This window comes from Phocoena sinus, chromosome X (genome assembly GCF_008692025.1).
Source record: "Phocoena sinus isolate mPhoSin1 chromosome X, mPhoSin1.pri, whole genome shotgun sequence".
NCBI lineage: Eukaryota > Metazoa > Chordata > Mammalia > Artiodactyla > Phocoenidae > Phocoena > Phocoena sinus.
The window spans coordinates 105,180,756-105,417,694 of record NC_045784.1 but is presented as its reverse complement, the minus strand read 5'-3'; the positions used below and the strand labels follow the sequence as shown (position 1 = coordinate 105,417,694).

At 37.6% G+C, this 236,939-nt stretch overlaps 2 protein-coding genes, 1 non-coding gene and 2 pseudogenes across 13 annotated transcripts; 1 reads left to right on the top strand and 4 right to left on the bottom strand.

Annotated features, from left to right (window-relative positions):
* Positions 1 to 13,680: 13,680 nt before the first annotated feature.
* On the bottom strand, positions 13,681 to 130,849 carry STAG2 (stromal antigen 2). Of its 7 annotated transcripts, XM_032619197.1 has the most exons (35): positions 130,019 to 130,506; positions 129,600 to 129,730; positions 89,704 to 89,847; positions 86,433 to 86,511; positions 83,079 to 83,243; positions 77,278 to 77,374; positions 72,731 to 72,807; positions 69,877 to 70,081; positions 67,767 to 67,918; positions 65,256 to 65,329; positions 64,001 to 64,124; positions 63,099 to 63,197; positions 62,923 to 63,002; positions 57,995 to 58,102; positions 56,893 to 57,004; positions 52,310 to 52,427; positions 51,778 to 51,881; positions 50,638 to 50,730; positions 50,402 to 50,491; positions 49,609 to 49,812; positions 47,990 to 48,060; positions 47,574 to 47,661; positions 47,401 to 47,481; positions 45,216 to 45,308; positions 41,734 to 41,908; positions 37,586 to 37,725; positions 36,021 to 36,122; positions 33,861 to 34,009; positions 32,121 to 32,249; positions 28,025 to 28,248; positions 24,900 to 25,089; positions 24,700 to 24,810; positions 21,122 to 21,248; positions 20,060 to 20,137; positions 14,783 to 15,606 (listed from the first exon to the last, which is right to left on the bottom strand). In XM_032619197.1, exons 3-35 carry the CDS (start codon positions 89,745 to 89,747, stop codon positions 15,583 to 15,585), a joined length of 3,807 nt encoding a protein of 1,268 aa, XP_032475088.1. In that variant the 5' UTR covers positions 89,748 to 89,847; positions 129,600 to 129,730; positions 130,019 to 130,506; the 3' UTR covers positions 14,783 to 15,582. The 7 variants fall into 7 exon arrangements, with proteins under 7 accessions (XP_032475090.1, XP_032475092.1, XP_032475088.1 ...); XM_032619199.1 differs by lacking the exons at positions 129,600 to 129,730; positions 130,019 to 130,506 and adding an exon at positions 130,583 to 130,847 and having other exon boundaries at positions 13,681 to 15,606; XM_032619200.1 differs by lacking the exons at positions 129,600 to 129,730; positions 130,019 to 130,506 and adding an exon at positions 130,583 to 130,849 and having other exon boundaries at positions 41,734 to 41,800.
* On the bottom strand, positions 65,517 to 65,617 carry LOC116748234 (annotated as a pseudogene).
* Positions 130,850 to 163,062: 32,213 nt separating the features above from the next.
* On the bottom strand, positions 163,063 to 208,899 carry XIAP (X-linked inhibitor of apoptosis). 5 transcript variants are annotated; one of them, XM_032619405.1, is made up of 10 exons: positions 208,738 to 208,874; positions 208,347 to 208,473; positions 207,902 to 208,037; positions 183,117 to 184,025; positions 181,787 to 181,886; positions 179,779 to 179,857; positions 177,923 to 177,965; positions 174,092 to 174,292; positions 168,461 to 168,538; positions 163,063 to 167,583 (listed from the first exon to the last, which is right to left on the bottom strand). In XM_032619405.1, the coding sequence occupies exons 4-10, from the start codon at positions 183,991 to 183,993 to the stop codon at positions 167,390 to 167,392; spliced, it is 1,572 nt and encodes a 523-aa protein (XP_032475296.1). In that variant the 5' UTR covers positions 183,994 to 184,025; positions 207,902 to 208,037; positions 208,347 to 208,473; positions 208,738 to 208,874; the 3' UTR covers positions 163,063 to 167,389. The 5 variants fall into 5 exon arrangements, with proteins under 5 accessions (XP_032475296.1, XP_032475295.1, XP_032475299.1 ...); XM_032619404.1 differs by lacking the exon at positions 207,902 to 208,037; XM_032619408.1 differs by lacking the exons at positions 168,461 to 168,538; positions 207,902 to 208,037 and having other exon boundaries at positions 208,738 to 208,899.
* LOC116747178 lies at positions 191,902 to 193,771 on the top strand (annotated as a pseudogene).
* Positions 208,900 to 236,542: 27,643 nt separating the features above from the next.
* Positions 236,543 to 236,615, bottom strand: TRNAG-CCC. Its single transcript has one exon. It is a non-coding gene; the product is annotated as a tRNA-Gly (tRNA).
* Between the last annotated feature and the right edge of the window lie 324 nt (positions 236,616 to 236,939).

Sequence of the window (236,939 nt, the reverse complement as noted above, 5' to 3'; positions counted from 1 at the left end):
GAGCCTAGAGCCCGTGCTCCGCAACGAGAAGCCACCGCAATGAGAAGCCCACGCACCGCAACCAAGAGTAGCCCCCACTCGCCGCAACTAGAGAAAGCCCGCGCGCAGCAAAGAAGACCCAACAGAGCCAAAAATAAATAAATAAATTTATTTTAATAAATAAATAAAATGTACAATTCAATGTTTTTTTTTTAGTATATTCACAGAGTCGTGTAACCATCACCACAGTTATTCTTTGGAACATTTTCATCACTCCCCTCCAAAAAAAATCCCATACCCATTAGCTGTCACACCCTCTTTCCCCTCACCAACCACCACCATCATCCACTGCCAACCACTTCTCTTTTCTCTTATAGATTTGCCTTTTCTAAATGGTTCATGAATGGAATCATCCAATATGTGGTCTTTTCTGACTGGAGTCTTTAACTAAGTATATTTTCAAGGTTCATCCATGTTGTAGCATGTATCATTACTTCATTCCTTTTTTATGGATGAATAATATTCCGTTTGTGGATATGCCAAATTTTACTCATTCATTCATCAGTTGATGGACACTTGGGTTGCTTCCACGTTCTGACTATCGTGAATAATGCTGCTGTGGAACTACTCTTTTTTTTTTTTTGGCCATGCTGCGTGGCTTGTGGGATCTTAGTTCCCCTACTAGGGATCGAACCTGGGCCCCTGCAGTGAAAAGAACCAAGTCCTAACCACTGGACAATCAGGGAATTGCCTGGAATTACTTGTAATGAGTTGCACTTTAGCATTACACTAGTAGCTTACACTGAGGGATATCACAAGAAATATACTAGAAATGTGAGATTTTTGACAGTAAGTAAAATTTATTGCCCAGGATCCTATTTATAAGAATTCATAAGAGTTAAGCTTAATCTGAAAAACTGGTTTTGTTTTAGATGCTTAGAGACACTGAATCCTGTAACTATTTTTTCACTCTTGGTGTTCACTTTAGAAAGCTTGGAAACAAGTTTATGGCCCACTTCTAGCAGGTATACAGGACCTTGATTTTTTACTTGTAATTGTCTTCTAGCCTGATTGCTTGCTTATATTTATATTGTTGTATTATCCTTTTTTGAAAAGCATGGGGTATAAACATTAGTGGCCATTTAGCCCCCTCTACAAGTCATGACTGAACAGAAACAAGGCCTTGAATATTGAGAGAAAGCAAACTAGAAGTCATTTGGGCAAGAGGACCATATGCACATCCTCTTAAATTTCAATAACTGCCTTCAAGGCAGAGGTGGAAAATTGTAAGTTAACAAGACATAAATAAAAAAGTCATTTTACCTTTATCCACATTTTCTAAACTGGGATCCTAGAAATAGTAGAAGTTCTTCAGTTAAATGTTTTCTACCAGAGATTCAAACTACCTATGGAACTCATTTGTTATTTTCATCCATTTCACATATAGGGGTTCCATGTACAATTTCAGTTTACAAAATAGTTCTAACATGTTTGAAAATCCCTGGGAGTGAGAAAAACAAGAGACAGGTAGTTGGAAAACTTGGGTTTGCCCTTAACTTGCTTTGTTATTCCCTGGGCATGCTTTCTTCTGTGTAGAACGAGGTGAGTTGGATTAGAAATTTCTGAGGTTCTTTCCAGCTCTGCCACTCTATCATAAGTCACAAAAATTAAATAGCTTTCTGAATGCAGCCACACTACCAATTATTTAACAAGGCAAAATCTTATTTAAATAGATTGCATTGATTTAAGCTTGAGGAATTCTGCCGTAGGGGAAGTGAATAAGCCATTAGTGGTGTTCTTGTTGCTTTTTTACTTAAACTCTTGAATTAAAACTGTATGTATTTTTTAAAACAATGGTAAATTAAGTGGTCTTCCAAAACCGTATACTGTCTGCATACGATCGGTGAACTACCTAGTCTCTTTATTTGGTACTAGGAACAGATTGTTAACCTTCCTTGTTTCCACGGACCACATAGTCCCAGCTTAAAGCTAGGGATAAGTGATTCTTTCTTCCCTCTCCCTCTCTTCTTCTCCTCCCCTCCTCCACCCTTCCTCTCTGCTCATTCCTTCCTGTTCAACATTTTGCTATGGAGATTTTCAAACACAGAAGTTGAAAGATTTCTACAATGAACACTCATATACCCACCACCTGGAGACTACAGCTAACATTTTAACTACACATATCTATCCATCTAATCCAGCTCATCCATGAATTACTCTTATTTTTGGTATGTTTTGAAATAAGACAGAAGTTCATTTCACACCTAAACACTTCAGTATAAATATTAACTAGAGTTAAATGTTTATGGTTTTTGTTATTAGGTAAAATATAAATAACGTGAAATGCACAAATCTTAAGTCTAAGCATTTGAGTCACACAGGACAAAGTTTATCTATCACCACATATTGTTCGCTTGTCTCACTGTCCAGTCAATCCTGGCCTCTACACAGTGGAGACAACCACTGTTACGACTTTTTCCACCATTTCTTTTTATTGCTGAGTCATATTTACTGTATAAATATACCTCGGTTTACTTATCCATTTTCCTGTTGATGGAACTTGGGCTTTTTCCAGTTTGGGGCTATTATAACTAAAGCTGCTATGAATATTCTTGTTCAAGTCATTTTATAGACATATGCTTTCACTTCTCTTGGGTGAACACCTAAGAGTAGAATTGCTGGATCACAGGGTATGTATGTGTATGTTTAGTTTCCTAAGAAACTGCCAGACCTTTTTCCAAAACAAAATAGCAGTTTCACTTTCTCCACATACTTGCCAATGTTTTATGCCGTCAGTCTTTTTGATTTTGACCATTCTGGTGGGTGTGTAGTGGTATCTCATTCTAATTTGCATTTCCCTCATGACTAATACTATAGAACACGTTTTTCATAGGTATTTTTTTTTTCCCATTCATCTATCTTTCATGGTGAAGTGTGTGTTCAAATTTTTGCCCATTTTTATTGGGTATTTCTTTCATTTGAGTTGTCAGGAGGTTTTTTTTTGTTGTTTTTGTTTTGTTTTGTTTTATTGGAGTATAATTGCTTTACAATGGTGTGTTAGCTTCTGCTTTATAACAAAGTGAATCAGTTATACATATACCTATGTTCCCATATCTCTTCCCTCTTGCGTCTCCCTCCCTCCCACCCTCCCTTTCCCACCCCTCCAGGCGGTCACAAAGCACCGAGCTGATCTCCCTGATCTCCGTGTGCTATGCGGCTGCTTCCCACTAGCTATCTACCTTACGTTTGGTAGCGTGTATATGTCCATGCCTCTCTCTCGCTTTGTCACAGCTTACCCTTCCCCCTCCCCATATCCTCAAGTCCATTCTCTAGTAGGTCTGTGTCTTTATTCCTGTCTTACCCCTAGGTTCCTCATGACATTTTTCCCCTAAAATTCCATATATAAGTGTTAGCACGTGGTATTTGTCTTTCTCTTTCTGACTTACTTCACTCTGTAGGACAGACTCTAGTTCCAACCACCTCACTACAAATAACTCAAATTCATTTCTTTTTATGGCTGAGTAATATTCCAGTGTATTCTGTTGTTTTTGGATGGAGTGTCCTATAAATATCAATTAGGTCCATCTTGTTTAATGTATCATTTAAAGCCTGTGTTTCCTTATTTATTTTCATTTTGGATAATGTGTCCGTTGGTGAAAGTGGGGTGTTAAAGTCCCCTACTATGAATGTGTTACTGTCGAGTTCCCCTTTTATGGCTGTTAGTATTTGCCTTATGTATTGAGGTGCTCCTATGTTAGGTGTATAAATACTTACAAATATTATATCTTCTTCTTGGATCGATCGCTTGATCATTATATAGTGTTCTTCTTTGTCTCTTCTAATAGTCTTTATTTTAAAGTCTATTTTGTCTGATATGAGAATTGCTACTCCAGCTTTCTTTTGGTTTCCATTTGCATGAAATATCTTTTTCCATCCCCTTACTTTCAGTCTGTATGTTTCCCTAGGTTTGAAGTGGGTCTCTTGTAGACAGCATATATATGGGTCTTGTTTTTGTATCCATTCAGCCAATCTGTGTCTTTTGGTGGGAGCATTTAGTCCATGTACATTTAAGGTAATTATCGATATTTATGTTCCTATTCCCATTTTCTTAATTGTCTTGGGTTTGTTATTGTAGGTCTTTTCCTTCTCTTGTGTTTCTTGCCTAGAGAAGTTCCTTTAGCAGTTGTTGTAAAGCTGGTTTGGTGGTGCTGAATTCTCTCAGCTTTTGCTTGTCTGTAAAGGTTTTAATTTCTCCATCAAATCTGAATGAGATCCTTGCCTGGTAGAGTAATCTTGGTTGCAGGTTTTTCTCCTTCATCACTTTAAATATGTCCTGCCACTCCCTTCAGGCTTGCAGAGTTTCTGCTGAAAGATCAGCTGTTAACCTTATGGGGATTCCGTTGTATGTTATTTGTTGTTTTTCCCTTGCTGCTTTTAATATGTTTTCTTTGTATTTAATTTTTGACAGTTTGATTAATATGTGTCTTGGCGTATTTCTCCTTGGATTTATCCTGTATGGGACTCTCTGTGCTTCCAGGACTTGATTAACTATTTCCTTTCCCATATTAGGGAAGTTTTCAACTATAATCTCTTCAAATATTTTCTCAGTCCCTTTCTTTTTCTCTTCTTCTCTGGAAGCCCTATAATTCGAATGTTGGTGCGTTTAATGTTGTCCCAGAGGTCTCTGAGACTGTCCTCAGTTCTTTTCATTCTTTTTTCTTTATTCTGCTCTGCAGTACTTATTTCCACTATTTTATCTTCCAGGTCACTTATCCGTTCTTCTGCCTCAGTTATTCTGCTATTGATCCCATCTAGAGTATTTTCAATTTCATTTATTGTGTTGTTTATCATTGTTTGTTTCATCTTTAGTTCTTCTAGGTCCTTGTTAAATGTTTCTTGCATTTTGTCTATTCTATTTCCAAGATTTCGGATCATCTTTACTATCATTATTCTGAATTCTTTTTCAGGTAGACTATTTCCTCTTCATTTGTTAGGTCTGGTGGGATTTTATCTTGCTCCTTCATCTGCTGTGTGTTTTTCTGTCTTCTCGTTTTGCCTATCTTACTGTTTTGGGGGTCTCCTTTTTGCAGGCTGCAGGTTCGTAGTTCCCGTTGTTTTTGGTGTCTGTCCCCAGTGGCTAAGGTTGGTTCAGTGGGTTGTGTAGGCTTCCTGGTGGAGGGGACTAGTGCCTGTGTTCTGTTGGATGAGGCTGGATCTTGTCTTTCTGGTGGGCAGGTCCACGTCTGGTGGTGTGTTTAGGGGTGTCTGTGGACTTATTATGATTTTAGGCAGCCTCTCTGTTAATGTGTGGGGTTGTGTTCCTGTCTTGCTAGTTGTTTGGCATAGGGTGTCCAGCACTGTAGCTTGCTGGTCGTTGAGTGAAGCTGGGTGCTGGTGTTGAGATGGAGATCTCTGGGAGATTTTCGCCGTTTGATATTATGTGGAGCTGGGAGGTCTCTTGTGGACCAGTGTCCTGAAGTTGGCTCTCCCACCTCAGAGGCACAGCCCTGACGCCTGGCTGCAGCACCAAGAGCCTTTCATCCACACGACTCAGAATAAAAGGGAGAAAAAGTAGAAAGAAAGAATTAGTAGAAGAAGAAAGAAAGAAAGAAAGGAGGGAGGGAGGGAGGAAGGGAGTAAGGAAGGAGGGAAGGAAGGAAAAAAGAAAAGATAAAGTAAAATAAAGTAAGATAAAATATAATATAAAGTTATTAAAATAAAAATATAATTATTACGGAAAAAAATTTTAAAAAAACAACAAAAACGGACGGATAGAACCCTAGGACAAATGGTGGAAGCAAAGCTATACAGAAGCATACACATACACAGTCACAAAAAGAGAAAAAGGGGAAAAATTATAAATCTTGCTCTCAAAGTCCACCTCCTCAATTTGGGATGATTCGTTGTCTATTCAAGTATTCCACAGATGCAGGGTACAGCAAGCTGATTGTGGAGCTTTAATCCGCTGCTTCTGAGGCTGCTGGGAGAGATTTCCCTTTCTCTTCTTTGTTCTCACAGCTCCCAGGGCCTCACCTTTGGATTTGGCCCCACCTCTGTGTGTAGGTCGCCAGAGGGCGTCTGTTCTTCGCTCAGACAGGACGGGGCTAAAGGAGCCGCTGATTCGTGGGCTCTGTCTCACTCAGGCCGGGGGGAGGGGGGGAGGGAGGGGCACGGAGTGCGGGGCGAGCCTGAGGCAGCAGAGGCCGGCACGACGCTGCACCAGCCTGAGGCGCGCCGTGCGCTCCCGCAGGGGAGTTGTCCCTTGACCCCGGGACCCTGGCAGTGGCGGGCTGCACAGGCTCCCCGGAAGGGGGGTGTGGATAGTGACCTGTGCTCGCACACAGGCCTCTCGGTGGCGGCAGCAGCAGCCCTAGCGTCTCATGCCCGTCTCTGGGGTCCGCGCTTTTAGCCGCGGCTCGCGCCCGTCTCTGGAGCTCATTTAAGCAGCGCTCGTAATCCCTTGTCCTCGCACACCAGGAAACAAAGAGGGAAGAAAAAGTCTCTGGCCTGTTCGGCAGCTCCAGACCTTTTCCCGGACTCCCTCCCGTCTAGCCGCGGCGCACTAACTCCCTGCAGGCTGTGTTCATGCCGCCAACCCCAGTCCTCTCCCGGCGCTCCAACCGAAGCCCGAGCCTGAACTCCCAGCCCCGCCCGCCCCGGCGGTGAGCAGACAGGCCTCTCGGGCTGGTGAGTGCCGGTCGGCCCTGATCCTCTGTGCGGGAATCTCACCGCATTGCCCTCCGCACCCCTGTTGCTATGCTCTCCTCCGCTGCTCCGAAGCTTCCCCCCTCCGCCACCCACAGTCTCCGCCCGCGAAGGGGCTTCCTAGTGTGTAGGAACCTTTCCTTCTTCCCAGCTCCCTCCCACTGGAGCAGGTCCCGTCCCTATCCTTTTGTCTCTGTTTATTCTTTTTTCTTTTGCCCTACCCAGGTACGTGGGGGGGTTTCTTGCCTTTTGGGCGGTCTGAGGTCTTCTGCCAGCGTTCAGTAGGTGTTCTGTAGGAGTTGTTCCACGTGTAGATGTATTTCTGGTGTATCTATAGGGAGGAAGGTGATCTCCGCGTCTTACTCTTCCGCCATCTTCCCGGAAGCCGTCAGGAGTTTTTTTTTTTAATATATCCTGGATATCAGTCCTCTTAAAGACATATGTTTTGTATTTTCTCCCACTCTATAACTTGACTATATATTTTCTTAATGGTGTCATTTCAGTAGCACAATTTTTAAATTTTGATGCAGTCTATTTTATCAATTTTTTCTTTGGTAAATATTGTTATCTATGTCCTAAGAAACCTTTGCCTACCACCAAATAACAAAGATATTCCCCTCTGTTTTTTTTATTTTTAAGATACTGATGATGTATTTTCCTTTCTTTAAAATAAATTTTATTTATTTATTTTTGGCTGCGGTGGGTCTTCGTTGCTGCACGCAGGCTTTCTCTAGTTGTGGCAAGCGGCGGTTACTCTTTGTTGCGGTGAGTGGGCTGCTTACTGCGGTGGCTTCTCTTGTTGTGGAGCACGGACTCTAGGCACACAGGCTTCAGTAGCTGTGGCTCGCAGGCTCTAGAGCGCAAGCTCAGCAGTTGTGGTGCATGGGTTTATTTGCTCCACAGCATGTGGGATCTTCCCGGACTAGGGATTGAACCTGTGTCCCCTGCATTAGGAGGCGGATTCTTAACCACTGTGCCACGCGGGAAGTCCCTCCCCGCTGTCTTCTTTTAGAAGCTTTAGATCTATATTCCATATCAGATTGATTTTGTGCATAGTGTGAGATGAGGGTTGAGGTTAACCAGTTATTCCAGCACCATTTTATCCAGTAAGATAGCAGAATATAAAATTAAGATACAGAAATGAATAGCCTTCATATACACAAGCAATAATAGGGGAGATAATGGTAGAGGAAAACCCCATTCAACTTGCAATAATGAAGATAAAATACTTAGAAATAAACTTAACAAGAAATGTGCAAAACCTATGTGAGGAAAACTTTAAAACGGTCCTGAAAGATACAAAGCAGACTTGAACAAATGGAAAGATACCGCTTGTTCTTGAATAGAACAGCTTAACATCATAAAGATATCAGTTTTCCTCGTGTTAATTTTTAAATGTAACGCAGTAAAATACTAAAAAGTAGTTGCAAAAAATGACAGAACTTCTCACTGTCAGCCTGGATAACCACATAGGAGTGACATCCTAACCTAGAACAGCTACCCTGGATTATAGAAGAGCAGAAAAAAACCCTCTTACGTAAGCCACTGTATGTAAGCCATCGTTGGAGCTTAACAGCAGGGTATCCTGCACCTAGTACAGATCAGGTACCTTAAAGCAGCATGCTGCCAAACAAAATAAAGTATTTGGCATTGCCCAGTTCAGAGGTGGCCATGGAGAATAAAGAACAAGGAAAAACTTCCAGAAGGAGGATAAGGAAGACAAAGGATAAGGAAATCCCATCCAGAGAGCAGAACGAGAATCTGACCAAAGGACTTCCTCCACTGCCATCCTTCTTCCTTCTGAATGCGGGTCATTGTGGTTATTCTGTCCATGCTGCACTATTCTATATTGGGTGTTAGAGGATATCCATCTGTATCTGGACCTGATGGAGAAGACTGAGCATAAGGCAGAGAAACTAAATTTTGAGTTGCATGTAGTAACTGGATAGGACTTTGGATTGTTTCCCATGGGGAATGGGGCAAGCACGTCCTAAGAATGGCAGGAGAGATATACACGGATGGCCAGAGGGGAAAGTCTGAGGCAGAGAATGTCAGTGGTCAGCCAAAATCCATTCCTCCCTTCTTCCTGGGCTACATTTTCCAGCCCCCTTGCAAGTTAGGTGTGGCCATATAACAAAGTTCTCTCCAATGAAATGTGAACAGAAGTGATGTGTGCGATTTTCAGGCGCACATCCATGATCTTTCCCCACCTCCTGTGGGCTAGAATGGCGATGACCAAACAACCTGGGAAACCATATATTAAAGATGTCAGAGTTGCCTGCCATGAGCCTGTGTCTTTCAACAACCACATAGAAAAAAGGCACCTGCCAATTTGGAAGAGCTGTCCTGAATTACTACCAGCGGGAGAAAATTTATGTATTAAACCACTGAATCGCTATTGAGTCTCTCCTTGCAACAGCTTAGCCTTCTGAAGTTAATACACAGGCCACTGGGGCTCTCAGAGCAGACAATTCTTAACAAAAGGCTTTTGAAGGTGCTAAAATCCTAAGAAATGCCAGCTAAACCTTTAAATGCTATGGAAGGGCCAGTTAAATGTGTCTACACTTATACTGAAACTTGGTACAAAGGACACTGGTCCCAAGAGATTTAGAATCAGAAAATGAATCTGACCCAAACAGGTTTTGGCAGGCGTGAAATCGAGTGCCACGCTCTGCTCCAAGCTTAATCTTAACACCCCATCCAAACCTCTCTCAACTCACTACCAAAGCCATTTGCAAAGGAGGAGATGATGAAATTGGTTGCTTCACTAACAAGGAAATCACTGGCAAGTTTCCATGTGGCATAAGCCAGACCCTGACAGCTATGGAGGTTGGGGGCTTCATATAACAGTTAGAAGTTCAGGCTATGGGAAAGCCACATGGGAACACCCTTCTGTCGGTTCCCTGAGAGATGGCTGCCAAAGAAAGGCATCCTCAGAACTCCACCAAAAGGGTGCGATTCTCAACCTGCCATCAATGAGTTAGCTTGGGGTACAGAGCGAGAAACTGTGATTTGGAGGAAACAAAGCTCTGTAGATAGGTTAGAGAGAATATTGGTAAGGAAATCCAGCAAAATGAAGGTCACTAGGACTGGCACATGGAAGAGTTTCATTGGAGTGGTAGGAAGGAAGGCCTGATTGGAGAGCTTTCAAGAGAGAATCGGAGAAGAGGAAGTTCAGACAGCAAAAGGAGAAAAACAGGGCAGTGGCTAAAGGGAGATGTTTAATCCAGGGAATGCTTTTTCCCCTAGTTTTGAAGATGGAAGGTTTGCATGTTGTTAGGAATGATCGAGTTGTGGGGAAAACTGATAATGCAGGGAGGGGAGAGAGGGAAATCCAGTGTCTTTGATACAGGGACAGTTTCTCCACTGTAACAAAAGGAAATGCAGTGTATACAAATAGAGGCAAGTAGCTGGGTACATTTAGTATCACAAAGATGAAGAGAGGTGGTTTAAGAGCATGCATGCACCGTGGAGTCAGATGATGGGTTCAATCTAAATTCCATCACTTTTGAGTTACGTGCCCCTAGGCAAGTTGATTTAACCTGTGCATCATTTCCTTATCTGTAAAATGTGGATAATATCAACTAGAAATCTGATGCAAGAATTAACTACCAGTGAAGCGCTTTGACTAGTTTGGCATACAGTAAACATCCAACAAATATTGGCTGTTATTTCCTCAAAATTAGTTATAATTTTGCTATTAAGTACTGTAAAATTATTTAAAAGCTAACTTGCCAAAGATTCACTAAACTCCTCCCGCTTATCCTGAACTTAAGATGGAAGAGGTAAAATAAAAAGCAAGTAAACTTACTGTAGCTGACCCTCCATTTTAAGTTTGCACGATCAGCCCCAAACTGACTTCTACTGAGGAACCTACTTCTCAGGAATTTAATACAACTACACAACTGAAACTGTAGGGAATGTATTATTTTTCTCAATGGTAGAATAAGGCCTAATGTGACTAATCCATCATATTAGTATACAAATCAATTTATTACAGCTCATTTAAAGGCACACTACTACTATTATCTTGGATACTTGCCAATTCTGAGAACACTGCATTTAACAATGAAGTGACCAAAGGTACAGCTGTGAATGCCCTTTTTCTTTTTTAAAGCTGTTGTGAGGTAGTGGGTGGCCAACTATCTTCCAGTTTTGCCCTACCCACCCTTAAGTGGCTACTAAATAGTTCTTACACCCATGATGGCCACTTTTTAAAAAATTGAAGTACAGGTGACTTAGTGTTGTCCATGATGGTCATTTATGCTGTCCCCTTTGCCTGGAATTCTCGGCCTTGGTCACCCTGCCCCCATTTCACCTAGCCCACCTTTCAGCTTTTAAAATTCAAGTCAAGTAGCAGCTATATTCATAATAGTCAGAAAGTGGAAACAACCCAGATGTCCATTAGCTATTGAACAAATAAACTATTGATACACAGTATGGATAAATCTCAAAAACAGGCTGAGTGAAAGAAACCTGGCACAAAAGGATATTGTATGATTCCATTCATATCTAGTTCTAGAACAGCCAAATTTTATCTATGGTGGAAAGATAAACAAGAGTTGTTGCAGAGGGGATGAAAGCAGAGATTGATTGGTAAGGAGTACAAACGAACTTTCTGGATTGATGGTAATGTTCAATATCTTTGATAGGGGTTTGGGTTAAACAGCTGTAAGCATTTGTTACAACTCAGCAAATATATACTTACAGTTTGTGTTTTTCATCATATATGAGTTTTATACCAAAAGGAAAACATGGTAAATATTAAACTCCTAATGATAAATGCTGGAATATTTAGGGGATAGTGTACCCATGTTTGCAATTTACTTTTAAATTACATGAAAAAGACATATTGATAGATGGATATATGGTAAAGCAAGAATGTAAAATGTGTTCACTGTAAAATTCAGCGTTGCTGCGTGAAATTTTTCATAGTAAAACGCTGAGGGAAAAACTCAAGTGTCAGCCTTATAGGAAGCCTCCCAGAGCATACCCACCGTTAGTTGCCCCTCCTCTGGGCTCTCATAACACCCAGTAAAAACACTGAACTTACCCCATTTTATTAGTTCTGCATCTGCACCCCAACGAACTGTAATTAACTTGAAAACAAAGTCTGTCTTCTTGGTCTCAGCAGCTAGCACAAGGCCAGGCACACAGTAGACAGTAAGATTTGTTGACCTGAAGTGATGCTTAGTGAACTCATCTCCTAGTTTCCTTATAATCAAAGACCTTGGCTCATTTTCTTTTGCTGAATCATTACAGCTCCCAGAATAATCTATCTGACCTGGAATTAATCCATGTGAATCCTTACAAGTTCCCTTTTTGGCAAGATTTTGAAGACATCGCTTCTGGTTAATCCTACTCCTCTTCCCCAGTCTCTCAACTTTAAAAACTATTAACTAGTAACTATCAATGTGCTCAGGGCTCAGATTTAATTTATACTCTTTACAGAAGCCAGCTGGGTAGCATATTAAGGACTATGTTGATTCATACTACTCAATTCTATAGCCACCTGGACTCCTTAAAGATGCTCCATTTCCTCACCATGGCACAATGAATATGTGCCATTTTATCTTTATGCAATTATCTATGTAATCCTTATGTATCAAATAGTTTCAATACTGCCAGGACTTAATGCAGCCAGACTGTCTGGGCTTGAGTGCCAACCGCATCACCTACTAGCCATATAACCTTGCCCAAGGTGTTTTAACTTTTTTGTGCTTCATTTTCCTCACGGCCTCCTGATTTAAAAAAAAAAAAGTCGAGGGACAGGGGTGGTGTAGGGGAGGGGGGATGCTAATAACATGTTTCACCTGTTGTCATGAGCCTTATTAGTAAGTTACTGCATGTAAACCAAACAGTGCCCAGCTTTTAGCTGTCATTTATTATGTTCAGTTCCACATCACGAATGGCAGAAGACTGGGCTTATAATATCTACAAAGTAGCCTAAACGACCAGTGTGCCAGTGTTACATTGATATAAATCATTTTTTAAGAGTACAATGAAGGGTGGTGACTATAGTTAATAATACTGTATTGTATATGTGAATGTTGCTAAGAGAGTAGATCTTAAATGTTCTCACCACATACACAAAAAATGGTAATTATATGAGGTGGTAGATGTGTTAACTAATCTTTGTGGTAATAATTTCACAATATGTGCATGTAACAAATATTCATGTTGTACACTTTAAACTTACACAATGTTATATGTTAATTACATTTCAATAAAGCTAGGGGGAAAAAAAGGGTACAATGCAGGGAACTCCTTGGCGGTCCAGTGGTTAGGACTCGGTGCTTTCACTGCCATGGCCTGGGTTCAATCCCTGGCCAGGGAACTAAGACCCCACAAGCTGCGTGGCACAGCCAAAAATTTTTTAAAAAATTAAAGAGTACAATGCAAATCTTAACACGTTGAAGACAAAGAGTTTTCAGTAAGAATTCAGTTAGTAAATTCTTTTTCAATTATGGGCTTTCACTCACCTCCAAGCATCAGTCCCTTATCGAAGGGAGGTTTTACACACACACAAACTCTTTCTCTCACTCTCTAGCTCAGCACACCCTGCTGGTTTCCTTCCTAGCACTTATTACAAGTTTAATTATTTTATTTGATTCTTTCCTTATTTGTTTGCCACACTAGATCTACGAGGGAGGGACCCTGTCTATCTTGTTCACTGCTAGATCTCTAACACATGCCTTAGCACATAGCGGGCACTCAAATGTATCCTGGATGAACAATGCAGATATTTTAAAGAGCGTTTAACTCATACCAGATAAAAATTAAAGTAATAATGGTCACAGGTTTCTATTTTAAAGTAATAACCCAATTAGGGATTTAGTCTCATTTAAAAAAAGTATGATTTATTAAAAATATAAAATGGCAATGTTTTCTATAAATTATTCCCACCCAAACATGTTAAAAGATATAACAGGTACACTTTCTAAACCATTTATAGCCACCCTCCTCCTTCAATTACAAAAGATAAAACATACAACATACTGTAGGTTTATTTTTATTCAAAAAGTTACTGTCTCAAGACATAAATACAAATCAGAAAACAGTACAATTAGGACAATAGAATGTGGAGGACAACAGGTTAGAGTAATATATAAAACATTTTTAGCTGGTTGAAAACAAAGCTGTAAGAACTGCTTTCACAAAGAAGTACTCCTTTCAAGAGTGAGAAAAAAAATCAACTTAGGTTTAAAATCATATATACAGTCCTCTCAGCAGTTCTAGTAAATGCAGTGGTGTGAAAAACAACATAGGCAATACTTTTTTGCACATAACAATATTTGTTGATGGAAAATCTGTTAGACAAGTCTGACTTCATTTGTTATTAACCATGATTTAATAAAATAATTGAATTTTATCATGATCTTTAGCTAACCTATGGTTTTTGGCTACCACAGCCCAATGCTTGTTGATTTCTGACTCTAAGAACTGGAAGCCTTTTGGTATTCACCCATCTGAAGATATTCTAGTATTGCAAGCATATTAAGGCATGGAATGATTAAAATAATATACCTCAAGAACTGAGAGACGACTGACAAAAGATAGATACACATGTAATATAAGTTAATATTTTGTTTTAAACGATGTCTAGCTGCCTAAGCCTCGCAAAATGAGTTGATGTCAAAATGGCAAGTAGCCACTTTCTGTTTTAAACTAATTTGTGAAAGGACATAAAATGAAGTTTAAAGCTTAGCTTTCAAAGAATATTATGGGTTATGAATTCTATTATCCCATCTAATTTACATACAGAGGAAATGTACTGTAACCTGTTAGAAGTATCTTTAACCTGAAGACTGCTTGCAAAGACAGATAGATAAAACAATATAAAATACAAATTTAAAAATCATTTTAAAGCATGAACACTCATGCTTTTCTATTTTTAAACATTGTTAAACTTTCAATATATTTCTGAAACCTCATAATTTTAAGTTGGAATTTAAAAGTAAGAAAAAACTAAACAAACTGCGCAATTATAAAATCAGCACCAATTTATATATATATATAATTTTATTTAAAATTTAGATCCCTATTCCCACACTCTAATAAGCTGTATAATTTTTGTTTAGAATTTTTTCTGCAAACATACTACAATAAGCTTCTTTTATTTGGAGACAAAATACAGTGGCACTACTGGAAGGAATATCACAACATTACATTTTTATCTTAAAGGACAAGCAAACTTTCAGGGTTGATAATGGGATAAGCATGTTTGAGACTGGTTACCTTCTGGCAGTTCACTGCATCTGGGTATTTCTGAAAAGTATAGAGAAGCTCTTGGATTTTAAAAATATCTTAAAATACATTTTAGATGAAAAAATTGTAAAAGTTCTGCTTATAAGTTTACTTTTCTCCACAATTACAATATTTTAAAAGAAAGCTTTGTTGATTGATGTTTCAAGCATTTAAATTTAGAATGCTAAAAACAATTCTATCCTATAATTTCAGGGTAGGGGAATAAATCCATCCTTAACTTTGTCTCTTGGATGTAAACAGAAATCCAGCAGAGGTCATCATTACTTAGTACACCCAGTAAATAAATGTGAGAGGATTCATGTCTGTACCAAATGCCTCTTCAGATTGTTATATTTTCTTTAAAAAAAGCATGAAATAATTGATTCAAAAGCCAACTAACAGCGCATAAATAAAATATTTACTTTCTAAGAAAAACTGTAGCTTATCATCAAATTGTTTACTTGTCCTTTACTTTTTTCAGGCAAACAAAACTGCCCCTCAAATGCACTTGATCTTGGTAAGTATAAGCACGTCATATTCTCCTTAGAGAAAAATCTGTACAGAATTTCACTGTATCTACCACACTTTATTTTAAAATTTCCTCTTCCACTTAGAAAATGACTTCACCACAGATTTAATTGTGTACTGGTATTAAAACATTGACACCCCAAGAACCTAATGAGAGAGAGGAAAAAAAATCTTGTTAAAATTGTCACTCATTTCTTTGTAAAATATATTACATTGATACTTGGTAATATTAAGTTTAATAACATGCTAAAACCCACTTTGAAAAATTCCCTTCTCAGATATATAATTCTAAAATTATAATTACCATTAACATATAATGAAATAACATCAGGCCTAATCACAATGCTACTTACCTCACAAATATAACTAAAAGCAAAGATCATGTCTCATTTATATGTTTATACACACCCCTAATGCCTAGATAATGCCCTGAACATAGGCACCCGACATTTGTTGAATGAACAAATGAATGTGCTTCTTGACATACACTTCTGGCACAAGATGTATGGCAAACTCGGTCATTTGCACTGTGAAGTGGGTATAGTTTTTAAAAAGGCCTTTGAACATGCAGACCAAAAACATCCAAAAACAATATAAATATGTAGAAAATAGGAAGCTTTCTGGGTGAATGAACAGGACTACAAATTTTAAGAAATCAAATAAGTAAGGTAAAATCTGAGCAAACAAAGTTATATTGATGCTTTTCATTACATTTCAGTTGGGAAAAGAATGTTAAGTAAAATCTAATAGTTACTTGTCACTAACTTAAAAAAGTAAAAGCAGGTAATAAATGGAGCAACTCCCTCTCGTTCATTAAATAAGAATAAGATATAACCTTCAGTTGTATATACTAAAAGTTAGGCTCTTCAATTAAAATTCCAGCACTTACTATGACAATTAAGTAATATTTTAAAATACTATAATAAACTAGTAAAAAACTGATATTAGAGTCAGAGGTAATGAGCTAAGACTGAGTTTACAAAGGGCTCTTGTAAATTATTAAACCTCACTTTAACAAAAGTCATAGAACTCACAAATTGTTCTGATCTGAATTGAAGGAATTGTGTATTTTCAGACCAGAAAACAAATATCTATCTCATTGCAGGCTCATTGTAGTAAGTTATCAAGTAAAGTGTTTGGAATCCCCAGTAATGAAAGCAATAGAGAATTAATGTACCCCATTTCTTACCTGTCATCCACCAAAACCACCACCACTACTCACCCCTTGCCCGCCCCCACCCAAGTTTCAGGGTTCTCCTTTTTTGGTTAGAGTCAGAGTTTGGGTGATTAGAATGTTTCCACCAAAGAGGCCTAGGTGATACGTGATGTTTAAAGATCCCTTCTAGCCATAACACTCTGTGACTCTGGGTAAAGGAAGATCTAATGGTGAATGAAAGGATAAAATCTTAATTAGCAATTTTAGTGTAGAGTGTGGCATGAAGATGAACTCAAGTTCTTTCCAAACCAAGTGCCTACCTAGAAATGGCCTGAACAGGTTTTTTTCTTTTCTCCTGTGTTTGTACAGTCTAGGTTATAAGTAGATTCTTCTATTAGAACAGTTAAATTAGCTCAATTATACCAAACCCTTCTTTTACCAATTTTATACTACAGATAATTCTAATAAGAGTCTCAACACAGAAGAATGATATTAGTGATACTTATTCTCTTTCTGTGCTAACATAAGCTACACCTGTTTCTGGTGTTAACGTTAATAACCACTTAAGCACATACTTTAAAAGTACCAATAGCAAGCTTTGGTGTGTTGAGACAATACTGGCCCACTAGTAGCAGAAAGCAACCACTGGCACAATGGGATAAACCAATGTTGACACTGTTTCCAAATATGAAACTAAATAAATCATAAATCTAGAATGTTGTGTATATGCAACCCAAAACTGATCTGCTCAGAGTTTTCCTATTACCACTTCTGAATTACATGGATAACATGTTACGAAAAACACATTTAGGATTTATTTAGTATCTATACTAGGATGCTAGTATCTATAGTAGGATGCTTTGGGTTACTTCACTTAAAATTAGAGAATCTTAGAACTGAGTATAAAAGGATTTAAAGTCCCAATTTTACTATTGTTTTGATGACTCATTTATCACAGGCTTGAATAAAAACAGATGTAAGCTATTGCAGAAAAGCAAATGCAGATTTTTACATTTAAAAATTTCTATTATTCCACTTCTTAAATTATTGTTGAGATAATGAGGTAAAGTTTAATGTATATTTTAAAACAAACTAGTATTAACTTAAATATATATACATGGTTAAAGATGTCTAAAGATACCTGAACTTTTAAAGATACTGAGCACTCAGTTATGTGACTGCTGCCATCATGTGGTAATACTATAAAACTACAGGTACAGACGCATGTGCTCATTTTCCCAATTTTAGAAGCAGCAGAACTATCCCCTTAGTTATAACATATTCAATAAACACAAGAATGCCAAAATTTTTCTATAAATAACAAATAATTATTAGGTTCCTATCTCTGGCCTCACTCAGATTATAGTTTTCCCTAAATGTTAAATGTCAAAAATATACACACATTTACATTGCTGTTCAACTACTGTAGTAACCTGAAGTGAAGGGCACCTTTTTGCAAATCTAGTAAGAGACTAAGGAAACAAATGCCTACAGTTTTCCTGACTTTAGATGAACACATGAAAAAATAAGATCTTTGCCCACATCAATTTTGACTACAGTTAATCATTCCAATTTCTAAAATATTTTTCTTGGTATTTCTTCCACAGTAGAGGCAGCATGAGATTTTTAAATCAAAAGGAACTCAGGTCAAATTACTACTCTGACACTAAAGTTGTATAACTCTGAGCAAGTCACTGAAACACCTCTTCAGTCCAAGTTTGCTTGAGTGTAAAAGTGGGATCCCACCACCTTTCTTACAAGGTTGCTGATTAGATCAAACTAAATCGTGCCTAGCATAGTGTCAGGCACATAAGTTTTCAAATACCAGCTTCCATCCCTTTTCACCTCAAAGTGATAGTACAGTTGGACTAGAATACAAACCCTTTGAGAGCAGGGGGAGCATCTTATTCGTTTTAGTACCAATTTCCAACTTGATAAACTACAGAATTAATGCATTTCATTGTATCTGCTTGAAAAGATTCTCTTTTATTCCTCATCACAATCACTACCTAAATGTTTTATTTAACGAACTGGAAGATACATACTCCTAGATTATCAGGGAAACCACATACTTCAATAGGCACTTAAACTACAGACTTAAGGGTAGGCCTAGGTCACCTATGTTACTCAAATTACGGTCTTGTTAGAGATGCAGAATGTCAGGCCACACTTCGGACCTACTAAAGCAGAACCTACATTTTAATAAGATCTCCAGATGATTCATATGCACCTTAGAGATTGAGAAACACTGGTTTAAAGGATCCCAAGGCTTGTCGAAAGATTTCTATACCCGCTGATCTATGAAATATTTGTCTTTTAGCTCAAATAGCTGGCCTTATTAATATAAACATGTTAGCATGAGTTAGTTTGTCAAAATTCTTCCAAGAGCTATCTGAAAGCAGATTATGAGGCAAGAAGAGGGCAAGGAGAGAATGGCAGAGATAGGGGCACAGAAGGCAGGCCTCAGAGGATGATACAACAGTCACCTGAGGCAGGAGGTGTTAGAAAGAAGGAGCATAAATGGGTAGACACCTAAAAGTGAGATAGAAGGGCACTTAACCGATTTATTAATTTGACAAATAAAACTAAATACCTACTAAGCTAGGCAAAACTCAAAATGAATAAAATCATCACTGCCTGGAGTTCAGTCTATTGAGTGGAATGTAATATCTTATTTCACTACACCAATCTGGTAGTTATCAAAATAGAAGTATATACAAAGTGTTATGGGAACTGAGAATAAAGTATCTATCTAAAAAGGTTAGGAAAAACTCCACAGGTAATGTCCAAACTGACTACTGAAGAAAGAATTCAATACGAGTTAAAGGAAAGGGGCAATTCTGACAGAAAGAAAAGCTTTTACAAGGTCATGGAGTCATGAAAGAGCATGGTGTGTCTGAGAGAAACTATAAGATTTGAACCAAGGCATTCTCAGGGAGAACATGGTAACAGGGACTGATAGAAGAAACACAACTGACAATACCTAACAATAACCAATTATCTCAATCCCCTTATCTTTATTACCAAAGCCTCTGTTCAAGTTCTATTTTTCACCATGCCTTCATATTATGATTATGACTATTATGATTATTTTTCTTCTCTTTCATCCTATCCAAGGAAATCTTTCTGAAACACAATTCTGATCATGCCGCTCCCTCATTCAAAATCCTTCAATATGTAACTCAAGCGTACAGGAAAAGTCCAAATTCCTTAACATATCATGTCCCAGTTGGCAAGGGATTCAAAGGCACTTTGAATCTGTTACCACCACTGCATAACCCCTCCCCAACCCTACCCCAAAATCCCTCCTGCCTGCCTCTTTTCCTCCTGTCCAGTTGTTTTTATCCATTCTCAATGTATTGTCCCAGCTCTTCAACCTCAGGCTTAGGGACTGCCTATTACTTTTGATTTTATAATCTTGAGGCATATTTAAATTAAACCTACTGATTCATCCATAATTGAAGCTGGATCAAAGAAATCAGGCTTCAGTTCTGTTCTCTCTCGTCTGTTCTTTGATGGTGGCTAAGGGAGAAAAAAGGAAGTCAGTTGACAATTGTCATACCTATAATAAGCCAAATAGTAACTGAAAATATTGAAATTATCATTAAGTGTTCACATGGTCCATGTAATTGCAATTGTACCCTACAATATTTCAAATGCTATATATTCAAACTACAGACTGTTTAAACATGCAAAACCAATTCGTTCGTGGAAAATTATTCTTAAAGATGAAAACTGGAAAACCAATTTTTTTGTTTTACTTTAAAAATGTCTCCCTCAACTTTCCTTTCAAGATACCGAATTACACTATTCTGAAGAGAAGCCATATTTAATTATTTCTTCCCTTTAAGGAGAATATACCAAGGTATACTGAGAAACAGAATCAGAAGACCTGGCTTATAATGAATCTCAGCTTTACTGCTTACTAGTTTTGTCTCCTTGGATAGGCTGTCTAAGCTTCAATATCCTCAAGCCTTTCAACCTACCTCACAAAGTTGAATAAGCTGTGTGGCAAAATGAAATACGTACAAGCATTCTGTATGCAATAAAGCCCTAACTGTATATATGATGTAATTATCAAAGAATATACCCTCATATATATTAAATTCCCAAGTTTAAGTATTTTACTTTATTATCTGATACGGCAGTTGATCTCAATAACAGGGTAAATCATGTTAACAATGTATTATTTTGATAATGGTAAAAAGATGGCAAATTATAAGGTGATATTATACTTAGTATACTATTAAGCAAAATAAATCCTTTAAATCTATATATTCCTAAATTAATCTGAAAGTTCATCATCTTAAATTAGGACCTAACACCCCCACCAACTTCACCCTCTTCCTCAATCCCTTCTCATGTATCTAAACTCCTGGCAACTATTTTATTTAAGAATTTTGCAAAACTTACTTTTCATAGCAAGTATTTCTCTCCTCTAGTAAATATCCAACTTAATTTCCAAAAAATCTAAATAGAAAATCCTACAGAATCATTGTATCTTACCAAGTCTATATCCATGGTGTCGAAATCCATCCCCTCATTAAGATCTTCAATCCTCCCTTCTGAGGACATCATAACATCTTCAACGATTGGCTCTTCATCATCTTCCATTAGGCTTGTACCACGCCGACTAGAGAAATACAAAACAAGGTCAAGATCTGAACCAAAGTTGTGACTATTAATATATTGGCAGCAACTATGTGGCTCTGTCTATTCAAGTGTAATGGAAAATGATGGAATTAAAGGCCAGGGAAAATGATTGATTAGGCATTGATCATGTCATCAGTGATGTCAAAACCCCAATGTCTAAAAATGCTAAGGAGTTATGTTTATTCGATATTACTTCAATACATTTAGCTTGATAGTTCTGATATCCCATTTAGAAGTTCAATGAGAATTTCCCACATGGGAACAGACAAGATACCTCAAATCCTTTTTGAAAGTAGGCAGGGTATAAATTAATAAACAAGTATAAAACAGAGACCAAAGAAATGACATTTTCAGAATACACGTATTTTCATGAACATGTTAATTTTACCCATCACTCACTCAGTACCTAAAATGTACCAGGCACTCACTCACTCATTCATTCACACAGTGCCTACTATGTGACAGGCTTCTACTGTGTCCTATGGATACAAAATAAAAGATGAATAAGACATGGTTCCTGCCCTCAAGGAGCTCACAGTCTACTCTGGGAAACAGAGAGAATTAATTATGACAAAGTGTGATAAATATTTCAAGAGAAATATGCCTTTAGTGATATAAAGATATACTGAAAGAAGAGATTAATTCTCCTTCAGGAAGAAATGAGCAACATCTATGCTGAAACTTGCATTCTGTATCCTATAAAACTCAAAACTGAGACATATATAGAAAAGTAAAATAAAAATTAAGAACAAAAATTCTGTTATCACATTATTATAAGGAAAAAACTCAAATTTCAAGTTCACAAATTAGCCCAGATCAGCATAAAAGAGTCAACATAATAGTGAAATTGAGGGTGACTTCTTATTCCCCAGTTTGGATAACATTTCCTTCTTTTCTCACTCATTTAAAGATTCCACCTCAAAAATCAATTATTTATTGAATTCTTGCTTACAATTTACACAATACCATGTTGAGTCTTAAAAGATAAAGATAGCAAGACGTGATGTCTAGTCCAGACTACCTGGACAAATATGCTGACAATAGTCCCTATTTCCCAAGAGTTCTGGATAGTAAATGACAATTTTACTATATTTGGTGGAGGCAACTGTGAAGGGGATATGTGTGCTCTGGGGACCATATATTATAGAAAAACAGAAATTCATTCTGCACTTCATTTGAAGTATAAGAAAGATATATGTGATACAAACCATGAGAGAGAGAGAGAGAGAGGAGAGAGAGAGAGAGAGAGAGAGAGAGAGCGAGAGAGGGAGGGAGAATTTGGAAGTATTTTCAGTTATAGGGCAGATACCATTACAGAACCAGTGTTGTAAAACAAAAATATTTTAAAGTCTCAAGCAATAGAACACTTATGGTACAACACCCAAAAGGATCTTCTAGTAATAATTATTTAACTGGGATAATTTCTTAGTCACCTGAGGAAGTTTATCTCTAAGAAGAATTAAAACTAACTACAAACATTGTATCTATATGAGACGATGGATGTTCACTAAACTTGTAGTAATCATTTCAGGATGTATGTAAGTCACATCATTAAGCTGAACATCTTAAACTTATACAATGCTGTATGTCAATTTTATCTCTATAAAACTTGAAGAAAAAAAGTTAATCAATCAATCTACAAACAAAAGAATAATGATAAATGGTACTGAGTAATGAGATGCTGTGGAAGATCTTGGGCACCGGTGGGAAAGTTTTCAGGGGAGACATTAAGGACCAAATGATTGCATAGCAGAATTCTGAAGTGTTTGGACTGGTGACTGGTCAGAAGCTAAGAAATCACTTGTTGAATTCAGCGTGAAATAAGAACATATATTAAAGGGAATGTGGCTATAGAAACAGAATAGGGGACAGAATCAAGAGATAGTATAGAGAATGAACATATTAGACATACTCGGATCAGAATCTATAGATGTGATAAAGTATACCTTGTCTGTAGAGGTTCTTAACACCACTACAGATAACTAAAGTGAATTTAAGTAGACTACCACTCATGTGGTAAATGATCATTTCTTAAGAAATATAGGTAAAATTCTCATCATTCAAGAACCAATAAAATGAAACAAAATATAAATTTAAAAAAGGTAACAATTATTATCTCCCAGCATTAAAACATATACCACATTATGTTACAAATACAAAGCTTTCAAACTAAAAAACTTAATCAGAATCATCAGATCTTCCCCCTTTGTACCAGTCATCTAAAGACTACTTATATGCCATTTCTTTTGGAGCCAAAGCTAATAAAGATTTATAAAACTCTCATACAGATTCCAGTAAAAACAAAGTATTTGAAAATTAAACTACAATTTTTTTAGCATTGGACATTTATTCATTAATGAACATTTACTTAGTACTTTTTTATTTAACTTAGTACTTTTTAATGTGCTGAGCACTAACAGGAAATGAAAGTAGTCCCTATTAAATGGTACAAACTATTATGTATAAAATAAGCTACAAGGATATATTGTACAACACAGGGAAATGCCAATATTTTATAATAACTATAAATGGAGTATAACCTTAAAACCTGTGAATCACTAAATTGTACACCTGTAACTTATATAATATTGTACATCAAGTATACTTCAATTAAAAAAAGAGAAAGAAAGAGGTCCCTGCCCTTAAGGGGCTCACAGTCTAGAGAAAGGGACAAATTCACAAACAAATTACAATACAATGTGTAAGTGCTATAAGAAATAGGAGTATACACAGTGTTGTGGGAGCGTAGATGACATCACAGCTTCACATAAGGAGACACCTGAGCTTGTTCTTTTATGATGATTTTACCAGTTGCCAGGGAGTAGGATATGATACTAAAATGTAGGCAGGGGCCATATTTAGAAAGATCTTGCATGCCATGAGCTAAGGAGTTTGAACTGTATCTTGCAGGCAATGGGGATCCATGGAAAGGTTTTAAGGAAAAGAATTACATTATCAGATTTTTATTCTAGAACAGCAATTCTTGATGGCAGTGTGAATGATGGAGTGGTGGTGAGGGGAGTGAGGGAAGGGGTTGGTGAGAGGATAAATGGGAGATTTGAGGGAAGAAAACGAGTTAGAAAGCTAATATAATAGTTCAGGTGAGAGATGAGGGCCTGAACTAAGGTAGGGATCAATTAAGATGTAACAAAACTGAATTTTTAGCTATAGTTTTGTGTACCAAAATAAACAAGGATTCATATTTAAACTTTTCCAACAGATCAACCTATGATCAGTCCTTTAGCTAACTAGTTAATATTTAACTTTAAGTTTTTATTTTCTGTTGGAAAGACCAATTTTTAGTTCCTTGATTATTTCAGCTTAGTTACTCTAGAGAGTTTGCTGAAATCTTTAGATAAGGCACACATTAAAATATGTTAAAATGAATTAGTGAACTTCCTGTACTCAGACAATAAGGCACTCTCACTTACATGGCATGCTGAAGATTAGTTCGCAGTTTAACATAGCTCATTGCTGCTCTCTCCTGCTGTTGCCTTGCTTCCTCTTGTTGTCTTTGAGCTAACATCCATGTTACCTGCGTGCTTCAAGGAGAATTTTATTCTTCTTTAACTTAACTATTTTCTATGTAATTAATAAAGTTATAGTACAGAAAATGATCAAATGTACTTACTTATAATCAAGAGGAGTTTGATGATGTTCAGTCTGCATTGGATAGACACTCATGAAACTGTCCTCAGGTCGTAATCTTTTAGGCTCTCTCATAATTGTTGAGGTGAGTTGTGGTGTCTGCATCATAACTGGGGTGTGCAGTGTTTGTTCTCTGCTTAGCCACATACTGTCACTACTACTGCTTTCTTCAGCTGAGAAAGAAAATTAACAGCAATGAAGTTCAGTCACTAATTTTGATTAACCAAGTGTCTGATACAATGTGTTCAGGTCAAAAATCATCTGTTTGCTCTCCACATGCTAGAGCTTGGAACAGAAGGATACAAAGGTATGTAAGGTGCAGTCCCTGCCATGCCCTTACAGCCTAGTTGTGGAAAAAGAAAACACAGGCAATTATAACACAGTGTGGTAAGTGCTAAAAGAGACGGAAGCACAGATAGAATGAGAACAATGAGAGGGATCAGAGCCGGCTACTCAGAAGTTACTTCTGACTAGAGTAGATACTGTGTGGACTGTGAAGTCTCCCAGGCAGGGGGGAGGACATAAGCAAAAGCACCGAGGCATGAAACAATGACTGAACCATACTAATTTACTGATATTCAGCAATTTTTGACCTGCAAAAATAGTAATTTCATATGGTTCAAACTAAGAGTTTAGTACTCCTGGAGTAGACGGCAAAAGGCTGAATAAAGAGGCAGGTATCAATTTATGCAAAGTCTTATAAGCTGTGCTAAGGTGACAGGGAAGCAATGTGGTAGTTACATGTTTTAGACAAAGTATGTAGTGGTAGTGTAGAGGGTGGACTTAAGAATATGAAGACTAGTCAGAATGGCCATCATCAAAAAATCTAGAAACAATAAATGCTGGAGAGGGTGTGGAGAAAAGGGAACACTCTTGCACTGCTGGTGGGAAAGTGAATTGCTTCAGCCACTATGGAGAACAGTATGGAGGTTCCTTAAAAAACTACAAATAGAACTACCATATGACCCAGCAATCCCACTACTGGGCATATACCCTGAGAAAACCAAAATTCAAAGAGTCATGTACCAAAATCTTCATTGCAGCTCTATTTACAACAGCCCGGAGATGGAAACAACCGAAGTGCCCATCATCGGATGAATGGATAAAGAAGATGTGGCACATATATACAATGGAATATTACTCAGCCATAAAAAGAAATGAAATTGAGCTATTTGTAATGAGGTGGATAGACCTAGAGTCTGTCATACAGAGTGAAGTAAGTCAGAAAGAGAAAGACAAATACCGTATGCTAACACATATATATGGAATTTAAGAAGAAAAAAAAATGTCATGAAGAACCTAGGGGTAAGACAGGAATAAAGACACAGACCTACTGGAGAACGGACTTGAGGATATGGGGAGGGGGAAGGATGAGCTGTGACAGGGCGAGAGAGAGTCATGGACATATACACACTAACAAACGTAAGGTAGATAGCTAGTGGGAAGCAGCCGCATGGCACAGGGATATCGGCTCGGTGCTTTGTGACTACCTGGAGGGGTGGGAGGGAGGGAGACGCAAGAGGGAAAATATGGGAACATATGTATATGTATAACTGATTCACTTTGTTATAAAGCAGAAACTAACACACCATTGTAAAGCAATTATACCCCAATAAAGATGTTAAAAAAAAAAAAGAATATGAAGACTAGTAAGCCAACAGGCCACTTAGGAGGTTAACTGTGTAGACCAGGTGAGTTAGAGGTTCAGAACGCTTTAAAATTTATAGTGGCATGCAGGGAATACATCTTTTAATTTGATAACTTTTCTATTTAAAAAAAGGAAATTTTATTTTAACTTGCTATCAAGCCCTAACTCTTTTAACTGGTCAGGGACACTTTGTAAGAGAGATTTCTCCACAGACTGGGATGTTGGGACTATATGACCAATCAAGTCCAAATCTAAGTTACAAGTTTAAGTTATAAGTTATGAGTTTATGCATTTATGTTATTGGACAAAAAGTACTAAAACCATTAATCCATGTGGCAATTTAACAATATGGCCTCTAAAAAAATAAATAAAATTAAAATATGGCCCCCAAATCTTTGACACTCCTCACGTTAACAGGTGGGGGATGATGTCCCATTCCTTTGAACCTGTGCCCTGTGATTGCTTGGTCCATAGAATATGATGGAAATTATGCTATGCCAATTCCTGGCCTTAAGAAAATGGCAGCTTCCAGAGTTCTTGTCTCTTGAGACACTTGCTCTTGGAGCCCAGTCACATGCTGTGAGAAAGCCAAATAGCCACATGGAAAGGACATGTGTAAGGTGGTCCTGGCAGACAATCCCACTGAGGTCCCAGCTGACAGCCAGTATCAGATACATCTGTAAGTGAAGATGCCTCCGTATGATTCCAGTCACTAGCCTTTGAGTATTCCTAGCGGAAGCACCAGACATCATGTCCCTGCTATGTCGTAAGTTTTGGGGGTAGTTTATTACTCAGGAATAATAGCTGCAGCAAATTTTGGCAACTATGCTAATTTGTTTAAAGTTTCCTAAGGAGAGGAAAAAAGTCCCCAGACCCATTTTGAACCAACCCTGGAGTACTAAGAGTCCAAGAGATTCAAGTGTCATAATGTATTCTTAACCCTAAGATTATAGACAGCAACTTGTATTTCTATCAAGTTCTTTATGATTAATACTCTTCTTCATAGAAATTCAAAAGTTGGGACCTTTCTGAATCTGTTGTACCACTTAAACTAGATGATTTGATCTCTTAGGTAATGATTAGCTCTAAAATATTGAGTCCATATCCCTATACATAGAGTATAGTGCAGTGATTTAAAAGCAGGTCCTCTAGAATGAGACTGCCTGGCTCTGCTACTTAATATTGGTGTGACCTTAGGTAAAAGTTACTTAACTTCTCTGTACCAGCTTTCACATTTGAAAAATGAGTATGTACCTAAAGAGTTGTAAGAACTGAATTTATGTATCTAAAATGCTTAGAACAGTACATTTATACATAATTGGAGGACACATTGTTCAAGATATTATTTAACAACACATACCTCAAATTTAAAAATAAGGTGACCCTTAATGACAATTCAGTCATTAAGGTTTACGGTAAACATAAAGGACAAATATAAAGAGAATAAACTATATTCTTACTGAGTGCGAGCTGCATGCCTTCAACCACTTTCCGTTTTCCCGTAGATGGCTTTGATTTTTTACTCCGCACGGTTGACCCCCGACTGCTGATTCCACTAATGACTGACATGGTGTCATCATCACCACCAGCTAGCAAAGAATTTCGGTATGACATCAGTGGAAGCCACACATCTTCTCTTCGGAGTGACATCTGAAAGGTCATGAACTTTTCCAAGTAAACATACCTTGAAAAGGAGTAGAAACCATTAGCTTTGATACATTAAATTGACATAGCTTTTTTTTTTTGCTTTTTGCTTATTCCTATAGGCTCACACACTATAACGGAACATACAATGATTTAATGAGTTAAATAAAAAGTAAATTAGAATGAAAATAGTGGTTGATGGGTCTACATTTCCTCAACGCATACAGTAACAACCGAAGGATTACTAGCGTTCTTTCTCGAGAAGTCTCTGTTTTATCCTAACATTTACAAGTCCTCTGTTAGAAGAACAAACCTGAGTCATATTCCCGGAAAGAGGATCGGATTTAAAAATTACACAACTTGGGTTCTAGTCCCAGTTCTACCAACCTGTAGCTGTGTGAGCATAGGCATATTACTTCACTACTCAATCTAAGCCTCATCAGTACACTAATGAACAATTTTGTCTCTATCAAGATTCTCACATTAAATGAAATAATTCATAGCATTTCAGCTTATTATTTGTTGAGCATCTATGTCCCAGGCAATGGGGATAGATACAAAGGTCAATCAGATATGGTCTCTACCTGCACAATATTTTCAGCCTGATGGAAGTCATACATCTACCCTTGGATTCAAGTATCACAAGGATTTTATGACATATATAATATAGCAATCAAAAATCAACTAACATTTGTGTGACTACTGTGTGCTACGCATTTTCCTCTTGGGGTCTTTAACTTTACTCTTACAGTCTTGTGAGGGAGACATTCTCCCCATTTGACAGATAAGGAGAGAAAGGATAAGAAAAGTTAAGTAATATAACCATGGTCATAAAAATGAGAAAGCAGTATAACCATGATTCAAATCCCAGGCTTCTGACACTAAGAGTTCAGTGCTTTATTGTGTAAATTATGCTTCACACAAGTTTCATCAACTAACTGTAAAGTGCAAACCAAATTTTGCTGTCATAATAATGGTTAATTTGAATCAGTTCAGAACTACCAGTTTTGAACATCATAAGAGAAAGGACAGGAGAGATGAGTTACAAACATACTGCTTAGTGTTAGTTGTATATATTGTAAATATATTTCAGCTACACACAGTAGTACAGTACTCATCAAAGTGTGGTCTGGAAGTTGGCTATTAGTCTGAGAACTTACCAGCCTGACACAAGATGTGCAGTCTGAGACACAATACACTCACTAGTTGAGAGATTTACAACTATGTATCTACCACAAAGCTTAACAGAACATTCCAGATAAGTAGCCCTCCCTGATGCTAGTTCCCTTTGTCCTCTTTCCAGCCACAGAGGTTGCCATTAACCTGAACTTGCTATTTTTTGTCCCCATTTGTAATGTTTTAATACCTATTTGTCTGTAAATATCATAGCACAATTTTGTACTTAGCTTTTTGCACTCAACATTATAATTTTAAAATCTAACCATTTTGGAAGAGTGACGTCAGCTAACACTATGGTGGTAATCATTTTCCAATAATTTAAGTGTATCAAATCAACATGTTGTACACCTCAAACTTACACAGTATTATATGTCAACTATATCTCAATGAAGTCAGAAAAAAAATTTTTTTAAGATGAACGAGATCTGAGGGTCTAATGTATAACATGGTGGCTACAGTTGATGACACTGTGTACTTAAATAATACCATATAATTGAAATTTGCTAAAAGAGTAGAGCTTAAGTGTTCTGATCAAAAAAATGGTAAATATGTGAGGTGATAAATACGTTAATTAACTTGATTATGGGAATCCTTCCACAATGTATATGAAATCATCATGTTGTACACTTTAAATATATTACAATTTTATGTGTCAATTATAGCTCAATAAACTTGAAAAAATTTAAGATTTTAAAAGCAGATCAATTGGATTGTGTGAATCTTATTTCAATCCCAATTCAATCAAATAAAAGTCATTGATGACATCTGATACTAGAAATTTGAACAATTAAATGGGTTTTTAATAAAATTAAGGAATTGTGTTTACTTTTTAAAAATCTAACCATTTTGACCACTGTATAGTATTCCATTGTATATTAATCAATTGATACCATTTTCTAGCTGATAGATGTTTAGTCAGTTTTGAGTTTTTCCCTATTCAAACAATGCAACAACAGTCAAGTACTTTAATAGTTATCCTTCTACACATGTGTAAGAGTTCCCCTAGGGTATCTACCAATGAATAGAATTACTGGATCATGAGGTAGGGAGAATCTTAAACTTTACTAGACATTGCCAAATGTCTCCAAAGTGGTCTTGTACCAATTTACTCTGCCACCAGCAATGTATAAAAGCCTCTATTGGGGGCTTCCCTGGTGGCACAGTGGTTGAGAGTCCGCCTGCCGATGCAGGGGACACGGGTTCGTGCCCCGGTCTGGGAGGATCCCACATGCCGCGGAGCGGCTGGGCCCGTGAGCCATGGCCGCTGAGCCTGCGCGTCCGGAGCCTGTCCTCCGCAACGGGAGAGGCCACAACAGTGAGAGGCCCGCGTAACGCATAAAAAAAAAAAAAAAAAAAAAAAAAAAAAAAAAAAAAGCCTCTATTGCTCCACATCCTTGGCAATACTTGGCGTTATCCAATGTCTTAAGTTTTGCTAATATGCTAAGTGAGAAATGTTTTTTTATTGTTTTAATTTTTATTTCTCTAATTAATAGTGTCAATGCAATTTGGGGGGGGCGGGGGGGGCACCACACATCTTGTGGAACCTTAGTCCCCAGACCAGGGATTGAACCCAGACCCTTGGCACTGAAAGCACGGCATCCTAACCACTGGACCACCAGGTAATTCCTCAATGCAATTTTGAACTGGGATAAATTTATATATAATAAAATGCACAGAAATTAACAGTAAAGTTGGATCAGTTTTGCAAACGAATGCAGCCATGTAACCCATACACCTATCAAGATATGGGACATTCCTATGACCCTACAGAGTACCCTGTATCCCTTTTCCCATTCAGTCTCCCCAACCACAAGAAGTAACCACTATTGTGATTTCTATCACCGTTTTGTCTGCTTTAGAATTTCATATAATATCTATACAATGATGTTTTTTAAAGACTTTTTTGATGTGGACCATTTTTAAAGTCTTTATGGAACTTGTTACAATACTGCTTCTTTTTTATGTTTTGGTTTTTTGGCCGCGAGGCATGTGGGATCTTAGCTCCCCGACCAGGGACTGAACCCACACCCCCAGCAGTGGAAGGTGAAGTCTTAACCACTGGACCACCAGGGAAGTCCCCAAGATCTATACAATCTTTAAAAGCAAAATACTGGTGGGCTTTCAGAAGACATTACCTATGAGTTATTCATATTCTTCTGTCTTTTTATACCTCAAAGCCCAGGGTTGCGGGGTGGGGGTGGAAGAGATGAAAGAAGATTTTGAGACTTTAATTCCATTTGTTAGGCTCTCCTAGAACGTAAGTCACGATTTTAGAAGACCAAACCATAAAAGTATCCTGTTTAAATGGCCTGTTGAGAACAGGACTTGTAGTTAAAGTACAAAGATAAAAGAGGGGGACTTCTACTTTCCAGTGTAGTCACGGCTCAGGACACAGACTAAGGTGCTCCTGATGGATCAGTGATATCATTATCTGTTAAATGCTCCTTCATTAGTTAGGCTGAGCCAAGAACTCAAATAGGAATACACAAAGCATTCCAGTTACACCTCTAAAGCCACAACTACACTGTAAGGGGAACTCACAGAATTAAAATGGAGTATTATGCATAAAACAGTTATAATCCTTAAATTATAAAATTTCTGAAGTATAAAGTTTTTTGTGCATTAATGCAATCCTACAAATCTAATCTAATCTGAGAGGGAAACCAAGTGTAACAATTAATCTTTAAGAATTCCAAAACAAAATTAAATAGAGTATTTCTAACAAATACATACACTGTTCTTTTGTCTTGTCGAAGTAGTTTAGAAGAAAATTCACTGAGAATATCAAGAAATGCCAAATTTAAAGGTGGATGGCTCTCTCCTTGTGGATTAGGCTCCTTAAAAGCAAATTCTATGCCATCTCTGCAACAAAAACAACAACAAAAAAAGACAAATATTTAAAGGACTACAATACAAAATTGAATAACTTAGGGAATTTCTCTATACTTCATCCCACTACTAAGATGTTTCCTTTGTCATGCATTTAAGCTGAGGAATAGAGAGAATAAGGAGGCTACAGTGCGAGAATGAGCAAATATATTTACATTTTATGCCACTTTTACTTTGTTTGTTTTGGTTTTTATTTTTATTTTTTGGCGGGGGCGGGGGGGATGCTGCACCACGTAGCTTGCAGGATCTTAGTTCCCTGACCAGGGACTGAACCCTTGCGCCAGCAGTGAAAGCGCCAAGTCCTAACCACTGGACCGCCAGGGAACTCCCAACTGTTACTTTCTTTAAAACAAAACAGACACACACATACACACACCAGCTGGTTTTTATTTAAAATGTGGTTTGGTATATCTACATTCTCTCCTCAGTTCTCTTTTCCATAGAAAATAACCCAAATCCTTTCACATAATGATCAGTACATTTTCTGTATTTTTCAAGACACAAAGGAGATCAACTATAACACATAGGATCAACTTAAAAATAAATGATTCAAGACTATCTGTAATGACCCACTTAAGAGTAAAGTTTAAAAATTAAACTCCACTCAAGGCCCAGTTTATATTTATTTAACAATAAATACCTCTATTAATCAAGACAACTACCCAACATTATATATATATATATGAAGTAAATAATATATTACTTCTCAAAATAATTACTACATGTGTGGTCCTTAAATATTACCTAAAATTCTCATCCATAGTATTAAAAGGCATAAAAAGAAATTTGAGACTTTTAGAGCAAAGTGAAAAGGAGAGAGTAAATTAAATTTGAGGAAGGTATAGGACTAACAAAGAGCAGAACAATTTCTGAAGGGAGACATTTAACACTTCATAATTAAGTAAGCAACAGGAATTTTAAAAAGACACAAAACAGAGAGCTTTCAATGAAACAGAGCCCAAGCCTCTTGATTTTTCCAAAGGCAAGGCTCTTTATCCACAATAAAGACATAAAGGATATTAATAACCACATGTTGGTTATGTTAGAGCTCTAAAATATACTTAAAAGTATACTTGATCACTAAATTACATGCCTAAAATAAAATCAGATGATTTCCAATTTTGATAAGGCAAAGAAAACATGCAGACAAAATAAAGACTGTGGCTCAAAACAAGAGAAAAGGTCACTGCAAAATAGAGAACAGAACCAGAAACAAAAAAACTTGAAACAAAGAAATCAAATCTCAAAACATTATCTACCCAGCAAGAGAGATTATGACAAAAACTGTTAAAAGAGATTCTATAATACCTGATGAATATATGTTGCTTTTCTTCACGTAATTTATAAAGATTTTGTATGGTTTTAATTAAAGCAAAGACTTTTCTATAAAAGGTGTTTTAGTCCCAATTCATGTGTTAACAGAGATAGCACTATAACTGGTTCTTAAGAAAGGAGACATGCCACAGATTTGTAAACAAGTAATAAAGCATCAATTGAACTTGGTTATTCTAAACAAAAGAGCAAGGTACAAAAAAACTTCATGATTAACAAACAGAAGAGCTGAATAAAATATTTGGAAATTACTTGTGTAGCATAGCAATGGCCTCTCTCGTTTTCAACTGATCGAGTCCAAAAGTTAAAGCAAAACGTCGAGCAAGTTCTTTTATGCCGCTGAATGTTGAGGATGACCTATCAAAATTATAGCCATTTTCCTGTATCATTTCATTAAAAAGCTGTTTGGAAAGAAAGAAAGCATGTTAAAGTTTTTTAATAACTATGGATGATTAACATCTAATTTTAAAACACTACATTTTATATTTAAAATATACTTGATGTTCTATAAATAAGGCATTGTACTTCATTCTATAACATGGATTTTTAAAAACATGATACAAATGACCAAAATTGTAGCACTTCATATATTCAGACTAGAGGTAGTTATTGACATTAGAAACTCCTTAGATTACTTACGACAGAATTCTTTTCTGCCGGTATTAATTGGATATTAAAATAGCATATAAAAATATAAAGAAAAAGGAAACCAACTAACAACTATGTTCTTATTGACATTTAAATGATGGATCTTCACATCAAGAACTTTCATAATAAAGTTAGCAAAACAAAATACAATCTTTCAATTATCAAGCTGCCAAGATTTTAAACAGATAATGGCTACTACTTAAGAATACAGTGCAATGGGCACTGATCTGCTGGGAACATAAACTGAGAAAACCTTTCTACAGAGCAATCTGGCAATGTGTAGTGAAAGCTTAAGAATTTTCATGCCCTTTGAGTAAGCAACTGTTATTATCAGACTTTATCCAAAAGGAATGATAATAGTAATATCTGTATACAATACATTAAGTACAAAAATGTTTGTCTTAGTGCTATTTATAATGGCAAGAATTGTAAAAAACCTCAACATCAAACGAGAAGAGATCTTGGTTAAATTATAGTCCCTCTATAAAATGGAATACTACACAGTCATTAAAAATGCAGAGGAAAGTATTTAACGGCACGAAAGTGTTCAGGATTTATTAATATGAAAAATTCAGCATTTCAAGACAATGTGCAATATGATTTTTTATTTTTGTAAAATAACATTTCACATAGGCATAAAAAAGATTAGGAAGTTAAAAATTAAAACACTGTTAAGTGAAAAAAATTAAAGATAAGTTGTATTTTTTCTAGTTTTCCTATAATATTTTCTAAACTTTCTACAGCAAAGAGCTATTATTTTACACCAAAAGTTATTGAAATGCTGCCTTTAAAACCTTTTAAATTCTATTAATTTAAATAAAGAATATCAAAATATGCAAATGAAATTAAGAACTTTCATACCTAGATCTCTAAAAAGCAAGAAAGTTTATCAAAGTGAAATGGGTTGGGTTATGTTCTGCATGCATTTGGTCTCTACAGACAAAAGTATACTAAGTAAATGATTTTTGCCTAATTAAACCTGCCTTGACACTGCCAAAATGAAAATGACTGGTACATTTTGATTATACGGTTGATAAATGCTCATTACAATACATGTACAAATGTACAAAGAATAAAGTAAAATTCACCTGGAACCTACCAAAGCAAGTTAACCACAGCTAACATTTTGGTGATTATTTTTTCCAAATAGGTACACAGAGATGTGCACAGTTTTATAGAGATGCTATACTGCAATCTTTTTTTATTCTCAAACTATATATTATAGAGATCTTTACAAATTAATGAATACAGACCTACACCAATTCTAAGTGCTACACAGCCACTGCAGAAATATACTACACAATATATTCATCTAATATCCTATTGACAGGCATTTATATTTTCTAATTTCTTGCTATTATAAATAACTTTGCAATGTATAATCTTCTACACTCATTTTTGCAAAATTATCCTATTACCACTGTGGACGAACTTCCAGAAGTAGAACTGCTGCCTCAAATGGCATACACATTATAAATTTTGACATATATTGCCAAACTACCTGCCAGGAAGGTTGAACCAATATACCTTGCTGTCAGAACCTGTTTCTCCCATACCTTAGGTGGCTATAGGTTTTGCCACTCTTGCCAGTCTCAAAGCAAAAAATGATCTCACTTGTACAATGTCTACTAGTGAGATTGAGTATTTTTCATTTCCACTTTTATGAACTATCTATTGCATCCTTTTCCCAGTTTTCAACTGTTAACTTGAAAACTATTAAGTGCTTATTTTGCTAGCCTAAACCTGGTACTCTTCATGTCTTACCTGTTGCAAACTGAGAATAAGGGTCTTTGCACACTGAATTTTGTCTATCTGCCTTGTTTTACTCATTGTTTCTTTGATGATATCGCCATAGTCATTATAATACTAGAAAAGAAATTTGTACAAATTAGGCCTTTGTCTCTTAAAACTATTGGACAATAAGACTAATTTTAGGTTAGTCACATAAGCACATCACAAGAATGTTATTTGGCTAGAATTATGCCTTCAAAGACATGAAAGAATGTTACTAAAACGTCATTATAATCTTTAAACACATAATCCCTAACATCAGTAAATTCAGAAATATCAGACAGTTAAGATCTAATCACATTAAGCTCCACAGTTGGTTTTAAGGAGGTATATTGTTTAACAATAATTAAGTTATACAGATTTTCAGAAATAAAACAAAGGACAGAAACAAAGTTCTGTGCTCTTTGTGAACTATTAAGACAATCAATGTAATCAGTTACTTTCATAACTTATTCATTGCTAATGGCATGTAGTTCATGAGCAGTTTCCAAATTTATTGATTTGGCTTATAGAAACTAACAGCCTGTTAACAACATTTAAAAGAAAACTTACTGTATGTGGCATTTACATTACACACTGCGCAGGAATTTTTTTTCTAATTTAAGATCTTGTTTCAAAATGCATACATTAACAACTACCAGAGATAACAGGATAACCATGCTCCTATATGTCTAACAAAATTGACTTTAATTTAGAATACCTAAGTCTAAAAGTTTAAAATTTGCAAAATGACTTCAAAAACAACATTAGTTAAAAAAAAAAATCTAACAAGTATCAGGCCAAATAACTTAAGTTCCAAAGTACTTTATTAATGGTTCTATCATATAGGAAAGTATTCTGAAGAGAATTAATTAGGTTTTGATAAATGTATTACCTGTTTTATCCTGTAAAAGAAAAAGCTTAAACAAAGTTTACATTTATAATTAGATTTTACTTGAAAAAGGATTACAGAAAAATCATCACACCGTATTTAGTCACATTCTGTTAGTACAATCAACAATATCCTTTCTACTACTACTTACAAGTTAAAGACTCTCACACATATTTATGACAATTTGTGAATAACCCACTGTGACTCAAATCAGATTTTCAGAGCTTAAGGAACCTTAGCTATCACAGTGGAACAGATGAAGAAACGCAGGACACAAAAGGTACTGAATTACTCAAGGTCACAAGCTGCGTAGTAACCAAGCCAAAACTGTATTATCTAGTTCTCTGACTCCTAAACACTTTTTTATGTTACATCAAGCAGGGGAGGGACACCATCCTGTTGTTTTAAACTAAATCACAAAAGCAATTTCTATTAGTGACAGTTAACCTAAGACAAGCTGTTTGCAATATTCCAAACACAAATGAACTTAATAAACCCAAAATGTCCATTAATGGAGGATCGGAGGTATGAGAAAATTTACTGAAAATGTTAAATATTTTAAGAGATTTCTTTTACACTAGAAAAGTAATTTACTATTAAAAAATTCAATGGCAACCAAACATAAAAGCGACATAAAAATATCTCGCTATCCATTTTTCAACTTTACCTTCATATACTGCTTAAAGATATCTGCAGCTGTATTCATCTCCACCACAGTATATACAATTAGCTTACAAAACGCTGCAAGTAAATTTCTCCTTTTGTGCAGAGCTTCAATTTTACTGGCTTCATCTTCCTGCTGACCATCTGGGGAAAAAGGTTTCCAACATTAAGCCATCTGTATTTTACTTCAGCCGTGTGTGTGTGTGTGTGTGTGTGTGTGTGCGCGCGCATGTGTATGTACATGCGTGTGTGTCTGTGTGTGTGTATCAAATTCAATATAAAACACCTTTATTTTGGAGAATTTGAAAAATAAGGGAAAAACATTTAAATAAAATAAAAATTATAATCACTCAATATCTTCATGAATGACCAGCCCATTTACTCCAATACACAAAATTTTTGTGACGCCAAATCAGAAGGCTGTTTAGTGAACATGTAACAGGAACAAGTGGAGTGAGTGAAAGGAACTGATGTTTAGTGAAATCAGGCTAAGCTTGCCTAACACATTAATCTACTTCCCTAGCAGGACAGTTTGCCGATGAGACCTGCATATTCAGTATCTGTTGGGTAAGGCTCTTTCTTCCCTAGGGGCAGACAACCTCAGAAATTCTGTTATCCCTTCTAAAGATGACCCCACCCAACCTCAAACCCAACTTTTATTGACAGATACTTTCTTTATACATATTACAGATATTCAGTTAGACTGGCCTAGAAACCCATTCTGTCTTTTTAAGGTAACTTCACATATATCTGCTCTGATCCATTATGTAAGATCTTAATATTCAGTTATCAAAGGGACAAAATTATTTCCAAATTCATAGCTGAGAAAGCCGGATTACAGCCTCCAAGTACTGCCAAAGGATTTTCAAATTATTTGATACTGTGCATAAAATTGTAACAAAGCCTTTTACATAAAAAGCTATGCAAAGAATTTTCCTCTTGACAAATTTTACAAATGAAATTACTTACATAAAAAATACTGTGTATAAAATAAGAACTCTTTTAAAACAAGTATTTATTTTACCCTGTCTCTGATAATCCTTGGTAACTGCTAGTAAATAAAAACCAAATTTTAAGAATAGGAGTTTGTTTAAGACAGACCATCCGAAAAGTTTCTGTTATCAAAAGTGCCTATTCCAGAATGCCAAAGTCATTTGCTTAGAAACCTAAAACGTACTGTTCATTCTTTTAAAAGAGTACACTGAACATACAAGCTAAATTTTTCTTAATGACTCTGTGATTATAATGGATTTCTATACAATATTGTTTCCAATCATTGTTTGGTACTGTTCTCAGGAACTAGAGGGATACAGACTTATTCCCCCTGCAGACTAAGTTACCCAGATATTAAGAGTTTTTTGAGCCCTGATTTTTAGGTTTCTTCACTTCTTACTTATCAAAAATTAGCCACCTTTTTCTCTTGTGGGGATTAAAGAATGTTAGAGAAGTGTCTAACACACTGAGCCTTTAATAAATGTCAGTTGCCATTATTATTATGTGTTGCCAGTGCCTCTAGAAGCATTCCCTATTTTATTCTCCCCTCCTAGTCTGATGTGGGCTAACAAATCAAATAACCATGGGTCTACAATACCAGGGGTTAGATGAGTATGAAAACCAATGGAAACTATCATATGTTGCTGGTGGGAGGGTAAAAGAATAAAACGACTTTGGAGAATAATCTGGCAACTTGTGGTCAAGTTTAAGATGCACATAGACTACATAATCTAGCAATGCCACTCTTAGGTATACAGGCACACCTCGGAGATATTGCAGGTTTGATTAGACCACCGCAATAAAGAATACTACAATGAGTCACATGAATTTTTTGGTTTCCCAGTTCATATGAAAGTTATGTTTACACTATACTGTAGTCTTACTAAGTGTGCAATAGCATTATGTCTAAAAACATGTACATACGTTAATTAAACATTTCATTGCTAAAAAATGCTAATCATCTAAACTTTCATGCGAGTTGTAGTAGTAACATCAAAGATCACAGATCACCATGACAAATATTATAATAATGGAAAAGTTTGAAATGTTGCAAGAATTACCCAAAAAAAGACACAGAAACATGAAGAGAACAAATGCTGTTGGAAAAATGGCACCCATAGACATGTGTGATGAAGGGTTGTCACAAACCTTCAATTTATTAAAATACACAGTATCTACGAAGTGCAATAAAAGGAGGTATGCCTGTACACTAGAAAAGCATTTGCACATGTGCTCAAGGAGATAAGTATAAGAACATTTTTGTAACACTATTTATAATAGGAGAAAAGATGGAAACAACCTAAATGTTCGTCAATATGAAAATGGATAGTGTGGTTAATTCATATCACATAGTATTCAGCAGTCAGGATGAATAAGCTATAATCACATGTCAATACTGACAAATTTCACAAATAATGTTAACTCAAAAAAGCAAGATGAAAAATAAAATGCTCAACATGATACCATTTATGTGGAAGCTAGCAACAGAAAATAAACTATATATTGTTAAAAGATACATAAATTCCTAGTAAAATAAAATTAAAATGCAAAGGCATGATAAACAGCAAATTCAGGATAGCAGTTATCTCTAGGGAAAAAGAATAATGGGATGGGGAGGGATACAAACAAGGGCTTCTTTTGTATCTATTCCTTTAAAAAACAAATATGAAACAAACAGCAAAATTTGACAAATGCTGGTGGTTGGTATATACAAGTGTGTTACATTTTATTCTTTTCCATAGAACTGGAATACATTTCATTTTTAAAGTGGAAATAGAAAAACACAAAGTCCAAGGAGGTAAGACAAAGTGTAATTCCAGGAAGCTCCCAGAAAATTTAGGAGTATTGGCAAGCTTATTCTCATTCCTATTTCCTATGATCTAAATGAAGTTGAGGTAGTCCCCAACTATCAAAAGGGTTATAGACCAAAACCAATTTTGTATCAGTGTTGGGAATATAACTATGTTTTCCTATAGAAGTTTTAAAAACTCCTACTCATCTTTTAGGATCCATTTCTGATGTTAGCTTATTTCAGTGGTGTTCTGACTCCTACAGAACAGTTAGAACTTCCTCTACATGCCCACAACACTTTGTACCTACCTCTATTACTTATCAAATTACATTATAATTACTTGTTTTTAGATATGTCTTTTCCACTTGAATTGAATTCTTAAAGGAAAAGACCATGTCTCATTTTTTTGATATTCACAGCATCTAGTATACTGCCTGCTGCCCAATAAATGTCAAATGAATGTTAAAAATAAAGTGTAACTAAACCAATAGCTGAAAGTGAATGGTGGAAAATTCTAAGTATATAAACTTTAGTACATGGATTTTGATATCTGTTTTAGCTACTTAGGTTTCTCAATTCTGTTCTGGTTAAGTTTTTAATACTTGAGAACAAAGCTCTCTATTGATAAAAAATAAGCTACAAGCCATGTCTAGAATTATATATAGTTAAAAGCTTTGCAGTGATGTGTCAGTTTATGTATGGACATACACATACTGATGTTATATATCCTTCAAGTTTAACTTCAAATTGGAAAAAAAAAAACCCAGAAGAAGTCACCAAATACTATCTGTTTTTCCACGATTTCTTGTTCAAGTAAGGCATCTGTGCATGCAATTAGGGTGCGAAGAGTAACTTAACACTAGGCAACGTTGGTTTGATTATTTACCTGTAACATTCTGTACTGCCCCAGACCTTTACAGAAAAATTATGCTATGAAAGTATACAACAAAAAGGTCATTTAAAGAAACACTTTATTCTGCTCTAATTACTTGAATATTGGTATTACCAATGATTAAGGGGAAAGAGAAGTAAATTTTGTTGAGTACCTACCTACTACATGCCCAGGCACTATACTAGTCACTTTGCTCAATTTAATTAACTTGTACAGGCCTGTAAGGTAGCTACAAATTAGAAAAAAAAGCTCACAACTAGTGAGAAACAAAGATTTGATTCCAAAGCCTATGCTCTGTGATACCACATTGTCTTTACAATGTTACAGGCAATGAACACAAATTGCACTGGAAAATGTACCTGTGTTTCATGTTTTAAGAATAAAATATCAAACAGTAGTGTAACACTTTACATTGCTGTTAAATTTGATTTATAGTAGATACACAGATTTAACAAAAAGATGGCAATAAAATTACCTGCACTGTTATTGTCATCATCCTGTTCAATGAAGACATGATCCAGAATAAAGCTGAGCAACTCAGACTGCAATGAAGAATCAGGGGTGTAAACTAATGGCTCTAACATGTCACGCCCTCCTGACATAATCTGATGGCTGAAGATCATCAAAATATCACATAGAATAGTGAAGGCCTAGTATAAAAATAAAAAAAATTAAAAAAAAAAGGATAGCATGCCATAAACCAAAGTTTCTCACGAACTGCCACAAGTAACTTACATATTCAATGTGGAAATAAAATCCAACTTTCTATATTTGAAACTCATAAGAAAAAGAAATGTCTACTATTTTCCTAAGATTTTAAAAGTGAAGAGTGTAATTTTTTCAACAATAACTACTGATATTTGCACTGTAATTTACTAACTGCAAGATAATTTCACAAATATTCTTTTTAATTTTCAGCAATTTTCTTTTAATTTTTTAAGTGATTTGTACAATATGTTAACATCATCAAAACATGCAATCAAGACTCAATCTCAGGTTTTCTGACTCCAAACCCCACCCTTTACACTATATATACCACAATGTCTCATGGTATACATTCTCAAATATCAAATAATGCATAAACTTGGTACCATTCTTTTCTTCTATGGAAGAAAAACACTTATACCAAGAAGATGAATATCTCCTAGAAGATCTCTTAGAAGAGAGATCACAAAATCTATAGGACTTCTTAAGCACTCTCATTGTCAGTATATGTGATGATTAAGTAAAAAAAACATAACCAAGTGTGGGTCTGCTTACTAATCATCAGGCAAACTTGACAGTATAATAAACATAAGGTTGAAGTGGGACTTCCCTGGTGGTCCAGTGGCTAAGACTCCACGCTCCCAATGCAGGGGGTCTGGGTTCGATCCCTGGTCAGGGAACTAGATCCCACATGTCGCAACTAAGAGTTCGTATGCCACAACTAAAGATCCCACATGCCACAACTAAGACCGGGCACAGCTAAATAAATAAATAAATAAAGCAATAAAGCTGAAGTGTTATATATATATATATTTTGGATGAAGTTATATCTTGAGGAGCTTTATAAAAACTCTGCCATCCAAAAATGGGCAGAAGACCTAAATAGACATTTATCCAAAGAAGATATAGACTGCCAACAAACACATGAAAGAATGCTCAACATCATTAATCATTAGAGAAATGCAAATCAAAACTACAATGAGATATCATCTCACACCAGTCAGAATGGCCATCATCAAAAAATCTAGAAACAATAAATGCTGGAGAGGGTGTGGAGAAAAGGGAACACTCTTGCACTGCTGGTGGGAAAGTGAATTGCTTCAGCCACTGTGGAGAACAGTATGGAGGTTCCTTAAAAAACTACAAATAGAACTACCATATGACCCAGCAATCCCACTACTGGGCATATACCCTGAGAAAACCAAAATTCAAAAAGAGTCATGTACCAAAATCTTCATTGCAGCTCTATTTACAATAGCCCAGAGATGGAAACAACTTAAGTGCCCATCATCGGATGAATGGATAAAGAAGATGTGGCACATATATACAATGGAATATTACTCAGCCATAAAAAGAAATGAAATTGAGCTATTTGTAATGAGGTGGATAGACCTAGAGTCTGTCATACAGAGTGAAGTAAGTCAGAAAGAAAAAGACAAATACCGTATGCTAACACATATATGGAATTTAAGAAGAAAAAAAAAATGTCATGAAGAACCTAGGGGTAAGACAGGAATAAAGACACAGACCTACTGGAGAACGGACTTGAGGATATGGGGAGGGAGAAGGATGAGCTGTGACAGGGCGAGAGAGAGTCATGGACATATACACACTAACAAACGTTAAGGTAGATAGCTAGTGGGAAGCAGCCGCATGGCACAGGGATATCGGCTAGGTGCTTTGTGACCGCCTGGAGGGGTGGGATAGGGAGGGTGGGAGGGAGGGAGACGCAAGAGGGAAGAGATATGGGAACATATGTATATGTATAACTGATTCACTTTGTTATAAAGCAGAAACTAACACACCATTGTAAAGCAATTATACCCCAATAAAGATGTTAAAAAAAAACTCTGCCAGGAGTTTTAAATAGAGTCAAACACTGGTAAAAGTAGTCAGAAGGTAAAAAAAAAAAAAAAAAAAAAAGTAGTCAGAAGGTAACTGGAAAAAATTTAGTTATTTGTTGGGAAGGGATAAGGAAAATAAAATTTTTTGATCACAAAGTCAACAGAAAATTACATTTAATGGAAGACTACTACTAGAAGGACAGATTATAATATAGACCTCAAAGCAGATTTTAATAATAGCTTTGCCTTTTTGGAACTAACCACATTTATTTTTTTCTCTATGCTTTTACCTCTTCTTTTGGTCTCTTCCTCTCATTTTACTACTATAGTAATAATTTATACCTATCAAGATATATGAGTTTACAAAAGCTTTTGCAACATACACAGTAAGGATACACAGTGATAAGCGTGGTGACATTTACTAATTAGGTGAACTAACAGGTCTTGTGAGCTAACCAGGACATATTCCTGGAAGCTGTTAGGAAGACTAGTACACAGGCTATTTAATGACCAAATAATTAATCTCCAAGGCCTGAACAACAGATTATATATAAAGGAGATTACACACAATAACCCATAAGGAATTACTTGCTAACACTGTAAGAAATACGGAATATTAAGCTGAGTATCTTGGTGGCCTATGAAAATATATCAAGTAATACTTCATGTATTAAGTTTGGATCAGTGTATACTTCACTGAAATCCTATTCTAAGACATTAACTATAAACTCATTTTACTACCTTCTGAAATTTTGTCCCTCTTATCTGAATTATAGAGAAGAAAATGTCCCAAGTCCTTTATTGTTACAGTTCAAAACTAAATAGGCTCTTGGTCCCAGGATCAGAAGTTATTTTACAGATGGGAAAACTACCCATGGCACCAAGTAACAATGTATTTCCAGACTGAGAAGCTTGGCAGCAATGGAATCAAGAGGGCATATGGGGTGGGAAGGTAACACTGTGAAGACGGAAGTGACTAAAATTTTTATTTCAAAGTCCACATAAGAAAAAATAACTCACACAATCAGGAATGGGCAGGAATGCCAACATCTGATAATACTCTGAGATAACAAAACCAGATGGACCTTTCCTCCCTGAGGCATATCTGTTATACTTGTTGCTTTCAGGAATAATTTATGTAACTGCATACACCTACTTTGTATATGTGGGTCTGTTTACCATGTGTGGCATAAAGAAACAATAACACAGAATAACTGCAATATGCGGGTAATCTATAATGCTCCACATGGAATTAATGTTAATCTATTTTTTGAGCATAGTATATATACAGACAGATACAAGATATTTCTACTTTGCCCAATTTCAGTATTTCTTAAATTTTCTATATTAGTTCAGATATTTATTCAGGGTTGCTTACAAAAGACTGCTATCTATAGTAATTACTAACCTGTTCTTTAACGGTGGTATTCACGTTGGTCAGGTAATGTTGACATATCTGACAGAATACCCTCATCTGTTTCTTTAAACGTAGCAAGTCCTCCTTGAAAAAAATTTAACATGAGCATTTTAAAATACTGTATTAAAAACTCATTCAATATTTAAGATATTTTATATTACATAAAACATCACCATATATTTAACTATGTTAACTCTGCTTGTATATTAGATTTTAAATCTTTATTATTTATCAAAAAGGAAAACAAAAACCACTTTTAAAATCTCAACAAATTGCAGGCTTAAAAACACCAGGTATATTCATGATAATTAGCTGACATCTAAAAATATTGTTTATATCATCTTTAACTCAGCCTTTTTCAATTTCCATTTCTCTGTTCATTCTGTAATACACTTAATTTACTATGTACTTAATATTGTAGGCCTAGTACTTAAAATCCTCAGACTATTAGTACATGCATATCATTAATGAATATATAAATACTGGTGGTGTAGTAAATATATGTTTTCACAAAGCTGAGTGTTCACTCAAAGCCAAATATCATCATATAGAAAAAGCATCTGTATATAAGAATAAAATTTTATCAAAAAAAATACCAGGTATATTAACGGACAATATCCTACGTGATCTGGGTCCTTTAGAATGAGAAAACTTATATGACTATATATGGCTATCCATATAAATCCACTACCTCAGAATGCTTAACAAGTAAAGATTTATATTCCATCCTCACTTTGTAATTTGATGGGTGGCCGACTGATGAATGGAATAAAATAAATGATAAAAAAGGGACAGCATGTTTCATTTTTCATTTGTAGGATAGTGGTTGTGCTTTTTAAAAACAGAGAGGGACCAAAGAAAAATTAGTTTTGTGGTAAGAAAGAAAAATTTTAACCTACACTAAAAGGATGAATCTTTTTTTTCTTTTTCTAAATATTTACATCAGTTAATTTAAAATAGAAAACTACTTTATAAAGATCAGCCACACTAATTTATTTAAGGCATAACCTCTGGCCCGTCTCCTGATACTGGATGCCAAACGATAGAGCATCAGTACATATTTGGTATATGTAATAGACAAGTTAAATAAAAACAGGTTTAACTTAGAGATTGATTGGTGAAGAAAACTCAACCAAGCTTCAATAGAAATAATTTTTGCATTTAATAACCTTCATTTTTACCGTTTCCTCTACTAAAAGTATTACCTTTTTTCCCATGTTAATTTGTAACTCAATGCTTTTGATTTAGGTGAGCAATCATATTTGCTAATACAGTCACTGTTCCTACTGCAAGCTTGATATCGAATTAAACTTTTTGGGTGTCTGACAAAAAGTACACTAGTTTAACAACAGTACTACATTGTCTTTTCAAGGTGGAAAATATCCATTTGTAGATATAATTGCATCTTGTGCTTAAAAACCTCAAAAAAATTCTAAAATTATTCTGTGAATTATGCAAAACAAACATTATCAAGAGGATTCCTTTTTGAGGAAAATAACTATGAACAGCTAACTCTATAGCTTACAGAAATTACTTAATATTTATAAAAATGTGCCCAAATAATATTTAAGGCAACATCTACTACTACAAGTACAAAGTTTAAGTTTCTAATTTACAAATGAAAAAGGCAGTACTGTTTAGTTCAATTAATAAACACATCAAGGATTACCACTATAGATAAAAATTTGAAAGTTCTATGACCTAGTAGCTGGCACATTACACTCAACCAGAAAGTGATTCATCATGAATTTGGAACATCAGTACAGAGATCCTGAGTATGAATAAGGAGATCCCAAAACAATACAAGGCACAAGATCTAGGGACAGGTGGTTTGTAATAATTAATTTATATAACCCAACAGCTGTATCTGTATGTTTCAAAGGCTCTTGGTCATGATTTACAAAATCTGTAGTTCTTTATGTACCCAGTACTTTTGAGAATGATATGGAAATCCATAAATTATGCCACATATAAATGTGATTTTTAAAATTTAGAATCATACCCTAAACATATTAATGTTCTTTCACTGAATATACAACTACAAATAACTGTTTTTGAAAGTAAACATGCCTAAATAGATTAGAAATAAGCAAGATTTTATTGATGTCTTATGTTTAAGTTTGCTGAAAAGTTAATGAAATTTAATAAAAAAAGATGCCACTGAACCACCACAAACCTTTGTAGAGCTGCTTTCAGTTATCTTTGCAAGCTGCCAAAGGATTACATAGTGAGTGCACTGCAGTGCGTGAATAACAATCTATAAAAGAACAAAGAGAATACAGTTAAATTTTACAAGTCACAAGTTTTCTTTCTCAAAGTTAAATATGTAACTTGTAAATAAATAAAAACCTGTTCAGGCATGTCTCCATTTTCAATTCCGGTTTTCAATAGTTTGTAATTACAAGCAAACAAATCCCACTTTGAAAGATCATGGGCACTGTAAAAAAGAATTAAGTTATATTAAAAAGTTAAGCTTAATCACATTTGTTCTGGACTTGAGTGTTAACAGAATACTATTAAAGTAAAATGTAGTAAACTTTCTAACATGCATCCACAAGAACAACAAAAAAAATGTGTATTTTTAAAAAGTATATTAGTTGATAATTTGTTGTTCCCCAATTCACAACATGACTCTATCAAGCACTTTTTTCCCAAAAAGCACAAGAAATCCAGCAAAAAATTTGACACTATAATCCCCAAACATGCAATTTGGTTCTGATTTTGCTACAGTTTTAAGAAATCAGAAACTTTAAGATTCAACTTACTTATGAAAAGCAGTGATTCTCTTCAATGTTGACAATACCTGATATGCATCATCTTCATCAGGTTCTTCGCCCTATGAATGTTAATTATATCATATTAAACATTAATAACCACAAAAGTGAAAAATCTTAGGCTATCACATTGGTGATTTCCACACCTTGAAAATAAAGAATAACCTAATTAAAAACCACAAAATAACTTTGTCATTCAATACTTAGACCTGGCCAAATTTAAAGCAATGTGGCCAGAATAATGGGTAAACATAGAGTTGTTATAACAGATACATTATACCCAAGAGCGAAAAACTGAATGACATTCTCCTTTCTTCCTTTAAATGATCTTGACACAAAACAATGAAGACATCTACTCTTTCACAGTAATAAATGCATTGGGACAATAAAGAGAAATATATTAGAGGACAAGCAAGAGATCATAAAAGATAATACCTAAAGGACAAAATCTACTAAGTAAATGAAACACAGAGCTCAAGAAAGATATATCAGACCAATTAAAATTAATTTGGAAAAAATCCTCTGCATAAGGACTAGATATACTAATCCTTTTTCTGGGTATCAACTTTCCAATTTAGAGTAACTTAAGTTTTTGACAATTTTATGAGTCTCACTATAAGAAATTTACAAATTTTAAAAAATACTATCGAACTTACTGTATTAAATCCCGGGTCTCTCAAAAAAATGCTTGTTTTTCACCATCAATTTTTATACAAGGTAAGTAATTAAACTTAATTAACAAACCATAGTTTGATTTTAAATTAACTTGTCCTAATCAGAATCATATCCAGCCAACAGTAGAGCCATTACAATTTTTAAGAATGTGATCATTCGTACATCAACATATTTGCACAAACCTCCAATTAAGCAAAACATAGTAAGCATGAAATGTTATACACAGAAATAAGAAAGTTAAAGAAGCAACTGCTAAACAAAGTAACTGGAAATTACAAAAGTCCACATCATTTTTTGCAGCATTAATGACAAAAGTGATGTGGAAAAGGCTAAATGCATTAATTTGAGAATCACAACTTTTTACTTTATGCAAATCAATTAAACTGTTAAGTGTGCCTTTCCAGAAAAGATAAAAATCACAATAAAAATACAAGTGTATTTGAGCACCACACTTAAGCCTCTTTGGAAATACAACAGAACAACAAAACAACAAAACAACAAAATCGACAGTGGCTATAATTTATCAAGGCTTTATAATATCAAAGACCATAAATAAACTTCCAAAATGTTAAGAAATACCCCAATTTTTGAGGTTACGTGGCCACAGTCTAGCTCAACTTTTCTGTTAACACCCTGTTCCCTAACAGCCTCTAGAGTTCAACTAAACCCTGGAAACTTCCCAGATCATTTCTTTAAATTAAAAAAAGGGGAAAGATGTTAGCTTTGCTTTCACCCTCTCTTAGTCGCAGATTCTTGCCACCTTCCTATTTTGGTGGATGAATAATAGTATCACGATGAATCACAGAACAAAAAGTCTGAATGACTTTTCAACATACTGCTAGGGATTATCACCAAGACTGGTGACTAATTTGGTTCTGGGGGGTGCGGGGGGGTGCGCAGTGGGGCACAGCTGACAAAATACTTGTAATATATACCTCTTGCAGAAAATCTTCAAGAAGCCGGTTAAATTTATCGGCCAACTCGTCTATCAGTTGACTTCTTGAAATATCTACTCTGTTGAAAATTGTGAACTCTTCATTACAGAGTGCGTGATAAGTTTTAGAACATGCCTCTAAAACATCTGTATCTGTGTGCTTCTCTACAATATTCCGGATCTGTCGTAATAAGGCATCCAAATGCTGCAAAATCAAAGTTTTCTTCATTAAAACTAAGGTATATATGATAGGCATAAAATGACTACACAACTGGGATGAAAAGCTTCAAACACAGTAACTTTACAACCAGTAGGGCATACTTTAAGTTCTTCTAGTCATAATAAATAAATGCACTGACCCACCCAAACTTATTTCCCCAGCTTCAACAGGAATAATATTACCTATCTCACAGGGCCTTGGTGAGATGTTAATACATATAAATATATATGTTCCTGGAACACAGTAAATGTATTTAATGGATATTAGCTGCTTTCATTTTGCAATTGTTATTATCTAGTTACCCACCCCTAATCTCCATAAATGATCAGTGATACAGTCACATAATGGCTAGCAATGATGGTACGGATATGGGCATGAATCAAAGGGAAACCTCATTAGTGCCATTCTCTAATAAATCCACCTTATCTAAAATATGTATGGCATACAAGATACAGGTTTCCTTTTACATTACAAGTTACAAAAACATATTTCAAAAATATAAATAAACAATATGATGGGATGAACTAAGTTAACGATTTTTCTTCAAGGTTTTTTATACATAGAAACACCATACCTTTTCTAATCGTCCAGTGGTATATATTTCCAAATCAAAGTATTGTGGCAACTGCAACAAGTTAGTCACCTTTTCAGCATCTACAGAGTACTTTGAAATAAAAAAAAAAGAAAATCATGTCAAAAACATCACAATAATGGTAAGTAAATATTATGATAAGTGCAAAATTCTGTGTGGCACTTCCAAACAAAACTTGTAATTTCTTAGTAACACTCCTGATACTGACACAAACTTACTTTAGCTAATAACTGAGGAAGGGCCACAGCAAAGAGTTCAGTGATTTTTGTCCTGTCATCCAACTGGGTCTTCTTCTCCTTTGCTGTTAGCACCTAAGGTAACACAACAAAGTTTCTAAGTATTTATTAATAAGCCCACTGACACTGTTAGGTGCTCAAATTTAAGTTAAGATATCCAAAATAAGTAATGATGGAGACAAGAATTTCTACTATAGAACTTGAAACCCAAAAGTAACAAAGAGAATAGCTTGCACATTATATTTTTTAAAAATAGCAACACTTTGAATAGGTCTAGAGGCAAAATCAATACCCAGTTAGATTAACTAACTCTACCTTTAGATGAAAGGAGAAGCAGTTAGGAAATGTAGTTTAGGAGTTTAGGAGTTTATATAATAATAGGACTGAGTAGGATTTCAGTCTACTATAAGTTGTGCCATGATCCATGCGTTATGAAATCAACATAAGTAACGACCAGCAATTAGAAAAACAAGAAAAAAAACACGAAAAGAAAACAAAGGTAAATAGAATGTATCACCTAAGTTGCAGTATTGTTTGATGAAATTCTGTTTCAGTTACACACAAACACATATAAATAGATGTGTACTAGGTCACGATATAAAAATGTATTTTTGTGCTTCACAAAGTTTGAAAGCCTGTGCAACTCTGGTCTACAATACAAATATATGTGAACTTTGAAATAATGCATTAAAATCAAATCCCAGGAAATAGGAATTTCCCCCATATTAATGAATGATTATCCTGTCTTTATTTCAAACTTTTATTAAAAGAAAAAGAAAGCAAATCTATAAATAAACCAAAACAGACAAATACACCATTCTAAAATGTTGCACAACATGCGGTCTTAAAGGCAGGGACTGTCAATCACTGTATCTCCTGTAGTTACTGTCAACCACTGCATCTCCTGTAGTTAACTCACAAAGTATCTTATGGAAGGAACGTGGATTTCACAAATTGCTAATGCTTTAAAATTTACTTCTAACACATATTTATAAGCAAAGATCGCCTGAAAAATAAAATTTAAGATTCAAAAATTTGATTATATGGTTACAAATAAGAACTTTAAAAAAGATATTGAAAAAGAGACATATAATTTAGAATACTGAAAATATGTTGGCCTACCCTTTTTCCTGTCCCTCTCCCCACAGGAGGATGACATTCAGCAGCTTGTCTAATGGTACAAAGCATTATTTCAATCAGAGCACTCTCTTGTCTGTCCGTTAGCGCTGAAAGAAAAAAAATCAGAAAGTTAACCTATTTCTTTTCTTTATATGCCATTTATAATATTACATAACAGTTCCTTCTGCCTGTGACAGAATCTGACCTAATGTACTAAAGAAAATCCCATTACTATATCACAAAAAGGTTCAGAACAAGTTAAACCCTCCTAAGCATTACAAATCTGTAAAACACTGCTCCACAATTTGAGAAATGAAAATATGAACAGATACAAAAAAAATATAATAAAACAAAATAAAGAATATTGACAGCAATTACATCCTTCTACATAGCATAATATTCATGTGTATGAAAACAAAATTATTCAAAGACTTTGAATCATTATTTTAATGCTAAAAGATAAAGAAATGGAATAAGTAAACTCTATTTTCAAAATTATCTAGACAACAAAAATACCATAATTAAACATCCTTACCTTCCTCTCCACTAAGTGGCTCCTCCAGCAACAAGCTATTCATACATTCCCAGTCTTTCAGCAGCTCAGTAGCACAGTCCCACATGCTATCCACAAGGTACGCTGCGTGCTCATGTAACTAAAATTTAAGAAGAGCAATGTGCTCTTAGACAAATATCATACTAGCCTTAATCAAAAGAATGGAAGCTTTGTTGGCACCATGTGCAAACTCAAACAATTTGTTTTTTGAGGTCAAATGGAAGAAAGGACAGAGAAGAACTGCCTTAGCTTGCTATGTATAAGTAAACCCTGCTAGGTAGTAACATTTCTCACAATAATCATTAAATCATTCACATGAAAATTATTTTTGAAGAGACTATATGCATGCATATTTAGTACCTGACTCAATACAGTCATTCTTCTATATCTAAGGAGGATTGGTTCCAGGACCCCCCGTCAATTTTCCGAGGATGCTCAAGTTCCTTATATAAAATGGTGTAGTATCTGCACATAACCTATGCTCATCCTTCCATATACTTTATTTTTTTTTTTATTTTTTTTTTTCCATATACTTTAAATCATCTCTAGATTACTTATAGTACCCAATACAATGTAAATACTATGTAAATAGTTGCCAGTATATGGCAAATTCAACTTTTGCTTCTTGGAACTTTCTGGAATTTTTCAAAAAATATTTTCAATCCACTATTGGTTGAATCCCCTGTTGGCTGAATCCACAGATGCAGAACCCACAGATATGGGGGGCCAACTGTATTACACGGGTGAACTACTCTCAGTTATAAAATATACTACAAATTTATTGTAATTTAATGGGAGTTGTAACGATTACTTAAAATACAAAATACATGATTACTTATCAATTCAATATATAACTAAATCATTTCTCTTCATTCTGTGAAGCTTAAAAAGGCCCTACAGCTTCCCAACTCATTTTAGGGGACAAGCATTACCATGATACCAAAACCCATCAAAGACGTTACAATTAAATATATATATATATATATATATATATATATATATATATATATATATATCAACACCCTGCATGAACATGGAGGGAATGTTCTCAAAAAATTTGCAAACTAAAACCAGCAATATATAAAAAGGATAACAGATCATGACCAAGTAGGGGTTTATCCTAGGAATGCAAGGTTGATTCAACATTCAAAACAACAATCAACATAATTTATCATATTAATGTAATGAAAGATAAAATAATCATCTCAAGGGATGAAGAAAAAAGCATTGGACAGAATTCAACATCCATTCATGATAAAATGTCTCAGCACCCACACACCTATGGATAATTAATCTTTGACAAAGGAGACAAGAATATACAATGGGGAAGAGGCAGTCTCTTCAGCAAGTGGTGCTGGGAAAGCTGGACAGCCACATGTAAATCAATGAAGCTAGAATACACCCTCACACCATACACAAAAATAAACTCAAAATGGCTTAAAGACTTAAATATAAGACAAGACACCATAAAACTCCTAGAAGAGAAAGACAGGCAAAACATTCTGACATAAATCGCACCAATGTTTTCTTAGGTCAGCCTCCTAAGGCAACAGGAATAAAAGTAAAAATAAACAATGGGACCTAATCAAACTTATAAGCTTTTGCAAGCAAAGGAACCCATAAACAAAACAAAAAGACATCCTACAGACTGGGAGAAAATATTTGCAAATGATGTGACTGAAAAGGGCTTAATTTCCAAAATATACATAACAGTTCATACAACTCAATATCAAACAAACAACCCAATCAAAAAATGGGTGGAAGACCTAAATAGACATTTCTCCAAAGAAGACATACAGATGGCCAATAGGCACATAAAAAGATGCTCATTGGGCTTCCCTGGTGGCACAGTGGTTGAGAGTCTGCCTGTCGATGCAGGGGACACGGGTTCGTGCCCCGGTCCGGGAAGATCCCACATGCCGCGGAGTGGCTGGGCCCATGAGCCATGGCCGCTGAGCCTGTGCGTCCGGAGCCTGTGCTCCGCAACGGGAGAGGCCACAGCAGTGAGAGGCCCGCGTACAGCAAAAGAAAAAAAAAAAAAGAGGCTTATCATCGCTAATTATTAGAGAAATGCAAATCAAAACTACAATGAGGTATCCCCTCACATCAGTAAGAATGGCCGTCATTAAAAAGTCTACAAATAATAAATGCTGGAGAGGGTGGGGAGAAAAGGGATCCCACTTAACACTGTTGGTGGGAATGTAAACTGATGCAGCCCCTACGGAAAACAGTATGGAGGTTCCTCAAAAGACTAAAAATAGAGTTGCCATATGATCCAGCAATTCCACTCCTGGGCATATACCCAGACAAAGCTATAATTTGAAAAGATACATGCACCCCTATGTTCATAGCAGCACTATTTACAATAGCAAAGACATGGAAACAACCTAAATGTCCACTGACAGATGAATGGATAAAGAAGCTGTGGTATGAATGGATAAAGATGTGGCACATATATACAATGGAATATTACTCAGCCATAAAAAGAAACGAAATTGAGTTATTTGTAGTGAGGTGGATGGACCTAGAGTCTGTCATACAGAGTGAAGTAAGTCAGAAGGAGAAAAACAAATACCATATGCTAACACATATATACAGAATCTAAACAAAACAAAACAAAACAAAAAAAGGTCATGAAGAACCTAGAGGCAGGATGGGAATAAAGACGCAGACCTACTAGAGAATGGACTTGAGGACACGAGGAGGGTTAAGGGTAAGCTGGGACGAAGTGAGAGAGTGGCATGGACATATATACACTACCAAATGTAAAACCGATAGCTAGTGGGAAGCAGCCTCATAGCACAGGGAGATCAGCTCGGTGCTTTGTGACCACGTAGAGGGGGTGTGATAGGGAGGGTGAGAGGGAGAGAGATGCAAGAGGGAAGAGATATGGGGATACATGTATAGCTGATTCACTTTGTTATAAAGCAGAAACTAACACACTATTGTAAAGCAATTATACTCCAATAAAGATGCTAAAAAAAAAAAAAAAGACTCCATGCTTCCACTGCAGCGGGCATGGGTTCGATCCCTGGTCAGGAAACTAAGATCCTGCATGCCCTGCGGGGCGGCCCCCCACCCCCAAAAAAGAAAGAAAGATATGTGTGTGTTTGTGTGTGTATATACACACACACATATACATACAATGGAATATTACTCAGTCACAATAAAGAATGAAATAATGCCATTTGCAGCAACATGGATGGACCTAGAGATTATCATACTAAGCGAAGTCAGTCAGAAAGAGAAAGACAAATACCATATGATATCACTTATATGTGGAATCTAAAATATGACACAAATGAACATATCTATGAAACAAAAACAGACTTACAGATATAGAGAACAGGCTTGTGGTTACCAAGGGGGGTGGAGAGGTGGGGGAGGGAAGGACTGGGAGTCTAGGATATTAGCAGGTGCAAACTATTATGTATAAAATGGATAAACAACAAGGTCCTAGTACAGCAAGGGAACTATATTCAGTATCCTGTGATAAACCATAACAAAAAATATGAAAAAGAATACATATGTATAACTGAGTCCCTTTGCTGCAGAGCAGAAATTAAACACAACACTGTAAATCAACTATATTTCAATAAAATTAAAAAAAACTTCTCAGCAAAAAAAGGTATAGGAGGAAACATCCTCAATATAATAAATAGCTACGCAACACCTATAACTAAAAACGTAATTAATGTTGAAATATTGGATGCTTTTCCCCTAAGATCAGGAACAATCCAAAGCTATCCACTCTCACCACTTCTATTCAACATTCTACTGGATGCCCTAGCCAGTACAATAAGGCTGGGGAAAAAAATGGCATAAATGTAGGAAAGGAAGAAGTAAAATCATCATTATTTGCAAATGACTTGATTGTATATTATAGAAAATACTAAGAATTTTATTAAAAACTTACTTTAAAAAGTGAATTTAGCAAAACTGCAGATAAGAGGTCAATATGCAAAAACCAACTGTATTTCTATATATAGAAACAATTAGAAAATCTAATTAAAAGGCCCTAACACTGATTAAATAATACACATATACTAAAAATGTATGTTGGGCCCTCTCAAATTCTGGTGAACAGGTAGGTTTTCAACCTAAGGGAGACCTAAAAGAGCTGATGTTAAATGTAAATCTGTATCTGCAACAACAATAATAATCACAGGTACCAAATATTGAGAACTAACAAAATGCTAGGTCTGTGCTAATAGTTTTACATGGATTATCTCAGCGTTATCTAAGAAATTATTATCCACATTTTTACAAGGAAAATGGGCTTAGAAAGATTAAGTAACTGAATCAAGGTTATACAAATAATAAGTAGGGAAGCCCAATCAGTAATCAGGTCTTTCTGGTTCCAAAATTCATGCTCTTAGCACTATATATAAATATACTATTTGAGTATCTTACTACCACAGAAAAAAATTTTTTTTGGTGTGGAATTGGTAGAACTCTATTTTATCCAACTCACTGTGATATTTGGAAGATTTTAAGATTTACATCATTTGAACCCCACCTCCAAATTGTTTTGAACGTAAGTATTAACATGAACATCAACTAACCTCACTTTCCAGAAAGAAAAAAACCAATGTCTTAACAAGGTTGGCATTTGGACCTTGTCGTCCCCTTCTTTTCATCATTCCATCCTCCTCTGGATCTCGACGGCTGAAGAGCCTATGATAATATATGCAAAATACTTACTTTTAAAACGAAAATTTCCTAATTTAAAAAAACTGTCTGAATTCCATATTTAAGCATTTAACAAAGGAGTACATGGGAGCTGGGTAGGTACAGTATTTTCCAACTTTATACTAAGTAATTGCTATAAACCTTTTTCATTTCACACTTGGTGGTACTTCTAAATCCTTTTAAATTAACTTCTCAAAAAAAAAAAAAAAAAAAAATTAACTTCTCAAGTTAGTTGCATTGTGAATTATTTCTTTTTAAAACCCTTACTGCATTTTAAGCAAGCATTTCTTTTTATAAAAGTATCACAATGACTAACCTATACCATTTATGCACATAAATCTATGATAAACATTCTTCTCTTTAAAAATGACATGTCTTTTCCTTCTATCCTGCTTGCACAATTTATCCCAAAGTCTGAACTTAGTGGCCTCTTTCTACGGGTATCATGATCACTCTTTCTTATAAACAACAAAAGTTATCACTGGATAACAATGAATAGAAAACTGTAGTGTAAATGTTTTACATCATGTACTCTTTCTAATAAATGCTTCACCCCAAACGAGCATTTAAATAAAATCTTTAAGATTTTACAATCTAAAATCTTACAATTTAGTCCAAGTGGTTCAAATTGTTCTCTTTAAAAGCCATTACATAACATTTGCTAAATATTTTCGGTGATTAGATATTCACACTGCTATCTATACTACCTAATCTGAGGTGTTAAACAGCAACATAAAAGAAAAGAGACTAAAGGATTCCTGTGGTTCTTATATCAAACCGTTATCAAAGTACTCGAAGTAAAACCTTTTATTATTTTGAAAAATATTTTTTGTAACGCAAAAATAGGCTTAAGACCGGTACTGAATAATTTTTAATAAGTTATATTTATATATATTTTAATATGAATGATAACACAATAAGTTACTTCCATTAAAGTATACTTTAGACAAATGAACAACAGAAATACAGATTTACTTTTTGTAGAGAAATTCTCCAGCTGCTACTGCTACTGGCCGATGAGCTGAATAAACTAGATGATAGACATTTTCACAATCTTCTGCAGTAAGAACTTCTTCACTACTCCTAAGAAGAAATAAGCAACAGCAGTTTTCACAGTAATGTTGTAATTTTAAGCATACTGATTACAAAAATTCATATTCACACATTACAAAATAGTACACTTCCACTTTTAAACTTGTGTTTAAAAAAAAAACCTTCATTAAGAACTTCTGTTGAAAGAAGAAATCAACCTTATTTGATTATCGTCTATCAGTAAAAGCATCCCCTGACAAAACAGCTGAGTATTTTGTTAACACCTAAGATCAATGGGAGGTAAAATTAGAGTGAATACCGAGTATAATGAAATATATACTAAGAGAAATAACAATGTGACAAATATGCTAAAGGGAAATGAAGACAAAATAATATAAACTAACATAGGAAAAAAAGTGGTGGTATGCTAAGAGCTTAGAGTTAATAATCTCAAAGAACATTTTGCATGTATTTCATAGTAATATTAAGGCAAGAGACAATATTGCAACATTAAAATATACTAACACTCCAGTTATCTCACAATGAAGAATAATACTTCATTCACCATGTATTAAACACCATATAAGGCAATGCAAAAGCATTTTAGCAAATAATTAAAATTTAAGTGCCAAAGACCTTTACAATGTATCATTAAAAAAATCTTACTAAAATGCAGTGCTCATTTTACTGACCTTATTTTAAAAGAACAAAATAAACCTAACAAAATCTTGGTAAATCAAAGTCATTATTAGGCCCATCAACCACAGTACCCCAGAGTAAACCTTGTTGGGTGCTTCCATAGTGGGACTCTGCATTCTAAGTCCTGACCTCTGGCACCTCTTTCCCTCCTAATATGCTTTTAGTCTACTGTGAGATAAACAATCTAGGTTTTTACCATTATATGTAAATTAGGAATCATAGGACCACCATCAGAGAAAAAAGCCTAAGGATAGTAGATGTTAGTTCAGGAGCTCAGATCCTTTTTGGTTTTCTGCTGTGCACAAGGTTTCCAGAAGTCTGATGTCTAAGGAAGTATTACCTCTTTTTGAGAAAAATGAAACCAAAATGTTAAAAAGTTTGAAAAGCACTTTAATTTAAATTAACTCGATGTGTAATACTGGATCATTTTTGGAAAAACCACTTGTGCCATCTTATAATAAAATATATACATATACATATATATTGAATCAAATCAGTGAAACTATAGTAAATGTGTAGTAGTTCACTCATTTTAACCAATAAGGAATGTTCCTGACAAGTTTCAGTTATTAGGTATATACATGGCTGAATCAACAAAAATGGCCATTACCCTTCATTAAAATACCAGAAACAACAAAAAAAGATGTCCAGGGGCTTCCCTGGTGGCGCAGTGGTTGGGAGTCCGCCTGCCGATGCAGGGGACGCGGGTTCGTGCCCCGGTCCGGGAGGATCCCACGTGCCGCGGAGCGGCTGGGCCCGTGAGCCATGGCCGCTGGGTCTGCGCGTCCGGAGCCTGCGCTCCGCGGCGGGAGAGGCCACAGCAGTGAGAGGCCCGAGTACCACAAAAAAAAAAAAAAAAAAAAAAAAAAAAAGATGTCCACAGGGTATTACGGAGGAAAAGGGGAGAAGCTGTAGAATTATAAGTAGGATACTATTATTTTCTTATTTACTTCAGGATTCTTTCAATATTTTTATAACGTGCATATAATAATTTATAAATCCAATTAAAAATTAAAGAAAAATGCAATTGTTAAGACTGCTCAAAATTCCCGCAGTTAAGTGAATTCTCAGAAAATGTCAGTGTATCTAGAGCTGCCTTCTTTTTTTCTGATTTTTTTTAAATTTAATTTTTATTTTATATTGGAGTACAGTAGATTTACTATGTTGTGTTAGTTTCAGGTGTACAGCAAAGCAATTTAGTTATACATATATCTATTCTTTTTCAGATTCTTTTCCCATATAGGTTGTTACAGAGTAGTGAGCAAAGTTCCCTGTGCTATACAGTATGTACTTGTTGATTATCTATTTTATATATAGTAGTGTGTATATATTAATCCCAACCACCTAATTTAAATTTTGAAGTAGAGCTGCCTTCTTTTTAATGACTGCAATGTAGTCCATTTCATATAAATGGCGTTAATAACCATGCTCCTCAAACAGGACTGCTGCATTAAATGAGATAACCCTTATGAGGTGCTTCTATTAGTTATTATATAAAAATTTAATTCTTCCTCTATTAATAATCATCTAGAATATTTCCAAAATTCTATTACAAATAGTACTATGTTAGAGAATAAGCATTTTATATTTTGAATAGATACTGCCAAGCTTTGCTCCAAAGAGGTTATACCATTCATAGTCCCATCAATAATGTAAGGGTCTGTTTTTGCATAGCCTTACCAACGTAGTGTATTACCAAACACATTTTGTATCTTTGTCAAGCAATAGGTAAAAGATGGTCTCATTTTAATATACATATCTCTAAGTACAGCTAAACAACTTTTCATATGTTTAAATTTTTATTTTCTTTTCTGTCTATGATGTGGTTCCTAACTTTTGACTCTTTTCCTATTGGGTTTCTGTTCTTTTTATTGATTTATTGAAAGTGACTCCTATGATGCAAATATTTTGCCCAGTCTGTCATTTGTTTTCTGAGTTTGTTTATATTTTATGTCATATACACATTTCTAGTTTTTTTTCTTCTAGTTTCATGTAGTTAAAATTCAGTATTTTTTTTAATGTCTAGGTTTTATGTCATGCTCAGAAAGACATTGCTCAGTTTACATATAAAATATAAATGTTTAATCTTCCCCTAAGTTTTCATCTAGCACTTTAATGGTCTCATTTATCTACATTTAAACATTTCATCCACCTGGAAATCATTTCTACATAAGGTCAAAATATGAATCCAATTTAATTTCCCCCCAAATAGAACCTAAGTGTCACAAAACCATTTATTTTCTAATAGGAAACGACCCTTACCCTACACTAGGTTCCTGGATGCATTTAAGTTTGTCTCTATTCTTTATTCTGTGCCACTGGTTTGTCTATTCACATACTAGTGCCAAAATTTAAAAGTTACTATGGTAGGGGTAGGGAGGGATAAATTAGGAGTTTGGGATTAACATATACACACTGATATGTATAAAACAGATAACCAGCAAGGACCTACTATATATATGTATAACCGAAACACTGTGCTATACACCTGAAATTAACACAACACTGTAAATCAACTATACTTCATTTTTTAAATTAATAATAATAAAAGTTACTGTGGTTTTACAATATAGTGACTTAAAATCATACCGGGTAGTCGTCTCTCGTTAGTTTTTAATCAGAATTTTGCTGGCTACTCTTACATGATGACTTTCCCATACATATGAGTATCAGAATTAGCACGCTATGCTTTTTTTTTTGAAAAGGCCCTTTTGCAATTATTTGGATCATGTTAACAACCTAAATGTCCATTAATAGATGAATGAATAAATAAAATGTGTTATACATACAATGGAATATACTGAGTCTCAAAAAGGAATAAAATTCCGATACATAACCTAACATGGATAAACTCTGAAGACATTATGCTAAGTGAAATAAGCCTGCTACAAAAGGGCAAATATTGTATAATTCCACTTATATGAGGTACCTAAAATAATCAAATTCAGAGATAAAGAGTAGACAATATGACTTAAAATCACACTTGGCAGTCGTCTACAGAGTATCAGTATGGGAAGATAAAAAAGGTTCTGGAGATGGATAACGCTGATGGCTGCACAACATTATGAATGTACTTAATTCCACTGATCTGTACTCTTAAATATGTTTAAATGGTAAATCTTGTATATATCACCACACCTTTTTAAAAAGAAAAAAAGTTAATTCCATCACTTTTACATTTTAACATGATAGAATACGTTTTAAATTCAGATTGTTTACAGATAAGTTTCAGTAAATACTAATTTCTGAAAGTGTGACAAGGGACTTCCCTGGTGGTCCAATGGTAAAGAATCTGCCTTACAATGCAGGGGACACAGGTTTGCTCCCTGGTCAGGGAACTAAGATCCCACATGCCAAGGGGCAACGAGCATGCCACAACTACTGAGCTCTCGCACCTCAACTAGAGCCCGTGTGCCGCTAACTACAGAACCCATGCACTCTGGAACCCGTGCGCCACACCTACAGAGCCCACGCACCCTGAAGCCTGCGCGCCACAACTAGAGAGAGAAAACCCGCAAGCCACAATTAAAGAGAAGCCCACGCACTGAAACGAAAGATCCCAAATGCCTCAACAAAGATCCTGCATGCTGCAACTAAGACCCAACACAGCCAAAAATAAATAAGATAAATAAATAATAAATAAAATCTTAAAAAAATAATAGTGACAAAATATGATAGGCATATTTAACACATTCAAGTGTTTAACTTTATTTCAAGAGTATCTAGAGACAGTAAAATTGAAAGGAAACTAGTCAAGAGAATGAGAACACATGAATTCCTAGCTCAGAATTTTCTAGTCCAATGGTTCTCTCTTCCTGTTTTCTCAACTTTACATGAAAAAATTAAACTTTTTGCTGTAAAACCCCCAAGTTATTAAAGTTTAGATCTAGATAAATTTAAACCAAGTATTCTAATGTATTATTTAGATAACTGGACATTAGCAATATGCGATAAATACATACTTACTGTTGGACTTCCCTGGTGGCCCAGCAGTTAAGACTCTGCACTCCCAATGCAGGGAGCCCGGGTTCGATCCCTGGTCAGGGAACTAGATGCTACATGCATGTTACAACTAAGAGCCTGCATGCCACAACTAAAAGATCCCACATGCCGCAACTAAGACCCAGGGCAGCCAAATAAATAAATAAATATTTTTTAAAAAACATACTTACTGTAAAACAAGAGTGAGTAATTTTATTGCTTGTACTGCAACATCATATTCTTTGTCAAGGGTCATAGACACAATTCTATCCTAAGGACAAAAATAATTAAAATATTCTTAAAGGGAAAGCCAGAAAAAATACTTTCAAATAACAGATAATTTTTAAATACTTAGAGTAATACTAACCTTGAACCGACTGGTAAATAGCTCCAGTTTGGAATTAAGCTCTTTGTTATAATAAAGCCCTTGTAGAGCCGTGAGACATTTGAGTCTTACCTCACCTTGCTGAATGAAACAAGAGGAGAAAATGCATTAAAACTCTGCATATTTTCAACCTGAACATTCAAGATACTTACAATATTTTCTACTTTAAATATGCTCTATACAATAGCATTTCTTCGGAAACTCTCATCTTTGATAATGCAAAAATAGGAATCAATACATAAACATTTAAAACTAAATACCTTTGGGGTTACTACTGCTGTGGGTCAAATGAAAATTTTTTGAAAATTTTTTCAGAGCAATACTATTGTGAAAGACGATAGTAGCATATTTCACAGTAAGTTTTCCTTTACAGAAATTAGTATTTGTAAGGAATATATACAAAGAACTTCAAGGCTTGTAAAGAGGCAGACTAAGAGAAAGGTAGATTAATTTAAAAAAAATAAAAAAGGTCAGAAGCCAAGTTGTAACTTATAATCTGGCTAAGATACATGTTTATCAAGAGAATCAAAATTAAAGAAATTTTAAAATGTATAGAGCACTTACATATTAACAGAGTAAGAATTCTTCTTACTGCTCTAAGAAATGTCTCACCACTACCACCACCGCCTACATGATCCAATTGTTTCAGTACAAAAATTGTTTCAAGATTGAAGGCTAAATCAGTCATCAAGATTCAAAAAACTAGGGGACTTTATGTGATAGAGACCATATTTTCATGGAGTGGACAGAAAAGAATAAAGGAGAGAGGCCTATAGGAATGTGTTCCCAGTTTTACCTATATGCAGATAAGTCACTATGAATGAGAGCAGCAGATAGCTATGCCTATGTGTAAAAAGAAAAGCAGTATATAAGGCATATCTTACCTTATCATGCATAGTCCAACCAACATATTTTAAATAACTGTCATTAAGAAAGGCATCACTATACATTTTCATCCAAATGCCAATCTCTTCAATGCAAATAGCTCGGATTTCAGCTATTGCATCCCTGCATGGAGGAAGGAAAATTATGCATATTAGTGCCAGTATACCACAGGACTTGTGGTTTATTTAAGCAGCACCAAATACTCCATACCTACTATGAATATACCACTACCTTAAGTATTACTGGGGATTTAAATGTAGAATTGAAGCATGGCCCCCGAATGCCAAGAGCTTACAGTCTAGTTGTCAAAGCATAATTATCACCATATAAATATTTAAAGTTAAATAAACCTACAAACAGAATCCAATCCCCACCTTTTATACCATGCCATACCCCAGCCTTTGTTCACACCTCCTGGGCATGGTGTGTTCAGACAGCAGGAACACTAGTCTGGTTAGATAATATTTTCCGGGTGAGAATTAGTTACACCTAATATTGAGGCCAAGCTCAATTTGGATTTGAATGTCAGACTAAATTATTTTGAATTCATCCTGTAGGTAATGGTAAGTCATTCAAGGCTTTTGAGCAGAAGAATGATGCAACAAAAGAACATTTTAAGACAACTGCAATAATCTCTAGGCATGAGAATGACGAGGGAACAGACTAAGGTAATGGTGACAACAGAAATAAAAAGGTAAGAATAGACAAAGGGATATTACAAAGGAAGTATTAACCTGATTCAATAACTGCCAAGTTAAGGAAATGACAGAGAAGTTAAATAAACATGCCACCAACATTTAAAGAATAGGTTACAGCAGAAATGGTGGTAAGATTACCTATTTCTTTCCTCTACTCATTCAAAATAAGGGAAACATCTCACTTAAATCTATCCAGCTTTTCCCACTAATATTCAAATGGAAGAGGAAAGAGTCAGGAATCAGAACGTACAGTCTCTACTAACATAGTACCTCCAAAATCAATTAAGTATTCTGTACCCTGACTCCTAATAACAGCAGTAGCTTCCATTTTCTGGGCATCTACAAGTCAAGCACAACATTACCCCATTTTCAGATAGAAAACAAAGTTGAGAGCAGTTAAGTAACTTGCATAGAGTGTCTCAATCAGTGGAAGAGCTTAGATTCTAACACTGATCTTACTCTAACATGATTTCCACTAAATTTATATTACATAAACCACTAAATATCCAAACTTGAACAGGATAAGAGTTACATTAAAAAAACTGCCCTGACTTACCGGTATCTATGTACAAACACTCCCTTAAATATTGCATTCATCATATTTTCTATTTCATCTTGATTTTCTTGAAGCTGAAAAGAACACATCATTTCTTTTCAATTGTAATGGAAGAGAACCAAAAGGACATCTAAAAGTTGTTACAAACACAAATGCAGGTTTCTCCAGTGTTTTGGTTATTACACCCAATTCCTTTTTTTTTTAACATCTTTATTGGAGTATAATTGCTTTACAGTGGTGTGTCAGTTTCTGCTTTACAACAAAAATATGGAACACTTCACGAATTTGCATGTCATCCTTGCGCAGGGGCCATGCTAATCTTCTCATTCCAACTTTAGTATATGTGCTGCCGAAGCGAGCACCCAATTCTTAATTCCACTAAACGAAAAGTGTCCACATACAAAAATTAACATCTGTTGTCTATCAGGTAGCCACAGTCCCTTGATACCTGGAATATTTGTACTTGGTTTTTAATGTTTAGCTGGTAGACTAATTTTTTAAATGGTCACGTATTTTCATTGTATAAATGTACATAAAGAAATCTGTTATGTAGTTTATTATAATACATATTATATAACATATAATCAAAAGAGCATAACAATGTTTCATTATCTTGGTCTGTAGCATCTGAAAAATAAGTCATGTTAACTAGTGCCTGCTCAAAGAACAAAAACGATTTGAGTAAAATAACTTGGCAAAAAAATTTGTCTCCCTGCTAAATATTTTTGAGGGAAACAAGGCTCACTTGAAATAACCAACTAAACATTTCAAATCTGGGTTGACTTATTTACTCCCATGTATTTTCAACTCAGAGCTTGAGAGTTAAGAGAAAATTGTTTCAGAGCTTGAGAAGTACAAGGAAAATCTTTCACACGCTAAGTATTAATTAGCTTTTAGATTATGTTCTATGTTTCTGTAAAATGCTTTTTTTCTTTTCATGAATATAATCTCACATTTCCAAATAATGCTAACAAGGGCATGCACTTGTATTAATTAGCACAGTCAAAGGCACAGGTGGTCTTTCAACATGTTTAAAAACTTAACCCACGCTAGAAGTATTAATATCTTATATTTGTACAAGAATTTTAAACTCAAAACCCCTTTTTACCTATATCCACTCATTCTATGTTCAGAATCTTAGAATCAGGCCATAATTTCATGCATTATGTTCATCTAATAAAGCATCCAATGCAACTTATTAACTAAGTTAAGGGGCAAAAAGGTCAATTCTTCATTTCAACTACAGTTGACCCGTGAACAACGCAGGGGCTAGGGACGCTGACCCTCCACACAGTTGAAAATCCAAATAAAACTTATAGTCGGCCCTCCGTATATGCAGTTTCTCTGTATCCACAGTTTCTCCACATACAAGGTTCCACAACCAAAGATTCAACCAACCGTGGATCATGTAAGTACTGTAATATTTACTACTGAAAAAAATCCAAGTATCAATGGATTTGCACAGTTCAAACCTGTATTGTTCAAGGGTCAACCGTACGTGAAAAAGATGAGGAGTTTAGGCATGGTGGAAATGTGGGCAAGATTTTTCTGGCTTCTCTTGAGCAGGGGGCATTTAAAAAAGTTATTGGCTATCTCAGAAATAACCAACTTTTAAATTATAGTTACCACTACCCCCAAAAAAATGTCAAAATCAAATAAGTAATTTATGGAACACCACGGCAAATATTTTAACTCAACTGCATTACTAGTATTTCTGAAACAGCAGACTTTGCCTATTAGAAATAAAAATAAACATCCTCAATATCAGATAGTAAAATATTACATCACCAATGAAGGAGGAATTTAAATCAAAAACACAACATCAAGGGAATTCCCTGGCGGTCCAGTGGTTAGGACTCGGCGCTTTCATTGCCAGGGCCTGGGTTCAATCCCTGGTCAGGGAACTAAGATCCCACAAGCCGCACGGCATGGGGGCAGGGGAGACAACAACAACAACGACCAAAATACACAACATCGAAAGATTTTATTTATTATTACTTAGCATAAAACTGAAAAAATATATTTTCCTCATTCAAAGTTGAATTTGGTGGTCATTAATGTTAACCAAGTGCCTCTTACACTATAAAAAAACCAAAAACACAGATTATGACAGCATAAATAGCTTATAAGTTATTTTTCAAAGTGACTTTACATAAGTGAAACCTCATTTCATCCTGACAATAAGCTGACGGAGGCAGTTAGCAGAGATATTTTCACAGTAGAGATGAACAACACTAAAGCATTAAGCAGCTTGTCAGACTGGCCCAGGACTCCTTATGTGAAGCCTTGAACTCTTAATCCTAGTCCACATAGAAAGAATATATACACAGAAGGTACTGTTGGCATGAATAATCAACAAAAATAAGTTAGATGTATAAACAACCTGAAACATGTTGTTTAAAATTTTCAAAAAAACTTATCCGATGAACTAGCAAAGTTATATCATAATTAATGGTGACCAAGTTAGTTACAGATTAATAGCTTAAATATTCAGTGCAAAAGTGTACGTACCTCTTTCCGCTTCTGTAGCAGGAGTTCTAGCCTCTCATTGGCTCGTTTTCCAATCATTTTATTCCGTTCTGCCTCATATTGTCTTTGTGTATTATCCATATTAATGCTAAGATTTAGTGCCACATTCACCAAAGCTGTCATCAACTTCATAGCTATTTTTAAATGGAAAATGTTGAACTTAGTCTCACAGACACAAAAATTTACAAGTTAAGATCAATTTAAGAGAAATTAAAAACAAGATGGGCTGTTCCGCTTCTAACAGAAAAGAAAAATATAGCTGCTACAAATGACAACAACAATAGTAAAACAACAGCTAATGTGTATTGAATACTTACTATATGTCAGTTACCTATGCTAAATACTTTTCCTGGATTAACTCCTAATCCTTACAACAGCCCTCAAAGTTAAGTATTATCCTCATTTCATTCATGAAGAACCTGAAGCTCAGGGAGATTAAGAAATCTGCCTCAGACTACACAGTTCATATACATAGTTAAACCAAGATTCAAAACTAGGTAATCTGACTCTAGACTATGCTCAGATCCCACTATACTATGATATATATGTCTCCTACAATGACCTTTTCCAGAGACCATGATTCACCTTCTAAATAAATTTTGATTCATACAGCAGTCATTTAGCTATCCAGTAACCAAAGGGGGAGGGAACTTAAGTGCTTTTTATCAAAGTACAGTGTGTAGAAATGTTGAAGTTTTATCAGTACTTGATTTCCTTTAATTTTACTCTATTACATATCATCATAAAGACAATGGTGCGATTATGAAGGACAGATCTAGATAAAAAGTCAAAAGTACAAAGAGTAAAATATCACTCAATAAAGTGCTTTTTATCAGAGTTCCTCCAGATCTCTACCTTCTGTTACTGAACTCTTGCTACTGAGACAAGACTCACTGCCTGTGATTTCAAACTTATTAGTTGAAATATCTGAACACTTTATGCTTAATATAGCTTAGTCCAGACTATGTCTCACACCTGGTTCACTGCGTGATAGAACACCACAAAACTAAACCTTAATTTGTGGCTATTGGCTCTCTTTAAAAGAGATACCCAATCTTCTGAGCTATTCCACACCTTCAGCAAACCAGTTTGTCATTCTGATCTAAAATTACCCACCTTACCCCATCATATATGTTTTAATTTACTTTAACTGTTCAAGTTCTTAACATCAAAGCTACCTAAATTCACAGAGCAAGATCACATTCATATTTTGTGACCTCAAATCTAAAAGCAAAACCTACAGGTTGACTGTATGCATTTTATTTTTTTTTAAATGGAGGGCTGAGCAGAAGTACATCTTTAATCATAGCTTTAATTCTCTGGGGAAATATTCTAAAGGAAAAAACATCCCCACACTTAGAGAAAGAAACATTTTTGTAGAAATCAAAATATTCTATCATTAAGGCTTAGAATACTATAGTAACAATTAATGCCTAGTTGATTTATTCAAACTCAAACCAAAAAGCACATATTCAATAATAGTACTTTCAGCACAAAAGAGAAACCAGAATATTTTATCAACATCAACACTAAAAACCACTGTTCTAGAATTAATCATGTGAGCCTTAAAAATGTAACTCATTTCATTAAAATTTAAAGAGCAAAGAATCTGACTCAGCCTAAAGTTACTCAGAAGCGTAAGGAAAATCAACTTTTTGTGGTGTGATTAAATAAGCATCATCCTATAGTGACCATCATACCAGGAGGGACTATGCTAGCAGAGACTACGCATAAAAGTCATTTAGAACTACATATCCAAAATGACTGTTCCCCAAATTTGCTGTCAATACCTTCCTTGATAAAACGTATTTCAAGAACCCAACAGATCACTATGCCATAGAAAGGGAGAAGAGGTGGATAGGAAACAAGTAGGTTTACCACAAGAAAATTAATTATGCCTTCAGAAAATCAAAACTGAAGATATCATTCCATTCCCAGTAATTCGTGAGGGTTGAAGGAGAGGGGAGAGTGTCCTCTTAGGGGCTACTTAATAAATAAAATTAATTTGTCACCATTATTTCATTTCTTTTAATGAAAATCATTTTCATCTCTAACCTAAGAAAATGCACAGAAAATATTTCTAAATACTGACCTGCCAGGGTGCTTGTGTGTCGAAATGCTCTGACTTGTGAGTCAGACAATCCTGTAAGAAGTGAAATGACCGTATCCATCATGTACTCATCATATATGATACTATATTGACACTGCCGTACTAATACGCCAATGAATTCACAGAAACTGGATTTGAACTTCTTCCACTGAGGACCAGCCATGGTAAGTGGATAATCTCCACTATCCTAAAACAGAAATTTTAAACAGCAATTTCATTTAAAACACATGACTTAATAAACTTTTACTTTTTTTTTTCAAATACCCTAGGCAGAAGCTGAAAAGACTCCTTTATCGGACCTCCCTGGTGGTGCAGTGGTTAAGAATCCGGCTGCCAATGCAGGGGACACAGGTTCGAGCCCTGGTCCGAGAAGATCTCACATGCCACGGAGCAACTAAGCCCGTGCGCCACAACTACTGAGCCTGTGCTCTGGAGCCCGCAAGCCACGACTACTGAGCCCATGTGCCACAACTACTTAAGTCCACACGCCTAGAGCCCATGCTCTGCAACAAGAGAAGCCACCGCAATGAGAAACCCGCGCACCGCAACGAAGAGCAGCCCCCGCTTGCCGCAACTAGAGAAAGCCCGTGCGCAGCAATGAAGACCCAATGCGGCCGAAAATAAAATATAATAAACAAATTTATTTTTTAAACAAAGACTCCTTTATCTCATCTTTCTTCTATAATAAATCCTCAAAGTAGGCAGGAGAATAATATGCAAAGGTAGAGGTACCTTTGAACACATCTCTTTTATTTAAGATCAAAATGGATGGGACTTCCCCAGTAGTCCAGTGGTAAAGAATCCGCCTTACAATATGCAGGGGACACAGGTTCGATCCCTAGACAGGGAACTGGGATACCATATGCCATGGGGTAAACTAAGCCCATGAGCCACAACTACTGAACTCGCCTCAGCTAGAGAGCCCGCATGCCGCAAACTACAGAGCCCACGTACTCTGGAATCCACGTTCCACAACTAAAGAGAAGCCCGTGAGCCGCAAATTAAGATCCCACGTGCCTCAACAAAGATCCCGCATGCTGCAACTAAGACCCAATGCAGCCCTAAATAAATACATAAATAATAAATCTTTTAAAAAACAAAATGGATATTCTGAATTCACTCTTACCAATGAAAACATATACCAATTACATACTAAAATAAAAAGCCTCTCCCATCAAACAAAACATTATTCTGATAAGCAAAGATACGGTTACTAAATTTCTTTAAAACAAAACCAAACCAACATCAAACCAAAGTTATATGTTTTAATGGATTCAAAATGATGAAATCACATTCTCAGCCAGTCTAATGGATTGATGTATGAGTTATAAATAATCGAAGGATTACAATGTATGTTTTCATTAGCTTCAGGACATCAAATAGTCAGCAGATGTAAACAATGAGATATTTTTTTTTTAAATGGAAATGTAGCTAGAATGACCTGGAAAGACAGGTACTCAAGTACTCCTATATATAAGATGGGGCATTCACCAATGAAGATACACTGAGGTCCTCCATAAATCATTAAAAACAAGCAAGTCATAAAGATAAAAACAGAGATCAATACTACACAGAACCTCTAAAAGTAAGAGTTTCTGACAAGAATGTCCTAGAAACTTAAGGTCATTTTATCAGTATGATTTAGTAAAATTTTTAACAATTAAATTTTGTCGTTAGGGCCATACATTTTTAAAAATTTTAAGTCATGCCATAAACAAGTTGAACTATGTCTCATCTGAGAATAAGGTCCTAATACTCCACAAAAAGGTTTTCTTCCACATTTTCTGATTGGCTCATTTAGTGCTATATTGAAAAGTGTCATCTTAATTGCTGTTAGCAACTTGGTTTGCTGATATTTTCAAATCTTATTTCAGGATTCTTATTTCAAATAGCTGTTTAGAAGAAAGAAAGTTCTCACTAAAACATTTAATATCAGAAAGTTAAAATAATACCTTTCCTCATAATTATATCTCAATTAGAGACTGATTAATAGCACTTAGTGATCATCAAAGCCATTTTAACAACTCTTGTCTATCTTTTAGAATGATAGTTGAAAGCTCCTTCATCTGAGTAAGCAAAAAAAAAACCAAAAAACATCAAATAAAACTCAAATGAGACAAGGCTTTCTACTTGAAAATTCATGGTGAAAAGCTTTAAAGAGTAAAACTACTGGTGCTGGAATACAGCTGTGAACAAAACAAACAAAAATCCCTGTCCTGAAGGAGTTTATATTAAAGTAAATCTAAATATGTCTTTATTGGCAACAATACTTCAAAGACATCACCGTGATAAAGGATCAACTAAAGTCTAAGCTACTACTTATTATGGATTTGTATTGTTCTTACTACTCATATTTGAAACATAAATAAGACTTTAAACAATTTTATACATATATATGTATGTATGTATTTTCCTTTGCCTAAGCTTGCACCTGGTTCCCCAAGTATTTATCAAATCTTCCTTCTACAACATTCTAAGATATGTTTGTAGGCACTTAATTTTATTCTTACTTGAAATTTTAATTTTTTGACAAATAAAAACAGCTACCATTTATTAAGTTCTTACTATATGCCAGGCATTGTAAAATGCTAAGGAATTTTTCAAACATTACTGCATTTAATTTTCATAACAGCCTTATAAGTATTTTTAGCTCCATTTTACAGATGATGAAACTGATGCTAAGACAACTTGCCCAAGGTCACATGGCCATCATTTGATTGGATTTCTACTGCCAAAGCTCTTACCCACAACACTAATATTCAGAATTTAATACTCTGAAGAGTAAATCAAGATCAAGATGCATAAAATTATCATAACATTTAGGGTAATAACTTACCTCATCAAACTCTTCAGTCATTTTTCGAATTATTTCAGAGTTCTGCATATGTCTAAACATTTCTGCTGTGACAACACCTGAAATTTGCAAGTGTAAGAAGTTAATGGTAAATTAAAAAAATAACTTCTAAGTCCATCTCTAACACTAAAATGTCTATAATCACACAATAAGGTGTACTTCAATAGCACTTGATCTTTACCGTGTTACTCAACCCTATAAAGCACAAATGCCATTATCAACATATACAAGAAAATAGCCCCACACTTCTGACAGGTATCTTTTTTTCCTAGAACAATCAGCCTTAGCCATTTCTACTTGACTTAACTTTACTCATGCATAGAATGACTAAGACCCTTTAATATAAAGCATATGTCATCAAGCATGAGGCAGCATCCAGGGTAACATTTAAAACCTTGAGGATGAACCTGAAGAAAATAACGGAAAGAGTAATAGGAAGACTTCACTTTAGCCAGGTTTCTTTATTAAGTACAACAATATGTAAGGCAACTACATCCCATCATCCCCTCGAAGGGCTTCAAATAAACCTAAGTAGTAAGCTGTAGTTCCTGCTCATCCAGAAGCCTGTAATCTAGCTGTAAGTTTAAACAAAGAATAACTGGGGGGGGGGGGGAGCAGAGAGAAAGGGAAAAATAAAGTATTAAAGTTAGTACATAATAAATGCCCAAATGAGTTGAAAAGCCAAGAAAGGCTATAGCTCAGACAAAAAAAAAAAAAAAAAGATCTGGATAAGTAGGTGTTTCTTATAAGGACATTTAGAGTTTTAAAGGAGTATGGAAGAGGCAAGGAGAAAGGATGCACATTACAAGTAGTATAACTGTACCACTTTGCTGTACACCTGAAATTAACACTGTAAATCAACTGTATTTCAAAAAAAAAAAGGTAGTAAAAGTTAGCCAGGTATAGGTCAAATATCAAAAAAGGGGTTTCTAGGAAAAAGTTATGAGTAGGAGACAATGCAAGAAGAAGTCATACATGAATTTCCACTGATGGGGTGTCAGATATTTTTTTAAAAAAGAAAAAATGTAAAAAGTGAATTTCCTAAACCACATTTCTAATGCTAGATTATTTATTCTTTGCCAGTCTAATCACTATGAATACCATAAATATAGTAACATCTAAAAGAATGTCTTGGGGCTTCCCTGGCAGTCCAGTGGTTAAGACTCCACACGCTCAATGCAGAGGGCACAGGTTCGATCCCTGGTTGGGGAACTAAGATCCTACATGCAGCACGGCACAGCCAAACAAAAAAATTTTTTTAATTTAAAAATAAAAGAATGTCTTGGTACAGGAATATGAGATTTATTATAAAAGTTAGATATATTTCAATTGACCAAGCTCTATTTTATATACGCATGCACATGTGTGTGCATATAAATTTAAAAACAACAATAGAACATCATACTCTCTTTCCAACCCCAAATCTGAAAAGAACAACTGCTATGTGAGCTCCCTTCTCTATGGGCATGCAATCTGAAGACCTTCCAGTAGCGTAACAAAACCAGCAGGAGTAGAATAGGAACTAACATCCATTGAGCCGCGTATGCACCAGCCACTTCAGCCCTGGCAACAAGCCTATATAGGAGGTACTATAATCCTGGCTTTACAGATGAGGAAACCGATGCTAAGGCAAAGAGAAGTTAAATAATTTGTATGAGATTATTAGTCTACATCTTGCTGCCCAGCCCCAGGTGAGATCAATTTCTACTGGTACTGTGAAAGAGCCCTTACTTACCACATTAAAAAATCAAATGATTGTTTAAAAATATTAACAAATTTGAAAGAAAGCATGATTTCCCTGACTAAAGAAGCACATTCTCAAAAACCTTCTGAGAGGGCTTCCCCGGTGGCGCAGTGGTTGAGAGTCTGCCTGCTGATGCAGGGGACACGGGTTCGTGCCCCGGTCCGGGAAGATCCCACATGCCGCAGAGCGGCAGAGCCTGCACCTCCGGAGCCTGTGCTCGGCAACGGGAGAGGGCACAACAGTGAGAGGCCCGCGTACCGCAAAAAAAAAAAAAAAACCTTCTGAGAGGTTTTTAATTTATATCTAGATCCATGGATCTCCAGAACCTTTTCATACTTTATACCCAGGTACTGTAAATGTGGCAGTGCTAGAGAAGGACAAGTAACTCAATCCCTGAAATAATTTCTACGAAATAAGCATTTATATATAAATAAATCTCAAAGTAAACATATTGCATACATTTTGACAAACTTCTAAAGCTCCTCCTCTCATCTCATAGACCATATAACAGCCATAAACCCAAATATAAGCAGAAAACAAAATAGCTGTCACAAACTCCATGCATATAATAACTCCTGAGGCAGGTGTAAAGGAGCCATCAGGACATCAGGCCAGCTCCCACTGCCTTAAAAGTGTGGGGGACATGAAGCAAGACTGCTTTAAAAACTGGTAAACTGAAAAGTGACAGCTGACCAGGAAAGAAAGAAGGAAACAACTGGCCACAGAATCACCAACCACAGAGCAGTCTGGAGCCATTCAGTGTAGGGCCAAACATCTCTCCACATACCTCAATACTTCAGAAGGCATAACTACAGTAAAATAACTGATGCTCATAATAACAGTCCTAAATCCACAGGAAAAGGTACACTGTATATACTTAAGCATGTTTCTAATTCATTTATGAAAGAATTCTACCAAAATATTTTTGAGTATGTTTTCTAAGTACTTAATGACCTTAACTTTGATTACATGGTAAATTCCTCTTTATGGAGCTTCCTTGCTTCTAAAATAAATACTATAGCAGTGTTTAAATCTACCTAAGTTTTCAACACCTTCAATTTTTAAAAATTTTCACAACCTTGTTTGTGACAAGGTATGTCCAAATGTTTAATGGGCAAGCTCCTGATTTATAAATACAGTGATGCCAGAAAAGGAATGTATCTGATAAAGGGAAATGCTCTGACTACGGCTTTGTTTTAAAACTGCAATTCAGAAGCCTAGTTAGGAAACTAAAACTGATCAAACTATGGTATAATAGGTAAGACTGAATATAAAAATTAGAATTTCAACTCATTAAATTATTTCTGGCACCTGTTCACTTGTTCTGCAATCAACCTTCCATTTTCAAAGAATCTAAAGAGAAAGGGCATTGCCCTTGATTACATAACACCACAAACAGGTACTTGTACCCTTCTACTCCAGAAAGATGGAATGGACATAGACAAAAAAAAAATAGTATCAACGTATCTCATTTTCTGAGGAGTTAATCTGGTTCATCATACTGTCATTACTACAACACTTCCTCTGAGCAGAATCAGTAGAATTTTCTAATACTGATTTACAGCTACCTTTAGCTAAGAAGTAAACTAGGCAACTCTCTGCACTCTAAAGACATTAAAATTTCTAAAAAATGGCCATATTAATGGCATTATGAAGACCATAGACTCAATAAGTTAATAAATTTGTCTATCAGGCCTCACATATATAACATTTAATATGTAGACTGCACTGAAAGTTGTGATTGACCTCATAAAATGCATCAGTTCTTAAAATGTTACTTGTTTTCCAATTCCAATGACAGGATTTTAAAAGAAGTTTTGTAGAATTAAAGGAGTAGACATAAGTAAATTGTTTTCTGGGATCTCTTTTCAGATTTGTTTATTAAATCAGTCATTCTTTAGCACCTTAATTCTTTAGATCTACTTTTAGGCAATCTTCCCTCCTCCTAACTTCTAATGCCCATGTTTTTGGTGTCATTTTCATTAAAAAAAATGTAATACCCTTGGAAAACTGTAACATTTATTAGCCTGTGCATCTTCTAGCATTTCAAGGATGGGCCAAGTATTAGGGAGACACAGAATAAATCAGAACCTGCCCATGATCTTGACTAACTCATTTACTGATCCAGATCAGGATGTATGACTCCCCAACTTACACAATTTTGTCTCCCTGGCCAAATGTGTGTGCTACATGTTTTTGTCTCAGGGAAGACATTTTATATTTTCCCTACTCTTACTTCAAAATCTTTTAAAATAAAGTATAAACACTTTAAAAAAGACCCCGCTCCCCACTCTAGTTTCTCTACCTTTTAGGGAAAAAAACCTGTAAATGTCACCAATTCCTTAGTTTACTTACTTACTTAGTTACTTACTTACCTACTTACTTACTTACTTACTGTTATTCAGGGCACTTTTTAACTCCCTACACTCTACAATTCCCTGCCACTTGAACCTGTATCTCTTCATTATCTTCCTCCTCCATTCTTAATCCATTTCTTTGCTCCTAAAACCAGATGCTGAAAGTGGGAAATATATCTAATAAAGTAACATAACAATTATAAAATTGCCAAGTTTTTAGTTAACTTTCACATATGAATATAACAGTCTCAACAGACTTTCTCTCTTTGTTCTTTGCTCTTTTTTCCTTACATACATTTTGTATGGTTATAATGCAAATAACTCAGTATCGTGGCATTAGTTTCCACATGAAGTGCTAATAATCTTTAGGTGAAACAAAAAAGAAGAGAACATTTGATAACATTCTGCTTCCAAAATAAATATCTTACCTTTACAGCCTGAACACTGAATAAAAAAGTTGATGAGGTCAAGAAGTGCTATATCTCGGTCATGCTTGTATGACTCTATCCAATCATCTACCACCGACTACAGCAGAGGGGGAAAAGAATCATTAGCTTTTTCTAACGTTCTAAGAGTTAATTAAGTCAGATTAAAATAGTTAAGATTCAACATTAAGTGGTATCACATTATTTCAATAAATACATACACTTGTATACTAAAATTTAAAGTTAAATTTAAACAATAAAATGGAATCAAATTCAGTAAATTAATCACCTGATTGTACATAAATGATCCATCTTCCTCATTTTTGCATTAAAAGGAATCTAAAACCTAAATATGGGACCCAATTCTATAAACTGAAATTTCTTAGTGATATTATAGATATCACTATATAGTGATATCTATATAGATATCTATATAGATATTATAGATATCTTAGAAAATACTGATATTTGACTAAAATATTGTAGTGAGCACTAATAGTCCCATATTAATAAGAAATAAGCATCAAAAGAAAGTAGGATAGTTCATGGATCTGGAGACTTAATATTGTTAGATGACAGTACCCTCCAAACTGAGCTACAGACTCAATGCAATCCCTATCAAAATCCCAGCTGGTTTCTTAGCAGAAATTGAAAAGTTGATCCTAAAATTCTTAGGGTAATGCAAGGTATCCAGAATAGTCAACAGTCTTGAAAAGAGAACAAAGTTGAAGGACTCACACTTCATGATTTTAAAACCTACTACAAAGCTACAGTAATCAAGACAGTAGAGTACTGGCATAAGGACAGATACGTAGATTAATGGAATAAAACTGAGAGTCCAGTAATAAACCCTTAGATTGATGGTCATTTGATTTTTGACAAGGATGCCAACCCAATTCAATAGTGAAAGACTAGTCTTTTCAACAAATGGTGCTGGGACAACTGGATATCTGTATGCAAAAGAATGAAGCTGGACCCTCTCTCACATCATACACAATCAAATACCTAAATGTAAGAGTTAAACCTATGAAACACAGAAGTAAATCTTCATAACCATTGAGTTAGGCAAACCCTTCTTATATATTAGACCAAAAGCACAAGAGACAAAAGAAAAAATAAATTTGACTTATTCAAAATTAAAACTTTATTCTTGAAAGGACTCCATCAAGGAAGTGAAAAGACAACCCACAGAATGGGAGAAAATATTTGCAAATCATATATCTGATACGGAACTTGTGCCCAGAAAATATAAAGAACTACAGTTCAATAATTTTAAAAAGCCAAATAACCCAATTAAAAATATAGGCAAAGGATCGGAATAGACAGTTCTATACAGAAGATATACAAATGGCCCTTAGCACATGCAAAGATGCTCAGTGTAATTGGCCACAAAGGAAATGGAAATCAAAACCACAATAAGATACCACTTCACTCCCACTAAGATGGCTATAATAAAAAGTACAGACAATAATAAATGCTGGCAAGAATTTGGAGAAATGGAATGCTAAAACACTGCTCGTAAAAAAGTAAAATGGTGCTGCCACTTTGTAAAAACAGTTTGGCAGCTCCTCAAAAGGCTAAAGAATTAAATGACCCTGGAACTCAACTCCTAGGTATTTATTACCCAAGAGAAATGAAAACGTATGTCCAAACAAAAATTTGTACAATAATACTCATATCAGCATTATTCACAACAGCCAAAAAGTGGAAACAAACCACAGATACATCAAGGGATGAATGGATAAATAAAGCATGACATATCCATACAATGGAATGTTATTTGGCAATAAAAAAGAATGAAGTTATAATACATGCCACACCATGGATGAACCTTAAAAACACGCTAAGTCAAAGAAGCCACTCAAAAATGACCATATATTTATGACCTCGTTTATATGAAATGTCCAGAATAGGCAAATTTATAGAAAGTAGATTCATGGTTGCCTAGACCTGGGGGCAGGTGAGGAGAAAGTGACTGCTAATGGGCACGAGGTTTCTTTCTGGGGTATTGAAAAAATTCTAAAATTAGACTGTGGTGATGGCTGCACAACTCTGTGAATGTACCAATACTAAAATTCATTGAATTTACACTTTAAAAGGGTGAATTTTATGGTTTGTGAAGTATATTTCAATATAGCAATTTTTTAAAAAACAGAACTAAAAAATAAAAGCAGCACTTTAGGGGCTTCCCTGGTGGCGCAGTGGTTGAGAGTCCGCCTGCCGATGCAGGGGACACGGGTTCGTGCCCCGGTCTCGGAAGATCCCACATGCCGTGGAGCGGCTGGGCCCGTGAGCCATGGCCGCTGAGCCTGTGTGTGCAGAGCCTGTGCTCCGCAACGGGAGAGGCCACAACAGTGAGAGGCCCGCACACCGCAAAAACAAACAAACAAACAAACAAAAGCAGCACTTTATTCCTTCATGGACAAAAGAGGAAACCACAAAACAGATTAAAAAATTTTTAAATAAACGAAATTTAAAAAATTAAGATGATAAATTACAGCTAATATAAAAAATGAAAAGTCAGGAGGGAAAATGTTTTAAGTTATATACCAATAAATACGGAATTTGGGTATGAACTGAATGAATAAAATATGTATAATTTGATGTACAAAAAAGATAATATAATCACATGAAAAAGAAAAGAAAAAGAAAATATTATTTAAGAATAACCTGGCTCATAGAGATTTACTGGACATATTTCTAAAATGTTGCTTAATTTCTAGATTTCAGTCCTTTTCTATATTTTATAGCAGCTTGTGTATGTCAACCAACTCAATTTATGAAAGAAATGTTTCTAAGATGATCCCCAAATATGATATGGGCAGTATCAAGAGAATATATTATGTGATATGGGAGTTTTAAAACATGGCCCCAAGTTGTTTGACATTGCTCCCCCAAAAGAAGTGAGGTCTATGTCCCCTTCTCCAGAACAGAGTGCAGCAGAAATGATGCTTCCAAGATTAGGTCATAGAAGGCTATTCAACTTCTGCATTGGGTTCTTGCAGCACTACAGAACTAGATACTTCCTCTCAGGATAGTCTCTCCAAACTCAGAAGCCATACTGTAAGAAGCCAAAGCCACGTGGAAGGACCATTTGTAGGTACTCCAGGTAACAGTTGCAGCTGAGCCCAGCCTTCAAATCACTACTGACTAGGTACCAAACATGAATAAAGAAGTCTCCAGATTATTATAGTCCATAACTGTTTTTGTCACCTTCAGGCATTCAAGCTATCTCAGCTAAGACCCCAGCCATCATGGATGAAAGCACAAAAGAGACATCCCTATTTACCTCTGTCTGAATTCTAGATCCACAGAATCACTAAGCATAATAAAATGGTTGTTCTTTTACATCACTGAGTTTGGGGTGGTTTGTTATGCAGCAATAGATAACTAGAACAAGGGCTATTCTCATCAATAAAGATACAAAAATATTTAATGAAATCTTACAAAAAAAAATCACATCACATCAAAAAGTTATTCTTGAAGATCAAGAAGAGTTTATACTAGAGTTTACATAAGGCTGCTGTAATAAATACAAATAAAATACAAATAGTAAAACTAATACAAGCTATCACAATGAAATATATTTAAAATTTTTAATCATCAAATAATATACTAAAAACTCATTCAATAAAATTCAACGTCTATTATCTAATAGAACTAGGGGCACATGCATGATTTCTTCTTTCTTAAAATTTAAGAACTATTTTAAAACCAACAGTGAGTCTTGTACTTATTCACTCTCACTCATAATCACCGAAATAGCGATATCCTGGGGATACAAAAAAATGAGTAATACACAGTCCCCAATCAAGGAATTAACAATCTAGAAGCAAATACAGACGTGTGCATAACTATAATACAATATACTAAGTGCTATACTGGAAAGAGAAGAATAAGAAATACATTCAAGGGGAGAAGGAGATAGAGTCCAAAAATGTTTCCCCAAAAAAGAGTGACATTTGAATTAGTCAATCCTGTGATATGGAAGGGAGAAAAATAAGACTATTCCAGGCAGTAAGAAAAACAAAAAGAAAGGTCTAGGGGCAGAGAACATATGGCGGCTAGAGAACAGCAAGTATGCCATAAGGAAATCTGGGCTGGAACTTTTAGATAAGGAAGAACTCTTAGAAGTTTGTAAACAGGAGACTTCCTTGATCAAATTTGGTGTTAGAAAGATAACACAAGTGGGAGTACACAAAACAAACTGGAGGTGGAGAGATGATTCAGGGAAATCAATGGAGAGATACTGTGGATATACTGCTTTTAAGCGGGAAATCACACTTAGAAATAGAAAAACAAATGGCATAGAGGTACAATCTTAACATATGACAAACCATAAGCAACACAAAAATAAGAAAAATGTTCACTCTTTAAACACTGAGATACCATTAACAAAAAGAAATATAAAGCTAAGCCCTCACATTTTCTATTAAAAAATTCTGATGAGCCAAAAAGTTAAAAAAAAAAAAAAAACCCTACAGACTAGACAAAAATAGAATAGCCTAATTAGCTGCAGATATAAGTTGAGATTTCTTATGTTAACAAAAATGATAAGATATTAGAAAAAAAAATAATGCATTTAACCACTTAGAACAAAATATTATAGAGAAAAGTATAAATATAAAAAGGAAAGTAATGAAATGGTATACAATTTAACAGAGATAATTTATCTCTTCAATAAAATTAACCCAAAATGGGAACCAGAGAGGAGGATAATTTTTTAAATTAGGAAATGACTAAATAAACCATAGCACAGTAATATAATAAGACATTATTTCTTTCAAATGTGTACACAAAATAATCATTTAAAACATTAAACAAGAAATAAAATCCACATCCTAATCACAACCCTATGAAAGCTAACCATATATGGATAAGTGACAGTGAATTTGAATTTAAGAAAATACGTTGCACTATACAATTGGTGATAGTTCAAAAGCTAACAATTCTTTTTCATTTTACGTGTAAAAAATGTGCCTTATTAGTTCCAATTGATATTTTAAATTTTATTTACAAAACCATACATATTTAGATAAATGCATATTTATAATCAAGATTTACATTTCATTTATTCATTAATAACAAAGTTTAATGACTAGCCTTCCCTAAACCATCCATGTGCACCTTTTGTAGATGAAAGTTAATTCCATGAAGGAAAAAAACTATTCCCTATAGCTTTTATAAATTAAATAATAATTTCATTAAGCGTGTATATTGAGTATAGTGTTGATTCAATTTTTTAAAACCATATGGGTTTAGCCTCCAGTGTAAAGCTGAAATGCTTCTACTGTCATAAAATTATGAAGAAACAAATTCAGGATGATTTAACATGAATATGACTCCAACTCTGTACTCCTCTGTTAAGAAACAGCACAAGTAATAAAATTTCTAATAGACAACAGTGATCAAAAGAATTCACTAAAGTGGACAGTGATTACATTAGGTCACTCAGCCAAGAATTCTGTATGTGCAAAGAACTTCATGTTTTAACAGTCACTATATAAACTCAAAGGAAATTGAAATGTCACAGTCAGGGTTTACATCAGCATATTTTTTGACATATTTTTTATTATATGCCATTAAAAGAAAATAATGCAGCAGAAAATGACTCAAGACACAGCTTAAAGGTCTTATGTCTGAATAGACAGATCCCTTGTTTTCTGACTAGTTTGTTGCTTTTTTCTAATACGCAGTATTAAAAACTTTTTTAAACACAATTAGAAAAATCAGGGATATATTTTATATAACCCACTTAAGTTCAAAATATACAAATGAACCAGGAAGAACACAATAAACATTACCTGCATAGCACTCTTGCCCATTTTAACAACTTCAAACAACATCATGTTTTCCACTCCATTCTGCTGGTGATGACCATTCATTCGGTTTGGACCAGAAGGAGGTTTTCCTCCTCCATTTCCACCTTTGCCCTTTTCTCCTGGGCCTTTTTTGCCTTTTTTACAAGTCTGCATAAAAATACAAGTTGCTTAAGTTATATCCTTATCCTTGAGAGTTCAAAATAAAGCTACAGCAGGAGCAGCTGATAGCGTGCATAATTATAAAACACTTAAACCTGACCTAAAGGGGAGTGCCATACACACGCGTCATAATAAAATGATATGGTTGTGACAGGCTCTTTGTGGTATCAATTTTTTTAACTTATACTACCATATACCTCATGTGACACTGCAGTTAGGAGCACAGTCTCTGTAGACTGACAGACTGCCTAAGTCCCAAATTTCTATTCCTGTTAGCTGAGTGATCTTTGGGCAAGTTACTTAACCACACTGTGCTTCAGAGAGATTTTCTAACTTGTAAAGTGAGGATAAAAGTAAAAAAAAAAAAGTGCCTACTTCATAAGATCGTGCTTTAGGGTGCAGACTGTAGTGGGCAGCAAGAATAACAAAACTCTATGAAATAAGTAACTCGTAATGAGTTCAACATTTTAACTTAATGTCTATTGTTAGTCTTATAAATCACTGCAGTGCATTGACAAAGGAATTCTAAACAGTATTAATCGGTATATCAACCTCTTTCTTGTTCTGGGCCTTCCCTCCAACACTTATTTATCATGAAAGTTCAATTAACGAACACTATGGAAATGAAGCCCCTTTATAAGAAAGTTAACATTGGGTGGAGGGACTTCATAAATCAGTGAATAGGCTGCCTACATGCCTCAGATATAAAACACCTCCAACAGCATTTATACCTTATTATTAAAAAAAAGTCATTCCCCAACTCAGAGTCCTCATTTCTAAAATGCCAGAGTTGTATCAATATCTTTACAGGTTAGAATAGATGATTTCGAGGGTCTCTTTTAGATCTACCCATTTCTATGATCTAGAGCAACAGTCAGCAAACTTTCTGTAAAGTACCAGATAGTAAATATTTTAAGGCTCTGCAGGCCACATACTGTCTCTGTCACATATTCTTTATTTTAACTATCCTTTAAAACTGTAAATACCATTCTTAACTCGTGGGTAGTACAAAAACAGGCCATAGTTTGCAGATCCCTGATCTATAGCCAGATCTACAAATTTACTTCCACTGACAGTCTGTATGTTTCTATACTTTGTTCCATAAAGGGTCTTTTCTCCTTCTTCAAGAATCTAAAACCACCCTACTCTTACGAACTACTTTAGGGCTTCCCTGGTGGCGCAGTGGCTAAGAATCCACCTGCCAATGCAGGGGTACACGGGTTCAATCCCTGGTCCAGGAAGAGCCCATATGCTGCGGAGCAACTAAGCCCGTGCACCACAACTACTGAGCCTGCACTCTAGAGCCCGCAAGCCACAACTACTGAGCCCAAGAGCCACAACTACTGAAGGCCACGTGCCTAGAGCCCGTGCTCTGCAACAAGAGAAACCACTGTGATGCCCGTGCACCACAACAAAGAGTAGCCCATGCTCGCTGCAACTGGAGAAAGTCCATGCACAGCAATGAAGACCCAACACAGCCATAAATAAATAAATAAAATTTATTTTTTAAAAAAAGACTATGAGGTAGTATACTATAGTGCATTAAGAGTATACCACCTTTCAACAGATGTGGGCTCAAATCGTTAATGACTAAGCTTCTCTAGACCTCAGTTTCCTATCTATAAAAATTAAGTTTTCTAATCTACAGGGCTGTTCAAATATTAAATTAGATAACATGTAAAATTATTAGCACACTGCATGGAACATACATAGTATAGGGTCAAAACATTATTATTGTTATAATAAATCATTGATCTGATGCCTAATACCTCACTCACAACAGTGGCTACTCTATTCAGATGCCACTATAAGTCTTATCCCAGCTTGCAAATTAAAGCCAAAAGCAGAGTTTCGGTTTTGAAAGATGACTGCAGAACAAGGAAAAGTGGTTTTCTAATGAATAAGCATATACTACCCACTAGAATTATGGCTGTCTTTGGATAGTCATGAGTTAACATTTGTATTCATTCACATTCTCTCCCCTCCGCCAAACTACCACTTTTTAAGGGACTAAGAATGCATACGAAATTATGAAACACATGGATTATGTGCACTCTAAAAAGATATTCCAAGGACTAGTTAAATAAATTATGTTCCATACATAAAATGGGATCCTATGACACCATTAAAAATTACAGACAGGAAAAATTCACTGATAGGAAAGCTGCTGACAACATGTCATTAAGTTTTAAAAGCAAATGAAACAGTTTGCACAGTATGATTCCATTTAAGTAAAATTCTATGTGCATTTTTATATATAGGTGTATATATACATTTGTATGTTCATGAAAAATGTTTACATATTTAAAATGGGAAATTTTTACTTTGCTCATTGTACATTTCTGCATTATTTAGACTTTTTAAAAGTAAATGTGGATTGACATATATACACATATGTATAAAATAGATAACTAATAAGAACCTGCTGTATACACAGGGAACTCCACTTCGCTTTACAGTAGAAACTAACACAACATTGTAAAACAACTATACCCCAATAAAAATAAATAAGAGAATCATCAAAAAAAAAGAGAGAAAAAAAAAGTAAATGTGTCATGAGAAAATATAAATCCAAAATTCATTTTGGCAAAGAAAATGCTGAACAAAAGCAAGTCATCTTTTGCACAATGTATTTACACATGCACGGAGTCAAATGTACTTTCCAAAACAGCAAAATGATTTAACCATTCACTAAGTTACCCACACCTCTCAGGCTACCCACTCATACTCTAAACTTGCATTCTATTGACTCAGAACTTTGTTAGTTTTTATCCTTGACATTACTTATAAAGAGTCACTGTCAACAGTAACCCATTAGACTTAAACGCTTGTAGGTTACATTTTTAGGGTACTTTAGAATAAGAAATTTACTGATTTGCTTTACATTGGACTACTCATGTACAAATAAAAATAAAGCCAACAGAATACCACATTTTGCTTAGCATACCATGCTTTATAAAATAAACTACTAGAAACAATGACGTATTAATTTCAACTTTATAGTAGTAGAAGTGTTCAAAGACTTGCCATACCAGTCAGGGGAAAAAAGCATTTTTAAAAGACAACAACATCTGAGACATAACTAAAACAACTATATATAGTATATAATTATATTTATTCATATATGTATATTTATGACCGTAAGAACCAAAATAAAGACACATATTCTATACATACTTTTCCTTTGCCTTGCTTTTGGTTTTTTCCTTCAATGTCTTCAAAATCTGTGTCAGAAGAAAAATGTGTTTCTGACTCCCTATGACAAAAAGATAAGCAATTATTTAAAATCTTCCTTAGAAATATAGATGGAGTTTCTAAATTTTGCCATATTTTCTAAAAGAAAGGCTTGGTTAACTCATTACAAAACTATATTAGCATTAAATGTAATTAAGATGCTTTCCCAAAGCAACATATCGTAGCATATTACCAAACATTTAAAATTATATAACACAAAAACATTAATCTAAAACACAAATGTCTAAGCATGTTTTTATTTTGTTAATTTTTAACCAAAGCATAAAAACAAAACCAGGGGCTCTCAAACTTTTAACTCTAGGAAACGTGGTGTTCTATTGGAATGGCTGGTTTCATTTTCTGATTCAAAGACCATGGTGTTCAGGTAAAACTGTATTTTAGCACTAGGTATGAGATAATCTTTATTAGGGAATTTTAGCAATATTAAGGATCTTATGACCTTTCCTATATAACACAAAAATATTCATAATCTAAGTGTAACTATACAAAACATGTATTTCTGAAAGAATATACGTAAAACATTTTTACAAACTAAATCAACAGGGTAGGGAAGTGTGCTAATTGATCAAAATCCTTTATGAAGCAAAAAGCTGTTGAGCTATAGTCAAGAAAACTGGTTCTAGTTAATATGGTACTAGGAAACTGTGATCTTGGACAACTGACAACCACACTCAATCTTCTCATCTACAAACAACGTTTATGCAGGAAAGAATGAAATCTCTGAAGTCTCTTTAATTTCTAAAATATAGATTTATAGTTCTAAGAAACTGTCCCTTATTTTGGAGTAGGAGGGGTGCTTTGTATAATCTGGATTTTCTAAGGCAAAATGGAAGTAAACCAATTTAAATACACATGTGTGATGCTTCCTATATATGTAAACATGGGTCTATCTATCTAAATAGTAGTAACAGACCCACACTTAAATACTTAAGGCAAGGCATACTCAGTATCAATATTTGGGTCACAATGGATTTTAGAACTGAACAACACACATAAAAGATAAAGGTTTTACCATTTTTAACGTGTAAAACTATTGTCGGTTTTGTTTAAAATAAACAGAATCAAAGTGCAAGACTATCTTTCTAAAGCTAGTCTTCTCTAACTAGATTTCTTCTATTTCCATTTTTATTGCTATAATAACCAGCTGTCCAGAGGCTGTGAGTTAGGAATACTTTATAAATCTAAAATAATGGTTAAGATGCTAGCAGGGGAAAAAAATTACTATTTATAGCACTTACCTACAAAGTTATTTAAACAATGTATTGAAGATAGTGGCAATCCTAACTATGTCCTATAATGTTGCGAGGAAAAGAGCCTGTAATAAACACCATTTCCCATAGTTAATGCACCAAAACTGAATGACTACTTAATATTAACCTTGAAACTCATGCCTCTTACATCTTAAGAATACTGTTGTCATCAATAATCTTCCCACATGCCTATATGGCTTTGCAAAAGAATTTTTGAAAATGGTTTTAAACATCTTGGTGTGTAAGTAATCTTCTTTCTTCCCCAAGATATCTGTGGGACTAGCTCTCTTAGAGAGCTCAGTAAATGCTCTAAGTCTGCAATCACTAGTCTTTGCCAATATTCTGATGGCCAAAGAGTAATCAAAGGCTCAATTACATTCTTAATCCTCATCTCCAGACTATCCCAACTAGAAGAATGAGCCACTAGAGGCTTAATTACTAACTGGAAAACCTTCTGAAGAAAACTGAAGTGAGTAAATGGGGTAATAAGAGTCTAAAATATCCCCAACCAGAGAAGAAATATTCTTGTGAGTCTGTCTTTCTCTAATGCTTCCTTCTGTTTTTAAGATCAAAAGAACAACAACAAAAACCTATCCTAGGTGAAATTACCATATGCTAATATGTTTATGGGGTATACTGGGTTCACCTTTTAGTGCTGGAAACTTCATGAGCCATCCATCACACGACTGAATCTTCCACTCCTTTCTCTTTACCCTGCCCCCACCTCACATACCCAATCAAATACTGTCTATTCTACCTCCACAACATCGATTCCCTCTTATCCATTATCCTATTTCAGGCTCTAATTACTCGAGATATTCTAATGGTCAACAGTCCAGCTTATAACGCAAACCTTTTAAATTACCTCTACTGTATTAATGTATTTGAGAAATTTCATAATTTTATAGTAGTCAAACCAAAAATTAATTTTTTTCTCAGACTATCCCATATCCTCCCTCAAACAAAAACAAGAAATTTTCCTCAAAAATCTGAAAGTAGAGTCAATATAAACTGGGATTAAAATCACATTAAAAATCATACTTTGAAATATTGGCAATATACCAACAGACCCTTAACAATCTGAAAATAATAAAATTATTTAAAAAATGAAAATCTATAAAACATCAAAAGCAGACACTGGCCACCATTATGTACAAGGATATCTGCTGTTTTCAAAATTTTTAGCAACCAGACTCTGTTTTTAAATCAAGTCTTATAAAGACCCCTAATATGTGGTATATGTGTGCGTAAAGTTAATGGGGGTCCACAAGCAGTTTAAAGGTTCACTCTTCGCTTAGGTACCTCATGAAACTGGAGCTTAGTATGAAAACCACTGCTGCATATAGCAGCTCAAATTCTTTCCTACATCAAAACACCAAAGAGTAATGAGAATAAAAGCTGAATAAGGAGCACAGTAGCTTTTAAGACAAGGGTAAAGAAAATAGCTATGTTGAAGTCACTTTATGGACCAATTAGCATATAATTTGTTTCTGGGGGGGTTAAAAAAAAAAAGGAAAGCATGTCCTACCCTCCTACATTTGTTTTAGCCTGTCATTTGATTTTAAACAGAAATCTGACATTACATCCTAAATAGTATTGCATGGTATATATTCCTTACTAATGAGAACACTTAACATTTTAAGAATTTCATGACACTCCCTTCAAAACAGTTGCTATTGTAAAACCAAGTATGGACTCAAAGAACTGAACAGCAAAAATAATAAATTTTCCAGGATCTAAATTATAAAATATACTACAAAAAAAGGCGTGGAATTACTGTTACAGAACCCAATAAGCATTGATATAAACTATTTCCAAGTATGCATGCTATTTTATACTGAAACATTATATCTTCTCAAGCAGAAGTAACTTTAACTGAAGTTAATACAGTTCCCATTTTGTGGAAAAAAACGAGTATTTAGAGATTATCATAATGTACTTACTGAAGTAGATTAAAATCAGTTGGTATTTCTGGAGCTGCTATCATTTCTTTATCATCTTCTGGGACGCCCCAATGTCAGAAATATATTCATATATTTACGTGGGTAAAATGATGGTTTGCTTCTTTCTTCTAAGACAGACAATTCCTTTAAAAGGGACAGGGGGCGGGGGGCAGGGAGAACGCCATATTTATTATAAACACACCAAAAATATTGGGAAGGATATCTGCCCCAAAACTAAATTTCCAAGTGTCTGCTAATGTGTTTTAGTAAATAAGGATTTCTTTCCCTTGTATTTGACTGCTTTTTCTAGATACGGATTTGTTACAACTGTTGTAGCCCCACGACAGTAACAACAAATACAAAGAAAGAAGCTTCTATTACAATTATTTTTTTAAATTTGTTATGATTCTCCAGCCTTGCTTAAAAAGACAGATACCCTAACTAGGAACAGAATGTGACTTTTACTCATCCTAAAATCTTTATGACAAGTTTAAACCATAATACAAGACGCCTGAAAATTCTATAGCTTTCTGCTTATGATGTACAGTATAGTTAAAAGGAGCTAATAAAAAAAAAATCTAAGATATAATTTTAAAATACTTTAAAAACAGGTTCTTCTACCATAGACGAAACATACGGTCCAAAAGCGTGGCTTATTACTAAATAACTACACTTCATGATAATACCATCTGCGTTGAACAGGAAAGGGGAAAAATGTTAGCTCTGATCCATTCCCTCAAGGAACTTATTATCAATTTAAATACCAATAATGTCATATGGACAACAGATGAATGCCATTTGTGACCAAAGTAAGTTTGGCCATAGGAAGATGCAGTTCCTAAACAAGAGAGTGACCTAAAAGCAAATGACAAATCTGTAACAAAAAAGAGAAAACAGACTGGGTTTGAAGCTCTGAATCTTTAACTTTCTTTTAAAATTTTATGCTTTTATTTCTGAGCAAATCTCATACTTGGTGGCCACCTAAAGACTAAACATATCCAATTAATAATAAATATTCAAATATCACATAGTGATGAACTTCTAATGATCTCTTCCAGCAGAGTAAACTTTATACAAGAAACTGATCATTCAATTTTTCCATTAAGTTTAAATCTCGAAAAAACATCATAAATGGCTACTAATATATATATTTTTTAATTTTTTAATATATAATTAACATACAAAAGTTCAAAACACTGCATTTCCTTGCTCACTCTAATAAGCTACTATGAATAGCAAAATAATGAAGAGGAGAAACAAGAATCAATAATATACAAATTAAGCCCTAATCAAGGGTTGTCTATACCACCACTTTGAGTTTCTTTTTTTTCTGAAGAATACTCATATTGTAAAATATTTATTTAGATATCACTGTTAGTATAGTCTTCTCACACTAAATCATGGTCTCAGGATTGTTCCCCTCCAAGACCACTAATTGTTAATTTGGTTTTATTTTTATTGTAACCTAAGGAATTATCTAAGTAGTATATCAGAGTTCTGAGACTTGCCATCATCACATGTAGGATACACTCTAGCCTCCTAAAAATCCCAACTAATTTAAAAAAGAAAACTGTTTTTTAAAAAGAGAACAATTTTGTTTTTTTAAGTGAGCTGGAGAGGTACAGAGATAATAAGTTCTAACCAACACATCAGGTCATCTAGATGGCAAGATGGAAATAAAGAGCTTGCTGTGTCTGTCTACCTACCTGTCCCCTCCCCTCTCTCTCTAAGCATTTTATAAAACCAAACTTGATGCATTCCTTAAATATACAGTTTTTAAGCAGACTTTAAAGATAGTTCATAAATGTATTCTACTAAAGGACATAAAGAATGAATCAGCTCTGAAAAGCAGAGAGCACTAAATAAAACAGGTACTGTATGATATACTACATTCCTCTAAATAGCACAGAATTTCTAGTGTACAAGAAGTCTTGCCAGGTCAACTTATTTTTCTCAAAGTACGGCTATACTAACATGTACTTGGTAATTAGAAACCAAAGAAAACACAAAAGAAAAACAGAATTTATAAAGATGTGAGTCTCCCAGACAAGGTGTCTGTATTTTAAAAAGAAATATCATGCCAGGGTCTGATAGGTTTAGAAAAAATTATTAAACTAGCCAACTCCCTATCCCAGTGAAACACCTGTTTTTAAAAGTTTCTAAATATTAAAAATCCGTCCAACCAAGTAAAAGTATCTACCATGTGCCAAATGCAGCAGCGGGCACTGGGCATACAGTAGTGAACAGGAGAGCAATGATTCTTGCCCTTATGGAACTACCTGTAACAGTAAATGTGAAAATATATTTCTAGGAAAAGGCACCTTCCTCTAATGCAACCTATTATTAAACATAATATTAAATTCCATGTATCTTGAGTTTTTACTACTGTAATCATGCTCTAAATAACCAATTTGCCACCAAAACAGTTCTTCATAGCTCAAAAAATATATATATATTAAAGTTGTTGTGTAATTTAAAGGGGTAGGGGGAACGATGGATATGTTAGCATTGGTCTGCGGTTTTTTTTCTTCAAGAATATAAACTTTATCTGCAGGAAGAACTTCGAATTTTTCCCTTTTTATTTTAAATGTCTACAGCTATACATAAATACAATTTGCTTCCCCCAAAGATTTTCATTAAAAAACTCACAAACAAGGTCTTTAAATGTACTTAATGCCATTTGACCTAAGTTGGGAATCCCCAAACTGTAAGAATACATAATGCTCAAATAAAAGTATAAGTTTAATAATCAAACTCACCACACCATTTCTGGCCTACTGTATGTAGGTTATTAATTTTTAAGAAATATGCTCAAAGATCACAAGGTGGAGCTCTCACCTAATGTCAAAGAAAAGCTCTGAGATTTTTAGCATTTGTACCAATTCTCTATAACTACTATAAGAGAGTTAACATTCCAACAGCTTTGGAGGATAAAGCACAGAAATAAAATTTGCTTTAACTCTCAATCACTATTTCCCTTTTGGGAAAAAATACATCCAAGAACAACTAGCTTCTGCTTCTCCTTACTGAAAACTAAGCAAACACATTTATCGATAGGTTGAATAACATACTTTAAGGTAAAACCACTTCCTTAGGCTCAAGTGTGTAATACACTGCCATTAAAGATTTATTAAAATTAAAAATAGGTGATTATATATATTTTAATTCTATACCTTAAATTCAAGTAAATGCTCTCAGCAGTAATGCTTTTGATATAAACAGAGATCTAAAAGCTGAAATTTGATCACCATACTTTTCAAGTTATCTATAATGAATCTATGTTTAGGGCCTGTTACTCAGTTTAGATCCCGAGTTAACTAATTCAATAACAAAAAAACTTTCTTCTTCCACTTTTGAAAACCTGTTGGATACCTACTACTCTAGCACATAAACACAAATATATACTAAATATATATAATTATGCTTGCATCCTTAACTCCAAAAAATGACTTAATTGATTAAAATTATCCACCCACTGCCAAAAAAAGTAAAAATACACAAAAAACAACCCGATTTTCTTTGATATTGTTTTAAAAACTTAAGGTAATTCTGATTTCTTTTTATAGAAGAATGATTGTTTCAAAGTTCCTTTAATTCAATCCCAAGTGGTTTCAAAATAGAAAATAAAAAACTAACAAGGTCCCTCAGAACTCACATGTTATTGGGGAGTGGGGGAAGCACTTAAAGTAGCTGGTGTATTAATTCTTTCCCTAAAAATGCAGAAATATTCAACTGCTAAAAGCTAGCAAATTGGGCTTCCCGGGTGGCGCAGTGGTTAAGAACCTGCCTGCCAACACAGGGGACACGAGTTCGAGCCCTGGTCCGGGAAGATCCCACATGCTGCGGAGCAACTAAGCTCACGTGCCACAACTGCTGAAGCCCGCGCATCTAGGGCCTGTGCTCCACAACAAGAGAAGCCCGTGCACTGAAACCAAGAGTAGCCCCCGCTTGCTGCAACCAGAGAAAGCCCGCACCCAGTAACGAAGACCCAATGCAGCCAAAAAATATATAAAAAAAAAAAAAAAAAAAAAAAGCTAGCAAATTCAGCACATATACCACACGTCACACCCTTATCTTAACACTAGCCCAAAAGGGTTATGTTCTTCTATCTATAAGGATCACATCTTGGAAACGTATATACCCTTCTGAAATGCCACCATCATTATAATGCAAACACTTAAAAATAGGAACTACTTAAATGCCCAGCCATGGATTAACTTACGGTACAAAAATGTAATTCATATTCATACACTGAAACTACATATGATGACTGTGTAGCAACATGGGTAAAGTTTGATAAGTTAAAAGCCTTATATTAGGATACAATATTAACCAAAAAGAAAACAAAGGAAAACAGTTAACATATCAGAGTGGTGAAAATGTGGTTGATTTTTAAATTTTTAATTACGATGTTATCGTTAGTAAGAAAAAAAGTAAATTATGAGGGTGGATATTTATTTTTCAATGTCTTCTCTTAAAATCTGAACTGAGAGGAACTACAAAACTATCTCTGCTGCTAAAACCTGATCTATTCATATTTCAGATACATAATGTCAAAAAGTTACACATCTACAAAAAGAAACTGAGTTCTATCATAAAATATCTTTATTATGTTCACCTACTCAAGATTAGCAGGGAACAGAAACTTTCATATGAACTCCTGACAAGACCCAAAGGTATGTTCCTTTTATTGGCTTATCTACTTTCTTAGGAGATAGCAGACAGAAGTCTGTCATTTAGGGTGAGACTGTGAAAGAAAAGGGAGACTAGTTCCTGGAGTTATTTACTCAAAACAGGAAAGTCACTATCATTCCTTATGTCAAATGATACATGGCAACTTTGAGTACATAGGTAGGGCAAGAAATGAAAAAAGCCTTTAAAAAAAGATTTCTCCTTGCTCAAAAAGATATTTTTCCTCCCTCTGTTTATCTCCCTAATTTCTGCTAATAGTCTTCTAAGTAAACAACAGGGTGAAAAGAATGACAAATCAAACAATGATCATGTATATTCAGGCCAGCAACACAATTTTAACCTAAGTGTTTCTTGATAGCATACTCACATTACACCCACCACATAAATCATTTGCAAATGTATTTTCCTTTCCACAAACTAGGAAGGAGTCCTAAAGAATTTCTAATGGGAGCACCTGCTCTAGTGCAGGAATAGGTAATCTGGAGAAGGTAGGACTAGAAGAAATCTAAATACGTAAAAGAATTAATAATCCTGTCTACATTTCCTAACTAACCGTAGGGGAGGTCAAATATCTGCCCTTACAAACTTAAAAAATAATATACAGAAGAAAGGGAAGGCCAAAAGTAAAAAAAAAACTTTCTAAAATAACTAAGTAGACAAAGTGAACACACCTAATGCCACAACACTTCAAAAACAACCTTTACTTGCAGGAAGAGGGGAAGGAGCAAGCTGGGGCACAGTCTACACACATCTGGCATCACTATACACTGCCAGAAACTAAGCCAGATAGAACTGGAAACATCCACCTGTTCCCCTCCTATTTTTAAATGTATGATAGTATATGCTCAGCAATCTTCCTTATTTTCTTGTCTACCCACATTCCCCAATACTTTCCAAATGTGACTCAAGTACTAACCACAATTAGGATCACCTGGCCCAACCTACGCAGCTTGCCCCAGTTCTCGACCATCAGTTCTGATTTCTGTAGAAAATCTAGCACTCCATCGTTAACTTCACATGCACAAAGTGCTACCATTTTGAGGAGGGGGGAGAAGGGGGGAGATAAGAAAAGGCTTCTGCCTTATTCCTGCAGACCCACTACTCTATCACTCTGTACTCAGTCGTACCCTGTGCCTTAGTCATCCAAGGATCAACACTCTGCCTTGTTCTTGCTGTAATGTATCTACCAGCTCCATCCCAGGAACTGGAATCCTGCCCCTAAACCTACCCTAAAAAGTCTCCCTGTGTCTCTCCAGTTGCCCTAATCCAAATGCCACAATACTGTCCTCCTCTCATCTGTCTACCATACTGACACTGACTGCTGCTAGACACTGGATACCATATCATACCTGATACAGTGGACATATATAAACTATCTAATTCCAAGTCTGCTACTTCCCCAGTTTGCCTAATCAGCTGCTGTTGACTAGACATTATCTGGCCCTATCACAAAATAAATACCAAAACAGGTAAACATTTGTTTTATCATATACTATCAAATATCATACCTCAGGACTTCCCTGGTGGCGCAGTGGCTAAGAATCTGCCTGCCAATGCAGGGGAAACGGGTTCAAGCCCTGGTCCAGGAAGATCCCACATGACGTGGAGCAACTAAGCCCGTGCGCCACAACTACTGAACCTGTACTCTAGAGCCCGTGAGCCACAACTCCTGAGCCCTTGAGCCACAACTACTGAAGCCCACGCGCCTAGAGCCTACGCTCCGCAACAAGAGAAGCCACCGCAATGAGAAGCCCACACACTGCAATGAAGAGTAGCCCCCGCTCGCCGCAACTAGAGAAAGCCCACGCGCAGCAACAAACACCCAACGCAGCCAAAAATAAATAAATAAATACATAATCATACCTCAGTCTGCAAGGTCAACAGCTAAATCATGAATCATTTTTTGAAGTACTGTCAATGTTCACTCTTCATCTCACTTATACTTGAATATCATACTCTGAAGTTAGCCTTCTGCAATAATTTAAAGTATGTATGTGCCCCACTGACATAACTTTCTGTATGTTAAGACATGAGTAAACAGCAGCAATTACTACTGGGTGTAGTGGCATTCGACATTTCAGAGGTGAGACAAAATTAGCTGGTATAAATGAATGTCTAGATCTGAAAATCAAATTTACAACAACGAGCTAATTTCATGTGTTAACACTTGTAAATGGTATACAGCATGATATAAGCACAGTGCATCACTACCATCAAATCCACTTCGCACTGGGCACCACTGGCTCACTGGCAGATTTCAATCAATAGCGGTTATCAAGGCAGATTTCCTAACAAAGTTGATGAAGACAGGATAATCCCGCCCAGATTTTGAGGGAAATCCAAATTTTTATTTCATATACTCTCAGACTGATTACACCAAAAACACTTTCACATTTATTCAAGGCACTAAAAAGTATCTAAATGAAATCTTGAGTGTTTATTAATAACTCACATGGAGATAGAGACACAACTGTAACTTAGATACAATTCGGTTAATAAAGTGTAAAATAAATCACTTTATAGAGGACAGTGGGAAATTTTAATCTAAAATTTAGAACTGCAGTTACTACTACCAAGCACAGTATTTTTTATTCATTTTATTATGGCAGCAAACATAACATACATGCTACATATTTAATACCTTTTTTTTTTTTTTTTTTTGGCTGCACCACGTGGCATGTGGCTCTTAGTTCCCCAGCCAGGGATTGCACAACCCCTGCAGTGGAAGCGTGGAGTCTTAACCACTGGACCACCAGGGAAGTCCTATATTTAATATTTCTTGTCCCTTCCACGTCTGATTAGGTAACACTTTATTAAAATACCTAGCATTCGCATCCACTTGATATAAACCACTAATCTTCCTACTAACATCCACAGTACACAATTCACAGGCTTGAATTATATTCATATTAAAGTTCAGAAATCATGTTTTCACAATAAAGTTTATGAACACAGTATAGGCACTTCGAAGTTCTCATTTCAAATCTAAAAGGCTGGTAATTCCACACAATGACAATGACAGGAGAGTCACATATATGTTGTACTCCAAAATTATTTTAATTCTCTCTAAACTTAAGCTTTCCTAAAAAAAGATTAAAACATGTAAATTACTTTTTAAAAACTAAACTTAAGCCAGATAAAGACACTACAAAAAACGACAGACCAATATCCCTGATGAATACCGATACAAATATCCTCAACAAAATATTAGCAAACCAAATTCAATAGCATATTAAAAGTTATTATACACCATGACCAAAGTAGGATTTATTCCCCGAATGGAAGGCTGGTTCAGCACATGAAAATCAATTACTGTAATGTACATATTAACAGAATGAAAGGCAAAAACCCCTAATGATCACCTCAACTGATACAGAGAAAGCATTTGATAAGATTCAACACCTTGGGACTTCCCTGGTGGCACAGTGGTTAAGAATCCGCCTGCCAATGCAGGGGACACAGGTCCACGCCCTGGTCCAGGAAGATCCCACATGCCGCAGAGCAACTAAATGCATGTGCCACAACTACCGAGCCTGTGTGCCACAACTACTGAAGCCCACGCACCTAGATCTCATGCTCCTCAACAAGAGAAGCCACCACAATGAGAAGCCTGCGCACCGCAAGGAAGAGTAGCCCCCACTCACCACAACTAGAGAAAGCCCACGCACAGCAAAGACCCAACGCAGCCATAAATAAATAAATAAATAAATAAAGATTCAACACTTTTTCATGATAAAAACACTCAACAAACTAGACAATGAAGGAAATACCTCAACATAATAAAGAACACTTATGAAAAGCCCGCAGCTAATATCGTACCTAATGGTAAAAGACTAAAAGCTTTCCCTCTAAGATCAGGAACAAGGCAATGATGCCCTCTCTCTCCACTGCTATTCAACATGGTACTGGAAGTCCTATCCAAAATAATTAGGCAAGAAAAAGAAATAAAAGCCACCCATATCAGAAAAAAAGAAGCAAAATTATCTCTGTTCACGGATGATATAGTCTTATACGTAGAACACTCTAAAGATTTCACCCCCACCACCAAAAAAACTGTTACAATAAACAAATTCAGCAAAGTTGCAGGATATAAAGTCAACACACAAAAGTCAGCTGTGCTTCTATACACTAAAAACGAACAATCCAAAAAGGAAACCATTCCATTTACAATAGCACCAAAAAGAATATTTAGGAACAAGCCTAACCAAACAGGTGGAAGACTCAAACACTGAAATTTATAAAACACTGCTGAATGAAATTAAAGAAGTCACAAATAAATGGTAAAATTCAACGGACTCCAAATAACCAAAACAGTTTAGGAAAAAAGGAACAAAGTTGGAGGAAACACACTTTCTGACTTCAAAACATATCACAAAGGTGCAATACTAGCATAAAGACAGACATACAAGGCTTCCCTGGTGGCACAGTGGTTAAGAATCTACCTGCCAATGCAGGGGACAGGAGTTTGATCCCTGGTCTGGGAAGACCCCACATGCCGCGGAGCAACGAAGCCAGTGAGCCACAACTACTGAGCCTGCGCTCTAGAGCCCACAAGCCACAACTACGGAGTCAGTGTGCCACAACTACTGAAGCCTACACGCCTAGAGCCCATGCTCCACAACAAGAGAAGCCACCACAATGAGAAGCCCGCACACTGCAATGAAGAGTAGCCCCCGCTCGCCGCAACTAAAGAAAGCCCACATGCAGCAACAAAAGACCCAACACAGCCAAAAATAAAATTAATTAATTAAAAAATAAAAAGACAGATATACAGACCAAAGAAATAGAATGGAGAGGCCAGAAATAAACCCTTGAATATACATTCAAATGATTTTTGACAAAGGTGCCAAGACCACTCCATGGGGTTTCTCTTCAAAAAAATGCTGCTGCAAAAACTGGATATCCACAAGCAAAAGAATGAAGTCGGATCATTCATTATCTCATACCATATACAAAAATTAATTCAAAATGGATTAAAGATCTAAATGTAAGACCTAAAACTATAAAACTCATAGAATAAAACTTAGGGGAAGAGCTTCATAACACTGGACGTGGCAATGATTTCTTGGATATGACACCAAAAGCACAAACAGACAAATGGGACTACATCAAAACTTTTACACAACAAAGGACACAACCACCAGAGTGAAAGGCAACCTACAGAATGGGAGGAAAGATTTGCAAATCATACCTGATTAGAGGTTAATATCCAGAATATACAAAGAATTCCTACAACTCAACAACAAAAAAATCAAATAACACAAATTTAAAAGGGACAAAGCACTTGAATTGAAACCAAATCAAAACTACAATGAAATACCACTTCACACCCTCTGGGATGGCTAGAATAAAAAGGACATAACAACAAGTGCCTGCAAGGATGTGGAAAAATTGAACACTTGTGCACTGTTGGTAGGATTGTAAAATTGTGCGACTGCAATGGAAAACAGTATGGAGGTACCTCAAAAATTTTTAAATAGAACTGCCGTATAATCCAGCAAATCTCCACTTCCAGGTATATATCCCAAACATTTGAAAGCTGGGTCTCTAAGAGGTATCTGCACAACCATATTCATAGCAGCAAATTCACAGTAGCCAAGAGGTGGAAGCAACCCACATGTCCATTAACAGCTGAATGGATGAACAAAATATGGCATATACATACATTGGAATATTATTCATCCTTAACAAAAGAGGAAGTCCTGTCACATGCTACAACATGGATGAACCTTCAAGACATTATTGTAAATGAAATAAGCCAGTTGGTCACAAAAAACAAATGCTGTGCAATCCCACTTACATGAGCTATCTAAAGTATCAAATTCATAGAAACAGAAAGCAGAATGGTAGTTACCACATTTTGGTGGGGAGGCAGGAAAGGGGAAGGTGTTTAATGGGTACAGAGTTTCAGAATTGCAAGATGAAAAAGTTCTGGAGATCAGTTTCACAGCAATGTCAATTTACTTAACACTGCTGAGCTGTCCATCTAAAAATGGTTAAGATGGTAAACTTTACGGTTTTTTTTACCACGATAAAAAAATTTAGATTTAAACCCTTTTATCAAGTGTCTCTTGTATCAAACATTAACAAGATTTTATCAATCACTTGAGAACACCTTTCTAGTGAACAAGCATACTATACAACATAACTATTGACATCTTTTAAAATGTAATTTTATAAATTAAGACACTGACAATTGACATCTACACTCAGAATACTGTATTTGTCTCCTATTTACACAGTAAATAGAAAACAAAGCTTGCATCTTTATGGCAAAACAGTCAAAGAAATATCTAGCTTTAAAAAAAAAAATCAACTCTACTTAATGCAGTGTGGTGACCTAAATGGGAAGGAAATCCAAAAGAGGGGATATATGTATATGTATAGCTGATTCACTTTGCTGTACAGTAGAAACTAACATAACATTGTAAAGCAACTACACTCCAATAAAAATTAATTTTTAAAAACTTGAAGTATTTGGTTGAACAATGTAAGGTAGTCTCAGCTATATCTTTACTCTGGTAAAGAGTTTAGCAGTTTCTTCTAAAAACCATACAGCTCACCACAAAAAAAAGAAATGATAATTATGTAACGGAACAGAAGTGTCAGCTAAAGCTACTATGGTAATCATATTTGCAATATATATATAAATGTATCAAATCAGCACATTGTATACCTTAAACTTATTCAATGTTATATATAGATTATTTTGATAAAAAATTAAAGCCATACACACATTTGCCACAAAAACCAGCAATCTTACTTGTGAGCATTTATCCCAGAAAACTGAAAATCTATGTCCACACAAAAATGTGTACATGGGGCTTCCCTGGTGGCGCAGTGGTTGACAGTCCGCCTGCCGATGCAGGGGACACAGGTTCGTGCCCTGGTCCGGGAGGATCCCACATGCCGCGGAGCGGCTGGGCCCGTGAGCCATGGCCGCTGAGCCTGCGCGTCCAGAGCCTGTGCTCCACAACAGGAGAGGCCACAACAGTGTGAGGCCCGTGTACCACACACACACACACACACACACACACACACAAAAATGTGTACATGAATGTTCAGAGCAGCTTTATTTGTAATAGCAAAATATTGGAAACAACTCTGTTATAGGTTGAATTGTGTCCCCCCCGCCAAGCTCCTATTTTGAAGTCCTAACCCCCAGTACCTTGAAATATGACCTTATTTGAAGTTAGGTTCTTTACAAAAGTTATCAAGTTAAGATGAGGTCATCAGGATGGGCCCTAATCCAGTATGACTGGTATTCTTATAAAAGGGGGAGCTTGCAGACAGACACACACAGTGAGAATGTCATGTGAAGATGAAGGTGGAGACCTGGGTGATGCTTCTATAAACCAAGAAACCCCAAAGATTTCCAGCAAACCACCAGAAGCTAGGGAAGAGGTATGGAATGGATTCTCTCTCATTGCCCTCAGGAGGAACCAACTTGGCTGACACCTTGATCTTGGATTTCTAGCCTCCAGAACCGTTGAACAATAAATTTGTTGAAACCACCTAGTTTGTGGTGCTTTGTAATGGCAGCCCAAGCAAACTAATACAAACCCAAATATCCTTCAACGGGTGAATGGTTAAACAAACCATAGTACATGGAATATGAGTCATCAATAGAAAGGAATTAACTGTTGGGATGCAACAACTTGCATGAATCTCAAGGGAATTATTTTGAGTGAAAAAAAGTCAATCTCTACAGCATATACTGTATGATTTCCACTTATGGAACAGCCTCCAAAATGACAAAATTATGGAGAACAGATTAGTGGTTGCCAGGGATTAGGAACAGAATAGAAGAAGGTGAGAGAGGGGAATGAGTGTAACAATAAAGGAGTAGTATGAGGGATCTTTGTGATGATGGAACAGATCTGTATCTTGATGGTGGTGGTGGTTACATCTATCTATACATGTGTTAAATTGCACAAAATTAAAAACACACAAAGACAGTCACACAAAAAAGCACACATATAACTGTAAAATCTGAATACACTGTGGATTGCACCAATGTCAATTTCCTGGTCTTTATATTGTACTAGTTATGCAAGACGTTTCCATTGGTAGGAACTAACTGAAGGATACATGGGACCTCTCTCCTGTTTTTGCAACTTCTTATGAATCTAATATTAATTATACCAAAATCAAACTTTAAAATGTCTAATCAAAATCCTAGAAGTTGTTTTCCCCCAAAAAATCAACAAACTGATACTTAGATGAAAAAGTAAAGGAATCAGAAAAGCCAAAACAATTTTGAAAAAGAACAAATTTGGAGAACGTACACTATACACTGTATCAAGGCTTACTATAAAGCTACAGTAATCAAGACGTTGTAAATGGTGATTATGACAGATCAATGGAATAGAGACCTGAAATAGATCCACACACATGGTCACTCACTTTTTGACAGAGGCACCAAGGCATTTCAATGAAGAAAGACTGTCTTTTCAAACGACTACATATCCATCTGCCAAAAAAGTTCCTTAATCCATACCTTGTACCATATGCAAAAATTAACTCAAAATGAATCCTAGACTCAAATGTAAAAACCTTCAACTATAAAACTGGGTGGCTTTTTTTTTTTTTTTTTTTTTTTGCGGTACGCGGGCCTCTCACTGTTGTGGCCTCTCCCGTTGCGGAGCTCAGGCTCCGGACGCGCAGGCTCAGCGGCCATGGCTCACGGGGCCCAGCCGCTCCGCGGCATGTGGGATCCTCCCGGAGCAAGGCACGATCCCGTGTGTCCCCTGCATCAGCAGGCAGACTCTCAACCACTGCGCCACCAGGGAAGCCCTAAAATTGGGTGGCTTTATTTGTAATCACCAAAAGGTGGAAAGCAACCCAAATGTCTTCAACTGGTGAATGGATAAGCAAATTATGTTATATCCATACAATGGAATACTACTCAACAGTAAAAAAGGAACAAACTTCAGATATATCAAGTCAGCCGAATCTCAAATGTATTCTGCTAAGTGAAAGCTGCCACACTCAACAGGCTGCTTATCGTATGATTCCAATTATATGACAGTCTGGAAAAGGCAAAATACCTATGGATGGAAAATAGATCAGTGGTTGCCAGGGGCTCAGATTGGGAAAAAAAGAGCAAAACACACCAAGGAGTTTTGGAGGGATTCGGGGGTAGAGATATTGGAACTGTAATATATGTTGCTGTGATAATGGTGATACAACTATATAATACATTTGCCCAAACTCACAGAACTGTACACTAAAAAGAGTAACTTGGACTTTATGTAAATGATATCTTAATAAAAAATTTTTAAATCTGTGTCCATCAGTGCTGTTCCCCCCACCACCACACAAATGCTTTCTTCCAATTAATTTCTTCAACATCTATACTAGAACACCAAAACTATCTGTTTTAACCACTTGAACAATATTTAATTCCATGTTGCTCTGGTCATTTTAGTCAATTAGCACATAAGCTGTCCCTCATACCAACTGGTACATGATTGCAGATTATGGCCAAAAGCCATATGCATTTGTAATATTAACAAATAATATTAAAATTGGCCTCCATACACAAAGGCCATACCAATTTGTACTTCCACCAGCAACCAACCTATGTATGGGTGTGTTTCCGTACAGCTAAGCGCACTGTCAAGACTTCCAAATTTTTGCCAATCTGCTAAAATGAAAAGTGATAATTCAGGTTACAGATGAATCTCCCTACATAACATTTTACTTCACAAACTCAGAAACCAAACATACATTTTCAATAAATCCCTTGTTATTCAAAACTTGTAAACCAGAAGATTTGGATAATGCAGTATTTGCCCACTAATAAAAATCAGGAACCAAATAGGTCTGGCTAAGAAGCGATACTTGTAGTTTTAATTTACACTTCTCTAATTTCCTTATACTTAAGAGTCATTCTTACTGTCTTTTCCATAAACTCTCCCTGCTCATGTCATTTGCCCACATTCCTAACAGGCTGATGACCTCTTTCTTGCTGACTTCAAAAAGCAAAACATTCTCTCCACTGCTTCCAAGGAGACAGATCACTTCCTGCTATAATGGCGTCTTTGCGCAATAGTTATTACATACTGCCCTACCATCTCTCCTAATCTGACCTCGTCCACAAGGGCTTTATCTTCCAGCCCGCTCACCTCCTTATCTACTCCCATTGCCACATACAAAGGATGTTATTATCTTTTGCACTTGAGATTTCTCAGATCAGCCATCCCTGGGCTAACTAGCTCACTACTCTCCATGCTTCTTTGATGCACTACCCACCCCCACCCTTACACATTTTTTGTGATTTGCACGTTTTATGTCTCCAAGTATGTAAAAAAGAATGAAAGGAATTTAGTTACAGAGGGCTTTTTTCTGTTCTCCTTGTTATTTCTATATTAGACGCAAGAAGAAAAACACCCTCACGCCACCATGGTAAGACCAGAAGCCTTACCAAAATACTTAAAGTAATGAAATGGTTTCCATAACACATCATTGACTTCCCCTAAACACTCATAAGATTATTTTCTAAAAGATTAAAAGTCTTGCCTAATGTCACACAGCTAGTAAGAGATAAAACTCTGGGCTTGAACCTGCCTTCTGCATATTTGCTTCACAAATAGATGGGTGCCCTGTTAGGATAATCCACATATCAGCTCTTCAGAACAAATGAGATTATGCTCTTAAAGTCCTGTGAATCAGTCAATTTCAAATATAAGAGAGGTGTTAGTTTCCTTCCTCTATGCTTACGTAAATGTCTAAGACTATCACATAGGAAACCCCTGAAATATCTTACACACCTTGTTCAATACATGCAATAAAAACAATATTTTTTCCTTACACTTGTGTACACAAAATGATTTCTAGCAAAATCTTGAGCAGCAGAAAATCCCCAACAGCTACACTTTACCATCAATCTTATAAAGCAAATAAGCACTTATTGTTTGTAATTGTATGTCCCCAAAGGGGAACAGCAGCTCCACCATCATACTTATAGGTGATCACGTAATAAATAATGGAAAATTCTATCTATAAGAGAGTGCTTCTCTTAAATTCCAGTGGGCATAAGAATCATATAAACGCTTGTTTAAATGCAGGGTCACAAGACCCACAACTAGGGACTCATTCAGTAGACCTGTATACAAGTGTCAGGCATCTTGTATTATTCACAAATCCCCTATGTAGGTGGGTCCAATCCCACTTTAAGAAAAGCTGCTGTTAAGTCATGGAATAAGCAACTTCTGATATACAGAATGACCCAGTTTTAGAGACAGAGAAGGCATGAGTAGTTAGGGAAGAAAAGCAAACACACTTCCCCGTTCCTGCTTGGGCCACTTAATCATCTGAACCTTATTCACACAAATGCCAGAAACCCACAGCTCAATGATGCATTTCCCCCAGAACGTCCTTAAGAAGCTTCCCAAAGTCTAAGCCACCAGTGGTCACCATACCACTCTTCTTTCCACAAGAAAGAAATGTGTCTTTCCTAAAAGATACTGCCCAAGTTTAAGCTAACCATGATTGAAATATCCACGAAGTTTATTCCATATAGACTTCAATTTCCCACTGGATCTTCTTCTTTCCAATTTCTATCTTCTACAGGAACACCAGGAGCTGCCCGTTTCTAGAAATTCTGAATAACCCAAGACAAAAGTTTACTCAAATGGAAAAAAGCATTAAAGAGTATATTTTTAGGGGCTTCCCTGGTGGCGCAGGGGTAAAGAATCTGCCTGCCAATGCAGGGGACACAGGTTCGAGCTCTGGTCCCGGGAAGATCCCACATGCCACGGAGCAACTAAGCCCGTGTGCCACAACTACTGAGCCTGCGCTTTAGAGCCCACAAGCCAAAACTACTGAAGCCCTCGCACCTAGAACCTGTGCTCTGAAGCAAGAGAAGCCACCACAGTGAGAAGCCCGCGCACCACGACAAAGAGTAGCCCCCACTCACCGCAACTAGAGAAAGCCTGCATGCAACAACAAAGACCCAATGCAGCCAAAAACTAAATAAATTAAAAAATTTATTTAAAAAAAATAAGAAAGTACACTGGCATGGGGAATTCCCTGGCAGTTCTGTGGTTAGGACTCCACACTTTCACTGCCAAGGGCCCAGGTTCAATCCCTGGTTGGGGAACTAAGATCCCACAAGCCATGTGGCGTGGCCAAAAAAATAAAATTAAATTTAAATTAAAAAAAGAAAGTACACTGGCATAAATATGCACAGGAAGCCCCAGGGAAGTGGCTCTTAACTGGGTAAGGGGAGCTCGGACATGGTTTCCAGGTGACCCCAATCTAAATCTAGAATGATATGCACAGTATGCTGGAAAGTGGATGCAGGAGCATTCCATGCATTAGAAACAGCTCAAGCAAAGAAACATGGAGGCATCAAAACTCGTGGTATGTTAAGGCAACTAAGAGCAGTTGGATACTCTACTGCAATGTATGGGGTGGGGGGTTGGTTTGGAATGCCCTGGTCAACTGCTTCTGAACCTCAATCACTACCCTCTGTAAGGCTCATTCCCTGAAGTCTCCCAAATAATCACTACCTCTTTCTGTTCCTAATGATCCTGTATTCTTAATGTTTTTGTTTCCTTAATTACCTTCTGTATTGACTGCTGACTCTTTGAGGACAAAAACTGTATCTTATATACAATTCACTCTGAAAAGATACAGCTGACCCTTGAACACAGGTTTGAACTATGCGGGTCCATTTATATGCAGATTTTTTTTCAGTAAATACTACAGTACTACATGATCCAGAGTTGGCTGAATCTGCAGGAGCAGAACCACCACAGATACAGAAGTCTGACCACGGTAACTTGAGCATCCGCAGATTTTGGTATCCACAGCAGGTCCTGGAACCAACTCCCCACAGAAACCAAGGGACAACTGTATAGTAAAGTTTATTCTTTTGACATAAAATATGCCCTCAATCACATCCCCATGAACTTCCCAATACGACAACAACAAAAAATGTCTAAGCTAACTTATTATAGAGAAATAATTACAATACCATTTTTTCTGGAATAAAAAACACTAAATTATATGTATGTCCTATGCCCAGAAAAATTCTGCATTTTTAAAAGGCACAGGGAGGGACTTTCCTGGTGGCGCAGTGGTTAAGAACCTGCCTGCCAATGCAGGGGACACGGGTTCGATCCCTGGTCCGTGAAGATCCCACATGCCACGGAGCAACTGAGCCCGTGAGCCACAACTACTGAGCCTGAACTCTAGAGCGCGTGCGCCACAACTACTGAAGCCTGCGCGCTCTACAGCCCTCGTGTTGCAACTACTGAGCCCACCTGCTGCAACCACTGAAGTCCGCGCACCTAGAGCCCGCGCTCTGCAACAAGAGAAGCCACTGCAATGAGAAGCCCGTGCACTGCAATGAAGACCCGATGCAGCCTAAATAAATAAATTGTCGTAATAAATAAATAAATGAATGAATGAATGAATAAAATACGTAAGAGAGACAGACAGACACACATAGAATCAACCCTTAACTGGAAACAACTGAAAAAGCAGCAGGCAAATTCTTTCTAACAAGCTTGTTTTAAAATCAGAATATAAATGAGAAATGCAAGAATCAATGGTGCACTGTGTCTTGTAGTACTCACAGAGAAATGGAAAAACAGAAGGAATCAAACTAACACCTAAACCAGTCTTTTTTATGGAAGCAATGAAACAGAAAAGAACACACATACCATAAAATATATCAACCATAAAGTATATGAAGTAATTCGGAAGGCAGAGAGCAGTAAAGTATTTGCTTTGCTGATTGACAAGAAAAAGTAATGGGCAAAAAAGATTACAATGGATGGTTCCCCTCATAATATTGCAGTGGGACATATATCTGGGGTTTAAAGCCCAAGAACTTGAAGATTCTCAAATAAATCCATTAAGGTACAAAAGTAGTTATATAATATGTAGGTCTACTTGTGGTGGCTATCCCGTTCAAGAACAAAGAGAAGAAAAAAAAACTAAAATTCCATTGCAAAATGCAATGGGTTGAATGATAATGTGTGCTGAGAGTTTACTAAAAGAATAAAAAGCCAATAGTTGAGATTACTTAAAGTGTCCACAAAGTATAAGAAACAGTATACTGGACCCTGTCATCTAGGTTAAACCCGCTGAATGTTTTAAGGGCAATCAATGTCCTTCAGTGCACACTACACAGGAAGCATATGACCTTGGTTCCCACAAAATGACACACGAAATTACCTTTAAAACGCTTAGAATAATCATATAGCATCCATTACACTAATAAATCACTTTTTCTCATTTTTCTTTCCAGGCTTTGTCCATATGTGCATGCCTGAATGTCTAGGTGTAAATTTTTCAAAACTATAACCACAGAATGGATGTAACTGTGCATAATTTTTCATCTCTATATGCATTTCTACCATTTCTGTAATATTTGTAATAACTACTACTAATAGTTTCATGAAATTCCACCACACGTGATGTACTATAACCTACTTATTTATTGTTAGACATTAAGATTGACCACAGTATTTCATTACAATAACTAATGCCGCTTCCTGTGTACATACTTTATGTTTAATTATTCCCTATCTTATCATTATTAGATCCAAGTAGATCAACATTTATTTTAGGGCTCTTGGTTAGAGATAAGGTGCATGCCTACAATTTTTTGCTATTTGTAAAGTGAGGAGATTTGCACCTGTACTTTGCGTGGTTCCTGCTTAAGGATTTTAAATGACAGATTTGGGCTTCCCTGGTGGCACAGTGGTTAAGAATCCCCCTGCCAGTGCAGGGGACATGGGTTCGAGCCCTGGTCTGAGAAGATCCCATATGCCATGGAGCAACTAAGCCCATGCACCACAACTACTGAGCCTGCACTCTAGAGCCCGCGAGCCACAACTACTAAGCCTGTGTGCCACAACTACTGAAACGCGCGTGCCTAGAGCCCGCGCTCTGCAACAAGAGAAGCCACCGCAATGAGAAGCCCGCGCACTGCAACGAAGAGTAGCCCCCGCTCGCTGCAACTAGAGAAAGCCCGCGCACAGCAACGAAGATCCAACGCAGCCAAAAATAAATAAAAATAAATGTATTTTTAAATATATTTAAAAAATAAATAAAATAAAATGACACATTTATCAAGCACTTAGCTTAGTGCCTAGCACCCAATAAAAATCAACAGGTAGTAGTAATAATATTGAAAACTTCATATCCACTAACATTTAAGATCATTAACAGCTGTTCGTATCAATTTGTATGAATGCTAAATAAAACAATGGTAACATTATCGAGCATATTCCATGTGTCAGGAACTTAACATACTATACTATCTTTGATTATTTCAAGATAGGTAATATCCTGCCCATTTTATAGATGAGGAAACAAAGAAGTTAGGAAATTTCCACAATGTCACAGTTAATGAGGAAAGAAGTCATAGGATTCCAACTTAAATCTGCTAGGCTCTAAGGCTTATGTTCTTTCCACTATCTCAAGCTGCCTCAAAATACATTTAAATGTTTTTGGAAGCTATTCACCATTACAAACATAGATGTGAATCAGAAAAATATTAAGAAACCCAACTACCTTTGTTATCAGACAGCCAGTTCATCCAGTAGCATACACATCTCCAAAATCAAAGACAGAGAAGACTAGAAACAATACAGATTCGATATGAGGAGAAGACCTGGGTTAGAATCCTGGCACATCAGCTTTGTAATGTTAAATTCATGTGTGTGTGTGTGTGTGTGTGTGTGTGTGTGTGTGTGTATACATATGTATACACACACACATATATATGTGTATACATATGTATGTATATATATAGTTTAGAATCTTTAAGGCTTCTTCCTGATCTAAAATTCTATGGTTCTAAAGAACACAGAACCAGAACACATAAGATGTATGTTCTAGTGTTTAATTTACTAATTCTAGTTGTGTGACCTTAGGCCGTGTTGTTTGGCTCCTCCAAAAGGGTAATTCCTCATTTGTAAAATACCATGAATACCACAAGACCTCCCTCCCTAAAGGATTATTATGAGAACAAAGTGGAAGTGCTACGTAAACTCTACAATGCACTAAAACTATGATGGAATCATCACTAGTATTACATTTGACTAACACACGTAATGACCAGCACACTCAGAATTTGGTATTAGGTAATAGGTTCAACACAGGAGAACACAGTGAAAGCAAACATACCTCCCCCTCCATCAATCCCCCTACAAGGTGGTGGCAAAACGGCAATATAGTTTTCTAACTACTCTTTTCTCACCTGCTTCAGATTTCTTAACTTTTGCAACTTGTAAAAGAAACGTCTAAGTTTGAAGATACACCAAATGAGATGCTTAAGAGTAAAAGCTTGTCTTAACTTGTGAAGATAAAACTGATAAGAAAATATGCTAATAGTCATAGCTCACATAATGAGTTCAGACATAGTTACACACAGCAGAAAATCTACTTAATGATCTTTGGAGACTGGTGCCTTTTTAGCCTTACCTCTAATTTCTTGTATTCTATAGTAACACTGACAAGCCTCTCGGATCTTTTTCCCACTTCTCAAACTGCTTTAAAAAATAAAAAAACAAAAAGCTCTGAGACACTCTTAAGTTCAGAAGTTTAGTTACATTCACAAGTAGGACTGAATTTATTTCTGAATATTTCAATCATATCCAGCTATGTTAGTGAATAATTCATTCATTCAACAAGTATTTCTTAAGGACCTACTATATACCAGGCATTGTTAGAAAACAGCATTAAACAGTAAAGCCCCTGTTCCCATGGTGCTTAAATTCCAGTAGGGCGAAGACCACAAAGAAATAAGAAAATAGCAAGCAGTGGTAAAGCTACCATGAAAATAAAACAAGGTGATTGTGTTGAGAGGGGAGCAGGGATCCATTCACTACATTTAAACGTAATATAACACGCATGATCATTTTAACTAAAGCTATAAGTAATACATTTTATGTTCCTAACTAAAGTCAGTCCTAATCCCCCAAAAAATGCTTGCAAATTATTCTATATTTCCACTTGTCCTGAACTTCTCTCCCCGGACCTGAACATTTTTTCACTACAAAGCTGCTAATGTATCTTTAATCACTCTAAAGTTAGATAGTCCAGAACATTCTCAGATATCTAAAGAAGAGTATCTTTTATCATTGGTTTCACAATGCCTTGACACTGACAAATTCTCAATAGGGGAAGTCTATGAACTTACTATCTGGAAGTAGTCTATGAACTGACTACTACATGGCACAACCATTAATGCCATCATGTAATTATTTTTTTTCAAAGAACGATGTCGAACAGCCAATTTCACTTTATCTACCCTGCTCATGACTAAGAATAATCATTACTATCAAGAAACAGGCTGAGGGCTTCCCTGGTGGCACAGTGGTTAAGAATCCACCTGCCAATGCAGGGGACACAGGTTCGAGCCCTGGCCCGGGAAGACCCCACCTGCCACGGAGCAACTAAGCCCGTGCGTCACAACTACTGAGCCTGCGCTCTAAAGCCCGCGAGCCACAACTACTGAAGCCTGTGCACCTAGAACCTGTGCTCCGCAATGAGAAGCCACCGCAATGAGAAGCCCGTGCACCACAACAAATAGTAGCCCCTGCTCGCCACAACTAGAGAAAGCCCGCGTGCAGCAACAAAGACTCAACGCAGCCAAAAATAAATAAACTAATTAATTTTTTTTAAAAAAGAAAGAAAAACAGGCTGAACTACTAATAAAAATTTAATTTCACTGTCGGCTTCATTGCTAAGAAGATTACACTGCAGTGAGAAAAACAATCTGGGCTTTTCCCACTGGTTCTGTCATATTCTGTTTACAAAACACTTGAGCACAGCTCATCCACAAACTGTCCACTGAATGCAACTTAACACTACTGGGCTAGACAAGTGGATGGATAGATTATTGCAGGTTTCCTAAGCAACTGCTGTTCGTAAACTGAAATGAACTAACACCATGAATAAGGTGAACAGACATTACAAAACAATACACAAATCCAAATAAAATTAGATACTTCTATTGAGACTTAATACTAAAACCCATCACTACCAGTAATTAACCAGAAAACTACTGTATACTCATAATTAAAAGGCCCTCAGGTTAAACTTAAGTGTTGGCTGTCACATTCAAAATACCTTGCTCAAAAATAAGGGGAAGGGCTTCCCTGGTGGCGCAGTGGTTGAGAGTCCGCCTGCCAATGCAGGGGACACGGGTTCGTGCCCCGCTCCGGGAAGATCCCACATGCCGCGGAGCAGCTGGGCCCGTGAGCCATGGCCGCTGAGCCTGCGTGTCCAGAGCCTGTGCTCTGCAAGGGGAGAGGCCACACAGTGAGAGGCCCGCGTACAGCAAAAAAATAAATAAATAAATAAATAATAAGGGGAAATGTTCATTCTAGCTATTAATCAAAGAAATGCAAATTAAAGGAATCTGAGATACCACTAGCGAAACTGCTTAAAATAACATCTCCAGGACTTCCCTGGTGGTGCAGTCAGTGGTTGAGAGTCCGCCTGCCAATGCAGGGGACACGGGTTCGTGCCCCAGTCCGGGAAGATCCCACATGCCATGGAGCGGCTGGGCCCGTGAGCCATGGCCACTGAGCCTGCGCGTCCAGAGCCTGTGCTCTGCAAGGGGAGAGGCCACACAGTGAGAGGCCCGCGTACCGCAAAAAAAAATAAAATAAAATAAAAATAACATCTCCAAAGCAGGGATAATGTGGTTACCATACACGACAGCAACGGTGGGACTGTAAGGTAGGTACGACCCTACTGGAAAACAACACACCTTCAGTTACAAGGAGCTTCAAAAAGTTCATACTCAATGACAGCATGATCCCACTGCTGGACATAACTAGATAAGGGGAAAAGACAAAGTTACTCATAGAAGCTGTGCCTTCTCAAACAGAGGAGGAAAGAGACAAATGTACAGCAAGGAAAATAATTAGGTAGTTGATGGTATGGCACACACACAAAAAGACAAAAATGTGTAGAGCTAAACTGGTTCTGAGACCAAATTCCAATGTTGTGTTGCGGGCAGGGGTGAGGGGGTGGGGATATCTCATACAGCACCAAGTAATTCTCCAGACATCAGCTGGGAGTTCTACAATTCACCTCAGTTCTGACACTGTCTACCCAGAGACTGCATCAGATTCCACAGGTTTAAGGGTTCAGTCCTACAGGACTGCCCCAGCCCAACCCCACTTCAGAGGGCAGTCGCAAGTCCAGGTTGTTACCGGTACTTCTGACCAACTGGCTATAAATTAGAGGTTCTTAATGCGAATGAAAAACGTTGCTGCCATATCAGCAAACAAAGGATGCTATCTATGGCCATCAAGCCATCAGCCACTACCTGCTGCCCCGATGGTGAGCCCTGAGGGAACTCAGGATGGAGACAAAGGGGCTTCCCGCTGGCAAACCCTTAGCCACAGCAGCCACCCCTCAACGGTGCACCCTGAGGGGACTGAGGACAGGAAAGAACAGGATACTGGCCCTAGATAGTTAAGGTGTCTATCAAAGGAATGACTTCAATGAGCCCAGACTCTTGCATCTTCCCATACAAGAAAAGTGCTAAATTCATTAACTTGAAATGTCTGGTTTTCTTTAACAGTAATCTTTTGATGTTCTAACTACCTGTTTTCTGTTGCAAAACTCCTATTTATCCTGGCCCCTCCCTTACCTCTTTGGAGCAGTCCCTCAGAGCTATCTCAGAGGCTGTCTGGCGGGTTGAAGTCCTCAGAAATTCCTCCAAATAAAACATAATTCTCAACTTTCAGGTTGTGCATTTTTTTTGACACTAAGAACCCCTCCTTGGGTTCAATTAATTTGCTGTAGTGGCTCACAAAACTCAGAAACATTTTACTTAGTAGATCACCAGTTTATTGTAAAAGGAACTCAGGAACAGCCAGATGAAAGAGATACAGGGCAAGGTACCGGGAAAAGGCGAGAAAGCTTCCAAGCCCTCTTGGAGCTCGCCATTCTCCCCAAATTTCCATAAGTTCACCAAACCAGAAGCTCTCTGAACCCTTTCCTGTAGGGTTTTTATGGAGGCTTCGGGATTGATTAAATCATTGGCCACTGGTGATTGCATTCCATGCCCCCAGAAGTGAGGGTGGGGTGGGGACTGAAAGTTCTAACCCTCTAACCACAGCTGGCTTCACTAGCAACCAACCAGTCCCCACCCTAAGGTGCTTTCTAAAAGTCACCTTATTGATATAACAAAAGATACCTCTATCACTCTGAACACTGAGGAAATTCGAAGGGTTTGGGGAGCTCTGTGCCAGAAATAGAGAAGACCAAATATATACTGCTTATAAACCACAACAGCACAATAGCCCTACGTCACATCAGAGTCAAAAATATATTCCAGATGCATTAAATTTTTAAATGTGGGGGGGGGGGGACAAAAAAGTTTCCATGTGGTGGTAGGTTGGCGAGTGAAGTGCTGCAGGGGATATCAGAATATGAAAAAGCATTTGATGTTTTGTATTCTTTTTACTTTAACAATATATACATTATTACGACCATATAAAATATACACATGGCACTCTGTACTTGCCCTTTTGTAACACTTACCATACTTAATTGTAACTGCTTATTTAATATCTTTTTTCCCTACTAGACTGTAAATTCTAAGGACAGGAACCAGGCCTGCCTTGTTCACTGATATCCCCAGTGCTTAGCACAGTGCCTGCCACTTATAGACACTCAAATATTTGTGGAGCAATTCTACTTCTCGGTATACACACAGAAGAACTGAAACTAGAGACTCAAACAGATATTTGTATACCATGTCCATGGCAGCATTATTCACAACAGCCAAAAGGTGGAAGCAATCCAAGTGTCCATCACGGATGAATGAACAAAATGTGGTATATACAGAAATGGAATATTATATATCCTTAAAAGGGAAGAAAATTCTGACACATGCTACAACAAGGATGAACCCTGAAAATGTGCTAAGTAAAATAAGCCAGTCACAAAAGGATAAATATCTCTATGCTTCCTCCTACCTGAGGTACCTAGTCAAATACATAGGAACACGAAGCAGAACGCTGGTTACCAGGAACTGTTTGAGGGCAGAGGGGAGATAGGGAACTGTTTAATGGGTAGAGTTTTATTATGGAATGGTGAAAAAGTTCTGGGGATAGATGGTGGTGATGTTTGGACCACTATGTGAATGTAACTAATGCCATTAAACTGTATACTTAAAATGGTAAAATTTTATATTTTACCAAAATTTTTAAAAATAAATAGTTTTGAAAAAAAAATTGTTTTGGATTGAAGCAAGTAGAATTATAAGTAATTTTTTAGACTGATAACAATAATTTCCCTTTGAAATATTATCCCAAGAAGCAGAAAAGTGAGAAAATTTTGTAAGATAGTCACGTCTGGCATTATTTCTACCCAAGATAGTTTTTCCACAAAATTTGAAGAAAAGTGAAGTGGTTGCCTACACACTTATCTCATATAAAAGAACAGAGGAAAAAAAGAAAAGGTTTTCCTTTTCAAAATAGACTCCAGCAAATCCAACCATAATTTTCACAGCTATTTTGAAGAGGACATCAAATTGCAGTATATTATCTAATACCACTCATATTTAAGTACAATCAATTCTTTGATTATCCACAGCTCCATACAAAGTAATTCCAGTAAAATTTTCATTGACTTTTCAGAATGCAATAAGCCAGATATGCCCTCCCTTCTTGTCCCAGACCACTTCCCAGCTTAGTCTGGTAACCTGGGACCCAGGGTGGAAGAAGAACCCAACTCCCAAGAGATGCCACAAAGAAAACAATCTACATAAAGATAACCATTGATTATATCAGCTTTAAAGATGATTTCATCTTGACATAATTGAAACAACAGTTTTTATACTGTATACAATTTAAAATCATCTCACAGATGGGAGAACATGCCATCTGGATTCTTTTCAAATTTTAGATGCTTATGGATTTTATGCTACATTTTCCTAGATTTTCTCCTATATCCCTGACCAGTCTATCAATGTTCCTACTTCTTCCTCCTACCCAGTTAATAATAAGGTTTTCACTCCTGGCCTTCTACTCCTCTTTATTTATAACTTCTCCCCTCTAAAGACCAATGCACAGTATGCACAGGGATCCCTAAGGTCTATCTCCTACTCTTATATCTGCTGAACTCCAGTTGCGCTAATATCAGCTTAAGATTGAAATATCTAAAAATACAATTTTGTCTTTCTCTCAAAAATCAGCTACCATTTAAGTGCAAGAGCATGGTTCAGTATTATCACTACCATGTTCCAACTACATACATTATTGCAACAAATTTTATGAGAAGCAGAAAGAAAGAGGTATGAATTCCAAGACATGAGAAAATAATGATTTTATGTGCTATCAAAATATTAAAACTAAAACAATTATTTAAAGTTTCAGTACATGGCAGTTTTCTTTTTTTTTACCATACATACATGTTTATGTACATATCATGGCAAAGCTAGGAATCTTCCTGTATGAAGCCAACTCCCTGCTTCACAGCTCCACACTGCGCACATCACAAATACACTATAAATGGTCAATGAACAAATCTTTAGGCAAAATGAGGGGTTGAAAGTTAAGACAGTAAGAAGCTGGAAAGCAAACCTCTACTAAGAGATAAAAGGCTTCACAGAACCTAGAAGCTGACCTGAGGGCACATACTCCTCCGGAATTCAAGGCAATTCATGAGAACAGACTTCTAAAAACTACAACATGAGACTGCACTGCCTCCCCACTCCCACCCCAAACAGCCCCAAGCACAATCCTCATCACAACTCTGTTTCGGAAAATGCCCATCTTGGTCCATTAAGATTAAATCAGTCTAATTCAGGATCAGCTTGCAAGTAAGCCTAGTGAGTCTCGGGATACCACATAATGCATCCACTCAACAAATATTATACAACCTACTATGTCCCAACCACTGTTCTAGGTGCTAGGGTTAAGGCAATGAACAAGACAAATATTCTTGCCCTCAATGAGTTTACATTCTAAGGTGGGGAAAGAGATAACCCACATAAAACTATGTTTGATAATGAAAAGAGCCATGCAGAGAAATACAGTAAGGAGAAAAGGAAGTGTTGGGAGCAAAAGATATTTTACATGATATGGCCAAGGAATACTTCACTGAAAGGCTAATTACTTGAGTGAGCAAAATGTCCTGAAGAAATGAGCAACCGCACCAGACAGAGGGAACAGTAAATACAACTGCCGAGAGGTGAGAACATATTTGGGCAAATTACTAAATTTCTTTAGGCCTCAGTTTTCTGTAAAATGAATACAATATCCCCTATACAATGTAAGATGTAAAAGTAGTATATTACATCAAATATCTGACATACAGAATGTACTCAATAAATGAAAATATTACAGTTATCTGGGGGTCTATCATGCCAGCAAAACCCTAGGCATATTGTCTGGCATACAGAAAACACTCAGAAAAGTATTGTTATCTAATCCCCATAATAACATAAGGCATGCAGGATTACCCATTTTATAGCTAGGAAACCTGAGGATCAGAAAATTTCCCAATCCTCTGCTGACCTCTAAAATTCCTATTAGGATGAGCAAACATACTTCATGATTAAAGAGAAGACTTAAAATAAATACACTGCCAAGATGAGGAAACCATTCATATTAATGTCAACAATCAGCAGTATGGTACTGTAGTGCTAAGAACATGGGACACTAATCAGATTGCCTGGGTTCACATCAAGTCTCCACCGCTTTCCTAGGTATGTGTCCTTGTGCAATTTTACCTTTTTGTTTTGCACCTGTTTCCTCACCTGTAAACAGAAAACAATAGCAGTACCTACCTCAGAGTTGCTGGGAGGATAAAATGGGTTTATTTTTGAAATCACTTCTATTTCAGTGCCTAGCATATGGAGTTATATAGTATTATTAGTAAAAGTATAAAAGTAAAAAAAAGGAAATCATCATCAAAACAGTTCTACTTTCCATGGAGAATTTTAGAAATTGTACAGATAGTGGAGATGGAAAAGCAACAGAAAAAGGTGCTGGAGAAAAATGAAAATCAAAACAGAACAGAAGAACATAAAAGTAGCATCATGATGTTATCTGGATTTAGACCAATTTACCTGATCAGATTTTGCTCCCATTAGTATTACTGTCCTTTAGTAGGAACACTACTAGTGAGACATATGCCAACAATGCTTTGGATAACATTTTGTTTCATAGTTTTTTTTTTTTTTTTTTTTTTTTTTTGCGGTACGCGGGCCTCTCACCGCTGTGGCCTCTCCCGCTGCGGAGCACAGGCTCCGGACGCGCAGGCTCAGCGGCCATGGCCCACGGGCCCAGCCGCTCCGCGGCACGCGGGATCCCCCCGGACCGGGGCACGAACCCGTGTCCCCTGCATCGGCAGGCGGACCCTCAACCACTGCGCCACCAGGGAAGCCCCATAGTTTATTTTATAAGAAGTTTAATTCCTTAAAATTAATTCAGATGTCACTTTACTGGGGATTAAAACAAATTCAATGTAACAAACTTTATCATCTCCCCCACCCAACCCTCTTCTAGGTGTTATTTGATGCTTATTATAAAATACGAAACATATGACATCTAACTTCAGACTGAGAATAATTTATTCCCTATCAGCTCTTGGTAGAAAATAAGCCTTTCCCCTACCTAATTTCCAAAAGTTTTCTACTTTGAGAAGTCTAACTTCCTCAGTCTCATCAAGTTAGGATGCTTGCCCCCTCTTACTCTTCCCCCCCCACCCCGGCCAAAAGTTATCACTACACAAGTCTATAAATATCCCACTGGAAGGCAATGTATCACTGTGTAAAGAAGTGTGCTGGAATTAGGCAGAACTGGATTCAAAAGTAGGCTCTGCCACTAACTAGCTGAGTGAACTTGAGCAAGTCACTTAACTATTTTGAACCTCAGTAAATGAAAATACCACCAATTACCTCACATGGTTGTTTTAAGAAATAAAAATTAAATGTTAGGGAGCCTTGCTGTGTAGTAGATCCTATAAATGATATCCTGTAGATACACAAAGTTTATCATTAATGCAAAGCCAACTAGAGGAAACTAACTGACTACTTCTCTTCCAACATACAGGTCTTGAAGATGAGATATTAATAATGTAATTATAATGTAGGGTTACTTTCCTAGAAAACCTAAGGTTTTAATTACCATTTCAGAATCTGCATGATACATATTACACAATGAGACAAGAATTCAAAATCAGATAAAAACGTAATCCCTTGTCTGAAAAAGGTAAACTAGTTATAAGACATAAGTTTGGATATTCACCAATATTGTACATATAAACATTACATATTTATACACACAAATAATTATCTCTCATGTTAGGTTTGCTATTTTTCTGCAGCAACCTGGATAACTGTTTCAGTCTAACTTCAAAGGTTTAGGAACTAATTCCCTACTAAACGATCTTTTCTAATATAATCCTGTATTGTCCAGATAATCCCTCTGAAATTTTTCAAGTACATTTAGAACACCCAAATATGAATGCAACCACTGAATATTCCTCAATGAACAGTAGCACTTTATGCATTGACATGTAACCAAAACTCAAAAAAGTACATATACTCAAACTGGAAAAATCCATTTGTCATTGACAAATTTGCTTTTCAAAAACATACCTTCAAGCTTCTACTTCCCTGCCAGCCATGGCTACCACCACTTCCTCAATTCTCCTGCCAGGAATAAAGTCTGAGGAATGTCTTTTGGCCTGAATGAGTGGTGAAAACAGGGAGGGACATATCCCAAAGGAAAAATATTATGGCTTTGGTAATATTTCCTACATTTTCTCTACTTCTTTAGCATAGAAGGGAAATTCTCAAAGGTTCATGTTCCCAACTATCTTTAATACTATTTCTTTAAATCACAAAAAAGGCCTTTTTTAGTAAGAGAATATTAAATGTGTTCTCTGTAGTAACATTCTAACCACCATAAAGCTTGCAAATTAGTTACAAGGCAGGAGATACATTGGTGAGTGTGGAAAAATTCTTGCTTTTGAAAAGAGAAAAACGTTAGAAACCCAAGAAAAGACAGTATCATACATCCCAATCCTGACATGGAAATACTACTTTAAATATACCAAACCTACATCATCATATATATGTAGAGAATGAATTTAATGAATATCATATACTGCTACAAAGACATTTCAAGCTAACACTCCAACAAAGAATCCAAAGTCAAAAAGCAAAACACAAGCATGGATAAATTTAAGTTCCTATTTAAACGCAAGCATTTACAACTTGAGGTAGAGAAAGACACACAAGAGTCCCATATAACAGAGTGATTGTTGATTGCCTCTTTTTCTTTTACACAGAAGCACAATATCACTTAGAAGGTCTCAACCTTTGGATAACAGTAACTGGTTACAGGGAATGATCATGGGCTTCTTTAACTTAGTTTATTAACAACCACCGAAGACTGAACTGAAGCATTGCAATGCTACATCAACAGTCCTTAATTGTTATTTTTCCCCAAAGCTTTTCAGAGTACTCCTTATTTTTAAATACTTGTCACTAATCTTAAATTAAGGACACTATCAAAACTGCATTGGGCTTCCCTGGTGGCGCAGTGGTTGAGAGTCTGCCTGCTGATGCGGGGGACGCAGGTTCGTGCCCCGGTCCGGGAAGATCCCACATGCCGCGGAGCGGCTGGGCCCGTGAGCCATGGCCGCTGAGCCTGCGCGTCCGGAGCCTGTGCTCTGCAACGGGAGAGGCCACAACAGTGAGAGGCCCGCGTACCGCAAAAAAAAAATAAAAAATAATAAAAAAACTGCATTGATGGCTATTGGTTTTAGCTTAGTATTCTTTAATATACAGTAATCCCAGTACATAATGTTTCCAAAATGGGTTAGTTTTAACCCTTTTGGGGTGATAAAACTCAACTGACAACATTGACTGAGGGCAGAGACTATGTAGTTTACCACTGTATATCCCATCCCTGAAGGCACTTTAAGTACCAGCTGAAAAAACGAATGAACTCTTTTGAAAACTTGAATAAATGCAGTTATACATTTTGTACATTAATTTCACAGGGTTCTCACACCTCCACCCTATCCATGGGCCCCATATTAAAACCCAGCAACAGCTTTTTAAAAAAACCAACTGCATTAATTTCTGTAATAAATCAAATCCACAAAATAACCTTTTGTTTACCAGTCATTATGCGGCCCACAAATTCCTTCCTCTGGTCAGATATGCAGTCCCCACCTTCCAAATTCACGATGGCTTTAATGAACTAAACAAATGACTTTAAGAATTGAATAGACCTACTTAATAGCCTCTCAGTTGTTTATAAGATAGTGATGCCAACAAAACTTATAAAAGTGAACTAGCTAGTGGAAAAAAAAACAAATTCCTCAATGAAATATTAGAATAGCTAAGTATGAAGTCCTCTTAAGATCAGCTCTCTACTACTCACCCTCACTAAAAGAAAAAAGAGGGAAAAAAATCTTATTTTACAAAATAGTAAAATCTGTGATTATGCTGAAATCATTTCACCAAATGTTTGAATCATTTGGGGGGGGGGGGGGGTGTGTACCACAAACAGGCTGGGAATACAAAGCAGTTGCAAAAGTCACCAAAAATAAAAGACAACTATTAATTTTATGAAATGACACATCAATCTCCAAAAGACTTAATTTTCAAATTATGGTACAGAATCAGTTTAACTTCAAATAAGTCTCTAAACTAGACCTTTTTCTTTCTTTTCTAATACTACTTCTCCTTAGTCACAAAACTGTGTCTCTTTCAGCTTTCTTCTAAGAAATTTTCCATCTAAGAGCCCCCATGAAATATCATACAATTCACATTTCCTCCTAAGAAACCCATAAAGGGAGTCTAAACAATGTAAGGAAAACAAATACAGATGTAAACAGTAAAAGTAGTTATCATGGAGTTTTCTGTTTTTATTTAGGAGGACCTCACTCAGAGAAGTTGCTTTTCAACATTAAGACATCATCACGTAAGTCTTAAGAGTCACTTGAAAAAAGCCAACTGGAAATTCTACTGGGTTTTTAAAAACACTGTATCTTGTCTTTTACTGTCGACCCCATACCAATAAAAACTCCAAAGAGTAAAAACAAACTCTAAGAATATGGCAGTGTAAAGTAATTTAAATCACGTTCATGCCCAAAGAAATCTCCACAGGGGTTTCGAATCTCTTCCTACCACTTACTAACTGGGCAAGTTACTTGGCCTCCTATGCTTTGGTTTTCTCTTCTAAAAAAGGGGTGGGGGTTGTTAATTAGGGTCATCATACATCCTAGTTACTCTGGGACAGTCCTAGTTTATACTATTATCCTAGTATGCCATCCACTTAGTGCCCCCTTTCACTCTCAACAGTATCCTGGTTTGAACAAAAAATCATATGGTCATCCTAATTCAGAGGGTTATGAAGACTAAGTGAGCTAATACACATAAAGCATTTGTAATAGTGTCCGGCACACAGTAAGAGTACAGTTAGTGTTACCTACTGTTAATGTTAGTCACTGTCAAAGGCTTCTTATAAAAGGCTTTGAATAATATAATGAACAGAGCTCCTACAATATTCTTTTTTACAAATGAAATTATGCATTTAACTTCCCACATTCAATATTCAATTATTTAAAAGAACTAAGTAGCACTAACTGCTTGAAATCAACACTGACCAATTTATCCTACAGAAATGGCAGTATCAGCAACTGCATTCACTTTTTATCAAACGTAAGTTTTAAGTAGAGGCTATATTAGGGTTACTGACAGGAAAGAAACCATGAAAAGTAAAACCTTGTTTGACATCAAACCAAGTCCCTTAATATTCTAGCAACCTTTCTCAACCAGGGTTCCTCATGTTATTAACCACAGAACTCAGAAAATGATTTGAGTGACAATTTCCTGAATTCTCCCAAGAACCGTACATAGCTAGTATCTTTCTAGATGCACTGGAGAGAAACTAGTTTATTATATACAATGGATGCCTTGGGGCATAATTCTGTGGTAGAACACCAGTGGTATTCTTGGACTACAAAGGGGAAAATATGGATGAAAAGACTCAATATTGACTCTGGGTAGAAGACAGTATCACCTGGAAAAAATATTTCCTACAGAATAAAGCTTAAGGAAATGATTAACATAAAATATATAAATTTGACTCATGGCTGTGAAAAGCACTAATATTTTTGGTTTTACCCCATTTCCACTAATTTATCTTGGGCCAGCTACACGATATCTAGCATTCCTTCAGATTAGAAAAGTTCTAGTTATAGTTTATGAAAAGCAGGAAGGAGAAAGAGGAAAAGCAAAGAAAGCTGAGACCAAGATTCTGATCACTAATGAACCAAATAATCCAGGGCAGCAATATTAACTATTACCTGATAAAAAATAAGAACAAGAAATTTTAATTAAGTGAAAAGATGAACTAGAATAGAAAGTAGAAACAGATAAGGTACTAACACTTAGAAGAAAATATTTTTAAGGTACCATTAAATAACAAAAAAACCCCTACAGAACCAATCAGAGCAGTGAATTGTAAGAGTCACCTAAATTCTCTTTTCAAATCACTCGATAAACATGCTGAATGATTGGGGAACTATTCTCAGACACATTTAGCTCCATTCTATATAGAGCTTAAATGACAAAAGAAAAAAAAATCAGTGAAACCACTCTATCTACCATAGTATGACCCCCCCAAAAATTAAGAATACAATTCAACATATTATCCCATCTAAAACAAAAAAATATATATATTATTCCACAAACTTTTGTATAATGAGCATACTCAAACCTAAAGCTCAGATTTATTTCAACTATTTCAACTATTAGTATAAAACACAATTAGACCGTTCATCAGGCAGCAACTCATCTAACCCTACATTAAAAATCTGCATTAACCCTGTACTATACGTGAAAAAAATCTTCATTTTGTAACACTGAAAAGATACATGCTTTCAGTGATAGATAACCCAAGACCTAACACAGTTAAGAGAAACTACTGAGTTTAACAAAAAAGTACAAAGGTTTTGAGGCCAGACTAATATGGGTGTGAATTCAGACTGTCAATTATTATCATGTGACAAGTCATTTATTCTCTGAGAGCCTCAATTTCCCCATCTGTAAAATGACAACCATCTATCTTGCAAGGTAGCAGAGAAGTTTAAACAATACATGTTAAAACACACAGTGTACAGTTATTGGCATTTAAAAGTCACTCAAATGGCAACTAAATTAAGAGTTTCTTAGAATATCTCAGGATTCAACAAGTTATAGGTCAAATCCCATTACAACAAATGTTATCCATGCAAAAGTGTAAATAGGACCTGCTTTTTCCCCCTAACAACATTCAACAGAATTTAAACAATATATATATATATTTATTGCGATCACAAGCTGTTTATATTTACCAGTGTTTGGGTGTTCCTGAAGAATTTAAAGGGATACAGTAGGGAGCCAATCGCAAAGATTGAACAATATATTTTTATAAAGGAATTTTACCTTTGAGGTGTACATTAGATTATCCAGAGTTTACAGAAATCACTCTAGTTTGTCTCATCAAGCCTAGTCGTGTATTTTCCAATTAAAATAAAAAAGAACAGATCATCAACATTATTCACCCTCCCCTCATTTGGAGGAGGGGATGGGGCTTAAAACAATTTCAATAATCTCTAGACTAGACCAACCATATGTAAAGATTTGTTTTCTTCTGGCTAGTAGCAAAGATAGAACTATAGCAAGCATACATTAAAAATACAGTTCAGAAAAAAAAATACAGTTCAGGTAGCAGATTACCATAGCTGCTAAAGAGATGCAGTTTTTTTTTAAATGCACATATACAAAAATTAAGACTCCACCAAGCAACACCACTCACACTGACAAAATATAAAATTTGGTTAAATTAAATACAAAGCAGGCAACTCAGGAGACTGAAAAATATCAAGCTGACAATTTTGTTTTCTCATGTATCTTTGGTAAAGAGAACATGCAATAACCACCACTCATGATATCCAGAGATATTAGAAAATTATTATACAGGAGCAGTACTGAACCACAAATTAAAAGTCCTAAATATGTATCAAATATAGAAATTACACAAATAAACTACATGTAAAGAACTCTTAAAATAATCTGTATCTTTAAAGTTTCTTCTTTACTCTCTGATAATTAACGGTGTTTCAATATATACTGACACCCATAGATAACTGGGACTATCCCTTGCCTTTGCTATGCTCCCCAACTCCCAAAATAGGTATAGGATAGTGCTCCACTACACAGTAAACTGTTTGTTCAAGTCTTCGAATAATCTAATAGCGAAGTCAAAGTACTAACACAAGACCAGTGTTTTTTTAACATGTGAGACAAAAAAGTCACATTAAAGATATGAACCTTATCCCACTGAGGTGTAATAGATCATTGCGTCCATCTAATGTAAATTGTAAGCTCGAAAGTTAACTTGCAGCATCAAAAACTGAAGTCTTCCATCTATTATAAAGAACCCAAAGAAGAATACGCTATTCACTGTTTACTCCCTTCCCACACATAATTGTGGGTGGCATCAGTTAAACATGAAGAGTATTAAGCATTACTAAACTGTCCAAGGTGTATATTCACATCTAACCCTATATTCCCAAAGGGTAGTTTGAGCCTGAGCCTGTCCCCCACCCCAACCCACCCATTTTAATTCACAGGTTCTCAGGAAACCACCGTCATTAAGGTTCAAAAAGAAAACAATGAAAAAATAATGTATAATTTAATTTCATTAAAATCTTGAGTACTTGGGCTTTAAAAAAAAAATAAACCTAACTAAATAGACTTCAAAGTTACCAAACTCATAGTTTGTTGCTTTAGTAGTTTAGCTCTTGCCTCACAATAAAATAAATCTGAAGTCACAATCCTCAACATTTAAGATTATTCGCATGAGTTCAAAATACATAATCTGTCTTCTCTTAACATCCTTCTAAAGCTAAAGTGATGAATACGAAATATACAGACTAATATTAACAATTATGAAATGTCTGTCCCCAGCCTAGGGTGGAATTTTTGCTTTAATAATGATTAGGGATCACACTTCGCCAAATACAGAAGTTAAATATCCATTATTTTCGGTTCCCTTTAAAACTTTGACGTATGTTCAAAAATACATCTTATAGGGTGAAAAAACCTGCCACTGAACAACATAAAATTGCAGAAAATAAGGCACTTAACTTCAAATGATCTACAAATTCTTTGTAGGAGCAATTTACAAATACACTAATTAAGGAGACTGAAGGTTTTAATGGCAACGCATTTTTACTTTACTGTTGATGGGTAATGGTCAGATGTTCTTAATATAAAACATTAAAATATTTTACATATCAACCTTTAACTATTTATGGCATCAGATGGTTAAACGTGGGGGGAGGGGAGCTTTAACTCATTTTGTATGTAAACATTCATTTTCAGATCAATTTTTTAAAAAACCACCCCACCCCTTAGGATGCTATAGTTATTTCACAGTGGGAAAGAACAGGTAAGTAGATTTCTTTTCCAATCCTCTTCTCTACCCATTCATTAAACACCAAATACTGAAACTGAATTCAACTCCTACCTCGATCTTCTTACCAGGAATGCTCCCTAGGGCACCCGAATCCCTTCCACTGTCATTTATTCCAACTGCCAAAGCCCCTCCTATTAATAGTAAATCCCTTTCATACTGACTCACTGGAACTCCAACTTAATGAAATAGACACCAAGCAGAATTTACAAAATTTGCTAATGGAATTTTCCTATTTTCAAAGGATTAAAAAAGAAACTAAAAGTAGAGCACGTTCAGACTAAGTTACAAACATTTAAAGTTCAACCAATTTATAACCATTTATCTTGCTTATTCTATGCTGGTTCAATTTAAATATTTTTTGAGTTTGTAAGTCTGACATTGTGTAATTACTTATACACAAGGCCAAGTTTCCCAGGCAAATAATATGTAAATACAAACTTAAGTCATTACACCAAAATTGCAAGACAATCTGAATTTTTTTCTTCCAAATTTTTTCTGTTTAAGTATGGAAACATTCAAGTACACGCTAAAGTAGAGAGAATAGTACAATGAGCTCTCCCGTACTCATCACCCAGCTACAATCATCAACTCAAGGCCACTTTTGTTTCATCTCTACCTCCCACCTCTCCCCCAATTATCTTCAGAAAAGAATTAAAAGGAAGACACTGTGCTCAGTATGTACAGAGAAAAATCCAAAGATAAAAAAGTATCAAAGACTAGCAAGAAGTCAAGAATCTAACAATGTAACTGTACAGCCACCCTATACAATTACTTGTTAGGTGGTAAATTTTTTTTAAGAACTCGGATTTTTTTTTAAAAAGGGAAATACCCATCTTTAAGAATCTGATAAAGCCAATAAGATCCCAAGGACATATTTAAAGTTACGTCTAAAAGGGTAAATAAGAATGTGATGAAAATGAACTTAAACATTTACAATTAGCTTGCATTCACGTAGCACCTTGGCTCAAAACTAAAAAAAAATACTATTTAACATAATGTGTCATAAAATTACAGTTCAAGCACTTGAAAGACCGCTGAACACTTATGCCTTAACTGGTCCTTCTGATTCCTAATTATAGATTGATATCAATGTAGAAAAAAAACAGGCATTTTAACGTAAGTGGTTTAAAATGTTCAAAATTACCCCACCGTTCACTGGAAAATATATGAAATCAAATCTAAACTACCTGAATTGTATGTCATTAAAGAGAAATGTATCCACTTTCCAGGCCGATTTTTTTTAATAAGTTCACATATACCCTTAAACGCAACGCGCTAGGCTACAGATAGAATTAGGAGACCGCCTCCTGCTTTTGCTCCTAACCAATACGCAGAGAGAGAAGGTTGGCAGGAAAGTGCTGCGAGGACAGTAACAAACACCAGCAGCTCCCAAGCAGGCCCTGCTAGAGCCAGGAATGACGCACTTCGGTAACCCGACTCTTTCTCCCCTCCACCCCCGCCCCCAGCAGCGGTGCTGACACCGCCAACAGCCCGGAGTAGGAAAAAAGACAACAGAAAAAAGGCAGAGGTTGGACCGCACCAGGTTTCATCAAGAAACCTCGATTATTCCTCTTTCGACACTAACCACTAGGACTAAACAGGAAAAGAAGCTTCGTGTTAAGCAAGTCCCATCATGGTGGTTTAAGAGTCACTAAATTAAGCTGATAATGAGCCCAATCCACAGAGACAAATACAGGGTGTGGCTGCCGTGAAATACGGCGGTCCGTGGGAGAAAAGGGGTATGGAATTTACACTCCAGTGTGAGAAGATGAGGCTCTACGGTGGGGGGGGGGGAGGGCGGCCCGCGCATTTTAAGGAACCATTTCAAACCAACACGAGCTCTTCGTTTACTTAAATCTAATCCTACACATCAAAAGTTTCTAATAGATATATCACGTAAACTGTAAATAACCATTTAATCAAATACCATGACCCTCAATTAACAAACTACATCCAAGAGAAAGGGGGGGGCGGTAGGCAACAACATATAAAACATTTCTAGGCCACGGAAGAGAAAGTCTCACAAACCAGATGAAACTACTAATGCAATATTAAAAATTAAAGCTGAACACTGCAGCACGAAAAATCACACGATAAAACCCATTACAGTTCATGATTAAAAATAAAATGGCATATACACCAAGGGGGAGCGGAAACTAAATGTCGAAAGTACAGCGGTTTATAAAAAAAACTAAAGGCAAAACAAGACATTCTCGCGACGGGGGAAAAAAAGGGCAGAAATCAACAATACGTTTACGAATGTAGGCCAGAAGAAAATGAGAACGGGGCTCAAAGTTTTGCGGAACTACTTGATGCTGTTTCCCACACCTTCTCTCTCCCATGGCCCATCCGACCCTTTCCGTCCTAAAATCGCCGTCCACAGATCACCGGGTACGTGAGAGAAGAAAAAAGAAAGTCGACCCCAAGCAAGAATAAAAGTGTGGAGGGAAAAAGCAGAAGCTGCCTACCTGGGGCAAGGATCAGCTCAGTTCGTGCCTTGAGAAAGACAGTGCGGGTGGGGGTGGGAACGAAAAGCAGCACTAAAACTAAAACAAAAGTGGCGCCAAAACCCCCCAACAAACAGCCTTCCACTCCCGCCCTTCCCCCCTCCTCCCATGCCAGGCAGGCAGGGCCCCCTTCGGGGCAAGGTCTGCACGCGGGGGCCAACACCGCCAGACCCCAACCAATTCAGAAAATTGTTGCCCGAAGAAAACTGACCGAAGTCGGGCCTCGGAAGGGATGGAGAGATCGATGCCAATCGCTTTCCCCGGCAGTTCCCCCACCACGCGCTGGAGATGATGGGGCGGGGGAGAAGCAGAGGGGCCCGTCACATGAATGTTGTTCCCTCTCTAGGAAGGGAGGAAGAGAGGGAGGGAGAGGAGGGAGGGAGGAAAGGAAGGAGGGGAAGGGAGAAGGGAGGGGGCACGAGGGAGGGGTGTGATCAGAGTAGATTTTCCCTCGCCTCCCTCGGTCCGAGGCCCAAATATACACAAGCGAGCCTCCTCGCCTCCCCTCCCCCCTAGGTTCCCAGCACCACCATTTTGCTCTCTTCCTTCCCCTCGCCGCGATGCCGCGCTCTCCCCCACCCCAACCGCGGCCGCCCGGCCTTCCCCACTACGGCTCGCACCCCACCCCACCTCCAGTTCGGGCTCTCCCAGGCTTAAGAGCCTGCCGGAGAAAAGGCACCTAAATCTAACACTACACCGAGAAGCAGAGCCTCCATCTTGCGCTGCTCCGCGTTCTCCATTTTGGGCCACCCATGGGGGGGGGTCTCCGTAGAGGCCCCGAGGGAGAGTGGGGCGAGGGAAGGAAGAGAAAACCTTCAGCGAGGGTAGTCGAAAAGAAGAGTCCTGCGGTAGAAAGCCACTCTAGGAGTAGGAGGTAGGGAGGAAGGGGGGCTGGAAGTTCTTGGTAGTGCTGAGGGAGCCACTTGGGGGAAGAGGGGAGAAAGAAGGGCTGGGGGTTACGCGGGGACGTGGAGGCTTCTCCCCGCCTTCACTTGACCGCCCGCTCCACGGCGGGCCCCGCTGGAGGCAAAGGAAGAAGAGAGGAAATTAAACGGCAAGAGTGCCCAGTGTCTTTCCCTCCCAACTCCTCTCTCGCGCCCTGTTTCAACCACACGCGCCTCACGGTGGGCCCCGCGCCCTCCGGGTGCCCCTCCAAACTTCTAGAAGCTTCGCCTCCGCCATTTTATAACTTACCTCCCCCCTCAGCGTATACAGAGGCAGCAACGAGAGTGTTCGCCTCCCCCACTCCTCCTTCCTTCTTTCTCAGGCCGGGGGCTTCTTCACCCCTGGGCTGGTACAAGATATTTTTCCCTTCCTCTTCTTTACACCCTCGAATTCTACTCAGGGACGGAAGCTCCCGCGGTTCTAGAGCGGTGGGGGGTTTTGAAAGTGGCGGTCGGATCCGGCGGGGTTTTTTTTTTTTTCTCTCTCTCTCTCTCTTTTTTTTTTTTTTTTTTTTTTTTTTTTTTTTTTTTTTTTGGTGGCGCTTCGGGATTGTTTGGGGTGTTCGCTCTTCGGCGACTTGGAGGCGAATGGAACGCGCAGGCGCCATCTGTCGGCCGCGAACCCGCGTCCGGCTCCTGTTGGGAGGGAGCGTCATCTAGCGGCAAAGAGTCGCCACTGCAACGCCTGGCTCCCTGCCCTCCCACCCAGCATCCTCCTCCCAATCTCCAGCCAATCGGGGCCGACTGCCTCCCGGGTTCAGCGTCTCCGACGCCGCCTCCCAACGAGGCGCCCGCAGGGGCGCGCCGCCGAGTGGGGTAAACAAGGTGGCGTGCCCGCGCCTGACTTACTCATTCGTTTAGCAGCGCTTCCGCCGCGCAGCCGGGCGCGCCGCGTTTCCTCTTTCTTTATTGGGGGGGGTCGAGGGGAGGGCGGTAGGAATGTCCGGAGGAGCCCCCGTGCTGTGGGAAATCGGAAACTGGGCTCGCTGGGGACTCGTGCTCCAGGCCTCTCCGCCCCCCGCGCAGCCCGAGGTGGCAGCCTAGTCGGGCATCACCCTCCGACGTCCACTTCTGTGACAGGCCCCAGCGAGAGGGCCTTCGGCCCTAGATCCCGGACCCTCGCTTCACCGCACTGCCTACTCCTTCCCACCGAAAGAACTCAACTCGCGTGACTCCGGCACCTGATCCTAAGTGATTTAGGGGGGTTGTTTTTTGAGTTGTTTTGTTTTGTTTTGTTTTGCTTGTTTTTTGCTTCGGGTGTGGAGAGAAAGCGAGCTGATTCTCTACCGGGAAGACCTGGCGCTGGAGAAAAAAAAAATTTTTTTTTCTTTATAATACTAGTCCCGTCTCCCGGAAAACGTGGTCTGTCTCTCTCCAGGGTCTAGGAGACTTAGGGAACTGGGCTACTAGGCTAGGCCGGGCGCTGGAACAGTTTATTCTCCACTCTTGGGGCGGAGGTGAGGAACAGGACGGAGCGAAGTGGAGGGAAATCGAGAATCGGGCAGAAGGAGTCGAGGAGCATCTACCCGGTGTTCCCCGCCTCCCCCGCTTATCCACAGTCTTCCTGGAAGCGTGGGTGGAGGTGGCCTCGCGACTTAAGAATTTTGGTTCCTTCTTACCCTGCCTCCTCACCCCTCCCTCAAGATGTTTGAAATGCGAAAGGATACCCTATCGCTCCTTAGACCCCAAACTCTTAAGTCTTTATCCTTTTTATTTATTTTTTTGTTTGTTTCGAATCCAGCGTCCCGGACCTTTGACCGCCGAAAGCTCTCTACGGGGGGGGGGGGGTACGGGGGGGCGGGGGGGGGAAAGGATCAACTCGGGGACGGCTTGTCCTCCGAAGCGCCGCTTTTCCTAGGACGGGGAGAAGTGACCTATTACAGTGTTTCCCTTGCTGTTACAAATTTATACAATAGTGTTTAGTTAATAAGAGCTGTCTGTTTCTTTTTCTTTAATTTTGGGTTAAGCTATTCTTTTAATATTAAATTAGATTTCAATTAGAAGAAAAAAATGTATTTAATAACAAGACAAATTTTCCAAATGAGAAATAATGCAAGCCCCGTGTAAATCGTGGAGAATTCACCCGATATCGCTTCTAAAACATTCCTAATGCAATATAATGATTATTTTCAATCCTTAAATTATATCCTTATCACGCTTGTGTCTTAGGAGAGAAACTCTGTTCACTGGTTTTTAAATTTTTTTCTGCAACTTTAAAAAAGAGTTATGGTATATTTATTCAACTGAACAATAAAAGTTAAACAATCATCTAAATATCAATAACAAGAAATAAAATCTGAGACATTTTTACTTACCTCAAAAACTTTGGAGAGTGGAATACTGTTCAAAATAAATTTCCGTTTCTTTTATAGACCATCTTTGGTAGAATTATTCAGTTTTTAACAGATTCAAGTCACAGAATGATGCAGCTAGAACATTAAATAGGGAGTAGTGGAAATTTTACAGTTATATAAGTTAATGCAAAATTCCACTTAAAGTAATAGAAAAATTGGGCTCTGTACCAAATCATTTTACATTAATTTAGTTCAGTTGTGCCAATTTAATATCAATTGATATTAAATGATTTCCTTTTTAGTATTAGCTGAAAATTACTGATTTTCTGGTCCAAACATCACATTGAAAGTACATGGTACAAATAGTTTTTTATTTTATAAATTAACATTCTCAGCTGATTGTCTATGTAGCAACTGAGACTTCTTTAAACAATTTTATACTTTGAACAAAATTGAAAACTTCCTCTGTTTAGTAAACTTACTTTCATTTTGTAAAAAATACCGCTGAAGAAAATTAATAAGTATAACTGGTGTAACATCAGAAATTTTATAGCAAATATATACCAATATTTGAGAATGTTTCACAGTAGCTCCTCTTTCTTTCTAGAGTTCATTCAAAAAATATTTTTTAAACCTTCAATATGTTCAGACCAGAGTGCTGTGTGCCCCAGTCCTATCTGAGAAGTGGAATTTATTTCCTAGGGTACTGAAAGACCAAGAGTACACCCTTAGAATTTGAGGACAAAGTGAGAAAATGTCATCAAATGAAATATGTAAGTGATGTAAAATAAGCTTTAATCTTAATTATTTGTAGCATGTCCTTCATGAGATAATATTGTAATGGCAGAAGCTTTTGGTGCCTGATAAATACTGAGAAAGTAAAGTTGAATAGTTAGAATATTTGATACTGTGTAAGGGGCAAGACAGTATTTGATGCAAAAATATTTTGTTCTTTAGAAATGCGTACCCCACTGTGTAGCAGAGATGATCCTCCAGTCTTACCACAGTCAGAATAAAGCATACCACAATTCTCTTTGCTCCGACTCCATGTAAATGGAGAAAGCTTCTGATTATAATTAGGTTTTCCAGATAGTCTCTTACTTTACACAGCATACATATCTAGTTTTTATTTTCTAACACCATTCTATATGTTACCTAAAATCCAGAAGCCTAAAGATGAATATGTTTGAGTCCACAGAAATTTAAAATTATGTGTATCAAAATACCATAAACAAAGTCAAAAGATAAACTATAAGTTGTGAGGAAATATTTGCTACATGAATGAAAGAGGCTCATTTCCTTATATACAAAGAACTCTCACAAATCAATAAGATAAAAATACTCCAGTAGAAAACTGAACAAAGGATATAAACTGTCAACTTATTGGACAAGAAATGCACATGGCTAGTAAATATATAAAATAGTGCTCAACTTCATTCACCACTAAGACATGCAAATTAAATACCACTTTTACCATATTGGCAAGAGATTTTAATTTTTTTTCTTTAATTTATCTATTTATTTATTTTTGGCTGTGTTGGGTCTTCATTGCTGCACGCGGGCTTTCTCTAGTTGTGATCAGGGGCCACTATTTGTTGCGGTGTGCAAGCTTCTCATTGCAGTGGCTTCTCTTGTTGCGAAGCACGGGCTGTAGGCGCACAGACGTCAGTAGTTGTGGCACACGGGCTTCAGTAGTTGTGGGTGCACGGGCTCTAGAACGCAGGCTCAGTAATTGTGGTGCACAGGCTTAGTTGCTCCGCGGCATGTGGGATCTTCTTGGACCAGGACTCGAACCCGTGTCCCCTGCATTAGCAGGCAGATTCTTAACCACTGCACCACCAGGGAAGCCCTTAAATTCTGATAATACTCAATGTTGGTGAAGAACTAAGAATTCTTATATACCATTGGTGGGAGTGTAAATTGTTTAAAAAATGAAGTATGTCATAACATGAAAAATTGACCTAGCATTTCCATTTCTAGGAATCTATCATACAGAGATGCTCATGCAATTATACAGAGATTATATAGAAGATTTTCATTATAGCTTTGTAATAAAGAGAAACTGACAATGATAGAAATGGCGTCATTAGGGGACTGGTTAAGGAAATTGTGATACATCCATACAATAGGGTTTTATGCCCACTATTAAGGCAATTAAGTATGTATTTATCTACTGATACACAAATATGTCTAGGATGGGTTAAGTGAAAAAAAATCAAGTTGGAAATAGCTTGTATAGTATGATCCCATTTGTGAATATGTATATTTACAAACATATATATGTGCTTGTATAGGCATAAAACATTCCTGAAGAACATACAGGAAACCTAACAGGTTAGCAATACCTCGCAGGAAATAGGTGGTACAGAGTTCCAGGGCTTGTAGGTTAACTTTTCACTTTATACATTGTTATGTTAATTTTTTTTTTTTAAGTGAGCATGTATTACTTAGGTAATTTTTACGATCTTGTACTCGTTACTCCAGAAAACAGTTTGGCAGTTTCTTATAAAGTGAAACATACAGGGCTTCCCTGGTGGCTCAGTGGTTAAGAATCCGCCTGCCAATGCAGGGGACATGGGTTCGAGCCCTGGTCCAGGAAGATCCCACATGCCGCCGAGCAAACTAAGCCCGTGCGCCACAGCTGCGGAGGCTGCTCTCTAGAGCCCGAGGGCCACAACTACTGAAGCCCGCACACCTAAGAGCCCATGCTCCACAACAAGAGAAGCCACTGCAATGAGAAGCCCGCGCACCGCAACGAAGAGTAGCCCCCGCTCGCTGCAACTAGAGAAAGCCTGTGCGCAGCAACAAAGACCCAACTCAGCCATAAATAAATTAATTAATTAATTAAAAAAAATAAACATACACTTACCCTATGACCAGCAATCTTACTCCTGACCATTTATCCCAGAGAAATGAAAACTTATGTTTACACAAAAACCTGTACATAAATGCTCATGGCAAATGTACTTTAAATGGCCGAAATCAAGAAATAACCCAAATGTCTATAAACTGGTAAATGGCTAAACAAACTATGGTACATTTATACCATGGAATACTACTCAACAATGAAAAGGCATGTTGATACATGCAACAACTGGGATGAACCTCAAGGGCATTATGCTTAGTGGAAAAAGCCAATCTCAAAGAGCAACACAATATGATTCCACTATATAAATTCTCAGAATGATAAAATGATAGTGATGGAGAACAGATTAATGGTTTCCAATGGTTAGGGTTGGGGAAAGGGTGTAACTATTAAGGAGTAATGGGAGAGAGTTTCTTTGTAGTGATGGAACAGTTGTGTATCCTGATTGTGGTGATGTTAACTTAAATCTACACATGTGATAAAATTTTATAGAACTTGGGACTTCTCTGGAAGTCCAGTGGTTAATACTCCTCACTTCCAATGCGGGGGGGGGGGGGGGCGGGTTCGATCCCTGGTTGGGGAAATAGGATCTCACATGACCCGTATAGCCAAAAAAATAATAATTTTATTGAACTACACACACACACAGACACACACACACACACACACAACTATATGAAAAAAATGGTGAAATCCAAATAATGTCTGTACTTGAGTTAATAGTATTGTATCAGTGTCGATTTCCTGGGTTTGACATCATACTATGGTTATGTAAGCTGTTATCTTTGGGAAAAGCTGTGTGAAGGGTACATGGAATTCTCTGTATTATTTTTGCAACTTCTTGTGAGTTCTAAACTATTTCAAAATAAAAAGTTGTAATAAAAAATTTAATGCTGGTAATAAAAGAAAAAATCTCTGGTTAGTAGAAAGGTAATTACTCCATTATAAATTAATAGATTGAATTTCTCATACAAATCAACTTCTTGTGAACTGAGGTATAATGACTTAATTTCTGAAATCCTTATCAATATTCTATGAACTTATATGATTGAGGGCTTGATACTTTGGTACTCAGGAGAAGACTGTGGACTGTGGCGTCAACAGGAACTAGACATATCAATAAGCCTTATCTGAAATGAATAGCTGGTACCTACTGAGACATCTCAAATGTTATGTTACTGAATTTGCTGATTTTTTTCTTACTTTGAATAACATACGATATTTCCAGTATCAGTTAATGGAACTGAAGCTATATCTTTATACGAAAGATTCAATCTCTCACATCCAACCCTTCCTACTTCTCGTCTAAGCTGCAATAATAGTCCTATGTCCAGTTTCTTTTGCATCCAATCCAATCCTGATTAGAATACTCTACCTTACTTCCTTACTTTTATGCTTGCTTACTTGCTTCTTTCTTACTCCCTTACTTACTCTAACTCATTCACTTACATATTCTCTTATTGGCTCACCTGGTCAAAAACAATGCTCCACAAACACTAATGTGCTTAAGAATTACCTGGGAATCTTGCTAAAATGCAAATTCTGATTCAATGAGCCTGAGGCTAGGGCGGTACCTCAGATTCTGCATTTCTGACAAACTCCCAGTTCGTGCCCAGCCCATGCTGCTGGTCTAAAGTCCACACTTTGAGTGTGAGGGCCTGAGGAACAAAGTACAAACTTTAGGGTAGTTTTTAGTGCCTTCCACGGAGTCTTATCCAAATCTCATCACTCATAACTGTGAACTTTGCTGCGGCAGTGTCTGTATAGGTCACTTATATCCCCAGCGCGTAGTATTGAGCCTGAAACAAGATAGGTGCTCAAAAAACATTAGATGGATGATTGAAGGAATGACTGACTGAACAATTCCTTGCTCATATACCGTACATTCTAAGCAAACTAAATTACTTCCCATTTTCCTGGTACTTTCCCACGTATACCTTTTCTCACACTATTTTCACTCCTTTCCTAAGATTTGCCCCATTCAAATTCTCTTCATCATTTTTGTTTTTTTGTTTTGTTTTTGCTTTTTTTTGGCTGCACCTCGTAGCTTGTGGGATCTTAGTTCCCCAACCAGGGATCAAACCTGCGCCTGAGGCAGTGAAAGCACAGTCTTACCAATGGACCGCCAGGGAATTCCCAAATTCTCTTCATCTTTAAATGCCCAGTTTAAAGGAGAAAATCTCCATAAAGCCTTCCCCGATGTCCCAGTACGGAAATGATCTCTCTCATTTTGCAAGCCTCTTCCCTACCGGATTTTGAATGCCTTGCAAATAATGATAGTGTTCATGTTTTGTTCACATTTGCTATAACCACCATGCCTAGCACAAATGTTAGCATATAGTAGAAAATCAATGTTTATATTAAACTGAAATGGGAGAATAAAAGAATTATCTAGATCAACACTATGTATTAGAACTCTTTGCAATGATGGCAAGTTCATAATCTGTGCGGTCCAGTATGGTAGCCACAAGTAGCTACTGAGCACATGAAATGTGGCTAGTACAACTGAGGAACTGAATTTTTTATTTTATTTAATTAAAATGTAAATGGCCACATGTGGCTAGTGGCTACGTATTGGACCATGGCTATCTAGATAATTCTAGTTACAATTGTTCTTCATTCAGCAGTATTTACTGTGCCAGACACAAAATAGGCTAGGAGCTGATGATACAAACATGAATAATTCATGGTCCTTGACCTCAAAGAGCTTGCAACCTATTAAGAAAAGACGGGATCAAATAAATCCAATCAAGTGTTAGAGGTGCTATTGTAGAAGATTGACAAAGTAGAATGTGTGTACAAAGGTGAATATGGGCAGGAGTCAGAAGAGGGTTTGTAAGAAAAGTAAGATTAGTATTCATCAGGTAAACAAAAGATAAAAAGCTTTGCCCAGGGAGGAGGGTAAACAAAGGCATGGAAGTCAAAGCAGTGAGACCCTCTCCTGGAACTGCAAGTAGTTCGTTTGATTTACACCTAGGAATTGGAAGACAGAGAGCTCTATTAAAAGGAGAGCTGGAGAAGTTTGTGCTGGGGTCATAGGCAGGAGCCCAATCCCAGAGGGTCCTTGGAATGCCTTGCTAAGGAAGGAGCCCGGTATCCCACAGGCCACGGGGAGACATGGAAGCCACCTGCTCATTTTGACATTTTAGAAAGATGTCTCTGGAAGACAGATTGGAAAGGGCTAGACAGTCTGAGAGGTGATGGGGCTTGGACTAAATAAGCAGTGGCAGTGAAAATGTAGCCAGGGTTTAGATGGGGTATATGTGCTTTTTCGCTTGAAATCAGATGATAATTACAGTGAACATCTTTGTTTTGTCTTTATTTGGTAATCTATTCAATTTTCCTCTCTTTTATTTCTTTCTTTTTTCTTTTCTTTTCCTTTTCACATACAGGGACACAGCCTTCACTGAATGGCCAAATCTCCATGGAAGCAAATCGAAACTTGGTATGACTATCTGGAAATTTCAAGGAAAAAACTGCTTTCTGCTTAAATCATTTCAGAAATAGTAGCCAAAATAACTCATTCCTTCAGCAGCTAATACTTTCATCACTTAATGCTGCCACTGATCCTAGCTATTTGTATTAAGTAGTTAAACATGTCATAGGATTTGTTTACGGAGACAGATGACATTTGCCTTATTGTTTTGAGCGCCAACATTTAATCAACAACAAAAAAGACATCATGGCACAGGCAGACCTATCAACTCAAACTTATGGATTACTTTGAAGGTCCTATTGTGATGCAGGATTTTTCAGTATGTTCAAGAGACATTTATCATTTCAAATCCATACACATTTAATGGTTACATTATTTTTCATTTTGTTTGTTGCCGTTGTGGAACTGTTGCTGGGTATTCACTTTTATAGAAAGAGCAATTTTTGGAAGCAGTAACATTGTTGTTAGCAGAACAACACACCAACACAGCCACCCCAAATAAACATTTTTAGCTATTTCCCTATATTGCGGAAAGTGATTTGGTTAAATTTAGCATTGTCCAGGGTCTTCCCTAGTGGTCCAGTGGCTAAGACTCCGTGCTCCCAATGCAGGGGCCCGAGATTGATCCTGGTCAGGGAACTAGATCACACATGCTGCAACTAAAGATCCCTAAAGATCCCGCAAGCCACAACTAAGACCCAGCGCAGCCAAATAAATATTTAAAATAAATAAACAAATGAATAAATTTAGCATTGCCCAGAGCCTCCAATAAGACTCTTTTTTATTGGCATGCATGCAAATTTGTAAAGCCAAAGTCATATTAGTAACTAAGAGGGACACTAACTTTAATAGCAACAAAGACGACTCCTTGAATTTAAGTGCAGTATTTCTTACTAGTAACTACGAATATTAAGTAAAATTCAAATTCTAGAACCACTGTCAACATTTGATGTCTATCATTGGTAGCAAGTTTACTGTTATATGCTGATAGCACTTCTAATGTTAGACTCTAGAAATTAATGCTAGAACTGCTTGTGGAAAGATTAAGAGGTGCGAAGAAAGGATGAAGGGAGATTTGCAAAGTGGAAGAGGGCTAGAGATAGAAACTTCGGAGAAAATACATTTTATCCCCAAAATATAGACAGTACTGGATTAGATTCTGGACCAAACCTTTTTTTTTTTCTTTTTAAGCTATAAAGGGCATTATTGGGGCAGTTGGCAACATTGAATACAGTCTAGTAGAGTATGTAATAATTCTGTATCAGTGTTAATTTCCTAATTTTGATAATTGTAGTTACTTAAGTGGATGTCTTTATTCTTAAGAGATACATACACACTGGAGTACTTAAGGATAAAAGGGGCATTACGTCCGCAACTTAAATGGTTCGGAAAGAAAGGTAAATATATTCTTTATATACACGTTACATATTATGGTAGCATGCTAGAACCTGCCAGCACCAGCTCCCGAGAGCTGATTGTATGCATGTCTTCCCAGCTCCAGCCATGGTGAGAGCATTTATACCATGAAAATCAGCAAATGCTATAGATCAGGGCTGTTTTTTCCCCTGGAGAGCCAATTGTTAAAACATATTTGCCATGGATCAAAATCAAAGATAATGTCTAGATTCATGAAACTTTTCTGTTATTATAATTTGCTTTTAACCTGAGTTGATAACATTCAAAAAGATCTAGTGCTGCTAAATACTCAATAATAATAATATTTTTAATATGTCATCCTCTAATCACCTGAAAATATCTTTCAAACTTATCTTCCCAAAAAAGTAGGTAAATATATACATTATCTGAGTTTTGTAGTTATTTATTGTACACTGTAAACTAAAAGCAATCACATATCTAACAGTAGAAATCAATTTAGTTATGCCCAAACACTGCTTGCCTCCCAAGCATCTGAATTCTTCCTGGCACTTTGTGAAGCCTCATGTCTTCCATAAGGTCTCTCTTGAATACCACATTCCACATTGGTCCCTTCCTTCCAGTTCATAAAACTGTGTGGAAGGTACATAGAAGAGCATCCAGACTAACCCCCTCGTTTTTCAGAGGAGAAACTGAAGACCAAGAGACTAATGTCCCCAGTATAACACAGTGTCCGGTGACAGAGTGAGGAGCACACCCTCCTCTCTCTTCCCCAAACCCTGAGCTATTTCTCTACACCACTAGAGCACACACTTGCCAGACCAGACTTAAATATTAGACCATAGTCTTCTGCTTCCTGGCCAAACTTAGCATGCTTACTTCCTCCGAGAGTAGGAACATCTATCTAGCACAGTAGATGCTCAATGAATAAAATTTGGTGCTCAATAAGCACTTGATATATCCATTAGTTTGGAATGCCTTTCGCGTACTCTTTTTTTTTTCAAAGATGCCTTTTGATTTACTTACGAAGCTATAAAACCTGCCATGTATTTTCTTAGAGCTGTAAATGAAGAGCTGGCTATCAACAATGAAAGTAGATGACTTGTTTCCCAGAGGGTGGGACATCCAAATGTCTAGGTGCCGAATTATAAAATGAGATCAGCCTTGGAGTCTTTATTGAGGTTTTATTCTTTCAGATTTAAATATGGTTTATAGAACACTTTGAGAATCAATTTAAAGTCACTTTACAGGGCAAAATATTATAGCCATTTAGGTATTCTTAAAGGAGAAGTGTATTAATTAGTAGCACAAGAAAATGCAAAAACTAATGGCTATCAGAAGTTGTCTGTCCCTATTTATAAAACATAACACTTTCTTACGATCTTCAGAAAGAGAAAATGATAAAATTTGAATACATTTTCAAAAGGACTACCAGATGAAACTTAATGAGGTTAGTAGTCTAAGATCCCAATCATCAGAGACTTTTAACTGGGGTATTTATTCCTTTATGAGTTGTTGAAACATTCTTAAGGTTTACAGCCTACCATTCAGTAAGTTAAGACCAATAAAACAGCCACTTGACCAATTCAGTGGTTTCCCAAGAAGAAATAACAAAACAGTCAGTTTGAAAAGACATTCATTAGTTACAACTGTTGTGACATAGACCTCAAAACCTTTGAAGTATAGTGATCAGATTTTTTATACACAGTAGAAAATTTGTGTACTGTTTGATTTGAGGTCAGGTTCTGTCCTTCAATTCGCAGATAACAGTATGTTAAAAATAAAAGGCAATCAAAAATTAATTAATGAGGGACTTCCCTGGTGGTCCAGTGGTAAAGAATCCGCCCTCCAATGCAGGGGACGTGGGTTTGATCCCTGATTGGGGAACTTAAGATCCCACATGCCACGGGACAACTAGACCCACGTGCCTCAACAAGAGAGCCTGCGTGCCGCAAGCTACAGAGCCCACGCGCCCTGGAGCCCTCATGCCACAGCTAGAGAAGACAAAACCCGCACACCACAACTAGACAGAAGCCTGCACCACAACAAAGAGCCTGTGCCACAACGAAAGATCCCACATGCCGCAACTAAGACCCAACGCAGCCAAAAAAATAATGAAAATTTTAAAAATTAATTAATGAGACCAGTATTTGCTGTCGTGCCATCATTATTTCAACCAAATTGTGATTTTGATGCTCAAGAGGATAGCTGCAAATGTTTAGAAAGTCACAAGCACTGTTGATTTTGAAGACACTGGAATGGATAAAACACATACATAGCTCCTTTGCCTGTGAAAAAGAAATCAGAGCCATATTTCCTAAAAATGTACCTTTCTAGAAATAGTTAGTTAAAAATGGAGAAATCTAGAGAAATTCTCTCATATATGTACACAAGAAGACACGTACAAGGATGTTCGTTGCTGCACTTTTTATAATGGAAACAACCTAAATGTCCATCACAAAAGAGTAGATGTATTGCAGTATATCCATATGATAGAATACTATGCAGTGGTGAAAATGAACTAATGCTACATGTATCGACATGGATAAATCTCAAAAATGTTATGTTAAAAAAAGCAAGGGGGCTTCCCTGGTGGCACAGTGGTTGAGAGTCCGCCTGCCAATGCAGGGGACACGGGTTCGTGCCCCGGTCCAGGAAGATCCCACATGCCGTGGAGCGGCTGGGCCCGTGAGCCATGGCCGCTGAGCCTGTGCATCTGGAGCCTGTGCTCTGCAATGGGAGAGGCCACAACAGTGAGAGGCCCAAGTACCGCAAAAAAAAAAAAAAAAAAAAAAAAAAAAGCAAGGTGCAGAATAATACACATCATGCTTAGTTTATTATGTTCTAAGTGCTTTGTATAGTATCAACTCATTTAGTCTTTAAAACAACCTTACATTGTAGGTATTATTATGAATTTCCATTTTATAGATGAGAAAAATGAGGCACAGAGAGATTAAGTAATTTGTCCAAGGTCACACAGCTGGTAACATGTACAGCAGATATTCTAGACCACCTTTGGCTCCAATGTTTGTGCTCTTATTCACTGCACTATACTACCTCTACTACTGATTGTATGATACCATTTAATAAAGCTTAAAATATGCAAAACGATGTTCTATACAGCTTATGGATAGACACATATGTGGTAAAAATATGAAAACATGCATGGAAATGAAAGGCATCAAATCCACAAATGTGGCTCCTTCTGAGAAAGGGAGACGGTAAATGAATGGAGGCAGTAAACTTCAGCTATATCCATAAAGTCTTATTTCTTTTACAAAAAAGAAGTTCAGTAAATATGGGAAACATTTAAGACTTGACAGTGCTGGGTAGTGAGTACAATGAAGCTTATATTATTCTCTATGAAGCTTATTATATTATTCTCTATATATCTTTATTTGTAAAAAAAATTTCATAATTTTTAAAACAAGTTTTAAGCAGAAGAAATGAAAAGGTATATTATAAAGCCAGAGTATGTGTCTTGGATCTCCAATGTAATAAACAATTCTGATTGTAGTTTAAATATTTATACAAATAATGCAAAATAAATATTCTGTGAAATTCAGAAACCCTTTTTCATTTCAGTTGAAATGCACTTGGATATTTAATAAAAGCTCAGTGATACAATCTAAAAAAATTAGTTTCTACAGATAAAAGTAATGAAACTTCACAATAAAATATTATTAGCATACATTCACATAAGCACAACATATACAGTATCTTGAGAGACCATGTCCAAATTCAAACCAGAAGTCCACATAACCATTTTGGAATACAATACTGTTGTTTATACATTTAAATTACATTGCTTAAAAAAAGTTGTACTTAATCAAGGAAAAGGAAGGATTCTGAAAGCAGCTTTCAGAAGTGTCCTGATAAAAGATCAGGTTTGAAAAGATGCATAATTCTATTTGAATAATAGGACATTTTATTTGTGTAACAACTATTCCCACATTTTAATTTAAAGGTCAAGTCATTGGTTTGGAGCGAGGCAGAGAAGAGAGACTGTTCTATCTCCCTGTTTATAGACATTCAGGTAGTTACAGGAGACCTCCTAAAATCTAAGATGACGTAACTTTCTCTTAATTTGGTGGAAAGGGGGTTTCTGGTTTTGTTGACAACAGAAAGAAACACTTTTATTCTTATTGTCCCCTCTTTAGTAAAGCGGAAAATCCCACAAATTTCCTGTCAATATCTCTTCCCCTAGAAACACAGACAACGAAGTCAAGAGAGTGAATATTTTATAAATATTTGTGTCGCTCGTTTTTTCCCCTTTTTAATTTTTTTTCTGCCTTCCTCTTACTTACACATTTCAAAGCACATTTTTCCTGTCCAGAACAATTATTCCCATCCTTTAACCTGGGAGTGAGAGGAATTTTCCACTGCAAATGTTGTTGTCTAGCTACTGTGCCCATGAATTATGTTTCTGAAGCATTGATTGTCAGTGATTTCCAAAGCAGTATTCACTCCACACTCTGGGGGTCAGACAACTTTTAGCACATCCTCAGAACTTGAAAGGAACATGGGGTTAATTACCATGTTTATGAGACATTTGTTGCCTCCTCTCTCTTCCTCTCTGTGTGTGAGCTCACCCCTTTGGTGTGGAAGATCTGAGAAAAGAAGGTGAGAAGGAAAAATCAAGAAATGATAATACCTTTAATTTCTAACAAGGAGCTCCAAATACTGTTATTTTATAATGTTGCATTTGTCTTTGCAAGCACCAACTGTGATGGGGGGAGCTAAGGGGAAGGACTGTGCCCATCATTTAACCTTTCAGTTTCATTATCTGTTAACTGGGAATAATAATACAGGCTTGACATACTTTGGTTCTTTGAAGATACGTTTAATAATAAATATAACAAATGAATCTATTCTCCTTTTTAAAAATCAGGACACTAAAAAGATAAAGGTGGGAATTCCCTGGTGGTGCAGTGGATAAGACTCCTAGCTCCCAATGCAGGGGGCCAGGGTTTGATCCCTGGTCAGGGAACTAGATCCCACATGCATGCCGCAACTAAGAGTTCTCATGCCACAACTAAGGAGTCCACATGCTGCAACTAAGGAGCCCGCACAACCAAATAAATAAATAAATATTTAAAAAGAAAAAAAGATAAAGGTAAAATCCTTGTATTAATCAGTATTCTCCAGAGAAACAAAACCTAAAGGATCCATATCTGTATCCATAGCCATATCTATAATCTATTTCTATATCTATATCTGTGTGTGTGTGGAGAGAGAGAGAGATTGATTATAAGGAGTTGGCTCAACACAATTATGGAGGCTGAGAAATCCCAAGATCTGCTGCTGGAAATCTGGAAACTCAGGAGAGCCAACAGTCTATTTCCGATTTGAGAGCGAACAGGCTTGGAGACCCAAGAAGAGCTGATGTTTCAGTTTGAGCAGCTCAAACAATCAGGCAGGAGGGAAGGTCAGTCTTTTTTTTTTTTTTTTGCGGTACGCGGGCCTCTCACTGCTGTGGCCTCTCCTGTTGCGGAGCACAGGCTCTGGACGCGCAGGCTCAGCGGCCATGGCTCACGGGCCCAGCCGCTCCGCGGCATGTGGGATCCTCCCGGACCGGGGCACGAACCCGTGTCCCCTGCACCGGCAGGCGGACTCTCAACCACTGCGCCACCAGGGAAGCCCTATTTATTTTTATTTATTTATTTTTTTTTAGGTCAGCCTTTTTATTCTATTCAGGCCTTCAACTGATTTGATGAGGACTGCCCATGTTAGAGAGGGCAATCTGCTTGACTCAGTCTACCGATTCAAATGTTAATCTCACCCCAAAACATCCTCACAGACACACCCAGAATAATCTTAGACCAAATAGCCTACTCAAGTTGACACATAAGACTGATTATCACAGTCCCCTTGGCCACCTCCCCAACTTGCTCCCCTCCCTTCTTCCCATAGATAACCATTTTTTAGTTTGATGCTCATTCTTCCAGATAAATCTTTTAAATACTTCTACCTAAATAGGTAGAGAAAAATACATAGTATTGTATTGTAGTATTTGACATAAATGGTATCAGACCATACATATCCTTTTGTGGCTTGTGGTTTTCATTCACATATGTTTTTTTGTTTTTGTATTGTTTTAAATTTATTTTTGGCTGCGTTGGGTCTTCGTTGCTGCGCAGGGGCTTTCTTTAGTTGCGGCGAGTGGGGGCTACTTTTCGTTGTGGTGCATGGCTTCCCATTGCAGTGGCTTCTCTTGTTGCGGAGCACAGGCTCTAAGTGCGCGGGCTTCAGTAGTTGTGGCACACAGGCTCAGTAGTTGTGGCACACAGGCTCAGTAGTTGTGGCACACAGACTTAGTTGCTCCATGGCATGTGGGATCTTCCCGGACCAGGGCTTGAACCCGTGTCCTCTGCATTGGCAGGCAGATTCTTAACCACTGAGCCACCAGGGAAGTCCAGTATTTCTTTTGATGGGAGGGAACTAAACTAGTTTAATGAAAACTGATTGTAAAGTTTTAAGCTAGTCCTTTTGGTTTGTGTGTAACCTTATGAATTGATGCTTTTTGATAAAGATTCTTGAGGTAGAGATGGTATGGCAAGAGGCCAGCTCTCCACCCAAACAGGGCTTTTCAGAGTGGCTGTACTTTAGAGAGAATCAACTTAATTCTGGATCCAGAACTCATTTCTGCACATCCAGGACCTTTTTTCAGTGAACCCATCATGATACCGTGTTTCCAATATCCAAGTACTGTTGAAGCCACCTCAGGTATAAGTAGGTAGATTCTTCTTATTTTACATTTTCCAGAGTACTTCATGTTCTTTTAACAAAAATTTCTTCTCAAAATCTCTGGGATCACACCAGATTATTTGAGCCTTTTGATGGCTATGACTCCTAAATTAGGTTGTCGTTCATAAGTATGAGTTTTGTTTTTTCAGAGCTCACAAACCAAAATACTACGTTTTAAATTGGTTTTTAGACCTGGGTATAAGTGAACAAACCCCCTCATTCTATAAGTAGGTACTATTATCCCTATTTTACAGATATGGAAACTGAGGCTCAGAGAGGTTAAGGGAATTTCCCCCGGGTCACAAAGCTCTGAAATGGCCGAGCCAGGATTTAGCCCCAGGTCTGGTTGACTTCAAGTCCAGTGATTTTTCCACAGTATACTGCAGGTTTTCATGACATATTTTCTTTCTCTATCCCCAACTCACTTTGCAACAATATGTATGTATATATTTGAGGCATATAAAAGGTCAAGTAAATAACAAGTAAAGCTACCATTTATTGTCCACCCATTCTATGTCAAACACTGGGCTAGGCATGGTACCTTATCTGTAAAACCTCATAACATCTTTCTAAGGTAGATATTATGATCTCCATATTACAGATGAGAAAACTGAGTTTCAGAGTTTAAATGACTTTCACAGAGAGTGCCAGGGCAGGATTCAAACTCATATCTAATTAGGATGTAAAATGTATGTACTTTCTACTACAACCAAGACCTTTCAGTATATTATTGTATTATATTTCTATGTATTATTAATATCTTTATTCTGGTCAAGGTTATATCTTTCTTAGGCAGCCTTTGTGTCCCTCTCTAGCTTCCCTTAATAGTAGGTTTCATTTCATGTCTTACCTTAATGGGGAGGAGTTGAAGGAAGAATTAAACTCTTACTGTTATCTAGTGCCTTTTTTATTAGACTGTTGCATATTTCTTAATAAAATTATTTTGCTTGCTTTTTTTTTTTTTTTTTTTTTTTTGCGGTACGCGGGCCTCTCACTGCTGTGGCCTCTCCCGTTGCGGAGCACAGGCTCCGGACGCGCAGGCTCAGCAGCCATGGCTCACGCGCCCAGCCGCTCTGCAGCATGTGGGATCTTCCCGGACCGGGGCACGAACCCGCGTCACCTGCATTGGCAGGCGGACTGTCAACCACTGCGCCACCAGGGAAGCCCCTTGCTTGCATTTTTTAAACTGCTGACAGAACATCAGTAAACAGAAAATGTATCACCTGTGTACAGTTCTCTGTTCTTTTCCTTAATATAATTTGGGTCTTTATCGAAGTATGTTTCTAGTTCTATAAGCATTTTTTTATCTTTAAAAAATGGCTAAAACAACAGAGCAAGAAGTATCACTCATAAATTTCAGGAGTCATTCATTCGTTCATTTGTCCACCCATCCATTCAACTCATATTTTTGGAGTGCCTATTATGTGGCAGGCACTATGTTAGTTTCTGAGGATAACAAGATAAATGTGGGCTTCCCTGGTGGCGCAGTGGTTAGGAATCCGCCTGCCAATGCAGGGGACACGGGTTCGAGCCCTGGCCCGGGAGGATCCCGCATGCCGCGGAGCAACTAAGCCCGTGCGCCACAACTACTGAGCCTGCGCGCTGGAGCCCGTGAGCCACAGCTACTGAAGCCCACGCGCCTAGAGCCCGTGCTCCGCAACAAGAGAGGCCACCGCAATGAGAAGCCCGCGCACCGCAACGAAGAGTGGCCCCCGCTCACAGGAACCAGAGAAAGCCCATGCACAGCAACGAAGACCCAACACAGCCAAAAATAAAAATTAATTAATTAATTTTTTTAAAAAAAGATAAATGTGACATAATTTCTATTCTCGAGAAACTCACAATCGGTGGGGGAGACATATAGGTAAGTTGAGTTACAGTACAGAGTGATGAGTGCGGTGCCTGAGCGAGAAAATAGTATAGTGCTTTCAACAGTAGGTCCTTGGGCCACCTGGGTTCATATCCTGGCTCTGTCATTTACTAGCTGTCACTATAAGAATCTACTTCATACAGTTGATACAAGAATTGAGTTATTCACGTGAGTGATCAATAAATAGTATTATTCTGATAGCCATAAGCACTGGGTGATATTGCAACACAGAAAAGGGGCACCTAACCCAGATTGAGAGGGGGGTTTGGGCAGTAGTCCTAGAGACTGAGTCTTGAAGGAAAACTGGGAGTTACCCAAGCAGAGAAGGGGACAATGGTTTTTGACACAGAGTCTACCATGGGCAAAGGCACCAAGACACAAGGGGATACAGCATGAGTCGAGGAACAACAAGAAGTATAGTATTGCTGAAATATAAAGGGCAAGGGCAGGGGGGCAGTAGAGTGAGATTAGACAGGGACCAAATTGTGGAGGGACCTTGTAATCAGTGCCAAAGACTTTGAACTTTATCTTGAGAGTGATAGAAATCCATGAAGGCTTATAATGAGGGGGCTAACGTCAGCTGATGATTCTGATGGAATCATGGACGATGGACAAGGGGGCAAGACTAGTATCAGGGAAACTTGTTAATAGGCTGTGACAATAGGTCAAAGGAGAAATGATGAGCGAGGCCCTGGACTAAAGCTATGGCAGTGTAGATGGGAGCATGGGACAGAGTCAAGAGATATTTAGGAATTGTAAGAAGTAGCAGCACTTAGAGGCCATTTGGATAAGGTAGGTAGAAGATGTGAATCCTTATTTCTACCATTCACCCAGATAGGAAATATAGGAGAAGCAGTTTGGGGAGAGATTTTCTTGACTTCAGTTCTGAATGCTTGCAAAATAAAATCTAAATTTCTTAGTACGGCATTCAAGGTCCCCCATGATCTGGCCCCAAATTATATTTTCAACTGTATCTCATGAGCATAGCTTTCCCCAGTCAGATTACAGAAAGTGGTCCTTTCAGGCTGTTTTCCTAAACCCCTGCCTCCTTCAAACAGACATAGACACAGGTAATGAGATAATGTGATTTCTCTCTCCATATATATATATATATATATATATATATATATATAACATAAGTGATGAATAAAGAGGTGACATTTCAGTTGTATGATTGTTAAAAATGACTTCCAGTGAATTATACCTCCCTGTGCTCATGTCCCTTCACAATGTGATGCTACGACTCCTCCTATCAAGAGGTGAAGTCTATTTCCTCTTCCCCTTGAATCTGGGCTGACCGTGTAACTTGGCGTTGACCAGTAAAATGCAGCAAAAGTGACATTCTGGGATTTCTGAGCCTAGGCAGGCCTTAAGAGAACTAGCAGTTTCTGCCTTTGCTCTTGGAACCCAGTTGCCATGGAAAAAATGCCCAGGCTACTCTGCTGGAAAGAGGCTATGTGGAGAGAGAGACCATGGGGGAAGAGAGACCACGTGGAGAGAGAGGACCAGGTGTAAGAGTGTCCCAGCTGAGCCCAGCCCCCAGATGACCCACCTGCTGACTGCAGCCACACAAGTGAGCCCGAGAGGACCAACAGAACTGCCCAGCCAACCCAAAGAATCTTGGGAAATAATAAATCAGGTTGCTTTAAGCCACTCAGTTGAGGGGGAGTTCCTTATGCAGCAATAGGTAAGTGAGACAAACTGGCAATGGAAAAGTGAATAAGGAATCCTCCAGGAAGATAATGGAAGCAAGAGCTTTCCAGGCGAAGTGAGTATAATGAACAAAGAAACAGAGGTGTCAAAGTGCACAGCCTATCTCAGGAAGGGCAATTGGTATTGTGTGGCTAAAGGAAAACAGGAGGTATACTGCAGGGAGGAGCTGATGAAAGGGGAAGCTGGATGTAAGTCTGGAAGGGAAAACTCTTGTTACCAGTTGCAGTTTAATGTCATCGTATCTTAGAACATCACACAGGAATTGCGCTCCTCTTGTATTGTTCCTTTCCTTTGTGAACTCTTTTCTCCCAAACCTCCTCAAAGAAATTGTTCGGTCGTTATCTAGTTTCTTCAATGTCATCATGTAGAGATTACTAAGAAACACTTTCAGAATTTAGCTGCCTGCCCAGTGGGTAAGTTAACATTGCCTTTCATTTTTGCTAAATTTTCTTTGCTGTTCATTTATTAAAGAAGCAAACATTTATTGAGTTCCTAGCATATGCCAGGCACTTGGGATTCAGAAAAAGTAAGCCACTGTTCTTACCTTCTAGAAGTCTATAGTCTATTGGGTGAAATTGACAGGCAGTAGATTACAATAGAGCATTGCTTAGCCCCAGAAAAGGAGAAGTTTTCATATAGTTATTATTATCTAAGACAATACTGTATTTACAGAAAGAATTGCCATCAAGATCCTTTATTTGTTTCTGAAATAATAGACTCTAGGTTTTTAAGTGGCCATGAAACTGTGATTGGCTTAATGCCACCAGATTTGGTAAGAGACCACCTGGAATACTTGAATGTCAAAGTAAACTTTGCGCCAAAAAAGCCACATTACATATGGCCAGACTCCCTTTTCAGTTACTATGTAATACTTTTCTGAAATCTTCATTTTTAAGTTCTTACTATTTTTCTTTCACTTTCTTCTTACAGCCCAGGGCCGATTCATTCATGTATAATTTCTCAGGCATCTGGAGGTCTTGGAATCAGTTCTGTGCTAATATTCACAGCCTCTGGATCTGGAGCTCTTCATTGCTTCTTTTCCCCTTTTTGCTTTCAAGAATACTGTTTTTCAATTCCCTCCACCCAGTTTCTTTTCTGGCTCATTAGAAATCACTGTATAGCCCTTTAATTCTTTTATAGTGTACCTAGCGGACAGTTCCATTTTACCGTGTCTTTGCAAACCTCTAGGAGAGCAGCCCTTCCCTTTCTCCCATGTTTTCCCCAATGTGGTACTCTTGATCTTGTGTCTGCTAAGTTATGAGCTCTCTCCTATTCCACGCTGGTGCTGAGATCCCTAACTCAGCCTCCAGGAAATTATTTTCCTTTTTGCTTGGATGATATCCTTCGTCTTTGTGGGGATGGAAGATATCATCCTTTTGAGCCTTCAGGATGTTGTTTGAAAGAATGCTGCTATTTGCCAGGAATATCCGTACAGTAGTTGGACTTCCAGCATATACATTATTCATTATTGTTCAGCCACACCTAGTCTTGCATATTATACCAATAGGATACTAGGCAGAGATTTGACTTTGACCCGGAATTCTTTTCAGTTCTATATCAAGGTGTTTATTAGTTTGATTATATCTGAATTACCTCATTATTGACTCACACAGGATAATTTAATTGGAGAATCTTTTAATACTTAAACAGATGAGCTAAACTGGTTTTTCCCCTTTTTTCCCTCAGGATAATAAGTATCTAACTGAGAATATCAGTGGCTACAACTAGAGTCTTTTGCATCTCACTTTGGTCTTATCTACTGCTACCTTTTTGGTTCAAATATATATTCAAAACCTAGACCTAATATTTTTCTTCATTTCCAAAAAAAAGAATCTGTATCTACATTTGCTGACACTTGATACCCTCAGTGTGAAGATTTAACCTTTATAAGATTTATTCATTTCTCCAAACAAATCTGAGGCAGTCATTTCAGTTATGGCACCTGGGTTAAGACACATTTCTGCCCAGACATCAGCATGATTTCCTCACCCTTATTCATAAAAATAGAATTCTATAATAAAATAATTAAATAGGCATTAGGAGGTACAGTTATTTGTTTTTTTTACTTGAAGTAGAGTTGATTTACAGTGTTTCAGGTGTATAGCAAAGTGATTCAGTTATAAATATATATATATATAATATGTTCTTTTTCAGATTCTTTTCCGTTATGGGTTATTACAAGATATTGAATATAGTTCCCTGTGCTATACAGTAAGTCCTTGTCTACAGTTGTTTTTTTTTAAAACATCTTTAGTGGAGTATAATTGCTTTACATTGTTGTGTTAGTTTCTGCTGTATAACAAAGTGAATCAGCTATATGTATACATATATCCCCATATCCCCTCCCTCTTGCACCTCCCTCCCACCCTCCCTATCCCATCCCTCTAGGTGCTCACAAAGCACCAAGCTGATCTCCCTCTACAGTTGTATTTTTTTTAATTTATATTTTTTATTGAAGTATAATGGACAAATTATATTAGTATCAGGTGTACAACATAGTGATTCATTATTTTTATAGATTATACTCCATTTATAGTTATTATAAAATTTTGGCTATATTCCCTGTGCTGTACATTGCATCTTTTTTTTTTTTTTTTTTTGCATCTTTTTATCTTATTTTTTTTTAAACAACTTTATTGGAGTATAGTTACTTTACAATGGTGTGTTAGTTTCTGCTTTATAATAAAGTGAATCAGCTATGCATATACATATATATATATATATCCCCATTACAGTTGTATTTTAAAGTTAATATCTTAGACCAACTTTGTCTTTTTCAATAAATTTTACCATTTCTTTTTTTTAATTTTAAAAAATATTTAATTTATTTATATTGGGATGTGCTGGGTCTTTGTTGCTGTGTGCAGGCTTTCTCCATTTGTGGCAAGCAGGGGCTACTCTTCGTTGCGGTGCACAGGCTTCTCATTGCGGTGGCTTCTCTGTTGTGGAGCGCAGGCTCTAGGCGTGCAGGCTTCAGTAGTTGTGGTGTGTGGGCTCAGTAGTTGTGGCTCGCAGGCTCTAGAGCGCAGGCTCAGTAGTTGTGGCGCACAGGCTTAGTTGCTCCGCGGCATGTGGGATCTTCCTGGACCAGGGCTCGAACCCGTGTCCCCAGCATTGGCAGGCAGATTCTTAACCACTGTGCCACCAGGGAAGCCCTAGACCAACTTTAAAGAGAAATAAATATTGTACAATTCAGCATCTTTTTTTACTAATTTGTAAATTAAATCCTTTACATGGAATGTTAAGTTGTAACCAAAAACCTTTTTTTCTTCTTTTCTGATTTATCGAACTCTGGTTCTGGGTCAGTCAGTCTTCAGGGTCCAGCTTTCTTCTCTTTATCTCAGCCATGGGTATTTTGTCTCTTTGCCTATGCTATTTGAGTGGGGCCTAGAAAAGACCTGGTTAACTATTTTAAAATTGAAAATTTTATTGCGATAATTGTAGACTTGCCTACAATTATAAGAAATAATACAGAGAGATCCCTTGTACACTTTGCCCAGGTCTTCCCAGTGTTAACATCTTGTAAAACTGTAATATTATATCACAACAGAATGTTGACATTGATACAATCCACTGGTCTCTTTCTGATTTCCCCAGTTTTAATTGTACTAGTTTGTGTACGTGTGTTTGTGGGTGCATGCATGCATGTTTGTATTAATTTATGTACAATTTTATCACCCATGTAGATTCATGTATCTACCACCACAGTCAAGATACAGAACAGTTCCACACCACAAGGATTCCTCAAGTTGCCTTTTTATAACCACACCCACCTCCCTCTGATCTCCCCTCCTCATTATACAAAAAAAAGTCTGTATTTTGTATCTTTTCAAAACATACAGTGGCAGAGCTACTAATAAAATCTATTTCTTTTGATTTTTAGTTCAGTGACCTTTACATCTTGTTTCTTACACGTCCCTTTTTTGGAAAAGCACTGGCTAGGCAGTCAGATTAGTGGCAACCACTAATCCGTCCTCCATTTCTTACATTTCGTCATTTCCAAAATGTTATATAAATAGATACTTTTCAAAAGTTTTCTGCACTTAGAGTGAGAAGCATATGCAGTGCTACAGTATTTCAAGAACGGTAAAAGCCCTCTTTGTGTTTTTTACTCCCTTTGAAGGAAAATATTTCCTACCGGCAAAGTAAAAGAGTAAAATTGACCCAGTCTCTGGGTATTTTACTCTGGTAAAGTTCTAATTTAGTGACGGTAACTGAAGCCCTTCAGCATGGGCACTGCTTCAAGCAGTGGTTTCTATTAAAGGAAACTCTGCCCCCTCCCTCCACCAGGCAGTGCAGACAGAACATTGGGGTTGGGGGGAATGAAGGAAAGCTTTTGCCCGAGATTCAGATGTTGAAATTGTATCACATATTGATAAATGACAGAATTCAAAAGGCGCTTAAGAAAAAGTTTGATTTATACTCATAGTCTCATTCCATTTCATATTCCTTCTTGGAACCAAACGTTTGGAAGAAGTGTGCTTTCCTTTGAACATAAAGATGTCACTGTGAATCCAAGGGCATTATGAAATATACGCTTGACGTTGTTTTTCCTGTGATGGGGAGTAATACCACGTTCTCTTGCTTCCTTCTCTCAAATGGCAAAAGGAGTTTGTGGGAAGGCTGCCCAGGTTAGGGGTCAGTGGTTCTTTTCTCATGTTGTTCTCAGTTGGTTTTGTTGTTCTAGGTTTCCCCTTACTACCCAGATAGACTTGGATGTTGTCACAACATCTTGCTCCCAACTCCCCTCGTTTTCTGCTTGGCCAATCCTAGCCTCTTTCCTCCCCCGACTCAACAGCGCAACATTTGGATTTCAGCCTGCTGTGGAGTTATCTAAAGAATTTCACCTGCTGGGTGTTTCCAACAGGCCAATTAAAATGGGGGAGAGGGCAGGAGGGAAAGAAGAGGAATAAGAACAGCAAAGAAGAAATGATCAAGTATTAAGCAAAGCAAAGCGAGACCTCCTGTTTGGTTTCAGTGAAGCCATTGAGCTGATCTTTTACAATCTGTTGAGACTGGCGTCAGAGAGGAGATAAGTGAGTCAACTGAAGTGGAAAGATTGAGAATGAAGGTAGAGAGTGATCTGGAAAACTAAACCCCGCCAAAGAAAAGACTTTAAGAATCCTAAAGCCAAAGGATTAATGGTCTTTACTACTACTGTGGGTTGTATTCTAAACATTTTAAAGGCGACTGGTATCAGTGGCTAAAAAATGTAGTAGCAACTGGAGAACAAGGAAAACCTACCTGAACTGGGTCATTTTTAATACCTATGAAAGACTGAGTAGAGGAAACCAGCCTGAGAGACTCACTGTGGTGTGTAACTATGCACTTTGAAAGCGCAGTTCATCCATGGATCTCAAAGCACATTACCAACTTTAATTATTTTTCATAACACCTCTGTGAGACCATTATTTCCTACAGATAGATGAAGAAACTGATGCAGAAAGGGTACCAGGCCCTTTCAATCACACCATGAATCACCTGCTGAGTTGCTCCCGTTCCTGATTTGTCATTTGAATTAACTGACCATTTCCCAATGAAGAGGGAATGCTTGAGCAGGACTTTGAGGGAACTTTGGCTTCTAATTTTTGCTTAGAAGCAATGGAGGCTGAATTCCTTTTAAGATGAAATGCTGTTCAAAGAGTCATTATTTAATGGAATGTGTATGGAAATATATTAAAATATTATTCAAGACACATGCCAGAACACACACAGAAGCCTATAGCATAACAGCCCAAGTGGGTACTTTTGTCCTCCATTAACCTTGCATAGAAAACAAAACAAAACAACAACAAATATATCACATACAATCATAAAATTTTAGTATCTGAACAGCCTTCAACAATCTCAGGGCCTGTAACTTTGGTCACACCACTCTGATGAAACCTGCTCCAATTATTGGGCTACACCCTCACTTGTCCTTCTTTGTTCCTGTAATAATGTTAGTCTATACCACACAATCTAGCTCTGTATCACACTATATTTACACTCTTTTGTTCCTTTGATTTGTTTTGAGTTAAACAACACCGTGGTTAGCAATGGTCGCTTCATTATGTTTGGAATGGGGGAATACCTTGTGAATGATGAATGTAAATCTCTTTCTACTACCAAGACTATAAACTGCAGGAGGACCCAGCCTGGGTGTTACTTTCTTCTATCACTATGTCCCAGAATTTCTGTGTACGCTGCAAGCAATTAATACACACTGTTGGTACGATTAAATAGGATTAAGAGACACTGGTGGAGGTCAATGATGAAGTGAAACAAGATTTCATTAAACGTATTAAATAAGGTGCCTTAATTTGAATATATATTTCAAATAAAAAGAAACTTGTGTGAGCCTTGTATATACCGTCCAGCCCCAGCAAAGGCTTAGAAAAGGTGATGGTTGCCTGGTGAGTGGATATCCTTTCCTTTATACCCCAACATACCTCACATAACCTGCTTTAGAAAAAACTCACCTGTTTCGTGCTCAGAAATTCAAAACCCATCATACCATCTTGAATTTCTCTAATCTGTAGGGGGAAAGAAAACCAAACTGATCCAAAATGTGTACCCAAGGAGACCTAGCGCACACAAAATGGCCATGAGGATTCCCAGCAAATGTCTTCAGACCTCTCATTCAAAACCTCCATTTTTAGTCTTCAGATATGTCAGACTTTCTTGAGTCTGAGCTCTGCACACGCTTCTCTCCCAGGCAGAAATCCCTTCTGCCACCTCCTTGACTACTGCAAGGGCCCCATACTCCAGAATACTGCCCCCCAACACCCTCCCCAAAGTTTGAATTAGATACAGTTCCTATTGCCCTTCAGTGATAGAATTGACTCCCTAGCATCTAGCACAGAGTCTGGCACATAGTAGGTGTTTAATGTTGGTGCATTAAAAAAACTAAAATGAAATTTGTAGAAAGTCAGTATTGATTCCAAATTGTATTACATTTGTCAATGCACAACTTTCAGATGAGGAGGCTTTCCCACTCCATTCACTTACTAATTTGTTCTTTCGTTCCTTCACTCATACATCTATGTATTGAAAAAATTAACTCTGCTTATTAATGGACTAGGCAGCATGCTATTCATTGGGAACGTAGTGATTAGGAAGACATGGTTCCTGACCTCCAAGGTTTGCCTTGGCAACGTAGTGAAACATTCTCTTCCTCATTTCCAAATTCTTAAGATCAGAAACATAGTTAATCAATTTTGTTTTTTAGAATTACTTTAATTTTTCAATTCTAGTTGAGTAGACATGGTAAGGACCACATATACCTATTTATTCTATTTGGCTTTGTGGTTTGGTATCATATGGCCAGCCAGGTCTTGCTGTACAAAAAAAAAGCCTGGATTTGGACGTATACACTCAAAAGTTCAGAGGCAGCCAATTTAGCTAATTCATGCCAAAAATTAGCCAGAAACATATTCACTGCCTATAAGAACAGCTCGACTCGTGATTCACCATATGATTTAGGTGAGTCAGGTAACCTCTATGTCTGGGGTTCTTCAGCTATAAATTATAGAGGTGCTGTGGCTGTAATGAATGAGAGACACAACGGCATAGTGCAAGAGTACCAGACCAATTATTTTATCCTCCCTGAATTTATCCGTTTTATATAGTCTTATTTTCATACGTTAGAAAACAGAGCTGGCCTGACTGCCCAAGTAAACCTATTTAAGGGCCACTTGAATGGCAGGGTTTATGAATACAATTTCCAAAATTGTACAGCAACAATTTCTCCAATTATCTCCGTGCCATTACCCATACACTTCTGATTTAAACACAGGAGTAACCATGTAGAGAGTGGAAGGCAAAGAGATAATGCATGTAAAGGATTTTGAGAGCCACGGAAATGGCCAAGAAACTGTATAAGTGAATTTCATCACTATACATCCTTGATTAATCAGATACTGGTCCACAACTGTTTAATTTTGTATGAAACTAACCCATAATTAGTCCAGTAAACTCTAATTAGAGGAATGATTCCTTGGGCTTATATATTTTATACTTTTTGAAGCTCTTTCATGTACATTTACTCATACAATCCTTGCAACAATCCTCTGAGGTAGGTGGAGCAGGGATATTTATCCCCATGTGTTAATATTTTTGTTACATTTCATTACATGTAAATGACCATATATTGATTTATAACTCATACTAAGTATAGGTCTTTTTACTTAATTCTTATTTTAAAATTTATTTATTTTATTAAAAAAATTTTTTTTTGCTGCATTGGGTCTTCGTTGCTGCGCACAGGCTTTCTCTAGTTGCGGCAAGCGGGGGCTACTCTTCGTTGCGGTGGCTTCTCTCGTTGCGGAGCACGGGCTCTAGGCACACGGGCTTCAGTAGTTGTGGCACGCAGGCTCAGTAGTTGTGGCACACGGGCTTAGTTGCTCCGCAGCATGTGGGATCTTCCCAGGCCCGGGATCACACCCATGTCCCCTGCATTGGCAGGCGGATTCTTAACCACTATGCCACCAGGGAAGTCCTTTACTTAATTCTTATATGAGCTATAAGAACATAATGTATCTGAAATATTTACAGTAGAAAACCAAGCAAGGCATAAGTACAGTACGTTTTTAGTAGTCAAATAACAAACAAAAATCTAGTTGAAAGAAAAACAAGTTTTTCCAGGTGAGTCAGGTCATTCTCTTAATGATTAACACAGGCCTTTGTTAAATTTCTGCTAGGAAATCCCTGCAAAATATTTATTTAATGAAAAATAAAATAATTTTTAGCAAGTTTTTCTCCACTCCAGATTAATTTTATGGGGGAAACTTGGGGTCTTTGTTTTCAATTTAAGTTCCTCTGAAATATCAGTAATTGTTCATGAACATACTTGTGTGTTCTTTTTTCCTTCCTCAATCCAATTGTCAGTAATCTGGCAGAAGGAGAGCCTAATCACTGCCAAACAAAATTCCAATATTTAATGAGAAAATACATTTTTGATGCTTTAGCCAAAAATGCAAAGCCCCTTATTTAAGCTAATGGAATTCAAAAGAAATCCCTAGTACCTAGTAACGAAATAAAGTTAAAACACAACACAGACTTAAAAAAAGCTCAAAAGTTTTTGTAACAAATGGACATTTATAATTTTGCATGTAAAAAATATTTTTGAAACATAAAATTCTCTGAAACAAGAATTAGATTTTGAAGCAAGATCATTGTTTAAATACTATTACCTCAATTAATTATACCCTACTCTTTTTTTGAATATTTAAATTCTTCTGGGAAAATAAAAGGGGGAAATAAAGTTTGGTTTCTCTTGGGTTCTTATTCCTTATTTGTTTTGAACCAGTATTCTTCTACTATTTATTCATAAGCCTAAAGTTAACAAGCATAGGCCCGTGCAAAAGATTTCTTATGCTGTAGTCACTAGTTATGGCGCATATAGGGTCTTGGAAATATCAAATTAAACAGAATAAGATTGGAAAAAAAAACTCTAAAGAGACCAAATCTATACAAAGCCAAATGGCTAGGTTATGGAAGTGTTTGTCATAAGCAAATTAGTTTGCAGGAAAAGAAAACTAAGCCTGACTTTCATCTAGCCTTTATCTACCTTAAAATTTTTATTTTGGATACAGTTAGAGACCAATATTGACCTTAGTGTGGATTTATGCAACTATGAAGACCTTTAGAGACCTAAAACCACTACAAGAATTTTCTTTTGTGCCACACTTTAAAATTTCAGACCTAAAAAAATAATTCAGAACTGCTACTTATTATGAATTAGAGGCTGACCACTTCCAACTCTATCATTTGTAGATTAACTGCTCACATTTCACTGAAGCTTTGGCTCTTTCTAGAAGTGCAGGTCTGTTCTGTACAATTTCAACTAATTGCTGTCACACTAGTGCTTATAAGAGAGACTTCAAATACTTAACCCTTTCACTGCTTGATCGGAGGACAGTTTAATGGCAATGGGCAATGTGAGGCTATTCTGAACTTGGCAGTGTAGGGGCTGAAGAATGATTTTCATTATCAAATTCAAAGAGTACTGTATGCAAGAAAATTTTGTTGAAAAGTGGAATCAGAAGGGATTTTCAGGATGTTGCATTTTAAGTCTTCGCATTTTGGTAGCAGGAGAAAATACAGGACTGGATCAGCAATGAGTTACAAGGAGAAGAAAGGTTAAGGATGACAGTCATCTGCAGAGAGCTACATCAATTTAACTTACAGGTTTCAGTCACTTAGTTATTTCTGGATTCGGACCCCATACCATATGCCAGTGGTTTTCAAACTTTAGCCTGTATCAGAACCACCTAGAGGGTTTGTTAAAACACCGACTGCTGTGTTACACCCCAGAGTTTCTGATTCACTAGGTTTAGGCTGGGGCCCAACAATTTGTATTTCTAACAAGTTCCCAGGTGATGCAGGTGCTGCTGGTCTCCAGACCACACTTTGAGAACCCGTAGGTATCCATACACCATGCAGTTAGCCTACCTTTATTTTTTTTATTAAAAAAATTTTAAATAGAAGTTTAGTGGATTTACAGTATTTTATTAGTTTCAGGTGTACAACACCGTGATTCAATATTTTTAGATTATACTCCACTTAAAGTTATTACAAAATAATGGCTATATGTCCCTGTGCTGTATAATATATCCTTATTGCTTATTTTATACATAGTAGTTTGTATCTCTTAATCCCATACCCCTATCTTGTCCCTTACCTGCTCCCTCACCCCTAGTTTGTTCTCTGTATCTGTGAATGTTTGTTATATTTTTACTTTTAGATTCCACAAATAAGTGATATCATACAGTATTTGTCTTTCTCTGACTTATTTCACTAAGTATAATACTCTCTAGGTCCATCCATGTTGTTGCAAGTTAACCTACCAACTTTTAATAGGCACCACATTTATTCTACAATCTATAAGCAAACTACAAATGAAATAGTGAGATCATTTAAATTTTTTTTTTCTTTTTGGCTGCGCCACGTGGCTTGTGGGATCTTTAGCTCCCCGACCAGGGACTGAACCCCGGGCCACGGCAGTGAAAGCACTGAGTCTTAACCACTGGACGCCCAGGGAACGCCCTAGAAGTATTTTTTAAATGATAATATCAGTTTTGAGGGGGTTTATTTACCTTAATCTTCAAATAGGGTGAAAGGGGGAATAAAGTTGCCTTTAATTCTTGTTTAGATGTCCATTAATATTTAGCAGTAATAGCGGTGTTAAAAATTCACAATTTAAAAAATGTTCTAATCTGGTATAGGTATATAACAAGGTAATTACAGGAGAAATAACATATTGTCTAGGATTTACTCTAGAATATATCAGCAATAAATAAATAAATAAAATCTAAAAATAAATAAAGGGAGGGAGAGTCCTAGATGAAACAAGACTGGCAAAATGTTATTTGTTGAAGCTGAATGATGATTACCATGGGACTCATTATATTTCCCTTTCTACTTTTATGTAAGTTTGAAAATTTCTGTAAGAGAAAGCTTTGAAAATTCACATCTTCATCAATATTCATTGAAAGTGTAGTTAACATGTACAAAATGTGGACTGCATTTAAAACAAGGTCTTAATGGTATATCTCGGATAAGAGTGATAACATAGTCAAGGATTCAATAATCAGTCACTATACAGACTAGGCCTGAAATACAAATCTCAATTTAGGAACTTCCATTGTGGGCAGGCATGGGTAGGGGAAATAGCCCTCTTCTAAATTTCTCTCTCCCTTTAAAGATCCTTTATTCCCTCACTTTTTATTCCACCAGATTTGCTTGTAGCTTCTGAAACTCTCTGCGCAGCTGCCAATACAGACTCACAAAAATCCTTCTCTGCTGCCTGCCTCAAAGGGGCAGTGGCTTCTTAGGTCTCTTGCTTGTTCAAGCCTTGTTATGGTGACTATACTATCTCTTGAGTCAACCAGGCCAATCTTTGTGGGGAGGGGGGTTTCATATTTTTACACGTTAAAAATTAACTTTTTATGCACTTATAGAATTCTATAAATTAATTTGAAAGCAGATGTCTTTTTTTTTTTAAATATGATCTGACTTGGGCTTCCCTGGTGGCGCAGTGGTTGAGAATCTGCCTACCAATGCAGGGGACACGGGTTCGAGCCCTGGTCTGGGAAGATCCCACATGCCACAGAGCAACTAGGCCCGTGAGCCACAATTACTGAGCCTGCACATCTGGAGCCTATGCTCCGCAACAAGAGAGGCCGTGATAGTGAGAGGCCCGTGCACCGTGATGAAGAGTGGCCTGCACTTGCCACAACTAGAGAAAGCCCTCGCACAGAAACGAAGACCCAACACAGCCATAAATAAATAAAATTAAAAAAAAAACAACATAAAAAAAAAAAATGATCTGACTTGATGTGTACCTTACTGCCTGGCCCAATGGCATAGGGTATATTTAGGAGGTTACATTTTAGTATTTTTAAGTATTTTATTTTCTTCTGAGAAAATGAAACTAAGTAATAAGATATCATTTTAAAGAATAGTGCTTTATTGAATAAGTTTTATTCACAGAAAAATAAGCTTTAATCTATGATGACTGCCAGATTTTACAGTAGAAAGCAATTTTCTTAGTTTTCCATACTGATGGAAAGGTTTCTACTAAATGAAAAGAGCCATAAAATTATATTCACAAATATAGTACTCCTTCTCACACATTTCACATGATTATTCACAACACTAATACAATGACATAAGAATCAGTCATTTTGTCAGGTTAGATAAAGTACAACAGTAATGAAAAAAATGCAAACTCTTCTAACAAAAATTACATTAAAGCCTTTGTTACATCAAATAAAAAATGCAAATTTGTTGCTAAGTATAGACAGAATGACAAAATATATAGTAATTTTAAATGTTACATCAATGATACACAAGAATGTAATAAATGCCAAAAAATCTATATGCATTTCTGCAAACTTTAGGCTTCAAAATAGAATCTTACCACCCAAACATTAATGTAGTATTGTACAATTTGAAGCTATATGTATTTAAGATTGTCCTATTGTATTAGTTATAAAGTATCATTTAATATGTAGTGAAGGTTACGGTATGGTATACAAGAAAAAATAAACATTTGAGACCTCCCTGGAGAGGTAGATTGAAGTTTTTCACCGTCAAACTATGTCCCAGTCTGGGCTATCACTAATTAGCTATATAGCTTTGAACAAATCATTTCACCTTTCAGCCTCAGTTCCCTTATCTGTAAAACAAGAGGGATGAATTAGATACTCTCTACAGTCTCTTCTAGCTCTGACACCCTATGATCCTATTATGCTGCAAATGAAATTCACACTGTGCTAAGTGTGCAAGAGTCAAACTGAAACTGATTATGAAAGTGGGAATAAGCCAACTGTTTCTATTAGGAAAGCTCAACTAAATTTGGTAAGAATATTTTTTTCAAGTTATTAAAACAGGAATTTAAATATTTTTAAGGACTTGACCTACTTGTTCATTGTAATTTGCATCTTGACTATGACAAACAAACAAAAAAAATGAGTAAGAGTCACTGAAAGAGGTATCATCTAAGTTTTAGCCCACATTTCCAGAGTCAAGGCATATCCACGGAAGGTAAAAGAATGTTAGGTAGGGAATTAACATTTATAACAGGTATTTTACACATATGGCCTCCTTGAACTCATAACTTTGTAAGACACGTACTATTCTCATTTCACAGATGAAGAAATGGTTACCTCTTTTTTTCTTTTTTAAAGCAGATTTGGCTAAAAATAACCATATTTGTCAAATATTCCCTTCTGTTTTCTTATTTCTCTAATGGAAATGATACACAACCTATCCTACTTCTCCCACCCCTCCACCCCTTTTCCCCATATTCAACAACTGGGTGAGCAGGAAATAAAACAATGATTTTGATCTAAAGGGTACGATATGTGGAACTAATGCTGTGGTGGTAGTCTCCATTCAGAGTTCAAAATACCAATTTTATCCACTAAAATGAAAACAGGAAAAAAACTACCAACATTTAAATAATATAACAACAAAAGATCATAATACACAGGGCCAAATCACATCATATACATTCACTACACCCATCCTACCCCATCTTAGCCCCAAACCAAAGGGGAAAAAAATAAAAACAAACAAAAAATCTAGTAGGAAAGGCAATACAAAGCTACTAATAAACTGGAATTTATTTTATAAACACTAAACCCGTTTCTCAAAAATTAAGACAAAGCTTTTGATCAGCACACCAGATTATTACGAATAAAGATAATTATTTATTATAAAACAACTTGACTCTTCGCATGACTAAAATGTAGTAAAATAGGTGGTGCCTTTTGAAATCTTAGAGTGAACTTTATAAAGAAAAGGAATGTCTACATGTAGATACTGAGAACTATTTTGGGAAGGGGGAGGCAGAGATTTGGATCTGGCTACATTTTTGACCTTGCAAGTGATCATTCTCTGCACAATTAGATGGGAAGGATCCAGGGCTTTTCATAGTGCAAACAAAGGCAAACATCGGTAAGTCTTTAAAAATTTGATTAGAAGTTGGAGTGCTGAGTGATTTAACAACCCGAAGCAACAGCATTTCTAAACAATTCTTAAAATAAACTTGTTAGCCACATCAGCTTCATGCATTAAATTTCACAACTCATGGGGAGAAAAAAGGTCTTGCTTAACTCCAAACATACAAGTTTTAAAAGAGTTTTAATGAACTGAGGCTTCCAGAACTGGAAAAGCCTTATGTTAAAACAGTTCAGTCCTCGGCCAACAACTAGACTGAACTAACTACCTGACTTGGAGCTGACGTGTCCTGGAAAACACACTTTTAAAACTTTAACACTTTTCTCCCCTTGTTATTTAAGTTTAAATTTAAAGCTTAGACTATACATGTAAAATTTAACTTAATGAATATATAACTAAACCTAAGTAGAAGAAAGTGCAAAGGTAAAGAACTGAGGATTTACATAGTAAAACAAAAACAGGGCAGTCATTATTTGATTTTAAAAATTCTCATTTAAATTTGCAGTGCTTTAAATGAATATCAAAGTAGTAATCAACAGAGGTTAAGAGACCATAATACTCTTTCTCTTAGAAAATACAACAAAAATATAACTTTTAACAGTTCCACTCTCAAACTTTTCTCTACAGTAAAATGCCTCACTCACCTCTACAACAGGTTGTTGTGAGAATCTTTGTCTGGGTGTTCTATGAAGCATTTTTAAACTTTCATTTTCTTTTTTAATATATACTGATTCTTATTCAAGTTTTATTTTCTCTTTAATATTCAAACAACTCTTCTTCTTTTCTTGTCAATATTTTATAATTTCCAAGAGGGTTTTTAAGGATCTTGAGAGAACATTTATTTCAGAAGTATCTACTACTATCACTAGACAAGAAAACAAAAAACTTAGGTAAAGACTTGACATTTTGTCCTATATACATCTTAATCATCCTAAAGGTAAAAACTCACATGAAACCTTAAGATACAAGACGATATGAGAATCTCAACATGGAAAGCTGTCACTATAACTACGAGCAGTGTACAAACATGCTTCTACTCTTACCTACATAAGCTGACAGATGTTTAAAATACTGGGTTAATGAAGATCTTTTAGTAAAGTGACTTAGGCAGGCTTAAACTAGCAAGGATTAAGGATGAATCCTTACTAATTAATTGGAAGATCTGAGACATATTTTATATTTCATTTTACAAAATCAGGAATATTTATTTTGAAACAAGAGAAGAAGACATGGTCTACCTGTCAGAAAACTACCACTCAGAAATATTTTTCATCCACAAAGCAGGAAAAACATATAAACATTTAAATTTCACATTGGCACCAAAAAGGTCAACTGCCCTGCCTTCTTGGATTAGAAAAACTGAAGCTGAGCAGTAAGTAGTTTTGCAGGCGTTTGAACATGCCTAAGCCTTTAAATCAGTAAAATACTTTCTAAAAATTCTGATTACAAAAGTAATACAGACTTATAAAAAAATTCAAACAGAACAAAATAAAAAAAGTAGAAAGTGAAAGGTCCCTCCCTGTAAAGCCCCTCTGGGACCCATTCCCCCCATCCCAAAGAAACCACATTTAACAGTTTGGTGCCTATCTTTCCAAATCTTCTGTTCTATACGTATATAAAACACACACACCTCACTTGGCTCATTCTATACAGTGTTTTGCCACTTGATTTTAAACTTAATATACCTCTGACATCTTTCCATGTCAGTACGTGTAGGCTAGATGGTATTCAATCATTAAATACCCTTTTAACAATGGCAAAATCATTTTTAAAAATCATCCACCCAAGTACATGTGTATAATTTTAAAAGAAAGTAGACAAACTCCTAAAACACAAACATCTAAAGATAATCTCTATCTTTCTACCAGTGTAGAATAGTTCATTCCTTTTTCACACAAAACAAATTATGTGATTGGGGAGATTAACTCTAATCTGTACGTTTACAAAGAAGGCTCCATTTGTTAAGCTTATCTAAAAAGGATGAAAAAGTCAGTTGATTAATTCACTTACATTTAGAAATCTAAGTCAGTGTACTACAAATACACATTGTGATCAGTTATAATAATATGATGCTTCTCAGTCTAGGGTTTCAATTAAATAACAGTGAAAAAATAGGACAGATAATACAGCTAAAATCCTGAAAAATCCAGAAATTCAAATTTTAGATTGCTAACTATAACATCACAGTTTACATTTTTTCCCTACTTGGTAGCAAATGCTAATGGAATTCAATGCTGATTTCTTAAAGTTGGTTCACATCACACATTCAATCAGGGTAATAAGAATATAACACGCCTACTGTAGTTAGATTAAGACATAAAAATTTTTTGCTTGAAAGTAATGACTGTGTAGCACATGGGACATTTGTCCACTGCTTCCGCACACTGTTTACAAGTGACCAGATGTCCACAAGGAATAAAAACTACAGCAATATTTCTATCCATACAGATTTTGCAAAGCTTCTCCTCTTGCAGTAGCCTTAGCTGCTCTTCAGTACTAATCTCTGTACAAAGAGAGAAAAAAAAGTGTTAATTTTAGATTTTCTTAGCTGTTTAAATTCACTGAAATAATGTGAACCCCTACTATGTGCCAGACACTAATCAAGTGTTGGGAGATAGGATGACTCACATATGGCATCTGCTCTTAAGTAGTTCGCATACTAGTGGGAGAGAAAGACATGAGCTGAGGCTACGGAGGTAAGCACAAAGTGATAAGTGCTATAATAAAGTTACATACAAAGTGCTCTGGGACAAGACCACAGAACAAGTTCTTCTGTTCAGATTAGCTGGGGAAGGCTTCACGGGTTGGCAGTTGTTGGATGGGGGAGGGGGAAGTGGAAGAATGACATTTAAAAATAGCAATTTGCTAAGCAGAGAAGCAAGGCTTAGGTAAAAGACGTAGCATATAGAAAAGGCATGGCTTATTCCAGAAATGGAGGGATGGATTTGAGGGCCACTTCTGAAGTGGGACAAGTAGGATTTGGTGACTGGATGTGAGGGATGAGGAAGAAAGGAAATAAAGTTGATTTCAAGATTTCTAGCATGGCTGACAAGGGGATGGTAATGCCAATAGGAAATATAAAAGGAGGTACAGGTTTGGGATTTTCAAGATTTTTTGAGGTGCTTGCACAGCATCCATATAAAAATGTCCAACAGGCAATCGAAGAGTCAAGTCTTGAGATCAGAAGAAGTCAGGGCTAAAGATAGAGATTTGGGTGTCATCAATACACAGGTGGCACTGAAGTTCTTGCTTAATTCAGCCTTTGTCAAACTAAGTTTTGTGAAATGTTAACAAATATGTCATAGAAATGTGTTTCGGGCTTCCCTGGTGGCGCAGCGGTTAACAGTCCGCCTGCCGATGCAGGGGACACGGGTACGTACCCCGGTCCGGGAGGATCCCACATGCCGTGGAGCGGCTGGGCCCATGAGCCATGGCCGCTGAGCCTGCGCGTCCGGAGCCTGTGCTCCGCAACGGGAGAGGCCACAACAGTGAGATGCCCGCGTACCACGAAAAAAAAAAAAAAAAAAAAAAAAAAAAATGTGTTTCACTGTCATATATAACTATAATGACAACAACAGCAGCAATTAACAGTAATATAGCACTTCTACTATGTGCTACGCAGTATTCCAAATGCATTACATATTATAACAACCTTTGTAATCACTGTATACCAGTGTATACCAAATTCAGCCTCACATGAGAATCACTTGGGGCATTTTTTTAACAATATATTCCTTGGCCCCATTCACTGAATCTAAAATAATGGGGTTGAGCACACTGGCATTTGGGAACCATGACTATCAAGTTCAGGGCAGTATGATAAAGCATATATGCCCTCTTAGAAATTCAAAATGCATTTCCCTATTTAACTACAGAGTTCATTTTTCATGGCATCTCTTTTAACATTCTGGGGAACACTATTCTGAAAACAGCTTTGGGAAACAGTGTTATAATTTTATGCAACAAATACTTACTGAACACTTAGCTAGGTTCTAGGCATTAGAGATAGAACAATTAACAAATATATAGACCCTGGGCTCCCAAACATTCATAGACAAGTAAAGAACACAAGCAGACAGGAAATTATAATACAGTGTGATGATAAAAAGTAATTATAATGTGTTATGAAGAACACAGGAAGGGTGTGTGTCCGTGCACACACACATAAAGGGGAGGCTTCCCAGAAAAAATTATACCTAAACTGGGTCCTAAAGGATGAGTAGGAGTAAAGTAGGAGAGGGAGACGGCCTTGGGGGACAGGAGCAATGGGAGAAGAGGGTTCTGGGCAGAGGAAATGACATAAGCAGGCTCCAAGGAGAGAGACAGAACCAGGCCTGCAAGTGCACGGGTAAGGCTTGGGAAGAGAATCTGAGGGGGAAATAGCATGACATGAGGCTACAGGTTAGCAGGAGCCTGATCATGAAGGATTTGGCAACCCATGTAAAGGAGTTTGGGCTTGACACCGAGGACCCCAGGAGCCAGTGAAGGGTTTTAACCTGGAAAAAGATATCAGAATTGCTTCAGAAAGGTTTTCTTGATTAGCGGTGGAGAAAAGGATTATATAATCTCTTTTTTCTTAAAAGGCAACTTCCTGGGCATAATCAAAACTCAAAGATGGAACATAGAGGTAAGAAGATAAACTGCCTGCCCCCAAGAAGCTTGTCTAATGGGCAGGAGAGAAAAGAAAACAGTTCCAAAATGATGTTACAATTGCTTTAACAGCAGAGAGAGTAGAGGGAGCTGCAAACTCTGCTATGGGTATTGGAGAAAACTTCAGAAGTGACCTTTGAGCTGAGCCTTGAAGGATGAGTTCAAGAAATGGATTTAAGGAACTGGGGGTGGAGTGGGGCATCAGATGAGGTATACAAACAGGAAAAAGGCATTTGGGGCATAGGAAACAACTGAAGCAAAGGGATGGCATTATAAACTGATTTATATTATATGGAAGCATCTGACCAAAAAAGTCAGAATAAAGTATATATTCATGCCATCAACAAGACTGTGGTAACCAGTGCGAGCTAGCCTGCCAGAGGAATATGGAAAAGCAGAGTGACTTGGTGAAGGGAAAGCATTTGAGATAACAGGCTTTCTGCTGCCGTCCACAAGCAGAGGGACTCGGAGATCATGCTGCAGAAGCAGAAAAAGGCAAATGAGAACAAAGAATCCAAGTAACTTCATGTCCAATCCTCTTGCACTTCTTCTGTGTGCCTGGAGCTAGTCCCACCATGCTAGAGTTTCCTCCTGTAGTGCTCACAGGTCCCAGCACCGCATTCCCTTTGCCCTGAGTCTACAGCAGGTCTCTTTTGTGCTTCCTTCCCTTCAGGTAGTCTCTCTACACCTGGGCCAGTCCTGGGGGTAAGGGGACGACCCCTTCCCAGTGTTTTTTAAAAAGTAGCTTTGTAGGGCTTCCCTGGTGGCGCAGTGGTTGAGAGTCCGCCTGCCGATGCAGGGGACGCGGGTTCGTGCCCCGGTCTGGGAGGATCCCACATGCTGCGGAGTGGCTGGGCCCATGAGCCATGGCCGCTGAGCCTGCACATCCGGAGCCTGTGCTCCGCAATGGGAGAGGCCACAACAGTGAGAGGCCCGCGTACCGCAGGAAAAAAAAAAAAAAAAAGGTAGCTTTGTAATTCCAAGAAAAATCAAAAAAAGGAAGACAATTAAGTAATTTACACATTACTTTTGGATGTAATGCCACAATGAATAAAAGACACTGGATCAGATACCTCCAGTAGTCAAATTTACAGAGACAGAAAGCAGAATGGTGTTTGCCAGGGGAGGGGGAAATGGGAGTTGTTTAATAGGTAAAGAGTTTCAGTTTTGTAGATGAAAAGAGTTCTGGAGATTGACTGCACTACAGTGTGAATGTACTTAAAACTACTGAACTGTACACTTAAAAATGGTTCGGAAGGTAAATTTTATGTGTATTTACCACAACTGTTTTGTTTTTGGCTGCACCGCGTGGCTTGCTGGATCTTAGTTCCCTGACCAGGGATGGGACCCAGGCCCTCAGCAGTGAAAGCACCGAGTCCTAACCACTGGACCGCCAGGGAATTCCCCACAATTTTTTAAAAAGAAGTAAAAAAAAAAAAAAAACAAGAAAAAACAGGAACACCAGACCAGAAGTCAGGAAACCTGAATTTTACTCCCAACTATCTGAGTGACCTTGAGTAACAGCATATCTGCAGTTCAGTTTTCTCTGAAGTAATGAAAATTTTGTATGATCTTTAAGGTTCTTTTCATTCCGATTATTTGTGATTCCATGTTTGCAGACCACAATGGATGAAATGTCATGCCTACCAAACACAGATATCATGAACTCCACTTTTCCTACCTTATTTCAGGCTTGCATACAGACGCTTACTTGAGATGGTGATGGTCTGGGCATTCTTTCCAGACTAATAGTTCACCTCTGGCAATTACTTCACTCTAGCCTTTAGAGTAACTACTAGGTTCTTTCCTTTCCTGAGGTACCTTTCCCCTTCTACTTTCTACAAGGCCCCCTTCTAGGTCGGGAGGTTCTGGCACATAGCAATAAAGGCAACAGCTAGATCATCTTTGATGTTATTTGCTAATAGTTTTACTACATTATTTTAAACCACTTCCAGAATAAACTGATGTTGTTAATGTTCCTATCAGAGCAGATTCATGTGGAAAGACAGACTGATAAGAAATGTGTATGGGTTATTTGATTTTTACATTATGTTCTGTAATATACACATAAGGATTAAAGCAAGTGCCTTAGCACACACATGAAATAAAGGGCTTTGTATCATACTATGTTGTTTCTAAAAAGAAAGAAAAAAAGATACTAATTTGGTACTATCTTTAGAAGACTGGGGTATTCTCTGTCACAGAGCCAATAGGATAAAAACTAGTATTGAATCTAGGATTTCTCAATGAGTAACAATAACAACATTGCACTTTTTTCTAATAACTTCCATCTATTTTACCTCAATTAGGCCCACCCTCTATTTTGTATAGAACTAAAAGATTCTTAGTGCCAGTCTTTCCTCATCAGCTTTTGGGAAGAGAAATAGACAGCAGTCCTCCATGAGAAGACAGCCTGTAACAATTACTTGCCTCTCAATTTTGTGAGACTAAGGAGAGATCATCTGATGAATTCTAACCCGTGCCCCTGAGAGCTGGCATTTGTTTAGGCCCTCCTTCCCACACTACCCTGGCTTGTAGTCTCAGTAATAAGAACCCCCCACCAACTCCTGTTGGATAGAGGACAAACATGCCCCAATGCACTCTGTCCCTTGTTCTCTTCCTACTGCAACCCACTAAATCTTTCTGTTGTAAACACCTTCAGGTATAAAAACTAACACCTTATTGTCAAACTTAATTAAGCTTGAGAGCTTGAGTTGTGGTTAAGGGGAGAATGGCACAATCACTGGTATCACGAAGTAAATGGTTTGTTTCACTATCACCAAGACACGTGGAGCTATTATAGGTTTAAAATACATGCATCTTTAAGGAAAAGATGCTTTCTGCTGAATCTTTTACATCAACTAATGTAATTTAAAACATCATTAATGTTATACTGTTTTATGACTTATGTAATTATCTGAATAATGTTTCAAAAACATCTGAAATAACCTAAAGATCAAAAGGGTCTTTAGGGTAAAAAAAAAAAGTGAACTTTTAGGTTCATTAGCCCTTGGAGAGTTCTCATCTTTTGATACAGGTGGTCAAAAGCTTAGAGAACGATTATAATAAAGCACCCCAAGAATGTATTCAGTTTGAAACCTTTTCTTTAACCTCCAATGTTGTTGGCAAGCTCTAGAGTAGCTGTCATCCTTAAAGGAGAAACTTGTATTTTTTATCTTTCTTTTTCCTAAAAGGAGGTTATATACTTCTCTTCTACATTATTTAATACACTTTCTATACATGATTCATAGTATTAAGATGCCATTAATTCAAGCTCTATTTAGCAATATGACCCCTTTATATACTTACATCATATGAAAAGTTGCAGAACACTCTAAATCCAAAGAGTTTCAACTACAAAACTTATAGTCTACACACAATGATAAAAGTTAGTCTTTGTTGTTCTTTATCTAAAATAAAGCATAAACTCACACTTTTAAAATGAATGGATCACTGGATCTTACTTGGACCCTGAGTAGAACAAATGAACTGAAAAAACATTTTAAGACAATGAGGAAAATTAAAACCAACTGAATTTCAGATGATATGGAATTACTGTTAATTTTGTTAAGTGTGACAATAGTATGTTATGGGCTAAATGTCTGTCTCCCCAAAATTCATACGCTGAACCCCTAACCCACTGTGTGATGGTACTTGGAGGTGGTGCCTTTGGGAGATAATTAGGTTTAGATGAGGTAATGAGGATGGGACTCCATGATGGGATCAAGGTCCTTATAAGAAGAGGAACAGAAAGCAGAGTGCTCTCTCTCTTGGCCATGTGAGGACTTAGAGAAGGCAGCCATCAGCAAGCCTGGAAGAGAGTCTTCACCAGGAACCAAATCTGCCTGCACCTTGGTCTTGCACTTCCCAGCCTCCAGAACTATGAGAAACAAATGTCTGTTGTTTAAGCCACCCAGTTTACAGTACTGTTATAACAGTCTGAGCAGATTAACCCACAGTATTAAGGTGATGTTAAAAGAAGTCCCTATCTGTTAGATATTTATCAAAGTATTTATAGGTAAATGATATAAAGGATGTCTAGGATTTACTTTGAAATACTACAGCAAAGAAAAAAAGGTGGGGGAAGAAGTGAAACAAGATTAGAAAAGTGTTGATAATTATTGAAGATGGTCGATGCGTATGTGAGGGTTCATTATACTATTCTCTCCACTTTTGAGTATGTTTGACAGTTTTCATAATAAGAAGTTTTTTTTTTTTTCATAATAAGAAGTTTTAAAAAACATTTATCCTAAGGGGAATATGAGAGGAGGGAAATGAATGGGCCACAAAGTCATGTAAGATACTATCCATAATGAAGTGATGTTAGGTGTGTCTTGCTTTTTAAAAACAGGTATGCGTACCTTTCTGTAACGAAGTCTGACCTGATTCATCTTGTGTATTGTCTTTCTGAGCACTCACTAGATCTGCAACCAGAACTTCAAGTGATTTATAGTTGCTCCCAGATGTCTGAATTTTTTCCTCCATTATTTTCTTAATGTCCTTGAAACTGAATCCCATTCGTATAGCTTCTTGTACCATAGGATTTTGGAATATGGTATCATCTGAAATGAAAATTGGTGAGGAAAAAGATCATAGAGTTTAATTATTTTCATGAACACAACTCAACAGCAAAGTATAATTGAAAAGAAAAATTTAAGCAACAAGCAAAAAATCAAAACCAGGGACTCCCCTGGTGGTCTAGCAGCTAAGACTCTGTGCTCCCAATGCAGGGGGCCCAGGTTTGATCCTTGGTCAGGGAACTAGATCCCACATGCCTCAAGAAAAAATTTAAAAATCCCGAGTGCCGCAACTAAGACCCAACGCAGCCAAATTAATAAACAACAACAACAACAAATCAAAACCAAATCACCAAACCAAAGCTGCTTTGGGAAGAGGACTTAGAAATACTTGGGCGTTGAAGAATCACTTTCAGAATCTTACAACAGTTGAAAATGCAATGAGTATGTATTTTGTAGCATTATGAATTGAGATTAGGTGCTTTAAAGACTACATGAACAGTACAAGATAAGGTAAAACAGATAAGAAAAGGGTTAAGCGCTTCAAAAATCTGAAAAGCGTGGATGTCTTTAGTGAATCACCAGCAATTATTATTATTTTTTTTTACCAGCAATTATTTTGAAAAAAATCATGGGAAATAGAGGAAGACGCAGTCTGTGACCTTGAATATATCAGCTTCCTATCTCTCTGACTTAGTTTCTGCAGCTGGGGGGAGGGTGGACTAGATAAGGCAAGAAAGCAAATAGAAAGTCACTTTAATGACACTCAAAGTAGGAATACAGATTGTGTAGTTATGTGCTAAAAGATGAGACTTCTCCTCTGACTCATCAATTCCACTCTTCGGTATTCTTCTTTTTCTTTTCCACACCACACAGCTTGCAGGATCTTAGTTCCCCGACCAGGGATTGAACCTGCACCCCGGCAGTGAAAGCGCTAAGTCCTGACCACTGGACCGCCAGGAACTTCCCCACTCTTGGGTATTAAAAATGAGTACATATATCCACCAAAGACATACACAAGAATATTCATAGCAGTGTATTTATAACAGGCCCAAACTGGAAACAACTCAAGTGCCCATCATCAGGTGAATGGATAAGTAAATTCTGGTATATTCAAATATTACACAGCAAGAAAGAAAAATGAACTACTGCCACAGACAACATGGATCAATCACATAGATATGATAAACAAAACATCATCATAATGATGAACCAGAGACAAAAGAGTGCATACTGTATGATTACATTTTTAAGATGTTCAAATCTAATCTATGGTAATAGAAGTCAGAATATAACTTGAGGGTGGATATTGATTGGGAAGGGGCCTGACGGAGCTTTCCAGGGTGGTGGAAATGTTCTATATCTTGATCTGGGTGATGGTTAGATGGACCTCTACCTCATACCATATACAAAAATTAACTCAAAATGGATGAAAGACCTGAATGTAAGAGCTAAAACCATAAAACTCTTAGAAGAAAACACAGGTGACCTTGGATTAGGCAATGATTTCTTAGACATGACACCAAAAGTATAAGCAACAAAAAACAGACAAGTTGAACTTCATCAAAATTAAAAAGTAATATGAAACAAACAAACAAAAAAAAGTAATATGATTCAAAGGACACCAACAAGAAAGTGAAAAGACAACCCACAGAATGGGAGAAAATATTTGCAAATCATATATTTGACAAGGGACTTATATGTATAATGTATAAAGAACTAAAATATATAAAGAACTATTACAACTCCATAATAAAAAAAAAGTAACCCAACTAAACAAAGGGCAAAGGAGATGAACAGACATTTCTCCAAAGAAGACATACAAATGGCCCATAAGCACATAAAAAAATGCCCAACATCATTAGCTATCAGGGAAATGCAAATCAAAACCACAATGAGACACGCTTCACACCCACTAGGAGGGCTGTAATAAGGAGACAGACAAGTGTTAACAAGGATGTAGAAAAACTAACTGAAACCCTCATACACTGCTGGTGGGAATATAAAATGGTGCAGCCACTTTGGAAAACCGTCTGGCAGTTTATCAAAAGTTTAAACATAGAGTTACCACATGACCCAGAAACGCCATCCCTAAACATATACCCAAGAGAACTAAAAACATATGCCCACACAAAAACTTGAACACAAACATTCATAGCAGCATCAGCATCATTCATAATAGCCAAAGAGTGGAAACACCCCAAATGTCCACTGACTAATGAATGGATAAACAAAATGTGGTATTATCCATATAAAGGAATGTTTTCCACCATAAAAAATAATGAAGTACTCATATATGATAAGGGTTGAACTTATATGACTGGATGAACCGTGAAACCACACATTATTACTCCACTTATATGATACGTCCAGAATAGGCAAATCCATAGAAACAGAAGTAGATAAGTGGTTGTTTGTGCTTGGGGGTCGAGGGGCTGCAATGGTGAATGACTGCTAAGGAGTATGGGGTTTCTTTCTGGGGTTATGATAATGTTTTGCAATTAAATAGTAGTTATGGTTGTACAACCCTGTGAATATACCAAAACCCACTAAAGTGTATACTTTATACGGGTGCAATTTTTGCTGTATGAATTATATCTTCATTTAAAAACACTAATCCTAAACCAGAGCAAGAGTCTTACTAGTCATAAAAGGAATAGTATGCAGTATAAGGATGATTATTATCAAGAAATGTTATAGAATCTTTGTTTCTGGATAATTTCAAAAATACAGGCTGGAATAAATGATTTCTTAAACTGTATCATTTATGCACATTACAAAACCTTAATCAAGTAGTATCAAATTGGCTCTCCTTCTCTAGCATACATATGAATATATATAGTATTCTCTTGCCTTCTAATCCTTAAGATACTAAATAGATGATGTTATGAGTATAGAGAGTGGGGAATCACCAGACATATTCTAAATTAAACTTTACTATTTTTGAAACATGATGCCTAGGTTGACAATGAGATCTGTAGTGTGATGTAGGATTCAGAAGACCTTATTTACAGTCCTAGTTCCACTAATGCTTTGTAATGTAACCATGGGCAGGTCACTTAACCTCTCTGTTTCTTCATCTGAAAAGTGGGATAACAATATCTTCTTTGTTTCACATAATATCTTTCTCTGCACACTTTAGTTTTTAAAGATGCCTGTCATGAGTAAATAATCTTTGTGATAAAAATCCTCTACCTCTCTAAAAGGTAATAGGAGGTAAACAAACCAAACCATACTCCTTTGTGAAGAAGCTGGGGAAGGCAAAAAGATGGCATGGAATAAGGAAGCAGGAAGGTTAGGGCTGATCATGGTGATGGCACATTAGTAGAGCACTGGATTCACAATCCTGGCTAACTAAAGAAACCCCATTGACCAAAATACACTTAACGAAAAAAAAATACACAACGCTTTTTGTGATTTTAACAGAAATGACAATGGAGAGCCTACAGGTGTTCCTCTGGAACTTGGAAAAACTGTCCAACCTCTGAACCAATGTTCCCAGTATATAAATATCCAACTTAAATTTATAGGCACTTCATTAATTCTTAAGTCTACAGCAATCTCATCTCAAAGATATATATCTTGAAAGAATCAGTTTACCTTTCCACCTTATAAATAACAAGTATAATAAACTGGCAATGAAATTAAAGTATTTATTTTAATAAGAATATTTACCAATTCTTTTAGTTAATGATGGTGTTTTTTCAGCAGTTCTCGTCTAAAATAGAAATATGAATTATAAGTTAGAATTCCTTTTGGTAGAAGACAATTACTTCAATTTGAGAAGTTATGTTAATCATGAGTTTATAAATTAGCTTTATTCCAGTTCAACATATGAATATTCACAAGAGGCATATAGCCTGATGAAGCTAGAAGTTAAAAGATCATCTAACCCAATCCATTCACTTTACAGACAAGAAGCTGAGGCTCAGGGAGATTAAACAACTTGATTGAGGCAATACAGTTCATGGCAGGGCCATAATGGCAACTCTTCTGTCTCATTCTAGTCCAGGGCTCTTTCCACAAAGTACTGATGCCTTGGCCACCCCAGGCCACACTATCAATATAGATACCTTTTTGAGATTTTAAATATTGTCTGTGAAAAGTTAAAGACTAGTAGTACAAAACACATTATCCAAGTCTAAGTTCAGAAGGCTGAGGGATTTAAGTGTTTTAGTTCTTCAAGCCCATTTTCGCCTACAGTGATACTTAAATCAGTTCATCCTGATTCCCTTTTCACAAATTTGCTTTAGCTTAAGAAAAACGAGCACTCTTCAAGATCTCCCCTTTAAGCTCACCATACATTACTGTTTTACTTTTAAAATTTTTATTTTATATTGGAGTATAGTTGATTTACAATGTGTTAGTTTCATGTGTACAGCAAGGTGATTCAGTTATACATATATCTATTCTTTTTCAAATTCTTTTCCCATTTAGCTTATTACAGAATATTGAGCAGAGTTCCCTGTGCTATACAGTAGGTCCTTGTTGGTTATCTATTTTATTTTATTTATTTTAATAAATTTATTTATTTTTGGCTGTGTTGGGTCTTCATTGCTGCGCACGGGCTTGCTCTAGTTGGTGGCGAGCTGGGGCTACCCTTCACTGGGGTGCGTGGACTTCTCATTGCAGTGGCTTCTCTTTGTTGCGGAGCACAGGCTCTAGGGGCGCGGGCTTCAGTAGTTGTGGCACAAGGGCTCAGTAGTTGTGGTACAAGGGCTCAGTAGTTGTGGCACGGGCTCTAGAGCACAGGCTCAGTAGTTGTGGCACACGGGCTTAGTTGCTCCGCGGCATGTGGGATCTTCCCAGACCAGGGCTCGAACCCGTGTCCCCTGCATTGGCAGGCGGATTCTTAACCACTGTGCCACCAGGGAAGTCCTGGTTATCTATTTTAAATATAGTAGTTTGTGTATGTTAAACCCAAACTCCTAATTTATCCCCCTCCCCACCTTTTCCCTTTGGTAACCATAAGTTTGTTTTCTAAGTCTGTGAGTCTGTTTCTGTTTTGTTAAATAAGTTCATTTGTATCATTTTTGCTCACTGACTTCCTTTTGGTCACACATACCTTCTTTTGGTGTCTTAACACCTCCATCAAGCCTTCTGCCCTGGGAGCGATTCTGTTTCTTCAGGTGATTTTGCATAACTCTCTTCTGAACCATTATATTTTGTTTAGCGATGTAGCAGAGTTAATATTTTTTAACAACTACTTTTTAAAGACTGTTTAGGTACACAGTAAAATTGAGGGGAAGATACAGAGATTTCCCATGTAACCCTTGCCCCAACACATGCATTCCCTCCATCATTATCAACATCCTTCCCAGAGTGTCACACTTGTTAAAATCAGTGAACCTACACTGATATGTCATAATCACCCAAAGTCTATAGTTTACATTAGGGTTCACCCTTGTTTTACATTCTATCACCATACATTATTAATCTAAAATACTATACTGTGAATTTTATACTAAGAAATCATTGCAAAACAAATTATGTAATATCTGAAAATATATATTCTACAATATGTGACTTACCAGAGACTCCTCAATTGAATGGGTTAAATGAATATTGTTTATGTATTCTTGTCCCTTCTCTTCTAACAGAAATCTACACCTAAACAAATAAAAGGTTAAACTTTAGTAGCTCATAAATTAGTAAAGTATAATTAAAGATATAACCTCCATCATCTTAATTCCATTAACTTGCTTTTTGATATTTCTAAGGAGCCACAAAATAAAATGTCACTCAATTCCTTATTAAACTATCATTTTAAGGTTAAAAAAATGTTTCCTTTGTTATCCTAATATGCTAATGACAGTAGAACAAAAATATCAACTTGAGAACTTTCAGCTTTTACACAAATTATTAAATTAGCACCTTGACATTTAAAAACAAGTTTTAAGTAATCTTAACGAGTTTTATTTAGAGATTAACCAATTGTACATTTTAAAGGAATTCTTTAGGCTTTCAGCCTTTCCTTTTAAGGCTGTTTAAGGTTAAAATTTATTTTCAAATGATCATTCTGAAGTTTTAAGTTGTACTATTTTGTAGGCCAAAAATCCACATCACTGTACACTGTACACATCTGTGTTCTTTATTTTAAAGAGGCAAGATGGCAAAGAGATGTTTAGAATATGTCATCATTCTAAGATGCCACTGAGTGTAAGCAGCATGATTATATTATGTGCTACCACTGCCAATTAAATTATGACCCACCACCAGATGTGTCCTGGTTTCAGAGATCTGAAAATGTGACCAACTGTGTGCCTTAGAATCCACGAGATTCAGTAATATTTGTTAGAGGGCATGATGGATTCTTAAGGAATCTGCTTGGCAACATGGGCTCTCATGCCCATCATTAAAGAGCCTACTTCCCACAGTGGATAAGAATCTGCCTGCCAATGCAGGGGACATGGGTTCGACTGCTGGTCCAGGAAGATCCCACATGCTGCAGAGCAACTAAGCCCGTGCACCACAACTGAGCCCGCATGCTGCAACTACCATGATGAGAAGCCCGCGCACCGCAATGAAGAGTAGCCCCCGCTCACCACAACTAGAGAAAGCCGCACAGCAACAAAGACCAACAAGGACAAAAATTTTTTTTTTAATTTTAAAAATTAAAAAAAATAAAGAGCCTACTTCCAAACAACAACAAAAGCATACATTCCTTTTTTTTTTTTTTTAAAAAAGGAATTAATTAATTAGGCTGCGTTGGGTCATCGTTACTGCACGGGGGCTTTCTCTAGTTGCGGCGAGCGGGTGCTACTCTTCATCGCGGTGCACGGGCTTCTCATTGTGGTGGCTTCTCTTGTTGCGGAGCATGGGCTCTAGGTGCATGGGCTTCAGTAGTTGTGGCACACGGGCTCAGTAGTTGTGGCTCACAGGCTCAGTAGTTGTGGCTGGCGGGCTCCAGAGCGCAGGCTCAGTAGTTGTGGCGCATGGGCTTAGTTGCTCTGTGGCATGTGGGATCTTTCTGGACCAGGGCTCAAACCTGTGTCCCCTGCTTTGGCAGGTGGATTCTTAACCACTGCGCCACCAGGGAAGTCCCATACGTTCCTAATTTGGTGTTTAGAAATAGAATCATCTGAACGTCATAGATGTGATACATAAGTAATGAATGGTTTGGTCACTGGAGAAGGCTTAGGTGTTTTTTTGTTTTTTGTTTTTTGCGGTACGCGGGCCTCTCACTGTTGTGGCCTCTCCCGTTGCGGAGCACAGGCTCTGGACACGCAGGCTCAGCGGCTATGGCTCATGGGTCCAGCCGCTCCGCGGCATGTGGGATCTTCCTGGACCGGGGCACGAACCCGTGTCCCCTGCATCGGCAGGCGGACTCTCAACCACTGCGCCACCAGGGAAGCCCGGCTTAGGTGTTTTTTAAAAATGTATATAAAGTAGGTGACCCCATTTTTATAAACCTGGTGTGAATTTCAAATTTCAATTGGTGAAGGCAAAAATAGCTGACGTGAAAAGTTATTCAAGTCTTCCCACTGCTTATGTGCTGTCCAACTTGCCTGTCACTGAAGGAACATTTAAATACCTTACCCTGGATACCACGTAGCATGTTGTTCCCAAGGGTCTTCACTGGGCTTCCAATCAGTTAGCCCTCCTCCACAGTGAAAGCACTTTACTTTATCACCTTCACCTAAGAAACACACAAGTAAAAATACATGTATTTGTGCAATTACAAGCTTACCCCAAAATATCCTTTTAAATACTATAAAATTAAGCATTTCTAAATTACATGAAAGTCTCATAGCTTAAAAGAAGATATCTGAATTCACATCTAAGTAACAGATAAGATCATTTGAGGAGGAAATACACACTAAATTCACCAATTCAATTTGAGGTATTTTACAGAAGACACAAATAAAATTTCCCAATTTTTATGTGAAAAATCACAATTGTTTTAACATATGTCATTTGGGGCCATCAATGCTATGTTTACTTTTTCAAACTGTGAAACTTTAACAATAAAGTTCAGCATATATATAAGTTTCTCTAAGGTTATAGCTATATGACACTAAACAAACTTTCAAGATTGCTATATGATACTAAGTAAATAAAATATTGAAATAACTTGTATTTTGTATTTTGGCACTATTCAATCTTAAAGTAACTGGGTCAGATATATAACGGTATAATTTTTCTGAATATTCCTGGAAGCCATCACACTAATGGCCCTTCCTTCCCTACTGGCATGTCTACAGCAGTCCATTTGAAAAGTGCTCATTTTTTTTTTTTTTTTTTTTTTTGCAGTACGCAAGCATGTGGGATCTTCTTGGACCGGGGCACGAACCCGTGACCCCTGCATCGGCAGGCGGACTCTCAATCACTGCGCCACCAGGGAAGCCCTGAAAAGTGCTCATTTTAAGCAATAAGGCATCTTTTGAATATACAGGGCAGCTTTCAAATATACAGTCTATGTACAAATGGCAGGTATCAATTTTAACAGCAGCCAAAGTAAACTCCCTAATGTTAACTCTTCTTATAGGGTTGTTGTGAAGCATAGAGAAAATGCATGTAATATACGTATTGAGCACATATAGTAGGTGTGTAATAAATTATAGTTAGTATTACTATCAGACCTATTCTTCTATCAGGGATGTCGATCATCTTTTGCAAGTCATTCTTCTCCAAAACACAATTACATAAAGATAAATATGACTCATAATATGGTAATCCTTTCCACGTAAATTCAGTGGTTATATTACAGATTCATAAGGGTTCACAGAATAATACTAATATAAATAATGATGTCAGCCTACACCTAAATATTTACCAGTTCAGGGGGCAAATGGCATCTATTTACTTTTTAGGAGCCCTGGGATAGTTGGAAAGTTATTTATTAGCCTACTTTTATAATAAAGTTTACCTAAAGCATAAAATCCAGCTCTTGCAAGCTGCTCCTTGTTAACTGAGTATATCCACGTCCCAAATGTAATGATCCGTGCTTCATAATCTGCCATGGCTGGATTTCTTGGAGGATTTGTTGAATTTGGGAAATTCCTATCAGAGCTCACGACATCAGATTCACTTTGAATATTAAAATTCCGGCCCAATACAAAGAAGCAATTAGGAAAGTGTCGCCTGTGTTCTGACCATGCACGATCACAAGGTTCCCAATTTTTCAGTTTCCCGCCACAACAAAAGCATTGTACTTGATCATCAATACCCGTGTAGTAGAGTCCAGCACTAGCTAACTCTCTTGGGGTTAAGTGGGCATAGTCTGGCCAGTTTTGAAATGACTTTAATCTAGCTTCTTCACTACACATGGCAGGGTTCCTTGGGTATATGGTGTCTGATAAATCTACAACCTGTCCAGTTCTCAAAAGATAGTCTGCATGAGTCTCAGATGGCCTTTCTAAAACAAAATGATTTCTGTTTCCCAGACCGTTTTCAGCTTTGTACTGACCATTTTGGACACCAGGATTTGTAGGCTGTGCAGCATTACTTTCGAAATAAAAGCCATTGATAAATCTGCAATTTGGGGATACTTTCCTGTGTCTTCCAACTGCTGAGTCTCCATACTGCCATCTATCTACTGCTGCATGACAACTAAAGCACCGCACGGTGTCTCCTTCACCAGTGTACAGAAAACCAGCTCGTGCTAGTGTTGATGCTGAAACAGGACTACTACTTGGAAAATTAGCAAAAGTTTTTAATCTATTAAACTCTTCTACAAATTCTTCATCCTTACTGATGTCTGCAGGTACACAAGTTTTAGATCCTTCAAAACTGTTAAAAGTCATCTTCTCTTGAAAATAGGACTTGTCCGCCTTTTCTAAAAAGAGAACATTACATTAGGAAATCCAAAAATGTCAAACACAAGCAATATACTTTTGATATTAGGAGTTAACAAATTACCCACTGATGACACAATTTTAAAGAAACATTCTAATTCTAAATACTAGAATCCTACATTACCACATGATTCAGGTTATAAAGTAAAAACTAGCATTTTTGTTTTCTCTTTTAGAGGAAAGTAATATTTAAGCAGGTAGATCAGAACTATTCATTTTTAAGTGCCTATTTTACATAAATATGAAAACTATGTGATGCAGAATATATTAAAATTATTAACCATGTAAAATCATTAATTAGGAAAAACACAAAAGAAGCATAAAATATGCAGATTCTTGAAGTCTATGCATAATTGTTATAATGGATCATTGTATATTCAAGCCATCTAAGTTTAGTTTTTACAATTAAAAGAATGTTCAGAATGTTAATGAATTTTTAATATTTCTTTATTGATTAGCAAAAGATAAGTTTTATTCACAATGTTGGTTCCAATGTATTCTTTAAGAGCATCAAATGTTTATGATTTTCACGTATAAACAGAGTCCATTTTTGTTAGAATTGGATCATTTCAAATGTATATAATACTGCCCTCTAGAGGGTGGCTCAGGAAAAATACTAAGTACTTGTAGACCTTAACTGCAGTTACTTTTGCTATCAACTGCCCACGGTCAAGAAACAAACTGTTCAAATGGAAGAGAAGTACTATTGCAGCCTCATTAGAGCTGCCAAATTACAGCTGTGTAATATTTAACCAAGATAAAATACTAAAAGGAACTGGTTGGATTATGAGAAGAGTGGCCAAGATAATTTATCCTCCAAACCTGAACTCTTTTGAAACTGAAAAATGATGCTACTAATAATTTCATTGGGACAAGAGGCACAAATAAGGGTTGCCCCAGGCAAACCTGGTTCTCTAGAACCTCACACTGTTCCTGACACTGTGCTCAGTACATGCTTGCCAAATGCAAAATAAAAGAATGGTCACAATGACTCTGTCTCTACTTCATACGTATAGTAACTGATTTCTTGGGAAAAATTAGCAGCTCTTTTGGCATTATGTTGGCACAATATGTCTTGGAACATCATCTCTCTTGGAGTTAATGTTCAACAAAAGGCTTCTTTCTGTCTTGCAGGCTGGCAATGGACTTCAGTCTTTCCTGGACCCAATTTACAATGGTATTAATTCATATACACCTCAAGAGCTGAGTTATATCTGCATACAACAATTTTTGGAAGACAGTCTCCATGATTTTTGATTATTGTTTCCCAGATGTCTGAAAAAGTTCTAGCACTAGCTTCAAGACTCTTTGTTGAATCAGCATAAGGTAGATGACAAAAACCACGATTCAAAGAAACCAAGGCTGGCTGATAGGCTAATGAGATAAAATAGGGATATGTGTAAAGTCTTATATTCTGACTTAAAAAATCTGTGGTACAACTAAAGGAAGATGGAATCTTGGTTTGGAAAGAAGTCATGTGAAGGGAAACCTCCAGATTAAAATCGTGGGATTTGAGTTAATTACAAACTCATCATAAGCCAACATTACATGGCAGCTAAAATACTTGAAGTAACTTCAGTCTGCATTAACGTACAGGTGTGCAACATTCAGATTCAATTCTGCTACATACTGAGTATTATTTTTAATTCTGAACACATTTTAGAAGGGACATTAACAAAGTGTAACTTCCATAGAGAGCAAGCAGGATGATGAAAATGGTATCCTATGAAGAATAGTTGGAAGAGTCAAGTATTTATCTCAAAAGGAAAAGAAAATTGTAGGGAGAGGGGTGTAGAGGATAGAATAACTATCTAAAAGGCAGTCATGCAGAAAAGGGATCCAAATCCTGTTTAGCTTGAGGGCAGAATTAATGAATATAATTAAAGCCAGTAGATTTTAACCCAATACAGGGATGAACAGCTACAACAATCAATACCAGTATAAAATGGACTGGGTTGTCTTGTAGCTTATGAATTCCTCTCATTACTGGAAGGGACTTTGGCATGGACTAGGAGACAGTATTAAACATTTCTAAGTCTATAATTATCCTGAAGAATAAACGCTGAATATAATCTAAAACATATGAAAGTTACCTTCTCTGAGGTGGTTAAGTTTTGTTTCTCAGGTCAATCAAAATAAAAGTGTAAAATCAATGATCTATTCTCATTTCATAATAGTGAATATTTTTCATGGTTCAAGTAGTCATCCCATTTCAGATAATATAAGATAAAGCTCCATCATTCAACACTAGCAGGAAAATCTCTATTTGAAACTTTCAGGTGGAGACCTCATCTTCCCAGGGGTTATTTCCATACGAATAGTTTAGATTTCACTGTTTTGAAAAGCAGATATTTATTCAGAAGCATTCAACTGAAAACTACATATACATTATCAGAGTGTGAGCTTTTGGAGAAGGGTGAAAAAACAGAACTACCAGAAAGGTTAAGACTAAAAGAGAGAAAACCGATTGACAAGACAGAAACCTTAGGACTGGAGGGAAGCACCAAAAGAAAGGGATGGGAGATGATTTAAAAAAAAAAGTATTTAAGTGAAATGCAGGTGGGGAAGATGATATTTAGAAAATAAGTATATGTGGGGTACAGGAATACAGAAGAAAATGAGGTATGAATACTGGAGAAGGTTTTGGATGTGAACAAGTCAAGAGTGGAATAAAGTATGCTGAGGTAACTTAAGGCCTCTTTGTGAAAGCACATTCAGGCTTTGTACCGGGTAAGGAGAAAGGTAAGAAGGCACACAGAGAGAAAGATGTCCAAGAAAGCTTTGACATAAAGGGGCCAGGCAGTCAGAAATCGTGAGGGAACAGTGGATGGGAAAAATGGCACTCTGAAAGCCAACACTGGCATAAAAAGAATCAGCAAGCGGTGGTACATGTTTATATGAGGGGTATGGAAGATTTCAAGATGCTGAGATGTTGTGTTTAAAATATACATATAATGATGACCCAAAACCTATGGGATGCAGCAAAAGCAGTTCTAAGAGGGAAGTTTATAACAATACAATCCTACCTCAAGAAACAAGAAACATCTCAAATAAACAACCTAACCTTGCACCTAAAGCAGTTAGAGAAAGAAGAACAAAAAACCCCAAAGGTAGCAGAAAGAAAGAAACCATAAAGATCAAATCACAAATAAATGAAAAAGAAATGAAGGAAATAATAGCAAAAATCAATAAAAACTAAAAGCTGGTTCTTTGAGAAGATAAACAAAATTGATAAACCATTAGCCAGACTCATCAAGAAAAAGGAGAGAAGACTCAAATCAACAGAATCAGAAATGAAAAAGGAGGAGTAACAACTGACACTGCAGAAATACAAGGATCATGAGAGACTACGACAAATGACTCTAAGCCAATAAAATGGACAACCTGGAAGAAATGGACAAATTCTTAGAAATGCACAATCTTCTGAGACTGAACCAGGAAGAAATAGAAAATATAAACAGACAAATCACAAGCCCTGAAATTGAAACTGTGATTAAAAATCTTCCAACAAACAAAAGCCCAGGACCAGATGGCTTCACAGGCGAATTCTATCAAATATTTACAGAAGAGCTAACACTTATCCTTCTCAAACTCTTCCAAAATATAGCAGAAGGAGGAACACTCCCAAACTCATTCTATGAGGCCACCATCACCTTGATACCAAAACCAGAAAAAGATGCTACAAAAAAGAAAACTACAGGCCAATATCACTGATGAACATAGATGCAAAAATCCTCAACAAAATACTAGCAAACAGAATCCAACAGCACATTAGAAGGATCATACACCATGATCAAGTGGGGTTTATCCCAGGAATGCAAGGATTCGTCAATATATGCAAATCAATCAATGTGATACACCATATTAACAAGCTGAAGGATAAAAACCGTATGATAATCTCAACAAATGCAGAAAAAGCTTTTGACAAAGTTCAGTACCCATTTATGATAAAAACCCTGCAGAAAGTAGGCACAGAGGGAACTTTCCTCAACATAATAAAGGCCATATATGGCAAACCCACAGCCAACATCGTTCTCAATGGTGAAAAACTGAAACCATTCCCTCTAAGATCAGGAACAAGACAAGGTTGCCCACTCTCACCACTACTATCCAACATAGTTTTAGAAGTTTTAGCCACAGCAATCAGAGAAGAAAAAGAAATAAAAGGAATCTAAATCAGAAAAGAAGAAGTAAAACTGTCACTGTTTGCAGATGACATGACACTATACATAGAGAATCCTAAAGATGCTACCAGAAAACTACTAGAGCTAATCAATGAATTTGATAAAGTAGCAGGATACAAAATGCAGAGAATTCTCTTGCATTCCTATACACTAACAAAAAATCTGAAAGAGAAAATAAGACACTGATGAAAGAAATTAAAGATGATACAAACAGATGGAGGGATATACCATGTTCTTGGATTGGAAGAATCAACACTGTGAAAATGACTATACTATGCAAAGCAATCTACAGATTCAATGCAATCCCTATCAAACTACCAATGGCATTTTTCACAGAACTAGAACAAAAATTTCAAAATTTGTATGGAAACACAAAAGACCCTGAATAGCCAAAGCAATCTTGAGAAAGAAAAACAGAGCTGGAGGAATCAGGCTCCCTGACTTCAGACAATACCACAAAGCTACAGTAATCAAAACAGTATGGTACTGGCACAAAAACAGAAATATAGATCACTGTAACAGGATAGAAAGCCCAGAGAGAAACCCACGCACACATGGCCACCTTTTCTTTGACAACAGAGGCAAGAATATACAATGGCAAAGAGACAGTGTCTTCAATAAGTGGTGCTGGGAAAACTGGACAGCTACGTGTAAAAGAATGAAACTAGAACACTTCCTAACACCATACACAAAAATAAACTCAAAATGGATTAAAGACCGAAATGTAAGGCCAGACACTATAAAACTCTTAGAGGAAACCATAAGCAGAACACTCCGTGACATAAATCACAGCAAGATCCTTTTTGACCCACTTCCTAGAGCAATGGAAATAAAACCAAAAAATAAACAAATGGGGGCTTCCCTGGTGGTGCAGTGATTAAGAATCCGCCTGCCAATGCAGGGGACATGGGTTCGATCCCTGGTCCATGAAGATCCCACATGCCGCGGAGCAACTAAGCCCGTGCACCACAACTACTGAGCCTGCGCTCTGGAGCCTGCGAGCCACAACTACTGGAGCCCACGTGCCACAACTACTGAAGCCTGTGTGCCTAGAGCCCGTGCTCTGCCACAAGAGAAGCCACTGCAATGAGAAGTCCGTGCACCACAATGAAGAGCAGCCCCCGCTCACCGCAACTAGAGAAAGCCCACACGCAGCAACGAAGCCCCAACACAGCCAAAAATTAAAAAATAAATAAATTTGTTTAAAAAAATAAATAATCAAATGGGACCTAATGAAACTTAAAAGCTTTTGCACAGCAAAGGAAACCATAAACAAGATGAAAAGACAACCCTCAGAATGGGAGAAAATATTTGCAAATGAAGCAACTGACAAAGGATTAATCTCCAAAATATACAAACAGCTCATGCGACTCAATATCAAAAACACAAACAACCCAATCCAAAAATGGGCAGAAGACCTAAATAGACATTTCTCCAAAGAAGATATACAGATTGCCAAGAAACACATTCAAGGATGCTCAACATCACTAATCATTAGAGAAATGCAAATCAAAACCACAAAGAGGTACCACCTCACACCGGTCAGAATGGCCATCATCAAACAATCCACAAACAAATCATGGAAAGGGTGTGGAGAAAAGGGAACCCTCTTGCACTGCTGGTGGGAATGTAAAGTGATACAGCCACTATGAAGAACAGTAAGGAGGTTCCTTAAAAAGCTAAAAACAGAACTGCCACATGACCTAGCAATCCCACTACTGGGCATATACCCTGAGAAAACCGTAATTCGAAAAGAGTCATGTACCACAACGTTCATTGCAGCACTATTTACAATAGCCAGGACATGGAAACAACCTAAGTGTTCATCGACAGATGAATGGATAAAGAAGATGTGGCACATATATACAATGGAATATTACTCAGCCATAAAAAGAAACGAAATTGAGTTATTTGTAGTGAGGTGGATGTAGCTAGAGTCTGTCATACAGAGTGAAGCAAGAAAGAGAAAAACAAATACCGTATGCTAACACATACATATGGAATCTGAAAAAAAATTGGTTTTAACGAACCTAGGGGCAGGACAGGAATAAAGACCCAGAGGTAGAGATTGGACCTGAGGACACGGGGAGGGGGAAGGGTAAGCTGGGAAGAAGTGAAAGAGTAGCACTGACATATACACACTACCAAATGTAAAATATATAGCTAGTGGGAAGCAGCTGCACAGTACAGGGAGATCAGCTTGTGCTCTGTGACCACCTAGAGGGGTGGGATAGGGAGGGTTGTTGGGAGACGCAAGAGGGAGGGGATATGGGGATATATGTATACATATAACTGATTCACTTTGTTATACAACAGAAACTAATACAACATTGTAAAGCAATTATACTCCAATAAAGATGTTAAAAAGAAAAGCAAAACACTCAGTTACAGCAGCTATAGGAAACTAACTCACGTTGTTTCTATTTCTTTTTGGTTAGACGCTGCCTAAATGTTGAGGATTTCTTTTTTTTTTTTTTTTTTTTTTGCGGTACACGGGCCTCTCACTGTTGTGGCCTCTCCCATTGCGGAGCACAGGCTCCGGACGCGCAGGCTCTGGATGCGCATGCTCAGCGGCCATGGCTCACGGGCCCAGCCGCTCTGCGGCATGTGGGATATTCATGGACCGGGGCACGAACCCGCGTCCCCTGCATCGGCAGGCAGACTCTCAACCATTGCGCCCCCGGGGAAGCCCGAGGATTTCTTTTAATTTCTCTAGTTATGTTCCTCTTTGGACAAGTGAGTATAATTTAACCAACTGGCTTTCATCTAACATATACATCTGTCAAGCAACTGGGATTGATAATATATTACCAGTGCATGTTAGCCAAGTAGTACCTATTTAAAATAGGACTGAAATTAACTTTTATAGCATAACAAGTTAATTTTAAAATTTATGACTGTTTTAAAGCACAGAAAACCTTTTATTCTAAGAGGGAAAGATTTAAAAATTCCTGGGGAGGGGCTTCCCTGGTGGCGCAGTGGTTAAGAATCTGCCTGCCAAGGCAGGGGACATGGGTTCGAGCCCTGGTCCGGGAAGATCCTACATGCTGCGGAGCAACTAAGCCCGTGCATCACAACTACTGAGCCTGTGCTCTAGAGCCTGTGAGCCACAACTACTGAAGCCCGCGCGCCTAGAGCCCGTGCTCCGCAACAAGAGAAGCCACCGCAATGAGAATCCCATGCATCACAATGAAGTGTAGCCCCGCCGTGCCACAACTAGAGAAAGCCCGCACGCAGCAATGAAGACCCAATGCAGCCAAAAATAAAATAAATTTTAAAAAAATGTTAAAAAAATAAAAGAAGGCTTAATAAGCTTCAATGAAAAAAATAAAACATACATATACCTGTACATATACATACACACAGTATACGTGTGTGTGTGTGTATTTATTTAGCCTAGTCAGCTGGGTAAAGATAGCCATGGGCATGTGCCAAGGAGAGGAGACTGACTGCTTCTCTAGCAATAATGCGGGAATATGGGGAGTTGGAGGGGAGAAAAAAACACACAGAAAACCCACTTACCTGGTATCTGCACACAATACAAAAGTTTCTTATTTCCTTCAGGTTTTTATTATTAAAGTTGTCAAATATATAGAACAAAGGTTATTTTAAATGGGAAAAGGATATAAAGTAGGATGTACATCTGACTGCAACTGTGTGAAAATATATACTCATGGACAAGCCTGGAGGTAATTTTTAATATATGGGTAAAATATGTTAGTTAAGGTGACAGGATTATAGGTGACCTTTTTCTCCAAAATGTCTTTAATAATATTTTTACTTAAAGTCTCTGCGGTTAGCACCACTGGCCTGGGTCAGGAGCCTGGTCATGGGGAAGGCAGCCGAGAGCAAAGAGGTGGATGGGTTAGTTGCCCCCTTATCCTCCTCCACCAGGGTTCTGCAGTCACCAAAGCAGAGGGAGACAGGATGGAGTTGTGTCTCCACTTGCACCACAGACAGGCTGCCCAGCCACCCTGTGGAGCTCAGCATTGAGACCCAAGCCACCTCTGCAGGTGCGTTTGGTGAGTTGCAGGCTCCTGGGCTGCAGCCCCTGCACTCAGTGTGACTGCGGCTGCCAGGGCATCCTGGAGAAGAGCAGGTTTGGCACTGAATTTCATTAGTTTTTGATAGAAAGAGCAAAACTTGGACATTTTTGAGGAGTTTTATGGATTACTGCAACATGTTCATAAGATACCTAATGATGACATTTTATTAGGCTATACAGACATCCAGGGATACTTACTATCTATAAATAAAGATGATAATTATCACATAACTGCTTCAACAACCAACCTGCTGCTTAAGATTTTTACACAGAAAAAAAGGAAGAAGCAAACAGTGCCTTTGGTACAGACATGCTAATGAAGAAGGAAAATGTTTTAACCAATGTTCAATGTCAACCACAGAAAAATGCCAGATCTAGTAATTGGTATGCACCAAGACTTCAGATGTGTGTCTTCTATTACAGATGTTGACGCTCCCCCAGAAACACACCATAGGATTAGTTCATCTTTACAAACACAACACTGAACATTCCCTAGGGACTCTATAGCTGGGATGGTTTCATTCTAACAGAGACACTACATGGCTCAGAGAAGGTCCCAAGGATCTTCTCTCTCTCTGTGTGTGTGTGTGCGCTATTTTTGTTTTTTTAATTTTTGGCCATGCTGTGTGGCATGTGGGATCATAGTTCCCTGACCAGGGATTGAACCTGCATTGGAAGCACAGTCTTAACCGCTGGACCACCAAGGAAGTCCCTTCCTCCCCCCACCCACCCCCCGCCAGGGAGCTTTATATCCTGGCTTATTCCAGGAGGTCTGGCTCGCAGCACAGGACTATACTGGCTGTTAATGATGACGTTTTAGATGTTAATGGTATAGAAGTTTCAGGGAAGAGTTTTGATCAAGTAATAGGATGACTGCAAACAGCTACAACCTCATAATAGAAGGCAAGTAAACAGGAGAATAACGTTAGGAACAGTAGGACTTCTGGCAGCTCTAGCCAATCTACTGATAATAGCTTTCTTGGCTATCCACAGCAGATTGAACCAAACGTTGAGCCAAAGGATGAAGATGACATTATTACTGAAGACAGCGGTGTGCCACACTAGATTCCTAAAGCTGTTCCTACTATCAAAAGACTGGAAATGGTTAACCCAAATAGAACAAACTCAGTTTTGAGTCTGGAAAGAATAGTTTTATTCCGTCTAATTAAATGAGTTTAGCACCCCTAGCAAATGGTACAAACAGAATTTGAAACACATGTTCCAGATCAAAAACTCTTAGAAGACTGAGCAATCATGAAACCATCGTTTGAATGTTTTCTGAGTGAGGATGTCACAGGGCTTGCAAATTTGGGTAGTTTTAAGATCTTTCAAACCTCCGAGCCAATGACCTGGAATAGGCATGAGAACAATAATGTTGTAAGTTTAAAATGTTCTTAAAATAAATAGAAACAGAAAATAGATTAGTGGTTGCTTACAGCTGGGAGAGGAGGGGAATGGGGAATAACTGCAAATGGTTACTGACTGGGTTTCTTTTTGGAGTAATGAAAATATTCTAAATTGGATTGTAATGGTGGTTGTACAACTCTGAATATATTAAAATCACTGAACTGTACACCTTAAAATTAATTTTATGGTATGTGAATTATATCTCAATAAAGCTGTTTAAATGCTTTTCAAATAGTAGTTTGGTAATTGTTAGTACAAACTTTGGTGGATCAGAGGTGATTTTAAGTCTAAAACAAAGGGAGCTCTGCTAATCAAATTATATGCTTTTGATATGGAAAACTAGATGCTACAGTACATTTTCAGAACTATGTGAGAGGACTAAATTATTTCTGTTTGAAGTGGTTAAATATTTAACCTGTTACAAAGATTCCAGTTAGTTTTTCCTTTAACCACATTCTTTAAATTTTAATGTGAAGTCTGATTCTCTTTTGGTACTCTGAGGACCTCAGTTCTTGTGTACCCAGTATTTTATTTCTTAATGTTGTTCTTTTGTCGCTAATTGTTACAAATCATTTTCTGAAATGCATTATTTTCTAACTTCTAAGAAATCAAACCAATTGGCTGTTCTTAGGAGTTTCTTTCCACATTATGAAGCACTGACGCTATGTTCCTAAATTATGAAATTCTGTGACAGTTTTTCACATTGATGTTTGTCCAGCCTATAGATTATATATTTATAAAATAATTCCAAACAGGTATAATTTATGTTTTAAAATGCAGTTAATTTCATTGACTCTGGTAATATAGAAGACACTCTCCTTTAATTCTTATCCTCATTCCTAATTTCATTGGAAAGCATTCCTTTTGTTTTGGGTGTGTGTATCTACATATTATGTTGGTAGGCTTTTGAACTTTTTTAATGTACATATGGTCCCCAACTTACAGTGGTTTGACTTATGATTTTTCCAGTTTATAATGGTGCGAAAGTGATACGCATTCAGTAGAAACCTTACTTCGAATTTTGATCTTTTCCTGGGCTAGCACAATTTGATACTCTGTAGTGATGCTGGGCAGCACGTCGAGCCACAGCTCCCAGTCAGCTCAGATCACGAGGGTCAATAACTGATATACTTATAACTTTTCTGTACCCTACAACCATTCCATTTTCACTTTCAGTACAGTATTTGATAAATTACATGAGACATTCCACACTTTATTATAAAATAGGCTTTGCGTTACATGATTTTGCCCAACTGTAAGCTAATGTAAGTGTTCTGAGCACATTTAAAGTAGGCTAGGCTAAGCTATGATGTTTGGTAGGTTAGGTGTATTAAATGAATCTTCAGCTTATGATACTTTCAACTTAGGATGGTTTTATTGGGATGTAACCTCATTGTAAGTTGAGGAAGATCTGTATTCAAGTAGTGCAAATTGTTTTGGATATAAAATGCACTTAGATTAAAAGGTTTTTACACACAGGACAAACCTGTGCACTTTTTTGTGCAAAGATTTTGGATTTTCTTCAGTGGGATTATTCTGGGAACACTGCCTACACTTTAAGAGAAAAGCTGTGGTATTTACACTGACAAGTAAAGTTATCTATATTATTTTCATTAGGCTATTTATTTCCTACACATCCACTTAGAACAAGTAAGTGTGAGGCTGTGAACTTTCATTCTTTACCTGATTTCTTTGGCATTTATCATTGTACAATGTGCATACGCACTACAGTATGCATGTACATAGAAATTAAGAATATTATGAAGTTCCCTGTGGTTTATAGATTAATTCCCCCCAAAATTATTAAAATCATCTTATAATAGGGCTAGTATGGATGCCTTTGTAACAGTTGTGTGCTATTAAAACAATGAAGGATCAAATGATTCCCTTTTAAAGGATAGCTTCTCTAAATGGTTAAAAAAACATGAAGAAATAAATTCTGGATTAATTGGAAAAAAACCCTCTAATGTTAAAGCAATAGAAAAAAAAAATCCCATGCAGGGAAATATTTTTGTGAGATTTAATATCAGAACACTACTCAGAAATGTATTTAAGTATTAAGCTTTCTAATAAAAATCTTACTTGAAATGAAAATTAACAGTAATTTCTTAAAGTGACTACTATTTGGTAGTCAATTATTACAGTGTAAGTAATTTAAAAAAACAATCTATCCCATAATATCATAAGTTTCAGTTATCACAGCACCTTAGAACAAAGTAAGCAAGCAGTTTTACATGTGTACAAGACACTGAAGAAAGTAATTTTGAAGATTAATATAAATTTAATTATTTAAGATGGTATACTAGGGAACTACCTCTGATGACTGAAAGTTAACAATTACAATACTTATTAAATCTTTGAAGTCAAAGTAGCACCTGAATAACAAATCACTGTTCTTAACAAAGAAGCAGCGAAACCTCTAGTCTTTTTCTATTGAGCTCATAGATCTCTACAACCTGTCTGTGTTTCACGCTTATGGTCTCTGGAAGAAATTCATTCAGTCACTATAGACTCATTTAATGAACTAAAAATACTTATCATCCCTGCAACCAAGGGCTTTGCTAATTTCTCATCATGAAAAAGCATTTCTTTTTTTTTTTTTTTTGCGGTATGCGGGCCTCTCACCGCTGTGGCCTCTCCCACCGCGGAGCACAGGCTCCGGACATGCAGGCCCAGCGGCCATGGCTCATGGGCCCGAAAAAGCATTTCTTAAGTAACTATATTGATGTGGCACATTAAAAGGGAATTAAATGATTGTTATGGGTTGAACTGTGCCCCCTCAAAACTATGTTGAAGTCCACCACTGGTTAGGAATGTGACCTTATTTGGATATAGGGTCCTTGCAGATATAATCAAGTTCAGACAAGGTCATTAGAATGCCCTCATCCAATATGACTGATATTCTTGTAGGAAAAGGAGAAGAAACACAGGGAAGATGGCCATGTGAAGACAGAGGCAGAGACTGCAGTGATGATGTATTGATGAACCAAGGAACACCAAGGATCAATGGCAACACCAGAAGCTAAGAGAAAGCCATGGAACAGGTTCTCCCCAGCACCTTCAGAGACAGCATGGCCCTGCCAACACCTTGATTTTGGATGTCTAGCTACCAGAACTGTGAGAAAATTAATTTCTTATTTTTTTCTTTTTTTGGCTGTGCCGTGCGGCATGTGGGATCTTAGTTCCCTGACCAGGCATCAAACCCGGGCCTCCTGCAGTGGAAGCATGGTTTTAACCACTGGACCACCAGGGAAGTCCCTGAATTTCTGTTGTTTTAAGTCACTCAGTTTGCGGTACTTTATTATGGCAGCCCTAAGAAACTAATATTGGGTTGGCCAAAAAGTTCATTTGGGTTTTTCCGTAACAGCATACGGAAAAACCTGAAAGAACTTTTTGGCCAACCCAATACAATGATGTTAAAAATATGACAAAAATTAAGCAAACAATATAACCCTATTAGCTCCCACTGCAGTACTACCATGCTAACTGAAACACATTATGTAATTAAATAAGGGCATCTGTTGAAAACTCAGAAAACATGTTTTTAGAATCTCATCTATGACGTCTTTCCTGATTCCTCCATTCAAAACCCTAGTAGAATGACTACTCTTTGTGCCCTCACTATATCCTCTAAATAATTTGCTGAGGGGGCTTCCCTGGTGGTCCAGTGGTTAAGACTCCATGCTTCCACTGCAGGGGGCACGGGTTCAATCCTGGTCGGGGAACTAAGATCCCGCATGCTGCACAGCGCGGAAAGAGAGAGAAAGAGAGATAGAGAGGGTAAAAGAAAGAAAGAGAGAAAGGGAGAGAAAGAAAAAGAAAGAAAGAAAGAAAGAAAGAAAGAAAGAAAAGAAAGAAAGAAAGAAAGAAAGAAAGAAAGAAAGGAAAGAAAAGAAAGAAAGAAAGAAAGAGAGAGAGAGAAAAAGGAAGAAAGAAAGAAAGGAAGAAAGAAATGAAGAAAAAATAGCTGAGGAGCCAAGCTGTACTACAACAAGACTGAATAATTTCTGCATGTGTGTATGTTTGTAGGTATACCTATATGTACGTTGTTTGAAGGAAGGTCCTTTATTAGCAAGGGCTCTGTCTTATTCACATTTGTATTCCCAATGCCTAAAGCAATGTGGTGACACACAGTAGTGCTTCATCAACATTGGGCAAAAGAATGAATGTTGGAGCACCTCTATTAGGTCACTGCTGTCACTATCCCACATCCCACCCACCACCCGCACTGGACTCTTGAGATCACTGTGAGGACTAAAAATTGGTAATATGCCATTGTGCCCAGGAAATGTGACCAAACTAGGAAATATATGCATACCAAGCAAACAGTACAACTCAGTGATAAAAACCTATACTAAAATCACATTTCAAAAATATAAGATTTGTAAAACTTTTCATAGTAACATCATAAAAATCTTATATGTGCTAACCCAAAACACCATCATAATTTAAAATTCATCTTAATATTCTCTCTTTGCTCATTATACTAGAAATATTGTAAGATTTTTCTCATCAGTTGCTTTTTTCCCTATAGAGGATCCAGCATAGAGATCTTGTCAAACAAGCAACATTCTCCTTGACCCAGTGCAGTGGAGGTCAATCCCTCTTTTTTTTTAAAAAAAAATTTACCTATTATTTTTTAAATTTATTTTTGGCTGTGTTGGGTCTTAGTTGTGGCAAGTGGGATCTTTCATTGCGGTGCATGGGCTCTTTGTTGCGGTACATGGCTTTCTCTAGTTGTGGCGTGCGGGTTTTCTTTTCTCTAGTTGTGGCGCACAGGCTCCAGGGCGCGTGGGCTCTGTAGTTGTAGCGTGGGGGTTCCAGAGTGCATGGGCTCTGTAGCTTGCGGCACGCAGGCTCTGTATTTGAGGTGTGCGAGCTCAGTAGTTGTGGCGTGGCGGGCTTAGTTGCTCTGTGGCATGTGGGATCTTAGTTCCCTGACTAGGGATCAAACCCACGTCCCATGCATTGGAGGGCAGATTCTTTATCACTGGACCACCAGGGAAGTCCCTCAATCCCTCTTTTAATGATCTTAAAGTGTTAGCTCCCTGCTTAGAAATAGCATTTTGATTTACAAAGTTGTAGTATCTAAGAAATGTATCTACGTAGATGTGACATAGTATTAAAAAGCTATATTTTAAAAATGACATGCCCTTGGGCTTCCCTGGTGGCGCAGTGGTTGAGAGTCTGGCTGCCGATGCAGGGGACACGGGTTCGTGCCCCGGTCCGGGAAGATCCCACATGCTGCGGAGCTGCTGGGCCTGTGAGCCATGGCCACTGAGAACGGGAGAGGCCACAACAGTGAGAGGCCCGTGTACTGCAAAAAAAAAAAAAAAAAAAAAAGACATGCCCTAAACCAAAAGGGTATATACATATACATATATATGTGTATATATATGATTTTTTAAATTCAGCTTTTATACTATGATACATTTACATAAAATTCAACTTTAGGACTTCCCTGGTGGTGCAGTGGTTAAGAATCCGCCTGCCAATGCAGGGCACACAGGTTCGATCCCTGGTCTGGGAAGATCCCACATGCAGCGGAGCAACTAAGCCCGTGTGCCACAACTCCTGAGCCTGAGCTCTAGAGCCCACCAGCCACAACTACTGAAGCACGTGCGCCTAGAGCCTGTGCTCTGCAACAAGAGAAGCCACCGCAATAAGAAGCCCGTGCACAGCAACAAAGACCCAATGCAGCCAAAATAAATAAATAAATAAAATTAAAAATTCAACTTTTAGTCAAATTGTTCATTTATACTACTAGGTTCTTCAAACTATGAAGCATATTTTCATTTAACCTTAAGTTAAATGGTCAATAAAACATTTTTGAGGTTAATTACATTCAATCAAATCAAAAGTTCTCTCCCTAAAATTAAGCACTAGAGCCATTCAAATAACTGAATGGCATTAATGAGCACTTAGCCCATAAGCTCAGTCAATAACATCAACTTATTAATACTGCTGCCTACAATATATACTTGATCATGAAGCCTACTTCTGTAAACACCTGAAAGGCCATACTGAGAATCCACAAAGGGAGTATCAATTACATGTTCTATACTTAAATTAGAAAGTCATAGTAACACTTAAATTTGAGCCCAGACCTCCAATATCTGCCAAATTATTTATAATAATTAACTCCACAGGTACAGTTCTCTCAGAATGGACCCATAGTAAGGTATTCCCTCATCTTTTTCTTCGTTTTTTTTTTCTCTCATCTTTTTCGACAAATTGCGGGAATGTGTTCCCCAAAAGAATGTTTTGCATGAAGAATACACAGGTTTGGGCTCAAGAATTCACTCAAGATAACAAAAAGGCTCAAGATCACTAGTATCCCCTCCTCCATTTTACTGAAAACTGTTCAGAACTTAAAGACAATTTACAGTGCTCGTTAATCAAGTCTTTGATTTAAAAACAAACCATCTATATAACCCAAACTGTAGATCCATAACACAGATTAATACTATTTATGCCTATTCAGAGTCTAGATTAAAACCTTTGCTAAAATCAGAACAGGCAGAAAAACAAAATCTCATGATGGATATCAACCCAATATTTAATACAAACAACTGTTTTCCTTTTTAAAAGAGACAGGAAAAAAGAATCCTACTATCCAGGCTGTGAATACTTTAATATGTTTATCCTTTAAGAACCTTTTCTGTATGCATGTAACACATGCACGTTATAAATATTTCTAAAGGGGATTTATAGTATATGGTATTTTTATAATTTGCTTTTTTCTATTTAATAATATATCATAAGCATCTCTCCACATCAATTTTTATCCAGATTAGAACATTACTTTAAATGGATCACTAGTACCTGACTGTATGAATGTATTTATCATAACCTCACCAATTCCATATTGCTGAACATTAATTTTAGATGTATATTTTTATAAATTTATTTATTTTATTTTATTTTATTTTTGGCTGCGTTGGGTCTTCACTGCACGTGGGCTGTTCTCTGGTTGTGGTGAGTGGGGGCTACGCTTCGTTGTGGTTTGTGGCCTTCTCATTGCAGTGGCTTCTCTTGTTGTGGAGCACGGGCTCTAGGCGCGCAGGCTTCAGTAGTTGTGGCACGTGGGCTCAGTAGCTGTGGCTCATGAGCTCTAGAGCACAGGCTCAGAAGTTGTGGTGCACGGGCTTAGTTGCTCCGCGGCATGTGGGATCTTCCTGCACCAGGGATCGAACCCGTGTCCCCTGGGTTGGCAGGCGGATTCTTAACCACTGTGCCACCAGGGAAGCAGATGTATATTTTTTTTTCTTTTTTTTTTTTCTTTTTTTTTTTTTTTTTTGCGGTACGCGAGCCTCTCACTGCTGTGGCCTCACCCCTTGCAGAGCACAGGCTCCGTACGCTCAGGCTCAGCGGCCATGGCTCACGGGCCCAGCCGCTCCGCAGCATGTGGGATCTTCCCGGGCCGGGGCACGAACCCGTGTCCTCCGCATTGGCAGGCGGACTCTCAACCACTGCGCCACCAGGGAAGCCCCCAGATGTATATTTTTAAAAAGAGAAAATACACGCATGATCAAATAATTCAAGAGGTACAAAAGCTGCATCCATTCCATCCCTTAAACCTCTGGTTCCCTTCCTAGAAGTAGTCACTCTTACCAGTTTCTTCTGCATTCCTCCAGAGATAGATTTTTAAAAACACAAATGTTGGACTTCCCTGGTGGTACAGTGGTTAAGAATCAGCCTGCCAATGCAGGGAACATGGGTTCTAGCCCTGGCCCAGGAAGATCCCGCATGCCGCAGAGCAACTAAGCCCGTGCGCCACAACTACTGAGCCTGTGCTGTAGAGCCTGCGAGCCACAACTACTGAAGCCCGCGCGCCTAGAGTCCGTGCTCTGCAACAAGAGAAGCCACCCGCTCGCTGCAACTAGAGAAAGTCCATGCGCAGCAACGAAGACCGAATGCAGCAAAAAATAAAACAAATTAAAAAAACCCCACAAATGTTAACATATTCTATATATATACAGTTATGCACCTTCATTGCTGGACATTTATAAAGCTAACAATTTTTTGCTATTATAAAGAATGTTGGAATGAATATCCTTCTGTTTATTTGCTTTTAACATCAATATTAAGTGGTCTCAAACAGGAGTGTATCCTGTCACCATCTATTTTTAATCTATCTTGTTTCTGACTGAGAATAGTTTTAAGAAAAAGCTTGAAAGCACTTATTAATCTACGATGAACATCTCTATAGAAAATATACAAATTTACAAATGGCAAATACTAATGGCCAACAAACATATGCAAAAATGTTAAATATCATTAGTAATCAAAGAAATAAACACTTTAAAAGATACCATTTTTGTCCTGTTTGGCAGAGACTGCCATCACTACCAACAATAAAAATCCAGCAGTGAAGGTATGGGACAATAGGCACTCTTGCTGGTGGAACTAAAAAGTGGTACTCCTTTTCTAGAAAGCAATCTGACAATATATTCTAAAAGTCTTAAAATATATGATTAGTTTCTGAACCAGCCATTCTAGTACTAAGCATTAACGCTAAGGAAATGATCAGTATATATAAGGATGTTCAATACAGTGCTATTTATAAAACAAAAAAAACTCAATTCTAACGAAAGAGAACAACACTTTGGTAATGTGTATACTACAGGTTGTAGAAGAATACTAAAGAACACAGATACGTGTTCATGATGTTGTATTAGGTGAAATGAGCTGGTTATAAACCAGTATTGGTCAGTATGATCCCAATTATAAAAAATACTGATATAGAAAGACTTAGGCTAAATTACACATCAAAATTCTACTGTGGTTATTATCTCTGTGCACTGGGATTATTGGTTTTCATTTTCTTTGTTGTGGTTTTCTTAATTTTCTAAATTTTATCCAGCAAATATATTAGATTCTAATCAAAAGAAAAAAAGCAGTCGGACTCTTGATTAGTCAAGGTGTCTTATATAATTCTGCCCAGCAGGCTGGGGGTGTTATTTGGCTATTTGCCATGTGACAATGCTTCCTTCATCTGTGAATAAACTGGCCCAGTAAGCTATCAATAGTGGGGCCTGCTATTGCAAGGTTTTGTCTCTTCCTTCACAGAAGATAATTTTTATAACTTATTACAAGGAGAGGGAAGAATATACTCTTAGGTCCTTATCCTTTTGCCTATCCTGAGAATTTATGCCAACTTGATATTTTGTCATATTACTGTCAAACATCAGGTTAAAAAAAAAAAAAGAGGGCTTCCCTGGTGGTGCAGTGGTTGAGTCCGCCTGCCGATGCAGGGGACACGGATTCGTGCCCCGGTCCGGGAGGATCCCACATGCTGTGGAGTGGCTAGGCCCGTGAGCCATGGCCGTTGAGCCTGCGCGTCCGGAGCCTGTGCTCCGCAACGGGAGAGGCCACAACAGTGAGAGGCCCACATACCGCAAAAAAAGAGAAAAAAAAAAGAGGATACAGGTCAACTCCGAGATAAAAGCAGTAACCAGGTCATGTCCACAGTGGTTGGCCATGAACACATGTCTTCTGGTTCACTGCCTGGGTGGCAGTAAATCATTAGCAGAGAGGGTAATACAGGTAATAATAATACCTGACTGCTACTTATTGTTAACTTGAGTTGAAAATAAAAGATTTCATTGAAAAATGTTCTGAGCGATGTCTATCGCTAGAGTTCTAAACTTGTTCACTCAATGCCTTAAAAACAATAGGGGCTTTCCTGATGGCGCAGTGGTTGAGAGTCCGCCTGCCGATGCAGGGGACACGGGTTCGTGCCCCTGTCCGGGAGGATCCCACATGCCGCAGAGCGGCTGGGCCCGTGAGCCATGGCCACTGAGCCAGCGCGTCCGGAGCCTGTGCTCTGCAACGGGAGAGGCCACAACAGTGAGAGGACCGCGTACCGCAAAAAAATAAAAATAAATAAATAAACTGGACTTCCCTGGTGGCCCAGTAGTTAAGAATCCGCTTGCCAATGCAGGTGACATGGGTTCAATCCCTGCTCCAGGAAGATCCCACATGTCGCGGAGCAACTAAGCCCGTGCACCACAACTACTGAGCCTGTGCTCTAGAGCCCGCGTGCCACAACTACTGAAGCCCATGTGCCTAGAGCCTGTGCTCCGCAACAAGAGAAGCCACTGCAATAAGAAGGTCACACACCACAATGAGGAGTAGCCCCCTCTAGCCACAACTAGAGAATGCCCGCGCATAGCAATGAAGACCCAACGCAGCCAAAAATAAATAAATAAATTTATAAAATAATAATAATAATAAATTAATCTGGGGGACTGGTAAGAAAGGAGTCTCCCCTGATCCTTGGCCAAAAAAAATTTCCCTAAAATAATTTTTACAAAAGGGCAGCTCAGAATCAAGTACACTGAAAAGTAAAATCATTATATTTTGTAGACATCCACAAGCAAAACTTGTTCAACATAATTTACTTATATTTGTAATGAACAGGATAATAGAAATCACTCTTTCATTTTAAGATAAGAAAACTAAAGCATAAGGAAGTTAAATGAATTGACTAAGGCCATAGAATCTGGAACTTATTCTGTTTGATACTCATCCAGATAACTTATTCTGACAGAGTGATTAGGATGCAGTACTGAAAAAAATCAGATGGTTCCACAAGTGCTATTCTGAGGTTCTTTTGATGGATGATTTGGTGAATGGGTAACTACCTACTGTAGATCTTTCTCAGAATTAAGTATTCTCTTCCATGATCATGTTGGGATCTCAAGCAAGTGCTGAAACAAGTGCTTGATAAAAGCCAACATTTTTTCTTTTTCCCCAGTATAAATATTTTGTCCTATCTAAAAGACACTCTGTTGTCTATAAGCAAACATTTAGTAGGTTTGTCTTCCATTGAGCTTGAGTTAAAAAATGACAACAAAGTAAAGGAAACTGCCACAAGTGACTATAAGGCAAATTAAAACAGTACAACATATTTAATGAATGCTCACGTGTTCTAAACCCTATCTATAAACTAATTTTCATTTCCTTTCACCCCATCATTTTAGCTACATGTATTTTCTCTAATCTACTAAAACATGCTGAATTGAAACTAAGTTTCTAATCCTATTTGTTCGAACAAGGTCAAAGTTTAAACATGAGCTTGTGTGATTCCACAGCCCATCCTCTTTTACCATGTTACCTCTGATAATAACTAAAATATGTAACGTGCTTCACAATTTAGAATTTTTTCATATATGGTAGCTAATTCAACCTACACAACACATGATACCCCTATTTGAAATATGAGGAAACTGGCTTTCTGACTGGTTGTTACTCATCAAAGATCATGTGGCCTGTAAATGACAGTAAAAAAGCCAACCCCGTGATTCTGACCAATATAAGTATAGGAAATTATTACCGGCAGAAAGGGTAGTCCAGTGAGGTAGAAAATGTTAGTCTCTGTGCCCTTTCAAGGCTTAAAAAATTAGGTGGAGCCATACAAAAGTATATCACATAGCAATATATGCTGCGAAGCCTGTGTTTTGAGGTCAACAAAATTATTACAGGAATAAGCATAAAAGTTCAAACCATATATAAGTATTTATAGATATGCCAGGGAATACACAGCGGCACCACCTTTGCCCAGTTTAAGAAATCAGCCTTAACTTACTCAGTTCAACTTCTGTCTGACCATCTGAGTTCAAGCTACTCCCAGTCTATGCAGGTAAACCTCACTTTTCACCACAACCCATATCCTTGAAAATACATTATAGAAGCAGATCATAATAGTGAATCACATGTATCCATAACAAAGACTGGGTACCAATCACACCAAATCAAATCTCAAAATGTATTAAATAGCAGAACTACAACTGTACCATAATTAAAAATAATAAAAGTCCACACCAAGTCCTACAAAATGGACATAAATATGCTTTTATCACACAAAGGACAACCTATTAAGTATACACAAAGTAGATAAAACATATAACTCTTAAGTTTGGCCTCAAATTCTTATGGTAGATACATTTCTTTTATAATATATAATATTCCAAATGCTCTTTTCATGTTTTGAATTAAGTGGAATAAATATACTTAAAAATTTATGAAAAAAGAAAAAAGAAACATGGAGGCAACGAGGTTGAGTGATTTGCTCACAATCCCACAGCTAATCGGAAACAAAGCCAACACAAGAACTCAGGCTTTCAACCTAGTGTTCTTTCCAATGTACCACATGACCTCTAAGACATGAAAATAATATTTGTTCAATTCAATGTCAACTTATTTTACCACTACTGTGTTCATCTCCTCAGATCTACTCACACAATGACCTTAAACAGTGCTACAGATTACATTCTGTAATATGTAATACTGTTACCAGATTAGACCACAGAGACAAACCTTGAAAACTGACAGCTCATGATAATCTCCCGTCCTCAAAAAAACAAGGGCATCTATTTTGCCTTATTCATCTTTTGAATTCTACCACATAGTTCAATACCTGGCAGATATAGTAGGTGCTCAGTAAGTTGTTTCTTATTTTTTAAATAAATCATAGCACTTTTTTTTTTCTGTAAGCACCAGCTACCAGACTTAAATATGAGACCAAACAAAAACAGTGAAATATCATTAGTTCATATTTGGAGTCTCTAAGCCTTTATAATATAAACAAACGATTTACTAAACAAGTTAATGCTTACAACCAAATATAAGGAGAACATTTACGTTACTAAAATATTTCAAGCACTATACAAGTTAACTGAGACATTAATTACAATAATTCTTATCTATTGAAATGGGCCTAACTAACCTTTAGTCAGCATTACTTTGTCCCCCTCGTTGGAGTCATCGAATGCACCAGAAAGCAATAAAATTACAGGTGTAGTACAATGGGCACCGGACTAGGACCTAGACTCTAGTCCAAGCTCTGTTAATAGTCAGATATATAACCTTGGGCAATTCACTTTTTGTGTCTTAACCTGTTCATAAAAACAAAAGAGCTGAACTACTAATCACCAGGGACCTTTACGATTTTAAATTTATTTTTAATGATTCTTACCCACAAAGATTCTACATTCAGAATTTTTTCATTGTGCCAAACTGGATATCCTGAATGTTATAATCTGCTACATAATTCAATCATTAAAAGCTCAGCACATTTTCTAAAAATATATAAAGACTAATATAATATTGTTACCTTCTCACATTAGGGGCAATAGGAGCAAACCAAAGAGGAAATATGAGCATCCAACAATCAGGCCTGCTTTGCCAGTTGGGCTGACGTGAACCACTCTGGATTTTACAATACAAATCACTGATACATAAATACATATATGTATATAAATATATATACACATACCACTGATACTTGCTTATACTGATATACATATGTGTGCAAACTTTAACACTTGTTTTTAGTTATAAAATCAATACTTTGTTTACGGTAAGAAATTCAAACAGTACATTAGGTCACATCTGAGGTGCAAAGTAAAAAGCTTCCCACGCCCCCCCACCCTCCATAAGTAACCACTGTTAACATTTTTTTTGTGCATCCTTCAAGAAGTTATCTGAGCATATACAAGTAGATGTGTGTGCACGTATAATTCTTTTTAACCTAAACTACTGCCACTTTCTTCTGGCTTCATAAGCATGTTAAATATACTGAAAGAAGGTAGAACAGTTGTATGGCACAAACCTGTACATGCTTCACAAATGTGCACCGAATACATTTAATTTTCTTGCTTGGAGGCTACGTGGAGCAGTTGTGCAGAAAGAGCAGTGAGCAAGGAGCCAGGCAACCTGGGTTCTAATCTAAGTAATGGAGTAGCCTTAGGCAAGCCATGAAATATTCCTGTGCCCTAGTTTCTGCTTTTGTAAAATATCATGCTTGGACTAAGATCCCTTCCAACTCTAAAATGTTGTAATTCTAAGATGGCCGTCTGTAACAGTGTTCTCTTGAACTGGATATAACAAATGTTAAGTAAAAAAAGAGAAGAAAGAAACACTAATAGCAACCTCCAATCTTACAAGAGTAAATTTCTATGTGTCATTAACTAACAAGGTAGTACATCTGTGACATAAGTAGTGACGTAGTTATATTTGAAAGCAAAGTAGTAGATTATGAAAATCTGATACGTTTTTATGAAGTTTTGATTTGACGTTTTTCTTTTTTTGGAGGTGGAGAGGGCTGTTGCTTAGTGTCAGCAATAACCACTCCCCTCCTCCCGATTAGAAAACAAGGGTATTATGGAGTTAAAATAATGAAACTGAAAGTTAGAATGAATTTTGTTGTACTCACAGAATATGCTGGGGAGGTGACAAGGGCAGCAAAGGTTGGAAAGAATTACTAGCTAATTTCCTCTTCCGGAAGGTCTTTGGTTCCTATTCTTTCGTTTCACACGCCCTCGCCAGACACACTCCACCCAGCTCCGTACCTGCCACAGGCGTCAGAATGGGGCGGGGGGGGGGGGAAGTCCCCTTTGATCATTAAAAAAAGAAAAAAGTTCTTTGACTCGATTTACCTTAGGGGTCACGGGGTTTACGGAGGCACCCGGGCGGCCTGAAGCCACCCATGCCTTTCTTCCGCAGTCCCGGGAACCTGGGCCCCGGAACCCGGGCCGGCCACCTGCGCAGGGTAGGGGCTGCCTTCCCGCCCTCACCCCGCAGCGCGGGGCCCGAGGGGAGGGAAGGGAGAGGAGAGAAGGAAAGGGGAGGAGGAGGAAGCCCGTACGGGCAGTACCCACCTCTCCTGGAGAGCCGGCCTGGATCGCCCGCGGCGCCCGGAGCAGTGCTGAGAGGAGGGTCCTGGAGGAGGGGCGGCCCGAGCCCCAATATGGAAATGCCAACTCCTCTCGGCGGCCAGGCCCCAGCCTGGAAGGAAACGGAAGTCCCTTCGTCTCCCTCACTCGCACCCACCAGCCCGCCCACTCCCCGGAGGAACCCCGAGTAGGGGAATCCGAAGTGCGTCCACGCCAAGGCCTCGAAGAGACAAGGCACGCTGGGCGGCCCGTCTGTCTCCGGCCCCCGCCGCGCCGCTGGGCCCCTCACGGTCTCCTGGCCTCTGCCCGGCCGCTAGGCCAGCCTCCCGCCCAGTAAAGCCCCTCCTTCTTCCCCCTCCGCCATTTTCGAACTTACCCTTCCAGCCCTCGCTTAGCGCTGAGCCCGCCCGGGGCTCCGCCGAGGTCCGGCCGCTTCCCCAGGCCGAAAAGGGGTAACCGGGACAAACGAAGCCCTGTTTGCCCCTGCACCCCACCCCCCTAGCTGGAAACCAGAACCTGACGGAGCGGGTGCGCATGCGCAATGGGCACCTCACAGTCCCCGCCCCCAGCCCAAACGTTTCCTCTTTCAGCCTTGAGGTGATTTTTCCCACGGTTTTTACCTGCTGAGCTCCGTGGTGGAGGAGTCGGGGAATAGAAGTAAAAGGATGAAAAGACAGAGAAGAGAGCGAACATGTTGAGTTCTTGCTAAGAGACCAGACACTGTGGTCGGCGTGTTCTTTGTTGTAATTTTGACAACCCTCTAAGGTAGGCACTCTCATATGAAACCCATTTTAACAGAGGAAATTTGAGGCCCAGAGAGGCTAACTGCCCCAATAGCACACAGCTAATAAACGAGAGAACTGAGATTAGAATATGACCTGTATCCAAGGAGGGAAGGTGAAAGGAAAAAGGAAGACAGTCAGTGGGAGCGGGAAAGGGATTGGGAGATGAAGGGAAAATGAATAGGGAAGAAAGAAAGCAGAAGGAAGGAAAACAAAGGAAATCTGTGTACATAAAATGCTGATCATATCCTGGATTTATTTCAAATATGCTGTAGGAACCGACAGATGAATCAGACTGACAGATGAATTGTGTTTCAGAAACTTGGGCTCCCTTACAGGCTAGTGTAGTGAGTTGAGAGGTTCTGAATGAAAATGTTTCAGGTCGAGGGGAAGATCAAGTATCACCTGGATCCTCAAATGATGCTGACCTTCATGAAATTATTATCCTGATAAGTCAGATCATTGTCATTTCTCTGCTCAAATCCCCTCAAAGTAAAAGCCACAGACTTATAATGGCTTACAAAGGCTGTGGTAGCCAGCCACCAAGATGATTTCCAACAATCCTTATCTCTTGCTATTCACACCCTTGGGTACTTCTCTTATACAATGAACCAGGAGTGATCTGTTTAACCAAGAAAATATGGTGGGCGTGACAGTGTGTCATGAAGGCTAGGTCATAAAAGGCATTGTGGTTTCTGCCTTGCTGTCTCTTGGACTGGTTGCTCTGGAGGAAGCCAGCTGTCATGTCATAAGGATACTCAAACAGCATTTGGAGAGCACGTGGCAAAAGACTGAGTCCTCCCCTTCTCATCTCCTCCTCCCCCACCCAAAACAAACACCAACTTGCCAACAATGTGAGTGAGCCACCTTGTAAGAGGATTCGTCAGGATAAGACTTCAGAGCCACAACCTCCCAGCCAAGCCACTTGAATTCCTGTGTATTGTTTTATTATTTATTTATTTTTGGCTGCATTGGGTCTTTGTTGCTGCGTGTGGGCTTTCTCTAGTTGCAGCGAGTGGGGGCTACTCTTCGTTACAGTGTGCAGGCTTCTTGTTGCGGAGCATGGGCTCTAGGCACGTGGGCTTCAGTAGTTGTGGCACGTGGGCTCTAGAATGCAGGCTCTGTAGTTGTGGCGCGTGGGCTTAGTTGCTCCGTGGCATGTGGGATCTTCCCAGACCAGGGCTCGAACCCATGTCCCCTGCATTGGCAGGTGGATTCTTAACCACAACGGCAGGAGGGAAGCCCCTGTGTATTGTTTTAAAAAGCTAAATTTTAGGGCAATTTGTTATCAGACAGTAGATAACAAATACAAAGGCCCTACACAATCAGGATCCTTCTTACCTTTATGTCCTCATATCCTACTACTCTATTCCCTTGTCCTTTTAGCTTTCCTGCCTCAGGGTCTTTGTACTTGCTCCTTATTCTGCCTGAAACACTTCCCCCAGATATCTCCATGGCTGTCCTTCACCCCCTTCAAGTCTTTGTTTAGTTGTCACTTTCTCAGTAAGACCTACCATAACCACCACATTTAAAATTACAATTTCTCAGGACCTCCCTGGTGGTCCAGTGTTTAAGAATCTGCCTTCCATTGCAGGGGACGTGGGTTCAATCCTTGGTCAGGGAACCAAGGATCCCACATGTTGCAGGGCAACTAAGCCCATGTGCCACAACTACTGAGCATGCAAACCATAACTAGAGAGACTGCCACAACTACAGAGCCCACGCACTCTGGAGCCCACACACCACAATGAAGATCCTGCATGCTGCAATGAAGACCAACGCAGCCAAGAATAAAATAAATAAATAAATATTTTTAAAAAATTTTAAGGGACTTCCCTGGTGGTGCAATGGTTAAGAATCTGCCTGCCAGGGCTTCCCTGGTAGTGCAGTGGTTGAGAGTCCGCCTGCCGATGCAGGGGACATGGGTTCGTGCCCCGGTCTGGGAGGATCCCGTATGCCGCGGAGCAGCTGGGCCTGTGAGCCATGGCCGCTGGGCCTGTGCGTCCGGAGCCTGTGCCCCACAGTGGGAGAGGCCACAAAGGTGAGAGGCCTGCGTACCGCAAAAAAAAAAAAAAAAAAGAATCTGCCTGCCAATGCAGAGGACACAGGTTCGTGCCCTGGTCCTGGAAGATTCCCACATGCTGTGGAGCAATTAAGCCTGTGTGCCACAACTAGTGAGCCTGTGCTCTAGAGCCCGCGTGCCACAACTGAAGCCCACATGCCTAGAGCCTGTGCTCCGCAACAAATAGAAGCCACCACAATGAGAAGCCCGCACACCATAACGAATAGTAGCCTCCACTCGCCGCAACTAGAGAAAGCCCACGCATAGCAATGAAGACCCAACTCAGCCATAAATAAATAAATAAATTCATTTGTTAAAAAATTTTTTTAATTTACAATTTCTTGACATACAGATGGCTAACAGGCACATGAAAAGATACTCAGCATTGCTAATTATTAGAGAAACGCAAATCAAAACCACAATGAGTTATCACCTCACGCTGGTCAGAATGATTATAATCAAAAAATCTACAAATAACAAATTTTGGAGAGGATGTAGAGAAAAGGGAATCCTCGTACACTGTTGTTGAGAATGTATATTGGTGCAGCCACTATGGAAAATAGTATGGAGTCTCCTTAAAAAACTAAAAATAAGGAACTACCTGGTGGTCCAGTGGTTAGGACTCAGCACTTTCACTGTGGTGGCCTGGGTTCACTTCCTGGTAAGGGAACTAATATCCTGCAAGCTGCAGGGTGTGGCCAAACCCGCCCCCACAAAAAAAACAACCGCCCCCCCCAGAAAAACAAAGAAAATAAAAACCTGAAAAACACAACTACCATATAATCCAGCAATCCCACTCCTGGAGATATATCCAGAAGAAACAAAACCACTAATTTGAAAAGATACATGCACCCCTGTGTTTATAGCAGTATTATTTATTGGGTTGGCCAAAAGGTTTGTTCTTTTTTCCCGTAAGATGGCTCTAGTAGCACTTAGTTGTTTTTAACTTCATTGGAAACAATTTTGTTAGATTGTGACAGCTGTCATATCAGCGTACATTTTTAAAAAGACATCAAAATTGGTGAATTTTTGTGTAGGCATTTTAATATTGAAGATGGAAGAGAAAAGCAACATTTTTGGCATATTATGCTCTATTGTTTCAAGAAAGGTAACACAACTGAAATGCGAAAAAAGATTTGTGCAGTGTATGGAGAAGGTGCTGTGATTGATCGAACATGTCAAAAGTGGTTTGCAAAGTATTGTACTGGAGAGTTCTTGCTGGACAATGCTCCACGGTCAGGTAGACCAGATGAAGTTGATACCGGCCAAATCGAGACATTAACTGAGAACAATCAACGTTACACCATGTGGGAGATAGCCGACATGCTCAAAATATCCAAATCAAGTGTTGTAAATCATTTGGACCAGCTTGGTTATGTTCATAGCTTTGATGTTCAGGTTCCACATAAGTTAATTGAAAAAAACCTTCTTGACTGTATTTCCGCATGCGATTCTCTACTTAAACCTAATGAAAATGTTCTATTTTTAAAACAAATTGTGACGGGTGATGAAAAGTGGGTACTGTACAATAATGTGGAATGGAAGAGATCATGGGGCAAGAGAAATGAACCACCACCAACCACACCAAAGGCCAGTCTTCATCCAAAAAAGGTGATGTTGTGTATATGGAGGGATTGGAAGGGAGTCCTCTATATGAGCTCCTTCTGAAAAACCAAACGATTAATTCCAACAAGTACTGCTCCCAATTAGACCAACTGAAAGTGGCACTCGACAAAAAGCGTCCAGAATTAGTCAACAGAAAACACATAATCTGCCATCAGGATAATGCAAGACCACATGTTTCTTTGATGACCAGGCAAAAACAGTTACAGCTTGTCTGGGAAATTCTGATTCATCCACCATATTCACCAGACATTGCCCCTTTGGATTTCCATTTATTTAGGTCTTTACAAAATTCTCTTAATGGAAAAAATTTCAATTCCCTGGAAGACTGTAAAAGGCACCTGGAACAGTTCTTTGCTCAAAAAGATAAAAAGTTTTGGGAAGATGGAATTATGAAGTTCCCCCAAAAATGGCAGAAGGTAGTGGAACAAAAGGGTGAATATGTTGTTCAATAAAGTTCTTGGTGAAAATGAAAAATGTGTTTTTACTTAAAAACCAAAGGTGGGACTTCCCTGGTAGTGCAATGGTTAAGAATCCACCTGCCAATGCAGGGGACACAGGTTTGAACCCTGGTCTGGAAAGATCCCACACTCTGCGAAGCAACTAAGCCCACGTGCCACAACTACTGAAGCCCACGTGCCACAACTACTGAAGCCCGCACACCTAAAGCCCATGCTCCACAACAAGAGAAGCCACCGCAATGAGAAGCCTGCGCACTGCAACAAAGAGTAGCCCCCACTCGCTGCAACTAGAGAAAGCCCGCATGCAGCAACAAAGACCCAATGCAGCCAAAAATAAATAAATAAAATAGAGGCTCTTTGCTGGGACTAATGGCGGACTCCTGGAGGGCTCATGTCAAGGAGTACTTCCCAGAACTTCTGCTGCCAGTGTCCTTGTCCCCACGGTGAGCCACAGCCACCCCCTGCCTCTACAGGAGACCCTCCAACACTAGCAGATCTTTAGTGTTTCCTCAGTGGAAAGGCTATGAACCTCTGCTGGACTGGGAAATTACATTACTTAGAGAATGCAGAGCACAAGAATGCTGGAGACCTAGATAACGTGACCTTCTCTAAGGTGAAATAGAGGAGGAGCTTCAGGATGGTGGAGGAGTGAGACATGGAGATTGCCTTCCTCCCCACAAATACATCAGAAATACATTTACAAATGGAACAACTCCTACAGAATACCTACTGAATGCTGGCAGAAGACCTCAGACCTCCCAAACGCCCTGTGGCTGACACGGTCTTGGTGCTCTGGCCGGGTATCAGGCCTGTGCCTCTGAGGTGGGAGAGCCGAGTTCAGGACATTGGTCCACCAGAGGCCTCCCGGCCCCACGTGATATCAAATGGCGAAAGCTCTCCCAGAGATCTCCATCTCAACGCTAAGACCCAGCTCCACTCAACGACCGGCAAGCTCCAGTGCTGGACACCCTATGCCAAACAACTAGCAAGACAGGAACACAACCCTACCCATTAGCAGAGAGGCTACCTAAAATCATAATAAGGTCACAGACATTCAAAAACACAACACTGGATGTGGTCCTGCCTCGCAGAAAGACAAGATCCAGCCTCATCCACCAGAACACAGGCACTAGTCCCCTCCACCAGGAAGCCTACACAACCCACTGAACCAACCTTAGCCACTGGGGGCAGACACCAAAAACAACGGGAACTACGAACCTGCAGCCTGCGGAAAGGAGACCCGAAACACAGTAAGTTAAGCAAAATGAGAAGACAGAGAAATATGCAGCAGATGAAGGAGCAAGGTAAAAACCCACCAGACCAAACAAATGAAGAGGAAATAGGCAGTCTACCTGAAAAAATAATGCAGAGTAATGACAGTAAAGATGATCCAAAATCTTGGAAATAGAATGGAGAAAATACAAGAAACATTTAACAAGGACTTAGAAGAACTAAAGAGCAAACAAACAATGATGAACAACACAATAAATGAAATTAAAAATTCTCTGCAAGGAATCAATGGCAGGATAACTGAGGCAGAAGAACAGATAAGTGACCTGGAAGATAAAATAGTGGAAATAATTACTGCAGAGCAGAATAAAGAAAAAAGAATGAAAAGAATTGAGGACAGTCTCAGAGACCTCTGGGACAACATTAAATGCACCAACATTCGAATTATAGGGGTCCCAGAAGAAGAAGGGAAAAAGAAAGGGACTGAGAAAATATTTGAAGAGATTATAGTTGAAAACTTCTCTAATATGGGAAAGGAAATAGTCAAGTCCAGGAAGCGCAGAGAGTCCCTTACAGGATAAATCCAAGGAGAAACACGCCAAGACACATACTAATCAAACTATCAAAAATTAAATACAAAGAAAGCATATTAAAAGCAGCAAGGGAAAAACAACAAATAACATACAAGGGAATCCCCATAAGGTTAACAGCTGATCTTTCAGCAGAAACTCTGCAAGCCAGAAGGGAGTGGCAGGACATATTTAAAGTGATGAAAGGGAAAAACCTACAACCAAGATTACCTCGATGAAAAAAATAATAATAATAAATAAATAAAATAAATTTAAAAAAAACTGAAGGCACTTTTTGGCCATCCCAATACAGTAGCCAAGACTTGGAAGCAACCCAAATGCCCATCAACAGATAATTGGATTAAGAAGATGTGGTATACATACAATGGAATATTACTCAGCCATAAAAAAGATTGAAATATTGCCATTTGCAGCAACATGGATGGACCTAGAAAATATTCTGCTCAGTGAAATAAGTAAGAGAAAGACAAATACTATGTGATAGGACTTACATGTGGAATCTAAACAATAATAAAAATGAATCTATATACAAAACAGAAACAGACTCACAAACTTATGGTTACCAAAGGGGAGAGGAAGGGGAGGAGGAACAAGTTAGGGGCAAGGGATTAACAGATACAAACTACTATACATAAAATAGATAAGCAACAAGGATTTACTATATAGCACAGGGAATTTTTGACCCAATATCTTGTAATAACCCATAATGGGATATAATCTGCAAAAATCAAAACAATGAATCACTATGCCGTACACCTGAAACTAACACAATATTATAAATCAACTATACTTTAATAAATTAAATTAAATTACAACTTCTCCTCTTAGCACTCCCTGTCTCCCTTCCCTGCTCTACTTTGTCTTTTTCCCATGGTATCTTTCACTTTCTAATATGCTATATGGTTATCTTATTTATTATGTTTATTGTATGTCTCCTTCCTCCCACCCCTGCTAGAGTATAGGCTCCAAGAGGACAGAGATCTTTGGTTTGTTCACTGATATTCCAAGTGCTTAAAACAGTGTCTGGCACAGTGTAGGTACTCAGAGATATTTGTTGAATGAGTGAACAAAAATTTCATAAACATGCCTGACCCTTGGTAGATACTTGTTCGGTGAATTGTCATTTGGGAGATATGAACACCAAATGCAGATATATCTGAGGTATGGTGTCTAGATTTTATATTTAGGGACACATAGAGCTCTGAGGTTAGAAAAAACACAATCTATGGAGAGGTTACTCTAACCTGTCAAAGGACTTTTTTTGTAATTGTTGTTGGTTGAGGAGAAGGAAAATTTACAGAGGGAAAGAACAAAGCTATATTAGTCTGAACCATATGAAACTGCCAATATTCCACCATTGCTAAATGTCCCAAACAGCAATTTAATATGGTTCAACCTAGTAGGAGAAAGGAAATTTGATGGCATAAAGACTCAGAGGAAATGAGAAAGAGCTGGGATCAAGCATGAGTAGTGGCATTAGCCTTGAACAGGATAAAGGACTCATACTCAGAGGCTCAAGGGCATGAGATGTAGGTAAGGAGAGAGGAATGTTGAGTGGTTACCATACCTCAATGGTGGCTGGCTTCTATGGGAAGTAAAATATGTAGTTATCTGCTGAGGGAAACAGCAAAGGTTTAGCACTGTAACACTTTTTGCAAAAGAAGTTATAAGTGAAAGTCCAAATAAATAAATGTAGAAGAGAATTGCCTTGAGTGAAGGGAGGTGGAGTGAGCCCTGACTTCCAGGCCTTACCCTTGGAGCCATCAGTTTTATGTACCTTCTGGCAGGAAGGGGTGTACATCTGCATAGGATTACTCTTGACTCATCCTCAGGAAACAGCTTTTGTGAAGGTCATTCATGTTGAACAGCACCTATTGGCAGCACCTGCCCCTCAGTCTCCTGACTTTTGCTCCGGTGTCTTGATTGCTAACCTCTCGTTCCCTCCTTGTTTCCACTAAGACTGTGACTGTAATTTCCTCTCTTTGAGCAGTCTTATCTTGTTCCAGCAAAACTAGCATCTCCAAACAGTCTTCCCTTTCCCTTCTCTGCCTTTATCTGCCAGGGACCCAGTCATAGAGAAGAGAGCTGTTGCTTGTCTGGGGTGGGGACAGAAGAGCACAGTCTTGTCTCAAGCTAATGGAAAATTCCACCTGGGCTTTCTATTTATGAATCTATTCGTATGTTTGTCTATTCAGTCTGCAGAAATCCAACAATCCAACAACAAAGTCAAGGTCAGGATGTTGTCACAATGTGTCTGGAGTGGGGTAGAAGTGAAAGCTACCGGAGTCGAGATCCAGGAGAGAGGCTAGCATGTTGGAGGGGTCATCACCCAGAGCGGTTGTGGGATTTGTGTTTAGAGTGGAAGACTGAGCAAGAGGCCAAAGACGTCAGTGGATGTGAAGTAGTGTACTGAATATAGACAGATAATAATAGCATTTGCTGAGTGTTTGCCATATGCCAGGCACTGTCTTAAGTGCTTGGCACACTTTATCTCTCGTAATACTCTCAGTAACCCTATGAGCTAAGTGGTTTTCATAATTCTCATTTTGACTCAGACCTTAGAATGGTGCTTGGCATATAAAGGGTACTTAAGCCAGATCAGGTCGGTCCTCCACCTAAAACCCTGCAATGGCTTCTCACTTGGTAGAGGCAAACACAGGGTGCTGTGGGAGCCCAGGGTGGGGCTCTGGACTGGGGGAAGAGCAAGCTGCACCAGGAATTCAGTCTTGAAGGACAACCAAGAGATAGCTAGGTGAAGCAGTGAGAGAAAGGCATTCTAAGCAAACATATCAGCATGTGCTAAGTCACGCAAGTGAAACCAGACAGCATGCATTTAGAGAATGACAGTTAATGCCTTTTGGCTGGAGTGTAGCTGCTAACATTTATTGAATGTTTTGTACGTTCACACTGTGTTATATGCATTACAGAGATGATCATTTTACAGATAAGAAAACTGGGTACAGAGAGGTTAGGTTGCTCAAGGTCTCAAAATTATTAAGTGGTGGAGGTGTGGGTGGGTGATGATGGGGGGATGGCTGGAGCCTGACAGAGAACTGAGGCTCCAGAGAGGTAGCCAGGGCCTGGATTCAATCCTTGTGTATTTGGTTGCTTGGGCTGCCATAACAAAATACCACAGACTGGGTGGCTTACACACTAGGACTGCATTTTCTCACAGTTCTGGAGGCTGGAAGTCTGAGATCAAGTTGTTGGCAGGTTCACTTTCTTCTGAGGTCTCTCCTCTTGGCTTGCAGATGGCCGTCTTCTCCCTGTATCTCTACATGGTCTTCCCTCTTGATCTGTCTGTATCCTAATCTCCTCTTATACAGATGTCAGTCATATTTGATTAGGGCCCACCCTGACCACCTCATTTTAACTTAATTACCTCTTCAAAGGCCCTGTCTCCAAATACAGTCACATTCTGAGGTACTGGGTGTTAGGACTTCAGCATATGAATTTTGGAGGAATAGAATTCAGTCCATAACACCTCGCATGGCACATTAAATAATTTGGCTTCTATCATATAAGTCAGTGGTTCCCAAATGGGGTGATGAATTGGAATCACCTGAAGAGCTTTTGGAACCTACTGATTTGGGGACACTCCCTCCTCCTGTGATTCAGAGTCAGTGAATGTGGGCTATGTTTGGGGAAGATGTAAAGCTTCCCCATGCTTTCCAGTTGATTTTGGTGCTTTCCAAACCTGCTTTCCAGCCAGGTTTGAGAACCACTTCTGGAAGCAACAGAACCATCAGAAGGTTTTAAGTAGGGTAGTGAAATGATGAGAGTTGGGTTTTAGAAAAATCACCCTGGTGTCGTAATATAGAGAATGGATTGGAGGGAAGTGGTGGTGAGATGACTTAGGAGGCAAGTGAGTGCAGTAACCAGGAAATGAGGAAGGTCCCAGCAGAGGCAGTGGCAGTATGAACGGAGTGTAAAGGCATGATTTCAAGAGCTGTGAAAAGGGGATATTTGTGAGAGGAAGAAGGGGGAAGCTGAGTATGAGTCATGTCTTCCCATCTAAGACATGTTCCTTTAAAGACCCTTCACAGAAGCCTTATGGAGCTTGCACTTACACCTCGTTGACTATTCCTAGCTGCAAGGGAGAGTGAACAGTGTATTCTTTTATCTGGGTACATTTCCACCCAAAATAAATCAGGGTTCTGTTAGGAAGGAAAAGAGAGTGAATACTGAGTAGACAACTAGCTGTCTTTGCCTCCACAATATTCATGGATTGGAAAACTCAGTATCATAAAATTATTTTCCCCAAGTGAATCTAAATTTAGATCCTGTGCATTTCCAATAAAAAACCCAACAGAAATTTTAATGGAATATGGCAAACTAATTCTGAAATTCATATGGAAGACCAAACAAGCAAGAATAGCCAAGACAATTTTGAGGAAGAGGAACAAGGTGTGGGGACTTGCCCTTCTAGATATCAGGACTTATTGTAAAGGCTATAGTGGTTTAGACAATGTGATGGTCCATACAGAGGCAAGGAGGCCAATGAAATAGAAAGGAATGCCCAAAATAGACCCACATGTTTCCATATGGAAACTCGATGTATGACCAAGGTGGCATTACAAATCGGTGAGGAAAGAATGGATGGGCCAGTCAAGAAATGATGCTGGGCTTCCCTGGTGGCGCAGTGGTTAAGAATCCACCTGCCAATGCAGGGGACACGGGTTCGAGCCCTGGTCCGGGAAGATCCCACATGCCGCAGAGCACCTAAGTCCATGCACCACAACTACGGAGCCTGCGCTCTAGAGCCCGCGAGCCACAACTATGGAAGGCCGTGTGCCTAGAGCCCGTGCTCGGCAACAAGAGAAGCCACCACAATGAGAAGCCCGTGCACCGCAACAAAGAGTAGCCCCCACTCGCCGCAACTAGAGGAAGCCCACGCGCAGCAACGAAGACCCAATGCAGCCAAAAATAAATGTAAATAAAATAAATAAATGTACGAAAAAAGAAATGATGCTGTGTCAGTTACTTCCCTGTGGCTAAGACTCTGCACTCCCAATGCAGCGAGTCCGGGTTTGATCCCTGGTAGGAGAACTAGATCCCACATGCCACAACCAAGAGATCACGTACTGCAACTAAAGACCCCACATGCCGCAACTAAAGATGCCACACGCCACAAAGAAGATCCTGCATGAGGCAATGAAGATCCCGTGTGCTGCAACTAAGACTCCGCGCAGCCAAATAAATTAAAAAAAGAAAAAAAAAAGAAATGATGCTGTGGTTTCTGGGCTATGTTTTGGGGAAAAATATATTTCTCTACTTCACATTCTATAAAAAAAATCAATTCCAGGTTGATTAGAGGTATAAATGTAAGGAGCAAAGCTTTTACATTTTTAAATAAAATTTAAGAGAATATAATTTCATCATAGGGTAGAAAAAGATTTCTTAGGCTAGTAGTTTTCATGTTTTTTGCTCTCATATCTCTAAAAGAATTTTGAAAAATTGTGCATCCTCTTTCACGTGTTTAATATGACATAAAAATGTTTTCATTATACATTAAAATAATTACAAAGGATATAATTTCCAATGTATTGTAAATGTTGACATAAAAACCAAATCCATGGTTATTTAATTTATTTATTTTTAAAAATTATTTTATTTTATTTATTTATTTTTGGCTGCGTTGGGTCTTCGTTGCTGCACGTGGGCTTTCTCTAGTTGCACTGAGCAGGGGCTACTCTTCTTGGCGGTGCACGGGCTTCTCATTGCGGTGGCTTCTCTTGTTGCAGAGCACAGGCTCTAGGCACACGGGCGTCAGTAGTTGTGGCTCACAGGTTCTAGAGCTCAGGCTCAGTAGTTGTGGTGCACAGGCTTAGTTGCTCCGCGGCATGTGGGATCTTCCCAGACCAGGACTTGAACCTGTGTCCCCTGCATTGGCAGGTGGATTCTTAACCACTGCGCCACCAGGGAAGCCCTCCATGGTTATTTCAAATGAAATCAAAATACTATAGTGATTTGATACTCATGTCACCCATTTGAAATTTAAAACAATAAGCTCTTCTATAACAGCCAGAATATTTATATCTATTTTTGTCTTTACTTCATTTTTCCATTCCACTTCCCTCATAGAATTTTATCTTAATGTGATATATTTTATTCCTTTTTTAAAAATTAATTTTTTTGAAAGGAAAACCTAGATCTTTTTTTTTTAATTAATTAATTGATTAATTTTTGGCTGTGCTGGGTCTTCGTTTCTGTGTGAGGGCTTTCTCTAGTTGTGGCGAGCGGGGGCCACTCCTCATCGCGGTGTGCGGGCCTCTCACTGTCGCGGCCTCTCTTGTTGTGGAGCACAAGCTCCAGACGCGCAGGCTCAGTAGTTGTGGTGCACGGGCTTAGGTGCTCCGTGGCATGGGGGATCTTCCTGGACCAGGGCCCGAACCCGTGTCCCCTGCATTGGCAGGCAGATTCTCAACCACTGCGCCACCAGGGAAGCCCTAATTAATTAATTTTTATTTTATTTTTGGCTGCGTTGGGTCTTCACTGCTGCGCGTGGGCTTTCTCTAGTTGGAGTGAGCGGGGGCTACTCTTTGTTGTGGTGCATGGGCTTCTCATTGCAGTGGCTTCTCTTGTTGCACAGCACAGGCTCTAGGCACATGGGCCTCAGTAGTTGTGGCATGCAGGCTCAGTAGTTGTGGCTTGCAGCCTCTAGAGCACAGGCTCAGTAGTTGTGGCACACAGGATCAGTTGCTCTGCAGCATGTGGGATCTTCCTGGACCAGGGCTCGAACCCGTGTCCCCTGCATTGGCAGGTGGATTCTTAACCACTGCACCACCAGGGAAGCCCCATGATATATTTTATTCTTAAAAGTCTTTTATTTATCACCTTTTCATAGTTCTTTGCAGCAAAAATGTGAATATAAAATAAAATTTTAGCAAATGTCCTGTAAATAGAAGTTTTCAGCTATTAAAAATTTCTCTGAGGGACTTCCCTGGCGGTCCAGTGGCTAGGACTCTGCGCTTCCACTGCAAGGGCCACTGGGTTCAATCCCTGGTCGTGGAACTAAAATGCTGCAAGCCACGTGGTGTGGCCCAAAAATTTTTTTTCTCTGGATTGAGTTATTGTAACAATTATTATTGGTATAAAATTGCTCAAAACATAAATTTTTATACATTTTGATAAATGAATTGAAAGCATAAATAGTCCAATTTTATTGGAAATGCACTCTTGAATGAGCTGGATTTTTTCCCCTCCCATATGGCTATGGATGAATACTACTTGTTGCTAGAATGAGAACTCAGTTTCAATTCTATTTCTGTTTTTATTTTTATAGATATACACACTGAGAAACTTGTTCAAACATATAAGAATATAGGAATATAAATAGTAGTGTAATAGCCATGTAATTTGATTATTTGAACACTTTCTGAGTTGTTTGCCAAAATCACATAGTGATCTATCAGAAATGTCTTTTTAGGGACTTCCCTGGTGGTCAAGTGGTTAAGACTCCGAGCTTCCACTGCACGGGGCACAGGTTGGATCCCTGGTGAGGGAACAAAGATCCTGCATGCTGCGTGGCACGGCTGAAAAAAAAAGAAATGTCTTTTTGTGATCTTTTGTCTGACTACCTGATTAGATTTTCCTTCAAATTTGTTGAAAGCAAAGGATTGGCAACCACCTGAATTGCAAAAATATTTGTTACTCTTTCTCTAGAGCCATTTACTTTTTCTCAGTTTCTAGGAACTATACCAAAAAGGCTTTTTAGATGACTAGTAACTATACCTATTTACTTTTTCTCTTAGAGGTAACTTATTTAACCCAATATGTTCAGAAGAGTTGGAAAAATAAAAATACTGTTAATTTGAATGAATTTTTGCCAATACAGTATTTTAAAATAAAATGCTTCCGTTTTATCTTGTGTTTTAAATATATTATCTTCAAAACTTTGGGGAACTGCTGATTTAAGTTTAGTCAGTTTATGTAAAATGCCCACCATATATTCTAATTGGCAGTGTCAGTTCTATTCATAAAAAACAAGTCAAATTAGACTTATTTCGTTTTACAAAGTCTGAGTTTGAAACTCAAATAAAAATGTGTTGATGCATTCCTTGTAACAAGCTATCTCATTTCTGAATTCTAAGATAGATGTTTCCTAGATGAAATAAGGCATTGCCATCTTCAGTATTTCTTTCTTACCCAGGCTCTTATTGCTTTGTTCTCATGGACCTCTCAGGAGCAGAGAAAGACACAAGAGTTTGATTAGAGGAGACTTCCTCAGCATCAGTAGTTTTCTACACGTTATTCCTTTCCCCTAACATGTTATTATGGAAATTTAAAAACAAATAGAGAAGTTGATAGAATTGTACACAAATGTCCATATCCTCGGCACCCAGATTCTGTAATTAGCATGTTGCTATGTTTACTTTATTACCTGTCTTTCCATCTACCAAGCCTTCTATCCATCCATTAACCCATTTTATGTTTTTAATGTATTTCAAAGTAAGTTTCAGGCATTATTACACTTCACTCCTAAATACTTCAACATGCATATTATTTGCTCTTGTGGGGTTTTTTTGTTTGTTTGTTTGAGGCAGTCAATCTTCATTCCCACCCCAGAAGCAACCACTGTTCTGATTTTTACTGTGAATTCATCTTCCCTGTTCTATAATTTCGTATATAAACAGAATGTACACTTTTAACACCAATATTTTGATTTGCCCCTTTGTTTGGCTCACCAGAGGTTGTATACTTGGGACAATGAACAATACTAAGATTCAGGTTGGGAAAAAAGGATACAGGCATTTGTGAAAAGAAAGATGGAAAAAGAGACCCAGAATGAGGCCACCACACCTCATTCTGAGGCATTCTGAAATACTTCATTTTAAGAAAGAATAGCTATTTGAGGATCTAAAAATCGATTCCGGGCTTCCCTGGTGGCGCAGTGGTTGAGAGTCCTTCTGCCGATGCAGGGGACATGGGTTCGTGCCCCGGTCTGGGAAGATCCCACAGGCCGTGGAGTGGCTGGGCCCCTGAACCATGGCTGCTGAGCCTGCGCGTCCGGAGCCTGTGCTCCACAACGGGAGAGGCCACAACAGTGAGAGGCCCGCATACCGCAAAAAAACAAAAACAAATAAAAATTGATTCCTTCAAAGCCATCCATACTCTTAAACACCTTAAAAAGTTTTCACATACCCCTAGGGAATGTGTACCTTAGACCAAAGATCACTGCCATAGACAAGATGGATAAAGTATAAAATGTAAAGGAAGGTTACAAAATTAATGCACAGAAATCTCTTGCATTCCTATACACTAACAACAAAAAGTCAGAAAGAGAAATTAAGGAAACACTCCCATTTACCATTGCAACAAAAAGAATAAAATACCTAGGAATAAACCTACCTAAGGAGACAAAAGACCTGTATGCAGAAAACTATAAGACACTGATGAAAGAAATCAAAGATGATACAAACAAATGGAGAGACATACCATGTTCTTGGATTGGAAGAATCAATATTGTGAAAATGAGTATACTACCCAAAGCAATCTACAGGTTCAATGCAATCACTATCAAATTACCAATGGCATTTTTCACAGAACTAGAACAAAAAATTTTACAATTTGTATGGAAACCCCGAATAGCCAAAGCAATCTTGAGAAAGAAAAACGGAGCTGGAAGAATCAGGCTCCCTGACTTCAGAAAATACCACAAAGCTACAGTAATCAAGACAGTATGGTACTGGCACAAAAACAGAAATATAGATCAATGGAACAGGATAGAAAGCCCAGAGACAAACCCATGCACATATGGCCACCTTATCTTTGCCAAAAGAGGCAAGAATACATAATGGAGAAAAGACAGCCTCTTCAATAAGTGGTGCTGGGAAAACTGGACAGCTACATGTAAAAGAATGAAATTAGAACACTGCCTAACACCATACACAAAAATAAACTCAAAATGGATTAAAAACCTAAATGTAAGGCCAGACACTATCAAACTCTTAGAGGAAACCATAGACAGAACACTCCATGTCATAAATCACAGCAAGATCCTTTTTGACCCACCTCCTAGAGAAATGGAAATAAAAACAAAAATAAACAAATGGGACGGGACTTAATGAAACTTAAAAGCTTTTGCACAGCAAAGGAAACCATAAACAAGATGAAAAGACAACCCTCAGAATGGGAGAACATATTTGCAAATGAAGCAACTGACAAAGGATTAATCTCCAAAATAAACAAACAGCTCATGCAGCTCAATATCAACAAAACAAACAACCCAATCCAAAAATGGGCACAAGACCTAAATAGACATTTCTCCAAAGATATACAGATTGCCAACAAACACATGAAAAGATGCTTAACATCACTAATCATTAGAGAAATGCAAATCAAAACCACAATGAGATATCACCTCACACCAGTCAGAATGGCCATCATCAAAAAATCTACAAACAATAAATGCTGGAGAGGGTGTGGAGAAAAGGGAACCCTCTTGCACTGTTGGTGGGAATGTGAATTGATACAGCCACTATGGAGAACAGTATGGAGGTTCCTCAAAAAACTAAAAATAGAACTCCCATACGACCCAGCAATCCCACTACTGGGCATATACCCTGAGAAAACCATAATTCAAAAAGAGTCATGTACCACAATGTTCATTGCATCTCTATTTACAATAGCCAGGACATGGAAGCAACCTAAATGTCCATCACAGATGAATAGATAAAGAAGATGTAGCACATATATACAATGGAATATTATTCAGCCATAAAAAGAAATGAAATTGAGTTATTTGTAGTGAGGTGGATGGATCTAGAGACTGTCATACAGAGTGAAGTAAGTCAGAAAGAGTAAAACAAATACCATATGCTAACGCATCTATATGGAATCTAAAAAAACAGTACAGATGAACCTAGGGGCAGGGCAGGAATAAAGATGCAGATGTAGAGAACAGACTTGAGGGCACGAGGGGCAGGGGAAGCTGGGACGAAGTGAGAGAGTAGCATTGACATATATACACAACCAAATGTAAAATGGATGGCTAGTGGGAAGCTGCTGCATAGCACAGGGAGATCAACTCGATGCTTTGTGACGACCTAGAGGGGTGGGATAGGGAGTGTAGGAGGGAGGCTCAAGAGGGAGGGGATATGGGGATATATGTATACATGTTGCTGATTCCCTCTGTTGTACAGCAGAAACTAACACAACATTGCAAAGCAGTTATACGCCAATAAAGATGTGAAAAAAATGTGAAGGAAAAATGATTAAATTTGACTGTATTAAAATTTAAAACTTCTGCGTAAGAATACATCCCATAAACAAAATGGAAAGACAAGATATTTGCAACTTGTAAGAGATACATGATTAGCATCCAGATAAAGAGCTTCTTAAGAAAAGTAAAGACAGGGACTTCCCTTGTGGCACAGTGGTTAAGAAGCCTCCTGCCAGTGCAGGGGACACAGGTTCAAGCCCTGGTCCGGGAAGATTCCACATGCCGCGGGGCAACTAAGCCCTTACGCCGCAACTACTGATTTTGCACTCCAGAGCCCACAAGCCACAGCTACTGAGCCTGTGTGCCACAAGTACCGGAGCCTGCGCACCTAGGGCCTGTGCTCCGCAACAAGAGAAGCCCCTGCTCGCCGCAACTAGAGATAGCCCGTGAGCAACAATGAAGAGCCAATGCAGCCAAAATAAATAAATAAATTTATTTTAAAAAATTAAAGACAAACAGCTCAACAGAAAAATGAACAAAAGATACAAGTAGACAATATATAAAATGAAATATGGTTAATATGAAAATATGTTCAATTTCATTAGTAATCAGAGACATGCAGATTAAACAATAAGAACCCAAGAGGGATGAAAAGATATGTCTACAAAAGACTTGGCAAGAATGTTCTTAGCAGCCTCATTTATAAAGCCAAATACAGAAAAGACACGGTGTCCATCACCAGAAAAATGGGTAAACAAGCTGTGGCATACAATGGAATTCTACTCAGCAATAAAAAGAAACAAACCAGTGATAGATGCAGCAACCTGGGTGAATCTGACAAACATGCTGAGTGAAGGAGATTTTCCACAAAAGAGTACATATTATATCTAGAACAGATAAAAACTAATCTGTCATGAAAGCAAAAACCAAAACAGAATAGTGTTACCTGGTGGGAGTGGGACCAGGGATTGACTTGGAGGGGGATTAGGGAACTTTCTACGGGCAATGGTAATGTTCTATATTTGATGGAGGTTTGGGTTACACAGGTGTATATGCATTTGTTAGAACTCAGTGAGTATATAATTATGGTTTGAACATTCCACTGTAAATAAATTTTACCTTAAAAATCTGTAAGCAAATGTCAAACTCATTAATAATATGCATGCTGAAGTGTTTAGGAGTAAAGCATACTGATGGATTCAGTTTACTTTTAAATACATTACAAAATATTATGGATTGAATTATGGCTAGAGGGATGGATAGATATATGATAAAGCAAATAGGACAAAATGCTCATATAGCCACCACCTGAATTCACTACATACTTAAAAAAACTTTACTATGTGTTTAAATTTTTTTCATAAGAAAATGTGGGGGGAAAATCAATAATGTGACACTTACACCCATCAGATTGGCATAAATGACAACTGACAGTGTTGTGTGAAGATGTGATGAAATGTAGTGGAAGTGTAAACTGATACAACCACTTCAGAGAGTAATTTAGCAAAATTTAGTAAAGCTACAGATGCTCATCTTTATGACTCAGAAATCCTACTTCTGAGTATATAACCTAGAGTTTCATGTGCCCAAGAAGATATGTGCAAAAATGTTCTTTGCACCATGATTATCATGTTTTGAAACATTTAAAATACTAAGTTGTGGGGCTTCCCTGGTGGCGCAGTGGTTGAGAGTCCGCCTGCCGAGGCAGGGGACATGGGTTCATGCCCCGGTCCAGGAAGATCCCACATGCCGCGGAGAGGCTGGGCCCGTGAGCCATGGCCGCTGAGCCTGCGCATCCAGAGCCTGTGCTCTGCAACGGGAGAGGCCACAATGGTGAGAGGCGCGTGTACCGCAAAAAAAAAAAAAAAAAAAAAACTAAGTTGCAAGAACAGGGCAATGGATATCAGCACACCCCTTATCAATTGTAAGCATGTTGCCACATTTGCTTTATCTATGTGTAAATATACATTTTTTCTCTGAATCATTTGAGAGCAAATTGCAATTAATTCCTAAATACTTCAGCATGTATTTCCTAAAGCAAAGGCATTCTTCTGCATAACCACAATACGTTGATCACATTCAGGGCATTTTAATGTTTATCGTTTTACTATTACCTAATTTACAATCCATATTCACATTTCTCCAATTATTGTAGTAATCTGCTTTAGTGTTTTAAACGCCATCTAGAATCCACTCAAACGTCACACATTGTATTTAGTTGTCATTTCATTTAGTCTGTAATCTAGTAAAGTTCCACTGCCTTTTTTGTGCCTTTCATGACATTGACTTTTTTTTTTAAGACCTTATTCTTTTTTTTTTAATTATTATTTATTTATTTATTTATTTTGCTGTGTTGGGTCTTCGTTTCTGTGCAAGGGCTTCCTCTAGTTGTGGCAAGTGGGGGCTACTCTTCATCACAGTGTGCAGGCCTCTCACTATCGCGGCCTCTCTTGTTGGGGAGCACAGGCTCCAGACGCGCAGGCTCAGTACTTGTGGCTCACGGGCCTAGTTGCTCTGCGGCATGTGGGATCCTCCCAGACCAGGGCTCGAACCCGTGTCCCCTGCATTAGCAGGCAGATTCTCAACCATTGCACCACCAGGGAAGCCCCATGACATTGACTTTTTTGAAGAGTCTAGGCAAATTGGGGTTTGTCTGTTTGTTTTTAGATTTTAGAGATTTCATTTATTTATTTATCTATTTATTTGTATTGAAGTATAGTTGATTTATAATATTAGTTTCAGGTGTACAGCATAGTGATTCAATATTTTTATAGATTATACTCCACTTAAAGTTACTATAAAATATTGGCTATATTCCCTGTGCCGTACAATAGGCAAATTGTTTTTGAAGAATATTCCTACATTTGGATTTGCAACATTTTTAAAGAGTAAACATTTTATTTTAGAATTGCTTTAGATTTAAAGAAAAATTGCAAGCTTAATACAGAGAGGTAGCATACACAGTTTTCCCTATTATTAAGTTCTTGTAAGTAGGATGGTACATTTGTCACAATTAATGAATCAATACTGGTGCATTATTATTAACTAAAGTACATATCTCGTTCAGATTTCCTTAGTTTTTATCTAATGTCCTTTTACTATTCCAGGAACCCATCCAGGTTACCACATTACATTTAGTTGTCATATCTCCTTACACTCTTCTTGGCTGTGATATTTTCCTGAACTTTGCTTACTTTTGAGGAGTACTGGTACAGTACTGTTTTGAGGAGTACTGGTCAGGTATTTTGTAGAATGTTCCTCAATTGAGATTTGTCTGATATTTTTTTTCTCATGATTAAACCGGGTTTATGTGTTTTAGGGAAGAAGGACATAGAGGTAAAATCTCATTCTCATCACACCATATAAAAGGTACATGTTAGCAACATGACTTACCATGTTGATGTTGATCTTGATCACCTGGCTTAGGTAGTATTTTTCAGATTTCTCCACTGTAAAGTTACTTGTTTGTGACCCTTTCCATACTATACTGTTTGGAAGGCTGTCACTATGCTTAGCCCACACTAAGGAGTGAGTAGTCATGCTCTACCTCCATGAGGGTGGAATATACACATAAATTATTTGGAATTCTTCTGCATGGGATATTTATCCCTTCTCTTCCATTTATTTATTCAATCATTTATTTATATCAGTATAGACTAATGGATAAATACTTCTTTATTTGGTTGCTCAAATTGTTCTAGATTTGGCTAAAGGGAGTTCGTTCAGCTGCCTCCTGTGTCCCTTTGATATACCTCCATCATCATTGTATTGGTTTTTTGTTTCTTTGTTTTTTAGCACTTCCTTACTTTCTGGCAATACAAGATGGTCCAGGTTCATCGTGTATATTTCTTGGCCCATTCCTAGAATTAGCCATTTCTCCAAGGAACCTTCATTCATTTTATTGGTATTAGAAACCAAGATCTGGGTGCTAGGTGTGCTTGTTGCTACTGGATTGTCATTGCTCCTAGGCTCTCTCAACTGACAGATCAAGTAGCTATATGTATGTATACTAACCCATGTATATGCACATATTTATAAATATTTCTACATATAACCATCAGTATCTGTATTAAGCTAAAGATAAGTTCATACTGATGTCTCCAACTCTAATCCATCGCCACATGGATCATTCTAGCCTCTTCCTCTTGCTTATCTGTAATCTCTCACTCCAACAGCAAGAAACATGTCTCCTACTATCCACTTTCCATTTACTTATTGTTCAATCCCAGTATACATGTACAGCGGTTTCAGAATTGTTAATCCATATCCCCATGGGAAACAACTTTGCCAACCAGAGTTCAGTGCTTATGAACAGTTCATTTTGCCTTTAGTCTTACAGACTTCATTCATTTCCAAAGGCACTTAGGTTAGCACCTTTCCTTCATCCTCTTTAGCGAGGTTATGTCATACATTTGAAATACAGCTATATATATTTTTTGTCATAGTCTGCACCCCATTCTGGGATTCCCCTGATCTCCTAAATGATTTTTTCTTAATTTGCATACACCGTTTCACTCTTTGTGCTCTAAGATTCTAAGGGTTTTGACAAATAATAGCCCAAAGCTGGAAGCAGCGAAGATGCCCTTCAATAGGTGAATAGATAAACTGTGGTACATGCCTACGATGGAATCTTCTTTTGCAATAAAAAGGAATATACTATCAATCCACACAACAGTATGGATGAATCTTAAAGGCATATAGTTAAGCAAAAGAAGCCAATCTGAAAAGGCTACATACTGTGTGATTCCAACTATATGACAGGAAGGCAAAACTATGGAGACAATAAAAAAGGTCAGTGGTTCAGGAGTTGGGGGGAGAGAGGGATGAATAGGCAGATGTTAGTTTGAAAATTGGCCCTCGTACATGGAGAGCAAGGAGAGACCAAAGAAAGAGGCAGACCACCCCAGATTGGTAGGTGGTGGTTTTAATAAGCAAGGGAGCTTAAACATGAGGCTTGTCTTGGATGGCTACAAGATGAGTAGATTTCTGCACCCGCTGGCCAGAATGTTAAAAGTTTACATAGAGGTCTTAACTGGGTTCAGTCATGTATACTGTCCACATGGTCTCAGCAACACATTACTCTCTCAAGGGTATGTCCTTGAAAATGGCTCCCACTGTGGGAATGGTGGGCAGAATGTACGTTCCAAGGAAAGGGGAGGGGTGAGGAGCATCTGATTGCCCGGGTCCAGCTTGTGGGGTCAACTGGCAGTCACATCCCCTCAATGACCTCCAACAGCAGAGAACAAAGGATTTTTAGGGCAGCAAAATTACTCTGTATACTACAGTGGTAGATATATGTCATTATACATTTGTTCAAACCTATACAATGTATAACACCAGGAGTGAACCCTAACGTAAACTATGGACTTTGGGTGATTATGCTATGTCAGTGTAGATTCATCAGTTGTAACAGATGTACAATGCTGGTGAGAGATGTTGATAATAGGGGAGGCTATGTATCCGTGGGGCAAGGGGTATATGAGAACTCTGTACTTTCTGCTTAGTTTTGTTGGGAACCTGCAACTGCTCTAAAAAATAAAGTCTATATAAAAGGGAAAAAAATGAATGGAGGGTTATACAGGTATTTTATTATTATTTTATTATTCTCTATACTTGTTTGTATGTTTGAAGTATTCTATAATAAAAGGAAAAGAAGATGCTTGCATACAGGCATTTCTTCAGGATTCAAAACAATGTTGAATTATATGCAAATGTTCATAGCAGTTTTATTAATAAACTATAAACAACTCAACTGTCCATCATCAGGTGAATGGATAAACAAACTGTGGTATATCCATTCAATGGAATACTACTCAGCAATTAAAAAAAAGAAACCACCGATATATACAACAACCTGTAAGAATCTCAGAAACATAAAGTTGAGCAAAAGGAACCATACAAAAGAGTTCATACATTATGAGTCCATTTATATGAAGTATTTATTTATTTATTATTAAATGCTTTTATTATCATTACTCCAATATATGAAGCATTTATAGATGGAAATCAGAACAGTGGTTGTCCCTTGGGGGATAGTGGTAGTAATTGACTGGAAAGGGGCAATTGGGAGCTTTTTTAAAAATTGAGATATAGTTGTCATATAATATTATGTAAGTTTAAGGTGTACAATGTGTCATTTGATACGTTTATATATTGCAAATATAGAAATGCTGAGATGTACAGAAGGGGAACAAATCAGTTTCTAGGCCCCTCACTTAGTGTTAGAAACAGCAAGAGCCTCCAGCCTGTAGGAGGACTTAGGCCTTGTCAGTGGCATCAGCTGTGGCCTCAACCCATCATGCTTTGGATGCAATCACATCTTGGTTGTGTCAAATGGCTCAAGGCTTGTCAAGCTCACACATGAGACAAGGCAAGGCCAAGGCCTGACTGATTTGGCCAGTAAGATAGAGTGAGTCACTTCTAGATTTAGACATATTACTACTTAAGTAGACAGCAAAAAGAAAAATAAGCCTAAAGGTGCCAGCCCCTGTGATCCTTGTCCCACACACTAAAAGGATAACATCGAAACAAGTTGTCCTGAGGAGCTGAGCTGCCACTACAGGTTTTACGTTCTGCAGCTCTGCTCTGAAGGAGTACGTTGGAAAGCTCCACACCTAATCAGAACCAGGGAGGGGATGCAAAACTATCTCATGACAGCCTCCCAGTGTGGGTACGGAGGCCAGTGGGAGATGGCCTCATAATAGCTCCTTATGGGCCTCCTGTCCTCGCGTGTTCCAGGAGGATCAAAAGGCATTCTGCCAAAACTCAGTCCAAGCCTTTGCCTCTGTGGTTATGTGCAACGTTTCCATGGCAGAACCATCTCCCTAATAAGGCTATTTCTCTATTGACAATGGATTGAAACAGTAGCAGCTGGATGAGTGGAAGGGCTCAGGCCTCTTTTTTTTTTTTTTTTGCAGTACGTGGGCCTCTCACTGTTGTGGCCTCCCCCGTCGCAGAGCACAGGCTCCGGATGCGCTGGCCCAGCGGCCATGGCTCGCGGGCCCAGCCGCTCCGCGGCATGCGGGATCCTCTAGACTGGGGCACGAACCCGTGTCCCCTGCATCGGCAGGCGGACTCTCAACCACTGCGCCACCAGGGAAGCCCTCAGGCCTCTTTTGAGTGATCTGGCATTGACCTGGATTGATCATGATTTGGAGGAAATCCAAGTTCAGATTTTTCAGGTAACTGGATATGTTAGTTCCTAGAATCCTTGTGTTGCCTTAGAATATGAATCACTTCCCTTTGCCAATACTTGGCTAAGGGAGAGAAAGAATTAGTGGCAGTTCACAAGTTTAGCCTTTATATTAATTGCAATATGCTTTGCATTTTATTGTATTGTTCTTTCTTTCTTCTTTACACAGAGTGTAGGTTCCTTTTTCTCAATTCATTCTTTAGGTGTTTTTTTTTTTTTTAGAAATTCCTGAGCAAAGATCTCTTTTTGTGTGAAGGAAAGAGCTCTTAACTGGTGGCTGAGCCTGAAAAACAGTTGCAGGCCGATTTCTGTCCACAGAGAGCACACTAAGTCAACAGTTCTTCAGGATGGTGTCTGAACAAGGCCTATTCCTGTCTGGGTATGCCACATGTTACAGGACATTAGGAAAATTAAGACTAACATTCAAAAAGTCAATAAGCTGCAGGAAACCTGTGGACTATTTAAAAAATACCTTATTGGAAGCCTGAGAAAATGTATGCCAACGGTCAAAAATACTAGGCGCCTGGGAAATGAAATATGCAACTTGGTTAACTGGCAAAGTCAAAGAGGCTATTGTAAGGGGGAAGAAGGCGTCTTTCAAAATATGGAAATATAGTTTCTAATGAGGAGAACCAGGAAGTCTAGAAAATATGGCAGCTCAGATACAAAGTACAAATTACATGGCCCCAAGAAGAATGGTGAGTTCTTTGCCAGGGACTCTAAAGCTCCTCTCTGAAATACATCCAGGAGAAAGCCAGCTAGAGAATCAGTGGGATTACAAGGATTTAAAAGGGATTTGACGTGTGGTAGGAGCCTGGGAGGTGGAGGTTTCAGGTTGCTGGTGGCTAAAATGAGAGGGCTTTGGGTGAGGCCCTGGCGAGGTGGTTGAGTAAGAAAAGTTTTACCTTTCCCTCTCTCTCAGTCTCTCCTTTCCTCCTCCTATTTCATTCTCTCCCTAGCCTTTTCCAGAATTGGCTTTGCTTTGCCCCTCTTTGCTTTTTTTAATTAAATTAAATTAAATTTATTTTTTATACAGCAGGTTCTTATTAGTTATCCATTTTATACACATCACTGTATACATGTCAATCCCAATCTCCCAATCCATCCCACCACTACCACCACTCCCTTTGCCACTTTCCGCCCTTGGTGTCCATACGTTTGTTCTCTACATCTGTGTCTCAATTTCTGCCCTGCAAGCCGGTTTATCTGTACCATTTTTCTAGGTTCCACATATATGCCTTAATATATGATATTTGTTTTTCTCTTTCTGACTTACTTCACTCTGTATGACAGTCTCTAGGTCCATACACGTATCTACAAATGACCCAATTTCGTTCCTTTTTATGGCTGAGTAATATTCCATTGTATATAGGTACCACATCTTCTTTATCCATTCATCTGTTAATGGACACTTAGATTGCTTCCATGACCTGGCTATTGTAAATAGTGCTGCAATGAACATTGGGGTGCATGTGTCTTTTTGAATTATGGTTTTCTCTGGGTATATGCCCAGTAGTGGGATTGCTGGGTCGTATGGTAGTTCTATCTGTAGTTTTTTAAGGAACCTCCATACTGTTCTCCATAGTGGCTGTACCAGTTTACATTCCCACCTGCCCCTCTTTGCCTTTAATGTCCCTTTTCTGTTTCTCCTTGACCAGATCTTGGTCATTTCCACATTGTGGTGCCTAGGGAGACTGCAAAACACTTCCAACTGGGCTTACCCTGTAGGCACACAAGTTCTCACTTGAAATCGGTGCTAAGAAATTTCTGCACCTAAGTAGCTCTGATCGGGAATAGGTGAGGAGTAAATAGTTGCGAAGTCCTTTGCTCCTTCCTCTCCTGTTGGAGAGATTAGACGACTGGTCACCCTTGGCCTGGTAGGGTTTAGCTAGGGGAGGCTGACACCTGGTGGTCACACGTGGGAGGTGCCGAAGAGTTCATAATAGCCCCACGCCTTTACCATTTACTTACCATTTATTGAGCTATTTGCTTTATATGAATTATCTCATTTAAAACTCACAACAACCCTGTGAAGTGAGTATCATGATTTCAGCTTGACACATGAATGATTTATCTAAGCATTTATGAACTGATTTAAGCAATGGGGTCAGGGTTTTTTTTTCCATTTTTCTTTTCTTAGCTCCTGGGACAGTACCTGGCTCATAGTAGATTCTCAGGAAATATTTATTGAAATAATATTTTTTACTTATCAACATCATGAAACATTAATTCAGTGGGCAGTCTCTTTGTAATAGAGTTGATTTGAATATTGTGCCACCCACCAGATAAGCCTAGTCTCAGTCTGCTACAACTCTTGCTTAAATACCTTTCCCCAGAAATCTTACCACCTCAGATACTTGGAGACCAAGTCTGCTGCGAGAAATATTCAAATTTATTGAAACTCTACTCAACTACAGTCATCCTACACCCTCTGTCCTGGACACGATGAGGCTGGGTCTCTGTCCAAATGTAGACATTTCAAGTTGAGAAACCACTAAGAAACCACAAGGTGTAGTCAGCTGAGGCTGTTCAAATGCTGCATTCTTAGAATCCCCGTGAAACATTAGGTGCCCAGGATGGATGCTTGCTGATAAGAACACTGAAGTTGCCCAGGATAGTGGCCAATGTATTAGAGAGGAAGACTGTGAGTCAAGTGACAACATATTCAACCAATGAGAGAGAGAGAGAAAGAGAGAGAGATTGGCCAGGAGGCTATTAGACAATCACAATGAAGAAGAGAAAATAGATGGAATAACTTCAAGGAAGCAATATTGAAAGACTTATGGCTTGGAAGTAGTGATGACATAGGAGGAGAATGCCAACTGTAATATGTGGAGAATGAACGAGCAGCCTTCTCTGGAGGGAGATGCAGGGGGAGTGGTATCTTGAGGAGAGAACCATGTTTCATTTAAGGTCAGAAAGTGAGAGAGTTTCCATGGAAGAGAGTCTATCTTTTTTTTAAAAATATTTATATATTTATTTATTTATTTAGGCTGTGCTGGGTCTTAGTTGAGGCATGTGGAATCTTTTAGTTGTGGCATGTGGACTCTTAGTTGCAGCATGCGTGCAGGATCTAGTTCCCCGACCGGGGATCGAACCCGGGCCCCCTGCATTGGGAGTGCAGAGTCTTACCCACTGGACCACCAGGGAAGCTCCAGTCTATCTTTGAATGGGAATTCCCTAGGGCCAAGTGGAAAGGTCTGGGAGGGAGAGGTAAAGTGGGAATTTGTGTAGGTGAGGAAGCACAGAACAGGGTGGAAATGAACGGAAGAGATGATCAAGGGGCTTCATCTTGGATGGTGGCAAAATATGATAGGATGTAAAGAAGGGTGGTATTAACTTTCCTCAAAGCTAAAGCAGGCTGAGGCCCTTGGCTATGGTGGGGAACTGGGACATTTGGAGTCATTATTGTGAAACTTATTAGGGAGGGGTCTGGAGCTATCAAGGTAGAAGTGGTGGTTGCAGAGATAAAAG

Coding starts and splice junctions, on each gene's coding strand:
- XIAP (XM_032619405.1), bottom strand. CDS start 183,993: ATGACTTTTAACAGTTTTGAAGGATCTAAAACTTGTGTACCTGCAGAC. Junction 181,887..183,116: donor AGCTGGATTTTATGCTTTAG/GTAAACTTTATT, acceptor TGTGTTTCTTAG/GTGAAGGTGATAAAGTAAAG. Junction 168,539..174,091: donor TCAGACTTCGTTACAGAAAG/GTACGCATACCT, acceptor TGCGGAGCACAG/GCTCCGGACGCGCAGGCTCA.
- STAG2 (XM_032619199.1), bottom strand. CDS start 89,747: ATGATAGCAGCTCCAGAAATACCAACTGATTTTAATCTACTTCA. Junction 77,375..83,078: donor TGGGCAAGAGTGCTATGCAG/GTAATGTTTATT, acceptor CCTCTGCTGTAG/TCGGTGGTAGATGATTGGAT. Junction 25,090..28,024: donor AGGCATGCAGCTCGCACTCA/GTAAGAATATAG, acceptor TTTCTTTCTCAG/CTGAAGAAAGCAGTAGTAGT.